A 226,788-nucleotide genomic window follows, 5' to 3' on the forward strand; every position below is an offset into this window, starting at 1 on the left:
CTGCTCAGGTTTGCGAGTATTTAAAAATACTGCCTTTCGCGAGCTATCCCGCATATTTAGGTGGCAAAGTCGAAATACGCACTCGCACGCAGAAACTTGGCGTTCTTTTAATATGCGCATACATATTTTAAATAGCCTACGTGAGACGTCAGTCTCCTCCGTTCTTATTTGCTGGATCGCTCGAGTGATCTCGCCGTCTAGGCTGGTCGGTTCGGATTTTGCCACGTATTTGGCGATGTAGTACGCGATCGATTCATTGGTTCCACACGGCTGGATGTCCATGTTGGCCTTCCACATTTTGAGCAGATTTGGGTTGTAATTATTGACCCAACGATCTACGAGTTCTCGTTTTAAAACGCAAATACGTCCGCCGCTGCGAACAAAGTCGTCGCTAGAAGGGTCAATAATATGTGTCTCAGAGCACTCTTTATGGGGAAAGTTAAAACGGCACGTGTTTGTGGTGTTATTTTTTGTGCACGTGGCAGTGTGATGATGCAGTTGACATTTTTGAACCAGGCCGCGCAACTCTGTGTCTTCAGGAGCTGAACTTGTCGTACAGATGGCGTCAATACGAGCTATCCCCTCTGGCGTGTCAATGGGCGGATGGTCTTCGACCCAGACAACCATGTGCAGATGGGGACTTCCCCTATTCTGGAACTCAATTCGCCACCAAAAGTCTTTTATTGTGCTGCCGAATATACTGGCGTCCAATTTTAGGAATCGCATCAGTGCATTCACACGTACCATGAAGTGACGGCTCACGGCGACAGGGTACATTTCAATCAAACGTTGTGTTGCATTGACATCGAGGTCCTCTGGATTGGCATCGACTCTACCGTCAGCCATAACGAGGACTTTCCTCATATCGGTCCAGTACAGGTCATTGCAGCTCAACGTGAGGAAATAGTTTGGAGGGCCTAAACATCTTATTTGGGCTATCAAATCACTTAGCGCACTGCGCCAGTAAGCAGCGGAGCCTCTGAGGTTTTTCAGGTATAAGTGTAGGTCTTCCACCTTAGTACCATGTTCCCCTTCAACTTTTCTGGCGCAAGCTGCAATCGTGGATTTAACGCGGTAATATTCGAACATGGATAAGGCGTAAAAGAGGTAGTCATTGCGTTGGAACCTGGAGTCCTCGCCCAAAATACGGAACTGATAATAGTCTAGTGGAGTTATATGTACAGGTCTTCCTTGTTTCAGTCCATTTTCTCCGCGAGGAAAAAGATGGTACCAGGCAAATTCTTCCGCTTTCAACTCATGAGCCTCATTGACTATATTATCGCTCGTTTTACGCCTTATTTCATTAACGCGCTCGGAGACTTCGAGCTCATCTTCGACGTCCGGTTGTACGCTATCAACGGGTAACATAACTGATGTCTGCACAGCAATTAATATTTCCGAGACTGGTGGCGGTGGTTGTGATGATGGTGCTCCAAGTGGCTCCGGGAGCAGGTGTTGCGTTGCAGGATTCACTTCTTGTGTGCAATGTACGTCGACGTACGTGAGTGTGTACGGGATGTTGCGCGACCCGAGGCATCTTTTGCAGATTCGGCAAAGTTCTCGTACCGTCTCACACTGGATAACGCACGCTCTTCCGTTGCTAGCAACTGGTGTACCTTTAGGTCCACAAGAATGTGAATCGGTGAAGTAGTATTTGTGATCACTGTACATTACGCCGAGTGATTTTTGGGCCGCTGTTAATATGCCCGAAATATGTGTCTCAAACAGTTGGGTTAAAGCCTCCATCAGCGTAATTCCAATACTATTTGCATTAATATTGTCTTGGAGACTCCCAAACAGGGTGGTATCGTCCTCGTAATGTACGGTGAACAATGCGTCATACATGCGTATATTGCTCCTGACTACGTGGAAATTACGTATTTCTAAGTGTCCGGTTTCATCTATTTCATGTGGTTGCAATAGTGCACGTATTTTGCAATAGAGGGCATCACCCTCTAACATGTTGCTATTTAATGTATTTGCAGACCACCGGCTAGGATCGAGAATTTTGGCTCGTAATATATTGGCCATGGATATGGCGCTGCATTGCATGCCGGCATACCCTGTAGTAAAGATACTAGCGTCGCCTTGGTGCCATGATGCTCGAATAATCTTTGCAACGTCGTTAATGGGAACGAACGCATTGATCTCTTCGTGAGGGTCCGATGTCCTTGAAGTGTCGGTAACACGGATTATGTCCTGTTCGTTTATTTGAACAGTTTCGTCTACTTGCACGTCACGATAGAGTGGGTTATTGGCGACCAGCCATCTCAAAGCAGCGTACACTCTGTCACGGGATATCGTGTACTCGCGAGTGATATTTAAGTTTTCTAGATGTTCGGTGAGTACAACGATACCTGCCTGACTCGTAGATTTTGGAAGCATGGTAGGAAGCTGCTCGCTGACCTCGAAGATGTCCTGTGCAAACAACACGGCTTGTCCTCGGAATCCGTACTGTCCAAAAAGTCCACTGAATTTTACTATTTTTACAAACGGAATAACCCTACAAAGTAAGCGTTGCTCTGCCTGTGTTAGTGCTTGCAAAACCTCAGGTACCGGACCAGGGTCAAGATTGTTCCAGAAAGCCTTGGCTGGTGATGTTGTTTTGTTACTAGTGACGTGAGACTGGCAGCGAGAACACAGCAGTAGTGAAGTTTTCACAGATAATTCCGTCGGAAGGTACGACAGCGCAACAGGTCTGTATTGGACTGCGTGAATTTGGTTAGGATAGCATCTTTTCATACAAATTTCACAAATACGATCGCATACTACGTTAATTGCCTTTTCAAATTCTTCAACATAACGAGACAGTGGTAACAGCGCTCTCCATTGTGCTGAGTTTTGCCGCAAGTTTATTAACCGAGTTTCGCGTTGTTCGGGCGTTTCTGACGCAGTGCGCTCGCGGAAACGTTCCCGTCCCAAGGCCAACCTCGCTTCGCGTTGTGTGGGCGTTTCCGACTCAATGCGATCTCGGAATCGTTCCCGTTCCGTCGACAATCTTGTTTCGCGTTGCTCCGGCGTTTGAGAGGCTACATAATCACTGGAGCGCTGCCGTGATTGTGCCAACCTGGCTTCGCGTTGTTCCGGTGTTTGAGAGGCGATATAATCACTGAAGCGCTGCCGCGATTCCGCCAATGTAGCTTCGCGTTGTTCCGGTGTTTGAGAGGCTATATAATCACTGAAGCGCTGCCGTGATTTCGCCAACGTAGCTTCGCGTTGCTCCGGCGTTTGAGAGGCCACATATATACTGGAACGCTGCCGCAAATCTACCAACCTCGCTTCGCGTTGCTCCGGCGTTTGGGAAGCAACGTAATTACGAAAACGTTCTCGTTTCTTCGCTAATCTAGTTTCACGCTTCTCGGGTGTCTGTGATGCTAAACTTTCCCGTACCTATAATAATATTAAGCAATAAAATTTGAGTTGTCTTCAGTATTACCTACCTACCTACCTAATATATGCAATAACCATGTAAAAAACTTTTACAGTACATAAGTATGGTGCTACTTTACCGCACTAATGCGATAATAGGGAGTGTTACTGCAATGTTCTGCCGCCAGAGTGCAGCACTAATTTGTTTATAAACAGTATTTCGACAAGTTTTCACTATGACATTGATGCACCAAGGCGGTTTGTTTACAGACGGCCTACCGCGAAACGCGAAAATCGAAATTTCTTTATTTGCCTCTATCGATCGAATAAGCAAGAGTGATAGAGAGGCAGAAACCGAACCTTCGATTGTCTTGTTTCACGGTAGATCATGTGATTGACCTAGTTACGCATGATGTGTCGTTGATTATGTCAATAAGGTTTGTTTACTGTATGTGCTAGTGGTGCCACCTACGTAGAGCTTTGCCTAATATTCCCTATTAGCGCATTACGACACCATTTCGAAATTTTAAAGGGCCTGTAAGTGTACTGTAAAACGTTGTACGATACATGTGCGAATAGGTAATCCGCTACTCGTGTCAATTTAAAACACTCTCCCTTTGGTCGTGTTTTAATTTATCGCCACTCGTTTCGAATTTCCTATTTTTCGTACTTGTATCGTAATGTAGGTACTATTATGTTATACCTTCTGGAGTTGAGTGTTCTTATCATTTTCACTCATTTTAGCACGCTTAGCTTTATATTTCTCCCTCGCTTTTTCAAGCCTCCTTTTTCGTTGTGTTGAAGTCTCATTTTTATTTGCCATGTTCTCTTTATGGCGATTCCACAAATAACCGCAACCCTTTGGTTTGTCACTCGTTTCAAAACTTTCAAACCTTGTCAGGAAGAGCTTGGTATGGTTTTACAGAAATCATTACTTATCTGATTGGATTGAAGAATCTCATGAAAATTCGATCGATTAAATCTAATTATCTTTAGTTTTTTTATAATTTGTCCAGCATTGACATTAATGACTTTTACTGGCATTATGTTTGGCACGATATTTTTATGCCGTCACATATGGCGTTGACATGACATAGACAACATCAGATTCTATTGTACCTAAGTAACCTTTTTTTATTCATTTATTCATTAAATAGAGTCTGTGCGGAAAGAGAAGAGTCGTGGCAGAAACGGGAACTAACATTTTAAATTTTATATGGCAATCAAACCTTTGACACCCGTCTTGTAAAAAGTAAACAAACTTCTGTCAATGTACATTTTTATTAATAAAAACCGCAAGTTTTATGTATAAAATATTTTCAAAACACGATAAAACCGTACATAAAACCACAAGGAAAATTATATTTAACATTGTTCGGTTTTGTCAGCGGGAAGAAAACGGCTAAAAGCCGACTATCGACTTACAAAAAGTCGCGAACGTGTTTCCGCTATTCGCAGGTATTGATGTTGTATTTAATATTAAATAATTACCTATTTAATAAGCCCCCTAAGTAACTTGTCTCCGGTACATAATCGGTAAGTATATTCATTCAAAATATATTAATTTTCATAAATATGCAGGTCATTCATGATCTTTAAAATAACTGACAAATAGTCTTGATACTTGCCATTTTATGCATATTTATATGTAATTTCTTTTTCAGGATTGTGTAAAAGTACCTACGGTATCTCGAATAAAAGACCGCCGCTAAGTAGGTGATATGCAAGAATTCGTAATCTACGTGCCGGATTCAAGCACATCCAGTTCAGATGAATATAGTTCTATGAGTGTCCCTGGTTGTTTTGAAGCTAGCTCAAACATAAGTGACATTGAATATTTTAATTCAGACTTCGATTACAAAGAATGAAACTTTTTCTAATAAAATATTTCTTTATTTGTAAGTTCGTTTACTAGGTTCTGAATAAAACTTTTTTTAATAAAATATTTCTTTATTTGTAGGTTCTGTTAGTTACGAAATTATATTTCATATTTAGCAGTGACTTTTCGGCGAAGTAAAATATCGTGAGATGAGAGAACCGGACATATCCCAATAAGGCGTACCTACTTATGCACTATTTTTATACATTACAAGTCAAGTTTACAATGGGTGAAATAAATCCCAGATAAAATTACAGTTCTATTAGAATAGAATAGAAAATCATTTATTTGAAACAACACATCTTAAAATTAATACAGACAAACATGTAACATAGGTTAATGTAATTGGTTGTTTCAAAGAGGATACCACTCAGCATGTGTTACACTCTATTGCCCAATTTCTACCCGATCTACCCGGTTTTAATAACTGTTGGACTGCACAGATTAGGCAGTACATAAATGAGACTCGTATCTTGTTTGGTACTAAAATTACAGTTGTATTGGGCAGATTCTTAACTAGTTTTAGCAGTTTTGTCAGTCACTTTTTAGTATCTGAGATATAAAAACAAGTGTGTTTTAAAAAGAAAACTAGTGCCTGCGCTAAATCAGAGAATTGAGTTGACGAGCCGACACCACCACCAGGCTCCGTTTAGTAAGCCGTGGTAAAAAACCGGAACAAAAGGGATTCAAGTATCATGACCTTTAGTGTCGTACTATAATCACGTGACCAGTGTTGTCAGCATAGCAAAAACCATAAAATAGCACTGGCGCGCCCTCAAATCCCACGACTCTTCTCTTTCCGCACAGACTCTAGCAATGCATAACCAGGGGTGCGAAGCTCCTGACTTCGGTCAAACTCGGCTCCGCTCGGCTCAGCATTGCTCCGAGCAATTATTAGGGTTGGCACCACTTGACTTCCTTTTGCGTGCACGACCACAGTTAAGATAATAATTCGTGAGGAGTTGGAGGTCATTATGAAATGCAACTGCCCCTGCCCAATACTTAAAATCCTATTCTAGAATCAGAACTGTATCAATCCTGGTGGTTAAGGCAGGCAGTAACCGTGCAGCATCAGAACTGAAGAGTTGGAGGTCAGTAATAAGTCACTAAGGATTTGTTTCATAGCAACAATAATATAGTTAAACTAGCAAGTCTGTAATACTCTCGGTTAAGGTAACCAGTATCTTATCTCTACAGCATCAGGATTTGAAGATCCAAGGTTGAAAATATTATAAAAAGTCATTGTCACGGGGACCTGATACGGATGCCAAATTTCATCGAGATCGGTTAAGTAGAAGTGGCCTAAAATTCGATTGCAAGATTTGAAGCACATATATGTATGTATATACAAAGAAGATACGGGGTCAAGCTAAATAAAACCGTTTAAAAATGAGTGCATATTTGAGCAACAGTAAGCATACATATGTAAGTCTATTTTACATGCAGAGTAATATTATTATTAAATCTTGGGATAAATTTTAAGTACAGAGTAGTAAATCTTTAGAGAGTTTCTTATACAAAGTTTTAGAAAATACAGTTTCATGTTTTAGGTAAATGTAATATTACATATTTTTAAGGTAATAGAGATAACATAGTAAAAGGTCAAAAGGTCAAAGTATAAATAATTGTAGGCAAGCAAGCAGAGCAAATAGTGGCGTCTTAAAAATAAAAAGAAAGATGTGCACAGTGCATTACAGAGCTCAAAAAATAGTAAAGAGAGATTTCTTCGGAATCCACAGACTGTGACAACATTATTAAAAAGCAAAAGCGTGGCCCCATACGTTGGGTGTCAAATGTAACAGGCTATATTGGTGTTTTGGTTTTTAAGAGCTATGGACTATCAGTGGTACTCAGGGTTCGTGGGTCTGACGCTCTATTGTCACACTACACGTCTGTGATATTCCTAAAAATCTATTTAATAACTAAAATTAATTTTAGACAGGGAGAATGAGAAGTAATGGGCGCCAGCACGCTGTAAAGCGTACAGAAAGGTGAAAACTAAGATGAAAAAGAAAACTATTGTTTAAGCTCGAGACAATTAAATATAATATCAATGTTTCACACAAAAATAGTAGTACAGTAAGGCAGTACAGAAAATAACCTTATGCTATTATTATACTAAGAACACTATGCTATCGGACTGGTTACGCAGTCTCAGTTAAAGTTTATTATGTCTATACACTAATTATGCACTGAGCACTTGAAGTTTATTAAGAGGCCACTATTGCGTGAAGCTAATTAAAGTCTATTGATACTAGCACACCTAAATCACGTGTCTATAGGAAGAGGCAGTCTAGCTGTGACCACATATTACGCCAGAGGCGCATAGGTGGCAGCCAAAAGCCGCGGTGACACGTGCTGAAACCGTCAGCCACGCGTCCAAGTGACCGCCTATCTACCACGCCAACGTCGCGATGCGCAACAGGAATCACTAGCTCGAAAGAGCCAATAACAAATTAGATCTGACCACACCTGAGTCACGTGTCCGTAGCAGAAGCCGGTGAAGCCGTGGCCACGTGTTGCTCCGATAGCTCACGGGGGCAGCACACAAGTCGCGATGACACACGTCGAAACCGTCGAGGCGTGCGTCCAGGTGGCTGACCAAACCCACAAGCCACAGTCGCGATGAGCAGCACGAAGCTCCAGCCCAAGGTCCACAACAACGCCCAGCGCTGACACGTGCCCGAAGAAAAAGCCCAGGGCAGGGACCGGCATAAAGGCTAAAGGAAAAAGAAAACCACATATTGAAACCCAATATAAAAAAAAAAGGATTGATTCTCCACTGAAATTAACTGGACAATTACTAAACTAACACACCGTTCTGGCATTTACAGGAAAACCTACAAATTGGCCATGCGGTCATCCGACACACATGGGCAAGGACGGAAAAAAAGGTTACATTTCCTACAATAAAATCGCAAATGCTTACCCGGATTTCAAGTGAAGCGATTGATGCTACACTGCTGACATTTATAAAAAAATATTTATTTAAGAATTCCCTACAGGAATTTGCTGTAGGACGCCATATTGTGCTGTTTGCTGTAACAAAGAAATGTAAAATCAGTAAAGACGAACGTTATAAAAAACCGGGCTATATTTCTATAAAGATTTGCGCTGTGGCTTACCTCGCTACAAAAAGTGAAGATGTATTTCCATATTTTACTGGGATGGCTCCCGTACAAAGCGACCAGAGTAGATCTGCACCAGCTTCTTCACATGGCTGCGGAAATCTCAGTGACTTGATCGCGTTCGACAATCAATTTCCTCTCCTGTCACTTTTTTCAAACAAAAACCTACGCTCAGAGCCAAGGAATTTTGCCAGGCATTGCAAACGATGTCCCAAACAATATTTGAAAATTATAATATTAAAAGACCAATGATACCGAGTACTAATATTTTTGAAGAATTAAACCTAAATATTTCAACCATTAAAGAAAATATATAATACTAAATAAGAACCATAAAGTTTCCTAGAGCAACAGCTCGCGACCAAGTGTGGTAGTGCCTCGCTGTGCGAATAGATGGCGCTGAAGACAATCCTGTACCTGTCTTATTACAATGTCGCTGTGAGTATGGAACTAAAAAAAAAGAAATTGCCTCAGTTACGTTTGAAACGTGGGGCTTAGTCAATTCGTGTAAAAATGTCCTATAATTATTATTTATTTATTAATCCATCTGTAGCAAAGAGGTCAAGCTTTTTGAACTGTTTCTACCGCAATCCAACCAATTAAAAATACACGCTGCATAATCTAATCCGGCTTTCAAACTCCAAAATCGCTGGTTGTGAAAGCAGCGTAGTAATAATTAATAATTTCAATATCGCTTTGAGGGATTCCGAGAGTTTCTAGCAGCTAACTAGTTTAGTATTACTCGACTAAGCTATAAAGACGAATGAACGTGAAGTGATTAAGATCTTCTTCTTCCTCGCGTTATCCCGGCGTTTTGCCACGGCTCATGTGAGCCTAATAATTTCTCTAAAAGATCCAATACAGAATAAGTTATGATTTCATAGATCCGTTTGCCTAACCGCCTAACGAATATTTTATTTTGCAACTGGTTGGTATCTACATAACAATTTATATTTACTACACATACCCCCATGAATAAAGATACTGTATTATATACTTCCTTTGCATCCTTTAATTATCACGCTCAAAGTATCACGCCCGTGGCGAAACAAAGCTTTTTCGGTGAAAAGCACTTTTGTTCACCACGTAATGAGATCCGCGAGTTAATTGTTACGTTCATCTAATGATAAACAAATGGAACACATCCCTTGATATACCTTTCAGAATATATTCTCGTATATAATATATATATCTGGTATTAAAAGGACCTTTTGGTGGAAATTGGTTTTTCGTGTGACAATAGCGTCCGTCGCCATTTTCTATTTGCGACGTCTTGGATAGACTAGCTGGAAAGGTCTGACGACTGATAGAAAGTGAAGTGAGTTTTTTTTGTATTCTGTTGAATGTATAGCTTTTCATTTAAACATTGATTGAATAAATTGAGGCAAAACTACGGTAATTTATACATGATAAATCAGTTTTTCGGATGTCTAAGTACCTACTCTAGTTATAATATATGTATAGGTACGGGAATATCTCTGTATTTAATTTCATTCTATTTTCCTACAAACCGCAACTTAAAATACTTAGTGAAAAATAAATAAACACACGCGTAGAATAATGATGTTGACAATTTGTTTTGAGACTCCAGTTTCATATTAGCTTTAAGAATATCGCTTAAAATGAAGTACCATTTATTGAAATTTAGACTTTATGTGGCTTTGTTAAGGACGGTTTTCTATTTTTACAAATAAAACCTAAAACGAGAAAGCGTCAGTTATTTTAAAATTTAACGACTCGTCCTAACCAGCATCAAATTTATTCGTTTATTCATAAATTGAGCATTTAAAATCCCTATAAATAAAAAAGTTAGGCCATTAAAAGTATAACGACAGCGGTTTGAGCCTTTTTTGGCCGTCGCCAGCGTGCTGAAATATTTATTTGAAAATGCAATTATTCTTTCACAGCCGAAATGGCAATCAACTCGGCAATGTTCTAACATAGGCGCGAAATTGCAGTTAAAAATATACACTGTGTAACATGAGTAAACCGAATAATTTTAACAGCGTATTCCTGATCATATTTAGAGACAAAAATGTCCTATAAACTTTTTTGATATTCGCCTAGTTTCAGAGATATTATTAATTTAAAAAAAAACAAGTTTTTATTGTTACATAGTGTAAAATGCCTTTTTGATGGTGATGTTGCTGCTATGGAACGTAGTCTAAATATCCTTATTGATAGATATCAAAAAGTGACAAGTAACAGTTTGCAAAAATTAGGTTCTACGAAAAAAAAAATGTAAAAATCAATTTTAAGTGACAAGTTTACCAATAACATTTATTTTTTATGTACAAATACATTCAAAAAATTGAAAAAACAACAAAAAAACAATTTTTTTTTGGCGAAATTTACCTAAACTCGTATTCAATTTTTACTTCTTTTGACCTCAGAAATGCGTGGTTAAAATTATTCGGTTTCCTCATGTTACACCGTGTAGAGGGAGTTGAAAAGTGTAAGTTCGCTTTTGGTGTGGGCTTGTCTCGTTGGAGAACCTGGCGATATGATATGGCGATAAAAGAGGTCTCTGTCTAGCAATGGGAAACTTAAAACAAACTATTAAGAAGGGCCGCAAAGTCAGGAAATTAAAAAGGAACAAAAGATAAGGCCCGCGACGGAAGGTATGGCCATCGCGCGATTTTAAGCATATAAGTAATTCTGTTTTAAAATTTTGCTCGTCAAGTATCTCGGCTACATCACTTGTTATTTTATACTAAAATGATTGTGCAGATGAATATAGCGTTACTCTAAAAAAACTACATTTGCTATTAGCTTATTCCCACATGTTCTCAAAAAATATCTACTGCTGTGTTTGAACCTATTATCCAACCAGTAGTAGTACCAGCGTTTATATTGCAAAACTCCCTCGAAAGTCCCGAAGCAAGCTGGCCAATACCAAATTTGCTCGCAGTCGAAATTAGGCGGCCCAACTAAACGCATAAATTCATTTAAACTTCACGTGGCCACCACACGAGGGCCTTTAGTTTTAATTAATAGTCGAGAATCTGTGTGTTTACCTAGTATTAATCCTGGAATAGCGATTTGGACTCCTGGGACTTAAACCGAAGATTTGGTGAGGACACGTAATATCGCCAATTATGTGATAGGTACTTGTCATGAAATTTACATATGTAGATGGCGTACAAGTATAAAACTTTGCCCTGTTAACATAACTTTGCCCACCGCGTCACAGTTGAAAGCGAAATAACTTAAAAGTAGATACAGATACTCTTTCTTCAGAAAGTGTAGGTATAAAAGTAAAAGCGTAATAACTTAAAAGTAATAACATACGCTTCCTTCACTTTCTTCAGAAAGTGTATCTGTAACTAAATTTAAGTTATTTCGCGTTTACTGAACTGTGACGCGGTGGACAAAGATATGTTAAAGGGCAAAATTTTATAATTTTCGGTACAAATTTTCATCTTTTCAATTAATATCTTAAATCTTGAATCAGTTACAAGGTTAGGACCGGCATAAATGGCGTATAAGAAGAGAGACAGGCATATGCTAAGCAGTGGGAGAAAAGAGGATTGTTAGGATTAATATTTGTATCTAGCTATAGTTGTAGCGTATGGCCTGTTATGCAGGGTCTATATCTATAAGTACCTACTTACATACGTATACATGTACAGCGCATCGCGCGGACCAATAAACGTTAGTTAGCAACCGACCGTATGCGTGTATCATTCTCTGAGTCCTAACCTCAAACCTAACAAAAAAAAAAATATGAAAAAAAAAATTATGATATGACATCTATTCTTAGTATCTTTTGTATCTCGCTTTATTAGGCCAGCTAATCACGAATTTACTTTGTCGACTAGTTTATTATTCTCATAGTTATTTTATCGTTTGAATAAAAAAATCTTCTTCCAAGTTAGAACTCGCAATTTTATTCAGCAGAAGTCCCATTTTAAATCAAAACAAAACAAACCAAAAGTCACGAAACTTATGAATATTTTTGTCTCATAATACATTTCACAACTGTAGTACTGAATCTCTCGTGTTGAATATAAAGTGTCAAGTATATTTTCCATTGATTACGAAAGGTCATATGTGGATATAAAAGTATTGTGACTTAAGTCATTTAGTGTGAAAGGCGTGGATTTTTCCCTAACCATGAAATTAGCTCGGTGAAGAGTAATTTGTCTTAGTCCGTGACTCAAATATTCTTATCAAGCACACTTATAACAAAGGAGAGAGATTTTACTTTTGTCTCGTGCCGCTATCCCTCCTACATTCATCTTCGTCTACTAGTATATAAATGTATTGCAAATGGGATGAATATTAAGCTAGAGAGTAAAGTATTCTAATATTAGAATAAATTAGTATTCGTTTTCTTTTCTTTAGAAGTGTGAGTTAATTTATGTGTATAAAGTAGTCCATCTTAAAAACAAATGAACAGCTGCTCTGTTTTTCACTAGACTATAGATCTACTTGTAAAGTCGAAGTCAAAGATATGTTTACACTTTTTGCCTTATTACAAAGGAGTAAGGTGCAAAGGTGTAAACATATTTTTGACGTCGACTGTACCTACCCCAATTTAACCCGATTTAGGGCCACTTGCACCAATCCTAAGTTAAAGTGTCATTCTATGGAACTTGCTAACTATACCGGGTGTGGCCTGTAACACGAGCAAATAATTAAAACATAGATTGTACTCCTCAAACGGTGACACTTTTGTTCAACAACTTTTAAAAATTATGAAGTATTTTTACTCCCTATTTTTCATACAAAATAAATATTATCTTCAATGGACGCCATCGCCACGCCATATCATTGTGATTGACGTTGCTTGTCACGCCTTAAACATAACAAAATTCGTAATACATTGCGTCTTAGAATAAACTTTAAAGTGTATTAAAAATCAAACCACAAGTTATTTTTAAAAGTCGCTGAACAAATGTTGGTCAGTATGAGGAGTACAGCCTACAGTTAAATTTTTTGCTCGTATTACAGGCCATACCCGGTATAAACATACCGCCATATTGAAATTGTCTTTGATGAATTTATTAGTGACTTTTGTTTTCATAGTTAGCAAGTTCCATAGAATGACACTTTAACCACTAACTCAGACTTAACCGTTAACCCAGGGTTAAATTGTAAGTACCTTTAAACATTACATTTGATTGCCGCGTGCTACTGCTGAATATTACACATTATTCAGTAAAAATCGTAACATTTCTCATATTTTTATTACGCCGTTGCTAACACGCCGCGTCAATTCGTACCCGAAAATACACATAAAAAATTAAAAATAAAGCAATTGGCAGCACGTGGCTACGCGTAACGAGCAATTAGTGCGTTGCCGGGATGTTGCCGGGGTGTTGTCGGTATGTTGCCACTGGGAGGGACGTTCGAATGTGATTTTAACCCGGATAAAAAAGAACGATAAAATTATACAGTCGGGGTATGGGTTTTTATTTGATGTTGTATTTCGAAAATGATGTGGTGGGAGCGTGATTGTATTTTTAACCGCATTAAAAAAAATGAGATTCTTAACTTGACCCGTATGTTTGTATGTATATTTGTTACTATACAATATTCTGAGGTCTGACCTAAAGATTATTCGGAGAAAAAAATTTAAGTACCTAGGTACTTACTAATGTAATTATGTAATAAAATAAAAATAGAAAACAAAGTAAAATGAAGAGATGAAAATATTATAAATGTAATACTGATACTCTTTCGTCCGTAAAATACCGTTAGAAAAGAGTAAAGCAAAAAAAATACTGATTTTGAAATTAGCTACTTTAGGTGCTGTAGGTAATCAAGTAATTAAATCTTTTTTTTGCGTTTCTTTTCTCTAAATTTGTCCATGAGTACCTATAGTTCGTTTTTTAGCATTAAAAAGAACTTGGAAGAAGGTAAGCGATCTTGACATGTCTTTTAATCGAAAAACGCTTTTTAAAAATCAGTAACTATTACTTATGAAAGCAGAAGAATATAAGTGATCGTATAAGACTCATAAATGTTACATATTTGCCGTAACTTATTTTTAAATGTGTTTTTCAATTAAAAGACATGTCAAGATTGTTTACCTTATTTCTAATGCTAAATAAAAACCCGGGCAAGTGCGAGTCGGACTCGCGCACGAAGGGTTCCGTACCATAATGCAAAAAAAAAACAAAAAAAAAACGGTCACCCATCCAAGTACTGACCACTCCCGACGTTGCTTAACTTTGGTCAAAAATCACGTTTGTTGTATGGGAGCCCCATTTAAATCTTTATTTTATTCTGTTTTTAGTATTTGCTGTTATAGCGGCAACAGAAATACATCATGTGTGAAAATTTCAACTGTCTAGCTATCACGGTTCGTGAGATACAGCCTGGTGACAGACGGACGGACGGACGGACGGACGGACAGCGAAGTCTTAGTAATAGGGTCCCGTTTTACCCTTTGGGTACGGAACCCTAAAAAAACGAACTACATCTACTCGTAATTTTAGTAAATACCTTAGAAAAGCAAATTTCCTCTTTTTGTACCTATAACAATTCCATCATGTTTAGGTATATAGTTATGATTCAATTTTGTTGACATTTACGCGTCTCTTTCCTATGGTAACAGAAATGTATTTGCTCTCCCACCAAACAGTTCGATAATGTTTTTTAGCTTATCTCCCTCACCTCAACATGCTTTTTTATCACACAGCCTTATTGGAGATAGAGATCAGGACGTGGAATCAAAGCCTGCCCCCCAGGTCGTGCGTAAACACACACTTGAGTTACTACCCGTTTCTCGAATACACCTCACTGTGTATTCACTCGTTTCATCATCATCATCATCTCAGCCATAAGACGTCCACTACTGAACATAGGCGTCCCCCTAGGACCTCCATCCAGCGTCTTCCGGCGACCTTAACAAGGTCGTTTGTCCATCTTGTAGGTGGACGTCCTACGCTGCGCTTGCTAGTTCGTGGTCTCCACTCGAGCACTTTTCGACCCCATCGGCCATCTTCATTCACTCGTTTGAAACCGACTAACCGCACTGAGGCGTAAGCTCTTGCATTTCATAATTTTAAACTTTTATAATGTGTGAATGGGTTCAAATATTGCGTTTATGTTCGCTGTAAATATATGATAAAAAATAAGTTCAAAAACTAAAACCCGACTAGACGTGTGCGCCGATTAAAAAATGATCGGCGGCGGCGTTTGCCAAAAAATCGGTGGCGGCGGCGTGTTTTCGGCGTGAAATCGGCGTGACCTTAACTTTCAGGTTTCTTAAAAAAAATCATTAATTTGTTGTTTTTCTTGAAATTCCGTGTTCTTATAACCCGGCAACCTTCAAATCAAGAGTGAACAGGCACCTTCTGGGCGAGCTCGCTCCATCGTAGGCCACGTCTACGCCTCGGCTAGTCTGTGGCCATGAGTAAGCCCATTCATAATAAAAATAAAAAAAAAAAATTGATCAATGCAGGTTGCTGGTCAGTCGAGCTACATATAGTTTGAATATGCTGCGAGTAAAATAGGGTTTGTAAATGAATATAAGATAGGTATAATCACTTGATTTCCCTAGTAATTGGCTTGCATTAAGAGGTTACCTGGTCCCAATGACCTTCGATCCGATTTGTAACTCTCCGTATTGTCCAGCTTTCCATGGCTTATCCGATAAAAAATGACGTACGTTAACAAAACAGAACTCCACATATCCTTGACATTTGCTAGACATAGTGGACTCCTATGGCTTCTTTTTAATGGTTTTTTGTAGTACAAGCACCAGGCTCTCTGAGACGTATCTTCTTTCTCGTGTTCTCATTGCTGAGGCTCGACCACATGTAATTTGTCTCCATTTCGTGCGGTCATAAGCCGTATGGACTGCACGGTGCAGACTGCTGCAAGCCGACCTCTTCATTTCATAACGTTCGACTATCTCACATCACACATGCTCTAACTCGAGCACGTTTGCCATTCATTCGGCTTAAACTCATGTGTTTCTCCACATCATGCGTTGGATAATATTTCCGAAGAATCTAGGGGCTAACCCATGGCATGTTGGGAAGAGATGAGTGGCGATATAGAGCTCTTTGAGAATGGAGGGGTTTGTTCTTCTAGCTGTCGAAGCAGCACTAGCAGTCTTCGTTCGTTAGTTAACAGTTGACGGTGAATACTCAGTTACTTTAATTGGTGCACTGAGAGAAAAGTACAACAAAAATACACTTAGAATTACAAAAATAAACTTAATCCGGGGACAAGGAGAGTTAACTAATAGGAACAAATTGACTTTTGCAATTTCTATTAGTTCTTGCAATTTCTATTATCTGTTTCTTGAAATTATATTTGGGATTACTTACTGAGCTGTTTGTAGAAATAAATAAACTTTACAGAAATAGTGAAACGTCCATAATTGTTACTAAAACTTCATTTTTTTCCCCCAATACAGAACTGTTTTTTAATTCCTGGTGATGATTTTTCTCTCAGTGTGTGTCAAATAGTTTCTGCAACTGGCTATTCAGTTTCATTCAATTAATAATTGACGTATATTTGACAACAGTGTCATAAATAATACAAAAAAATCATATTGTAATCCAAAAACCAGCTTGAAATAGCTAATTAACAACACTCAAGGTCACGCCGATTTCACGCCGATCATTTATCGGCGGCGGCGGCGTGGTCAAAAAGCCCGGCGGCGGCGGCGCGCCGGCGCGGCGCACTCGTCTAAACCCGACTACTGCAAATCGCGCTCTAAAAAGTATGAAACAAGATAGAATTCTTATCTAAAAATTATCGAACAGGGAATATTATAAAAGTTACCATTTTTTCAATAAAAAAATACAACGTAATATAATTTACTATTTTTTTATATATTTACAGAGATTCAGAGGATCGCCGTGGTCGTATGCCACGATTATAAACTTTAAGGTAAAGTGGCATACGACCACGGCTATCCTCTGAATCTCTGTAAATACATATATAAAAAAAATAGTAAATTATATTACGTTGTATTTTTTTATTGCAAAAATGGTAACTTTTATAATATTCCCTGTTCGATAATTTTTAGATAAGAATTCTATCTTGTTTCATACTTTTTAGAGCGCGATTTGCAGTAGTCGGGTTTTAGTTTTTGAACTTATTTTTTATTTAATTAATTTTGGGGTCATGATTTCGTTACTAACTATTTGAAGTCACTTGATATTACTTAAGGCGAGAACACGTACAGCGAGCCTCGTACGTCGGGCTGCGCCCGACTCTTTTAGTATGAGGGCGCCTTCGGCGCCCGGCTTTGGAACCCGTTCGTCGGGCTACGCCCAACTCTTTTAGTGTGAGGGCGCCGAAGGCGCCTGGCTTTGGAACGCGTACAGCGAGCCTCGTACGTCGGGCTGCGCCCGACTCTTTTAGTATGAGGGCGCCTTTGGCGCCCGGCTTTGGAACGCGTACGTCGGGCTACGCCCGACTCTTTTAGTGTGAGGGCGCCGTAGGCGCCCGGCTTTGGAACGCGTACAGCGAGCCTCGTACGTCGGGCTGCGCCCTACTCTTTTAGTATGAGGGCGCCTTCGGCGCCCGGCTTTCGAACGCGTACGTCGGGTTATGCCCGACTCTTTTAGTGTGAGGGCGCCGAAGGCGTCCGGCTTTGGAACGCGTACAGCGAGCCTCGTACGTCGGGCTGCGCCCGACTCTTTTAGTATGAGGGTGCCTTCGGCGCCCGGCATTGGAAACCGTTCGTCGGGCTACGCCCGACTCTTTTAGTGTGACGACCGAAGGCGCCTGCTTTGGAACGCGTACAGCGAGCCTCGTACGTCGAGCTGCGCCCGACTCTTTTAGTATGAGGGCGCCTTCGGCGCCTGGCTTTGGAACGCGTACGTCGGGCTACGCCCGACTCTTTTAGTGTGAGGGCGCCGTAGGCGCCCGGCTTTGGAACGCGTACAGCGAGCCTCGTACGTCGGGCTGCGCCCTACTCTTTTAGTATGAGGGCGCCTTCGGCGCCCGGCTTTCGAACGCGTACGCCGGGTTATGCCCGACTCTTACCTACCTTACCTGTACCTTTATTTCTGTAAATATTATGTAAACCTGTGTTGTGTACAATAAAGTGATTACTACTACTACTACTACTACTCTTTTAGTATGAGGGCGCCTTCGGCGCCTGGCTTTGGAACCCGTTCGTCGGACGTAGCCCGACTCTTAGTATGAGGGCGCTTTCGGCTGCCGGCTTTGGAACGCGTACAGCGAGCCTCGTTCGTCGGGCTGTGCCCGACCCTTTTAGTATGGGGGCGCCGCTTTGCCGCGTACAGCGAGCCTCGTACGTACAGCGTGCCTCGTACGTCTCTTGTAGGGAATGTAGGGCTGTTTCCTACATTGTAGGGCTGATCTGGACTTCTATACCTATTCACTTTATAAAATATTGCAGATCATTAAAAAACACCATGTATATAGTGGCCAAACAAATTTCTTTTTCAAAAACCTTCTTGTATCGCCTTAATCGGGTAATACGCGGATAGAATTCAGAGCGCTTATAGATTCGTAGTTCGAATTACCTACCCGATAAATTAATGTTTTATCGGGTTCATGTAAGCAAAGCCGGGTGCAAAAGCTAACAATATGTATATATTTGAAATGTGCTAATTGAGCTCTTTCAAATGATATACAACACGCCATCATTACTTATTTTTATTTTTTTGGTTCGTGCCTTTATGACCTCTAGAGGGCGCCGTGTTCCTTTTTTTGTGACGTCATATAGCCTATAACCAGCGGACGCTTAAGACGATTCGAATGACATATCGTTTGTCAAATTATAATGCGTACTTTAGAAGTTCTGAGGGAACAAATGAACATACATACATACATACCCACATACATACCGGTCAAAATCATAACCCTCCTTTTGCGTTGCCGTAGTCGGGTAAAAACTAACGATGGGCCTTCTCCGGTGCCTATATAGGTAGATCTTTCACCCAACTATATAGAATGCTGGGGAATTAAAATGACACCATTTTAAATATCGTAAGGAAGATACCGTGTGCTTAGATTTGTTTGCATAAAAAAAATTAAGATTTTGCTATAAACCAATTTTACACATTAACCCATGTAGCGCCCCAGAATGTAGATTTGTATTATCTTCTAATGGCTCCTCTTCACGATGGTCCAACGCCCGCCACTCCAAGGGACGCAGCCATGCGGTAGAATGAAATAGCAATATCACTTGCTCCCTCTAACGCATAAATGCGTCCCTTGGAGTGGCCGGCGCTGGGCCATCTTGTAGAGGAGCCATAAAATTAAGAGAAACGCGTGGTAGGGCATTCGTAGATCCAATTTGGCATCGTGACGTGGGTATGGAGGGGAAAAAATTGAAAATAAATTGATCGTGTAACCCAAGCGTGGCACGAGAGCAATCATTTAGAAGGGAAAAGATTACGCGATGTGTAGTTCGTGTCACGCGGGCTCCACGAATAAGGCCTATTCAAATTACTTTTGTCGAAAATGCAAGGTTAGAAATTATACCGGGTGTGGCCTGTAATACGAGCAAAAAATTTAACTGTAGGCTGTACTCCTCATACTGACCAACATTTGTTAGAATAGAATAGAATAGAAATGTTTATTTGCCAGAATACGTTACAATTAGGTTTTAATACAGTTTTAGTTTCAGTATTCAGTCGACATGAAGCCAACATGCAAAATGTATGTAAATTACATTTACTAATAGGGTACATCATCAGGTACATGCATAAAATGTCAATAATCTTAATAAAACAATGTCAATTCATTACAAATAAAATTAAAAATAGAAATATAATATGAATATGTTATAATATGAATAGAATATGTTCAGAGACTTTTAAAAATAACTTGTGGTTTGATTTTTAATACACTTTAAAGTTTATTCTAAGACGCAATGTATTGCGAATATTGTTATGTTTTAGGCATGACAAGCAACGTCAATCAAAAATGATATGGCATGGCGATGGCGTCCATTGAAGATAATATTTATTTTGTATGAAAAAAAAAGAAGTTTAAATACTTCATAATTTTTAAAAGTTGTTGAACAAAAGTGTCACCGTTTGAGGAGTACAATCTATGTTTTAATTATTTGCTCGTGTTACAGGCCACACCCGGCATAGCATTTTATGATCTGTCAAAAAAATGCAAATATACTTATGGATTGCTTGTATTCCATTGTTCGATGTAAATTATTTTATTTTGATACCATTTTTGAGTAAATATCAATATTTGACTCTACTGGAATGACAATTCTCCCCAAGGTCCCAAGATCGTCCGTTTAAAATTAAAATTTAATTTAGTAAACAATTAATACATTAATTTAGTGAGCAATTGTCATGCTTTTATCGACAATGATGTAAAAATTATAGGTATATAAAATCCTTAGTTGCCCGATATTAATGTTTCTTGTTTCCGAGTAGTAACTTCATTTATAAATGTATCTAATTTTGACATATTTTATTTATCAATCATTTCTAATTAACCGTAGGTACACAGTTCAAAATATACAATTCAAAAATCTTACAATCTACTTACAAAATTACAAATGTATTAACCTAAACTAACAACACAAAAACTATTCACTAGTGATGTACCGACTATTGATTTGGCCGACTAGCCGACTAGCCGACTAATCGGCGCTCGGATGGCCGATTACTCGGCCGACTAGTCGGCTAGTCGGTCAGATCATGAGTTTCGTATAAGTTCGGGTGAAAAACAATAGTTTTGCTCTTTTGGTTGAGCTATTCATATATTAGCTTGGCTAAAAGGTGTTCTCTACAGGTTCAGAGACTCCTCGTTCAATTTCTGAGCAGACCGTCAGTGGGTACAACTTGTAGGAGGTATTTCCAAGGCTCTATTTCTCATACGTAGTCGCCAGTTAAGAACCTATCCGCTGTGGCCAGCGTCTTTACGAGCAACGTGCCCTGTTTATAAGTCTCTAAATTTTGCAATAACATTAATACTCGTAGTTTCCCATGGCTCCACCATTAAAAAAAAAACAAAAACTGAATTATAATAAAATCCCTTAAGTATAGAACTTCCATGAAATTACACGAGAATCAGTTGAGATCGACCTGAGAATTATATGAACAAAAGTTTCCACACCCTGAATAGGTATTTTGGTAAAATAGACATAAAACATATGGTAAATATTGACTGTTGGTTTCTTTTTTTCTGTTTTTCTTTCAGCACACCAACAACAAAAAAGACTTGGCCTCAGCACACCAACATCCAGAGGTGAGGTGAGGAAGGTTTTTCTATATTTGGTTAACCCGGGGATCGCTGTATACTAGAAATAATGTCAAATCAATTTCCTTTGTTTTTGAGAGATGTTCGAAATTAAAATCTCATTTTTAAATCCATATCCACGTTATTGTTACGCAATAATGACATTTTCACAGTTAAGTGTAGTAACAAAACAGTTTACCTTTATACTGGCCATGATTTGCGATTTTTGAACGCAGTCTGAGGCTTTATGATTATATTCTATATACAAATAAATATACATGCTATGTATATACTTTCTACTTGTAAAGTGGAATCTATGTCATCTAACAATAGTCCGCCACAAGAAGAGAATGTATATATTAGTAATAGTAAGAAACTTTTAGCAAACCACCTATTACAGCGCTCAATAAAAGAAAATGGCAGATAAACGTCCCCGCTAAAAGTAATACGCCATTGCGGTAATGGTACTCAATAGCCTGAAACTTCACTGCCTGAAACATATCCGGCATAGAAAAAACGCCCTAAAAACGTTCGGAACTCATATTATTCTTGCATTCTTGTTGTTATTTAAGAAAAAAAAAATTTTAAACTGTTTATTAAAAAAAAGAATTAACATTCCATTAGCTTAGAACTAATCTTACATTTTTAAGATTATCAGAACTAAGGGACATGGGGAGCAACCCCTATCATAATTATTGAACATTATCATTAAGTGTTTACTTTTGCTTTTTAAGAATTTAATATGTTTTCTGAAAGAAATACGTATTTGTATGATTTGATACACATGTATATTTTTAAATCGAATTTCTATAAAGTAAACACTTTTGTAATTGCATGAATCCTGTAGTAGGTTTAAATTGTGTTTTTTCTTATTTTCAGGGTTCATGTTTGTGAGTTTCTTTATTCCACCATAACTTCTGAATGTCTTAACCGATTTATTTACCTACTCGCAATGCATGTTAAGCAAAACGTTACATACGTTTTGAAAAAATGTGTCCCGCCGAGTTCGTTGCCGGTCCCATATTGGGATACCCTCCTCCAATTGAAGGGGAATTAAAATCTTCTCGCGGCAGAGGTATAGGGTTGGAGCCGGTGTAGCTTTATTTGACGTTCATAAGAGTATTGTACTCCTAATATACCTACTTGAATAATAAACTATCCTTATCTTTAGTTAAATACAGTGAATCTATAGGGTGTAACACTTTAGGGTAGGCACCCAGTGTTATAAACGTCTGAATGTTATTATAGATAGATACTTTACAGGTTAGAAAAGTAGATGTTTGTTTGGTAAGAATTTGGTGGTTAATATACGTTCTACACGGGTAGTAGAGTAGATAGGTCAAGGTCGGAGACCCGTATGTTGTTTTTAATCTTCACATATACGCTTTTGGCTATATTTAGAGGATAAAACTTACCGGAATGGTAGGTCAACTATCATCTATAACTCGTCGCATTTAGCGCATCCATTTTTCGTTCCTGCGTTGTGCTGGGACATAAATACTTTGTTTTCTTTGGAGATTACACATTTCACCATGGAATTACATTTGTAACATGGTTATACTACATGTAAATAGCTTTAACTTGGTAAAACGGGTTGAATCGGTGTTGTTTATTGTTGCAGTAAAAACATTGACGTCTGTCAATGTCAGTTGGTTTGTTGTCTGTGGTGTGGCACAAACAATCAGTCATACATAAAGAGTATTTATGAATAAACATTTAGTATGTGTTCTTTTATATTTTGCAATTCGTAGTTATAAATAATGTCCTTATTTTTAGCTTTCGAAATTGGTAATTCTTTTTATTTTTGGTGACTTCGGTTTTCTGTAAATTGAATCCGGTCAGTTGCGATGTCATTGAATGGGAAGTTTTCCATTCACCACTTTGTCTGTGGCTTTTGCCATTTCATTTTTCGCTTGATCACTGGGATTATTAGGAGAGCTATCTTTTATGATAAGACGGTTGTAAAAGTGTCCAGCTGTCAGCTTAAAGAATAGTTCGAAATCTCTCCGGTGGCGCTAGTAGGTAGTACCGGGAACTAACATGAATTTAGACCTTATTGACTGAGTGAAGTGCGCTGTCAGTTTTTTGAAATTTTATTAAAAATTTTCATAAAGTGATTTATTTAATTTAGGATTTCCTTGTGCAGTAAAACTAGCCGCCCCTGTCTCAGTACGCATCATATAGACTGCCACCTCTGTTATCTAGCCACCTCGGGCCTGGGCTTACCAGGCCTTAAGCCCCACATTCACACTCCTACCTTGTAGGCCGCCTCGTAGTCCGCCTCGTTGGGTAGGATTGTGTATGGGGGTTGCGGACTACGAGCCGTCCTACAAACGGCTAAACGGTAGGACGGCTCGTATTATCGACTACGAGGCGGCCTACAAGGTAGGAGTGTGAATGTGGGGCTTTAGGGCAAATCCACCGCTATAGGATATATTTTCTATAGTAATAATTGGCCAAGCACGAAGTCAAGACTACGGTGTTCAGAGCACCGTACGACACATCCCTAGGTGGTTTTAAGTTTGGATACTAATACTAATGTATCCCATAAGTACATTTTATTGACTAGGAAATAAGAAGGTAATGTCTGGGAGCTCTGGGACCTTGGAGTTTGGACTTTTATTAAAGTCCTCTGGGCTAGTATAGGTAATGTAGAAGTTACAAAGCTTCTACCTTAGATATATTTTTTAGAGATTAAAGATTTTATTTACCACCTTGTCGGGTTGATTGCATATCCATACCAAATTACAGCTTTCTAACACTAACAATCAACCTCATCTTGGAGGTGAAAAGAGGAAAAATCGTAAGTCCCATTTCGGCCAACCGAAATCAAGAACGTTTATATAATATAGGCCTAATACCGTTTATCTAAAACGTTTGGTGAAGGCACATTTCTAGTAGAAACAACTTATTATGAATTTCTCTGTAATTTGTACAAACCATTTCGTAAACTGACATTCCGCTAAACTGTTGTTTTTACATCTTACTAGCATCCATAACATATTGAAGTATGATATTCTTCCACTTGTCTGAACATTTTCATTATTATAAATAATAAAATAAAATAAATAAATAAATAAATATTATAGGACATTTTTTACACAAATTGACTAAGCCCCACGGTATTATTGATTATTTTTTGTGAGAATGGCTTTTTCTGCCACGGCACTTTGCCAATTATTGATTCTTTCAAACACCAAAATAGTTGACAATTTAATATACGTGAGTTGACAGGCAACTTCGAGCATGAAAAACTAAATCCGTCAAAAATACTGGGTATACATACAACCTCATAATCTTTGATATAGTCGCAATTGTTGTATTTTAAACTTGTAGACTGGGCAGGCACGACTCAAAAAGGAATAATATTACAATTAAGTCTGTGATTCGGCAACGGCATTTCTCGGTTTTTGACGTTAGGCTTGTTTCTGACTCAAAATATAATTAACGTAAAGTATTAATCAATTTGCTCATGTTTCATCTAGACACGCGGCAGCGTGTCAAGCCAAGTTCAAGCAAAGGAACTGGCTAGCCAGCGCCGAGTGTAATATTACACGAACCACTTGGTGCCACTTTTGACCCTTCTATAACTCAAAACATCTTTGACGTAAACACATAAAACTACGTGTGCTTAATTATATCCATAAGGATATCTAGAAGCCCAAATTTCATGAAGCTAGCTCAAACGGTTATAAAGGTATGAAGGTCAAAAAGTCGTAAATTTTAAGACTGACTTATGACTTATAGTACCTAAACCTAACCTACTTCCAGATGACCTAGAAGGATGAAATTTGGAATCCAGCTTGGTTATTGTGTGTAACCGTAGGAAAAAATCTAAAAATAAAATAAAGTTAAAAAATAGGGGGGGTCCCCATACAAAAAAAACACTTTTTATTGGGACTGACATATAAGTACCTAAACCTAACCTACTTCCAGATGACCTAGAAGGATGAAATTTGGAATCCAGCTCGGTTATTGTGTGTAACCGTAGGAAAAAATCTAAAAATAAAATAAAGTTTAAAAATAGGGGGGGTCCCCATACAAATAAACCATTTTTTATTGGGACTGACATATAAGTACCTAAACCTAACCTACTTCCAGATGACCTAGAAGGATGAAATTTGGAATCCAGCTCGGTTATTGTGTGTAAGCGTAGGAAAAAATCTAAAAATAAAAAAATATTTTAAAAAATAGGGGGGGTCCCCATACAAAAAAATATTTTTTTATTGTAGCGTTGGAACCGTTACAAGCAGATATTTGAAACTACCCCAATATATGTATTATTATATTTGCTATATTAAAATAAAGTTTAGTCAAAAAATAAGTGGTGTCCCCATACAAAAAACTTGTAATACGCTCTAAACAACCGGCCAACGGTGTGTCGTCGGCGGCGCGCGGCACCACATAATTATACAAAGAACAGAAGTAAAAACCATACAGCGGAAACACAAGAAAAAACATTAAATCTCAATACCTGCCTAGTTTTCTTTACAAAAAGTATTGATATCCCACCAAAAACATAAATGTAAAAAAGGAGAGCCAAGTTCAATACAAAAATTATGCTTGGCTGTGGGGCTCGCCGCAAAAAGAATGGAGATCTAAATGAGTGCCACTGCCAAGTTCTATGCAAAATCCAAATATGTATTTATAGGAACAAAATAACATTATAAACAAGTATTAAACTCTATTTCTTTGCTTTATTGGATACCTATAACAATTGCTGTTATTTAAAAAAATGTGAGATCTTAAAGTAGGTTAGATTTGGCTTGGCCAGGTTTTATCAGAATTACAATATATATAAAATGATTGATATAATGAAAACTGGCCAAGTCAAATCTAACCTGCTTTAAGATCTCACATTTTTTTTAAATAACAGCAATTGTTATAGGTATCCAATAAAGCAAAGAAATAGAGTTTAATACTTGTTTATAATGTTATTTTGTTCCTATAAATACATATTTGGATTTTGCATAGAACTTGGCAGTGGCACTCATTTAGATCTCCATTCTTTTTGCGGCGAGCCCCACAGCCAAGCATAATTTTTGTATTGAACTTGGCTCTCCTTTTTTACATTTATGTTTTTGGTGGGATATAAGTCACAGAAATAAGTACCTAATAATACATGTCTAAGTTTTAGTACAAGTAGGGTAACTGCGTCAGGTTGCCGTCCAGTACCTGTTTCCGTCCACTTGGCGGAGTTGCTATTGCTACAAAGAATTGCGTATAATTTGAATATAAACCTACCTTACCGGACAATTTTGGACTTATTGTACATCAGTTTTTAAAAGCAAAAATATTTTAGTAGAACTGGAATTCATGAGTACCAAATCTTAACTGACATTTTTGTCACTCAAACAAGTTTGATCAAGATCGGCTTACTTTATATTTCGTCAACTTTACCTTTGTTTCCAAAAACTGTGAATTGTGAATTTTAATTTTTTTTCGTAACAGATCAGTATCTAGTTGCTGCTCTCACCGATCGGTTCAAAAATATATGTACTTTATACAATTAATACATAAATGTAATGGTACTTAATGAAAAGGAATAGGTATAGCCTGACAAGTTCTTTTTTAGCCCTGATATAATGTCGCTACAAACAGCTTACATATAGCAACAATACGTGTACGTCATGAATAGTCGGGACAGTGTGTATTGGCATCGTGCAAGAGCGAGTGAGGTATACAATTATGTACATGTGAGTTGTAGAAGTATGTTTCCCAATCGAAACCCAATCGAAAGAGCATGTTTAGTTGATAATTAAGTATGAATAATTTACCTATCCGCCATAATTTGATTCTAAATATTCGACCTCCGTATATATATTTACCAGATTCAGTCACTCGTGGTGGTAATTAGTACAGTCATTATATCCAAAAAACCGACCCTACCCGTGAATAATTAGTTCTTGGATTTTTTTTTCGTAGGTTCCTCGGGGGGGTCACTGGGAGTGTAAATTCAAAAAGTAGGCTGAATCAGGCTCCTGCGTATATTCGGAAAATGTTTTTTTTTCCAAAAAAACGGTTTTTCTTCAATAACTCGGCCATTTTTGATTTTACAGTAAAACCGTAAGGACAAAAATTGTAGGAAATTTGATTCTCTACAAGTTAGTCCAGGGTCATTCCACCGTTTCGGGTGTTACACTTGAACTCATAAAATAAGGTTTTATTCGATATTGTAACAGGAACTAGGAGGTTATAACTATTGATTCATCTACTACTTTGATAATATTTTCCTTTCCTGTACGCACATTATTAAAGTATAAGAGAAATAACGAGAGAATCACTAAAAAGTAGCTGTTTCGGGCGTTACGCGAATTGGCCTATACCTTCTGACCATCAGTACCAAAATGCATAATTAAGCGAATTTTATCAAGTAAGCTCCAGTTTTATTTGTCAAGTAATAATAGTTAGTATAGCCTACTGAAACACTGAAGTAACACTTAGTATCACTTCTTATTTAATTTTAATAAAATAAATTACCTGTTTCGGGTGTTACTCATGGTTCGTTTCGGGTGTTACGAGTACGAAATTAAGACAGATTTATACGAAATTATGGCTCATTTTATTGAAATTATTGTCTTTTTAATAAATTCGATTAAAAATATAAGTAATAAATGCTGAATTATTTTAAAATACATTATCTTAACAATAAAAACTGTTTCTCGAAGATATCATAATTATTTTTCTTTCGATGCGAATATTTCCGAAAATATTCACTTCATCAAAAACTTGTTGATGGTGACACCTATTCATTTTGAAAGATCTATCCAACGACACCCCACATCACAGGATTAAATGCAAAAAAAAATTAAAAATATTTTTTTTGTACAGGAGCTACCATAAAAAAACATTTTTTTTCGGTTTTTTTTTGTGACTTGAAGGTTCAGTATGTTTTCTATGGAAATAGGTTAGTTTTGACTTCTTAAACCAGTTTTCATTTTTCAACACTTTGGTAGCGTTTCTTATGGAATGACCCTCCAGTCATTATATCCAAAAAACCCTCCCTTCCCGTGAATAATCAGTTCTTGGTTTTTTTTTTCGTACGTCCCTCGGGGGAATCACTGGGAGTGTAAATTCAAAAAGTAGACTGAATCAGGGTCCTATGTGTATTCGAAAAACGGTTTTTCTTGAATAACTCGGTCATTTTTGATTTTACAGTAAAACCGTGAGGGCAAAAATTGTTCAGAATTTGATTCTCTACAACTTTGTTTCCCTTCATTTATGCCGTAAAGCGTGGAACATAGGAGATAATGATAATATTTTGAATTTGTCGCGTTTTTCAGGTTTAATTTCTAAAATATCGATTTTGGGGGAAAGAAGACGGAAACCAAAATTGTTCAGAATTTGATTCTCTACAAGTTCAGTCCTCTTCATTTATGTCGTAAAGTTGAAAATAAACGAGATGTTGAAAATATTTTGAATTTGTCGCTTTTTTTCAAATTTTATTTCCAAACTATCGATCCTAGAAGAAAAATTGTGAGGACCAAACTTGTAGAGAATCAAATTTCCTAAAATTTTTGTCCTCACGGTTTTATTGTAAAATAAAAAATGACCGAGTTATTCAAGAAAAACCGTTTTTCGAATATACACAGGACCCTGATTCAGTCTACTTTTTGAATTTACACTCCCAGTGATTCCCCCGAGGGACGTACGAAAAAAAATCCAAGAACCGATTATTCACGGGAAGGGTCAGTTTTTTGGATATAATGACTGGACTAACTTGTAGAGAATCAAATTTCCTACAATTTTTGTCCTTATGGTTTTACTGTAAAATCAAAAATGGCCGAGTTATTGAAGAAAAACCGTTTTTTTTGGAAAAAAACCATTTTTCGAATATACGCAGGAGCCTGATTCAGCCTACTTTTTGAATTTACACTCCCAGTGACCCCCCCGAGGGACCTACGAAAAAAAAATCCAAGAACTAATTATTCACGGGTCAAAATCTATAATGACTGTACTAAATGGCTCATTCTTATAATAAATATTTTTGATTATAGCACTAAAGACGCCTTAAATGAGAAAAATAATAATTTAATAATTAATATTCATATTTAGTACAAAACTAACCAGTTTATTACAAACTCACTATGAAAATCAGTACCCGTCATGTCAACAAATAATTTCACAACATTGTTTAATGGAATGCTACTGAATCCCGTATCCTTTTTCTGTCGCAAGTATTTTAATGTATTTAAAATTATTTGTTTAGCATCGGTGTGAATTTTTTTGGGCATTTTGATTGCAAAATCTATTATTATCCTGAAATATTTACAATCATTTTCGATTTGTTTACATCGGTGACATTCAATGACTTTCAATGTCGGATGTCAAACAAAATAATTGCCATTAAAATAAATTAGTTCCATCGAAAATCCGCAACGTGGCGAGGGCTAAAAAGGAACTTGTTAGGCTTTACTGTTTCGACGAATCAGATACTCTCAGTAAAATCTATAGGTAGATGACGCCATAGCTGTGAATAAATATTGAATGACTTTATTATCTCTATTCGCTTTACTAACTCTATGTGCTCTAATGTGAAAAAAAAAACACAACGACAGTGAAGAACGGAATTCTTAATTTAAATTTGAACTGATAAACTCCAATAATAAATATGAGCTGAGCACACTGCGATAGTCCATTGGTTGGAAAGCCCGTTCGAAATTTAAACTTATTTGCTTTATAATAAGGTTGCATTTTGCAGATCTTTTACTCTCTCATACTTATAGTAGGCTATTCAGAAAAAAATGAAATATCTCACAAAAGTAAGTAAGTAGAATTAAACTTTGTATCAAAGACATAAGTCATAAATTTCAATGTCAAAGTTTTAAGTAAGGATCTTTCTTACTAAAATTACTTCTTAATATGAATGACCAGTGTAAGCATCAGTTAGCTAGCCCTAAGCAACCAAAGATCAGGCTGCAGTTTAAAAACTAATAAAGTTAGAGTTAACCTGATAATTTTCCCGCCGTCTCCATACTCGTTTTAGTTGGATATTGACTGGTCAGCTGCCTGTTAGCTATAGTTTTCCCGAAAATCGCCAGGACAGAGGTGAAAATTTTTGTATGAAAACTTGCAACTTAAAATGCATTTTTTATCGAAACTATTGCATTCTAAAATGAAGTCAAAATCAGTCCATCGACTCAATTTTTTGCAAGCTTTCTAATGGTACTTCACACGATTCTTACAATTGAAAATAAAATTCAGCCTACCCCTCTTAACCCCTAAATTTCCCCCTAAAATCAGAAATAAGCAGTTTCGACTTATTCACAGTGTTAGTGATGGTACCTGCCATAACTATTCCAAATTTCAGGTACCTACATCAAACGGTCTTTGAGAAAAACGCATTTAACCGATTTGCAAGACCGAAGTGATCCCATAAGAGCACCGTGAACAAAGTTTTGTACGGTGCTCTAAAAACAGAAAAATGTTACGAAATCCGTATCTTTTTTCCAACCAACGGTAAGTATGTAATTTTCACTACACCTTATAAAACAAAGTCCTCCGCCGCGACTGTCTGTTCGTGGGTTTGAATGTATCTTTGCGATAAACAAACTACTGGACGGTTTCAGTTCGATTTTCATGCGGTTTTCACCTATCAATAGAGTGATTCTTGAGGAAGGTTTACGTATATAATTTGTTGACTATAGTTCGTTTTTTTTAGCATTAGAAAGAACTTGCAAGAAGGTAAGCGATTTTGACATGTCTTTTAATTGAAAAACGCTTTTTAAAATTCAAAAACTATTACTGATGAAAGCAGAAGAATATAAATGATCGTATTAGATTCATAATTGTTACATATTTGCCGTAACTTATTTTTAAAATGTGTTTTTCAATTAAAAGACATCAAGATTGTTTACCTAATTTCTAATGCTAAAAAAAACGAACTATAGTGCGAAGCCGGTCGCTAGTTATTTAATAAAATATTATATTGTGATTTTTATATTTTTCTTATAAAATTCACAATTTCACTTCAACAATTCTTCATTTTTCTATTAATTCTCAGACTCGGGCACGGTTAGAAAGTTGGAAAAAGTCGTTAGGAATTGCATTAAAAGCAAATGATTATATTTGCCATCTTCATTTTAAAGAAGAAAATATAAATATGTACGAAAAGTTGTTTTTCGCTTGATCACTGGGATATTCCGTGACAAGATGTAAGACGTAATTTGTACATCATGTCGGCAATTGATTCATGGGGTATGTATTTTATTTAAAGATGGTATTTCCTAAAACTCTGTTAAATTCGGTGTTCAATGTTTTAATCGTGGATATATTTTGTTCCAGCTTGGCCCAAAATATGATTAATCTAGCTTCCTATGCGCCGGTAATGGCGGCATAACCTTTTTCACCTCTTTCAAACCAACTTGGTGAGTTGTCCACACTTTCTAAATATACGGAAGGAAAGGCGAAGTTGTTTATTGTCATTTGCAATTAGCTAATGTCGTGTTTTGGTGTGATTTTCCAGCAATCCCTTTACAAATATGAGGCATCATCTTGTTTCACCGCGTGGGCCTACGTCGCCACGGCTGGTGTCTAATATAAGGGACTCGGCTTAGAAACCGGTAAGGATTTTTAATCTCATTATGTCCGCAAGCTAAATCGCGCTTTGTCCCAATTAAATTAAAAATATAATATATTTTTTATAACATAACCTCGCTAAAACCTAGAACATTTTCTTTGTTTCTAGGGTCCCTTCTTGGCTTGGCCTGTCCCTTGGCTTGCCTCCCTTCTTCACCTTCTTCCCCTTCTTGGCCCTTATTGGCCCTATGGCTTTTGGAAGATCTAGGGTGGTGTCGCACCATGCTAGTTGGGAAGCCGTGTTCTCCACTTAATCTTTGGACTCGAGGTGAAGTGTTTATTCGATAAAAACTGTGAGTTAAAAACTTATATTTACATTAGTGACTGTGTTCCTTTGCTGGAAAGGATAAACAATATTTAAGTCTGAATTGCTTTTCAAAGTGAACGATCTACATGGTAAATTCTATTATTAATATGAAACCTGTAATTCCTATGTAGGATTTTGTGTGTATTACAGGCCCGAGTATGCCTGAGATGTACTTAAGTTAAAATAATTAGTAATAGTTACGGTATATAATTTAAATTTTAAGTGTTGAGGCCGTAGCAGGTCCTATTGTGATGCAAAGAGAATAAAAGTGTTTAGTAAATAAATTTGTATTTTCATTTGGATATGTCATACGTTTGATGAGTATAGTATCCTGGCGTCCTATTTTAAATATCTGGATCGCTATTCTCACTCCACAGTGGCAGAAACCACGACCCTATCTATGCTCGTAGTTAGCCGTAAGCATTTTTGAATTTTTAAGTAGGTAGATCGTGGGGGTTCTGGACCACTTCATGGAAACGCGTTTCCGTTTGCGGAAACCGTCTTAAAAATATAAAATATAATTTTCTCTATATCCAGAGCTCACCCTCACCTATTACAAGGGCATATGACGGAGTCTTTTAGGTGTCTTTGACTCTTAAAGTATGACTCACGTTAGACCGGGCCGTGTCCGGACCGGAGATTCCGGAGCTTACTTTTCTATAGCATGACAGGCGATCACGTGATGCTTTCCATAGAAAACGACGCGCCAGAAGCTCACGGCCCAGTCTAACTTGAGTCATCCTTAAGTCAAGACTATAATAGGTTAATGACCTATCTGTCATATTAAATTCTACTAGAAACTCCCATACACCCGTTTCTCATCTAATAAGCCAGTACCGAAAAGCAACTTTACACCCTCATCGTTTTACGAGCGCCCACGGCCTTACATTGTATAGCAAAACGCAATTTAGTATCAGGTTAATATCCGATATTCGTAAGTCGAGGGTTAGCACTAACCAGGGGGTAATGGCGGGGGGTGAATAGCGGGGGGCAAGAGCGACGTACACTGCGATGGAAACTATTCATTAAGCGAGTTCAAAAAGGATTTCGAGGACTGCGAAATTTTTGGACAATCGAACCAAATTTTTAAGGTTGTCTCACAGTTAGACCTGATGATGAGATCCTTGAGAAATCGAAATATCTTGTCAAATATTATTGGCACTCCCATAGAGATTTGGTAATTACTTATTTATAAAGGCCTGTCGATAGTGTCGATTTCTGAATAAACATTCACAATAAATCTATGAACGAAGCTGATAAGTTAAATATACTTACTGAAAAGTATTCCTGCAAACTTTCACATCTAATGGAAGGTAAAATATATATGCCCTGAACTGAACCATAGAGAAGAAAATACATAGAATGCTCACTTCATATATTATTTTTAGTAACAAAACGACTATTATTTTCGTAGTTGATACCTAGCATCGATTAGCAAAATTATCAGTACTGCTATTTGACAATAGATGTTGCAACGACCGAATAGTCTAATGCTCAACAATTTTCAGCTAATATTATAACCAGATTAACCGAAACTCTATTTTCAGCCCCTTCTGCTTTAAATATTAGTTGTAAATTGTTGTTCGATACAATTTTGTGAGACGCGACACTAGAGAACTCTAGTATCAAGTAGCGGTACTGATAATTCCGCTACTCGATGCTAGATGTCGACTGCGAAACAAATAGTCGTTATGGTACCAAAACTGATGTATGGAGTGAGCACTCTATTTTTAGGGTTCCGTACCCAAAGGGTAAAACGGGACCCTATTACTAAGACTTCGCTGTCCGTCCGTCTGTCACCAGGTTGTATCTCACGAACCGTGATAGCTAGACAGTTGAAATTTTCACAGATGATGTATTTCTGTTGCCGCTATAACAACAAATACTAAAAACAGAATAAAATAAAGATTTAAATGGGGCTCCCATACAACAAACGTGATTTTTGACCAAAGTTAAGCAACGTCGGGAGGGGTCAGTACTTGGATGGGTGACCGTTTTTTTTTTGCATTATGGTACGGAACCCTTCGTGCGCGAGTCCGACTCGCACTTGCCCGGTTTTTTTACTTTATATGCCTGAACTAAGCCTTATTAGGTACAAGACTTTTCTCAATACCTATTTCAAGCCTATTTAAGTAGGTAACGTTAAGCCTATAAAAGGTTTTTATAACTTGGTTAGGATTAAGGATGACTCACGCTGAACCGGGCCGGGCGAGCTTCCGGCGCTTCATTTTCTATGGAAAATACCACGTAATCACCGATCAGCCGTCAAAGTCAAAGAAAATGACATGCCGGACGCCTCGACCCGGGCCCGGCCCGGTCTAGCGTGAGTCATTCTTTAGAACAACGTGCGCCTGATTTTCATCAGACCCACACAAGTGGTCTGGTATCGGCTTAAAAAGCAGATAAGTCGTTTCAAAGGATTAATACTCATTGCATTTCAGTAAACGGAGTGGGTGGGTATGTCTTCTTATTTAAACCGTACAAAGCTGAATTTCGTTTTGGATTTCTCTTTATTTAGATATTTAGTAGGTATTATATTTCGGGAGTATACTTAAACCTCAAATGAAATCCCATCGGCCGAAAATTGCACCTTGTATGTAGTTTAAAAAAAAGTGCACTTAGGTTATTTTTTCTCTCCATTAACTATACAATTTATCGGATAGATAAATAAGCTTAAAATTGAATGATATAAAACTTACTTTGAATATTCTTTATGCTCGTTTTATACCTTTTTAAGCGTCGGATCAGACTCTATGATAAAATAAGTTATCAAAAGACTTTGTCATCTAACTTTAACTCATAATACGCCGTCTCAGTATGCGTCGCCCCTCAAAGTAATATGGTTTAATCAACAGCTCGGCTTATTAAGCAGTCAATTTAACGCGTGTGTTAAACGCTTAATAACAAAGGTTAAGATTAAGCGATTATATTAAACCGGCGGTGTTTAATAACTATAAAAATGTTCGTGTGAACGCCGCCTAAGGAGGTGTTTTGGTAAATTATGAAACTACGTTTTTTCACACTTAAAGGCAGTTATATGTATAAAACAGCATTTTTGTTTATTAAAACATTTTTAAATAGGATTGCATCAAGGGCTGGAATACAGAAATCCCGGAATTTTTACAATATTACTGCGGTATTCGAACTTCAAGATATTCACAAGAGACGACACGTGTACTCGATCCATTCTAGATACGTTATAGTTTAGATATCAACTAGTTCTCTTTTGCAGCGCAATTCGGACAACCAATGTCACTTTTACGTTAGATGGAGTAAGATTAGATGTGAATTAGATGTCTAAGTCATATTCTGTGGAAATCGTTCAAGAGTTAAGTATCTCCAGAATTGCGCAAATGTCAAATTTGACAGGTTAGATCTTAAACATATCGTTATCGTATCTTGGTGATGTCTAATAGATGTCTATTTCATAATCCGAATCGGGCCCTTAGTTTACAACTTTATGTGAATATGGCTTTGTCACGTTTTCTTTATTGTATGACATATATATACCTATTATTTTAACTTTATAATTTATAGTTCTCAATTCTAGCGCCGTATTCATTCATACAAGGACTTAGGGCTTAGCCAGGGACACTCGATATATGTCTAAACAGCTCAACGGCTTACCCGCGATGACATGTCTAGACTTGGCGTGGGCAAATTAATTTATTCAACAAAGGGAGAACTTAAGAGGGTTTAGTACTTAGTGTTGCTGGCTCAACAATATTCCTTATTTATACTCCTAAGGCCGAAGGCCCTACCTAAAGACTTACTATGTATTCGAACTTTAAGATATTCACAAGAGACGACACGTACTAGATCCATTCTAGATACGTTATAGTTTAGATATCAACTAGTTCTCTTTTGCAGCGCAATTCGGGCAACCAATGTCACTTTTACGTTAGATAGAGTAAGATATCTATTAGATGTGAATTGGATCTCTAAGTCATATCCTGTGGAAATCGTTCTAGACTATCTCCAGAATCGCGCAAATGTAAAATTTGACAGGTTAGATCTTAAACAAACATATCGTTATCGTATCTTGGTGATGTCTAAAAGATATCTAATAGATGTCTATTTCAAAATCCGAATCGGGCCCTTATTCAGTTCGATGAAATTTAAATCATATTTAATTGGAACACAGTCGCATTTGTTTTGTTTCGTTCAATTTTCAAACAAAACCAAAATCAACTCTATTCCCTGCACTAAAGGTTCAAATTTCTGTGGCCAATTATGGGTTTTTTCATATGTTGGCTGGGCCTTAAGAGTTTAAGATCCTGGAGAACTACAGAAATGGTTAATAATAAATATCATCTTTGTTATGCTCAAGAAGTATCTTAAACTTCTTTATCTTGATTTAAAGGATGAGAACAATTACCAATTTCGTGATATATAGCGTCACACACACAAAAATATCACAGTACTAGTACTTATCATTCATTCATTCCTCTTCCTTGCCGTATCCGGCAATGGCGACTCCATCAACAATTCTTATCCGGATTATGAAATGCCCTTTATGTGGCTCGCAAAACCAAACTTTGTCTTGAAGATGCGGTCACACGATGCGCAATTGATCTATACTTATACTAGTACTTATAGGTAGGTACCGTAACATAAGTACCTATACTCTGTATCTTTAGGGAAGCGCTGGTGGCCTAGCGGTAAGAGCGTGCGACTTTCAATCCGGAGGTCGCGGGTTCAAACCCCGGCTCGTACCAATCAGTTTTTCGGAACTTATGCACGAAATATCATTTAATATTTGTCAGTCGCTTTTCGGTGAAGGAAAAACATCGTGAGGAAACCGGACTAATCCCAATAAGACCTAGTTTCCCCTATGGGTTGTGGAAGGTCAGATGGCAGTCGCTTTCGTAAAAACCAGTGCCTACGTCAAATCGTGGGATTAGTTGTCAAGCGGACCCCAGGCTCCCATGAGCCGTGGCAAAATGCCGGGATAACGCGAGGAAGAAGACTCTGTATTTTTAGGTATTTAAATAAAAGAAAACAAAATCTACCCTCAAATGGCTCTTTAAAGTCCTTATGCCAGTTGAGGGTAGATGAAAACATCACACGATCAAATAATGTAGGTTAAACCCAGGTCGCTCAGTGACTGGTCCAGGCCGTTTTGTATTTGGTCGCTTAACCTACCTATATAAATGTTATACCTAACTACCCGAAAATTACAAATTACTTTTACTTTTATTTAAAAACCTAAAGATACAGACTATAACACTTCTCTCAAGTCTAATTCAGGATCATATGAAAACAATAACACCTACGTACATACGCATTACGTTCTTACACAGCAAAACAAAATTAATTCATTCATTGAAATTCACCGCCCGCTTACCCATAATATGTGGCGTTATTCCCCTGTTGACTGTACTTGTTTACGTACATTAATGCGAGCATATTTTCAATTAAGGGAATCTAATTAAATCTGCCTGTTCGCGAGTTCTGCAAGTTTGCCAGACGGCGTGTGGAAATGAGATGTAGGGAGCAAGGCGTTTGCTGTATATATTGCGGATAATTATTATTTCGCTAATGTAACAACTGTGAAAGTTCATGTTTGACAAACACATTGATTTCACAATTTATTATTTACTTTTACGGGACTTAGTCGTGATTCTTAATCATTAAAGTTAAGTACCTTCGACGTTTCGAGATCGGCATTTTATCCCCGTGGTTTCGGAGAATGACTGACTAAAATTGATATCAATATCTTCTATAGCTGCGCAAATTTTTGCGCACAACGTTCAAGTTTATAAACAAGACCAAGTGGAGTAAAATAGGGGTATAAGAATCAATTTACATTGAAAGGATTAAGTCTAAATTATATCTACATGGACACATGGACGAAGTCCATCATTATCATAATTTATTCTGCTTCTTACACAATTTAAACTTTAGACTTTGATTATCAATATTATAATTTATTTTCCTTGTTACACAATTTAAACTTTAGACTTTGATTAAAATTAGGCAAACTATTTTTATTGGCTAAAACTTAACAGTCCGCCGACCGGTATCGGCCTGTCAGTTAGAACAAAATTTTGACAGCCCCGAACAACTGACAGGCCGATACCGTCCGGCGGACTGTTAAGTTTTAGCCAATAAAAATAGTTTGCCTAATTTTAATCAAAGTCTAAAGTTTAAATTGTGTAACAAGGAAAATAAATTATAATATTGATAATCAAAGTCTAAAGTTTAAATTGTGTAAGAAGCAGAATAAATTATGATAATGATGGACTTCGTCGTCGTAGCACTCAAAGTTATATTAGGTACTTATATCAAAGTTAAACGCATCAAAATGCAATGTAAGTACAAACAACAATACAGGCGTACAGCTCCAACATCCTGAAATCAAGGAACACGACGTTTCCCTCTAAATTGATGGCACTACAGCGGCGTATATCCATTTCTCTTGAATTTCGCGCGAATACAAATGACGCCACTTAAAAGTTTTATGCGTACTGTGTAATTTCCATCTGGGTTTCATGGTTTTACATTTTGCTGAGCGGGAACACTTACAACCTTAAGGGATTAAATTAAATTGTTTCGAAAGGCAGTTCATTCGATGATAACAACGTTGTGATATAATTGTAGTTTATGAGACTGCTACATAATGACATGCACTAAAATAGGAGTGTGAGTTTTTGAAACGAGCTGAATGCGAGTTTCATAAAAACATCAAATGAGTGGATTTCATTCCACAATTATTGTGGTGTGGTTGAAAAATATTGTGGGTCAATATCGAATTTCAATACCGGTATTAAAAAGGTTGAAGGAGGAGGATTTAAGTATACCTATAATCATACCCGAACCCAAATAAAGGATGACTCACGCTAGACCGCGCCGGGACCGGGCCGAGGCGACCGGCATGTCATTTTCTATGACGGCTGATGGGTGATCAACTGATCACGCTCCGGCCCGGCCCCGTAACGGTCTAGCGTGAGTCATCCTTAAAGCGGAGCTTGAAAGTGGACGGCACTTAAAATAATGAATAAATGATTGCAAACTTTTAATGAAGCGATGGCCCTTCAGAACTTGGACAATTTTCAGACAGTTAACAGCTGAACTGTTAAAATTTAATTAACGCAGCGATGAATTTTGTTTAAATAACGAGTTTGGAGGTTCGGTCACAGTGGGAGTTTGACCAGTTTCTTAACCCTTTATCCTCGTGCCGCCCAATGTACATTAGGATGTACACTTAGTTTCGTTGGAATGTCAACCTTAATTAACAACAAAGTAGGTAGCATTTCATTTGTCTCGAAAATTTTTCGAACAAATGAAATTCAACCTAATTGAAAATACAATACGATTCTAACTTCCTTGGCTCTAATTTTGTATGGTGGGCGGCACGAGGTTATAAGGCATAAGGGTATCAGGAATTATGCAAAATTGAACTCTATTACTTTGAAATAAAGTGCTTTGAAAAAAAAATCAGGTGGGAAATATATTCCCTCTGCCTTACAAAGGCTTAACATAAAGATAAGAAAACGGCCTCCTAGCTCGGGCGGTATTAGTTAGTTACCCTGCCTACACTAAGCAGGAGGTCCCGAGTTCGTACCACCAACCAACTAGAGTAAGACCAAGAAAAGTCTGCAGCGATTTTGATAGCCCACGCAGTGCGAGGTTATTTTAAACGTCAAACTTCTATGAAATTTGACGTATAAATGACACTTGATTTTGTTAAACAATAAAATAAAACAAATATACTACAAATAACTAAACCTGTAAAAACATTAAGTACCTTTGCTTCGATATTTTTACAAAATAACCCAAGAAACCCGATCGAAAACTACCCATAACTCTTCCGTCCCATAAACCTAGTACATGCCCGGATTCCTGGCCTCACTGCCCGATTCGAACTTCAAGATACGTCAATTAATATATCTAGAAACGATATGGATTAGATGTGCCATGAAGAAGACGAGTGGCGGCAGCCTGCACCGTGCAGTCCACTTGGGTTATGACCGCAATCAATGGAGACATGTTGCATGTGGTCGCGATCCTCAGCATTGAGGGAACGAGGAAGAAGTCTTCTTCTACTGATACTGGCACATCTTCTTACATGTGCCAGTGTCAAAAGTGACGTTTTTGTTTGAAGAAACGTCACATTTGACACTGACATATCTGATCCATATCGTTTCTAGCTCTATTTAGTGACGTCAGTGGGGACTAGGGAGACAACCCTGACTTCGAGCATTCTCGGCTCCGTTTGGCTCAGCATTGCAGTGCTCCGAGCAATTATTAGGATTGGCACCACTTGACGTGCTTTTGCGTGCAGGACCACAGATAAAATAATGACTTGAATCTTGACAACCCTAAATAGCCAAAAGGGATAGTGCCATAAATTAGAAAGGAATAGCATGATTCGTCCCTGAATCGCTGTCAAACTTCGGTTTTGTAGGAAGTATCCTTTTTGTTTGGAGACCACGGACCAGCAAGCGCAGCGTAGGACGTCCACCCACAAGATGGACGGACGACCTTGTTAAGGTCGCCGGAAGACGCTGGATGCGGGTCGCTTCCAACCGGCACGTATGGATGTCCAAGGGGGAGGCCTATGTTCAGCAGTGGACGTCTTATGGCTGAGATGATGAGATCCTTTTTGTACGGTAGTAAGTACTTTTTTTTTGGCTCTAGTCACACCTGATGGAAAGTGAAGACAGAGCCTAAGATGGAACTTACCGGTTCAGTAATAGCCTATTCTAGGGGGAGGCCTATGTAAGGGGGACGCCTATGTTCAGCAGTGGACGTCTTATGGCTGAGATGAATAGCCTATTCACTCTAGCTTTAAAGAGACCGAGGTCAGGGAATACAGATGACGGCAACACACTATTATTTGTTCTGTCTGTGCTGACGTATCTTAAAGTTCGAATCGAGCCGTCAGATAATGTACCGTTAACCCGTTTTACAGTCCTTGGCCGTAAACCGGTTTATACCTGTCTTTGTCCCCGTAAATATCTCTATGCACTTAACGGTTCACCTGCAGTGCCTGATTCTGGTGCATGTACAGTAAATTTTTACTATTCTGGCTAAAGTAAGGACACTAAGCACAAAGAATTTCATACGTTTACCCGTTTGTTCCTATCTCTATTGCACGCGCATAATATCGTTCGTTTTATTTTTTAGTTTTTAGTTTTCTTATAATAATAAAATATCGAAAAATTCTAACGAAGGAACGTAGATGTGTATAATGTACATTCCATTAAGAAAAATATTTTCCATGATATAATATCCAGAGAGGAACATATATGAAGAACCTGTCGTCCACTTTCCTCTTAATAAAAGCTGTGAAATACTTATGATTTTTTATGACATTCCACACGGCCAGAAACCAAAAGAACTATTCAAACCGAATTCATTTGTCACCGTAAACTTGCGATCACAGACAAGACATCCTCCAGACTGAGCATAGTCGCGCTACCCCCTCTACCATGCATACGGTAATTTTACTCCATGTTCCAGTCGAAAGTGTCTTTGTGTGACGTCCGTGTCTTTGAACGGACCAATCACGGCACGGGACTTCGCTCACCTCGTCCGCGCACCCCCGCATGAAATAATTGCTCTAAACTCGGTCTAGAGGATTCCTAGTCTATGCCTGCGATATATGCACACCGAATACTTAACGACGTCGCCGTCACAATTACGTCAGCACTTTTGCACCTTATCCCATTGTAATAAGAAGAAAACTGCATAGATGTCTTTGACGTCAACTTTAGTGTGTAAACAGACGTAAGTGCATCTAGGGAATGTGGGATATAAGACATTTTAAAAGTAAGATAGTAAGAAGTAAGACGAGAACCGGAGCGTGGTCTACGAGTGAACGAGCATGCTTCAATAAAACAGCAGTGAAATTTCTTGCACGTGAAATGATTCTGTTTTACAAGCATAACATTATAGAGAAACATTTCGTCTTGAGAAAATATATCTACTTAATACTTTAATCTCTCGCATTTTGTACACATATTTAATTACACAACCGGGTCTACCGCGATATGATTTCATTGTTTTTACGTTAAATTTCGCGCGACCCGCGGTAATATCGCGGTAGAGCCGGTTGTGTAATATAATTACTTATTGGGACTGAGACTTTTTGTCAAAAACCATGAGCGTAGCGAGTGACAAACAAATTTTGCAACCGAGTGACACGCTAAACTCAGTGTTGCCACAAGAAAAATAAATATATCTAAAAGTATAATAAAATTACTCTTAGAACAAACTGAGCAAGACAATCAAAGTAGTAACTGAAACCATCCGCGTCCCTTCTGCCCCCTCAATTCCTTCTCACCCCATTTTACGGGAGTAAGTAAACTAACATTACATATCAAATACAAATTAACGCTACCTATAAAATATTTTTAATTCTTAATGCTCAATTTAAAAGTCCATACTACTATTCAATATTAGGAAGTAAATTAAATAAATTTATCTTTATCTTTTTATCTTATCTTTATCTTTAAAACCTTGCATGAAAGGTTCTTTGTCACTTTTCTGGATTAAATGCAAGTTTCCCGTCAGTTTTTGAAGAATGAAGAGACCCTTAATAACCTGGTGCGGTGGACATTATTTGTATAGCGTGATTATGGTTCTCAAAGAGCGCTATGTGTTGTCATAAGAGCGTCCGCTAACTGGCGCGGGTACACGGAGCGGGTGCACAATTGCACATACGAGTGCCATTGTAAGTAAAATCCGTCGCACGCGTCCACGCCAGGGCTATAACCGCGAAAATCGAAGTTCCCAAATTGCGGGGATTTTTCTCTGTCACTCTAATTACGCCTTCGTTGGAGTAAAAGAGAAAGATCCCCGCAATTTGCGAATTTCGGTTTTCGCGGTAGCCGCTCAGTTAGTGTTTCTCATACCTACCATTTTTCGTTAACCCGCTCCGTGCAACCGCGCTAGCTAGCGGACGCACTAAACGCTTCATAATGCGGTGTATGTAGTGGACCTAAGTCAACACAATGGACGCACCATAATACGATTAGGATGAGAATCCGAACGACTACAGTTTCTCATCCTAAAATAACATGTTTTCAATCCGATTATCGATATAAAAGGCGTTTGTTTAGGACTTTAAATCGAGTTAACACTATCAATTAAACTATGACTTTGTTACATTGATTTAATAATGTTAAGTCGATAGTAGATAATACTAAGAAGAAGAAGAAGAAGAAAGAAGTATGTTGGTACAAAAGTTACAAAACATGATGTACCGTAAAATGGGATGAGTTGGAACAAATCCGAAGTCCAAACCTATACCATGTTTAAGCATTTTACGTAAAAAAATGTGACAGTTACGTAGGAAGTGGCGCCCTCATTTAATTTCTACATTTTCTTGTCCGACTATAAAGGGTTAGCGTCCTTACTTTTAAATAAAGCAGACAGAAGTTTTGTGTCTTTATTTGTAAATTTGCATATTTTATTAAAAGTATTGTTTTAGATTACAAAAATACAAAAATGTACGTTAAATCATATAAACTAGATTGTATTTTTTTTATTGCTTCCGATTCTTTTCTTATACCTAATCGGGTTTTATTTCATTCTTCTCCGAACAACTACCGTCAACCGGTTGAATAGGGATGGCTGGGGTAAATAGGGACATAATTTAAAATGAGACTTACCTGACAATTTCTTTAAAAATATCCACACTAAACTAATAGTAAATATTGTAAGATACAATTTGTGTAAGTTTTTTTTTTAATTGATAGTTAAATCACATTTTAAGTTTTGTCCCTATTCACCCCAGCCATCCCTATTCACCCCGGTTGACGGTATATTTTATTAAGGCTACTAGAGCTCTCAGCTAACCAACAATTTTTTCCAAGTTAGAAAAATCCGGCCAACCTTCGTCTGTTTCATGGTTCGTCGTTTTTTTCTCCGTTTTATCATATTTCGGTCCCTTACTCTTATCCTCTTCTTTCGTCTTGATTTCTTCTTTAGTTATATCACCAATACTGTTGTTGTTGAGTCTCTGATACTTAACTATTAGTTCTAAAATGTCATGTTGCATATTTACTTTCAAAGCACTTGTTAAATTTTTCATGGAATTGCCGACGTACTGTCCAAATACGAAGTCTTCATTGACTTGATGTGCCAGAAACTCTCTACCCAGTTGTGTGAGGACGTCCTTTACAAAGTTGACAGCATTACTATTCGGTGCTCTTGTGATGCGGGTATTATTATCAATTGCGTTTTTGCGCATTGCTTTCCCTCTGTCGAATTTAGGTCTTATAGGCGGGGGTCCGACCGCAACTGACACCACTCCATCTGTGTCCATGTCATCAGGTCTAAGTGGTGTTAAGTGTCCAGATGGCTGAATAAAATAATAAATTGTCAATTAATGAAAGGGAATTTTTACTATTTGTGTAAAAAAAACCATTGTCTTCTGTTTTATCAGCACTAGCCTTTTCTGATAAAAATTAATAGATGAAACTGTTAGTTTATGTTATAAAATTAGTATAATAGGTTATGTTTATATAAGATGGAGTAAATATAAGACACGGGTAAATAAGACTAAGTTATTAACACTCATAAACTTATTCCATTTCATTAAAATATGGTTGTCTGTAAAGTCGGTTTACGGACGATAATTTTGCGTGATAACGTCATAAGAAAACATTACCATTACATTACGTAACTTTACCATGGCGATCTGTCCAGAACATTACCATGGAGATCTGTCCACAACGTGACACTTTTTCGTGCATCATCATCGATTCATAATCGATTCACGTCAAAAGAAGCCTTGTGTGTAGACTTCTTTTTAAATGAAATATAATATATTTTTGAATGTTAAAAACTTAGTTTTATTTTACCCGTGCCTTATATTTATATTTTTCATTCGATAGCGCGCCGTGACGTTCGCGTTTGAGTTACGTATCATTTTGTATAGTATATTGGGTTTCCAAAACGTCCCGCTTGGCGCGCTGTTCAAAATTTCATACAAAAATAGACAACGCAAACGCGAACGTCACGCTATCGAATGAAATTTACACTAGAGGTTCTGTTGAGGCCGAACAACCGGACGTACTTAAGTATTCTTGCCAAGCTGAAACGGAGACCTTCGCTTCATTTGGTCGATAAATATGATACTTCATAAGTATTTTGGAGTGATTCTCAAGAAAGTGGCACCGACAGGTTAAAGTTAGTATTTTTTTTACGAATGAAAAATATGTTTTACTACTTCAAGTACCTACCCCAAATTTTCAAAAGGGAACGGAAAATGTAGAAATTATTTCATACAATATTAAAATGACGTTATTACATTAGCCCCATACCAAATTCTTAAAATAATAGAGACAAGTTAAAGTTAACATTCCGTTACAAAACCCCAGATGTCTGCCTTTGCCGACTTCCTAGCCTAGTCTATATACCCTGCCTACGAAGCAAGAGGTCCCGGGTTCGAATCCTGGTAAAGACATTTATTTATTTGCGTGATTGATTAAGTATCACAAATATATTTTGTTCTTAAGTTATGGATGTTCTCTATGCTTAAGTACTGTGGGATTAGGATTGTGTTCAATTGTACATTTGTAAAATGTATTCATAACTTCAACTTCAACTTTAAATAATTTTATTGCCAAAACATGATAGGTTAATAGGCGAAGGGCGGGTTTAAATTCAGCAAGTTGTACCCGCACCTTTTTCATTACTTACACAATTTTTTGCACAATGTTTAGATTAATACTTAACTACTTACTCCTTATACCTAAGATGGACTAATTACCTACCTAACCCTTATACACTATACCTAAGAACTTATGTAAAAAGTAATGAAATAAACGCATTTGTATTAATATATATATATAGGTAGTTACAGAAATATGATAACAGTACAAACAATACATATTAAGTATTAGTTAAGAATACTTGTGAATGTACAATTGTACATTTGTAAAATGTATTCATAGCTTCAACTTTAACTTTAAATAATTTTATTGCCAAAACATGATAGGTTAATATATATAGGTAATTACAGAAATATGATAACAGTACAAACAATACATATTAAGTATTAGTTAAGAATAATTGTGAATGTATAGTTGTACATTTGTAAAATGTATTCATAACTTCAACTTCAACTTTAAATAATTTTATTGCCAAAACATGATAGGTTAATATATATATAGGTAGTTACAGAAATATGATAACAGTACAAACAATACATATTAAGTATTAGTTAAGAATACTCGTGAATGTACAATTGTACATTTGTAAAATGTATTCATAGCTTCAACTTCAACTTTAAATAATTTTATTGCCAAAACATGATAGGATAATATATATAGGTAGTTACAGAAATATGATAACAGTACAAACAATACATATTAAGCATTAGTTAAGAAAAACGCATTTAACTGATTTGCAAGACCGAAGTGATCCCAAAATTGTAATTATTGTAATCATATTGCTAGTAGGTACCACTTTTTAGTATAAAAGAAGTAGATATTTTAGTTTTAAGTGTTAAGTATTAGATTTATACATATACACAAACATATTAGTTTCTACCCTTGCTTTTTCGGAAGAGCGGGGTTCTCTGTCACAAGCATATGTGTTGCTTAAAAGAAAATCCCAACCTTTACTGTAACAACACTATTACAAGCGATAAAAAACACTCCATTCATTTGTTTTTATTTTTTTTCCATTTTCTAATCTAGTTCTTTTGTATGACAGGCGCCCTACATTCGGTAATTCACGTCGGCTGGAGTTACCATTACCAAGGTCATATTCAGAACTGATCTTGAACGCTGGTCTCCCGTTTATCGTTATAAGTACCTTTCTTCGTAGCTCTCGGTATCCTGGTTCTCTGGATGGGTATCTTTTGCCTTCAGAGCCTGGGGGGTAATATTTGGAGTTATCGAGGGTTGCCCTCCGAACTTTTAATGACTTCTTTTCTTCTGACTGTGGACACTGCCTCTGTCATATAAATAAATAAATATTATAGGGACATTCTTACACAAATTGACTGTCCCACGGTAAGCTCAAGTTTAATATTTTAAACTTTCGCGTTTTGAATACATATTAACTCACATTATAGACGGGTCTAACGCGAATTATATTCAATTACCTTGATTTACCGACGTTTCGACACAGGTTTCACTGGTCGTGGTCAAGAATCAAGGTAATTGAATATAATTCGCGTTAGACCCGTCTATAATGTGAGTTAATAAGTTCAAGTTTGTTGTATAAACATATGTGACGTTCCACGGCAAAAGGTACCTTATGGCGGCTGGCGCTTACGTCGCATAGCGCCGCAATAATATCGGAGCGGCGTTAATAATAACGTAAGCGCCAACCGCCATAAGGCACCTTTACCCGTGGGACGTCACATATTAATGCAGTAATTGTATATAAAAATATTACTATATTTCCATGAATATACCGTAAACAAAAGTTACTATAGTCCTTTGTAGTCCAGTTTTTAATGTTGATTATTAACGAGCCTTTTTGATTTGTACTCTTTACATTTATTTTGGAGGTTATATATACTAATTAATGCTTTCTCTGCAAGTATTAAATATTCATACTCAACAAATTTAGAAAATATTTATTTATATTTTAATGGAACTTGAATTTGGAAGTAATGTCATTATTCATGATTGTGCCCGACACAAATTGCATTCAAAGATTTTTAAATAATTACATGGTTGAACCGGGAATCGAACCCGCTACACGAGAAAAAAAATACCTTGTAGCTTTATCATACCGATCGAAAGGCTTCATCATAAAGATTTTTTTTTTCTAAATAACATAGTGTCAGAAATAAAAGGAAGACCATGAATTTTAAAAATTTTAATTCAAAATTAATCAATTTAATTTATAAAATGCTCAAAATGAGTCCCATTTTCTTTCCACACTCTATAAAAAAATAGGTACTTACAGATATAATAATCTGCATAGCCAGTAGCACTAGAAGAAACAATCTTGATTCCATCGCGATTACTGATCAACTGTTACGCATTGCGGTTGACATCAACAGATACGTGGAAGACAATAGTACTGCACCGATGTGCATAACAACCCCAAACGCCATTCCAAAATACATTCAATTATGTACCGTATTCCCGAACAATAAGTATCATATTTGAAATGGCTGTTTATGTAGTGCGCAGAGAAGATCTCAACTAGTAAACATGGTGGACAATGCAAGAGAAATGTTTGTTTATTCCTTAATGTGTGTTACATAACATACATTGCATGCTCTTTTTGAAAATATTATCTGGGAGACATTGAAAACATATAAAAACTCAAAAATGAGCGTTTCCCCAGAGATAAGACCTAGCTAGATCGATTTATCGCCCCTGAAAACCCCCATAATATAGCAAAGGACCCCGCAGCGGCCGCAGCAAATATAGGGAAAAAGTGGTTTCAGTTAAATCTCACGAAATTTTAGTATGATGTTAATTTGGCTCTTCTGATTATTTTTTTGTATGGGCACAACTCTCTCAGAAGTATACTTTCAGAAATAATCAATGTAATTGTTTGATACAAAATATGTGTTTACGTAATCATTTTTACGTAATTCCTCCTCCTGACAGTTGTTGGCTGCACCTTATAACGTCAATAACTGTCAGTGCGTGTCATAACAATATATCGATTTTATAAAACATGTCGTGTAAATAGAATTATATTCTTGATTATTTCTGAAAGTATACTTCTGAGAGAGTTGTGCCCATACAAAAAAATAATCAGGAGAGCCAAATTAACATCATACTAAAATTTCGTGAGATTTAACTGAAACCACTTTTTCCCTATGTTTGCTGCGGGGTCCTCATCGAAATCGTTAGTCCGTTAGAGCCGTTTCCGAGATCCCCGAAATATATATAAATAAATAAACAAGAATTGCTCGTTTAAAGACATAAGATTAGATAAGATAGATAGATTTCATTAGATAGATAATATAGTAATAGAAAAAAAAAATTTTAGTTTTGTTTTTTCAATTTTTTGAACATATTTGTACATAAAAAATAAATGTATATCTATCTATCTATCTATCTAATTATAACAATGGTGTCCTTACATGTCCGTTGTGCACACAGGTCTTTGTTAATAAGATCGGCTATCGCAAGCCATACTGCCGTATTCGAACTTCAAGATATTCACAAGAGACGACACGTACTAGATCCATTCTAGATACGTTATAGTTTTGATATCAACAAGTTCTCTTTTGCATCGCAATTCGGGCAACCAATGTCACTTTTATGTTAGATAGAGTAATATATCTATTAGACGTGAATTGGATCTCTAAGTCATATCCTGTGGAAATCGTTCAAGAGTATCTCTAGCTTCGCGCAAATGTCAAATTAGACAGGTTAGATCTTAAACATATCGTTATCGTATCAATCAATCAATCAATCAATCAATCAATCAATTTATTTTGCTATCTTGGTGATGTCTAAAAGATATCTAATAGATGTCTATTTCAAAATCCGAATCGGGCCCATACGCGGGCACACGAACGTCTTCAGCAGCGGATTTGAAACAGTCGCCGTGCTCGAAATCGGCCGGGTATTATAGTAGCTCATCATCATCATCATCTCAACCATAAGACGTCCACTGCTGAACATAGGCCTCCCCCTTGGACCTCCATACGTGCCGGTTGGAAGCGACCCGCATCCAGCGTCTTCCGGCGGCCTTAACAAGGTCGTCTGTCCATCTTGTGGGTGGACGTCCTACGCTGCGCTTGCTAGTCCGTGGTCTCCACTCGAGCACTTTTCGACCCCATCGGCCATCTTCTCTGCGTGCAATGTGGCCTGCCCATTGCCACTTCAGCTTGCTAATCCGGTGGGCTATATCGGTGACTTTAGTTCGTCTACGGATCTCCTCATTTCTGATTCGATCACTTAGAGAAACTCCGAGCATAGCCCTCTCCATAGCTCGTTGAGCGACTTTGAGTTTATAGTAGCTCTTGAGAATTATAGTAGCTCGGTACACGTCAAATGCCGACGGACTATTGTTACTTTTTACACTGTGGTTACATCATGTCAACATAGAGTGACATAACTTATGTATGTAATCTGCAATGTCTGCAAGATACGCCCTGTAATAAACCTAATAAAGTATCAAACACACGTTGAATAAAAACGAGAGGCGCGGGATGGGCCTTTAATATTTCAGCACAATCACTGACGGCTCAGTTATTCATGACTTGCCGAGGCCGGGCCGAGGTTGTGGAGCCGCTGTATGAGGTACTACCTCATAAGTTTATTTGCAGTGGGTCCAGTCCCCTGCAATAATATATTACACAATGAAGGTCGCAACACGGTCGACACGATCTTAATTGTAGAGTAGAGCGATAGTGTAGAGCGGTAATTAGCACAATACGTGCCTATGTCAAAAATGTAAAGGGCCATATGTACATATAGGTACTCTAAAACTTTGTACAATATACGTGCGAATTTCCTACTTTTCGCACTTGTATCGTAATGTACTTACTAATTATGTGTCAAACATTTTGATTCCCTTGAGTGTCGAAATACCTATAGGTTTTTGCGGCATAAACGGCCGTTCCTTTATTTACGTTAAATTAGAATTTCGAGTTTACACAGCTTTTATGGTACTGTAGACCTGAGTTGGTTTAGATATGGTTTTAATTTCAACTCAAGAACTTCACGTGTTCAGGATAAAGGGTCTTGATAGACAGACGGACGAACGGACGGACAGACAGACGGACGAACGGACGGACAGACAGACGGGCAACAAAGTGATCATATAAGAGTTCCGTTTTTTTCCTCTTGAGGTACGGAAGCCTAAAAAACTTATGAATACTCTTCATAAAGCGACTCCACACAGAACTCGCACGAAAGTTACCTTTTTCTAAAATGTGTTTGCCCCGGGTCTCTATTGTTTCCCATAAACTTTTAAGTCATAATGTAGGTATTGTTTGTCCGAATTTTCGTTAGTCGTAATAATTTGTTTAGTTCAGAAACGCGTAACTTTTCAAGACTGCTATAAAACAAATCCAACCTTAGATATACGACAATCTTACGAAAATCCTGAAAAGTTAACGGTTTCAATTTTAGGAATTATGATAATATAAACACATTAACATAAACAATGTATTATTACATAAAACTTTATGTCAAACAAAGAGACCTGAGACCCCGTTTGACTTAAACACCACACCACCTCCATCATCACTCCCACGCTATAAAAATGTCCAAAACTCGTAGACCCCTACATACCCCTCTGTACCCCCCGCCCATATCATTACCAAGAAGCCCCAGGAGGGGTAAGACAGGCCTTTTAATTCTGGTGGCTATATAGACTTCCAGGTCACTGGTATGAGGTTTTTAATAACTGCGAGATGAATGGGTAACATTTTTTAAGAATAAGTTACGGACAATGAATGAGGCTGTACGTGAAATTGAATTTTTCGGGTACGGTCAGCCTAATAGTCATATAAGGGCAGGCCAAGCTATTTTTTACTGCGACGAAATGTAGACCAATTTGACTTTTAGTAAATAAGAAATGTATTTGCTAGAAATGTGGTACAGAGATTACGTGCAATTCACGAGTTCAGCACATTATGAGATTGTTATGAGATCTGATTCCTATCGTTGTGAAAAGTGACGTTTTTGGTTGAAGAAATGCCACCTTTGACACTGACGTATCAGTATCGTATCGGAATCTGATCACATAACTAAAATTCGACTGACACGCACACGTGTCAAATTCCAACACTATCACGGTTCATGAGATACAGCCTGGTGACAGACAGACGGACAGTGGAGACTTAGTAATAGGGTCCCGTTTTTACCGTTGGGGTACGGAACCCTAAAAAGTAAATACACTGAGATACCTAGTAATAGTAACTAAATTTAAAGATTACAAACAATATCCCCACTAACCAAACGATATACTCTGACAGCCATTTTTCTCCTGCCTTTTTTAGCACACGCGACAAAATACTCAAATTACATACCAGCCTACAGACTACCTCCCATAGATCTCATATCGTGAAGTAAAAACTCTAATCCGACTGTACACACTCGTCGAGAGACCTCGAGATAGGCCATCAACTGTAAAATCTTAATCATAACCCAAATTTTAACCATAAAAGGTTAATCAACCGAATACAAAACCGCCTGGATCAGTCACTGAACGACTTTACTTTAAGCTACATTATTTGATCATGTAATGTTTTCATCTACCCTCAACAGGCTTAAGGAGCCATTTGAGGGTAGATTATATTTAATAAAAATAATAATGAAAGCCTTTTATTCTCACAAATATTACACATTTTGGGTGGTTTTACACATCATATATTAAAGGTGAGGTACCCATTTTTGGGCAAAGGCCTTTATTTACTTTTATTTAAATACCTAAAGATACAGAGTATCTTAAAGTAAGTAAGTGAAAGAAAAAGGAGAGTTCGTGTCGTATCAAAAAGTCAAAGAGCTGGCGCAAGATAAGGAAAGCTGGAAGATACTCCACCGACAAGAGAATAACAACTCTTAAGTTAATGATAATGAGATACAGAGAAGTGCTGGTGGCCTAGCGGTAAGAGCGTGCGACTTGCAATCCGGAGGTCGCGGGTTCAAACCCCGGCTCGTACCAATGAGTTTTTCTGAACTTATGTACGAAATATCATTTTATATTTACTAGTCGCTTTTCCGTGAAGGAAAACATCGTGAGGAAACCGTACTAATCCCAATAAGGCCTAGTTTCCCCTCGGGGTTGGAAGGTCAGATGGCAGTCGCTTTCGTAAAAACTAGTGCCTACGTCAAATCATGGGATTAGTTGTCAAGCGGACCTCAGGCTCCTATGTGAGCCGTGGCAAAATGCCGGGATAACTCGAGGAAGAAGAAGAGATGCAGAGTACCTCTATATATATATATATATATTTTTTTTAACTGTAAACCTTAAAGATTACTTTCTATAGTATATGCTCCATCTAGTAACGTGTGTACACGTTCTACGAGCGCTCGATACTCCACATTTCACACCCCGTATCGCAGTTTGACGTTGCATTTGGTTTGCAGCTGAAATACGCGGCCATACTTCACCCCGCTATATTTCACCCCGTTACGTTTCACCCCCCGATTTATGAAATACCGCACAATATTGCGAATTTGCCTCGAGTTACGTTTGATACGTGAGCTCTTAACCCTTACCATGAGTTTACCAAACACGCAAACTTAGAGAACGGAGTGGTCATTAACAGGCGTTCCCCTCTGTCGAAAATAGGCGGCCAATGGTCAACGACATGTCAACCACATGTATGGACTGACGTCTATCTGACATGGCTATGTTTACGTTACGTATACATTTGATGTGCCCCTACCCCACAAAAAACGGCAGACTATTTTGTACCGAAAATTATAGACATGGCGTCTCCGTTGGTTATATCCTCTAAGCACGCAAACGTTATTCACTGAGTCAAGGCACTCGTAGTCTTGCTCGCACAAATCTCAACTAATATGTATTATAAATGCGAAGATAATTCTGTATGTTGACCTCTTTCAGACTTAAACTGCTGAACGAAAGTACGGTGATGAGGATGAGGTACAGAGAGTTTGTGGTCCGGGAAGGACATTGGATCTAATCTAGGTAGTTTTCAAATACATTCCACGCAGACAAAGTCGACGAGTAGGTAGGTATTATTATCAATTGGTGAGAGAATTGACTGAAACTCTTGGTAAGTGTACTGACAGGAAATGTTTGGAATTTGCGTTAGGAGAATTGGAAATATTGAATTTTCAACGACGTTTGAAGATTTAGTCCTATTTTAAATATAAGTAGGAAAATTCCCTTTCCTAGTTTTACAAAAAAATCTTAGATTCAAATTCTAGCTAGATTTTGCTAGAGTTAGACCAAGATAAGTCTGCAACGATTTTGATAGCACACGCAGTGCATGTGTTATTTTAAATATCAAACTTCTATGAAATTATAACGGTTCATATAAATAACACATATTTATCTAACCATAGTATATCAATGAGTTTTCGAAACTTGTATCGTTTGATATTTAGAGGGGAGGTACATATTTTTGTACTTTCAAAGCCAATATTTTCATACAGGAATTTGTACATTGTACTTGAGGTGATCTGTGGACACAATGTATGAAGGATATTTTGTAAAGGATCCAACATGGCTTTATTGTGGAAAAGCTAGTGTCAAGAGCATGTGAGCTCTGCGGGATTTAATATATAAGAACCCGAAGGAATAAGAATAAGAATACTATTTTATTGGAAATAAAAACCTTGTTCACAAATATTTATTAGGATTTTGAAATAGACATCTATTAGACATCTTTTAGACATCACCAAGATACGATCTAACGATATGTTTAAGATTTAACCTGTCAAATTTGACATTTGCGCGATTCCGGAGATACTCTTGAACGATTTCCACAAAATATGACTTAGTGATCCAATTCACATCTAATAGATATCTTACTCTATCTAACGTAAAGGTGTCATTGGTTGCCCGAATTGCGCTGCAAAAGAGAACTACATAGTTGATATCTAAACTATAAAGTATCTAGAATGGATCTAGTACGTGTCGTCTCTTGTGAATATCTTGAAGTTTGAATACGGCAGTATATCCTGTGGCCGGGACACTAGTCGACGCCTGTGACGTGGCAGCCGGATTCCCAATTCGTAGGCTGAAGGTTAAGTAAAACTAAACTAATAGGTCATGTAATACCTACCAGTTGTCGCGGAGAACCGCGAGTATCAAACAATTGGTAAGTTGCACAACATTTACTTTATAGATTTTGACGTATATTCAACCCTGCTGGCAACACTGACCTCTAGGTTTGTCGATGAAAGAAAAAGTTAATGTTCTTGCGACGCTATTCAAAGTGAAAAACGGTTGGTGTGTTATGTGAGTAATAAAATAAAGAATAGTAGATCATCAGATTTGGTAAGTTTCTTATACAAATGCTATTATCTAATGAACTGTAGAACCAATCTTATACCAAGTATTCAAGTCCACACTAACGGTTATGGAACAGCAATATGTAGTACAAGCAGAGTGTGATACTCAAAGCAAGTCAAGACAAGTGAGGCAATAACAGGGCAGGTTGTAAGGGGTTGGAGGAGACCTGTGGGGACCAATGGTCCCAACCAAATATGACTCGAGTAGGGGTATGTTATACAAGTGATCAATGTAGTGATAGCACACATTACCATGACCCCGTGTTGTGGTAATATTAGTTCCCCGCGATGTCAATAGCTCGTCGAGGCGAGGCTAGACCGTAGCCGTGCGGAAGCCACGGGTCGCTTGAGTCAGATTACAATGTTAATAAACGTTCACAAAGATTTATGTAAATATATAATTGCAGTTCCAAAACCTAAGTGCGGATACTCTATTCAATATCAACTGTTAGTCTTGTCGTCTATTACATCCTCATTAATAAACGCGGCGACAAGATTAATTGGTGGAGATGCTGGGATTCTTTCATGCTTGCTGTGGGGGAACAGAAAAATGGGAACTGGATCTTTGTGTTCAGTTACCTTACTAGTAGTAATTGTGTTAAAGATTCCAAGTAACAAGTAAAGTCTGGAGGCCTGTATAGGCTCCATCAATGTCTAGTAGGAGTCATGTTGGCTCACCAAGAGCTGTAAAACAACGTGGCTCCGAAAACCAACAAGGAGGCCAGTAGTGGCTCCGTCAGACAGGCTCGTAGTAGCTCCACAAGGTTCAGTAGGATGTCATGTTGGCTCACCAAGAGCCGTAAAACAACGTGGCTCCGAAAACCAACAAGGAGGCCAGTAGTGGCTCCGTCAGACAGGCTCGTAGTAGCTCCACAAGGTTCAGTAGGATGTCATGTTGGCTCACCAAGAGCCGTAAAACAACGTGGCTCCGAACACCAACAACAATGAACATAAGTCTATACGGACACTATTAAAGAAGAATAGTGGCTAGTCAATTAATCAAGTAAATCAAAGTTCAAGTTCCCACACAGCGACATGAAATAACCCAGATTTAACTATTATATGTTTTAATTATATTTGCTGTGTCTGTAATTTCCCATATTTTTAGGTGAATGTGTACAATTCAGTAAGTATTCATCATTGATGCACTTTATTTCTAGGGTTCAGTGGTGCATAAAATTTTATATGATTGTTGCATAGTTCTTGTGTGTCAGGCGAACTCTGAATAGAGTACAGCAAATACAACCTAAGTGTTATGAAATTATAATAATATTAATTATAAATGTTGTGCAAGGTTTCTAGGTTAGTAGGTTAATCATTTAAATAACAACAATAATTATGCAACAATTTTATGATAATGATAATAAAAAGAAGATAATAAATATATACACAATGAAAATTTGTTTTATTATTGCCTTATTACGATATTCTTTATTAAATTGCTTTGCGTTTCGATTTCTAGAGTAAGCGTGTTGGAATGATACATGCCTCTCATTCGGACTGATATTCAGTACGATATCAATTGCGTCTATGAAAACTTTAATATCTTTCAACCTTAATCGTGATCCTGAACGCATCCATTTCTCAATCGATTTTTTACGTTTGGAGTGGCACATCACTATTGCCGCTTTTTTGGTTGTCAAAATGAAATTTTTTCACTTTGACATTGACGGGACGAAATTAAACAAACTTGAAGTTTTTTAAGTTATCGAAATTTGAGTTTTAGTTAATACAGAAAGTGGTAGTTACCAGAAAAAACTGTGATTTTTTATCAAATAAGGAAGTGTGAATTGTGGTAAGTAATGAATTTATAAAAGACCCGGTGTGAAATGAACGGAAGAAAGTGCTCGTGGTCATCATCATTGATGCTGGCTTTTCATCAATGTGTGAAGCTATTTAGTAATAATTTAATGAATAAATATTATGTATTATAATTATAACATGTACGTATGACGTAAAGTCAATAAAGATTTCAAGTAAAGGAGTCCGTGCTTAAATTCCATACCCGAACCATAAGAATGAGACATTAATATTTTGTTAGCGTGAAATCTACCAAATTGCGTCTCGTTATTTCCAGGTAATTAAATTTTCATCAAAATGGAAGAGAGAGTGAAGATTAGACATCGAAAATTGAAGGAGTTGTCGGCAGATGCTGAAACAATACTGTCAGGGAGAGAGATACAGTTAACGGACCTTATGCAAATTCGCATACAAATCAAGCGGGCAATTGATGCTTTAGAAAGGGAGACTCTAAATTTCATTAGTAGTACTGGCAGCACTTCAGACGAGTATTTGGAGGACCAAATAATAGCTGAAGATATCCTATCCCGTCTAGACACTTACATGGAGTTAAATACCAATAATGACCAGGAACAGAAAGGAACAAATAGTCAAGTAGCGAGGTTACCGAAATTGGAACTCCAAAAATTCAATGGAGATTATCTTAGATTTACTGAGTTTTGGGATCATTTTGAGGCCAATGTCGGGACACGAAACCTAAAGAATGTAGATAAGCTGTCGTATTTAATTACCTCTCTACAAGGAGCTGCGTTAGAAACAATTGAAGGGATTTCCATAACAAATGAAAATTATGAAGTTGCGGTCAGTATGTTGAAGGAAAGGTACGGGACAAAGGAGAAAGTTATTGATGCTCATTATAAAGCCCTAATGAATATAAACAAATGTAACAACGATGCTACTAGCTGTAGACAAACAATAAATGCCCTCGAGAGACACTTACGCGTGCTACACAACCTCGGAGAGGATATCAACAGTAGTCATCTTCGTGTTCTATTGACTGATAAATTCCCGGAGAAGGTAATATACCAAGTTCACTTATTATCTCCTCAAGATCAAAGTATTGAAAAATTGCGGATGGGACTCGAACAAGTGATAACGGCGATGGAGCGTTCCGGTCAGGATAGCCAAATTGCAAGTGGTGTTACATCAAGCTCAACACCAGCGCTTCCATCAACAGCTTCATTGTTAGGAGTAGCAAAGACGGGATCTAAAAGGAAGTACATTTCATATCAAAAGAAGAAAGGTGGTAATGAGCCATCTAAAAAAATGCGAAAAAGTTGCATCTTTTGTGAAGGAACCCATTACAGTAACGAATGCCGTAAGGTAGAAAATATAAAGGGTAGGAAAGATAAACTGAAGAATATGAGTAGATGCTTCAAATGTTTCAAGCGGGGACACACGGCATCGATGTGTAGAATAAGAAAGAAGTGTTACTTCTGCAAGGATGATCATAATAGTGCCTTATGCCCGAAGCAATTTAAGAAGACTAAGCCTGAAATCAAAAATACTGAAAAGGGTGAGCCAACACATATTAATAGTGCTGTCATAGCAGAGACTGATACTTTGAATTCTACTACTAAAGAAACATCATCATTTTTACAGATGGCAGTGGCGACAATCCACAACAAGAATAAACAACTACCTTGCAGACTGATATTGGATGGTGGATCACAACGTAGCTACATTACTTCAGCAATAGCAAATACTTTAAACATTATTCCAGATGGAGAAGATTTTCTCACAATGTATACTTTCTCATCAACTTCACCGAAAACTATATATAGCCCATCAGCTGAAATTAAAATTAAAACAAAAAGAGACGTCATTAAGGATTTAAGAATCAATATAGTACCTCATATAACAAGAAGGATTCCTATTGTGAAGATTGATATAGAGAAGCCCATAGATTTTCTAGCAGATGATGACACCAGGGGCGAGAATGTTGATTTACTTATAGGTAATGATTATTATTTTTCGCTTATACGAAACGAGCGCATTGAAAAGGACAACATGATTTTTATAAACACAGATTTTGGTTGGATTGTATCCGGGAATAGTGAACAAGACAGAGAACATAATACCTTATCAGTCATTACATACTACTGTCAGTGCCATGATACGGATTGTACATACTTTAATGAACCTGATCTACCGCTAAGAAGTATTGACATGAAATTCCTGTGGAGTTTAGAAAGCATTGGTATAACAGATTCTCCAAAAACAACCAGAGAAGAAGAAGCTGTTAAATATTTCAATGAAACGGTACGTTATAACAATGGCAGATATGAGGTTAAGTGGCCGTGGATCCAATACCCGCCTGATTTACCAACAAATTATGGTTTAGCCTATGGCAGGTTAAAAGGCTTGCTACGGAGATCTGATGAGAGTACGCTCAACGAGTACAACCGCATTATACAGGAACAATTGGATAAAAAAATAATCGAAGAAATAGAACTTAAAACAGTACCTATCTATCAAGTAAGTCCTCCTGTTCACTACTTGCCACATCACATAGTAAAACAAGAAGGAAAGAGCGGGCGGATCGTCTATGATGGGTCAGCAAAGATAAAAGACGGCAATAGTTTAAATGAATGTATGTACCGGGGTCCTTCATTACTAGAAGATCTCACTGCACTATTAATTAAATTTAGAACCGGCAAAGTAGGAATTACTGCAGATGTTGAGAAGGCGTTCTTACAAATTGGTCTTCAAAATGAAGACAGAGACGTGACAAGATTTCTCTGGGTTAAGGACCCTAGTAAAGAACTAACAGATGATAATTTACGACATTTCCGATTTTGTAGAATCCCGTTTGGCATCATTTCTAGTCCATTCTTACTAACAGCATCAATTCGATACCATATAACCAAAACAAATGAAGCTCTTCTCACAAAAATAGCTGACAAGTGCTACGTGGATAATTTAGTGACATCTGTTGAATCGTTAGATGAAGCTTTATGCTTGTATAATGAAACCAGGACAGTATTTAACGAGCTCTCAATGAATATAAGAGACTGGGTGTCAAATGACAGTAAATTTATGGAGATGATCCCTAAGAACCAGTTGGGAAATCAAACAGGAAAATTGAAAATTCTTGGTCTCATTTGGAACCTACAAGATGACACTTTACAACTTAAAGTGGAAGATAAGGCGCTTGAGGCTCAAGCCAAAGATGAACTAAACAAAAAGGATATCCTTAGAGCTCTTGCCCGCGTCTATGATCCATGTGGTTTTGCGTCGCCTCTTATTCTACCAGCTAAATTACTGTTTCAAGATTTGTGCATCCAGAAATTTAAATGGGACACACCTTTACCAATGAATATTGTTCAAAAATGGAAATCCATTGTGGAGAAATTAAAGACAGCAAAAGATATAAAGATACCTAGATATGTGGCCGAAGACATGCCGGAAGGCGCAATGCAATATGAACTTCATGTCTTTACCGATGCTTCTAAGTTCGCTTACTCAGCTGTTGCGTATTTACGCACCCAATATGGAGAGACTATTAAGACTGCGTTCCTAATGTCAAAATCACGCGTGACGCCTGTAGAAGACAAAGAAAACTTGAAGATTCCCCGTCTAGAACTATTGGGCTATTTGATAGGAAGTAGGTTACTTAAGTACTTAAAGAGTAGCCTAAATCTGACAATTCATAAGCAGTACTTATGGACGGACAGCCAGGTCGTGCTGTACTGGCTTAGAACTAACCACTTACTGCCACCCTTCGTAAAGAGACGCATAGATGAAATAAATCAACTAAAGGATGTTGAGTTCTGCTACATAAACACTAACGAAAATCCAGCTGATTTAGGGACACGTCCGGAACTATGGGAAGAAAAGCAAGCCTTATGGTTTACAGGCCCACATTTCCTCGTTAAAGACTCAAAGTTCTGGCCAAGTAACAGGTACTTAGAACAAAATACTTTTCTTTCGGCCGGGGAGGTCCGTGTGGCCAGAGTGGTATCACAGAACAACTTTGCGGCGTGGGAGGATCTTCTAACATTTTCATATAAACGTTTCCACATTCCACGAACTAAATCTAACCGTAGCTTAACCACTATAATTAAAGATAATGTGGCTCATCCAGCCTATCCCACTTCTTCTTCCGCCAATAACGCAAACGCAGTGGACCAAATCTCTCGTTCGCCATCCACCAATCCGAAATTCAAATGTAAATTTATTGAAAATAAATTATCCGATGGAGATTTAAAGGGGGCGACTAGATTGCTCTTTTCTAACGATACTCTGGCGACATACACACCAGCCGTGCTCAGTGCTCTACGGGAGAAACACCCCACCACTTCGTCGTCCTCGTTGCCACTCAACCAGCCAACCTCAAGCCAACCTTTGCAGGTTTCTAAAGCTGCTATTCGGCAGGCGGAGCTCTCTTTTCCTGCTGGTTCGGCAGGGGGCTTGGACGGCATCACACCGCAACATTTGAAAGATTTAACGAGTCCTCTTGCGGGTGATGCAGGTGAAACACTGGTGGAGGAGTTAACTGCTCTGGTGAATTTGATGCTCTCCGGGAGAGTGTGTCCGGATATCGTCGCCATTCTGTACGGCGCCAACCTCATCGCTTTAAAGAAAAAGGATGGAGGCATCCGCCCAATTGCAGTGGGAAGCACGTTACGGCGCCTCACCTCAAAAATATGTTGCCGTGAGTTCCACTCCCGCCTTATGGAAAAATTTAAACCTACACAGTTAGGTTTTGGACTCAAAGGTGGTTGTGAGGCTGCAGTGCACGCAACTCGGTCTTTTATTGAGAGTGAGAAATTCGAAATTCTCGTTAAAATTGATGTGACTAACGCTTTCAATTCTGTCGATCGAGGTTCCCTTCTTTCGCAAATAGAAAGTGAACTTCCAGAGATCCAGGGCTACTTGTGGCAATGTTACGGTGCACCCACGAAACTTATGTTCCGGGAGCACGAGATCTCATCCTGTGTAGGATGCCAGCAAGGGGATCCGCTGGGGCCTGTAATTTTTAATTTAGCCATCCATCCGATAATCACGCAACTCACATCGGATCTCAACATTTGGTATCTCGACGATGGCACGATTGGCGGCAAAATATCGTCAGTCCTTGCCGATTTAAAAACCATCTCGGACCGATTTGCTGAGATTGGCCTTACGGTTAACTCTAACAAGTGTGAGGTATTTATTTCTGACAGTATTTCGGTTGACACCAGGGCAAAAATTATTAACGATATTAACAACCTCACACCAAATATTTCAGTCGTTACTCGTGAGAGCCTTACACTGTTAGGAGCCCCTATTTTGGACGAATCCATCCCTTTTACCGTAAACTCCAAAATAGAACAATTTTATAAGTGTTCCAACCTATTTTATGAAATTAACCCACACATGGCCCTTTACATCTTGCGACTTTGCCTTTTCTCACCTAAATTTTTGTACATCCTACGTTGTGCCCCTCTCTGGAAATTCCCCGTTGTCACTGCAAACATTGACCAAATTTTAAAAGACACCGTCGCCAAAATTCTTAATGTTACATTCACACCCTCCAGTTGGATTCAAGCTACCCTTCCGATAAAATATGGTGGTCTTGGTATCCGTTTGACGGGCAGTCTAGCTCTGCCGGCCTTTTTATCGTCTGCCTATGGCTCGCTCACCCTCATTGGCGGTATATTACGTATCCCTTCAACCGCTAATGTGTCGGTGTCGTGCCTGGGGGACGCTGAATCGGTTTGGCGGGCAGACCACCCTGTCGAACGGGTACCAGAGGAGAAATCCAGCCAAGCAGCTTGGGACACCATTACCATAAAAATGCACCACCAATGCCTTTTCCAGAGCTGCGACAACGACCACGAACGGGCGAGGTTACTGGCCGTTTCAGAAAAAGAATCTGGGCATTGGCTGCACGCACTTCCGTCGCGAAACCTTGGCTCAACCCTAGAGCCATCAGCCTTGCGAATCGCTGTTTGCCTCCGCCTGGGCTTAAAGGTATGCGAGCCACACGCGTGTAGGCGGTGCGCCCAACCGGTGGATGCGTTGGGGCGGCACGGTCTGTACTGCCAAATGAGTGCAGGGCGACTTTACCGGCATGGCACTCTGAATGACCTGATCCGCCGCGCTCTTAGCACCGCTTCCTTACCCGCGACTTTGGAGCCGTCAGGCCTCTCTGCCACCGACGGCAAGAGACCGGATGGCTGCACTCTGGTCCCTTGGAGCCTTGGCCGTCCTTTGGCGTGGGACGCTACCTGCGTCGATACACTGGCCTCGTCCCACGTCGAAGGGTCTGCTCGGAAGCCCGGGACCGCCGCGGACCAGGCCCAGACTCTCAAGCGCCGCAAATACGCTTTCCTAATGAACGAGTACGAGTTTGCGGCGCTTGCAATGGAAACGCTGGGCCCATGGTCGACTGACACAAAAAAATTCATAAAAGAAGTGTCGGTCCGGCTAATAGGTGTCTCGGGCGACCACAGAGCAGGCTCCTTCTTTGCCCAGCGTTTAAGTCTGGCGGTGCAAAGGGGCAACGCCGCCAGCATCCTTGGCACCATTCCAGAGGCAGGAGACTTTGGTGAGGTTTTTTATATTTAATTCGTGGTTTAGTTTAGTTTTAGTATAAGTTAGTCAGTAAGCTAGATTAGTTAGTAGTTTTATGTTAATATTGTAGTGAAAATTATAATTTATTAGTTATTTAGATTATTATTGGGAGGTCCTGGACATAATAGATGGTCCAGAAATGGTACAGAAAGGGTATGAAGTAGACCCACCTGCTTACCTTACGGGAGAAATTCAGGAAGTAGATGGCAGAAGTGAAACAGAAGTTACTAGTAACAAAGAGCCTGAAATTGGTATTGTAGATCCACCAGACAACCTCACAGGAGTGGATCAGGGGGTAATTACTAATGATACTGAGACTGTCACCGGTATTACAGAAATCTTGGAAGTACAAAAGAAACATTTCCCTGACGAGATAAACGGAAAGAAGACAGCGTTAATGAGAAGCCTTGATCTGTTCCTAGATGTGGATGGAATCTTGCGGTGTGGTGGACGCATGAAACATACGAACTGGTCTTATGACAAGAAGCACCCAATACTTATTCCTAAAAACTCCGAGTTTACCAACAGAGTTATACAAGAAGTACATGAAAAAAACTACCATGTAGGTCCACCTCATACTTTGAATATTATTCGAGAGCAATATTGGATCCCGCAAGGAAAAGCTCAAGTAATGAAGGTCATTAAAAAGTGTAAGAAATGTTTGAAGCAAGGTGGAGGACCCTACAAATTGCCTCAAACTGCAGCATTACCTCCCGAGCGAGTAAATTATAGTCCTCCCTTTACGTTTACTGGGGTTGATTACTTCGGGCCAATGTATGTTATCACCATGAATGGAAACCGGGAAAAAAGATGGGTCTGTTTGTTCACCTGTCTGGCAGTTCGTGCGATACATTTAGAACTAGTGAAAGACTTGACAGCAGAGGAGTGTCTCCTTGCAGTAAGAAGATTGGTGGCAGCTAGAGGTACACCAAATACAATTATATCAGACAACGCTTTGCAATTTAAGCTGACTTCCGAAATACTAATTAACTGCTACTGCACCGAAAATAAAATAAAATGGAAGTTCATTCCGCAGTTAGCCCCGTGGCATGGCGGATTTTATGAGCGGCTGGTTGGAATTGTAAAGCACTGTCTTAGAAGGACTTTGGATAAACATTTATTGAATGACAGTCAGTTAGTCACCGTTATCAAAGAAGTCGAATCAGTGGTCAACACAAGACCTTTGACAAATGTAGGTGCTGATTTGGAGTATGTCCTGAAACCTGCAGATTTTTTGACTCTAGGGAAATGTTTGGAATTGACTCCCTCAAGTAATATTATAGACGTTGATGGGACTGCTACAAAAATGGATCTTATCCAAGGATGGAAACGAGGCCAGTCAATCTTAGCAGAATTTAAGAAAATGTTTCAAGAACGATATCTGACTAGTCTTCGTGAGAAACATCGGGGATCAGTAAAACAACCTCGAGTAACGTCAGACCGGACACCTCAACTTGGAGACATAGTACAGATAAAAGAGGAATTGAAGAGTAGGGATACCTGGAAAGTGGGGCGGATAACTTCGTTAATAAAAAGTCAGGATGGACAGTGCCGTGTAGCAAAAGTGAAAGTGGGTAATACAGAATATACCAGGTCAGTCGGTCATCTTTACCCACTAGAAGTTGACAACTGCACTGAAGACGCCCAATCTTTGGACATCTTAAATCCGGTTAATCCTATTCCATTGGATCTACCTACAAATAATGACCAAGTTGAGATCAACAGTTTGCCAACACCAATACCTATCAACATTAACCCACAAGTTCCACAACAAAGCTCCGAGTACCCAAAACAACATCCGGGACAGGAAGCTGATCCGGACCACAAAGAAAGTGACTGATTCGGCAGCGGAAGCCAATTCAACTAATGAAGAATTAACTTATCAAGTGGACGAATGTATGTCAGAGCCCGATGACGTAGTTGTGACGGAACCAACCGCAGAAGACACATCCAACATGGGGGACAATGCTGTCCAAAGATCAACGCCAGTTAGACAAGCAGCCATCCGAGCGAAGGAAAAAATCGCCGAATGGACCCGCAACCTGATAATCCTGTTGCAGTAGACTCTCTGTTGTCGGGGAATGTCGCGGAGAACCGCGAGTATCAAACAATTGGTAAGTTGCACAACATTTACTTTATAGATTTTGACGTATATTCAACCCTGCTGGCAACACTGACCTCTAGGTTTGTCGATGAAAGAAAAAGTTAATGTTCTTGCGACGCTATTCAAAGTGAAAAACGGTTGGTGTGTTATGTGAGTAATAAAATAAAGAATAGTAGATCATCAGATTTGGTAAGTTTCTTATACAAATGCTATTATCTAATGAACTGTAGAACCAATCTTATACCAAGTATTCAAGTCCACACTAACGGTTATGGAACAGCAATATGTAGTACAAGCAGAGTGTGATACTCAAAGCAAGTCAAGACAAGTGAGGCAATAACAGGGCAGGTTGTAAGGGGTTGGAGGAGACCTGTGGGGACCAATGGTCCCAACCAAATATGACTCGAGTAGGGGTATGTTATACAAGTGATCAATGTAGTGATAGCACACATTACCATGACCCCGTGTTGTGGTAATATTAGTTCCCCGCGATGTCAATAGCTCGTCGAGGCGAGGCTAGACCGTAGCCGTGCGGAAGCCACGGGTCGCTTGAGTCAGATTAGAATGTTAATAAACGTTCACAAAGATTTATGTAAATATATAATTGCAGTTCCAAAACCTAAATGCGGATACTCTATTCAATATCAACTGTTAGTCTTGTCGTCTATTACATCCTCATTAATAAACGCGGCGACACCAGTGGCGGCGCATCCATAAAACTCGACTCCCACCGGCTTGCCTGTTTTTGGACGTTTGAGCAGAGTTGTAAAGAAAATATGTAAGCCAAAGCCAAAGCCAAAGTAGCCCGGCTTACCAATGAATATGTTTGACGCGCCGCCACTGATACCTACTTAAGGAAATTATGAAATTGAAAGAAAGAAAAATATGAACTTTAAAAATACACTTTTTATTTCAATACCTACAATTTTTTTTACGTTATAGTTAACAATGTTTTAAATTAAATAGGATTCTTATTAAGTGGAGCGTCAAAATAGTTAAATAAAAGTAAGTAAGCGCTGTAAAACTTAATTACCATCAAGCCCCAAGTTTCGCAAATAATGGAATCTCAAAGTGACAGGTGGTCTCTAAATATCCAATTATTGTAATACTGTTATCCACTTCTTAGGCATCTCAGGAGTGCTATTCCAATAGCTTAAATACAGGCAAGTTGAAGACTCTGGCCGACCTAGCGAAGGTGACAATGACAATCGCTATCGCATCTAATATCAATTTTTAATAAGCAGAAACGTCCGCGACCGATGCTATTAAGCTTAGAATAAATTTTTTAAAGTGGAAAAAAAACAACAACCAAACACAACAACAACAACAACAAAAACAAGGTGTCGGTGCTATCGCTTCGACAACGAAACGCTTTGTTTCTCTCTATCACTCTTCCTTATAAGTGCGACAGTGACAGTTGCGTTTCGATCGCTACGGAGCGTTAGCGATATACGGCCCTATTTGAACTTTAAGATACGTCAGCTAAATTGATCTTGAAACGATATGGATTAGATATGTCAGTGTCAAATGTGACGTTTCTTCAAAGAAAAATATCACTTTTGACACTGACACATCTTAGCTGACGTATCTTAAAGTTCGAATAGGGCAGTGACAGGTTGGCTACGCGGCCAGGGGTGCTCGCCAAGATGGCAATCATTGATAAAACACGCCAATCAAAACTTAAATAATATGGAGCTAGTCACGTGACTTTCAGCGCCATTTGCACCATTTCACTAACCCCGGGTTAACCGGTTTAACCTGGAGTTACCATGGTTGCCGCTGCGCTAGTTATGACTTATGACCCAGCCCTCTGGTCACGCGTCAATTCAACTAGTGGCTACATTTTCTGAAAACCCTGTGAGGGCTTTCCCCCCCAGGGCCCCATAGTCTCAACCCCAAACGGCTCAAATCATCATCTCAGCCACAATACGTCCACTGCTGAACATAGCCCCCCCCCCCCCCCTGCATAGGCCTCCCCCTTACATAGGCCTCCCCCTTAACGGCTCAAATATGCAACCACTATTTATGGTTGCACACTTGCGCTGCTTGTGAAGCTTGGTCGAATTAGCAGCAAAGCCAGCCTTCACTGCAGTTGGTCTAAGATCCGGGATATACAGGGTGTCCCACGGCTATGCCACATGGAGGGAAAGTACCCTAAATATTGTAGATGGAACATTTTACTGAAAGAAGACATTATTTTAATTTAAAAAATAATTTAAACTGCATTCATAGATTTTTAAATAATTACATGGTTGAACCGGGAATCGAACCCGCCGTACGAGAAAAAAAATCATCCTGTAGCTTTATCATACCGATCAAAAGGCTTGATCATAAGGATTATTTTTTGCTAAAGAACATAGTGTCAGAAACAAAAGGAAGACCATGAATTTTAACATTTGATGTGAAATTTAGCGAAATCATCAAAAGAGTGCGGCTTTGTATTCAACAGAATGAGACTCATTTTGAGCATTTGATAAATTAAATTGATTAATTTTGAATTAAAAATGTTAAAATTCATGGGCTTCCTTTTATTTCCGACACTATGTTATTTAGCAAAAAATAATCCTTATGATCAAGCCTTTTGATCGGTATGATAAAGCTACAGGATGATTTTTTTTCTCGTACGGCGGCGGGGCTATGTGAATACGCGGGCAGGGAACCGTGAAGTCCGTAACGAATTTCGCTACCCAATTACGGGGTGTAAGAAATAAATTCGGAACCAAACTGAACGAAATAGAGTTAGTTGTCTTTAAAATAATTCGGAACTTTTTAAATATTCTATATTGAAAAGAAAAACGAGTTGGAATTTAATTTTTAACATACTTACATGAGTAGCACAAAAATAAGTTCACAGAATAATTTTAGGTATAATTTTCTTAGTTCCAAGTCTTTCACGAAATGTCATTAAAGATTAAAATTACAATTATTTAACTGAGATAAAATAATGTCTAACGGCTTTGATTAACAAACAAAACGCGTTGTCAAGATTATCAACAATATGCACATAAAAAATCATGGTATTTTTGGGCAAACCATCACTTAGATGGCTCCTCTACACGATGGGCCAACGCCGGCCACTCCAAGGGACGCAGCCATGCGGTAGAATGAGATAGCAATATCACTTGCTCGCTCTAACGCATAAATGCGTCCCTTGGAGTGGCCGGCGTTAGGCCATCGTGTAGAGGAGCCAAATTGATATTTACCTTTCATCGGCTAACTCCCTAATCAGACCAACTTAGCGTCGTAGACCTTTGACTAACTAAGCTCAGCCACTGAGGTTTGGATCGTCTGCCATTCTGGGATTAATTTTAATAAGTCCAGATTAACGAGGGTTCTGCAAAAGTGGCTTTAAGGCGAAGACACACAGAGAAACGACTACTGAATTAAGGTGACGGTCGGATTACTGCTGGATAGCATTAGAAATTTTCTTAATAACGGTGAAGGTTTGAAGTTGTACACATGGTAGTATGGCAATACAGCATCGAGCTTTACTTTTGAAGGAATTTGAGAGTGACAGAATCACACGAAACCCCAAAAACCGGACAAGTGTGAGTCGGACTCGCGCACGAAGAGTTCCGTACCATTACGCAAAAATCGGCAAAAAAATTACGTTTACTGTATGGGAGCCCCACTTAAATATTTATTTTATTGTTTTTAGTGTTTGTTGTTACACACAGACCAGAAATACAGAAATACATCATCTGTGAAAATTTCAACTGTCTAGCTATCACGGTTCATGAGTTACAGCCTAGTGATAGACAGACGGACGGACAGACGGACAGCGGAGTCTTAGAAATAGGTTTCCATTATTTCCATTTATGGAACCCAAAAAATTCAGAACAATGATGGGATTGTTGGGCTGGTGGAGTGATTCGGGACTATCTGAATAACCTTTTCTCATCTATGAATTCATAGGGCAGCAAATGTCAAACTCAATTTTGTTGCCCGGATTTTCGACATCTGCGGCAGCAATATTGGGCAATAAAGGATGATTCACGCTGGACCGGGCCGTGCCCGGGCCGAGGCGTCCGACATATAATTTTCTATGTAGGCTGACCGGTGATTACGTTGTGCTTTCCATAGAAAACGAAGCACCGGCCCCGGCCCGGTCTAGCGTGAGTCATCCTGAATACTGGTGTGTAGTCTGAAACCGAACGGTATTTTTCACATGCTTATTTTTGGCAGCAATGCCGCTGAGTTATTTAAACGGCCACAAAATTTGCTCCCAATGTGCCACCAGCAGGGGTCCAATTAAAAAAGTTCCGAACGTCCTAATTAGCCGGATACGCAGGCGGCTAATTGCTTCTGAATTAGACGGAAATAAGAAAACTCATTATTGGAATAGCTGAACGTGGCGGCCGTCAAATGCATACCTATTTAAAAAAATTTAATTATACAGATAGATTTACCGATACCGTACCGTACCGTTAGACCTGTCTGGCCTAGTGGACCCTGCATGTGAAGCCGACATAATATGTATACTTGGTCAAGCAGATCTTGTCAGTAGAAAAAGGCGGCAAATTTGAAAAATGTAGGCGCGAAGGGATATTGTCTCATAGACAATTTGAATTTCGCGCCTTTTTTTACTGACAAGATTTGCTTGACCATCTATATTTGCAATACTGTGAATATTCAGAGAGGAAAAAGTGGACTATACGTAAAGGCGATTTAGCGCGGCCGTCTACTTCCGCCTTTAGTTTAAAAAAAAGTACCATACAACAGCCTCAACACGAACAGTTCCATTTGTTTTGTGGTGTTGGTATCAAATGGACCTCGTTGCCTCAAAAAGTACCAGATCAAAGAACAGCCACAACTCGATCACTTCCATTTGTTTTGTGGTGCTGGTAGCAAATGGACCGCGTTGCCTCAGAAAGGATCCTTAAAAGAATTTTCCCGTGTCGAGTTTAAAACGGAATAATGGAAAACAGAGTGCTTCGGTGTAGTTTCAAGACAGTGCTGTGGAATGGACGAAATGTTTAGACAATCATACTATCTAAGTATTAACCTAAAAAATATGCCTTGCTATGAACGAAAACGATTTGTTTTTAGAGTGCTGTTAAGAGTGAAGTCGGAACTTCCGATTCGTATTGCACATCCGCTTCGGTTCCGGTTCCGTTACTTTTGAATCGGAAGTTATATATGTAGTTAGAGCTTAGCGTGGTGGCGGGTCATCAGAAACAAACAGGTTTATACCCGTCATTCGGTCATCTCCCCGCTTGCCTATGCTGCACTAATTAGCTGTTTTGTTTTATTCGTGTTATCGAATTAAATATACCTATTCGTATGTGTTGCGATGTGTAATGTCATGTGTACCTACTGACAGTACTGACTCAGGCTCCGACTATGGTTCCGGTTCCGTTTTCGGTTACGATTCCTATTGAACTCTCAACGTCCAATATAGCCGACGATAGCAGTTGGAGAAGGTAGCTGGTCTACTGGCGCCTCGCTCGAAACCGCAGCCGGCCCAGACTCTGATGCACCGTAATGCGAAGCCCTCAACGAATTGTCCTCGATCGCCCCGACGATGAATAAAAGGATTCCGAGTATAAAAAACTGATTTTTATTGACGGCGTTCTTCATATAAAAATGCTCCTATAACGATTAGGCGGTACAGCTTCGGATCCTTCAGGCTTTCTTCGGTTTTCTTCCTTTTTCCTTTTTTTTCCTTTTCGGCTGCTGCTGGATTACTGTACGATCCGAAGCGGTGCCGTCTGGCTTTTATACTAAAAATCTAGAAAGAGAATCACCTTCGATAGGGAGATAAAATCAAATCTTAATTCGCGGTTTTTCTCGGCCTATGATTGGCTAGTCACTTAATACGGTCATTTTCGAGTGAATTTTCATTATCTCCATATCGCTTCGCGACTCATATTATAAATACCTAATTATCTATCGACTTAAAACTATTACAAATAGTTAAACACGTTACTTAGCTACAAAAATAAACAATAACGAGCTCAGTAATCCCTTCGACCTATCCATGAGCGATAACAAAAGGCCGACGGTGCACGAACAATAGGCGTTTTATTACCCCTTCGCCCTCTCGCAGGGCTTTGTTTGCTTGTTTTGCCTTACGATTCTTATCTTACTGGGTAACTAGGCTAATGATCTACAATATTTACAAACATTGTCATGATGTAACTCTGACGGATAATGACCTATTAAAGGAAACATGCTAGTTTCATAGTGAAAATTGCGCTATACTGTCGCGCTGAGCCCGGATTTGATCGACCAATGGGAGCGTATCGCGCCGTCCCTTTCATTTCGTGACTTCTCTGTCTTGACCCGCCCACTTTGGTTGACCAATGGCAGCGTCTACATTAATTTGCCTAGTTTATAGGGATTACTTGGGATTCCGAAAATAAGTTTAGTCATTTTTACCTATCGTACTAGGTGACCTAAAACTTAATACGAGCTTACGACTTAACTAACGAATATTACAAGTCCTTATATCTATTAACAATCTAATCGCGGTTTCCCTACCTATCTTTAAATCTTTATTTCGAATACAGCCTTAATCGAATTTATTTTAAATCTAGCTTAGACTAATCCGCGCCTTGTCGTAGCGTCGCTAACATTTTGTCCCCGCAGTCGAAGACTCCTGGTGCATGGGTTGCGACGCGATGACTGCCAACTTGCAGCTCGGCCTGCGCAGCGTTCCGTGCCTCGTCCTGACGTCTGCGGAGCGAACCCGTCCGTCGGGTCCATGGTAGACGGTCTCGACGACTCCTTTAGGCCACACGCTGCGTGGTCCACTGGGCTCGGAAATGATGACTACATCTCCCGGCCGGATCTGTCGTCCTCCGTCGTCGGATGATTTGCGCGGTGCCAGCAGTGGAAAGTACTCCTTGGTCCAGCGCCGCCAGAAGTGGTCTGCTAGCGCCTGGGCAGCCCTCCACTGTCGCTTGTCGTTCTCGTCGTAAGCGCCAATCATTGGTAGGTTCGCGTTGTGAAGTAGAAGAAAGTGCGCAGGTGTGAGACTTTCCTCGCTGTCCGGATCGACGTTCACGTGCGTTAACGGCCTTCTATTGACGATGTTTTCGATCTCTGCCAGTAGAGTCTCGAACACTTCGGTTTTTGGCGCTCTAGTGTTAAATGTATAGAGCATCGCTGTCTTCACGGTGCGTACCATCCGCTCCCAGGCTCCGCCTGCAGATGGGTTGCCGGGGGGGATGAACTTCCAGTCCATACGTTGTTGTACGCCGTACTGTTGCAACTGCGGAAGCCATTGCCTGTAGGCCTCGCGTAGTTCGTTCGATGCCGCCTTGAAGCACGTCGCGTTGTCGCTGTACATAACGCTCGGCCATCCTCTTCGTGCGGCGAAGCGCCTTAACGCCAGTAAAGCGCTATCGGTCGACAGGCTATGTACTGTTTCCAAATGAATAGCCCGTGTTACTAGGCATGTGTACAGACACACCCAGCGTTTCTCTCGTCGTCGTCCTATGGTCACGTACATAGGCCCGAGGTAGTCTTGCGCGGTGTAGGTGAATGGCCTCTGGTAAGCCTGTAGCCGCTCGGGTGGTAGATCGCCAAGGGGCTGCGCTCGCGGTGAAGCTCGACGTAGCTTACACAGCGCGCAGTCTCGCGCTACAGCTTTCACGGTAGGTCGTAGTTGTAGGATCCAGTAATCTTGACGTAGCTGATTTATTATCGCCTCGTTGTGAATGTGCGCCATTCGCCTGTGTGCGCGTTGGACCATTAATCTGGTAAATGAGTCCTTGCCGTCCAGTATTACGGGTCGTACCGATGTGTACAACACTGGAGCGTTTCCCAATCTTGTCTTCATGCGTAGCACGCCGTCGTCGCACAGCTCGGGTGCTAGAGTATATATTCGCGATTTCCTGTCCAAATCACGTCCTGCGCTTAGTGTACGTAGCTCGTCGGGAAAACTTCGTCGCTGGCTATTCTGAAGCCACATATGCTCGGCTCGCTTTATGTGCTTCACTTGCAGTTGTAGCGTCTTATTTCTGGTTTTCAGCTTCTCTATGAAAAGCAGTACGTAGGCTGTCGAATTTATCAGTCTATCGTAGTTACTGAAGCGTCGTATATCCGGTAGCACGCTCGACGGATCTAACTTTGACGTAGTAGTAGATAACGTAGTCTCTACTATGACTCCGCTCTTCTTTTCAGGAAGGTCTTCAGTCGGTCTGACTGTTTCTTGACTCGGCCACTCCGTTTCTGGTCGGTAAAGAAATGACGGTCCTTTGTACCACTCGTCGTGTGCGGTGATTTTTCTTGCCGGCTTTCCTCTCGTAGCGTGGTCTGCGGGGTTCACGTCGGTTGGCACGTACATCCACGCTCGCCGGTCCGATTTTTCAGCTATTTCAGCCATACGGTGTGACACGAACGGCTTGTAGTTTCTCGCGTCGTCCTTAATCCATCCTAGCAATACTCGCGAGTCTGTCCAGTAGATAGTCCTCTTGACGTCGTATCGCTGCTCCTTTTTAATCGTCTCGGCCAGTCGAACTCCAATAACTGCGGCTGTCAGCTCTAATCGTGGTACTGACAGTACTTTCAGGGGGCAGACTCTGCTTTTGCCCGCTGCTAGGCTGACTCGTACATCTTCTAAATTTTCGATACGCCAATATGCCACGGCGCAATAAGCTTCAGTTGACGCGTCGGTGAATATGTGTAGCGTATATTTCGTAGCTCCGCCCGGTGACTCATACCGCCTAGGTATGCGTAGCGCCGCTACGTGTTTCAGTGCGTTCTGCCACTGAAAAAAGTCCTCGGCTTCTTTTTCTTCTAGCGGTGCGTCCCACGTCGTACCTTTCGTCCATACTCGTTGAAATATTATCTTCGCGCTGATAACGTATTGTGCGATAAGTCCCATAGGGTCATAAATGGACATTATCGCGCTGAGTAGCTCCCTTTTCGTCGGCGGCCGCTCCTGTAGCTTCACAGCCTCGGGAACTCGCAGCATTTTCGTGTTGTAGCCCAAAGTGTCAGTTCTAGGGTCCCACGTCATGCTTAGAACCGTAGGTTGACCTTCGCCCAGGTGCGTCGGTCCTTGCGCTGCGTGTAATTCAGGCTCGACGCTCGCTAACATTCGCGTACTGTTGCTCGCGTAGCCTCGTAGATAAAAGCTGCCCTCCGCGTGCGAGTCTCGCACTTGTTGCGATACCCGTAGCAGCTCATCTTCGGTCTCGTACGATGCCACGTAGTCGTCCATATAATGGTTGTGGTGAATATCGTAGACCGCGTCCGGATATTTGTCCCGATTGTCGATTGCGTTCCTATTGCGCACTGAATGCGCTAGGAAAGGCGATGACACGTTGCCAAAGCAAACTCTGTTCAGTTTGTAGACTTGAGGCTCCATATCTCTTCTAGTACCGCGCCATAAGAAGAGCTGGCTCTGTTGATCTTCTTCTCGCATCTGGATTTGTAGGAACATTTCTTGAATGTCCGCGACAACCGCGAAATTCCATTCGCGGAATCGTAGTAGGATTCCTAACAAGCTCCGTAGTAGGTCTGGCCCCGATAAAATATAGTCATTCAGACTATTTCCTTGACTTTTTGCCGCGCAGTCAAAAACGGCTCTTCTTTTGCCTTTATTTAAATTGAAAACGCTGAAGTGCGGCAAAAACCAAGTCCGGTCGGTTTGCGGCGGCTCCATGATACGTTCCGCGTATCCTTTCTGTAGCAGCTTCTGTATCTGGGCCTCGTAATCTTCAGCGAAATCCTTATCGCGCCGCATCTTCACCTCCAAATTGTGTAATCTGGATCGCGCCATGACGTAGCTCGGTGGTAGCTTTACGTTGTCCGTCGCCCACAGTTGACCGACCTCGTACCGGCCCGCTGCGGTCTTGCGTACTGTAGCGTTGAAAATGTCGATGGCTCGCTGATCGCTCGGACTGACGTTTTCTTTATTCGTTACTCCTAACGCTTCAATCGACCAATGCTTCTTCACTTGATCGATTAACTCGTCGTCATCTGTGCGGCAATGAAGTACGGTTTGCTCGACTGTACGAATGATGCGCGGCATGCGCCCGAAAAATACCCAGCCTAAGGGTGTCTTCATCGCGCATGGCTCGTCTTCTCCGCCCTGCCTGATCTCGATGGGGGTCTTCAGGTGGCAGAAATCGCCTCCAATCAGCATTTGCGGTACTCCTGTACCCACGTAGCATTCGTCGCCCAGATCTTCTAAGTGCTTGTATTTCATCAACTCGGCCTTGTTGAGTGATTGCGATCGTATTCCAAGTCCTTCTACGGTTTTCATGACGATTTCGTGCACGGTGCCTCCTCGTAGTGGTCCCACTTGCGCCTTTACAGTTTGCGTGATGGACGTATGCTTCAGGTTTCTTATACCTCGTAGACATAGAGGTTCGTCTTCACCTACTGCTCCGATTTCGTCCGCGACGTCTTGATCGATCATTGAAAGCGTTGACCCATCGTCGAGGAATGCGAATATTTGAGCCGTACCCTTCGGCCCCGTGACGGTTACTGGCAGCACCTTCAGTAGCACGTTGAAATTTGGGGTTGACGACACGTAGACGCGCGGGTCGTTGTCCTCTCGTTCTGTAGGCCGTGGCTCCGATTCGGCCGCTGCCGCAAACGATGACGTCATTCTCGGTGAGGCGACCACTCGATGCGTCGATTGAGCTACCGCCATCGTAGCTCCGCTGTTATTATTGCTAGCCTGCATAGGCTCGGCGTGCAGCAAACGATGATGCGTGTGCGGACAGCCTGTCACGCCACACCCTTTCGCGTTGCATTGCGACTTCAAATGTTTCGCGTCCATACATCTGAAGCATATACGGTTGAGTCTTGCCCACTCCCATCTAGCGCCTATACTCTGCGCGGCCAGCTTGCGACAATCTGTAGTAATGTGATTGCCACCGCAGTACAGACACGTGCTCTTCGCGGTGATTTGTCGAGCCGCGTACGTAGCCTTCTGCGCTCCGCTGCATCGATTTGCGGCCGGAGCTGGAGTAGGGATGAAGTTGCGCGGCGCGGGCGCGTTCAGTCTAGCGCCGGGCGCGCGCGCGAACGGTGCTGTCGTCGGTCCCTGCGCGCGCTTCACCGGCGCGCGAGCGTGACAGAACGACATCTCTAGCTCGCTCTCTTCCATTAGGAAATCAGCCAACTGCAGGATCTCGGGGTCATCAGTATCTCGATGTCTGTTGGCGTAGTCGCACCATCTGCTTCGTAGATGAGGCGATAAACGGTCGGTTACTTCTCGTATCAGCAACGGATTGTCGGCGTAGTGTCTTCTATCTATGTCCATGATAGTAGATACGACGTTCATAATCTTGATTGCAAACGTGTTGAGGTCGTTCGCACTCGGCCCCAACGGTGGCAGTCTTCGTAGGTCCTCGATTGCTTTATCCAAAAGCACCTCGCTTCGGCCAAACTGCTTCTTCAGTATACGTATAACCATGTCTGGACGAGTAGCTGTAGACAGGACATGTGACACGCACATCTTAGCGTCCCCGCGTAACGCCATACGCAGTCTTGCAACGTTCTCGTAGTCGGTAAACTTGTAGCGCTTCGTAGTCTCGACGTAGGTATTGTAAAAACTTCGCCATTCGCTCACGTCGCCGTAGAAGTGAGGTAGCTCGAAGATATCCTTAGGTGCCGGGCGAGCCGCCATCTGCATCTTCTCGAACAAGTGCAGCATAGACTCCGCAACTGTGCCTTCCGTATGTTGCGTACGCGCCGTGTGCGGCGTACGGGGCTCCTCCGGTGGCGATTCCGATCGCTGTTGACGCTCCTCGCGGCTCGGTGAGCGGCGTCGCATATGTCGCTCGTCCCGCGTAGGCCGTCTAGGAGTCTCGTAGTCCGGTGGTGGCTCGTTGGCTAACCTCTTCTCGATATGTTCGGTTAGCGGCTTATCGTCCTGAGAGTCGTCTATCCACTTCAGGATCCGCTTCCGTTGTGGCTCGACGTCCCCTACGACTGAGACTGCGCCTACACTTCCTTCCGCTCGAATCTGCGATTTTTGTGCTTCTAGCCTCTTCTTTATTAAGTCGGCTTCGATCTGCAACTCCTTTCGCTGTATCTCCGCTAGACGTTCGCTCGCTTCAAGCTCGACTTGAGAGAGCCTAGCCTCGATGACCGTACTAGCGCACGAATGTACGGATTGACTGGGTGCAGGGGCATACGGTGTGCTCGACTCCATAGTGACTCCCTGTTGCTGCGTAGATGCGACATCTTTGGGCTTCGCCTTCGCCCGTCGCACTGGTAACGGTGTGGGCCTCGCAAGTCGTCGTAACCGCTTGCGGAGCTCCCTGCTCCACAACAGTGTATTATCTTGCGAGGGGGTCCCTTGTGGCCTGAAGGTATTCTGTGATGCGGTCGCCGCGCCAAACGGTTCAGCGCTAGCGGCCCGCGGACGATCGCTAAGCGCGTCGGCCGACGATATAGGTGTCAGTAGCGGGCGCGCCGCCTCGGCGCCATCTGCCCTTTCCGCTTCGGCGCGGGCAGCCCTTTCCGCGGCCGCCGCGCCCTCAGCCAGATAACGTCGCCTATCCTCGTCGCTCTGCACCGACGCTGCCTTCCTCGAACGCGTAATGACCATTTTGTCAGTCATTTGTATAGTTGCTTCGCAGGTACTGTAGTCTTGAACACGACGTCCCGGTGCGCTGACAGTAGATCCGGCTCGAAGGACCAGAAAATATTGAACTCTCAACGTCCAATATAGCCGACGATAGCAGTTGGAGAAGGTAGCTGGTCTACTGGCGCCTCGCTCGAAACCGCAGCCGGCCCAGACTCTGATGCACCGTAATGCGAAGCCCTCAACGAATTGTCCTCGATCGCCCCGACGATGAATAAAAGGATTCCGAGTATAAAAAACTGATTTTTATTGACGGCGTTCTTCATATAAAAATGCTCCTATAACGATTAGGCGGTACAGCTTCGGATCCTTCAGGCTTTCTTCGGTTTTCTTCCTTTTTCCTTTTTTTTCCTTTTCGGCTGCTGCTGGATTACTGTACGATCCGAAGCGGTGCCGTCTGGCTTTTATACTAAAAATCTAGAAAGAGAATCACCTTCGATAGGGAGATAAAATCAAATCTTAATTCGCGGTTTTTCTCGGCCTATGATTGGCTAGTCACTTAATACGGTCATTTTCGAGTGAATTTTCATTATCTCCATATCGCTTCGCGACTCATATTATAAATACCTAATTATCTATCGACTTAAAACTATTACAAATAGTTAAACACGTTACTTAGCTACAAAAATAAACAATAACGAGCTCAGTAATCCCTTCGACCTATCCATGAGCGATAACAAAAGGCCGACGGTGCACGAACAATAGGCGTTTTATTACCCCTTCGCCCTCTCGCAGGGCTTTGTTTGCTTGTTTTGCCTTACGATTCTTATCTTACTGGGTAACTAGGCTAATGATCTACAATATTTACAAACATTGTCATGATGTAACTCTGACGGATAATGACCTATTAAAGGAAACATGCTAGTTTCATAGTGAAAATTGCGCTATACTGTCGCGCTGAGCCCGGATTTGATCGACCAATGGGAGCGTATCGCGCCGTCCCTTTCATTTCGTGACTTCTCTGTCTTGACCCGCCCACTTTGGTTGACCAATGGCAGCGTCTACATTAATTTGCCTAGTTTATAGGGATTACTTGGGATTCCGAAAATAAGTTTAGTCATTTTTACCTATCGTACTAGGTGACCTAAAACTTAATACGAGCTTACGACTTAACTAACGAATATTACAAGTCCTTATATCTATTAACAATCTAATCGCGGTTTCCCTACCTATCTTTAAATCTTTATTTCGAATACAGCCTTAATCGAATTTATTTTAAATCTAGCTTAGACTAATCCGCGCCTTGTCGTAGCGTCGCTAACAATTCCGTTTCTGGTTCCACTTTAGGTTCCGATAAAATCACATCCGTTACATCCCTGCCGCATAGCATCTAAATACAAGCCTAACAGTAAGTATTACACTGATATACAACAAGCTCCTTTATATGCTACTCACGCAAGATAAGATAAGATAGAGATTCGCAGCCCGGAACATAATTGCCCACGGGCGGGCCTATGAAATCGCGCCTAAAAGCAAACTGTAATAAAACGGGAAAAATACCGCTTATGCTGAGGGGTATGCGGGGAGGGTGGGGCGCCTGTTGCAGCGGAGGCGGAAGCGGAAGCGTTTATAGCTCAAAAATGTAGATAGTGCCTTAACCTCCGAAGTCCCTGCGTACAAATTTAAACATATTCTAAAATATTTTTTTTACTTTTATTGTATCCAATTTCAAAAACATAACAATTGCTTCTGGGTGTCAGGAGGTTAAGTGTCCGCAGCAAGCTCGGTTCTCCATACAAACGTAGTTACGCTCTAATTTTAGCTAGCTACATACAGGGTGTCCCAGAAGTCGACGTCAAGCCGTAAACGGATGATAGACCAAGTCATAACAGTTATCATAAAATACAAAAAAAAATCGAATTCATGTTTTTTAAAAATTATGGTCACTTTAAAGATTCACTAAAAAATCCACAGCCTGTAATGGTTCTTTAACTCTTGTTACTACAAATTCCATAATTTATTCTAATTTTTTATTATTGTGTAATCTTGAATAATTACCTACAGGGTGTGTGTTTTTTAGTGAATTTTTAAAGTGACCATAATTTTTAAAGAACATGAGTTGGATTTTTTTTGTATTTTTATGATAACTGTTATGACTTGGTCTATCATCCGTTTACGGCTTGACGTCGAATTCTGGGACACCCTGTATTCATAAGTTGTTTTCACGTTGTTTCATGATTTGGTATAAGCTAGTGAAGGATGACTCACGATAGGAACGACACGACAGGTACGACAGACACGATAGGTACGAAGTGGCGGATGCCTTGGCCCGGGTCCGGGCCTTCTTCTTCGTTTTCTTTAGAAAGCATCACGTGATCACCGGTCATCTGTCATCCTTATTTGCATTTATCTCGTTTATATAGATCCTTCAAATTAGCAAAGTATTAATAATTATAACTATTATAAGACTCGGATCATATTTTTCTCTGTGTCCGTCTATACCCGTCCGTATTTTTTTCCGTGGGAAGGGTGTTAACCCACCGCACAACCCCCGAATTGCTGGAGGACCACACCCGTCCGTCTGGGCGTGCCAGTTACCGCTGGAGTGACGAAGCCCAAAAAGACCTGTCCGCCCTCGAAATAGCCAACTGGCGTGAAGTCGCGCAGAATAGGGCAGAGTGGCGCTCTTTTGTATCAGAGGTTAAGATCATTTTTGGGTCACTGATCCAGTATACTTGTATTTATTTAAAGAATAAAGATTGTATTTATTTAAAGAGTATAAGACTCGAGATTTTTTTTATCACAGAAAAACTCGCGATTAAAATTAGTAGAAATAAAAATGTCCGCTTGAACTAGCACCGCACAAAACCGCTGTAAAGAAAACAGAGGATTACAAACTCAGTAATGTACTCACGGTAAATTAATTTCTTTCACTTCGAGCCGGCTCCGCGTAATGAAATCTGGAATAAATGTTGTTACGTCAAACGCGGCTAAATGCTGTAAAACAATGGAGAAAAAAAGACTTGTGGAGACTGGAGTAACTTTTTAGATACCTTAATAGTATAATACTTTGCCCTTTAACATAACTTTGCCCACCGTGTCACAGTTCATCATCATCATCATCATCTCAGCCATAAGACGTCCACTGCTGAACATAGGCCTCCCCCTTTTTTGGGGGGGTGAATGCCATAATCGCCACGCTTGGCAGGCGGGTTGGCGATCGCAGTCGAGTACACCAAATTAGAGGGACGCTGCTGCCCGTCCACCGGTGGTCTTGGACGTGGTTTAAGGACATACCCGGGTCCGTGTCACAGTGCAGTAAAAGCAAAATAGCTTAAAAGTATACTCTATACCTTTAGGTATTTAAATAAAGGTAAACAAAATCTACCCTCAAATGGTTCCTTAAGCCAGTTGAGTGTAGATGAAAATATTACACGATCAAATAATGTAGGTTAAAGTCAGGTCGTTCAGTGACTGATCCAGGTGGTTTTGTAATTGGTCGGTTAACCAATAAATGTTATAACTACCCGAAAATTTACAAATTGTTTGTTTACTTTTATTTAAATACCTAAAGATACTGACTATAGTTACAGGATACTTTCTGAAGAAAGTGTATCGAATTTTAGCTGCTGGTCTTTGACGTGTCTCTTTTTGACGTGATAACGTCTTATAAATCGATGTTCTGCCGTATTCGAACTTCAAGATATTCACAAGAGACGACACGTGTACTAGATCCATTCTAGATACGTTTTAGTTTAGATATAAACTAGTTCTCTTTTGCAGCGCAATTCGGGCAACCAATGTCACTTTTATGTTAGATAGAGTAAGATATCTATTAAATATGAATTAGATCTCTAAGTCATATCCTGTGGAAATCGTTCAAGAGTATCTCCAGAATCGCGCAAATGTCAAATTTGACAGGTTAGATCTTAAACATATCGTTATCGTATCTTGGTGATGTCTAAAAGATGTCTAATAGATGTCTATTTCATAATCCGAATCGGGCCCGTACAGTCAGCCAAGAAAGTGGTCTGCCACTTTTCGACTCTATCAATCAGATGATAGAGTCGAAAAGTGGTATACAACTTTCTTGGCTGACCGTATACCGGTAGCATGCACGAAAAAGTGTCACGCTGTGGACAGATCTTCATGGTAACGTTGTGGACAGTTCTCCATGGTAACGTTACGGCCACGTTTTCTTATGACGTTATCACGCAAAATTATCGTCCGTAAACCGACTTTACAGACAATTATATATTTTTTTGCAGTGTCCCGTTATGGTGTCCCGGGCATTTGGGAGGCATGTACGCAGCTGAAGTTTAAAGCGTATTGACTATGAATTCCGTCCAACATATCGAATTTCCCAATATATTCACGTTCGTGGAAAAATTACTGCGCAAATGAATCAAACCGGCATTGATTAATTTCAGGTTTAAATACAGTTCACTGCATTTCCTGGGTTCAATTTGCGACTGAACAGTGAAAAGCCTACAATATGTCACCGTCGACAGCTCATTCTCAATAGTCACGAAATAATAGCCGTACCAACTTACAACTACCCTCAAACCGGACAAAAATCAACTTTATTTTCACTTCGGAACGGTCAAGTCTCCCGCAGACAAAAAATAGCTAACACGCCTGACACGTCCAGTATTCGCTGACCCGCAATAACCCTTACAAGTTCCCCTGGACCGAGTTAAATTGTGAAGCTTCAAGAGGAGGCAGAGGTCAGGTAAGGTTGGTGGGAAAGAGAAACACATCACGTGTCAGCAAAATCGGAACGTTGGGCTCGAACAAAGTGCATCTAGTTAAAACGGGGGGGTACAATAGCGCCATCAATATTGGCCGGTCCCCCCTCCCCTCCGAAATGGCGACGAAGAGCTGTCGAAGCCCGTTCGACACATTGTGACAATGAGAATGACAGCGCAGAGTAGAGGAGGTGAGAGGCTGCAAATAATATATTTTTATGTGAGTTTTTTTGTGTATGGTTTCATAGTGAGATATGTGAGAAAAAATATTCCCCACCTGTAAGAGTTCAACGTAAAAAATAGATTTTTGGCCTGATTCGAACTTTAAAATACGTCAATAATTTGCTAAAGATACGTAATCGATCGAATATGTCATATTATGTTTAACAAATTTGTGACGTATCTTAAAAGTTCGAATCAGGCCGTTTGATTCTCATAACTTTACGATACCTACGTGAAAGACGCGAACGATATGCATACAATAAAAAATGTACGACCCAGGTAATGTTATCAATTATTCTGTAGTACGATTTTAGTAGCAGTCAGGTGCAAATGTGCAAACAAAATATATTCTACAGTACCGCCTGGCAAAAAAGAGTAGAAATTAAAAAGTGGCAACACTGTAGTCCCTTTCAAATCAATATATACAAGAGAACGGGACGACAATACAGTGTTGCCACTTTTTAATTTCTACTCTTTTTTGGCAGGCTGTACATATTGTACTACTTTACCGCCCTACGGCGCGATTAAGAACAATACGTGTCTATGCCAAAAATTTAAAGGGCCATATGTACTGTAAAACGTAAAATACACGTGCGAAAAGGTAATTCGCAACTCGTGTTGATTTAAAGCATTCCCTTCGGTCGTGTTTTAATTTATTGCCACTCATTATGAATTTCCTACTTTCCGCACTTGAATCGTAATGTTATGTATTACATCGACTGTATTTTTTCAGTGTATTACATGTATGTAAAATGTATAATTATTGGTGCAATAAAGAATATTTACTTACTATATACAGGGTGATTCAGGAGACGTGAGCAGGACTAACACTGCGCATTTTGTAAATTATAAGCAACTGTTTGGTATGAGTATTAGTGAGATTAAGGTTAATTTTGATCTCGTGTTGAAAAAAATAATAATAAATTTATTTACGACATGCATGGTCACCCTAAAATTAGAATACTAAACTACCGATATTCTGTGTCAAATTGAATGTCATCACTGTCATCACGGTCTGGTTGCTTTTGAAAACTCATATCTCACTCAAGTTTGACAGTTTATTTTCTTCGTAATCAAAATACTGTCATTACGGTTAAAGAGGTTTTATGTTTATTAATTAGGTCTTGTAGGGTAACCATTTGTAGAGAGTTAAATTTGCCCTCACCAAAAAGTTAAAAATAGGAAAAAGTGTCGTTGTTTCACCTAAATACGACGGTGATCGATCAATTATCAGTTACTGAGTGTGCAGGATTAGTCCTGCTCACGTCTCATGAATCATCCTGTATATATAAATATATATATATAAGTTAGTAAGTAACTAACTTATATTCCCTAATCTCAAGGCACCTTATAAAAATCTCTCTGTACGAAACTACTCTACATGAGCGCAGCACCGGTCTGTTGAAATAAAGCTGCACACAGACAGACAGTATTAACGGAACGTGGACTGATTGTTGTTATTTACGTGTTTTGAATGCATTCTGCCGATATGTTTTCGTGGAAATACTATCACCTGAAAACATATATATACATATATAGTTATGTTTTCATATATATATATATATATTATAGTCGCACCAAGAAAAGTCTGGAGCGGGTTTGATAGCCCACGCAGTATGTGTTATTTATAAGTACATACGTCATAATTTCATAGTATAGAAGTTTGATGTTTAAAATGACACTTGCACTGCGTGGGCTATCAAAACTGCAGACTTTTCACGGTCTGACTCTATTAAAGTTTACACGAAAAAATAAATGAAAATAAGTTTTTCATTCCTCTTTTGTTAAGTTAATTTATAGTTTATTTTATAATGTGTGTCTTAATTAATTAATTAATAATGTGAATTAAAGTGACATTCCATTTCCAACTGCAGCTGCAATACTGTTCATTTTACTATGGAAATTGACAATGACAGCGACGCGTTTCCATAGTAAAATGAACAGTATTGCAGCTGCAGTTGGAAATGGAATGTCACTCTTAGTAACACAAATCTTGCTAACCTTCTTAAATTATTAATATAAACCTTCAAGAAAAGAACGTACTCCCATCTTCAATGCCGGAAACGTACTTACAACCCCTCTGGTGTTGCAGGTGTCCATGGGCTACGGTAATCTCTTACCATAAGGCGATTCGTCTACTCGTTTGCCTCCTATATATAAATACATTCGTTACATTACAATTATTCATTCCCGCTAAGATTTTTATTCAAAAGTAATGAAATATGAATAAAACGCTCTTTTGAATTTTAAATATTTTAATTCAACACATATAATCTATTTGTAAAAGTTCCTTTTATTCTTAAAGTACTAATTAATTAAAATAAATAATCACAACGTTTGTTTGTTTTGTACACGTGTCTCAGCTTTAAGATGAAATAAGATATTTATTAATGTACGCTCTCTTTATAATTAATTAATTAATTAAAACGCCCTTATTATCCCTTAAAAGCCTTATACGTGCTCTCATTAATCCTGAACCTATTTTGTATGATTAACTCAAATTAAAAAAACCGGGCAAGTGCGAGTCGGACTCGCGCACGAAGGGTTCCGTACCATAATGCAAAAAAAAAAAAAAGCAAAAAGAAAACGGTCACCCATCCAAGTACTGACCCCTCCCGACGTTGCTTAACATTGGTCAAAAATCACGTTTGTTGTATGGGAGCCCCATTTAAATCTTTATTTTATTCTGTTTTTAATATTTGTTGTTATAGCGGCAACAGAAATACATCATCTGTGAAAATTTCAACTGTCTAGCTATCACGGTTCGTGAGATACAGCCTGGTGACAGACGGACGGACGGACGGACGGACAGCGAAGTCTTAGTAATAGGGTCCCGTTTTACCCTTTGGGTACGGAACCCTAAAAATTACAATCTCACACCATAGTTCCACAGTAAAATCAATTGTTATGGGTACTATATAGGATAGATGATAATATGATATAAATACTTATATAACCTATATAACGAAAAACTTTATTGCACTGACAAAATATTAAATTACATAAATTACTATAAAACATAAATAGGAATATAAAACTAAAACTAACTACAATTAAAATAACTAAAACTAAAAATTAAAAATACCTATAATACCTAACCTATACATATATAACACGTTAAACTCTCGCGTTTTGTACACATATTTATTTAATTACACAAACGGGTCTACCGCGATATAATTTCATTGTTTTTACCTTTAATTCCGACGTTTCAGCTGAGTTGCACCAGCTGTGGTCACGGAAAGACTGACGTCCCAACAAATGTCAACGGAGATATTAATAAAACACCACTAAACTACCCGAAATTAGTTTATAAAAATGTTCAGGGTAGACAAAGAAATTGCAGCTACCCGTTAATGTTTAACGAAACAGCTGAAACGTCGGAATTAAAGGTAAAAACAATGAAATTATATCGCGGTAGACCCGTTTGTGTAATTAAATATAACCTATATATCTATAAAACATCCATAACTCGGAAATAAATTCAACAGAACAAAGGTACCTTGGTAAATAGATTTATATCCCGGTATTTCGGTAAGGGAGATTACATCCAAACCATCAATTTTGTTTTTGAGATTTGATACAACATTGCTCGCAGTGAAATCGGATATTCAGCTAGAGTTGGCACTATAACAGATAACGTACTGGTACAAGAGATACGCCACACTAGAATAAACTTGTTCTCGAATAAAGATTAGGTACCATCAGCCGCAAAAGTCCATGGAGACTTTATCTATGAATTCATTTATAATTTTTCCATGCAATTTCGCAGTTCGCTGTAGATACCTACTGTCTAAAATCACGTCAAATTAAATTAAAAAAAAAACTCAACAATATTACTTTTTGACACTTGCTGCAGTAATGCAGTGTGTCGCGTTACAATACTGCAACAGTATTGTAGCGCGACATTACGACCGACTGCATTACTGCCGAAAATCGATGTTACTGTCCGGGTTTTTGACATTTGCGGCAGCAAAGTGGTAGCAGTCTCGTGCGGCATTACTGCAGCAGTAATACTGGTGTACTTAGTCTGAGCGTTGGTGATGGTGCAGCGTTGCAGCGGGGAAGTGGGCAATGTCAAGCAAAAGGCGCGAAACTCAAATTTTCTAAGGGACGATTACCCTTCGCGAATACATTATTTAAATTTGCCGCTTTTTTCTACTGACGGAAATAGCTTGAAAGACTAGCTTTACTGTTGCCAATTAGCTGTCACGCTAAAAAAATTATATTTATCATTTAATTACTTAATCACAATAATAGGTTTGTGTTTGTGGATTAGTTCAGTAAACTACCTATCCGATGCATGTTCTATTTCTACATAGCTGCTTAAATAACGTTAACTTTGTTAAAAATTAAAGCACTAGTATTAAAACACTAGAAAATGGAGATTTACGTAAATTAAGAGATTTAATTCCGACGTTTCAGCTGAGTTGCACCAGCTGTGGTCACGGAAAGACTGACGTCCCAACAAATGTCAACGGAGATATTAATAAAACACCACTAAACTACCCGAAATTAGTTTATAAAAATGTTCAGGGTAGACAAAGAAATTGCAGCTACCCGTTAATGTTTAACGAAACAGCTGAAACGTCGGAATTAAAGGTAAAAACAATGAAATTATATCGCGGTAGACCCGTTTGTGTAATTAAATATAACCTATATATCTATAAAACATCCATAACTCGGAAATAAATTCAACAGAACAAAGGTACCTTGGTAAATAGATTTATATCCCGGTATTTCGGTAAGGGAGATTACATCCAAACCATCAATTTTGTTTTTGAGATTTGATACAACATTGCTCGCAGTGAAATCGGATATTCAGCTAGAGTTAGCACTATAACAGATAACGTACTGGTACAAGAGATACGCCACACAAAATAAACTTGTTCTCGAATAAATTATGTAATCTGTTATCGAAACTCGAGCCTATTCATACCGTCCAAAGGCCCTGTTGCCGTGTGCCTATAGAATAGAATTACCTATCAACATTGTACATGATCGAATTTGATGTCTGTTCGTTAATACGAAAATGACAGCTATACAAAAGAGGATATCTAGGAGGACATTGATTCTCTTCAATAAAGTTTTTTATATCATCATCATCATTCTGTCTTGGCTGATTTTAGCACTAAGAGACTTTTTTAGAAAAGAATTACCTAACAACATTGTACATAATCGAATTAGATCTCTGTTCGTCAATACGAAAATGACAGCTATACAAAAGAGGATACATATTATAATCTAGGAGGACATTGATTCTCTTTAATAAAGTTTCCACGTCATCGTTATTTTATTTTATTTTATTTAGTTATTTATTATACTAGAAGTTACAACTTTTTTGTTACATACGATGCTCCACAAAACTACATTTAGTTTTGACTGTGGAGTCTCAGTGTTATCATCATCCTGTCCTGGTCGATTTCGGCAATAAGAGACATCATGTTTTTTTATAAAGGAAAATTCACCTTTTCAGGGTAGACTCGAACTTGCGACCTTTTAGAACATCGGTTTCCATTTTTCCGTTTACGTTTATCCTTTTTTTTCCTTTAATTTTAAAAAAAATGTACTATCGCTTGCAGACGCATATGTTTGATAAAGAAAATAGTATGGGTTAGCAAATTGTTCTTAGAGACGTCTCAATTTATTATTGAGAATTTTTTTTAACTAATAGGTAGTAAATAACAGTTTTCCATCGATTATTTACTTATACATTAAATATCCATTAACCACACCCTTACTATTAATATGCAGCATCTTTCACACCGCTATCTCTCATCCACTCAACATCCGATCTTGAAACTTCCATATCCTTTCCACATCAGTCATTCAAAACTAGTTCTTATTCTAACAGCAACAGGGTCCAGATATTCACAACCGTAGGCACCTGTAATGAAATGCGATACTCATTAAAACTTCTGGGCATCCTTCAAACTGTCACACCGGTGCTCGAAATAGTTTAAGAGCTAGCTTCAGAAATTTTCCATTAAAAAAATAACAGGTATAATTATTTATATATGGATGATGACGATGCATGAAACTTAATAAGTTTAATTATAAAAATAAACTGCTTTAAATACTAATAGCTTGTCAAAGGACTGTCTTAAGCCGACCACTGACTAACAGTCCGCCGGACGATATCGGCCGGTCAGTTGTTCGAAACTATCAAATTTTTGCTCTAACTGACAGGCCGATATCGTCCGGCGGCCTATTAGTCAGTGGTCGGCTTTTTTTCAATCATAGACAGAGAGAATCATACTATCTTTGACTTACTCTACTACTAGCACCCAAAAGAAAAGGATGAGTATAGTTTTTCTGGTTCATACTGACTCACAAACTGCACTTTATTTTATTTTCTTGACATTTTCTATTATTTTGTTGAGTATTTTCCAGTTAATTCTTTATTGTAATGGTGCTATATTATAATTAAGAATAATTTAAATCAATTACACCCGTTTACATAGTTTTGTATTTCATCGATAGTAAGTTTAGCGCAGCCCTATCGTAGTGATGCGCTGTCACGTCGAGGATCTCGAACTATCCTAACAAGTCTTGAGCCCTTGTTATTAAGACGTCTTATATTGAAGACCAACTTGATATTGTTACTCGTTACACTCGTAACGATTGGAAAGTTCGCCGGTGAGAAGACGTTTCTGTTTCGTTGCCAGAGAATTAGATATAGTGAACTTTTGATTATGACAGTATTCTCAATATATGCGTTAAACTTATTGCTATAAATAGAATATAATGTTACATTTGTTACATTTCAAATAATCTTAAACTACCTGTCTTAAATATGATGAAATCATCCCACTAATTGTTTTAAATGAGAAATCTGATAAATAAACCTGTATCAACATAGTACAGGATACTTTTAAAAAATGAAATAGGTAAGTAACTATTAGAACTTATGACAATTCTGGAGTTAAAATAAAAGCGACCTTTGTACTGCGGTCGACATACTTTAATGGACCATTCGGAAACCTTATTGCAATGAGATAAGGACTACAATGGGTCAATTAAGTGTGTTGCTGATAGTTTAGGCCAATCTAGCAGAAGCGGGACGCTAACTCGAACTAACATTCCAATATCATATTAATTCCATTTTGTTATGTTTTGTGTTATGATGTGTTTTGTTTTGTTTTGTTGTATGCCATATATGCCAAGTTGTTGGTCGCTAGTACTTGGTTGTACACGTATTACCTACACGTATTGGCGTAGCGTAGGTGAGCGAGACCCACGGGCGATCGATAGCAAAATTATATCGGTTCCACATCAAAATGTACGTTCGAATTGGCCTCCAGGTAACATGTGATATCTAATAAGGTAGCTAAAATCAGATAACAAGGTTATTTAGAGCATCGTCAAAAGAGGCGTATAGTCTATACATTTTCTTTGTACTAAAGGTGATCTAGTTTCAAAGGTAGGTTTTCATTGGATAATTGTTTTAACCGGCGTCATCTCACGGAAAGGTATTGTGAGTCATTGTAGTGATGATGGATTGTATGTAGTGTTAGTCATTTACACAGCGCATACGCATAACAAGAGATAATACTCGTAATATAACTAAGGACACGACAAAGACAAACAAATAATCGAAAGAGATGAAGGAAATTGTGGAAAGACTTTCACAGTCATTTGAGGAGTATCTTAATTTTCACAAGGGCTTATTTTTGTATGGTTTTTATAGAGAAATAAGCCCTTTTGAAAACACACTCCTCTGTTCTCATTTGCATGAGTAAGATCAATGGGGCCAAATATCCGTCAGGCCGCAAAAATATTATGACACGCTATTATGGCTCTACAAATAGAGTGTCAGATATTTTTACGGCCTTCGCAGAGTAACATATTATTGCAGGTGATTGTACACTTACTTTTGACTGTTGAAACTAAGTCGAGTGAAGTTAGGTACCTAACCACCGATTATAATATATGTATACCTAATAGTTCTTACGAACCTAACCTAAACACAATACCTAATCACAATTACGTGATAAGTAATACAAGCAAAGTATCTACATAGAGTCAGACCAAGACAATTCTGCAACGATTTGGATAGCATAAGTACGTTGTATGTGTTATTATTAGAAACGTCAAATTTCTTTGAAATTAGGACGTATAACTGCGTGTAGTACGTGCTATCAAAATTGTTGCACACTTTTCTTGGTCTCACTCTATGTACGTAATGTACGTACTTCCCCTAGAATTCATTATCTTTAAGAGGTGTGTCCGTATAATATCTTACCTCTCAGTTTTCTCAGTTGTTGATCTCACCGTACTTCAGTTGCAAGTAGATCACCGGCAGATAACGTTGTAAAATCATGAACGTATTCGTCTTGTGTGTCATGTTCGTAAACTATATTAGTGATATAAGTGCGATAGGCAGAGGCGATTTGGAAAAGTATGGACTTTTACATCAAGCGCTGTACTCGAAATATATCAAATGTAAGTATCTATTGGGACCCGGGTATGTCCTTAAACTACGTCCAAGACCACCGGTGGATGGGCAGCAGCGTCCCTCAAATTCGGTGTACTCGACTGCGATGCGACCCGCCTGCCAAGCGTGGCGATTATGGCATTCACCCCCCAACAAAAGGGGGAGGCCTATGTTCAGCAGTGGACGTCTTATGGCTGAGATGATGATGATGAAGCCTCTATTATTACTAATCGAATTTAAACTGTTGTGAGACATACTAACATTGAATAATTTTACGCAAGTGACTAAAAACAAGTGAGTGTAAACCGTAAAATTATTCAATATCTATTACGGTTTATTTCAAACAATTAATAATAATAGCATTACAATTTCTTAAACCTAGGTACAATCTTTAATATTCTAGTTTTTAGATTTTTAATTTCAATTTTTTCCAAAACATACCATAATTTAATGCGTAGGATCACTGGCAGATAACGAACCTTAATTAACTATTTTGGTTCTATCCTAGATTTGAATGCTAACAACAACACACACACACACACACACACACACACACACACACACACACACACGTGTTCTTTGTTTACTATCATGTATGTTTGTCTTGCTTGTCATGGCATCAAGGCCTTTCAATTTAGCGTGTACCTAACTAATTTGAAACCAAGTCTATAGAAAGAATACGAGACAGGATATTTAATGTACCTACTTTTTATCACATCTGTGACATTTTTATGTTTAAATATCTATTTTCCTTTATTTAAATATCTATTTTCCTTTATGAATGCAGGATTCTTCTTTTCGTACTTGTATTTTTTTGCTGGATCTTCTGTGTTTCAATTATTTTCATAATTTTTCTGAGTTCGATCTAATCTAATTCATTATTCACAAAATCCATAGTAAAAATATCCACCAATTGATTGATCAAAAATTGCCTAATCTAAAGATTCTTCGCCACAAATTAATTTGTCCTCATCTGTATCTGTCCGCAGGCGACCACGATAAACACACCAATCTAGACGTCAGCTTAGTCAACGTCTATTTCTACGACTTCAGCAGAAATGACGTCAAAACATTCCCAATTGCCGAAGCAGCCGACGGTATCCTAAACTATTCAGGCCTCGACATCATGAGACGTTTCATCATCTTCGTGGCCGGATATAAGTCCAACATCAACAAAAACACTGAACAACGCGTTAGAGACACCTTCCGAGACTTCCCTAATAGCTATCTAATCATTCTTGACCATTCTCCCTACACCAATGAGAAGCCAGGAAACTTAAAAGGCTACGAAAGAGCAGTGCAGTATGTATACTATATAGGAAAGGCGTTAGGCGAAATGCTAGCCAATTTAAGAAGAGGAGGCATATCACCCCAAAGCATGCACTGTATAGGACATAGCTTAGGTGGACAAATGCTTGGTTATACAGGACAGACCTTCATTGATATAACTGGAGAAAAATTATGGAGAATTACTGCTCTAGATCCCGCTGGACCTTGCTTTTCCAACAGCGTCATTGAAGACCAAGTAAGATCTGGAGTAGCTGAATACGTCGAAGTATACCATTGTAATGCCGGTGGCTTAGGATCTTCAAGCGTTTTGGCTGATATAGACTTCTTTGTAAACAAAAAAGGCGAGTCCCAACCGGATTGCGGAACACCATTAATACCGGGTATCTTCGACTCTTCAAAAGCAGCTAAATGCAGTCATAAAACTTGCGTTACAGTGTGGACGGCCACGGTGAAGCATCCTGACTGGTTCTTAGCGTGGAAATGCGATTCGTATAAGGATTTTAAGAAGGGTGAATGTCAACCGGGTGATAACACTCTGGCTGGTTTCTGGAACCCTGGTAATGCGACTGGCGTTTATTATTTCTCTACGGAAGGGTATGATTTGGATATATGAATTTAGATCTAAAACTTACTTTATAAGTAATAAAGTAAGGAAAAACTATCAGTATTAGATGCCAAGCAATACCTACATTTGGAATATTTTAAGGAAATCAAGACTTTGCCTTATACCTAGTAAATTATGAGCAAATATCTGTAGAGGAATTTTGTTGGTGAAAATCCAACTAAAAAAAAAGCGATAACAAGATTAGTGAAAGATAAGATGCACGACTAAGAAAAGATTAACCACTTCTGCTGTAAAAGTATACACTGCTATAGTTTATAAGTATAGTGTACATTGTTTACCATAATGTTTAAATTATAGAGGTACCTAAATTATTTCTCCGAATATCTATTCGGATAAATAATAAGTATTTTCAAAAAATTGGAACGTACCAACGATTGGAACGTGTTTGGAAAAGAATACTCTCATATTTTTTCCCGTATGTAAAGTAGTTGTAGTTTCTAATATAAATTAAACTCAATCAAGAAGTGCGATTGCCTGATTACCGTAGGTAAATAGTAGTGTAGTTTTTTTTTTTTTTTTTTTTTTAATTTTATTTATTAAGGCATAAACCCATTACATTTCATTACAATAATAAACTAAACTAAAAATTAAAGGTATAAACTACAACTAAAAAAAGTAGGTACCAATTATATAGGTGCAGCGGAAATCTTGCTCTTACAGTAGCAGGTTGTGTACACTACATTAACAATGCTGTTCGTCGATTCACTCACTCTCCCGACAAACGACCAGTGCCTTTTACGCATTATAGCGTAAAAGTCATCCACTCTGTTCTCGGCGAACATACCAGACGCACTACACCGCCACGGTAGCCGTAACATTGCACGAAACGCGTTGTTGTACTGTACTCGGAGTCTGTTGAACGTTCGTTTCGTGAAATGGTACCACAGCTGACTAGTGTAGAACGCCTGACAGTATGCCTTGAACAGAGTAATTTTGGCTTGGTCAGAACAGTGAGCAAACCGACGCGCCAACATGTTGCTTCTCATCGCTATGGCCCGCCGCTGCCTTTCGAGATCGTCATCGTCCTTAAGTCTGTCTGTCAAAACGTGTCCTAGATATTTAAAACTATTAACAATTTTTAATTCTGTCCCATTTAGCCTAATGGGTGGAACGTTATCTGGGCCCTTGTCATATTTAAAAACAATTAGCTCAGATTTTTTTACATTATATTTTAGTCCATGAGTAGCAGCATAACGCTCACATATCGATACAAGTTTTCTAAGACCCGTGATAGAGGGGCTCAACAGCACCATATCGTCCGCGTAGCTAAAGTTGTTGGCGCATACGCCCGCGCCATGACACCCGACGGTGGCGCTGCTGAGCTCCTCTATCAGGTCATTCATGTAAAGGTTAAACAGCAATGGCGATGTCAGTCCACCCTGTCTAACGCCGCATAGCAACTTATACGGGTCCGAATTGGCATTTCCCCATCTAACGCTATTCATCTGGTTCCCGTACCAGTATCCCAACAGACTGGCTATTTTACTCGGTACACCTGCTTTTGACACTTTTTCCCACAATAAATTATAGTCAATAGTATCAAAAGCACGGCTTAGATCCAGAAAACAGCCGTAAACCGACGTCCTTTTCTTAAGATATCGGTTCACGACATTTTTAAGACAGAATATAGCCATATCTGTTGAGAGACCCGGACGGAACCCAAACTGTGCATCGTGTAAACGTATGTGTTTACACGATGTAGTACCTAAACACAAGTTTAACATTAATATTAATTCTGTAGGTATTGTTTCAATATACCGTTTCTCAGTATTGTAGCCGTGATTTTCGAGTAAATACACGATTTGTATTCAGCCACAGTGTTGGTAAAACTAGATTAATCACGCTTCGTGGGGATTCCCTGAGGCAAACATGTTGCTACGCTATATTGAGCTTTATCTATAGGGGATGAAGGTGAATACATTCTAGTGAGAAGCTTAAAATAAGGGCAACTTTGACAAGTTCAAGAGCAATTATAAGGTCACACGCATGACCTCGCTTTGCTTAGATTCTTGATTACGCGCCTTCAGAGTATAGACTAGTATTGAATATTTTATATTTAATATCTGGGAGACAGAGCTTTGCTTGGAAAACATAAAAACTCAAAAATGCGCGTTTTCCCAGAGGTAAGACCTAGCTAGATCGATTTTTCGCCCCCAGAAACCACCATGTAGCAAATTTCATCGAAATCGTTAGAGCCGTTTCTGAGATCGCCGAAATATATACCTATTATGTATAAATAAATAAACATAATATCTGAGAGACCCCGAAATATATAAATATACAAGAATTGCTCGTTTAAAGGTATAGAGTTACAAGAATTGCTTGTATTTCAGTCTCATCTTTATGAAAATAAAGACCTATTTATATATGGAGTGAGCACTCTATTCTCACTATATTATATATGTCTGGGCTGTGGTCTAAGTATAATTGTGTATTTTGTTAACTGATTAATCTTTTGTCTGCCTATGTATTTTCGAATTTGTGTGTTTTTGGTGCAATCAAATAAACGTTTTATCTATCTATCTTTAATATATATATACTATTATTTTCTCTTTTTTAAAGATAATTTGTATTCATTATATATATTTTACATTAAATAAAATTAGAATTAAAAATTAAGTCAATTTTAATTATTTTTTCTTAATTTCCTGACTTCACGTACGCTCTCTTAAAGTCGTTTTGCGTACGCTCTTAATGGCGTAGTTTTTGAGCGTTAATTACCCTTTCACGCCATTTCAAAGCTATATTTTATAAAACTACAACATAAAACGGTTTCCTTGAAAGCATTAAAACTGTTTACATCGGCCCCTCGGGCGTATTTTTAATTAAAAGCAAACAAACCTACGTGATGTTTCATTTATTTAATTCTTCCTGGAGATAAACCGGGAAATTCTCGGCTTAAGTTGGACTTTATACCGGGTGTGGCCTGTAACATGAGCAAATAATTAAAACATAGATTGTACTCCTCAAACGGTGACACTTTTGTTCAACAACTTTTAAAAATGATGAAGTATTAAGACTCCCTATTTTTCATACAAAATAAATATCATCTTCCATGGAAGCCATTGCCACGCCATATCATTATGATTGACGTTGCTTGTCAAGCCTTAAACAACAAAATTCGCAAGACATTGCGTCTTAAAATAAACTTTAAAGTGTATTAAAAATCATACCACAAGTTATTCTTAAAAGTCGCTGAACAAATGTTGGTCAGTATGAGGAGTACAGCCTACAGTTTAATTTTTTGCTCATATTACAGGCCACACCCGGTAGAACGCCGGCCGGTGTAAATGCTTAATGCTAGGTATTGCTTACTAAACCCGGCCAAGTACGAGTCGGACTCGCACACGAAGGATTCCGTACCATTAAGGATGACTCACGCTAGACCGGGCCTAGCCCAAGCCGGGGCGTCCGACATGTCATTTTCTATGACGTCTGATCGGCGATCACGTGGTGCTTTCCATAGAAAACAAAGCGCCGGAAGCTCCGGCCCGGCCCCGGCCCGGTCTAGCGTGAGTCACCCTTTAAGCAAAAAACGGCAAAAAATTAACGTTTGTTGTATGGGAGTCCCACTTAAATATGTACTTATTTTATTCTATTATTAGTATTTGTTGTTATAGCGGCAACAGAAATATATCATAATTATCTGTGAAAATTTCAACTAACTATCACGTTTCATGAGTTAGAGCCTGGTGAGAGACAGACGGACGGACAGCGGAGTCTTAGTAATAGGGTCTCGTTTTTACCCTTTGTGTACGAAAACCTAAAACTGTGAAAGTAAGTTACTATAAATTCTATTAACATTGATTTTTATTCGACGTCCTGTCTTGCCTAGTGGGTAGTGACCCTGGAGAATGAAAAGGCTGTGAAGCTGAAGGTGGTTATAGCGTGAGTCATCCTTAATATACCTATAGGAGTAAGAGCGTGTACAGATAATTTTGAACCCCTGGCCAACTTGGCTACTTCTACTGCTGATAGTAACATCAATGAGTCATCAACACTAATGTAAATAGTATCTTATCGGAAAAAATGGAGGCATTTCCTTTTGATAAGCTACACAACATTACCTAAGCTGTAACGAACAATATTTAGGTATACAGGGTGGAATTTGACGACGGACCTTTCCGGATATGGGAGATAGTTTAGCCTTAGCTCTATATTTTCTCCATAGAAACTATGTTAATATGGGCAACCGTTTTTAAATTATGGCCTTTTAAACATCCATGCAAAAAACTACTTTATTCTAACCCTAACAGGTGACAGGGTCAATGAACTTACTTGTAAACAATCAGTATACGACAGGAAATTATGCTAATTTATTGCCATCTAACCATTCTTAGGTCTGCTTACAACACGGTAGGAATCGTTGCAGGATTTTTGACAATATAAACAATAAATAAACTGAATATAGGGGTTTAAAAATAATAAAGAAAGGTCCTCCAAATCGCTGCTGATGGGAGTTGTGCCGAGAAGGCTGGCCGCATTGTCACGTTGAATGGCAGTACATATTTACTTACCTAAATATACTCTGAGCAAAATACTGGCCAGCCTAAAATATGTCAACGTATTTCTGTTTTATGTGTTTAATTGATTATAATGTACGTATTTCCCTTTTAAATATCAATATCTGGGAGACCGAGCATTGCTCGGAAAACACATAATAACTCAATAATGCGCCTTTTTTCCAGAGATAAGGCCTAGCTAGATCATTTTTTCGGCCCCGAAAACCCCCATAAAACAATTAAATAAATGCTAATATACTTTAAACACACTTCTGGACACCGCGACAGGCAGGGACCGAGCGAGGCTTCTGGCCTCATCTAGGCCAGAATCAGGTCAGTGGCTTCACGCGTATCCCTCGCCTAACACCGGCACCTTTATAGACCCAGAGACGCTTCGCGTAGCCGCTGGTCTCCGGCTAGGTGTTGCTGTCTGTGCTGACCACAACTGTGCTTCATGTGGCGCTGAAGTGGATAGCCTCGGCCACCACGGGCTCGCCTGCTCTTCGGGTGCCGGCCGCCTGTCTCGCCATTCCGCCCTCAATGACATCCTGAGAAGGGCGCTCGTCAGTGCCGGCGTTCCCGCCGCTCTGGAGCCCCAAATAGTGCGGAACGACGGTAAGCGCCCTGACGGGATGTCACTGATTCCCTGGAAGATGGGTCGTGCGTTGGTATGGGACGCCACTTGCGCTGACACGCTAGCGGCGTCCTACGTCCCATCGACCAGCAGGCGTGCTGGCGCGGCGGCGGACACCCGGGAGCGTCTAAAGGTAGCCAAGTACAGCTGTCTCGGCGCCCAATACGAATTCGTTGCATTTGGCGTCGAGACACTTGGTTCGTGGGGCAGAGGCGCACATATGCTCCTTAAGGAGCTTGGGAAAAGGTTGAGGGAGGCAACGGGTGACCCTCGCGCGGGCAGCTTTCTCGCACAGCGAATTGCCATCGCAATCCAGCGCGGGAACGCTGCCTGCGTGTTGGGCACCCTCCCGAGGGCACCAAATTTTGATAGATATTTTTAATTTTTAGTTTTAATTATTTTAATTGTAGTTAGTTTTAGTTTTATATTCCTATTTATGTCTTTTAGTAATTTATGTAATTTAATATTTCTTATAATGTTGTACATACATGGATACAATAAAAAATTAAATAAATAAATATATACATATATATAAATATATAGGTATACAAGAATTGCTCGTTTAAAGGTATACGTTGAAAGTATGACGGCTCTTTAATAGATTTTATTTAATAATAATACGTAGATTATTCAAGATATTATTATTTAAAGATATTACTAAAATATACAACATTACTAAAAGATTCTTTTTTTCAAAAATGGTACTGATTGCATTTCTCTTCTCTATCCACAACAGTTATTATTTGAGACGTCCAAGGAAAACAAAAAAAAACAAAAAGTAAATGAAAAATCTAGTACTAAAAAGCAAATATAATATCACATAAAAAATTTAGTTCTCACTAAGACTTAAGGCGCACTCAAAACTTTCCTGTAATATCTCAAACTGAAATAAAAATTCCCAAGCCGATATTATATTCCCCCAACCGACTCACTTCGCTGAATTGTTATTATATTATTAAGTTTTATGTAGCGGACTGTACTAAAGGAACGAGGAACGTTTTAGGTTACGTGATGTACAGTCAGATGGGATTTCGAATGAAATGGAATAGAACTTTGGCGTTTGAACATCTCGAAATTTCACAGGCAGGCAGGGTAGACAGAAAGAGAATTTAAGGCTGTTATTATAGCTTTAGTTAAGACATTTTCTTTAACAAATTGTAACTCCATTTTGGCTTTCACGGACCTATCAATCCCGTTCTTTTGATAGGCTTGCGTGGGAATGGGAATACATATCCAACACGTAGAGGCCCTTTGGAGAGCTTTAATGTCATGTAGAACGCCTGCTGGAGTGCTAAAATTTGTTTCCCATCACGGAACAATGGACCTTTGGGAGGCGTGCGCGGAGCCGAAGCCAACACGTAGACGCCCTTTGGACACTTTAATGAAATGAAAGGGGTACACCGAGTAATATTATTAATTAAACCATTAAAATAAGATTGTATTTAAAAGATTTCACACATACTGAGCACCAGGTATTTTACATGTAGATATTTTCTATTGAATATTTTAATATAACTTCTCCTTTTATAGAAAATAGGTAACTTCTTCTATGTGTTTTCTTCAAATATGACACTATATGACAGTAATTTTCTTGAAACATAAACACTTAAAGTGACTCCTTTACATTATGTGCCAATTACTCAAAAATGCTTTAAAGCACTCACCAGTATTTTCCTAAACGCAGCACTAAAAACACTCCTTTGTTCAGAGAAGACGCCATATTTTCTAAAAAACTGAAGAAATATGCATCGCCGGGGAATGCACCAAGCACTTAGTGCGACATCTACGTATACGCCGTATACTTAGATAGAAGCACTTTATCATAAACGAGAGCTTTGGAATTTTGAATATTTCTTTATAAAAAATATATTTTCTAAGCCTTTGAAACGGGCGAATCGAGCATATATTGTGTGAATTGCCAGGAGGCATTATTAAGTATAAGTTTGTGATTTTCCTTTCTGGATTATTCTATGGGTTTCGAAATTACGAGTATCCCGTTTATGGAGAAAACAATTGCATATTTTGAAATATATTTTTTTTATATTCATAAAGCGATAAAAAAAATACCGCCATCAGTTTTATGGAAAAAATCATATCAATTAAGCACTTTTATAAGTTTTATAACATTGTAAAAAGTTCATACTTTTAATATGGAATAACCAACTCCCAACTCATCTAAAATGTATTGTTATAGGCCCAATAAACTGAAAACTCTTTACACGAAACACATATTTTTTACACGAAAATGAGATGACTAAGTTAGATATTAAATTATCCCTGAACGTTAAATATATAAGGATCAGAGATACTGAGGGTTATGTCAGATCAACGCAGCCATGAAGATCTTTCATCTCGCTAAAAATCAGTCTGCGTCGACTCTTTAATGACGACGTTGAAGCGCTGACTGCAAGCTCTCTAACGAGTATGAAAAGAAACGAATTCTATGCCATTTCTCATCAAACCGTTCTTAAAAAAGTTCCTCTGTAATTCAAGTTAACTGCGTTAATTACTCTTTATACCTTAACAACATTCCCGTGGTTTGTACCAAAAGGTATTTCAGCGAATACTTAATGACCTTTACTTACGACATTTTGTTTAAAAGGGGCAAAACAGTGAACATTTTTACACCAACCGTTATTCTTTATTAGCCAGTGTCCTGTTTTACGTTTTGTTAACATTACTTTGGAGTTTAACTGCTATTGTAATGGTTAAAGTTGCTTATTTTCTTAGTTAAAAGAGATTTTGTTAAATGGGTCATATTGACCCACCCGCGGTCGTAAGATAGATTTAATTTTCATTTATTTTAACTCGTACTGTAATGGCGTGGCTCACTCCGCGATTTCGTCGCTTTGCTACAGGTAGCTAAAAGTACATCCGTTCCACCCCAATTTTGAGGAAAGCCATAAGCCACGCGTGGCGCTGTCGCCACCTAGCGGCCATATCTGCAATGTGCTGATCGTAACAGACGCGTGTTGTTAGAGAGTGAGCCTTCTGTACCTAGTACTATTATTTATTCTGTGCTGTAATGTTTAAATAAAGGCCAAAGCGACTAAAATAAGACACTCCATCCAAAATGTTTAATTTTACTTTCTTCTCAATAAGTAAAATGATTGTAGTAACTTTGTAAAAGAATAGAATAGAAGGATCTTACCAACGTAAGAGAAACATTGTGCAAAACTTAACACTGGTGAGTATTCTTTCTCATGACGATCTCACTATCAATACTTATAGGCCAGTAAGACTCATTCAGACCAGTGTACGTAAGAACTCAGATTGCACGTATTTTTTATGAAGCTCGAGGTCTAGTTATATTAGGAACGGATAATAAGACGAGTATACTGAGTTAGTGAATGGAACAACCGCAGCTCAAGTAGTTAAGTTGTTGGGTAAGTGGCTCGTTCAAGTTGCTGGTATGTTTTATGGAGCTCTAACGTTTTATTTTAACGACTACAATGACTATTATGGTGAAAGATACGGAGTGTGGAATTGTTTGCAGTTTAGTTTTCGATATTGGCAGGTTTTATCTTGCAGTTTTCAAGTTAGACAATGTATTATAGTGAAAACGATAACAGATAAACAGTGAAAGAAGGTATACTTTGTATTGAGTTATTTTAACTACAGATGAGCCATACCAAATGAAATTTTCGCAATCACAACCTGTATCACGCGACCAAAACGTCGTAAGCGCCGGAAAATTCATGGCGCTAACGCGTTTAGGTCGCGAGACTCACGCTCCGCTTCTATGATTTGATGTCAAAACAACATCAACTCATTTCGCAAAATACTGCTTCTCTGTGCGGGTTCTATACCTTAAGCAATAATTCAACGATACTTTGTGCAGAATTTTTGTACATAATACAATTTTTAAAGATTTTTAGCGCTTGATGTAAAAATTACAGACGCTAAGCCGAGTACGTACTTACGCAAAATTATAATGACTGAAAACATTCTATGGTGGGTCACAATCAGTTTGTACATTGCCATTTATGTAAAGAATAAATAAATCCTATAAATTGTACATTCGTAGTCTATAAATTAGTTTAATTTTAAACGCACACAACGATGCTGTAAACATAATTTAATAACGCTTTATTAATTCCAGCCACAACATAACAGACGCGCTAATCCCCGCTAATACAAATATTGCCATAATTTGAGCATAGTTTGAATACTTGCTCCCCGCAGGCACTTCAAAAGCCCCGATTATTTGCTATAACACAGACTATACATTGCACTAGACGCAGCAAATCATCGTATTTGATGTTATTTCAAGTAACTCAATCGTATACCTATATCTAATTTTATAGTGATTGATTTTTGTGATATGTAGACAATTTAAATAATATTAAGGTTAATCATTTAAACTACAAATATACCTATTGGTATTTCTATTTCGTCTTTATCTATATAGACTTAAACCATGCAAAGTTTTCACAGACTTGGCTATAGCAATGTAAAGGCCTTTGAAGTAAGTAGTACTAGGCGTGAAAACTTAGCGTGAATAGAGTGATCTTGATCTTGACAATTATGACAATTCAATTATTATGACACTTAATGTTCGGCGTATTAAGCGGCACCCGCCGAAATGCCTAAGATTTATCCAGGTATATCACGATGTCTTATAATGTACTTGAGTTTCAGTGGTACCTACCGCGGCTGCCTTAATTTTAATTATAGATAATACCTGTTTTATTAAAGTATCCTAGTTTTAAAGCGAATATTTAAAGGTGCTAAGTTGTCTTATAACAGATTTTTTAAACAGATATCAGGCATCGAACACCACTCGAATGTATTAAAAATTGACACGATTGATTTTATACATGTGAGGTAACCTGTGGCATCTAGTTCAATGTTATGGTCTGCGTGCGTTACACATAACTGGTACAACCAATATGTAACGTCTTGAGTAATTGCTCATACATTGTAATGTTATGTAAATACTGGGACAAAGGCTGGAGGTATTTAGGTATAAAGCTTAATTGGAGGCTCACTTAACTGAATATAGTATGTCATAAATAAGTATGTATATAGCTATGTCATCGGCATACATGCCGCCTACGCCTCGCTTATGGTAACATTCCATTTCTAACCGCAGCTGCACTACCGGTACTGAATGCGTCGCTGTCATTGTCAATACCCATAGTAAAACTGACAGTAGTGCAGCTGTCGTTGGAAATGGAATGTTACCCCTAAGGTTCGATTTGAATTTTTTTGGTGGGAAAAATCCCACCAAAACAGTTAATAATTGGTGACCATTTCTAAGCAAAGGCAAGTCCTTAATAGCCCTTAATCCCTGACTTTACTAACACTAAGAACACCTTGGTTTAAAAACTATATCTTGGTACGCAATATCAACAAGGAACAAGTATACATACCTATAATTATTATAATTATGTAACTACAAGATAAGAAAGATAAGCAAGACTCGTACTTGTCCGGTTTTTTTTTCAGTTGCAGTTTCGCACATTTTTAGGGTTCCGTACCGAAAAGGTAAAACGGGACCCTATTACTAAGACTTCGCTGTCCGTCCGTCCGTCCGTCCGTCCGTCTGTCTGTCACCAGGCTGTATCTCACGAACCGTGATAGCTAGACAGTTGAAATTTTCACAGATGATGTATTTCTGTTGCCGCTATAACATCAAATACTAAAAACAGAATAAAATAAAGATTTAAATGGGGCTCCCATACAACAAACGTGATTTTTGACCAAAGTCAAGCAACGTCGGGCGTGCTCAGTACTTGGATGGGTGACCGTTTCTTTTTGCATTTTTTTTCCGTTTTTTTTTTTCATTGTGGAACGGAACCCTTCGTGCGCGAGTCCGACTCGCACTTGCCCGGTTTTTTCTATAAAAACGGTTAGAGCTACACAAAACTGTCAAACAGTATTAAACAAGGCTCAACATTTAAAGCTCTCATCCCTATTTCATTATTTATAACAAGACATAAAACCGTCGCAAAAACAGCCTACATTATTAAACCATCATAAGCCACACACTTAAGGGGCGTCCACACAGCTTCATTAAAATGTCGCGGCACGCTCGTGTGAAGAGGCCTTAGAGCACTTGTCTCGCTACGTTCAAAATAAGGCGAGTTCTGTTCCTGTGCTGTCGTTATTAACACGTTCAGGGCTGGACGTTATTTGGTAAACTAATTCTTACGTACCTTTTCCATTTTTCTTTTTTTTTTCTTTTTTTTTTTTACGTATTTTTTCATATTATTCCGATATGAAAGAAAAAGAAGAAACAAGTTGTTAAGGGACCCACTGATTAACAGTCCGCCGGACGGTATCGGCCTGTCATTTAGAACAAAATTTTGACAGTTCCGAATAACCGACAGGCCGATACCGTCCGGCGGACTGTTAATCAGTGGGCCCCTTTAAAGGATGACACTCAAAAACAATGTGGTGTACCATCTGATACAAGTAGGTACCTACGACAGCCTAATTTATTTATTTATTTTAATGTAATTTTGTCTCTAGTTCGCAGCAAAATCTCATGTTTTTAAACAGTGAAGTAGGTACCTACCCTTGTTCAAGCTGCTGAGATAAAAAAGCTTTTTGCACTCAGCTTCGCTTAGGAGAAAATATCAAATAATATGTACTATTACAAGCTGCTTAAGGATGAGTCTCGTTAGACCGGGCCGTGTCCGGGCCGGAGCTTCCGGCGCTTACTTTTCTATGATATGACAGGTGAGCACGTCATGCTTTCCATAGGAAACGATCACGAGTCATCCTTAATTGCATAGTTTGTGATCAAAAATGCAGGCTTCGTCAAGTGGACACAATAACATATCAGATACAGGATTCGTCACCTACTAACAAATGATGTAACTAATCTTAACCACTAAAGTAAACTAAGCTAAGGTGCAGCCCTAAACCGTGCAAATTTAAAAAAATCACCAACATTGTTTTTAATATTTCCACCAGTAATGTCGCTCTGCAAAACGGCAGCTTTAACTCTGGTACCTACAGTCTGAATCCGAACGGTACCGTAAAATGGGGTGAGTTGGGTGAAATTTGACTTTCAAACCTCGATAAAATTTTATTTTTACATGTGAAAACTGAATGGTGTATATAATAAGTGGTTCGGACGTTTGTATTTTAGTTTGTTTATTTTGGGTAGTTCCATATCATAACTTTGACGATAAAGAGGAAAACCCACCTCACCCCGTAGTGCCTCGTATTTGGGGTGAGAGGGTTTTTCATACCAAGGTGATTTTGGAAGATTGTTGGATCGATTTTTTTTTATTATGCCTATTACTATAGCCTCATTTTAAATTGGAATACATTATTTTTGTAGCAGTAGCCTTAAAATCCCTTCTCACCCCCCTCTCAAACCTTCTCTCCCCGTTCATAACCCAACTCTCCCCGCGAAACCTACCTCACCCCGTTTTACGGTACCTTTAGGAGTCTAAGTACTTCTAAACTAACTAAATATTTTAGTACCATGTCACAGTAACGTAATAAAGCGGAAGAGGTTCCAATTTGTCATATTAGTGGCAGCGACGGGGTACTAAAACGTTCTACTGCTACGTTCGATCGTGCCATCATCGTACGGTAACGTGAACGCAAAGACAAGTTATATGTACTACATAAATAAATATATTTTCACGACACCAGCTCGGAAAGGCTTACTTTGCACTTCAAAAACTGATAGCAAAGTTGCATTTTATTCACATGTGAGACAATGCAAATTTTGAGTTGTTTTCTTATGTTTGCTGGTAGAATTGACTTTTAAATGATGATTTTGGATGATAAATATTTAATATGATTCATTTGGATTTGATTTGGTTGATATTTTACATTTAATATTTGCTTCGAGTTGGTGTGGTGAAAAAATTTGTGTTTCACTCGGGGGCAAATTTTGTTTAACCCTCGTGCTTTGAAACTCTCGCAACGCTCAAGATTCCATTTTTCGAACCACTCGCTACTCTCGTGGTTCAATTTTGGAATCTTTCGCTACCTCGGGTATCAATATTAGAACGAGCGATTAAACAACAACGTTGCCCCCTTGTACAACAAATACCCTTTTTTTCTTTCTAGCACTGTAGTTTGTGAAGGACAATGTTTCTAAAGGAAAAAAGTACGTACCTAGCTTGTAAGCCAATTAATTAAAAAAAAGGAATTATCAAGCTGTAATGATCTTGGTGCATATTACTCACATTAATTTTCAGTAATACCTAACCCGATTTTTGAAATTACATTTAGCAGACTACGTGTAAAAAAAATATATAACGGATTTCTAATAAAGCTGCTGCTTTTGTTTTGCCTCGTATTAATTAGAAAATTATTAACCTCAGAAAACAATACATGACATCCATTACCAATACCTGTTTATTAAATTAATTACAAAATTTATAAAGAAAGGAAGACAAGCAACGGAAACATTTTTGTCGGTTTCATAAATTCCTTTTTAAGGTCCCGTTCGAAATTAATTAAAACTTCCCTGAATGTAAATGGATTAGGCGTGGGCTTTTAAAGATATGCAAAAATACACTAATTTCTTGCAAAACAAAGCAAAAGCTGTTATAATTTTAATAACAAAATACAATTTGAATACCAAACGAGGCGCGGTTACAAAAGAATATTTAAATACATAAACGATATTGGAATATAACAATGTGGCGGTTTAAAGGATGACTCACGTTAGACCGGACCGTGTCCGGGCCGGAGCTTCCGGCGCTTACTTTCCTATGACATGACAGTCGATCACGTGATGCTTTCAAGGAAAATGAAACTCTGGAAGCTCCGGCCCGGACAAGGCCCGGTCTAACGTGAGTATCCTTAACCAGCTTTTAATAGTACCTATTATTTGATATTTTCTGTCCTAAACGAAGCTGAGTCAGGCGTGTCTCACTCCGCGATTTCGTCGCTTTGCTACAGGTAGCTAAAAGTACATCCGTTCGGCCCCAATTTTGGGGTTTGGCATAAGCCGCGCGTGGCGCTGTCGCCACCTAGCGGCCATATCTGTGCTGATCGTAACAGACGCATTAAATTTTGTTAGAGAGTGAGTCTTCTGTACTTAGTACTATTATTTATTCTGTGGCTGAGTGCATAAAGCTTTTTTATCTCGGCAGCTTGAACAAGGGTAGGCAAGGTAGACTGGCGTTCAGGAGTGCAAGGAGATGTTTTAAAAACCGTATTACTAAGGCATTAAGGTCGACATCTATCCATGCACCTCTGGTTTGTTAAAAATATTAGTACTTAGAGAACGATACGCTAAACACCACCGTTAAATAAAACATAGCATTCTCCTGTAGTCGATGCACCGCGTCTCTGAATTAGAGGTGCGATTGTTTCCGTTACCGTTACAAAAAACGGTTTCTTATCGTTTCTGTACAATCACATAGGTTACATTGTAAATATGCGCTTAAAACAGTCAAAGCCTTGTCAATCAAAGATAATAGAGTGTATAAAAGGTTATTGTCATAGTAAATTTTGTAGTCACAGTAAATTTACTGCCAACTATCGACACAGGATTTTAACTAAAAATTAAAATACAAAAATATGTATATATAATGAATAATTTTGTGTATTTTAATTTTATCATTATTTAATTACAATTAAATTTATTTATATTATCGTTATTTATAAATTTTTTATTATCATTATTAATGATAATAAAAAATCTTGATTTTCCGCCGCAAGTTTTTTTCTTGGAAGTAGTCCAAATAATTGCTCAGAACAAAGCTGAGCCGAACGAAGCCGAAAATACCCGAACGCTATAATTTCATACCCCTGCTTTTACCACGGTTTCGTTTCACTAACGACCGGTATATCAATATCTCCCAACTAACAATGTAAAAGTTGCAGAACATTCTCAAAAATTCAGTAACATTATCGGGAATTTCCGGAAACTTACACGAGAATTTAAATTAAATTTCCAATGAGAGATTCCCTATGAGAATTATCAAAAAATGTACTATTAGTCTTATTTTAATAAACTCGTAAATAAGACAGTCAGTTAAAATAATTCATAACGGCGGTGTCCAGCGACTTCCTGAATAATTTTTATGGTTCGTAAAATTTAAGTTCTGAGAATATTCCGTATGGAAAATTTCGCAATTTTGGAAACTTCTCCTTGGTGAATATTACTCCCAACCCTACCGGTAACTGCAAAAATTTGATACTGCATTTGTACCCGATGCAGGTACTGAATACAGATAATAGAAAATTTAAGGCTTTCGTTTAAATTTATGCTCGTGTTTCGGGGCCGGATATAATTTAGCAACTAGGGCTGCCACTTTACATAATATAGCGGGGATAGCACTTAAATACGGAAAGCTGTAGTAAGCGGCTTATTTTTTGGTATGGATCATATTTAAAACAATTTTTGATAAGTAATAACGACTCCTCTCTAGACGTAGACGGCCAATAAGGCAGCCTAGAGCTAACGGCCCTATTCTAACTTTAAGATACGTCAGTTAATAGATCTAGAAAAGATATGGATTAGATATGTCAGTGTCAAATGTGACGTTTCTTCAAACAAAAACATCACTTTTGACACTGACACATCTAATCCATATCGTTTCGAGATCTATTAATTGACGTATCTTAAAGTTCGAATAGGGCAGTAAGAGTTCTGCGGGTCGTCTTGGGGTTTCACTTCGACCGAAGAAGACACGCCGGAGACGGATACCCTGACCCTGACCGACTCTCGGGAACACTCGGGTCCGTAGGACCATTATCATTACTCTATAACAGCTCGCCTTCTCAGAAAGTGATCTATATCGAAAGTGACGTTCTCAGAAAGTGACCTACACCGAAAGTGACGTCTTTTAGAAAGTGGAGTCCTCATAAAGTGACCTATTTACATAGATAATGAGATCCTTAGAAAGTGACGTGCTAAGAAAGTGACGTCCTCAGAACGTGACCTAAGAAAGTGACCGACTCACTCGCCCAATGGTTGTATTAACTAGAGATGCACCAGATATCCGGTTACTATCCGGTATCTGGCCTATCTGGCCCTTATTTTACTATCCGGCCGGATACCGGATAGTAAAATTGCTTGATTTCGGACTAAAGAAATTGGATTTAAGAAACAGACACGGTCATAATCATACTTGTTTATTATTTTAAAACAATTTACTCATTCCACTGACTTGCACGCGCACTCATTTCGAACCTAGAAATAAGTCCGCGCGAACGTTTACTAGGAAACAGGTCAAACCTGCAGAATGCGCACCTGAAAAACCGAAATGTAGGTATAGTTACGCTGGCCGAATATCCGGTATCCGGCCAAACAACTATCCGTTGCATCTCTAGTATTAACCATTGGGCGAGTGAGTGAACATTTCCAACAAAGTTTTGCGACACACCTTGTTTGGTCGCTTTTTTGGTCACAACTTTGTTTCGCTCGACCCAGTTTCAGTAACTGAATTATAAAATATGTTTTACCAATTTTTATCAACCCGAGTTACCTAGACTATACGGTGTAGGTATATTATTAATAGCAGGTACCATACCAAGGAACTTATTTACATAAAATACTATAAATGAACTCACTAAAAGTATATATCTACACGTCGCATATTATATTATTCAAGCTTCGCATTATCCTATCTTATTAGTACTGACTACCTACCTACTGGGTGTAGATCCGTGTAAAATTGATCACAAATGCTTTTTAGGGTTCCGTACCCAAAGGGTAAAACGGGACCCTATTACTAAGACTTCGCTGTCCGTCCGTCCGTCCGTCCGTCTGTCACCAGGCTGTATCTCACGAACCGTGATAGCTAGACAGTTGAAATTTTCACAGATGATGTATTTCTGTTGCCGCTATAACAACAAATACTAAAAACAGAATAAAATAAAGATTTAAATGGGGCTCCCATACAACAAACGTGATTTTTTACCAAAGTTAAGCAACGTCGGGAGTGGTCAGTACTTGGATGGGTGACCGTTTTTTTTTGGTTTTTATTTTTTTTGCATTATGGTACGGAACCCTTCGTGCGCGAGTCCGGCTCGCACTTGCCCGGTTTTTATATACGTTTTTTACAATCCTTAATGAAACCGTAAAGAGATACATTGTATGACCGTAACATTATTTGCGAAGATACATTAATCCGGCGATTACATCTCTGTTCCGCGGAGAGTAATTTATTATTATTTGGCTCCGAAATTAATTTCAACGAAACCGACCATTATTTGCATAATCTTTTTGATTCCCAAAATAATAGCAAGCTTTTCATACAGCCCGTTCAAAACTAAATGGTCGTATAAAAGCATTCATAGCCGCGTTTATACGACTTTAGGCATTTATAAATGTTAGAATTCAGAGTAAATATCGAGGTTTAGGATTTTGTATTTATTTAGATTCTGCGATTTGGTAATTATTCGCTATTTGAACGTTTGTGCAAATAGGATTCTGATTAGGTACTGTGTTAAATGTTAACCAGCATTCAAATGAAGCGATTCATTAATATGTTTTCATACGTAATACATATTTTAAGAGTAAATAGTGAAGCCCGGTTATTAGGTACTCGTAAAGGGTGACTTACGTTAGACCGGGCCGTGTCGGGGCCGGGGCTTCCGGCGCATCGTTTTCTATGGAAGGAATCACGTGATGACCTATAATGTCATAGAAAAGTAAGCCCCGGAAACGCCGGCCCGGACACGGCCCGGTTTAACGTGAGTCATCCTTAACAGGCCGGCCTGTAATATATATGTATAATAATATTAAAATATAAACTAATTTAATGTATAGTCAGCGTCGTATAGTAGGTAGCATCCAAAGTATTTACCTAAATAGTTCGGTTCGCCATACAAATAATATGGTGTACCGAAACTACCGAATACTTTGGATGCTACCTATTATACGACGCTGACTGTACGATTCCTACTGACCGGCTGGAGTCAGATAGCGTCGGAGCGCATTTTACATATGCCTAAAAGCTCCTCTTCACGTTGGGCCAACGCCAACGCCAACGAGGGACGCAGCCATGCGGTAGAATGAGATAGCAATATCACTTGCTCCCTCTAACGCATAAATGCGTCCCTCGTTGGCGTTGGTGTTGGCCCAACGTGAAGAGGAGCCTTAAGATACATTATGTAGGTATGGCAGAAGCGATGGAGTCCGTCCGGAGCCGTCCGCATTCTCAATAGTACCACAGAATAAATCATAGTACTAAGTACAGAAGATTCACTCTCTAACAAAACGCGTCTGTTGCGATAAGGACAGATATATATATAACCGCTAGGTGGCGCAAGCGCCACGCGCGGCTTATGGCTAACCACCAAAATTGGTGTAGGATGGATGAACTTGTAACTTATACTTGTTGCGACGCGACGAAATCGCGGAGTGAGCCACGCCTGATAGTACATACATTTATCAGAGCTCAGAGGGCCTACCGCGAACCACGTTCGACGTGTTGCCTCCCTGTCACACTTACGTACGAGTTTACAAGTGTGACAAGGAGGCAACACTTCGAACGTGGTTCGCGGTAGGCCCTCTGCTCTCTGCCTATACCGGGAACAGCGGAGCGGCAAATTGCCACGGCCCCACGTGAAATTAACAGGAAATACAAGTTTATTTTGCAAGCCCGCTGTACACACATCCTGTATGGAAAACTACTAAAATAACTATACAGAGATACAAGATTTCTCTCTCTCTCTCTCTTTATGTCGCATAGAGTCGCACCAAACAAAGTCTGCAGCGGATTTGATAGCCCACGCAGTGTAAGTGTTATGTATACGTCATAATTTCATAGAAGTTTGACGTTTAAAATGACACTTGCAGTGCGTGGGCTATCAAAATCGCTGCAGACTTTTTACGGTCTGACTAATATAAATTGAATGATTGATTCCATCAAGAAAGACTTTATTTTAAACAGGGTAGTAGAGTTAGACCAACCTAAGTTGACAGCGATTTTGTTAGCACAGACTGCGCAAGTGTTATTTTAAACATCGTAATTTCATAGAAGTTTGATGTTTAAATAGTACTATAATATAAAATTGCCTACAGTTTAATTTCTGAACCCGATTATAAAACAAATGAGTCATAACTAACATTTAATTATAGTTCGTTTTTTTTAGCATTAGAAAGAACTTGCAAGAAGGTAAGCGATCTTAACACGTCTTTTAATTGAAAAACGCTTTTTAAAAATCAAAAACGATTACTTATGAAAGCAGAAGAATATAAATGATCGTATTAGATTCATAATTGTTACATACTTGCCGTAACTTATTTTTAAAATGTGTTTTTCAATTAAAAGACACATCAAGATTGTTTACCTTATTTCTAATGCTAAAAAAAACTAACTATAGTACATCCCCATTCCCCAGCTTAGTCAAAACCGTCCAAAGAGTCCAATTAGCGCAAAAACACACCAACGCTATTAACGAATGACCGCTCATTATAAGTTGGGCAACTATTTGTTCGTGTAACGAGCCATCTTATAGCGTAAATGGGAACTCTCCTACTACTAGTTCTCAGCATTTAATTTCAAAATAACAGAATACCGATATACGATGTGGCTAAAAATAACTACATTCCCGTCGCCAGGGAGTTTATGGGATTATACCCGAGCATTTCGGGGTTGGTCCCATAACTCCCATAGTAAAAGATGGTCAGTATAATCCCGAAACCTCAACGGGAATGCAGTTATTTTTTAGCCACCTTGTATATAATTTCATAGAAGTTTGACGTTTAAAATTGTTGCAGATTTCTCATGGTATGAATCTGCTTTTACGATGGGCCAACCCCTGAAATCGCAAAAGAAAATCGCCTGTTCCACAAAAACATTGACACGAAAGTTTTATTAAACTACTGAAAACTCTGGATTGCCTTCATTGGCCGTCCAGAGAAGAATCGTTAGAGCTATATGCTCCAGGGGTGGAAGTGAAAGATGCATAAGATGCGAGTTGGAACAGTGGCTGTTAACAGCCACTGGCGGCCTAGCCAAGGTGACAGTCGCTTGCGCTTCGCCATCGAATCGCTTTGTGTCTCTCTATCTCTCTTCCAAATTAGTGTGACAGTGACAGTTGCGTTTCGATCGCTACAAAACGTAAGCGATTGACGTGTTGGCTACGTGGCCCGGGTAGAAAGCGGCGTACACCTGTCGACACCCTTGAGCCGCTCACACCGGTGTTGCTCCTGGTAGTCTTCACGACGGCAGTTTCAGGGGCCCATCTAGTCAGCGGCAAGTCACCACCTGCCCCGATAACGTGTGTTAGCATTGTTATTGCAGTAGTCCGGACTTCTTTACCAACTTCAATTCATAGACCGGTATACTGTTCACTTTTTCTACAATAGTCCCAATGCCTACTGCGACCGGTTCATAGGTGTCTATTTTTGCGCCTGTGAACGAATTCCAGCAGGCGTTCTACATGACATTAAAGCTCTCCAAAGGGCCTCTACGTGTTGAATCTATATCCCCACGCAAGCCTATCAAAAGACCGGGATTTATAGGCCTGTGAAATCAAAAATGAAGATATAATAATAAACTAAAACTATGCAGTATCGTAAACAAACCAGGATTCTCTAATTACATAGAGAGCGCTCAAGACTGCATACTGCATTATTCTCACTGACACATTAACACACATGCACCTGCATTCGGTAACGTCTTCTATTAGATACCGTAGATTCACTTCTATAGATGCCGCATTATACATTATACTAACACTCTCGCTCGTACAGCCTTTAAAAGGTCTTCACCAGTAGGTAAGTGCAATTGGCCCAATTCCTAGCGGATGACACGGATTCTATCATCAAAATTGGATTTGTCAAAAATGTAAGTTACACACAATTTAATTAGTCATTTTTAATCACACGGTCATGATACATGGACATTATATTTAAACAAAAAGGTTTTTTTTTTACTGCGGCATATTGTTGATAATTTTAACAAACGTTTGCGTTTGTGTATTAAAGCTAAAGGAGAATGTATTGCAGATATGTCATTTTGTATGAATTAAATAACACATTTTTATATAATGACATTTGACACACATACAAATACTCCTTAAAAAAATTGTCAAGGTATATGCGTCATCTGTTAATGAGACAGTAATCTGTGGCTTAGATTTATACATCGAATATACATATAGATATGCATCTCGCCTAAGTTGAACCACATGAATTGTATTTAGGTAAGATTATTCTCAAACAAATAAGATATACATATCTACGGGGGCGTACGATTATTAAAAAACGAGAAATTTGTTCCTTACGAAAAAAATATAGGAACATGTTTTCCTTTCTCAGAAACCAAATCCAAAAATGATTTCGTTTTAAGTAAATATTAATAAAAACGTAGTTCTCGATATTACAGCGCAGTTGACATGCCAGCGCATGCTACCTTCTCGGAAATGAATTCAAATTAAAAATATCAAAGCACAAGCCGCGTTTAAATGAAACTTCCCGGGTAAGTATTGATCCCTATACATTCAATTTGGAAAAGGTTGGTGTGTTACCGACGAAAACTATGGAGTAGGTATGATGCTTTAATCAATCGTAAATCTTTAAAAAATCTTAAATAATTTTGTAAATTTGCTAAATACATAAAGAAATCTCCATTTAATTTTGTTTCTACTGTGATATTGTATTTTTGATAAAAATTTCTTCCGCGTAAAAATCTTGATTTCGCGCGGGTCCTCCACTATCGTCCTAATTCTAAGATGGCTACGACATAATATAACTCCTTGTTTAGTTTCTGCCAGCGTCTGTGGGCCCGAATCGGATTATGAAGTAGACATCTATTAGACATCACCAAGATACGATAACGATATGTTTAAGATCTAACCTGTCAAATTTGACATTTGCGCGATTCTGGAGATACTCTTAAACGATTTCCACTTAGAGATCTAATTCATATCTAATATAATATATATCTTACTCTATCTAACGTAAAAGTGACATTAGTTGCGCTGCAAAAGAGAACTAGTTGATATCTAAACTATAACGTATCTAGAATGGATCTAGAACGTGTCGTCTCTTGTGAATATCTTGAAGTTCGAATACGGCAGTTTACTGTGTACTGTGGCAGTGTTTGTTACTCGCAGATGCATTCGTTATGCACCGAGTAATTCGGTCGGTACTTATTGTACCTATAAATTCTGGGAATTCCCCATTCGTAGGTTTTAATGGCGTGAAATAATCGTAGCGAGAGATGTACGGTGTGCTTGGAAAGTGTAGGATTATTATGGGCTGCTGTAAGACTGTGGATATATTATTGAGCGTAATGGCTGTCTTGATTTATTTGGACTATGATTGAACGAGCGTTAGCGAAGTTCTCCGTTTTTGTTATGATGTTCTCTTTTACGGGTTGCATTACTTGCATTTCTCCACCGATTCTCGTCAAATTTTGTGAAGTACCTAAGAAGATTTTTTTTGTTGATTCTGTTTATGGATTTTTTTCAAAATAGCGCAGCCATTTATTCAGGTTAGTAAGTTAAGATGCAGTTCCACCGAAATCCCAACATTTCTTCTTAGCATTCCTACATCTGTTCCTCTGACATACTGACTGAATAAGCCCGATATCCAAAGCTACCTTCTCAGTGCAGTATTAAAACCACTGCGAAGAATACCTTTCTGTCGCACGCAGTCGTAATTCACCCCTTCCGTGACTTATGGCCACGATTTATTCTTCTTATTCAGAATATCTTATGGAGATTCATAAATTGAGAGCAATATCTCATCTGGGACAGTGTTGCTACGGATTTTTGTCATATTTCATTCCTTGAGATTCGGGAGATGGAATGACGTGTCACTTGAAATGTTTTCTGCCGTGCGTAGGCATAGTTTCGGCGGATTCGTAGCTCCCTAGTCATAAGATAAATGATAACAAAAAAAGTAAATAATTGCAAAGATTCATTTATTAGAAAATAACACACCAAATGGTCGTCTTCGTCATTTGTCTAATATAAATTCTACATATTAACCATATTGGTCCATTGGTAACAACTTTGTTGCATCGTTGTGGCTTTTGCAAATAAATTGTTATGTATTAAAATTACAATAAGTGCCAATAGGCGAGGATCCTAGATATTTTTAAGTTAAATTTATAATTATACCTGGCTTCATTCATCTAAACAAATAATATGTTAGTGAGATATTTAGATGATATTTCTTGTAAAACTTTAGTACGCCTCAAATAAATTAAAGAGCAAACTACTTACCTACTTTTCTTTGAATTTAATAGCCATGTTGATATCGAGTTACATACCTTTTTTTTAACTTGTTGAACCTTTATTAGATTTTTTTTCTACTTTCTACTAAGTACTACGTTGAAATCTTTCCTTTGACATGCATCAAATATATATATATACCTATATAATATTCGCCACTGAGCCCCACTTGCATCATCCCACTACCTCGGGCTTAATCGGTTAAGCAGTTAACTCAGTGTCAAATTTTACTGGTAACCATGGTAACTCCAGGTTTAACCTGTTAACCCGAGTTAGTGGGATGGTGCAAGTGGCCCTGAATGCAAAGTTAAGGTTACCGGAAGTTAACATTGTATACACCGCTATCCGACTTGGGTGCGTGTCGAGTAGCATTGTCCTACCCCTTTGTTCTCCGCCTGTCCCAGGCTCCCAGGGCTCTAATATATTTCTTTCCGCCATTGTTTTCAGGCAGATAAGCCGTCACCCTATTTATTTAACACCATTATACAACTTTGCGGGAAAGAGGGATTTTCTGGTCTGTTATGGAAAATTCGACTAAGATGATTATATTAATAAGTCTTTGATAAAAATTCAAATAATTTAAGCTGTGTAAATGTTACTTTTTTATCTGCAATTTCTGAGAGTTGCTAAAAGTCATTGTTGAATATCCCGCTAAATATAATATTTTAAACTTTCGCGTTTTGAACACATATTAACTCACATTATAGACGGGTCTAACGCGAATTATATTCAATTACCTTGATTTACCGACATTTCGACACAGGTTCGAATAATAAATAAATAAATAAAAAATATAAATAAATAAAAATAATAAATAAAAAAAAATTCGCGTTAGACCCGTCTATAATGTGAGTTAATAGATATCCCGCTAAATGTACGACCAAAAAATACGTTAGGCGCTAATGAAACATTTTAAATATTTAAGAACAACTATATTTCTACTCTTCTATTTACTACACATCTAAACTTAGTTTATTATACCGTTAAGCGATGTGCTGTGATAGGTTTTACTGTATCATTATGTCTGTATTCCTAATATAACATATACCTATAGTTTTTGTAAGTTTTATTATGTTTGTTAATTTATTTCTTTGTTCCTTAATATTATTAAAATAGTTAGTTTATATTTTGTACTTTTTTTGTGGCAATAAAGCAATTACATATACATATGTAATTATGTATGTTCCACCAAAACTTGATAACTATTTCCATGCATACTATTTAGTTTAAAGATCCTACTATATCTACTCAAAACGCACTTCTTGCACGCCAGTGGTCCATTTTACGTAGAATACAGTTTACTATGGTCTCAATATATAGATAAAATACTGACTATTTTTACTATATAGTTAAATAATTGTAGTTATTTAAATCGAGTTCATTATAAATTAATTAAAAGCTTTTAAATACCTTAAACTGATAAGTTTTATATAAAGGCCCGAGCCGGAATGCGCCTGTTTCTCGACTATCCAGTAATGGGTCCTTTTCCGTACAGGCCCGAATCTCAAACCGACTTAATTAAGTCAACAAAGGAAAACGCTTTATTTTATTTACAATGCCGACCATAATCGACAATTTGGACTTGGTTTATTGCCTGGAAGTAAATTTATTTACGGGTAGATTTGTTTCTGTTGCTGTTTATTATTAAAATATAGGCTTTTTTGAATGACTTTAGCTTATTAGCATTTATTATATCTGTAGCGATTTTTAGGTTGTTTGTAATTTGAAGTAACTTATTATACAGTATTTTTTAGGGATCCGAAGCCAAAGTAATAAAACGGAACCCTTATTACCCTTCAAATGGATCATGTTCATTAACTCTGATCACGTTTAAGTTACGTTTACCGTATTATAAAATGTATTCATATAAAGGTTAAACAAGATAACGACCAATTATGGTTGTACCCTACTTATTAAAGTAGGTACTAAGCGTTATCTAGTTAAGTCATAAGAAAACAAATACTTAATTCTTTGCTAAGGGCGGTAGAGCTCTGCTATTTTGGGGTGTTGAATAATATAATTATGAGTTATAAATACATGTGTTGTAATATTTTTTTACAATCTTCTGCAACTATAGTTGAAAAAGATAACTTTGAAAATAATAAACACAAAGATACGAGATATCTTTGATCATGCTAATTTGGGTTTAGCGCTTTTTTTCTACTCATAATTTGGTTTGCCAATTATAGCCAAAGCAAAGCGTCTTAGTAACATGTGACAAGGTAAATTTTACCTAGATCTTATTAAGATAATTTATAAACAACTAATAATTATTATCCTTCAACTACATACCCTATTTATTTAGTTTATAAGATGAACCACAAATATGTACGATAAAAGCCTGATCTTAATTTAATGCTCAGATTCCTTCCACTTCGCGGACTAGTGCCCGCCGATAATTGCATTCCCGGCCAAGGCATTTCCATATTTCTGCCGCGTTTACAGGGAGATGGAAATGTAAATCCGATTTTTTTCTCTACAACCATAATTGACAAATAACAATTTTTGACCATGGATGTTGTGTGGTGGTTGGTAATTAGGGATCAAAATTTTTTGTTCAAAACTGCTAGTTAATCTAAAAGCGAATGGATTGTGAGTACTGAGCTGATTAGGTACCTAATTTCGTTCTCCGTGTTTGTTTTCAAAAGGCCCAGAAGCTTAATAGAAGAATCTGAGGCCGAAAATTCTTTATTTATAGTCTGTGTTGTGTTATGTTTCGATACGCAAGAGCGATAGAGAGGCAGATAAAGAAATTTAGATTTTCGCATTTCGCGGTATGACCTCTGCTATTGATTGACGACTTAAAAATAATCCTTTACTTAAATATATATATTTGCTATTTGTATTATTACTGACCAAGTGTACCTACGTTAGTAGGTAAATGTAAAGAGGCGTGTAATTTCTTGATTTTGATTAGGATGGCGTGAAAGCGTAAATTAAGTGACTGATTAATGATTGATCGAAATAAATTAAAATAACATTATCAAATTAATTAGCCTGCCTTTTAACTTCGATTAGTTGAGTCCGTGAAAATCATTTGAGCACCATTTGTCACGATATCTACAAAATGGCACGTGTACCCCTACATCATGTACCTATGCACGCTGACTAGCATTTATTGATGTGATCTGTTGTGATACTTGTTAACTGTATCTTAGCAAAAAAGAATTTGATTCTGGTTCATCATTGGTAGGTACACGATAGCAAATATTAAGCCATACCTATATGAAAGTGAACATTTTTTTAAAAGGCGTCAATATTTAGAAATATGTACATAATTAAGAGCCAACAGGAGTGGTCATTCCTCCATACAAACGTGAGGTCTTAGTCTTAGTCTTTTGTGAGGTACTTGCAGCGCGAATGCAATAATAGTAATAGTACGAAATGACCAAATGACCGTGACCTTACTTGTTTGGGGACAATACTTCATTGTAACTACCTACCTATGTGACTAAACAGCATTTCAAAAGATTTACACTGTCATTATGAATGCAAATGAACGAGTTGGAAATATGAAACAAGCATTTTACGGTAGTATTTAATGTCAAGTTGATAGCGAAATCAACAATCAGTCTCTAACTAGTAGATTTCTAGTCTACCTAATCATGATATTTTAAAAATCAACTATTACAATGTGGGAAGGCAATTTGTCGGTGGAAAAAGGAGAGATCTAACCTTCACACCTATACAGTTTAATACATCAAAGTTTTAGTGTCATGAAGCGATATTAAAATAAGTTTTTAATTTAGCCTTAACACCAGTAAAACATATGCAAGTTAATTTATTTAGGCCTATATGTACTACCTAATTACAAGAATATGTGATCTTATGAAAGACAGACGCTATATTTTCCACAACAACAAATTGGTTTTCCACAACATATTAAATTCCATATCCACCAGTAGACGCATAAAACACTCCAGTAGCGTTCCCAGGGTTTGAATATCCAGCAATAGTAACTTCATTGCCAGCACACTTTCCTTTTGAGAAGGACTTATATGAATCGCACGCCCACGCCAAATACGCTCCAGGGTGGTGGACCGTCTTAGCCCAGAGCGTGACGCAAGCTTTGTGACTACATTTCGCTTGGTCAGAGTCTCCTTTCACCGGTACAAGTCCTTCGTTGCAATCAGGCTGCTTATACCCTTTATTAAGGAAAAAATCCGCGTCAGCTAAGACACTCGTTGTTCCTAATCCGCCGGCATTACAGTGGTATACCTCCACGTATTCCGCAAGCCCTGAGCGGATCTGCTCTTCGATAAAACTGTTTGAGAAGCAAGGACCGGCAGGATCTATCCCAGTTATTCTCCAAACCTTCTCTTTGGTCAGCATATTGAATTCGTAACCAGCGTTGCCCAAGATCTGGCTTCCCAAACTGTGGCCAACGCAATGAATTTTCGAAGATGGAAATCCTTTCGCTCTCAAATCAGATAAGAATTTTCCTAGTGCTTTCCCGATATAGTATACATGGGATACTGCTCTGCCGTAGCCATAGCTGTCTGATTTGCCGTGGACCAGAGAAGTGTATGGAGAATGATCTATAATGATAAGATAGGTATCTTGTACATCCTTGAAGGTTTGTCTGATAAGTTCTTCCGTTTTTCTGGTTATGTTTGACTTGAAGCCAGGGACGAAGAAGACTAGTTTCCTGGTAACGTCTAGATTATATGATTTGGTGAGCTCTTCTGCGGCAGTGTCAATGGGGTAGCTGTTGTTATAATTGTTCTTGAAGTCGTAGAAGTATACTTGGACTCTGGATACATCTCTGTTTAGAGTTTTGTTGTGGTCACCTGGAATAGAAAAGGTAAATAATTAAAATTATTGGATCAAAACAAATACTATCAATTTGGACCTAACTATGGATAAATTCAATCTCAAATTATCTAGGGAAAAGAAGAGTGCCTATGAAGTACTTAGTGCGTAGCCAAGATGACAATCGCCAATAAGTGCAAGTGAACCTAATGACATGACTCACAGTGCATTTCGCGTCAAGCACATGCGCGAACGATACCTACTATAAAACCAAGTATTTATAAATTATATATGCCTAGGTACCTAGGGAGCGCTGGTGGCCTAGCGGTAAGAGCGTGCGACTTGCAATCCGGAGGTCGCGGGTTCAAACCCCGGCTCGTACCAATGAGTTTTTCGGAACTTATGTACGAAATATCATTTGATATTTACCAGTTGCTTTTCGGTGAAGGAAAACATCGTGAGGAAACCTGCATACATCTGCGAAGAAATTTAAAGGTGTATGTGAAGTCCCCAATCCGCAATGGGCTAGCGTGGGGACTATAGCCCAAGCCCTCTCGCGCTCGAGAGGAGGCCTGTGCCCAGCAGTGGGACGTATATAGGCTGAGATGATGATGATGATGAGGTACCTATAGTTGTCTGAGTACCTGCCCACAACACAAGCCTTCTTGAACTTACCGTGGGGTTTAGTCGATTTGTGTAGGAGTGCCCTATCGTATAGGTAATATTATTCATTAATTTGATTCTATTTTTATTTCAATCTTACTCCTCTTCAACTCCTTACAGCAGCTATCAACCCGCCTATATCTACTCATAAGTAAGACCTTTTCGAAAGGTCAACGAAAGGTCTCAATTCCAAATCTGTCTGACATCTATTCTATTGTTGGCTTCCTTTATTTATTATGTACGACATTTCCGTCTGAACTTATATTTTATTATTACTGACGCATGACCCAATTAAAATTGTATTTTCAGTACAGTCGCCATCAGATAACATCGGAGCGCCTAAGGCGCTCACAAATATCTAAACTCACTTATATTGTCAAGGCGTTAGAGTGCTTGTTCAGATATTTTTAAGCACCTCGGCCGCTCAGACATATGATTGCATACAACTTTAACCTCTAGCATCCTACGGTTCTAAAAGAGCCCACAGATTACCAGTTCGCAGAACGATATCAGCCTGTCAGTTGTTCGGAACTGTCACCTTTTGCGATTAACTGAGAGGTTGATACTTATCCGGCGAACTGGTAATCTGCGGGCCCCTTAATACTAGTACAAATTACCTCCAATGAATTTCAATCATTATTTAAAAGGAACAGAGTTGCTTTTGTTTTGTTCCGTTTGATAAAAATAAACTTGGATAACCTTTTATGATCTTCGAGTAAGTCGCTATTGGGAATACCATACATGAAATACGAGTGCCTACAATTATATTTCTCAAGAAAACTCGAACTAATTTATTTGGGGAAAGTCCAAGTTCCTTCAGAAAACCACATCTGTCTCTACCTACGAGTGTTACTCACTATATTATTTATAACTTTTATAAGAAAACAGATAGTTTTACATTTGTCGTCAATCTTTCCATGCGTCACTTTCACAAAGTGATAGTTGTGCGTGACCTTTCTCATTCGTAAATACCTTTATTTATATTTATTTATATAGCCCCTTAGACTGGGTGAGAGAAATTTGTATGTGTTGGTTGCTGTCTTCTATTCCTATAAGAAATCTCTCAACTCAGTGTGCCTGTTGGCAAAGGCCTCCTCCAATAGCTTCCATTGTTTCCGGTCTTGGGCAACTCTTCTCCATTTTGGTCCCGCAGTGAGCTTCGGCTCATCCTCCCAGCGTATTTTTTATCATCCTTGACTTCTTTTGCCATCTCTTGGATACCAGGAGCCCGTTTCTCAAAAGCTTGTAACTTGTAATACAAGCGGATGTCACTTTTTTACAGCTTTCGCTAGAAAGGGACTTTCACTTTTATTACAAGTTACAAGCTTTTGAGAAACGGGCCCCAGTTTGTTATGATTTGGCTCCTCGTAAATACCTATACCTACTTTATGATGGCGCTAACCGCTATATTGAAATTTGACACGTTTTAATTAAGAGCAAATACCATAAAAAAAAATATGTGAGTAATCGACTATATTTTGCAATGGCAAATCCCAACTAAAATCTTAAAATGGTAGAATAAACTCAATAAAATCAAAAACAGGTCTAATTATACACTAAAGTGTCATTCTATGGAACTTGCTAACTATGTAAACAAACCGCCATATTGAAACTGTCAAAAATGATGAATTTACTAGGGACTTGTTTACATAGCTAGCAAGTTTCATAGAATGACAGTTTAGGTACAATCGACAGTGCCTTCCATTTAGATTTAATAACTTGTTACGGTTTTGAACTGGTTTTGATACGACCTTAACGATCGATCGTTTTAGTAGTAGGCGTGCATTTCACGTACCACTTTCACTTCATTTCGCATGCACCAATCAGCGTGAGCGATCTTCAAGGTCATATCAAAGTAAGGAATTGTATAATATTCTAGACCAAATTATAACTATTGTGACATCTCTCTTTATTTATTCAACTAATTTAAGCAATCGAATTTATCTGTTTAACTGTTGGTAATGTATTATTTCTTGATCTCTATTTGTTTGTTTTTTGATACTGTTTTTTTGTTTTTATGTGATATTTTATTGCATGGCTTTTGTCTATATAGCAAATAAAGATCTGAATACTGAATACTAAGATCAAAACATCGTTAATCTGAATAGGGCTTATAGACCGACAAGAAATTAAAACATGGCAATATCGTATTGTCGTCCCTTTTAATTTAAGAAAACGGGATGACGATACTACGATGTTGCCACTTTTTGTCGTCCCTTTCAATTTAAGAAAACGGGACGACACTACGATGTTGCCACTTTTTAATTTCTACAATTTCTTATCGGTCTATATCGGCCGGATTCCAATTTTAAGATACATCAATTAATAGAACTAGAAACGATATGGATTACGTATGTCAGTGTCTAATGTGACATTTCTTCAAACAAAAACGCCAATTAATAATTAATAGACCTAAAAACGATATGGACTACATATGTCAGTGTCAAATGTGACGTTTCTTCAAAGAAAAACATGACTTTTGACACTGACTTATATAATCCATATCGTTTCTAGATCTATTAATTGGCGTATCTTAAAGTTCGAATCGGGCAGAGTCTATCAAATTTTTAATCAGTACAACCGAGTGTCAGTATCGATCGATGTAAGGTCAGCCAGTGTCAGCCGCGACATGTGACCTTAATGTAGTAGGTACGCGTTTATTTACGGCATTTTCATTACATATTTATACGGTAAATTGACAGAATTTATACTGGTAACGTGATTTGCTAGATTCCCGAAAACTGATGATGGCTGGGCTGATCGGTAATCACGTGGTGCTTTCCATAGAAAACGAAGCGCCGGAAGCTCCGGCCCTGCCCCGGCCCGGTCTAGCGTGAGTCATCCTTATCTTAGTAAATCTTTGTTGTTTTTCTTCGTGCTGTTCTTTTGGTATACAGGATGAAATTTTATTATCATTCCAGGTGTGTGATTCCGCTGATTTCAGTGGAATAGCCAAATTTTTTTATCGCGATTTCGGCATTATTCCCATGACAAAGTTATATTTAGGTTTAGTAATTAAGTTTAGTTTGTTATGGTTCATGTTTATTTGGAATTTATTGCGCAAGAATAAGGCAAACGATTGCATTTCCCAATGTCTTTTGCGGCTGTGCATAGTGAGTTTGTATAGTAAACCTTATCACAATGTAATAAGGTCACATATCGCTTGACACTATAACTAGGTAAATAAGTGCATTGAGGAGGAAACAGCATGTAATAATTATGTCATCCGTTCTGTGTAGACATTGAGTTCCAGACAGACGGTACGTTTTTGAGTTAATTATATTATTCTTGGATACGACAAAATACCAGTATTGTGCCAAATAGGTACCTTACTACTTCAAAACAATGAGTCTTATGTATTATTCTCGGCGTTAAGCTCCATTTAGACGGTTCACGACATGCAGCTGCAATAAGGATGATTCACGTTAAACCGGGCCGTGTCCGGGCCGGAGCTTCCGGGCATCGTATTCTTTTTTTTAGAATTTCGAAACCGTTCTGTTAGATCTGTCAGTAACAAGCATTATCTAGATAGAGTCTGTTCGGAATGAAGAGTCGTGGAAAGTATTGGGCCCCATACATTCCACGACTCTTCTTCCGCACAAACTCTACCTACTTAATATGTTAGCATAAATTGAAGGTCCTTGATCAAAGGAAATAAGAGATCTTCTTGTGTAATACCTCTGTTGGTAATCTTGTTTCTTGTTTTGATTTCCTTAAACATACACCAATGTACGGTGTGGATTACTATGTTTAACTTTGTCAAGTAAAACATTTTGTTAGCTATAGCGCCGCATTAGCGGATATGGCACACATTAGTTATGTGATTGTTGACAGATTTCAAATCGTATGATGAAGTGGTCGCGTGAAAAATCGGTTTTAGGTAGGTACAATCGGGGATATTCGAGGTGATGCCGGCATTTGCAAATTAATGTCCCCGATTGTACTTCTCCTACTTCGCACTTAGCCAATAATTCTACAGATTTTTGTATTAGTGTACCTACAGTACCTACCTTATAGATATTTCCTTTTTTAAAGCGGATTTAAATACGACTAGGATAAAAATCCGCTCTTTAGTTTTGGAGGTAAGGCCCGACTTCCCACCCACACGCACCTATATTTTTTTGAAGACGCGTTTCCTTCATGAATCATTGAAATACACGATTTAAGTACCTACCTATTTTAAGTTAGGTATGTTTTTAAAATTGTGCAAAGAAAGTTTCATGTTCTTAATTTTGTGGAAAACTTTAATGTATAGATACTATTAAGTATTTTTTTTTAAATATATTGAAGTTTTAAATTAAGTCCGCAAATAAGCAAAAGTGTAACATGTGGACATGTCAGATTAATGGTATCATTAAATTACTACTTGTCAGCTAATTAAATATTTAACTACGCCTCAATCGTTTTCGTTATTAATCTTACATCATACTAATCGATTCACGCAGCTCGCCTACCAAATAAAACAACAGTGATTGTTGGTTCCAGAAAACGACTAAAATTGGCTATTAAGTCTCTTATTTTCTCAAGTAAACAAATAATTCTAATAATTCCTTGAGGTAGGTTAAAATAAAATATCTGAGAGACCGAGCTTTGCTCGGAAAACATATAAAAATTCAAAAATCCGCGTTTCCCAGAGATAAGAACTAGCTAGATCGATTTTTCGCCCTCGAAAACCCACATATAGCAAATTTCATCGTAATCGTTAGAGCCGTTTCCGAGATCCCCGAATATTTAAGTACATAAGTATTGAAATAAATAAATATACAAGAACTGCTTGTTTACCTAAAGGTATAAGAATAAGATCAATAAACTTCGGCAAACTTGACCGTGACGTTTTTAATCCTAAAAAGCTAAGTATATATTAAGGTACTTACATGAAACAGAATGATTTAATATGCTATTAAACACCCAATCTCCACTTATACTCGCTAAAATGGTTAACATTATAAACACTGATATAAATGTTGACAGCATTATAGACTTGAATTTGACCATGATAAGAAACAACTGGCTACCGCCGCGAGCGGCGGTCAGGCAATAAATACTGTGAATATAGGCACAAAACGTAACGTGAGAGGCTTGACAATGAAAAAACGTCCTTATTACCTTGTGTTAAAGTATTATTTAAATTTTATTTGATAATTAGTACAAGTTTGGGACAATCGAGACGGTGATTTGAAGTAAAATGGCGGAAGGTCGCTGGTAAGGAGTGTTGGTTAAGACGTTGTGTGCTATTATGATGTGATACGGTATTCTCAGGCTTGGTGGGTTGTTATCTGATTATATATTTATAAATGGCAACGATGAGGCGGACTGTGATACACAATATATAATGTGAAGTAAGGCTGTATTTAAGGAAGAAAAGGTAGGGGAAGAACCGTAGGTATTCGTTCATTTAAATCTAGTAAGGAAAAAGTGCATAATATGACTCAGATCAAACAAATACACAAAATAGTTCCTTACCTACAGATGACAGGAAAACCTATTAGAAATGTGCAGTCAAGCGTGAGTCGGACTTAATGTACGGAACCCTTGGAACGCGAATCCAACTGGCACTTGGCCGGTTTTTATTAGCCGAACTACGAGTATACCCCTACCCTATTCTAATCAAAATGTAGAGCAAGTAGCTAGGAATCTGTAAGTTCAATCCCAATTATCACGATCCTAGGAGTTGAATCAAGAGGTTGGGAGATGGCACAATAGTAAGGCGGATGGCGACCTATTTTGATCATTCTAATAATACCTAACATTTGAAATCCCGAATAATCGAAAATTCCTTTTTTTTTTAACTAGAAATTCTGAACGTACAATAATTAAATGGTACATTATCCTTGCAGCTGTCTGACCTTCGATATTAAACAAGCGAGTTTTTTTCTCACTTGCTCTGAGGGGCTACCGCGAAAACCGAAATTCGCAAATTGCGGGGATTTTTCTCCTTTACTCCAATGATGGCGTAATTAGAGTGACAGAGAAAGATGAACGCAATTTGCGAACTTCGATTTTCGCGGTTATAGCCCTGTACCGTGACCGGGACCCACTATCGGACAGGCACCCACACGGTTCTACGACCCGCAAACAAAAAATCATCAATACATAAATGTTTAGGACATAATGACATGACGCTTACTGCGAAACTTATCAGTTTTTCCTCTTTCGTAGCTACAAGTAGTCGAATACCTATGTACCTACTTATTGGTTAGGTATTATAGTAAATCTTGTAAAAATTACCTATAGGGGAAGCTTGTAACAGAAACAAACATTTCTTTACATAAATACTCGGGTGACTGTTATATAGTTATTGGCCACTAATTTAACATAGTAATTGGCCACTCCTAACAATAAGGCTTAAATCGGTTTGTTTTTTCTGATTTGTTAGGAGTGGCCAATTACTATGTAGTGGCCAATAACTAAAGTGTCATTCTATGGAACTCGCTAACTATGTAAACAAACCGCCATATTGAAATTGCCTCTGAATGATGAATTTACTAGTGACTTTTGTTTACCATAGTTAGCAAGTTCCATAGAATAGCACTTTATAGCACTCACCCTACATTTTTTTTACACCACATCGGTGGCAAACAAGCATACGGCCCGCCTGATCGTAAGCAGTCACCGTAGCCTATGGACGCCTGCAACTCCAGGACATATTAATTAAGCAACATTTTCTCATTCACTTCACTCTCTAAAGTTTAACTTCTTATTTACACGCCCCAGTTTGGACTGGAGTGTTGAATCTGCAATTATCAGGTCGGAGATCGAGATTAATGGGGCGAGGTGCGCGGGCGCTGAAAAGTCAATTAAAAACTTCTATCGCCGTTGGCGATTAACTCGCTTAATTACAAGTTTCACTGGATTCCCCCTCAGCCAACTTCGGAGGTTCAAGTTAGCATTTTTAAGTTTTGGGGAAGTGGGTAATCAGTCAGTTGGTTACTAGGTGAAAGTATAACTTACTTTTTGTTTTAATTTTATTTAACAAATGAATAATATGTAGGTACATAAAGTGTCATTCTATGGAACTTGCTAACTATGTAAACAAACCGCCATATTGAAATTGTGTCTGAATGTTGAATTCACTAGTCACTTTTGTTTAGGTACGAGTACATAAGGGTTCCCCCAAATATGTCAACGCGGAATCGGCAAAATCCGATGGAAAATAGCTTTATGTCTGCGCAATAAGAGCGAAAAAGTCGTCGTTCGGCTCGGCTCGCATCGGCCGGCGCCGGCCGACGCGTCGACGGCTTATTCGCTCTTATTGCGTGGACATAAAGCTTTTTCCTATCGGCTTTTGCCGAATGCGCGTCGATATATCTGGGGAGACCCTAAGTTAGCAAGTTTCAGAGATTGACACTTTACCTACATGTGTAAGTACAGTCAGAGTCAATTAGTAGGTAGCATCCAAAGTATTCAGTTTAAAAATAGTTCGCCATACTAAAATATATGGTGTACCGAACTATTTGAATACTTTGGATGCTACCTACTATATGACGCTGACTGTACAAGGCGTAATAAAAATAGTGGGGATGCCCCGTGATCCGGATGTGGGGAATAGTGTTGATCCGTTTCAAAGCAGTAGATATCGTGTTCTGATTAGGAATAAGCAGGAGATTGTGTTTACACTAATAACTTTTTAACAACCTGGCCCATAGAAATCTTGTAGGTATACTTATTTCCGATGACAATCGATCTAGCTAGGTCTCATCTCTGGGAAAACGAGCATTTTTGAGTATTTATATGTTTTCCGATTAAAGTTCGGTCTCCCAGATATTTCCAATAATATGTTAACATGGAGCTGATTTGATTCAGTCGTAAGATAATCAAAAGAACTCTTCGATAGAAAAACGCAGGTAAACATATTGAGTTTAAGCTTATTTGAAAGATCTACAGATGAACTTGATAGACATGCATGGGAGTGATGGGAAAGAAAGTACAGTCGGCCATAAAAGTTGTCGTTTTGCCTCTACGAAGCATTTCCGCTACATACATACCGGGATTTTTTTTTACCAAAAAAAAAACCAAGATCGTAGATGCCCTAGAACACTGCATAAACATGAAGTGGAAATGGGCAGGACATGTAGCTAGGCTACCTTATACAAGGTGGACGAAGAGAACGACGCTCTGGAAAGGACCACCAGGCAAACGCAGACAAGGGCGACCACAGGCAAGATGGATAGAGGACATAACAAAGCACGTCTCTAGCAACTGGCACACCAAGGCTCAAGACAGAGAGAGCTGGCGCAAACTGGGAGAGGCCTTTACTCACGAGGAGGTCCGCTCATTCAAATAAAAAGTATAGATATAAATTGTATTATGTAAATATTAAAAATAAGTTATATGTAACCTTAGTTTGTAAACTTTAGTTAGTAATGAGTTGGAATAAAAGGCTTTTTAGGGTTCCGTACCCAAAGGGTAAAACGGGACCCTATTACTAAGACTTCGCTGTCCGTCCGTCCGTCCGTCCGTCCGTCTGTCACCAGGCTGTATCTCACGAACCGTGATAGCTAGACAGTTGAAATTTTCACAGATGATGTATTTCTGTTGCCGCTATAACAACAAATACTAAAAACAGAATAAAATAAAGATTTAAATGAGGCTCCCATACAACAAACGTGATTTTTTACCAAAGTTAAGCAACGTCGGGAGTGGTCAGTATTTGGATGGGTGACCGTTTTTGTTTTTGCTTTTTTTGTTTTTTTTTGGCATTATGGTACGGAACCCTTCGTGCGCGAGTCCGACTCGCACTTGCCCGGTTTTTTATTTTATTATTTATTTACATACCGGGTAACCCATTCATGTTATTGGCTACGACGTAGCGCCAGGGATGCGAAACTCCTGACTTCGAACACGGCTCCGCTCGGCTCAGCATTGCTCCGAGCAATTATGTATTAGGGTTGGCACCACTTGACTTCCTTTTGCGTGCACGACCACAGATAAGATAATCACTTGATTTTTGACAACCCTAAATAGCCGAAAGGGATAGTGCCATATATTAGAAAGAGACTGCATGATTCGACCCTGAACGCTGTCAAACTTCGTTTTTGTAGGAAGTTTCCTTTCTGTACGATAGTACTATTCATTATTCTGTGGTAGCGCTATGACCGTAGCTTAGCGGTGAATGTGTTGTTAAATATTGTATGCAATAATTTATAATTATGACATAATATTTCTAAGGTTTTTTTTTAGTGTCACAAATATTTTTATTGGAACATTAAGCAAATAAATCTAAATAATATTGTAGATATAAAAACTCATTAACTATAAAGTAATTATTTTTTCAGGTTTTATTTAAACTGGATTAAATAAACTACAGTTTTGATAGATATAAGATATTTATTAGTTTTTAGTAAATAAACGTTATTTTATGACATTTTTGGGCAATGGTAACCCAAAATCGCTGTCAGACTTCCATAGTATAGAAATCCTTAATTTAGGACTTACTAATTCAGATAGTATGCGACCTGTACAGTTAGCGCCCTAAGATAAGTAGAGTTAGACCAAGAAAAGTCTGCAGCGATTTTGAAAATCAGTGCAAGTGTTATTTTAAACGTCAAACTTCTATGAAAGTATGACGTATAAATAACACTTCCACTGCGGGGGCTATCAAAATCGCTGCAGACCTTTCTTGGTCTATACCTACAGATTTGTGTCGGTCAAAAAGTTGATTCGTCCATATTTAATCGTTAGTACACATACGTTATATACATTTTTGATTAGGAAAGATACATTTTCTACAATATTTAAACTACATATAGATAAGTTCGACAAAATTCAAAACAAGTTAAAGTTGACTTAGCACCGAATTTTGGGCAAAATTCTTAAACTACTCTATTATACTAATTTTTAGGGTTCCGTACCTCAAAAGGAAAAAACGGAACCCTTATAGGATCACTCGTGCGTCTGTCTGTCCGTCCGTCTGTCACAGCCAATTTGCTCCGAAACTACTGGACCAATTAAGTTGAAATTTGGTACACATATGTAAGTCTGTGACCCAAAGACGAATATGTAACGTCATCTAATGAATTGTAAACATAAGGGCTACTTTTGGGGGGTAAAAGATAAAATAAACAAAGTTTTGCAAACTATATCGTGTTACATATCAAACGAAAAAGCTCATTGTGAAAATCTCAAATATTTTTTTTTTATAAATTTACGATAAATAGTTTAGAAGTTATTCAAGAAAATAGACAAAAAATGACCATTCCCCCCCCTCTATCTCCGAAACTACAGGGTCTAAAATTCTGAAAAAAATACACAAAATAGTCCTTTATCTAAAGATGACAGGAAAACCTATTAGAAATCTACAGTCAAGCGTGAGTCGGATTTAAGAACAAAAATGCGGTTTAGGTTTTTTAGGGACACAGCCGCAATGGTTTAAGTGAAACGTGATGTAGACAGCTATTGCGAAGGCCCTAGGCCGATATCCGCATAAGACCGAAGGCCCGAAGCATCCCGAAGAGGCGTGCCTTTAGCTTCAAGCATGAGTCAGAATGACGACAAAAAATGCGACTATAGTTAAACCGTAACAAGTCTGCAGCGATTTTGATAGCCCACGTGTCATATTAAACGTCAAACTTCTATGAAATTATGACGTATTAATAACACTTACACTGCGTGGGCTATTAAATCCGCTGCAGACTATTATTGGTGTGACTATAGGCTGTATCTGGCACACAGCCGCATTGGTACAAGTGTAGTACTGATTGATTAGGTTACTATTGTTACGTGTTTTAAAAACCACTATACAGGGTGGCCAAAAAATAACTAAGTGTAATCCCGTTGCCAACGTGCAACCCCGAAATTGCGAGGAAAAATTTGGCTGTTTCATACATTTTGGGTGGTTCGTTTTCTATGGAAGGATACATTTTTTTTTTCGCAATTTCGGGGTTGGTCCCATAGTAAAAGTTGTAAAGCTCAGTATAATCTGAAAACCTCCCCGGCTACGGGAATGCACTTATTTTTTGGCCAGTGGCCACCCTGTAGGTATTATCTCTCTTCGGCCTTCGCTTTTAAAACACTTGCGGAAGTTGTAGGAAGCGCGACCCGTCGGACGCTCCGAGCTATTAGCCCTAGGCGGAGCTCGGTCTTCAGTCTTCGTATTTGGACACTTGTACTACTGTTCGGCATTTAATCTTCCTATGTAAGCTACTTTGCATAGTTGCCGAGTTACCTATAAGCCACCACGCCAGAAAACTTCATGTTACATCTGGTTTGTGATTGACCCAATCGGATTTTTCAAGACGTTTCACTCACGTCACGTTACATGTACAAAAAAAATTGTTGAAAATTGTGTGATGTACGGAACCCTTGAAACGCGAGTCCGAACTCGCACTTGACCAGTTTTTATTTATACTAGTCCTTATACAGATTTATTTAAAGCTTCGAAGGTCGTATATTTTCTTTAATAAAATCATATCAAAGATACATTGATTTAATAAGATGCGTAAAATGTAAGACAATTTCGTGTTAACGACATGACGCTGTTGGTACAGTCGCCATCAGATATATCGGAGCGGCCAAGGTGTTCACAATACCTGAACAAGCACTCTAACGCCTTGACAATAGAGGCGTGCTCAGATATTTGTGAGCACATTGGCCGCTCCGATATATCTGATGGCAACTGTACGAGAAGAGCTCCATACATTTTGCGGTATTTCTGACTGTCAAAAAAATTGACGTTTAACATTCCGCAAAACATATGCCGGAATACAGCGCCATCTTGTTTGGATGTCAAACTAAGGTGCACGTTTTTTTCTTAGACTTTACCTCTCTATTAACGTACAAACATTCTCTTTAATTATATTTACATACAATAGGTACGTCGTTTTCGCCATAGAGAAATATATAATAAGACAAGAATGCTCACTCCATACATCAGTTTTGGTACCAAAAATATTAGTATTTTCATAGTCGACATCTAGCATCGAGTAGCGGAATTATCAGTACCGCTACTCGATACTAGATGTCTCTCGAGTGGCGACCCACGAAAATTGTATTAAACAACAATTTACAACTAATATTAGAAGCGGAAGGAGTTGAAAATAGAGTTCCGGTTAATCCGTTTATAATATTAACTGAAAATTGTTCAGCATTAGACTTTTCGGTCGCCACTAAATCTATTGTCAAGTAGCAGTACTGATAAATCCGCTACTCGATGCTAGATGTCGACTATGAAAATACTAATATTGTTGGTACCAAAACTAATGTATGGAGATAGAGTGAGCACTGAGCACTCTTGTCTATACTGTCTGTTGTTGTCTTGTATATGTCTTGTCTATAGTTGTGTTGTATATTTCTCTATGTTTTCGCTTAGTACAGTCAACTACAATAGTAGCGGATAAAACAATGCTCCATAAAAGTGTCTGCCATCCTAGAATTATTTTCGCTCGCGTTCCAAAGTATCTGTCACCGTCGAATTGTTCTATATGCATACGTACATATTTTTGTTATCTAGGTATTAGGAAATGGTAAATACTTTTGACACAGTCTGATTCGCTACCTAGGATGCTGACTGTAAGTACATGTACTTCAGATTCCATCATTCTATGACCTCTCAATAGCCGTTAGGTGTAAGGTAAGGGCAGCATCCTCTCGGCGTACACCTTGATTTCATTGACATACGTGTTGTCTTCCATCTGAACCTGTGAACCGAAAAAGACATCCATAAAATAAATTGTTAATTAAAAAAAACATATTTAAAATGGGATACTTCTTCATGTTTAAATACTAACCCCCTTATTTATAAACGCACTACAAGCCTTAATTAGCTAATAATCGTTTGTCTTTATCTATCATTTAGTTTAGACTTCTGTATTTCTAAGAAAGGGATAAAATATAGTTTAACTAAATCAGGCCCGTAAAGTTTTATGAATAAGGGGGTAAATATATATTCTTAACACATGACATATAAATGCTAGATATGTTCACATTCCCGCTAGGAAAGGTAACCGTGATATATGTAAGTAGTACTCGCCAAATAGAAATAGAAATAGAAATAGTTTATTCGTGGCATAAAAAAAATAGGCAAGTAACAGACAAAGAGAAAAAAATAATAATAAAAAATCACACTTAACATTACAACACATCATTACATAACAAAACAAGTAAATAGCCACGAAATGGTCCCGACTCAGCATGGTGTTAGCCTTGATGGGCCAACGCTGGTCTTCCGTCGGGGCCATGGACGAGTGAATCACGGAAACATGACATTTTATATTTCGTTAAACCTTTGAAGTATAATTAAAATTGCAAGAAATGACGATAGTTTATCGATATGAAATGGAAGTGCTTCTATGTACAACAACGAGTTCATTCACACATTCATCAGTCGTTTATCATTAAATAGTTATACATCCCATTGATTCATCCATTAATTAATCAACCATTCATCATTCATCCATCATTCATTCATCATTCATCCATCATTCATTCATCATTAATTTATCATTCATTCATCATTCATTCATCATTTATTCATCATTCATTCATCAACCATTCATCATTCAGGCATCATTCATTCATCAACCATTCATCATTCATGCATCATTCATTCATCGTTCATTCGTCATTAGTTGATCATTCCGCCATCATCCATTCATCTAGCCTGCCGATCGGACCTGACTCTTAACTATGAAAAATCGAGACCACACTAGACAAAGGCCACTCGCTGGTGCTGCGGGATCCTGTCACAGCGTATAGGGTTCGGGTTAGGTCGGTTTAGAGGGATGTTAGCATTTTTATCATACATTCATTCAGTAATTTATGTAGTATCCAGTCTTTAATTAATTTTATGCATCATTCACCAACATCATTCATTTATTTACCATTTATCGATCATTAATATATCACTAATTCACCATTCATTCATCCTTCATTCATTCACCAGCCATCGGTTATTCATCCATCATTAATTAATCATTCATTCATCATACGTTCATCACTCAATCACTTAAGCTGCCGATCGGACCAGACTCGAAACCATGAAAAATCGAGACAACACTAAACAAAGCAGTATGTAACATACCTAAGTGGGCGACATCAAATGGCAGTGCTTCGGCCTCGGGCTAACACTAGCGTCTGCCTTGGCGGCCGCCGCGGCCACGTCGCGCAGCTCCGTCAGCTGCTTGAGCACCGGGGCAGGGAAGGTGGCCAGCCACTCGCCGGCGCTGCGGGATCCCGTCACCGCGTACAGGGTTCGGGTTAGGTCGGTTTGGAGAGATGTTAGTTCTAGAAGTAACCTGGAATATTTTTTTTATTTAATAGTAGCAAAGATAATTTTTTTTTATTAGAAAAAGGTGACATTGACCATTGACGAAGGTGAAATTTGACCACAATCTCACCTGATGCTAAGGGGTCATCCATTAATTACGTCACAAGAATTTCTAGGTTTTTTTACCCCTCCCCCCTCCTTGTCACACTTGGTCACATTTGGCAAACCCCTCCCCCCTAGTGTGACGTCACATTTTTCTACGGAATCGCCAAATCGAATTAAGTAAGTGCCTAAGTATTATTAATATTTTATCAAAATATTTTTGACGATATAAATATTAGTAATTTTATAACCCAAAACTGCTTAGGAAAGAAAATTAAACGAATAAAAACGATTATCGTTTTAAAAACTTGTTATTTAAATGTACAGCGAATAAAATAATTTAAATAAATTTTCGGTTACTGATGAAGTGAAAGTGACGTCACAAAGTTTGTGTCTCCCCCCCTTCCCATGTCACAATATGTCACATTTACTTGACCCCCTCCCTCCCCCTAAACGTGTGATGTAATTAATGGATGACCCCTAAGTGCCGATGCAGTCTAGGATGGAACATGCTTACCTAAGATATGTCTATTCACTCTTGATTTAAAGAGATCCAAGTTACAGTGGACTGGGAATAGATTTGCAGGAAGTGAATTCCACTCCTTAGCCGTTCGCATGATAAAGCTGGATGGAATAAAGTGTATAGAGAGTTACTATCATGGTAAATTATGTAGCCACAGTACATTTACTGCCATCTTTCGACAGAAGATTAAAACTGTTAGATTAGAATGCCATTTGACTTTGACCCTTATTATTTTACTGATATGTGTTAGTTTGTTAAATATTGAAATTAACGCCATCTACTCGACAGTAGGCCAAAGGTATCGTGTAAGGTGTAATCTTTTCGAGCGATGGCGCTATAACCTTTGGCCTACTGTTCTAACTAACAGTTTTAATCTTCTGTCGAAAGATGGCAGTAAATGTACTATGGCTACAAAAGTAATTTACCATGACCGTAACTCGCTATACACTCTATTCTCTTTGATAGTAGAGACCAACAATTACGTACGTGTATATGTGGTATGTATGTGTGGTACAGTCGCCATCAGATATATCGGAGCGGCCAAGGTGCTAACAAATATCTGAGCACGCCTCTATTGTCCAGGAGTTAGAGTGCTTGTTCAGATATTGTGAACACCTTGGCCGCTCCGATATATCTGATGGCGACTGTAGTATAGAATACTCACTGCTGGACGGTCATGGCCAGGCCCTCTACTTGGACGGGGTTTATGTAACCATTTTCTATTTGCCACGGATTCAGCCAAGTTTTTACTCTGAAAAGAAAAATAATATTTATTTGTTTTACAAGGGGGCAAAGTTGTTATTTAACCGCTCGTGCTAATATTGATACCCAAGCAAGCGAAAGATTCCAAAATTGAACCACGAGCGTAGCGAGTGGTTCGAAAAATGGAATCTTGAGCGTTGCGAGAGTTTCAAAGCACGACGGTTAAACAAAATTTGCCCCCGAGTGAAACACAAAATTTTTCACCACACCAACCCGAAGCAAATATTAAATGTAAAATATCAAACGAAATCAAACCAAATCAAATCCAAATGAATGTTATTAAATATTTATCATCCAAAATCATCATTTAAAAGTCAATTCTACCAGCAAATATAAGAAAACAACTCAAAATTTGCATTTGATTACTTTGCCTCACATGTGGATAAAATGCAACTTTGCTATTCGTTTTCGAAGTGCAAAGTAAGCCTTTCCGAGCTGGTGTGGTGAAATAGTTATTTGTTTTACAAGGGGGAAGCAAATATTAAATGTAAAATATCAAACAAAATCAAACCACATGAATGTTATTAAATATTTATCATCCAAAATCATAATTAAAAGTCAATTCTACCAGCAAACATAAGAAACCAACTCAAAATTTGCATTTGATTACTTTGCCTCACATGTGGATAAAATGCAACTTAGCTATTCGTTTTTGAAGTGCAAAGTAATTCTTTCCGAGCTGGTGTGGTGAAAACAAATATTTTATGCAATGTTGGCTTGGTACTTTGTCTCATCCTCCTGAAGAATCTCGTCTTCTAATCGAAGGTAATTTTAAAGCTGAAGTACCTCTCGCTCGCCCACCGAGGGCTCCGTACTTTTTTTTAGTATTTGTCGTTACATCGGCGATAGAAATACATCATCTGTGAAAATTTCAACAAAATTTCACGGTTCATGAGATGCCTGGTGACAGACGGACAGTGGAGTCTTAGTAATAGGTTCCCGTTTTTACCCTTTAGGTACGGAACCCTAAAAAGAGATGACGGGGCGACCTCGACGCTTTTTGCAGTGACTGACTCAGCATACACCAACCGTGATGAGTGGAGGAAGAAAGGGGAGGCCTTTGCCCAGCAGTGGGACACAAAATAGGCTATACCGGGTGTGGCCTGTAACACGAGCAAATAATTAAAACATAGATGGTACTCCTCAAACGGTGACACTTTTGTTCAACAACTTTTAAAAATTATGAAGTATTTAGACTCCCTATTTTTCATACAAAATAAATATTATCTTCAATGGACGCCATCGCCAGGCCATATCATTGTGATTGAAGTTGCTTGTCACGCCTTAAAAACAAAACAAAATTCGCAATACATTGCGTCTTAGAATAAACTTTAAAGTGTATTAAAAATCAAACCACAAGTTATTTTTAAAAGTCGCTGAACAAATGTTGGTCATTATGAGGAGTACAGCCTACAATTAAATTTTTTGCTCATGTTACAGGCCACACCCGGTATAAAAACTCACAGGTCACCGTGCACTATAGTGTAGGCACGGTCGCGAAGCACGACGAAGGAGTGCACGCACCGTGCCAGCTCCGAGCCCGGCCACTGCTCCGGGGGTAGGACTTCGCTTACTACTGTATTATCTGAAATGTTAATAAATATAGATGGTCAAAGCAAATCTTGTCGAGTTCTCGAGTGGAGACCGCGCATCGCCAAACGTAGCGTAGGACGCCCTCAGACTAGATGGAGCGATGACCTTCGCAAGGCGGCTGGCAAGAGCTGGATCAGAGTTGCCGCAAATCGTGCTCAATGGCGTGCAATAGGAGGGGCCTATGTCCACTTGTCCAGCAGTGGACGAGAGTAGGCTGATGATGAGGATGATGAAGCAAATCTTGTCAGTAGAAAAAGGCGCGAAATTCAAATTTTCTATGGGACGATATCCCCTCCGCAAAATTTTCAAATTTGCCGCCTATAAATATATGTATTACGGACCAATCTTAGTGTGATATTGTATTCCACCTGTCAAATTTCTCACATTTTGCTTAGTGAAAGAGTGAGACGCAATGCACATTAGACCAAGAAATTGAATAGTTGGAATACCAACCTTACACAAATCGACCTAGTCTCATCTCATAGCTCAATAAAGGTACCCTTCGGATTTAGACAAATTTTGTATCTTATATGTAGTGAGTTGGGGTATAATTGAAAGGGTTTTTGAAGAGTAAGATAAAAAATCGTCCGTATGCCGAAGCATTACGGGCGACTTTTCATTATTCGACATTAACTGTTTTCAGAGTTAATATCTACAATAAAGAGTTATTGACATGTATATACCTATAGTTCGTTTTTTTAGCATTAGAAAGAACTTGAAAGAAGGTAAGCGATCTTGACATGTCTTTTAATTGAAAAACGCTGTTTAAAAATCAGTAACTATTACTTATGAAAGCAGAAGAATATAAATGATCGTATTAGATTCATAATTGTTACATAATTATTTGCCGCTTATTTTTAAAACCCGGACCCGGGTAAGTCCTTAAACTACGTCCAGGACCCGGGTATGTCCTTATATAAACCACGTCCAAGACCACCGGTGGACGGGCAGCAGCGTCCCTCAAATTCGGTGTACTCGACTGCGATCGCCAACCCGCCTGCCAAGCGTGGCGATTATGGCATTCACACCCCCCCTCCCCAAAAAGGGGGAGGCCTATGTTCAGCAGTGGACGTCTTATGGATGATGATGATGATGATGATTTTTAAAACGTGTGCTTCAATAAAAAGGCACGTCAAGATTGTTTACCTTATTTCTAGTGCTAAAAAAAACGAACACGAACTTACGAAATGACCGCCGGCTAGAATCTAAAATTGAATAATGTATAAAATGAAGAGTTATTGCATGTATATACCTATAGACATGTCGTCCATAGTCCAGACCTTTAGACAGCTCGCGAGACTTGGCAGCGACACTGGTAGCAGTTCACATAACGTCGCGTAGTGGTCGAACCTGGAAGAGAAGTTATTGGTAGGTATGTACGGGCCCACGTAGAGTCAGCAAAACGATCTGGAGTTGCAGGCGTCCAAATGCTACGGAGACCGTGTGCGTTTGCCCCGACGTGGTATATAAACTAGTGCGAATCGGACTCGCGCACGAAGAGTTCCGTACCATTACGCAAAAAACAGCAAAAAAAAACACGTTTGTTGTATGGGAGCCCCACTTCAATATTTATTTTATTTTTAGTAGAAATACATCATCTGTGAAAATTTCAACTGTCTAGCTATCAGGGTTCATGGGATACTGCCTGGTGACAGACAGACGGACAGCGGAGTCCTAGTAATAGGGTTCCGTTTTTACCCTTTGGGTACGGAACCCTAAAAAGACTAACCTTGACCAGCCAGTCAAAATTATTCCAGCGAAGCTGATGCTGTGGCTGTACTTCTTTACTTCCATCCTCCATGCTTCCTGGTTGCTGACGTACCTTCTAACTGGGGACAGTATCTGTAACAATAGTAAACAAAAGATTTTGGCAAAAATTTCATTTTTGGTATACAAGCTTTTCTCGCTGACTGTACTTTTCTTACCACAAGCAACTAATACTCATCGAGGCAATTCTAAAAACCTCAAACACAATTAGGTTGTGTTGTTGCATCACAGAGTTTCTATGGCCACCTCCGGTCTCCATCATCAGACCAGCTCGATGGCACCATAATATTGCATTGTCACCCGACTTACGTATGCAAATTTTAAGCTCAATCGAAAATCGGGAAGTGGGTCAAATTTAGCTTCCGAGATTTGACCCACACTAACTAACCAACTACTTAACAAATATTTTTTTGAGAATAACCCAAAACACAGTGTAGTCACCTGACAACTGCCATTGGCCCCTTTAAACGCAGAGCCGGCCCAAACCTGCGGGAACACTTGCCGGTAGCTCTCCCACAGTGACGGGTCTATGTGGAAGTGCTCCATGGCGTTGTATTGCCATACAACTGGTTGAACCAGCTCTCCTAGCTGATATGCTGAAAACAAATGTGCTATTTTCAACCAAAAGGGTCCTTATTGTCGGTTGTCAATAAGGCGCTATGTTCATATAGATTCTACTTGAAATCAACCTTATCGACAAGCGACAATGTGGTACCTTTTGGTTGAAACCATCAGAATTGAATGTGTATAATCAATGTCAGTTAGAAGTCAGGAACCTGCAGCCAGAAAGCCAAATTCCGAAATTACGTGGCAAAAATGACAGGATAACGCGAGGAGGTAGATTTCTATGAATCACCCTGTATGCTTACCATTCAAGGTATCAGCTTTAACCGACCGTAGCATATCATCCCACATAAGTACAGTCAAATGTGGCCTCTTCTGCTTAAGGAATAAGGCCAGTTCTCGTATGTGCTCTAGATATAGGCTAGCGGTGTTGTGAATGTTGTTGGCAGCTCGGCTCTGGCAGTCTGCACATACTGCTGTATGCCACACCTGAAAAAAAAATTACAATCGTTTTTTTAGTTCCGTAACCGAAGGGTAAAAACGGGACCCTAATACTAAGACTCCGCTGTCCGTCTGTCCGTCTATTCCTCCATCTGTCTGTCACTAGGCTGTAACTCATGATCTGTGATAGCTAGACAGTTGAAATTTTCACAGATGATGTACCTATTCCTGTTGCCGCTATAACAACAAATACTAAAACAAAATAAAAAAAATATTCAAGTTGGGCTCCTATACAAAAAACGTGATTTTTTTGCTGTTTATGTGTCATGGTACGCGGACTCGCACTTGGCCGGTTTTTGATACAAACTTTTATCACTGACTCTACTTTTCTCTCAATAGGCAACTATATCCGTGTTTTTAGCATTAGAAAGAACTTCGCAGAAGTTCGCTTGTGGTTCTAAATCTGGCGCTTTTTTAAGCGGTAACAATTTGAAATAAATTATATGTATTGCCCATGCTACATTAGATAATTCAATAATTATTAACAATTAACGAGCCTGATAAAAACTGCACGCTTGCTTCTGCGGAGTTCTTTGTAATGCTAAAAAAAACGAACTATAGAGTTAGACCAAGTGACAGAGGCTGTAATATGTCCTTTACCTCGTCCGCCCCAATATGCAGGTACTCCGCCGCGGGCTGAGCGTCCAGCGTCTGCTCCAGCATCATCTTGACCAGCTGTAGGGCTTCAGGCCGGGACGGACACAGCACGGCCGGTGAGCGCGCTAATTCCCGAAGGCTGTGGTAAGCTGGGTGCTTTAGCACAAACTCCATGTGCCCAATGGTTTGGACTAGCTGGATCTGGAAATTGGTAGGTAATTTATCATTTTTTTAACCTCTAGCCCATACGTCAATACTTGCCAAGCAAAATCAGATTTTATTTTCTCAACACAAAGTTCAAATTAGATTGGAACGGGGGACCTTTTTATAGGTCTCTGGGCGGCTAGAGGTTAATAGTATGTGTCGAAAACATCTTCCAGATTATCAACCATTTTAGCCTTATTACTTCCCTTCTTTACTGTTTTTTGTGAAGTTTAGTACAGTCAACTGTAAAAATATGGGTGTAGCCAACTTATTCAAAAATATGTCTCATAGTTCTTAATTAGCTGACATAAGAGCTACGGGACATATTTTTGAGATGATTTGTGCACCCATATTTTTACAGTTGACTATACATTAATTTATTTAGAAACATAACACATGACGACATTGACGACCGGTCTGGCCTAGTGGGTAGTGACCCTGCCTGCTAAGCCGATGGTCCTGGGTTCGAATCCCAGTAAGGGCATTTATTTGTGTGATGAACACTAATATTTGTTCCTGAGTCATGGGTGTTTTCTAATAGAAAACACCCTTACTTATACACATAGAAAATTTCTATGTATATAAGTATGTATTTATCTATATAAGTATATATATCGTCGCCTAGCACCCATAGTACAAGCTTTGCTTAGTTTGGGGCTAGGTTGATCTGTGTAAGATGTCCCCAATATTTATTTATTATTATTATTTATTTATTTAAGTAATAAAACAGCTCCATGTCATCATAATATTGAACTGACATCAAATTTACACATGTATGCGAAATATCACCTTAATCGGAAAGTGGGTCAAATTTAGCTTCCAAGATTTGACCCACACTAACTAACTAACATACATACTAACAGAACAAATTAAATAAAAGCTTTTAATAGAATGTCTCACAGGTTCCAAGCCATGATCCTTAATGAACCTCAGCAGGTGCCGAACTTCATCCAAGCTGTACATCCCATCGCCCCCGCTGCCCCGGACGCTGCCAATGTCTGCCAATGCTGCGGAGTAAGGAAAGGTGTCCTCCCACTCTAGAAGTATGCCCGTTGCTCCCCATGACTTTGCTGCTAGTATCACCTAGTAAATGAAGATTTTAGACTGAATAAACTAAATGTGCATTGTTTATTTGTGCATCTTATGCTTACAGATTGGTGTTAGTCTTTTTATTATTATTATTTCGTTTTAGACAGGCAGCTGATGCTGGTGCGTCTAAATCATAGTTCACTTAGCATGATTTCACTGTTTAGATAGTTTATCCAATCTATTTTTAAATTGATTCACGCTTGTAGAGTTCACAACTTCAGAGGGTAATTTGTTCCAAGCATTTACTATCCGGTTTGCTTGCAATGAAGTTTTTCGCGATATTTATTTTATGCTTTGTGGTTACTAGTGTAAGGTAGTGTCCTCTTGTGCGAGTGTTTTGTACTTATTTATTTGTAAGAAAAGGATAAAACATAAATTAGCTCATTACGGCTTATAAAAAAAAAATAAAAAAAAAAATGGGTGGGTAAAATTGCAGTAACATATTGAATCTAAATTGCCATTTAGGAGAAGATATCTCGTCCTTAATTGGTTAAAAGTTAAAACGCCGGCTAGAATCTAAAATTGACTGAAACGTAGACATTTTAAACATTCAAGCAAATAAATAACATACTTACCTTTTCTAGATAATGTACTTTGAACGGTGCACCTTTTAAATCCAAATGTACTATTCTAAAACAAATGAATGTTTATTAAACTAGTACTATCAATACATCGATCTTCATTTGTTTGTGTTTCATGTTTTATTTTTCGACGACAAACCTGTGCATGTTGTGTGAGCCTCTGTACACTAAGTTACACAAAATGAACAACAATTTATTTGTTATATTTATTGTAATAGCACTTAATTTTGTATGTTTTTGTTTTCAAAATTGCAATTTGACTATAACATCACTATAAATAATGAATGACTTTTTTTTAAATCCTGAATTTGACTTTGACACTTTTGACAGATCACTGGGGATAGACGTTTTTCAATTGTTTTAAACCAAAGGGGTTCAAGTGGGGATCTGAGCGGCCAATGAAGGCGTAATTAGTGACAGAGAAAAATCCCCGCAATTTGCGAACTTCGATTTTCGCGGTTATAGCCCTGATTGGTCCTTTTGTCTTCGATTTATTATTATTTATTTCTATTATACGTACGTGTCGTATAGCTTCATAGATTGCGTCATTTTGATCGATCGATTGAATTTGTTGCACCTACTTGTTGAAGGTCTGTGAAGCCCTTTATATCTCATCCCAAAATAGTTAAATGGTGCTAAAAAGCCTCTCTGAATTGGGATGCCAGCTAAAATTATTTTAGTTGCCCCATAATTTGACGGAATAGTTAAAAAGGGAATTTGGGAATAAAAGCATTTTTTTAAGACAAACTTTAATTTTGTAATAAATTGTTAATCAAATTACAACTAATGTAAATATTATGTAAGTAGAGTCAACAAACTTATTAACTAAAATACTTTAAAAACAGTTTTCATACAAAGTAAATTCATTGTTTACAAAATCGGTGTTTAAAATGGCAAGTAATTTTATTATTTTATTTTTACAATTGAAAATTCTACCTATAGGTATTCCAATTGAATAAAATAGGTACAGTCACCACACGGGATGGGATTCTTATGCCATTTAGGGTTTTTGCTAAATTGGAAATTCTATAGCGTACCTAAGTATTGAACAACCAATTTAGCTGGGACCCTAAATGGCGCAACAATCGCAGAGCGTGATGGTACATAAACCAATCTCCTATGGACAAACTTGATAGGTGAAAACTAAAAATAGTTATACCTAGTTCATAATTCGGCTTCATAATCATTCATACAAAAATCTCAAAAGAACCATAAAAGAACCTAAGTTTTCTAGGTACCTATTAAATGTAATGTCTAAACAGAATGATTGCTACAAAAAGTAAAGAAAAAATACAAAACCAACACACACCCATAATATGTAGGTAAGTAAAACTGTAATGAAAATACAATCCTTTACCATTGAAGGTTCAATGAATAAAGGAATTAATCGCTCTATTTCACAAACTTGATTTTAAACTATTTATGTATCTAGTTCTAATACAAAACTTAGAAATTATGTAGGTACCTAGGCAAATAATTTTAACTACTTACTTGCCAAATTTATGCAATCAGTCAATTACAGAAACTGAATTTTAAACATGATCATATGTAGGTAATTCTTTATATCTATTTAAAATTATAGGCACAATACCAAACGCTATCTAGGTACCTAATAATAATTACTAAAATCACGGAGTGTTTAAATTTTAATAAAGCAAAAACGATAGCTATAATTACCTATAATAAAATACAAAAGTATGTAGATCATCATATTCATCACAAATAACTCCGATGATATATAATTCTAAGGCACGCTCGTCACTTCAAATTTAAATAAATCTAGGTACGTACAACTCTCTAACCTCAATTTTGCAAAATTATCTAATGGCCTCCAAAAACTTCACCGATAATCGCATGCCATTTGCGATACATTGCGGCTTTACATAGATCTTTTGAAATCGTTGCACCTACTTAGCTGGCAATGTATGTAAAATGGCATGCCATTTGTTGCAAAGTCCTTAAAACACGTATAGGGGGTTTGCGTGTATTGTGTAGGGGCAGCACATGAATTCTCTTGGAGAAAAGTGCAAAATCTCTTGTTTAAGTTTTCGTTTTAGGCCACAACTTTTCGATTCTAACTATTCTAAGGAACCTGCGGGATCTGCTGTGCCTGTATAGATATCACAAGTTTAAGTTTCCTGTTCAAGTCACAAGATGGCAGACCCTCCAAAGCGCACGTTCCTTCTTCTTTAATGCACAATGATCCTAACACCCGGATCAGGTTCCGAAGCAACATCCTTCGCTAGCGGAGCTTTGCCGCAGATCCGGAAGTTCTTTGTGTAGGGGATCACACCGACCAGAATACCGGAGATGATCACCCAGATGCCGGCCACGTAGAATGCGGCGTCCCAGTAGCCGGTCTTGTCTTTCAAGCCACCTGGAATAACGAAAAATTTAACATTAGATTCACTAAAATTTTAAAAATTTACATTTTAACACATTATTAATACCAGCGACCCGCTAGTTGGGTTCTCTGTTCGTAGGCGCTTATCGCTACAAGGCGGAAAATGTATGTTATCGGCTACGCCCGTAACGCGTAGCTCGCGCTGGCACTGGCGGTGAATGTGTCTAAGGATCAATTTTCTATGCATACCTATAAGTTAAAGTTTTTTGACATGACTGGTTTGCTATATTTCTGTTAGGTATGTATCTACCTACTTTTTTAATATTAAAAAATTAGAAGTTGAGTCATTCTTTAATCATACCTATACATGCAGCTAACAAATTACTTACCAGCCATCGGTGGTCCAACAAGATGCCCCAACCCTTGACTCAGCAGCACCAGCCCATACGCCATAGTAAACCGCTCCAAGGCGATCAGCTCCACCAAAATACTCGGCGTGTACGAGTACGAACTCGAGAATGTCAGCCCGAATATCACGACGTTCACTGCGATTATGTAGAAGCTGTGAGGCGCCAGCGGGTCCATGATGCGTATGAGCACGGGGAACATGATAATGGAGACTCCGCAGAAGATGAGACATAATGCGTAGGTTTTCGTGATGTTTACCCATGGTAAGTCACCCATCCAGCCGAGACCCGCCTGGAAAATAAAGGTTTCTTTATTTTATAAGAATTTTAGGACCTACCTTGCCTTGCCAATGCCTATAAGTCAAAAAATATTACCTTTCCCCAATGTGTGTGCGTAAAGACGTCTTTTTTAAAAGATTTTTGTCAATTATTTTTAGAAATGAATACTGAAATTGATTGTTGAATTCTTCCTCACTACGCGTAACAGCCGTAACATCATGAAGCAATGGAAAACCAGTTTGAATTTGAAATGAGTTGCGAGCGGTTACGTTTGACAAATTTAATGTTTTTTTTCTAATGTTTGTTGTTACGGCTGCGATCCGTGAAAGGTCAGAATGAGATAATAATTTTAGAAGATTAAATGATACTTACAATACCAATAATATTGGCTACACCGAACACCGACAGCATCACGGGGCCCTGATACGTGGAGTACCCAGTCTCCTCCATGAAGCCGGGCAGGTAAAACAGCGGCACGATGAACCAGATAAACAGCACCAGGGTGGAGATGTTCATCATCAGGAAGTGGAACTCGGTAAACATGTTGAAGTCGAAGGTTTTGTTCAATGCGTCGATTAAGCGCCTTCCCCAGGAGCCTTCAATCTGAAAATGCCATAGGTAAGTAAATGTTTTAATCTTCTACAAACACAGATTTCACCTACATTCTTTACTTTATGGAGTTGAAGGAATTAACAGTGTTGCAATTAATTGGCTTTAAATTGGTAAAAAGACGGACAGGGATAACCGATATTGAATTTGTTTCCAAGACAAACAGCTAAAAATTGGTATGGTAATGGCACCAATCAAGTAAATGTCTCAACATTTAAGAGAACATTTTGAGTATTTTTGATATTTCACCGATGACTGTGAAATTTTTACCGCCTTGCGCGTTAAAAGTTGAATAGTGGGTACATAATTAAATTCCATTGAAGGTACATAGGTATTAAACAAACGACTGACTAATTAAGTGAAATGTCATATTTACCTCTTGTTCTTCCATTGACCACATGGAATTTCTATAAATATCAGGACATGAAGACGCGCGTAGCTTGTATTTCGCAATGTTCATCATGGCACCTCTGTGCATAATGGAATTACGATGTACTCTGATACCTCTTAAATAGTGATTATCTGTCTTCAAATTCCACCAATCCTGGCGGTCAGTTCTAGGAGCTATAATGGCTGGTTTATTTTCTGGTATAGGTTGTAATAGTTTCTCCCTTACAATATCCAGTTTTGTCTCAAATTCCTTCTTTTTTTCTTTTTTATTTAATTTTAATTTCATTGACATTTTAATTGGCTTGTTTTTAGAAACGTCTGCAGCCGGTTCGATTGGAAGCTTCTGCTCGGAGTTGCTTCTTAAAGCGAGAAGTGATGGATAGTTTTGTAGTATAATATTGTATAGGCGTTTATTCGTTGATAGTTGATCTAGAACTTCTACTGGAACCTGAAACAAACATCAAGTTGTAATCTAATTATTTTATCCAAATCGAAAAAAAATAGCAATGGATATATAGTACACAATAGAGTAAAAAAAATACCTTTTCACTCTGTCGTAAGAATGTTGGCAAGTTTATGACAGAGCTAACTTTGTTGGCTTGTGATAGATCCGCATTCATTTTGGTCGTCGCTTCCACTTGTTCCGCTTCCGCTATCGATGCTACTAGTGCTGTTAGTATATATTCCGGTGTCTCCCCACTCTTCATCAATGACTTCAACTCTTCTGTACCAGGATATACTGACTCGCCACCGCCTGATTTTGCAGATTTTGCAGAAATCGATATTGAACTCGACGCTCTTTTCGCTTTACTCAATTTCCTATTTTTCTTCTGCTCCTCAATCAACCATTCAGGGTCTCTCATGATAGCACCACATACGCACACATTAAGTACTGTGCCAGCCAATATCAGGAGTGTTCCTCTCCATCCATAGTAGTCTAATAAAAACGTCGTCAGCGGTGAGTACACGAATGTTCCGAACCCAACGCCACAAGAGCCAAGTCCAACAGCCAGATTTCTTCGCTTTTCAAACCAATATGCTATGGATACAACAGCGGTGACGTACAGGAGCCCCATTCCTAGACCCGCCATAAGACCATAAGTCACATACAAAACTCCCACAGAGTCACTGACTGCTGCAGCTACAAATCCAATAGTAGAGGCTACGCCTCCTAACATAGTCATTTTCCTGCATCCATATCGATCCACAAGCGCACTCATTATAGGACCAGCTATCAGTGGGACGGATATGAACAAACTTCCGATCAGAGAAACCTTGGCTTCGGTCGTATTAAAGTGCTTCACCCACTTTTCATTGATTAATCCATACGAGAAGGCTAAACCGTCAGCGACGGTCGCGATCAAGAACGACGCAAATACGACTACCCATCCCCAACCACCGTCAGGTATCTGTGGGCCTTGCTCTTCGGGCGGTCTGCTCGAGCAAATACTGTCCGTATCGCCCAACCCCAAGAACTTAACTCCTTCATTGGTAGAAACCGCATCTTCATCTTTTTCATTCTTAGAATAGGACACAGCCAAACTATCTGTAACGTGATTCGTTTTCATAGAATTGACAGTATTTAGATCTCTATCACGTTTGTCGTCATTGTTCAACTTGTCGTCATCCGCCGCATCTATATACTTAATGTTGTCAGTTTTGTAAAGCAATGGAGACGTAGTCTTCTCCTCTTCAGACGGTACTTTTTGTTCATACTTGAATGCTTTCTCTTTCCCTGGAATTCCATTTGCCTGGGCTCTTTGCGAGTCCATTAGTTTTTAACGCGAGCTTGTTTTAAGTACGGGTCTAAGTACGTACTTCAGTGCTCTAATTCACTCCTCTAAGGAACGTTGATTTCTACCGAATTTGGGTTTGACACCCGGACAGACTTTCTACGTCGAAGAGATCCTGATTTCTCTTGATGATTGTCTTAATCTTGGATCTCTAGCTGAATAGCGACAAGGCCTTTTGGAGATACAAAGTGTAAGGGCGCAAGGATTGTAAGTTGTCGGGTTCATCAAGGACCGGCTAGTCCTCGATTTCACACTTTCGAAATGGTCACTTTCTTTGTCTTCGCGCGTTCTACTCCAGAACCGTCGAAACTTTATTGACATGAAGCTTTAAAGTTTCGATAAGTGCAACATTTCAACTTGGCGACAAGCAGGGGTAATATCTGAAACAAAAAAAACAGATGTAAACATATGGTCCAGTGGTCATATTTTAGTTCCCACTTATTACATCATAGCTTTTACGTATAAACATGTAAATAATGTAAAAGTCGGTTGCTTATACATACAATGTAATAGGTAAAAAGTATAAGAAGGTACTTTTAGGGGACTTTCGGTATCTTCGCTGTGGCAACCCAAAAGTTTTATTTTATCGCTGATAATTAAAAAGAAACAAACTTAATTTTTTATCGTTCGCTGACACTGACACATAGCGACGGACGGCGCGTGGCGCCAATTCGCTAAATCAGTTTGAACTTTTAAAGTCAGTAGGTATAATACCTAATTACCTACCTATTAACTATACTGATAAATAATTAGGTTATTTGAGAGAAATATTACAGGCTTTTAAATTACCATTTCATGTTGTAAAAAGCATTAATGGCGACAAACAGCGTCAATAAAGATATTTATTGTCCGCGTTTCGTTTATAGAAATTAACCAGGAGACATTTAATAAAATAAATAAAGTAAATATACCTACAATCCATGTATTTCATTTTACTCGTATTTATTATGGATGGCTTTATCCACGTAATAAAATAACTGTCACTTTTTAACACCGTGGTATAGAAAGTGACAGATACCGTTTTATCACGCTGTCACGTAGACAAGAACGACCATCATATCCGTACGGCCGCGTAGCCAAGATGCCAATCGCTAACGCTCCGTAGCGATCGAAACGCAACTGTCACTGTCACACTAATGGGGAAGAGTGATAGAGATACATAATGCTTTTCGTTGTCGAAGCGATAGCGATTGTAACCTTGGCTAGGGGGCCAGGCCGCGTAGCCAAGATGCCAATCGCTTACGCTCCGTAGCGATCGAAACGCAACTGTCACTGTCGCGCTAATATGGAAGAGGGATAGAGAGACATTATGCTTTTCGTTGTCGAAGCGATAGCGATTGTAACCTCGGCTAGGCCGGCAGGTTACCTATCAATGTTATCAACTTATCATCAATCTTCCGAAATTGTATTTTTACCAACGGAAGAAGCTATGCAAATAAGAGAGACATTTTTATGCGTTACATTACGTTACTGGCGTTACTGCCCTAACGATGGACGGGACGCTACTTTATTAAAATAGGTCACGGAACCAAGGCCCTTCGTTTTCGGAACCATTAGTCTTGTAGACATTAATGTTTGTTTAATAAATCACAAAAATTAATGGTCCCCGTGAAAGATAACAAACAAACGTTATCAGTATCGATTGATCTGTCATGTTTGTGACATTTTTTCGAACTAACTTTGTATCGTAAAATTGTTCAACGTTGTCTACCAGGGTCGATTTTTTTTTACTGTCGAGATTTTTTAATTTGTGGATAGTTAGATAAGGAACTCCCTATCACTACACCTTATAAAACAAAGTCCCCCGCCGCGTCTGTCTGTTTATGTGTTTGTATGTTTCTTCGCGATACACTCAAACTACTGAACGGATTTTCATGCGGTTTTCACTTATCAATAGAGTGATTCTTGGGGAAGGTTTAGGTGTATAATTTGCTAACCCGTGCAAAGCCGGGGCGGGTCGCTAGTAGGTACTATACAATATAAGCGCAATTCACCGTAATGTCCTAAATAATCTTTGTTTGACTCACGAAAACGTATGGTATATTTTCGTAACTGAACAGAATATTATATACACATATGTACATTTTTTCGGGACAAACAATCGACTTTAAAATAAAAATCGGGTCACCACCACGCGCAACTTTTTTTTTATTTTTTTTTATTATGAATTGGGCTTACTCATGGCCACAGACTTTCCCCTTTATTCATAAACGCACTACAAACCTCAATTAGCTAATAATCGTTTGTCCTTATCTGTCATTATGACTTATGTATTTGTGGGTAAGGGATAAAACATAATTTAACTAAATCAGGCCCGTAAAGTTTTATGAATAAGGGGTAGATATCCTGAAAGTCGAAGAGCGACTTGTTTGGTATTTAGAAGCACTGTTTTTCAAGAAACGCAAACATACCTTCGATAGCAGTCACGTTTCTATTGCTAATTAGTTAGGATCCTGATGCAGTACTGGAGTCAGTTACGGATCGCTGCCATATATGACCCAAAAATTTTTTATTAAGCTATGAGCTTCATCACATATGATCTCTGAGTAATTCTAAGCATTTCTAGCCTCGGAGGCGATAAGAAGCGTGCGTCTAGTCGAGGAGGGCGGAGTACAAAGATGGCCGCCACCCGTCATCATTCAAAAAAATCTGTTCTGGTCTTGGTGGCTACTAGGGCAAGTTTGGTATCATTTTCGTATAAACCGAAGACGTACAATACAATTCATTGCTGATATTTGTTTTTTTCAGTTTCATAGTAATTTTGCAAGAAAAACGTAAAAAGATAATTAAAAATTTGGGATGGAGGTTTTTGCTTTGAGAGCTAATAACTTTTGTATAGTGGCCAAAAGTGTCATACAAAAAATACTATAATAAAGCGCAATTCATGCAGCTTCTAAACATATACATGTTTAGTAATATCCTACTGCAAAAAGATGGTGAAAAAATTATTAAATGACCGCAGCGCGGGTAGTTGGACTCTTGCAAGGCGGCATTTATCTTACAAAATGGTCGAGTACGAGTATCTACGTAGGTAACTATGCTTACTTTGCTAGATTTTATGATGAAGAATAAAATGCTTTCTGTATATTTAATGTCCGCAGTTTCCAGTACACAGACATAATTCTGGTATAGGTTAAAAAATAGACACAGGTATCCCCATGTCTAATGAGGAGGGCGGCTCGCTTAACAAATAAGATCATGTACAACCGCAATTTCAGGTTGGGTTAGGTTAGGTTCGTTAGTTACCTTTTATCCCTCAGAGCAGAAAATAGAAGCCCCGCGAGGCGGGGCTTCGTTGGTTTGTCACCAAGTCATACTTGCATAACCTATATTAGTATGACAAATATACATAGCTGTTATGATTTCTAAATGTAAGCTCTCCGCATAATAGTTATTTGTTTTACAAGGGGGCAAAGTTGTTGTTTACCCGTTCGTGCTAATATTCAAGCCCTAATTCCCGTTCAAGCGAAAGATTTCAAAATTGAACCACGAGCGTAGTGAGTGGTTTGAAAAATGGAATCTTGAGCGTTGTAAGGGTTTCAAAGAACGAGGGTTAAACAAAATTTGCCACCGAGTGAAACACAGAATTTTTCACCACACCAACCTGAAGCAAATATTAAATGTAAAATATCAAACAAAATCAAACCAAATCAAATCCAAATGAATGTTATGTGCAGGTTGAAGTTATTTATTAAAAACAACAAGTAAGTACCTATAAAATTACTTAAAGTGAGTTATAGCATGAAAATTATCGTGAAAATAAATATTTTGCCTCTTCCTAAGTAGTACAATTTCTCTCATAAATAGTGTTTTAATATTATCAGCAAAAATAAGAGCGCTATTTTATTAGAATAATAAAATACAGCTCTTATTTTTGCTGATTTCATTTATAATAGTTATTTCTCGGACCCAATTTTGGACCCGGGTATATCCTTAAACTACGTTCAAAAGAGAGGTATGGGCACTGTAAATGTCATCTCGCTTTGTGTGGTATGGCACAGCACAGCGGATGTAATTCCAGATCTATCCGAGCAGAGCTCAACTGGGGAAGTACGTACTTACCTCCACCTTACAGAAAACACCGGTCAATTAACACTAGGCCCCACTCAAATCGTTGCAAGTGCATTAAAATTAAAGTGCATAAAATTATGTCTGTATGATGAATTATGTCTGGATGAAAGTATTTTATTCGTCATCATAAAATCTAGCAAAGTAAGCATACCTACGTAGATACTCGTACTCGATCATTTTGTAAGATAAACGACGGTCCGCAAGATAAACGAAAGTCCAACTACCCGCGCTGCGGTCATTTCATAATTTTTTCACCATCTTTTTGCAGTAGGATATTACTCAACGTGTATATTTTAGAATCTGCATGAATTACGCTTTATTATAGTATTTTTTATATGATATTTTTGGCTACTATACAAATTTATTAGCTCTCAAAGCAAATATCTCCATCCTAAATTTTCATCTTTTTACGTTTTTCTTGTAAAATTACTATGAAGCTGAAAAAAACAAATATCAGTAATGAATTCTACGTCTTCGGTTTATACGAAAATGATACCAAACTTGCCCTAGTAGCCACCAGGACCAGAACAGATTTTTTTGAATGATGACGGGTGGCGGCCATCTTTGTACCCCCCCTCCCCTTATTGCCTCCCAGGCTTGAAATGCTTAGAATTACTCAAAGATCATATGTGATGAAGCTCATAGCTTAATAAATTTTTTTTGGGTCAACTTCATAACTGACTCCGCTACAGAGGCTGTGTGTCGCGATTCAGCGTGGCTGCGCAGCGAGCGTGATGGGCACTTTTGCGTCTGGAAGGACGTGGGCCGGATTGTTTGACTAGGTTTTTTTTTACTTGTTTTGTTTGTATTTATTTTGAAAATAAAAAAATATAATTAGTCAGGTGTCGAAATATTTTTCACTGATATAAGTGCATTAATGTAATAATCCGGAGGATTTGATAACAGATAAGTAACAATTTTTGCTACATATCAGGCATTTATCACTTATTTCTGATAAAAACAAAACAAATTAATTGCAGCAGAAAAGCGATGCATGAAAATGCGACTTTATAGCCTCAATTTTATTTTGCTTGCCTTTTATATGAACGCGGTTTATCAGTTTGATAAGAATGATAAGTGATAAGATTAATTTTCCGATCAGTTATTTTATATACCTACCTATATAAATATTTACAAAGAATGTCATAAAATCAATCAGGTATGTATTTACATAGATACTGAGTACCTATCTCTATTTTAAATCGCTTACTAAAAATACACTCTGAATTAAAAAGTAAAAACAATAAACTGTAACGATAACTTGATAAACAAGTATTGTCTGAATGATATCGCTTTTTATCGATAAGATCGTCTGATCTGTAGGTGTGTTGTTGTTTGTTGCAGTATTATTTTCATGAGGTATGCATTAAAGAGTAGGTATTTGTATTGTATTGTAAAAGTTGTTTTGATGTACAATATTACGAGTATTACTGTGTTTATCAACACTCACTCACCCAAACTCGCTCACTCATCACTCGAAACTTTTTTAGTAGAGTCCGCCTAAGCTAATAGAGCAAGGCGAGGATGAGCAGCGTCATTATTCATTAAACGTCATAACAAAGTGAAGAGAGGAATTAGAAATTAATGGTGACATTGCCACACTTTATCAATTTAAATGCCATGCTGGAATTTAAATCCAGTTAGCCTAGTCCGACTCTACAAAACGCTAAGTGAAATTAAATGCTGAATGTGATTTTATTTGCAATAGATTTTTCAAAGTGTCTATGCATCGCTGTAGGTCAAGCACATGATTTAATTGGCGCGACAGTATCTCGCGGCGAGATAGACTACCCGCCTTTTTCTAAGAACTATGTTAAATAAATAAATATGATATGATATGATATGATAACAAAAGAGGGACCGGGTCTCTCGCCGCAAGATACTCGGCGCCATTCGGGAAATGAATTAGAGATTAACTAGACACGATATAGTAAAGATGTGTGACATCCCACGGGTAAAGGTACCTTATGGCGGTTGGCGCTTACGCTATTATTAACGTTCCAATATTATTGCGGCGCTATGCGACGTAAGTGCCAGTCGCCATAAGGTACCTTTTGTCGTGGAACGTCACATAACTTTACTATTTCATATCTAGTGAATCTCTGATTCATTTCCCGAATCGCGGCGACTGTCGCGCCAAACATGTGCTAGCCCGGCTGGCAATGACAAAATAAATGCGTGACACGACACGCCAAGTAACATTATGAAGATGACACGGAAATAGCGACAACCTCCTACTGCGTTATGGTTATAGTCCGGCTTAATTTGGAGCAGCCATATTATTCCGCCCCCTACCGAGTCAAGGCCTTTTCATTCACGCCACTCATTCAACCATGAAAATATAGTTGTGAAAATATGAAAAGATGCTAGGAATTTCTTATAAGAAAATCGAGTTGAAAGTTTTGAACTATGTAGTAAATAATAAAATAATAACGATTGACGACCGGTTGCGGTCTGGCCAGTGGGTAGTGACGCTGCCTGCGAAGCCGATGGTCCTGGGATCGAAACCCAGTAAGCGCATTTATTTGTGTGATGAACACTAATATCTGTTCCCGAGTCATGGATGTTTTCTATGTATATATATAAGTATGTTTTATCTTTAAATGTATAACATCGCCTAGCGCCCATGGTACAGTCATCAGCAATAGTATCTTACACAACTAGGGCCGCAAAAATATATGACGCGTTCTTATTGCGCTCCAAATAAGAACGTGTCACATATTTTTGCGGCCCTAGTTGTATAAGATACTATTGCTGATGACTGTACAAGCATTGCTTAGTTTGGGGCTAGGTTGATCTGTATAAGATGTCCCCTAATATTTATTATTTTATTTAATAACGATGTGCACTGCGGGAATGTTACGCCTGACCCTGTCACACGTCTAAAACAGTCACGCACAGAATCCTAAAGAGGAACCGTTCACAATTGCCGCAGACAGGTAAACAACTGAACAGGGTAATGAGCACCGGCCTTCCCATAATCTAATCAGAAACCAGTGAGAACTGAACTGATGCCGTTCCACCTAAGTACGTTGGCGTTGAAAAGTATATGGATAGATGTCGACCGTAATCCCTTAATATTACGGTTGAAACCTCTCCATGCACTTTTGAACGCCGTTGCAAGTGTATCTTTGTAATAAAAGGTCGTATGTCCTTATCAGTAACACAGTGACCAATGTTTTTTAGGAAGGCAGCACGTACAGTTACCTTTGACAAAGAGATACCATCGAGTTTTGAGTGGATAAACGCTTTCAGTGTTGCCAACTCGGATTTTGAAAAAATGCTAGACTAATCTCTAGATTATGCCAAATTTATGCCAAAGATTTTTGAAATATGCTAAACTGCCACTTGAAACACTTAAAACATACATTTTTCAAATTTGCCGCCTTTTCTACTGACACGATCTGCTTGACCAACTTTATATAGACCGTCGACGTCCATCCGTCCACAAAAGTCAAAATTCATATGAAAATACCACATAAGGCGATGGCGCATATTGTTGCTGCCAAGTTGGTGCAAACTTGGCTTAGACTAAATTATGCTAAAAAATATGCCAGATGCTAAATGGAAAATTTTGGTGCCAAAGCTAGTGAAAATATGCCAGATCTGGCAATTCTGGCATCATTTATGCCAAGTTGGCAACATTGAGCGCTTTGGCGTTTCGTAAAACTTCCTGTGGCCTATTTTATAAAGCTACAAGTTACAATTTACAAGCGGAAGTCTCGTTCTAACACAGAGGGTTAGAAAGAGACTTCCGCTTGTAAATTGTAACTTGTAGCTTTATAAAATAGGCCACTGGTATAAGAATTGTTTTAAGTGGCCGAATCTTCACCTTGAAACTTTAGCGTTTCCCCGGTTGCATGCAAAAGGGTCCCGAGGTTCGCTTTGGTAGCCTAATCCCACGGATTAGCGCAGGCACTAGGTTTTACAGAAGTGTATTTCAGTAGAGCAGCCATTCTCAAAGTGTGTTCCGCGGAACCCTAGGGTTCCGCAAAGCCTCTGTTGGGGTTCCGCGAAAGTACATGTAATAATAAGAAAAAAACCAGCACTTCTATTAGGTATATCTGGTCGACAGTGATGTACGAAAATTTATATTTTGGGGTTCCGTCAAATATTTCGCTTTCCAAAAGGGTTCCGCCACCAAAAAAGTTTGAGAACCGCTGCAGTAGAGAAACTATTGGGTTAGTTATAAGAAACTGATTGGTATTACTGAATCGCAATTAAAAAGGGATTGAGATAGCTGACAATCCATATTGATTTAGACGTAAGTGTATGGAAATCTGTCATTTCTAATCCCTTTCTGATCGCGGCATGATAATACGAGCCGGGGTTCGAGGTTCGACCCGCGATTTTCGCAAGTTTGAACGTTGCACGCCTTGCCGATAGACCACCAACGCTTTTATTATATCTTATATCAGACGTCAAACTATAGGTATACATATATAGCTGATAGATAAGGGTAGATAGATAGACAGATAAACAGTCAGATCGCGAGATAAACATTCAGACAGCTAGATATTCTAGATCGTAAGCCCTTATGCGTATTACCTACATTTCAAAACATAATACATATATATAAGTAGTTACACATTTTTAATCGTTCATTAGTTTTCGTGCAAATCTCTCTTTCTCTTTAAAAATAGGAAAAAATGTAGCCTATATCACACGGGTCATAAAAACGAATTGATTGACATCTCATTCTACAAATTTGGCTCGGTAATTTTGAAGCTACCAGCACACGACAAAACATATCCACATAGATTATACAATTTATACATACATACATAATTTGTACACACATATATATTGACACAAACTGCAGATTGAAGATGGCAACCAGCTGTTAGACTAAATACACTGATAGTCGTTCTACTTAGATGAGAAAATTATCTAATCTATCTGTGTAATTACTTACACCGAAGATAAACAGGCAATTGCACTGGGAAGTTCAAGATTGTGATTTAATATATCTCATTCATAGGTAAAATTAAGTACATATATATTTATCTTACCTATACTGTGGCCATAAAACAAGCGCATTCCCGTTGCCAGGGAGGTTTTGGCATTATACTGAGCAACTTTTACTATGAGACCAACACCGAAATCGCGCAAAAAAAAATTTACCCTTCAATAGAAAATGGACTAGCCAAAATGTATGAAACAGCCAAATATTTTTTTCGCGATACGGGCTTGGTCCCATAGTAAACGTTTCTCAGTATAATCCCAAAACCTATTTTTTGGCCACCCTTGTATATTAAGTAAACGTCAAATAAATCAAATCAATAATTGTTTCAGAATTGGGGCATAATTTTTTATACACAGCTCACAGGGGAGGATCATTTTATGGTAACGTTGTACTAACAGCAATACTCATAACTTAATTAAATCTTATGTCCTTGTAATTAAGGTTACGAATTGGCAGTAAACTGTTTAGATGGTATACATTGTAAAGAAGGAACACAAATTGTATGAACTTCACACGTCGGACCTGAACCCGCGACCCCCGGCTATCGCACTGACCCATAATACTTAATTAATACAGCTAATTATCACACAATAATGGCCGACTTCAAATGATACTAGGATTTATTTTATTTCATTTTACTGCAGTCAATGCAATACGAACGCCGTTTGTGTCATAATTAATATAAATTATTATTATAAATTTTCCTTGCCCCCTTTTTGACATATATTTTATGCGAACACGATTGAAAGATTAAATTAAGAGATGATTAGATTGAAAGATAAAAGATTAAGTTTATGACGTTCATGACTTTCTTAGGCAACTGATGGTTGTACTGTATCTACATTCAGGCGTCTGGTCCTATACAGTGTGTTTTCTGTAACAGGAGCAATAAATTAAACTGTAGGCTGTACTCCTCAAACTGACCAACATTTGTTCAGCAACCTTTGAAAATCACTCATGGTTTGATTTTTATTACACTTTAAAGTTTATTCTAAGACGCAATGTATTGCAAATTTTGTTATGTTAAAAGCGTGACAAGTAACGTCAAACACACTGATGTCAACGTACATTGAAGGCAATATTTATTTTGTATGAAAAATATCATCTAAAAAAAGAAGTCTAAAGGATTCATAATTTTTTGCCGGTCTGTTTGTTAGGTTTTGACGTAATTTGGCATGGAGATAGTGACTTCCGGATCCCGGAGACGGACATAGGATAGATTTTACATCTGAAATGATCATCCTACGTAGATGAAGTCGCGGGCAGAAATTAACGTGCAAATAAATAAAATGATTGTACTTTCTGATATCTATACCTAAATGTGCGTTGTCTAATACTCAGTGCATGCGTTAGTTAATGACAAACTACCCAAAAACTAAAAACTTTGTCGACGCGGCCTTCGGCACGCTCTAAAAAAACTGTCTCCTCTATTAATAGCCAGAAAACCTTCAATTTACGTAATCCCAGTCTGCGTTTCTGTAAAACGAGACGCCGTATGACGTCCACAGAAAGCTGTATTTGTAAGCTTTATACAAATAAACACATAGACTTTATTTAATTGTAATAGAGTTTCATATCGTATGCACTTTATTCGATAGTTAGTGCCGTATTGGCGTTGGTCCAGCTGTTACATGAATTTTCAGATTTTAATCATAAATGAGACACAAAATTGTAAATGGGTTGGCGCTTCGCACCAGTAGACCAAACAACCCGAACAGATGCAAGATGACTGATGAATCTATGAATATCAACAAACTCTTTACGATGTACTTAAATACCAAATGGTTGTACAACTTGTTTTTATTTTTATTTATTTATTACTATTATTAATACAAGAAATAACCTTATGATCTAATTCAGTTCCCTGCAAAACTGTTTACACAGTTTGTCTGCAGGTGCGAGTCTCTGATATAATTACTTACATATGTAATCAATGTAAAATATTATAAAAACTAACATCATACACTTAACTAATATAATCAGATATACCTTACTTTACTTGGGTGACATTTGCAGGCACAGGCATGCAATTGTCACCCAAGCATTTTCAATAGGTGCTGCTTTACTGCTGTTTTAAATCTAGTTTTATTGGGCTCGAGCCTGATATTTTCTGGAAGACTGTTTAAGAAATATGGCAACCTTTTTTTTAGAGTTCGGTCTCCGTAATAATTTGTGACGCGGGGTATTTCATATTTTTGCACAGCTACTGATCTTGTATTATGTTTATGTTCTACTCGTGTCGAGATTTGCTCTTTATTGCTGTGGTTGTTAATTGCTAAGAGGTATTTGTGTTTTAAACTGACCGGGAGTATTTTACAAATTTTAAATAGTTTATTATAATTACCTTTACAACTGTTTCTAGTTTTTTTATTGACGAGTAACTTTAAGAATCTAATTTGTAGCGCTTCTACTTTATCTATATACGATTTAAAAGTGAGACCATAGCAATCAAGGGCATAGCTTAACACGGAATCAACTATTGCAAAATATAAGCACTTTAATACATTAATTGGTACTTTAAAGCTAAGGTGGTAAAATCTTCCTAATAAAATTCTAAGTTTGCTACAGATATAATTTATATGTTGTTGCCAAGAAAATGCGGAATCTACTTTAACACCTAAATATGTAACACAATCAACTTTTTCTATTGGTTTACAATGGCAATCGTGTAAGTTATTATGAAGACAAGTAAAGCTATGGGTATACATAGGGAGTGGCATTTCTGTTGGGCTTAGATATGGCGATTGTATAATTAGGAGCTTAGTTTTATCTGAATTCAATATAATGCCATTGTCATGTGACCACTTTACCACTGAGTCTATGTCTTGTTGAACTAGACGACAAGTTTCTATCATATTGGTACCTGCGCGTAGGGTGCATAGGTCGTCAGCAAACATATGTGCGGAACAGTTTCGCAGAACTCCACATAAGCTATTTACATGCATTAAGTAACACACGGGGCCACATACGGAACCCTGTGGTACTCCACAATGTACTAGTGTCTCATCACTTAGGTCGTCTCCAATCTTCACTCGGTATGAACGTGATGTGAGATAGTCGCGAAACCATTTGTTTAGCGGCTGCCCCACACCACATTCAGCCATTCCATTTAAAAGGGTGTTTGTATCTAAAGTGTCGAATGCTTTCTTAAAATCATAGAATATTGCTACAACAAATTTTTTATCGTCTAAGTAAGTATTAATTTCATCAGTGAATTTGGACAAAAGAGTGGCAGTACTTCTACTTTTCTGAAACCCATGTTGACAATCATTTAATATACTGTTTTTTTGAAGAAAGGAGCTTGTTTGATTGATTATACATTTTTCAACTATTTTATCTATACTGGAGAGAATGGATATTGGTCGATAGTTTGAGTATACTTTACGGTCACCCTTTTTATGGATTGGACGTACTAGAGATTCTTTTAACTTATTAGGGTATTTATGTTGAGTAACTGATAGATTAATTAATTTGGCTATGACTGGACATACTTTATCTACGATTAGCTTTGTAACACAATACATGTTAATGTTAAGTTTCATGGCGCATTGGATCTGTCTGTAAGGTCATGTAAACATTTTTTTCAAATAAAATAAAATAAATAAAACATTTGAGACCGTAAATAAGTACACCTCGCGGTAGCCAGGAGTCATATACAGCCATCATCATCATCATCATCAGCCTACTCTCGTCCACTGCTGGACATAGGCCTCTCCTATTGCACGCCATTGAGCATGTACAGGGCCAGCTATTATTGCTCGCCAATGCTTTCGGAATTTTGAAATAAAGTGTGAACAGTCTATCGGACTATTCTCATTTTTTGCACACAATCTTTTCTGTGTATATTTATAAAAAAAAACTCTAAGTCCCTAGTTTTTTAGGAGAGATTACATCCATGGTGGTGATGGTGACATCCGTGGAAGCTGCGTGGAAGTCACTAAGGGTCGGTTGCACCAAACTGTTCGTACAGTGGCGGATTTCCCATAAGGCACAGTAGGCCCGGGCCTAGGGCGGCAAGATATTAGGGGCGGCAAATTGTGACAAAAAATTCGCTGATGATAACTCAAAACTAGACCAGGCAACAAATTCTCAAAAAAGTACCTATAGAGGGAAATGCTTGCAACACAATTTTTGACTTTGTACCTATTTTTATTTGAACTATCTAGGAATTCTAGGAGGTGAACATATCAAAAGTCCCCGGCCGTAGCCCTTGAGCCAGGGGAAGAGAGAGGTCTCCGAAACTGCCGGACCAATTAAGTTGAAATTTGGCACACATATGTAAGTTTGTGACCCAAAGATGGACGTGTAACATAAATAATAGTACATTGTGCAACATGGGGCGTAAGTTGAATATTGCAAACGAGAGTAAGTTAAATCGCGACGGCTTGCCGGAGCGATTTATAGACTCGAGTTTGCAATATTATTACGCCCCGAGATACACACAATGTTTTTCATCACACTTGCGATACAAAAAATAAGTTTAAAGACAAAAAACTGTTAATTATGGCACTAGAAACTTCATAACTCCCTAGGGAAAACGAAATTTCTATAACTCCCGCTACGCCTACGTGCAATTCCACATTTACTGAGCGAGTGTGATGAAAATGAATTTTAAATATGGCCTCCATATTTTGGGGGGTAAATGAGAAAATTTAAAAATAAAGTTTTTCAAACTATATCGTGTTACATATCAAATCAAAGAGCTCATTGTAAGAATCTCAGATTTTTTTTATAATTTTAGGATAAATAGTTTAGCAGTTATTCAAGAAAATAGTTTTTAATGTTTTTGTAGGTACATGAAAGTCAATGTTATTGGTAAAACTGTCACTTAAAATGAATAAGTATTTGCTTATTTTTTTCATAAAACCCTATGTTCCTATCATCATGTCACAAGGACGTATAGTTTCTAAGATATAATAAGCGAAAAACCGAAAAATGTGAACGTCAAACCAAAGCCCCCAACTTTTGATATGTTCACCTCCTAACGAGTCCAAAAAAGTTACTAAGAAAAAAATGTGTCCCAAGCATTTCCCTCTATAATATATCTTTCCGTTGCCTGATCTAAATGTAGTCAATATGATGGGTGCTGATGCTGAGAAAGGGGCGGCTACAAGGCTTGGGGCCTAGGGCGGCAAAGACTGCAAATCCGCCACTGTGTTCGTATCGTTAAAGAGTTCGCAAAATTTTTATGTATGGAAAGTTTCATAGTGGCGCGCCGGGGCGCGCCGACTGATGTTGATCAGTCTGTCAAATGTGGTCGGTGCAACTGGCCCTAAGAGCACTAAAATGAGAATAGCTCATATATATATGCTGCCAGGTTGCACTACTAACGCTTCAAGGATGACTCACGCTAGACCGGGACGAGCCCGGGCCGAGGCGTCCAACATGACATTTTCTATGACGGCTGATCGGTGATCACCTGGTGCTTTCAATAGAAAACGAAGCGCCTGAAGCTCCGGCCCGGCCCCGGCCCGGTTTAGCGTGAATCATCCTTTAGAGGAAATAAAAAAAATATTTTTTTAAATGTGTGATAACCTAAAATCTAAATCTAACGCAACTCCATCGCCGTCAACGCAGTTAACAGTGGTTTCATAGATAGCTTTGGCAACAAAGATAAATATCAAAGTAAATTATTTCTTACATATTTGAGAAAAGGACAGCGTATAAAAGCTACGAAACAAAGCAAGACAGACAGCAAGAATTATAAATAGCATTACGTATATACCTCGGAGAAGCCTAAGGCTCTGCGGATTAAGTACTGACGCAACGAGGTTAAGGCCCTGGAGGACTGGTGTATGAATATTTAGCTATTTTTATTTTGTTTTTAGTATTTGTTGTTAGCGGCAGCCAGAAATACATCATCTGTGAAAATTTATAAAAAAACTATCACCGTTCATGAGTTACAGCCTGGTGACAGACAGATGGACGGGCACGGACAGACGGACTTGGCCGATTTTTTAAACGCATTCTATTACGATAAGTACCTACCTACATGTGCTTCAAGTCAATTTATTTTCGGTGCCGACGTCATTCAAGTCTTAAATGTCCATATTAAGAGCAAAACAAATGTTTGCGTCACCGATGCAGTGATGCCCGAGCATACATACATAAAGGCTACTGCCTTTTGTGGAGATTCTAAAAGATTAGATTCGGTAAACGCTAATTACTAAAGTAACACTGTTGAATGGTTGCTAATATTTTAGTTAAGCTACATTTATGATTTTAAATTTTAATACATTTAAGGCAAAGTCCGAACGCTTCATATTGTTTGACTTAAAAAATAAATATTATTACCTAAGTTACATCCTATAAAAACGGAGCTACCTTTCATTCCGAGTACCTATTTCCAAGACCTTGTAAGACCTTGTAAGACCTTCCAAGACCTTCCAAGGCCGTGTAATCATAAGCTTCATACCCCATATCTAGATATCTGATGTGTCTGGCTGTTTATCTATCTACATATTTATCTGTCAGCTGTACATAGCTTTCCGATATATCAGACAGATAAAGATGATGATGACATTCTGCCATATTTGCAACTATGGTATCGTCTTGGGTCGTCCCATTCGTTTTTCGTCAAGTTCTTAAATTAGTCCTATTCTGCTTTCGTCACTCATTCTACATTGAAAGCCACCGACGATTGTACCGAATGTAGAATGAGTGACGAAAGCAGAATAGGACTAATTTAAGAACTTGACGAAAAGCGAATGGGACGACCCGTCAAGACGATACCGCAACTGTATGTATAATTGTATATGTATCAAAACATCTGAGTTAGCTTACACGTGTACGGTTAGCAGAATTGCGAAACTGTAAACAATACAGGCCACAGTAAGGACAATGACGGGAAGCGAATGTTGTTGTTGAGACTACTATCGTTGCTCGTCGACGGTACTTAACGCTTGACATGTTTTGATCCCCTTTTGAGGATCTTCTGTGGATAGGAAAAGGCCTGGAGGTGGACGCAGTCCAATACGTTGGTCTGACCAGATCCGCACCGCTCTTGACTCCACAGTTTACATGGCTCTTCACACCGCCAAAGACAGAAACTAAGACTAAGATTATAAGAGAGAAAGTGAAACAAAAGGGAGGTCACGACCCTCAATATTGAGGAATACGACGACAATAGCATAGCTAGGGCCTTCTGTTCTGAATATGTATAACATTTTCCAAGTTTCACATGCCAAATGGCAGAATATAGTATATAAGTGCATGCGCTGTATATGTATTCAAGTAAATAAATCATTCATTCATTCATTCAATATTGAGGATCTTCGACAGGAGCACCGAGCGTAACAGTGCAGTTGGTGCTCCTGCAACAGAACTGGGGCCCGTTTCTCGAAAGCTTGTAACTTGTAATACAAGCGGAAGTCGCTTTTTGACAGCTTTTGTTAGAAAGGGACTTCCACTTGTATTACAAGTTACAAGCTTTTGAGAAACGGGCCCCAGATCAGTTCTTCACAGTTACAACTTACAACGCATCTTTTTTTATTCAAAAACTTGAATCTTCTCTAATAATAACATACGTCAAGCGACTCAATCATTCTACAAGTTACGTGAAAAACAGCACAGGAATGTCAGGAGTAGCTGACTAAGCACCGTAACAAATAAGATTAAGTGATTAAGCGTTGTTTCATGCGAGTTTTACTAGCGAATAGGTAATAGCATACGATACAACTTGTAACATACGAGTTAGTCGGCCAGATTCGAACTTTACGATATGTCAATGCTAAAGTTACGACATGGATTCATATCGTATCTTTAGCAAATTATCGACGTAAAGTTCGAATCAGGCTGATTGTAGCAGTGGCAGTTCCCACCAAATCCTCTCCCCCCTTTTTCTTGGGGGATGTAGTGTGAAGCAACTATCTACCTATGGGTGTGCACGCGAGGCTCATTCGCTAGATGAATCACCCCTAGTGTAAATTTCGTTCTAATCGTGACGAGCGTTCGGGTTTGCGTTGTCTATTTTTGTATGGGATTTTGAACAGCGCGCCATTTTGGAAACTCAAGATCTCATACAAAATGACAACGCAAACCCGTACGTCACGTCACGCTATCGAATGAAAATTACACTACTTTGACCACGTATCAAGTATCAAGGTACCTATAACACTTGCCCAGTTTTTTGCCTTGCTGCATGACAATTGACGCTTGCATCAACTTCAATGGCGGTCCATTGTACTCAATGCAAAGTGCACATTACCGAGCGCAATGCAAAACGTATTGTAATAAGATTAGTATACAAATACATACTTATGTGACAATGGTGGGCCTTATTTCGTTGAGTTAAGGTTTCAATTGGGCAGTTAAACTTTATTAGTATCAGTAACTTTATGTTAAGGATATAATGAATGCTAGGATACCTATACAAGGAAAGGTGCGTTAGTCATCAATGCCATCATTGTTACAAATAGGTCGAATAATTTGAATGTAACTTATTAGGTAGAGTCTGTTCGGAAAGAGAAGAGTCGTGGAATGTATTGGGCCCCATACATTCCACGGCTCTTCTCTTTCTAGGTAACATTGGTGTCCTAGCACGTGTTGTTTTAATCCAACTCAGTGTCCAAAATTGGACCTGTACTGTACCGATTCTTGTAACTTATGTAGGTACTACTCTTACATCACGACCAAGTTTTATTTGGTAATAACTAGGTACGTAAGTTGTGGAGTGAAACATTGTAAGGTTTCCCTCTGAGTGGAAGGTTAGTTGTATTTAAGGACAACCTCCATATTCTAATAAGACAGTAACGTAGTGATTTTTAGTTTCATATTATGACTATTATGTGAATAATATCGAGAACTCCAGCCATTTAGCTTGTCTACGTATTAACATGATACTCGTATCTGAGAGACCGAGCGTTGCTCGTAAAACATTATGAAAAACTCAAAAATGCGCGTTTTCCCAGAGATGAGACCTAGCTAGATCGATCTTTCGCCTCCAAAAACCCTCATATAGCAAATTTCATCGAACTCATTAAAGGCGTTTCTGAGAAGCCCGAAATATATAAATAAATAAATATATACAAGAATTGCTCGTTTAAATGTATAAGATATATGACTTCTGAGGATATAGCCGTTTAGCAATCGACTTCAGAGGAAACATGTCACATTGTCACAGCCTCACTGGTCAACAGCCTTTGACATCGGTGTTTCGTCATACTTAGGTATGCATGGGCGGTTGTCATACCGCCGAAGTATAGCGAGATGTGATTTTTCTCTTATTAGGAACAGTTTTCAGGGGTAGTGTTGACAATTTTTTCGGTAAATGGACGTAGCAATGATTTTCTTTTTAATAAAGACTTCCAATTCTTTTGACAGATTTTTTTGGATCTTTCCCTCAATTAGAAATCGTTATGAATCACACGCTGTACATTATCAACTCGACAAATGATACACAAGGAGCAAAAACATGACTCAAATATCTAAGTCGAAAGCGAGAATTGCTCAAACTACCAAATAATTTATAATTACATCGACAATTCGACAATGACAATTTACCGACTCGACGCACATTCGTCAACCTTAATTCGACCAATTACCGTCAAGCCCCAGCCAACTGCATCAAATGCCTGTCAATAGCAATGGCCTAATTATAATTTCCTTCGGAGAATCAATTGAAGGAAATGTCAATAGAGATCCGCATTGAATCAAGTCCAGTTGCTACTGATACTGACCCGCTAGTACGACGCACATCAATCATTGTGATAATCTAAGTTAGACCCTAGAGTAATGTACATAAGGATGGAATTCCATTGGTAGTAGCAGCGTGAGACACACGTACGATACGTAGTACAGAGTAATCATATTAAATAGGTCTGTTGTCATATCTTGGCGGCTTTGCTATTCACATACTTAAGACGAAACAGGAGCTGAGATTTAAATATTTTAGGTAAATATACCCGTCTCGCTTAAGGAAGCGGCTCCTAAAACTAGTGCGATAAGGACAAGGCGAAAAATCCTGCGTAAATATCTCAAAAATCGAGGTTCGTACTCGACTGTTTCCTCCTCCAAAATATAACCAATCGTAACCAAATTTGGAAGTCAAAATGATTATGAAATTATCTGTGTCGGACCGTTTTGCTTTTTTGGCTAATTGATACCAGTTTTGAATACCACGCCTCTCATTGCGGCATAGTCAATTAGGCCATTTTGGCCATTTTTGAAGGGCTCTAGCGCCTTAAAAAACAAAAATAAAAAAAACCTAAATAATCCGACACATTGACAATATTAATCTGTGTCGAAAAAATCATTGCTCTAGCTTCAAAACCCATGGAGGAAACAGTCGAGTACGTTTGTATGGAGAAATGACCACTCCTGTTGGCTCTTAACCGACCGATTTGAAAAACTAAATAGTGTTGGTTAAGACTCGATCCTTCTCCGGACTCGACTCCGTTTTTCAGACTTTAATAGTTATAAACCTAGAGTTGGTAAGAGCTAGTCTTTTAATTCTAAATTTGAAGAACTGCGGCCGTTATTGCCCGACTCTGGGCTATAATAACCGCGAAAATCGAAGTTCGCAAATTGCGGGGATTTTTCTCTGTCACTCTAATTACGCCTTCATTGGAGTAAAAGAGAAAGATCCCCGCAATTTGCGAATATCGGTTTTCGCGGTAGCCGCTTAAAAAACTTCCGCGTTTATTTGAAGTTCCATATCGAATCCTTTATTGAAAGGACTCGAGTCTTTCATAAAGACTTTAAAAAAAAAAAATTCTACGAGGAACACAAAGGAAAATTGTTTTTTTTTATGATTTTTGTGTAACGAATTTTTATCTACTTGATCCATGTAGGGTGACTGATATAGTAATTGGCCACTCCATAGTAAAGCAGGAAGAAACGAGTGGCCAATTACTATGTAGTGGCCAATTACTATGTAGTGGCCAATATTATCTATAACAGTCACTGACATACGTTCTGGGGGAGAAGGGGCTTGATAGTGAACTTGAAATACTAAAGTTTAAAGGCTCCTCTTCACGTTGGGCCAACGCTAACGCCAACGAGGGACGCATTTATGCGTTAGAGGGAGCAGATGATATTGCTATCTCATTCTACCGCATGGCTGCGTCCCTCGTTGGCGTTGGCGTTGGCCCAACGTGAAGAGGAGCTTTAACGTTGCAAAACTAATGAAGATGAGATCATCCGACGTAATTGACGTTGTCGGGCAAATTAGTTTCATGGAATCAACGCGTTTGTGTACACACAGACTAGGAAAAACGTTTGCACAACGATTAAAGGTACACGGTGGCTATATAAATAAGTTTTTGGCAAAATTTTCATTTTTGGTACAAGCTTTTATCGCTGACTGTATTTTTCTTACGACAGACAGCTAATACTGATCGAGACAATTCTAAAAACCCCTAACACAATTAGGTTGCGTTGTTTCATCACAGAGTTCCTATGGCCACCTCCTGTCTCCATCATCAGATCAGTTCGACAGTACCATATTATTGTATTGTCACCAGAACTACATACAGCTGCCAATTTTCATGACGCTACGATCCTTGGAAGATGGTTAAATTAGTTACCTTAGATTCCATTACATAGTTACATACAGGTCGACCTAATAAAAGCTTGTTAAAAACAACTGCATTCCCGTTGCCGGGGAGGTGTTGGGATTATACTGAGCAACTTTTACTATGGGGATAACACAGAAATCGCGAAAAAAAATTACATAATGTTTAATTGAACGATGTTTATATTATACAATAAAACGAAGTTGTAAGGATGATGATGATTATTGGCTTTGTTTTTAATTAACAAATGCTATTTAGATGATCTCTGAAAGTCGTGATAAGTACATTAAATACACATTGTTCAGCAAAAACACGAATAAAACCGTATTTACATGAATTCTTTTGTGTACAAAACAATTAGTTAAACAAATGTCATCGGGTTCGAACAAAGCTGAATGCGAGCTAAACAGGACACAGATAAATAGCCTATGTATATAAGTATATATATATTTACAGCGGTCACCGTCTGCTGACTCATGTCATAATATACTTAATAATTAAAAATAATAAAAATAATAATAATTTTACAAAAAAAGAAAACCGAGTTCAAAAAGGATAAAATACAATGTTATCCGTTTTTAAGTATTATCATGCCGCGATCAGAAAGGGATTAGAAATAACAGATTTCCATACACTTACGTCAAAATCAATATGGATTGACAGCTATCTCAATCCCTTTCTAATCGCGATTCAGTAATAGGTATATGCGTTACCAACTAATATGTTTGAAGTCAAAGTTCTATGAAATTGAAGTCGGTCAAAAAGATGGAAAAAAATACCATAGTTTACTACCTAAACAACTACTGTATTAACATCAGTGACGGGAATAAAATTAATTAAAAATTAAAAAACACGACTGCGAAAAAGCGAACTGAAAGGACAAAAATAATTTTTAGTTATGTTAGTTACTCAACTTAATGAATGTAAATTAGAATATAAGTGTTCAGTGAAGGTTATAAACAGCAAACGCAAAAGTTTAATGCTCATTTAGGATCGTGACTGTACCAGTGTATTTTATTTCAATTGCAGTCGGGGACCTTGATGTATTGACATTTTCCCATTTAAAAGGTCCCCGACTGCAATCGAAATAAAATACACTGGTACAGTCACGATCCTAAATGAGCATTAAACTTTTGCGTTTGCTGTTTATAACCTTCACTGAACACTTATATTCTAATTTACATTCATTAAGTTGAGTAACTAACATAACTAAAAATTATTTTTGTCCTTTCAGTTCGCTTTTTCGCAGTCGTGTTTTTTAATTTTTAATTAATTAATTTTATTTTATACTTTTTAGATTTTTGAACCACACATAATTTTTTTTATTTATGGCAATTTAGTTCCTTCAAGGACCTTTCATCATGTTGATCCTCGATATTTTGGCATAAAACATGCTTAAAAAGCTAGTATGATGGCACTGAAAGCGCCCGGCTTTGGAACGCGTACAGCGCACCACGTACGTCGGGCTACGCCCGTCGCTGTGAGCATGACGGCGTCGAAGGCGCCTGGCTTTGGTAAGCGTACAGCGTGTCACGTACGGCGGGCTACGCCCGACGCTTTGAGTATGAGAAAGTCGAATTCGTTCAGCTTTGGAACGCGTGCAGCGCGCCACGTACGTCGGGCTACGCCCGACACTTTTAGTATGTGGGCGCCGAAGGCGCCCGGCTTTGGATCACGTACAGCGCACCACGTAAGTACGTCGGGATAAGTCCGACGCTTTGAGCATGACGGCGTCGAAGGCGCCCGGCTTTGATAAGCGTACAGCGTGTCACGTACGTCGGGCTACGACCAACGCTTTGAGTATGAGAAAGTAGAAGTCGCTCAGCTTTGGAACGCGTGCAGCGCGCACGTACGTCGGGCTAGGCCCGACACTTTTAATATGAGAAAGTCGAAGTCGCCCAGCTTTGGAACGCGTGTAGCGCGCTACGTATGTCGGGCTACGCCCGACACTTATAGTATGAGAAAGTCGAACTTTGGAACGCGTACACTTTTAGTATAAGGGCGCCAAAGGCGCCCAGTTTTAGAACATGTACAGCGCACCAGCACCACGCACGTACGTTTAAGTATGAGGGCGCCCGGATTTGGTAAGCGTACAGCGTGTTAAGTACGTAGGGCTACGCCCGAAACTTTTAGTATGAGGGCGCGGAAGGCACCCGGCTTCTGAACGCGAACAGCGCACCACGTATGTCGGGCTACGCCCGACGCTTTGGGTATGAGGGCGCCGAAGGCGCCCAGAATTAATAAGCGTATAGCGTGTCACGTACGGCGGGCTACGCTCTACACTTTTAGTATGAGAAAGTCGAATTCGCCTGGGTTTGGACCGCGTGCAGCGCGCCACGTAAATCGGGCTACGCCCGTTGAGTGTAAGAAAGTCGAAGTCGCCCAGCTTTGGAACGCGTGTAGCGCCCCACGTACGTACACTTTTAGTATGAAAAAGTCGAACTTTGGAACGCGTACACTTTTAGTATGTGGGCGCCAAAGGCGCCCGGATTTGGTAAGCGTCAGCGTGTCACGTACGTTGGGTTACGCCCGACACTTTTAGTATGAGGGCGCCGAAGGCGCCCGGCTTTGGAACGCGTCCAGCGCACCGCGTATGCTTTGAGTAGGTATGAGGGCGCCGAAGGCGCCCGAATTTGGTAACCGTGCAGCGTGTCACGTATTACGACACTTTTAGTATGAGAAAGTCGAAGTTGCCCAGCTTTGGAACGCGTACAGCGCGCACGTATGTCGGCCTACGCCCGACACTAATATAATTACATTATTTTATGGTCAGCGGTCAAACTCCTTCCTTTTATTTCAATAAGTATCCCATTTAATAATAATATTTGGTTTTATGAGATTAGCTTCTCTTAACATTCTACCCTATTCTTGCATCACATTATAGGCAATATTGCAGGATATTAAAAAAGAGTGTAGACATGTCAAAACGATTAAATTATATCGAAGAAATGCAAAAAGCTAATAATAAAGCTAAAACTATGTGGAGAATAATTAATGAAGTAAAGGGTAAATCGAGGGAGAGAAAAAGATGCAATCTCAAGATAAGGACCGAGTCGGAAAACATCGTCACAGAGACGCCAAAAACGGTAGCAAACACTTTCAATAATTTTTTCTCTGGTGTATATACGTTGTCAAAAAGCGTTGACAACTCTGAATCTTCACAAGCCGCGTTAGTGCCCATACCTTGTGGCCGACAAGTCCAAAACAAACCAATGACGTCTATGTATCTGACTCCAGTAACTGAACATGAGATATATAAAACAATTCGAGGCCTTAAAAATAAAAGAAGTTGTGGTGCTGATGAAATACCTTCGACACTATTGAAAACCTGTGCACGGGAACTAGCACAACCTCTCACTTTCTTGATTAATCAATCATTCACTGAAGGTAACTTTCCTAGTAAATTGAAAATCTCAGTAGTAAAACCTATGTACAAAAAGGGGGATGTTACAGATCCCAATAATTATCGGCCTATTGCTCTGCTACCGACGTTTTCAAAGGTTTTCGAGAAAGTAATGTTTGAGCGTGTATACAAATTCTTAGAAAAAAATGACCTGCTAAAAGATAATCAATATGGCTTTAGAAAGAACAGGTCTACCGAACTTGCCCTTTATAATTATGTACAAGAAGTCCTAAATATAATAGATGGGAAAAGTAACGCCGTGGGACTGCTACTGGATCTCAGCAAGGCCTATGACAGATTATCACACCAAATTCTGTTGATGAAGCTATACGGAATAGGAATCAGAGGCGTAGTGCACGACTGGTTTAAGTCTTATCTAAATCAGCGAACTCAATACGTGCAGGTAGAACACCATAATCATTCCACTAAGGAAATAACAAAAGTACTATCGGACTGTATACAATTGCAGGGCTCTATACCCCAGGGTAGCGTCCTTGGATGTATTTTATTCCTTATATATGTAAATGATTTACCCAATATTATAAATACTACGAGCGTTCTATTCGCTGATGATGTTTCCCTTTTGTTTAAGTTTGATGCTAAAGATGACTATAACGCTCGACTAGAGGATACGCTTAATGAAATAAACAGTTGGATGTTGGACCATAACCTCATAATAAACAGTAGCAAAACCAAGTTAATTCAATTTCACCCTCGTCAGAGAACGCCTTTAAATATAGAGTTAGCCATGTATAATGAGAAAATAGAAGAAGTGGATAAATGTATGTTATTAGGATTAACTTTAGACAGTTGTCTTAACTGGAAAGATCATATTGCAATAATTAAAACTAAAATGGCAAAATTTCTTTTTGTATTAAATACTTTACGAAAAACAACAAGTTTTAAGACGGCTATGTCAGCCTACTACGCCTACGCGCATTCTTGTTTGCGCTACGGAATCATAATGTGGGGGAACAGCACTGATGCAAATGAACTGTTTCTTATGCAAAAAAAATGCATCCGTATACTGGCTAAAATTAGGTGCCCAGCCAGCTGTAGGCCATATTTCAAAGAATATGAAATCCTAACATTATCTAGCATGTACATTCTAGAACTAGCAACTTTCGTGCGCAAAAATTCACACATATTCAGACGAATTCAAAGTCGCCGAAGAGAACTTAATCTAGTAATACAAGCATCTAGTACCCAATTGTTTCGAAGCAGCCCAAATTATGCTGCGGCTACTTTATATAATAGAATCCCTGCCTATATTAAGTCCGAGGAAAGTATAATAATATTTATCAAGAAACTTAAAAAGTACCTAATAGAAAAATGTTTTTATTCTGTCGATGAATTTGTAGCGGATAGTTGTAGTTAAATTTAGTATAAGTTGTAAATATGTATATTTTATGTGTATAATGTTAGAATAAGTAATTAGTGTAAATATTGCAACACCCGAATCGGGTAGCATGTAAGATCCTAATATAATATTTAATATCTTTTGTACCTACTACATGTATGCAATTATGGAAGAATAAAGAAGAATAAAGAACATATTTTGTCATTTCTTAATTTCTCAAAATTGAACTTAAACCCACATGTTGCATATATATTATCAATCGGCTTTCAAAGCCCTTCATTTTGATATCCCACTCGATAGGTTTGCACGATTTTTTTTTCTAAATGTTGCGTTATATCGCGTATTAAGTCCGCCATATTGTTTTTATAATGACGTCACATATGTCACCCGGGATGACGTAAGGATTCTAATGATGTATCGTTCATCTAAATCGGTTAAGGCATTCAGAAGTTAAGGTGGAATAAAGAAACTCACATAAATAGGTAAATAAATACATACAAACATGAACGCTGAAAACAATACACTCTTTTTGTTTGGGCAGCAGAGGCGTAGCTAGAGGATATGGCGCCAGGGGCAGGCACCAAATTTGCGCCCCCCCCCCCCACACAAACGAAATGAACTACAAAAGGGTTACTTTTTTTTAACTAAAATTTAGGGAGCGCTGGTGGCCTAGCGGTAAGAGCGTGCGACTTGCAATCCGGAGGTCGCGGGTTCAAACCCCGGCTCGTACCAATGAGTTTTTCGGAACTTATGTACGAAATATCATTTGATATTTACCAGTCGCTTTTCGGTGAAGGAAAACATCGTGAGGAAACCTGCATACATCTGCGAAGAAATTCAAAGGTGTATGTGAAGTCCCCAATCCGCATTGGGCTAGCGTGGGGACTATAGCCCAAGCCCTCTCGCGCTCGAGAGGAGGCCTGTGCCCAGCAGTGGGACGTATATAGGCTGAGATGATGATGATGATGAAATTTACTTTTAATTTAGACAATACAGTGTATATGTGTTTTTTTAATACATCGGCAGGCGTGGCTCACTCCGCGATGTCGTCGCTTTGCTACAGGCAGTTAAAAGTCCATCCGTTCGACCCCAATTTTGGGGTTTGCCATAAGCCGCGCGTGGCGCTGTCGCCACCTAGCGGCCATATCTGCGCTGATCGTGACAGACGCGTTTTGTTAGAGAGTGAGTCTTCTGTACCTAGTACTATTATTTATTCTGTGACATCGGTGGGTAACATGTTTACGACCCACCTGATGGTAAGTGGTCACCGCATCATATGGACGTCTACACTCCAAAAGAGTTACAAGCGCGTTGCCGACCATTTTAAAACTTATGCACTTTTTTGGAGATCTCCATACTGTAGCCTCTCGAGAAAAAGGAACTTAATCAATTTATTGTGGAATGAGCTCCCTTTTTTCGAAAAATTTCCTCCCGACCACTGTGGAAGGAATTCCTCTTAAACCGCACAGTACGCAACCATTTAGGTTCTAGGGTGTGAGGATAAACACTCTGCCTATCCTAATACGGCGAGCGGTGCAGTGATGGCAAGCTGTCACCGTTGGCAACTAGGCAGCATGTCAAACAATTCTTCAGACAACAGCTCATTGTACTTACCTACGAGCGGTAGAGAACATCCTGTATACAGGGTGGCTAAAAAATAACTGTATTCCCGTTGCCAGGGAGGTTCTGGGATTATAATGAGCAACTTTTACTATGGGACCAACCCCTCAGTCGCGAAAAAAAAATTTGGCTGGTTCATACATTTTGGTTGGTCCATTTTCTATGGGAGGGTAAACTTTTTTTTTGAGATTTCGGGGTTGGTCCCGTAGTAAAAGTTGCTCAGTATAATCCCAAAACCTCCCTGGCAACGGGAATGTAGTTATTTTTAACCAGCCTATATAGGAATCCCCGTACCTACTGTCGTCCGATAGACAACATGTCACAGATATGCAGCAGCAGCTATTGGAGTAGGTTCCGTCTACTACGGCTCATATATATGCGCCTGCCGGACAAAGGGCTAGGGATCCATTTGCATAGGTAGTCTCTTGGACTGTCCATCAAATGGTAACTTCCCGACAGGAGACCCCTGAGGGAAAAGACGCGCTAACACGGAACACAGCTCTGAACTCTCTGAAGCACTCGGCCCGCTCGCCTTATAAAATGAAAGCATAGCAACTCCTACCGAATATCCCTCTGCTTGATAGAAGTTTCTGGCATAGAGTATTCGCACTGAAGGATGGTGGGCGGTAGGGCGCTACCGTCGTCTTTTAAGGTCGAGTTCTAGGCAAAAAAGAGTACCTAAAAGATCGGCTTTCTCTTTGCTTTTCTGAGCTGTGGGCCAGATTACCAGGATGAGAGGTAGTCTTTTGCCCATTTTGGCGCCCTCCCCTTGGACGGCGCCCGGGGCACTTGCCCCCTCCAACCCCCCCCTAGTTACGCCTCTGTTGGGCAGTCGTGTAAAAAGAAAGACCTCAGTCAGTAGGTATATTTTTTACTTCGAAAAACGGTTCACATGACAGACACTTAAGTCATATTTGACAATTATCACTCCATTCAAATAAATAGACCCAACCCGCATTTTTTTATACTACCCAATGTTACTCACGTCACGCTATTAAAAAAATGTGATTAATCACTAAATATTTTGATTGTCAGACCGTAAATCCTCTTGCGCGGCATTACACTATTGAATTCACAGTGTGAATTTTAATTCTTTTGTGCTGAGCGTTCCGACTTAACATCTAGCGACCTTCACCAAGGAGGAGTTTTGGCCGAAGAGTGTCAAGTTCCGGCGGTTCCGCGGCCGGCTCCCTGAGGGCCCTTACGCACTTGCGGCTGGCCGCTTAGGCGGTTCGATTGAGCGGCCAGCCGCCTGACGCGGTTGATTTAGCGGCAGGCCGCCATGGCGGCCAGCCGCGATGAAACCGCGATGCAACCGCGTTAAGCGGCTGGACCGCTCGACGTCTTTGGTCCATTAATAAAATGGACACTGTTGAGGTAGCTTGTGTTATATATTTGTACTACCTAAAACAACAAAAGAAAAATAAAAAACCGGGCAAGTGCGAGTCGGACTCGCGCACGAAGGGTTCCGTACCATAATGCAAAACAAAAAACAATAAAAAAAAGCAAAAACGGTCACCCATCCAAGTACTGACCACTCCCGACGTTGCTTAACTTTGGTCAAAAATCACGTTTGTTGTATGGGAGCCCCATTTAAATCTTTATTTTATTCTGTTTTTAGTATTTGTTGTTATAGCGGCAACAGAAATACATCATCTGTGAACATTTCAACTGTCCAGCTATCACGGTTCGTGAGATACAGCCTGGTGACAGACGGACGGACGGACGGACGGACGGACGGACGGACGGACAGCGAAGTCTTAGTAATAGGGTCCCGTTTTACCCTTTGGGTACGGAACCCTAAAAAAGATACTGGATTCATCCTTTACTAGAAACACGCAACGAATTTGGCTACTTCGCAAGCTGTTTTCAAGAATTGAAGAAGCACGAAGATAAATTTTTCCGCTTTGTTAGAATGAGTGTCTCGTCGTTTGAAGAATTACTCAGTTTTATATGACACCGTCAAAGGACAACATATTAAATTTCGTTATTGTATCCAACCCGAACTGTTATTTTCTTGCTTTACTATAAAAAATTATCTACGTATTTTATTTTAATGACTAATAAATTATAATATATCTACATGCTAAATAATATTGTAGTGGACGGATACGTCGGCTACAAACTCATCGGCGGCTCGCCGCACCCTGAACCGCCAGTGCGTATAGACAAGTTGGCGGCCAGCCGCGAAGCGGGCCGCAGCTCTTCATTCAACCGCCGCGGTTGAAATTTTGTGGCGGTTAAGTGCGTACGATCACAAGCGGTTACATATTAAATTGCAAAAGCGGCTGGCCGCGCGGCCAGCCGCCCCCGCGGTTAACCGCAAGTGCGTAACGCTACGTCTTACGTAGGCGAACAACGCGCGAACGCGGCGCGGCGCGGCGCGGCGAAAGCGGGCGCGGCGCGGCGAAAGCGGGCGCGGCGCGGCGAAAGCGGCCGCCGCCGCGCCGCGCCGCGCCGCGCCGCCTGACATTCGCGTGCAAATCGCGCCGCACCGCGTTCGCAACGAGATCGCTTACGTAGGACACTTCTATGGGCATCAAAGGATTGATTTCGCCGCGCCGCGCCGCGCCGCGTTCGCGCGTTGTTCGCCTACGTAAGACGTAGCGTAAGGGCCCTGACACTGCGGGGTTGCGAACTGCGTCGCAACCATTGTGTGTTTTTAGTTTTTAGATATATTTTATAATAATATATATGTAAGTATACTAGTTTTAAGGTTTTTGTCTATGGGCCAATAGTTGCTTGAAAATAAATACTTTCATTTCATTTCATTTTCATTACAGTTGAGTCTCTCGGGGCACAAATACACCTCGAGTCATTTTTTAAATCTAGTGACTAGAGTTCAAAAATACTATATAGTGTTTAGTCACTCTAGTCAGACTTCTATAGTTGTACTAGTTCGTTGCAGACGAGAAATAACAGGATACTGTCATCAACACAGTTTAATTGTTAAAATTAACCGATCCTTCAACAAATTATAAAACCCGTCGCTTGACCATTATAGCCACTCGCTTAGAATACCTGCCTACTTATCTCATTTTGAAGTAAATTTGTATAACCTTCAATCGACCTTCACCCCGTGCCAAGAACCCGTCTAGACCGCACGTGCATGGTTTCACGTGAAAAACATTTTGTTTTGGCGCTTCGAAGTAAATTGGCTCTATCATTTACTTTTTATGATGCGACAAGTGGACCTGCTGAAATAACAGACAAATGATCGAGACGATAAAAAATGTTTTTATTGTAATGGGCACCATCGCCACGCACACGTGGTGATGGTGCCCATTTATCATTAAATTTGAGTGTCATATAGGGTCATTGCGTTAGTTTACCGTCCAGTGCCTGTTTCCGTCCACTTGGCGTAGTTGCTACAAAGAATTGCGTATCATTTGAATACACAGGTATATATTCAAATTCTACGCATTTCTCGAATATATCGGCACATATTCAAATTATACGCAATTATGTAGCAACTACGCCAAGTGGACGGAAACAGGCACTGGACGGTAAACTGACGGCAAGAAATAAAAAAATAACCTTTTTAATTAACAATGCAAGCCAGACTTATAGTTCGTATTTTTTAGCATTAGAAAAAACTTGAAAGAAGGTAAGAGATCTTGACATGTCTTTTAATAGAAAAATGATTTCTAAAAATCAGTAACTATTACTTATGAAAGCAGAATAATATAAATCATCGTATTAGATTCATAATTGTTACATATTTGCCGTAACTTATTTTTAAAATGTGTTTCAATTAAAAGACACATCAAAATTGTTTCTCTCTCTCTGGTCGGTCCCTCATTACTGAGGATCGTGGTCACTGGAACCCCTCAAATAAACAATCATAATTAAAAAAAAAAAAATCTGTCTCCATCGGTTGCGGTCCAAAGTAGCCCTCACTACTTGATGTGGCTTGGAAGAGAATTATTTAGCAATTCAAGATTGTTTACCTTATTTCTAATGCTAAAAAAACGAACGAATGAGCTGGTTGCCATGCTCTATTTTACACGTCACGTCCAACCAAACCTTTCACAATCCTGACGAGAATAATGTATAGCCGTCGTTGTATGTAACGTGGATGTAACTTTATATGGATACTTTCCATACAAATAGAATACAATTCGTTTCTCTTAGAAATTTGTTTAGATTCATAAATTGAGTCCTCCTTGATTGCCTCCTAGCCTAGTCGGTAGTGACCCTGCCTACGAAGCAGGAAGTCCCTGGTTCGAATCCTGGTAAGGGCATTTATTTGTGTGTTCATCACAAATATTTGTTCCTGAGTTATGGATGTATGTATTCTATGTGTATAAGTATTTATACATATATCGTCGTCTATTACCTACAAAACAAGCCTCATTGAGCTTACTGTGGGACTGTAGGACTGTGTAAAATTGTCCTATAGGTAATATTTATTTATTCATTCTTTCATACTTTTACGGATCTTTTTGATCTCAGAAGACAGACGACTTAAGTAGGTACTTAAACGGCTGAAAACCGTTCACCAGCTCGTTAACCTTTTCGCCTGCTTCGTAAGGGATCGTAAAAAGTGTCATTAATTTTCCGACGTAAGTATTTTTATCACTCAGCTGTATTTTTATTATTCCATAAAGGCTGCTGTACGCGACTGTATCGACGTCTAGACGCATAAAAAATTGTTTCCATAGTGATAGTGTAGCCCAAAGCCTCTCGTGCTTGAGAGGAGGCCTGTGCCCAGCAGTGGGACGTATATAGGCTAAATTATAATAATATAATATATAAATGCTGCCTGTGAAGCCGATGGTCCTGGGTTCGAATCCCAGTAAGGGCATTTATTTGTGTGATGACAGCTTCGAGCAACACCGGCTTCCGACATGTCGGAAGGGAGGGGCCCAAGCGATGTCTCGCCGTACAAATCTTTCTGCCATTTTTCGCGGGGGGAAAGGTGCACACAGTCGCATTTCTCACACACTTACATACAAAATCCAATCTGTAATGACGACACAAATACATAGAAAATGACACACGTCAAAGACAAATCTTGCAAACCTCGATCTCTTTTTGTGTACGGACGAGTGACTATAGTGTCACAACACGCACACTAACACATTTTCGTTGAAGTATGTCATTGTATTCTGAGAGATGAGAAGTCGGATTTGTCGCTCGACCGATCCGCAATTTGTACTGAGCGAGCAAAATCGATAAATCCAACAATTACTTGAGACTAAAATATAATAATTGTATTTAAATGTAATTTAACGTATGATATGTAAAAAAAAACATTACATGTGAAATGTAACACTTTCTTTTTGTAAATTTGATGTCCCTGACCTCTTTTTATAACAAAAAACCGAGCAAACAGGCATTTTTGTGCAGCAGTGTTCACGCGCGCGTCTGGACTCGGTCTAGTGAAAAATCCAAGTGCAACTAGTTTTATTACCCGCGCTAGATTAAATTGACGCGCTAATCTTGTACCTCGGCAGAGGGGAAATAGTGCGAATGCCGCCTCCCTTCCGTGTTGCTCGAAGGATGACAGAGATATTTGTTCCTGAGTCATGGTTGTTTTCTATATGTATTTATATATTATATATATATATATCGTTGTCTGAGTACCCACAACACAAGCCTTCTTGAGCTTACTGTGGGGCTTGGTCAATCTGTGTAAGAATGTCCTATAATATTTATTATTTATTATAAATGTAGACGAGTCCCTCATTGAGATGAGTACAGTCTGACCAGGCTTACTCTGCAGTGATAAAGTGGGGAAGCGTCATGTTTATGTCATGGACTGTTCTGCAATTTGGCAAAATATCAAGGCTGTAAAATTTGTTTGTTGTGTATGCTAGAAATAAACAAAAAAAAACACAAGTTATGAATAAAAATTTACCATATACTTACGTACAAGTTCAATTAAAAATTAAAAGTATGGTTATTGCCGCCATTTTTGAAGCTAAACTTTAAAGTACCTATTGTAAAGTTACTAAACGATGAAACAAAGTTATAAGAAGGTACATTTAGAGGTAAATACTTAAAATAAGTACTTAGGTAGGTATTTGTCACAACATCGGGTCGCAAATAAAATCATTACTGGGCACTTAGAGACGATTCGAGGTAAAATAAAACAATAAATGCAACTTAATAAATATGGTTTAACCCATGTAATATTCGTCACTCGCGCGACATGTTTCGGAGGACCTAGGACTAACAACAGTTTAAATTCGAGGAAAATACAAATCCGTTGCATTTAGAGAGCGAAATTTTAATTTAGTAGGTATCGTTATAAAACTGACTTTATGATATACCTGCACGGAAAATATTAAATTTTATTGCCCACTGACTTAGTAATCTGGCATGGAAAAATTACAACATACCATTAATAGTTTCTTCATGGCAGTTCCGGATAGTAACCTTCCTAGCCTATACAAGTATCTCCACCTATATCGCTATTACAATGAGGGTTTCCGCGATCGAGATTTTCACTAGATGGCAGCACCGTGACGAGAGGTATTTTTGACAGCTGCTATCAAAATCCACCAATAAAAAAAACATGGTTAAACATAATTGGTGGATTAAGACTAGACCTCTCGCCACGGTGCTGTCATCTAGCTCGATCGCGGAAACCCTCATTATTGTGTCAAAAAGCGATATTACGGCTCGATTCGGAAAATGAAATAGATCTCTACTAGACCTTAACAAGTTACGATATGGATAATTTAAAGATATTTGTAAGATAGATATGTCAAATTTGACGTTTCCGCGATTCAGGAGGTCCTCTTGAACGATTTCGACAAGTTATGACTGAGATATCCAAGTCACATCTAGTCGATATCTAATGTAAATCTAGTTTATCTCTATATCGTTTCTAGATCTTGTGATTATCTCGTTTCCCGAATACGCGTGTTACTGTTAGATATTGTTTCGCAAAGTTTAAATGGCTTCAAAACAGTTGGCAGGACTCAGCCTCTGGTCATTATTATTTTAAGCTTAGACACAAAAACTTACAGATTTGACTCAGGCATTATCAATAACAACTTAGTTTTTTTTTTCACAAACTATAACATTATGAAAATCTTTCGTTATTATAAACAGTGGCCAGACATAACAAACGCAGTAAAAACGCACTAACGACAAACATGGTCGTATATTTAGAAATCTCTTTTGTTCTGCCAGTCGAGCTGTCATAACAAATCAGTCGGTTCACTCGTAAACCCATTTCGCTGATAAACCTTGCAATCTTTGGATCTGGCGATTCTAATGCCCACTGACGTCATTTTACGTCTGGTACTGAGGTGGATACTATAGTTCTTTCGCTTTAAGATTGCAGTAAACTCATCATTGTCCGCCGCCTAGCGATGCTCGTGACCAATCAAATCGTCCCTAATTAGAAAGTGCCTTCAACTGGTCACTGTGAACTTAATTTTCTAATTAGGAACGATATGGTTGGTTAGCGGACGTCACTAGGCCGGCGGACAGTTATGATTTTAGTTTTATAGACGGCATCGGGTGTTTTGGTACTTCAAGGATCACAAGACCTAAGGTAAACGGCCCCAAGTTCGTGTTAGTACGTTATTTCGTTAGTTTTTTTTCTGGCGCAAATAATAAGGAATTCAAATATCTTTTATTCAAATTATACATATGAAAAAAATCTGTATTATTTAATCTCTTCAATAAAATGATAACCAATATTTTAGTGATTAAACTAAGAGTAATACGACGGTCGAAACTGTTAGACGGCCGCGAATAGCTGTGTTGTATGCGTGCAAATTGCAATAAATCGACTCACGAAATAGCGGTCATTTTATCTTACGTGTGTCTCCTATTTCGTGCCACTAACGAATCAAGGATTTTCTAGATACATTTTGAGTGCTTGTTTTTAAATATAACAACAAAGATAATTAAAAAAATAAATTAGAAAACAATTAATGTAGATATTTCATGAAGTTTCGTATGAGCGAAATTCGGTATATGTTTTTTTCACTAGAATTCTCATAAAACGAGTTTGAATGTGACCCGAGTTAAAAAATTTAAGGTATGTTCCACGTATATTCTCATATTAACTACTTGCACAATTTTATTTATTATTGAAATTTGATTTATTTTTGTGTATGTTTATTTTTAACGTATAAGATAGTAAATTATTTTTTGTAATTAATTATTATTTTTAATTATGTTTTATTTTTTTAATTTTATTTTTTTATTTATTATTTAAATTAAATAGTTTGACTTTTAATCAAGTATTAAAGTACCCATATGGTTTACCTAAGTCTTAATTCAACCATTAAAGTCGACGAGTACAAAAAACTTTAAGCTAGCTCTCAATTTAACATTTTTTTTTATTATTATTTTTAATTTGACCTTACAAATTATTCGTAAGTAGGTAAGACCGTTAAATATTTAACATGATTATCAGCAAATTATCAATTTATCACCAATTACTCTAAGAAAACTTTATGCCGAAACAGGGGACACGAATTCACGAATTTAGGAGCTGACCTAAATTTGTATCACGAAATGGGAGCCAAATAAGAGGTTCACGAAAAAATTCATATAAAAAAAAATTTCAACTGAAACACTACAGTTGATACATTAAATTATTAACAAAGAACTAATATAACATATTCAAAAGCTTTCAAAGTATTGATATGCTTAGTAATATTTAAAAAAAATACACAAACTCTCAAGAGCCTTAACCTGCCGAAACAGGGGCCCTTTACCTTACTGCAAACAGTTCAAAATTTCATCTGCCTTTTTAACATTCAAAATTACTATATGCAGTCAGCGCAAAAGTGCCTATCTGCTACCTGGAATACTTTTTCCAATAGAGATAAATATCTACAGTTTCGCGATCAAAAGTGTCTGATGCAGTTTAATTATCCTACTTATTATTTATTATAGAGATACCTATATCTCTTATTGTTAAGTTTATAATGGATTATAGATATTTTTGACGCTCCATCTCATCCTTTACCTTTGATACTAACTGTACCTAAGAATGGTATATAATGTACAATATGTTCGGCGTAAGTAAATCAATTTTATTTAATGACCGCTGTTAATCAATTTAATTTATATACAGAAAACCATGCACATGATTTTGTGTTTGCAATCCAGAAATACGAAGTGGGTATTGCGTATAAATTTTGTCTGTCAGAAATTTGTCCAGCACGCCTCCAGACTTGGCCACGTATCATGAGCCCATTATGGACGCCTGTGACATCTATTAATGAATGTGTATTTTAATTGTAATATACGGCTCCAGGTGTTGGCACCTGGAAATTCAGTATACCGACGGAAGTTATGTTGGTAGTTATTAAAAGCCGAAACCACATCGGATACCTCGCAGTCCTCGCACCTTAGTAGTAAAATTTAGCGCAATATGCTCGGGGCCAAAACTGTCAAAAGGATTGACCGGATCCGAAACACTACATCATCGACGATGGGGTCAAAACCGCCAGGCTAAAGTGGGACTGGGCAGGCCATGTAAGTACCGTATGCACTCACAGAGGTGGGCTAAACTAGCCACGGAGTGGGTCGGCCTAGGAGATGGCGATACGACTTTTGCCATGGCTTATGGGAGCTTGGGGTCTCTAATACCAAGAATTGACATAGGCACTAGTTTTTACGAAAGCGACTGCCATCTGAACTTCCAACCCAGAGGAGAAACTCGGCCTTATTGGGGACTAATCCGGTTTCATCACGATGTTTTCCTTCACTGAAAAGCAACTGGTACTTAAATATCAAATTATATTTCGTACAGAATAACTGGACAGTGTATAACAACACAAAAAATTTGATCCACCCAATAGTTTTTACAGTCGTTCCCTATCAGTATAAAACCTTTTCACTAATAAAATAATCAATTAGCATCAACATGGCGCCCACTTCTATTTCCGTGCCGCTTTATCCATCAGTTTATTCTGGTACAATTGCTTGTAATTGGAACAATATATTTGTGCGGTACAGTACGAGTCAATTGGTCAGATGATGGGGTTCGAGACGGTTCGGTCAGCTGTTCGGAACTACAATTAGAACCACTTGACATTACATGTTAAGAGTAAGACATATGTTTATGTTATGTATCAAAGTTATCTTTCAAAAAATAAACTTTGATGTCCATTTAGTTCTTAGAGCGTTTTTACACTGTCCAATATTAAAGGCACCTTTTGCTGGTTTGTTGTCGTATTCGACATCCCACATCGGATCGGATAATGTGAAAACGCTTTTGTATCTCTATCGTCCGATCTTCAGTTAATATTAGTATTCAGAAAGAGATACGATTATGTCACTTTGGCTATACATATATATATATTATAGTATCAAATGCTCCAAATTGGAGCCTCGAAGTCAACCATATTTGTTTAATTTTTTATATTTTTTTTAAACCGCAATATACCAGTCCAAAGCTGGCTACAATTGGTTTGACCTGTACCTACATATTTTTCACGAATCACGGACATGCGTGATCTTATATTTAAAATGTCCGTGTCTGCCTTACATATGTAACGGGTAACCTCGACCAGTAAAACCCCATTAGAGGCAGTTGCGAGGAGTGCCGACCCAACCCTTAGCTCGTTATCTTTTAGAATAACTCGTTTATGTTTCAGAAACTATCGTTAAACCTCACTATAGTCCAGTAAGCACCACGTGCACCATCCCACTAACCCGGAGCTAACTGGTTAAATCTGATGTTACCATGGTTACCAGTACAATTTGACACTGGATTAGCGTTATAACGGATTAACCCCGGGTTAGTGAGATGGTGCACTGCAAGTGGCCCTAAGTACTGCAGCTATATGTATATATGGTCCCAAGGTTCAATACCTACGTAATTTCTAATTTAGTAGGTATGAATAAGTTAACACCACTATTCTGTTGAGATGGACAGGTGGTTTTGGTACGTTTGATTTTGAACAGTCAAAGAATCTTCATTTCCGTACCATTCCGTACCTTGTCACAGTGACAATCAATATGAAAGTCGCTATAGTGACCTCATACTGTTGTACATTTAATTCTATGACCGTACCATCAACTCAGGCAGGTACTGAATAGTACTAAAATTCAATTCTATGACCGTAACATTAACTCAGGCAACTATAGTCCTACTATGCTACAACTATATTACGACATTAGGTATTAATAATCCTATTAGAATTATACGAGTAGGTACTCGTTAGATTTATTTATTAGACCTACTGAAGCTTTTGCTACATCATGACTGTGATAATTTCTTATAAAATAAAAAAGTACAAATGGCGGAATTAATGCTCTTAAGGGTCTTAATCTGTCCTAAAGCCGGCAGGCGGGCGCAACTGTCGCGTACTCAGCCAACAAGTTCATTCACACGGCCGCTAGAACCTAGAACCCGCATTCCTTCCAAGTATTAGCTTTTGCTATTTTATTTTGAGAAATAAAACAGGACAGCTTGAATTTCTCGCATACCAGACAATCTTCCTCATTAAGATAAGTAGTTACTTACTCCGTTCCTTGCTGAAAAGCATAAGGGCCCGATTCGGATTTTGAAATAAACATCTATTAGACATCACCAAGATACGATGACGATATATTTAAGATCTAACCTGTCAAATTTGACATTTGCGCGATTCTGGAGATACTCTTGAACGATTTCCACAGGATATGACTTAGAGATCCAATTCACATCTAATAGATATCTTACTCTATCTAACGTAAAAGTGACATTGGTTGCGCGAATTGCGCTGCAAAAGAGAACTAGTTGATATCTAAACTATAATGTATCTAGAATGGATCTAGTACGTGTCGTCTCTTGTGTATATCTTGAAGTTCGAATACGGCAGTATGTCTTACGAGTGTATCAAAGGTTATTTGGATTGATTAGTGAAAACAATCCTACACTGTTGCTACAAAACATTACATCGACTCGACGATTTTAGACATTGCACAATTTGCACATGCAAATTCTGCCCGTGCACAATGTTTACTAACTTGCCCTCAAAACACCAGACGATGGAAACAAAACAGCACGAATACTGATATTATACCTACCGAACATGACACTGTACTGTATACTTCGAGCAACACGGATGGGAATCGGCATCCGCACTATTTCCCCTTTGCCGAGGCACAAGATCAATTGTGCATGCACAAAACTTTTTTTTTTAGCTTAAAGATTACAACGGCCTTTAATCAACAAGAATTTAAAATTAGAAAAAAACAATAGAGCAACAACAAAAACATGGTGCTAGTGCAGAGTGGAGGTAGACGGGTTAGGTAGGGCTGCACCGTCATTGAGACCGAAGAAATGTTGGATGGGTTTGCGCGGTGCGTGTTGTGAAGCCCCCTCCAGACTATGCGCGTGAATCGCGGGCGAAGCCGCGAACGCGAGTGTGGAGTCGATTTCGCTGTCTACGAAAATCGACGCCACATTCGCGTTCGCGGCTTCGCACCGCGATTCGCGCACGAGTGTGGAGGAGGCTTGAGACTTGTGAGTCATCCGTACCTACACAATAGAGATCGAGGTGTGCAAGATTTGTCTTTGACATGTGTCATTTTCTATTTATTTGTGTCATCATTACAGATTGGATTCTGTATGTAGTGAGTAGAAGTGCGGCTGTGTGCCCGATATTTGTATGTAGAGCCAAGGTCGGCCAGTATGATACAGCTGTTTGGTAGAGAATCGCTGTTTTTTAAGCCAGGAAATGTTTAGCTGGTAGAAAATATTTAGGAAGTTTACGGTATGTACCTACCGGCAAGTTAATTTACACGTCGTTGGATCTCTGACTATGTTAAGCGAACGTCTTTGAATGTTCGCCAACCTAAGCTACAGAACCCGCCTAACAAGCTGCGCCGGAAACGGTAGGCAAAGCCGCTACACACTAGTGGGTACCAAATGCCTTTAGCGTTTATTCTATTAACCGACAAGCTAATCTACTCGTCGTCGGATCTCTGACTACGTGTAAGCGAACGTCTTTGAACGTTCGATGAACTTAAGCCAAGAACCCGCCTAACGAGCTCTGCGAGAAACGGCAGGTAAAGCCCGCTACACACTGGCCTGTCTAGAGAGTCCTTTTTCATAGAACTCTTACGATTTGATAGTTAATAAATCATATTTAATTACACTAACGGTCTACCTCGATATAATTTCATTGTTTTTACCTTAAATTCCGACGTTTCAGCTGCATGAGGAAGACCGTTTGAGAAGATAAAAGCATGAAATTAATATCGCGGTAGATCCGTTTGTGTAATTAAATATGTGTAAGTACACATATTTAACAAAACGCGAGACTTTAAAGTGTTATAGTTCTTATATTCATCATCATCATCATCATCTCAGCCATAAGACGTCCACTGCTGAACATAGGCCTCCCCCTTGTTTATGGGGGGTGAATGCCATAATCGCCACGCTTGGCTTGTTCGTATATTAATAGATCGAAAAGGCCCCCACACATTGCAAGCACTTTAATAAAATTCTTCCCTGTCCCTTAAAATTCATTTTTAATATAGATAGTAATGGACGATTTTCACGCAATACATTAAGAATGACAGCTGGTTTAAAAAGCACACACTGAATTACTCAAAAGCCAAACGGAACTAATGAACAGCAATGCTAAAATAATTAACAATAACAATTTCTTCGGAAAGTACCTATGGTCAATAAACTAGAGATAAACCCTAATCACTACACCGCATAAAACAAAGGCCCCCGCCGCGTCTGTCTGTTTGTGTGTCTAATTTCGCGACAAACTCAAAAACAACTAAACGGATTTTCATGCGGTTTTCACCTATCAATAGAATAATTCTTGAGGAACGTGTATAGTTCGTTTTTTTTAGCATTAGAAAGAACTTGCAAGAAGGTAAGCCATCTTGGCATGTCTTTTAATTGAAAAACGCTTTTTATAAATCAATAACTATTACTTATGAAAGCAGAAGAATAAAAATGATCGTATTAGATTCATAACTGTTACTGTTCATATTTGCCGTAACTTATTTTTAAAATGTGTTTTTCAATTAAAAGACACATCAAGATTGTTTACCTAATTTCTAATGCTAAAAAAAACGAAGTATAGTTGTAGAATTTGTTAAGGTTTTAGGTAAACCTTGCGAAGCCGGGGCGGGTCGCTAGTTCTTCTATATTTCAATCCAAATCCCGTCCGTGTAGACGCAGCTTTACGGACTTTATAAATAATTTTATTTGCAAAACACTGGCTTGGACCTCACCCATAAATAAGTAGGTATATTTAAATTAGCTATTATAACCTGAATTATTTTAGTCTGTCCGTTTTTTGGGACTTCTTTACATACAATGGACAATATTATTGTGTTATGTTCTGTCTCAAAATTAACTCAAATTATACATACAGAATACATGCTTTTTTTGTGTGCTTATTGTTTAGTATACACCGTGTTTTTTTTTTCGTTAATTTCAAGGGTGCATTCCTGAGCTTAAATCAAGTAACTTTCTCAAAGACACCGATATTCTAATTAACTCCATTTCGGAGCTCAGGAATGCACCCTTGAAATTAACGAAAAAAAAAACACGGTGTATATGTGTGTAAATCACATGAAATAAATAATTATGAATTAGAATATCTTCGTTCAAGATTCAATGTGACAAAGGTCACGATAATGACACATTGGGCATGACCGTCTATGGGATAAGACCGTCTATCAGGTACAGGTACCTAATGGCTCCTCTACACGATGGGCCAACGCCGGCCACTCCAAGGGACGCAGCCATGCGGTAGAATGAGATAGCAATATCACTTGCTCACTCTAACGCATAAATGCGTCCCTGTGAGTGGCCGGCGTTGGCCCATCGTGTAGAGGAGCCATAAGACTGTCTACAAACTCGCTCATATTTTAATACTCGGTTGCTATACAAAAACATATTCATAGCTTGCTTTATTTATTACTAATTACTAAGGAAACTTGTGTTCCCTTAGTAATTGTATAATACATATGTACCTACCTACTTTAATAACGAATCACAGTTTTAATTAACATAAAAGATGTTGAGGAAATCTCCTACTTAGCAATAACAGGACAAATTTACTCCATAAAATAAATACCTAGGCACCTCCTTAGGTCATAATTAACTGATACTTCTATTAATAATTAATACTTATTAATAACTACGTTTTTTACTACTACAAGTACTGCAACTGAAATGTAGAGCTATACATTTTTACCTTTTTAGTTATAAATACACTTCTCAATTCTTTTTTTATTACTATTATATGGGCATTGCCTAAACCAAAGTCTCGACTTGTTATTTTACATAAAAATACATTTGATTGTAAACCCTAAATAAATAAATAACTGTTAGTAAATGGCTAAATATTTTGGGGGCAAACTTGACAACATTAGCACATTTAACTATTATTTATTACAATAATAAATCATGTCAGTAAAACCCTTTCACCAAACAGCTGTTCGGCTAAAATACCACCTTACAAGTTTTTGTTTTAATTCGTAAACGGACCTGTAAAATCCCGTTTAAAAATAAACCGGTACCTTATTCACTTTCGCCTCTCGACTCAATGGAAAAGTACCAAGCCATGTCCGACCACATAAAACTAAAAGATACTAAATGCACTCTGTATAGCCAGGTATTAAAAGAAATACATTCTGAACCGTATATCTTGGGAGCAAGGTTGTATATTGCACGTAAATTTTTAAACCATCGTATCTTTTTTCCTCATGGCGCTACCCAACCGTTTTAAGCACCACGAGTAGTACTTAATGCTAGGGAACAAAGTATAATTTTGTTTGATTGAACAGCATATGGAAGGCTTAAGTTTTTATGAGTTGAATGTCATTCATAAATGCCATTGTTATGTGACACAGGTACACGATTTAAAAGAAGCATGGCAGGTAATTTATCAGCTGTTTGAATACTTGACAGATGATTTCTTAAACTGTATTAGCTTGACAACAGTGAACGCTTACTTCGATTATGTTTACGCGGAATCATGATATGGAACAATGATATGGGGTAATCGGACGAACAATATTTTGCTTATGATTTCATAACTATACATGAAAATAATTATATTATTTCATTTAGCATTTCACAATAAATACTAAACATAGGTACCTATGTAAAATAAAACCCCCTAAACTAGTTATTATTTACCTTTGCCATAAAGTAAGAATAAAAACATGTTTCACAGTAAAATAAATTTAAATAGCTAGAGACGATAGAGGAGCAAAACATATGTGCAGTGTAATTTCGAATTTGTTAGCGGTTTTCCCTAAGCAGGGCGAAACAGAAATTGCCCCCTACTAAGATGAGTTAGCATCGCGACATAATAATATGTGTAATATTTATATCCTCACATTCATATAATATTCGTTATCAGCAGTAAAGAATGATCTCAACGTGTCTGTCTATCGTTCAAATCCAAAAGGTATTAAAACGCTAATTCTATGATCTTTTGTCTTAAGATATAATAAGTACATATATATACGAGTAATCAGTAAACAGTTTTCCATCAACATAAGACTGCTATAGTTGTTAGTATCATTAGAAGAAAAAAAATTATTAAAAAAGATAACAAAAATGCGTAAAATTATTGTTATAATAATTACATAATTGTACTTAACTAATATACTTAAATGGAAAATGTCGCCTCATTTTTCCGTATAGGCGATATAGCAAAATAAAACATGTGAAACATTTGGGGAATCAGGACAACAATATTAATAATATATTAGGTAACTATTATTATTATTATTAATTATTTAATCGTATGGTATGAACAAAGAAGGACAATCAGAGTATAGATTTGAGGTCGCTAAGTCAGGTAACCAATTATGTACTAATTGATTTGGTACATAAATTAATTGGTTTATTAGAAAACACAATTCCCCAAATGAGGGCGCCACGGGCGGTCGACGCAGTCTTACTTAAAGGATAATATTACTTAGGTATATAGTAACAGCACCAGTCATGGGACATTTAAGAGGGAATTTGGAGTATTTGTGATATTTCCCTAATACATGTGAATGGTCTACCGCTTAGCGTATTGAAAGATGAAAGTCCTACCCGTCTTTCATGTTTCAGGCGTGTTGTATCAAAGATACTGCAATGAGTTTCCACATACTTAACAAATTAAAACTATGCTATTTTTCTCCAGTCATGGACACCAAAGCTCCAGTAATGGGCCCCCCAGTAATGGACACTGCTCTATCAGTATAAAATATTGAAATAGGTCATCAGATCTGGTCCATGTTATCATAATATTGCATTATCATCCGATTTGCATATTTAATTACGAATACAAAATTTCAACTCAATCGGAAAACGGGAAAGTGGCTCAAACTCGGCTACCAAGATTTGACCCACACTAAAAAACGATATTAATTTATCCGAAGTCCGAGCATACCTCCTGGTTGACATATTTCGTAACTACATTTTACTTCTGTATTGTTTAAACATGAAATGATGGCATGGCAAGCATCATTATGTAAATTTCCCATTATAGGAGGTATGCAGTTTTGCAGCTCCTATAATGGGATTGGGCCAAATACCACTATTTTTGTACATCTGTGGACTCACAACATAGTATGTTGTATACCTTATCTCATGGTAAATGCAATTAACAAAACACATTTTAGTTTTCATCAAGTAATTAATTAATTAAAATGTAATAAATTAACTCACCTCTCTTAGCGAAGTTGTTAAGAATTCGTAGTGGTATTTTTTTTCAGTGACACGACAACTTTTGGGTTGACGCCAATTTCTTAAAAAACAACCAAATTTAATAAAAATTCAAACTGAAACAGCTCTAGGACTCTTATTTATGATAATACACAGGCAGTGTTTATAAACTACTTTTAGACACTTATTTTACAGGATTTGTGGTTTTTTGTCCCATTACTGGTTCCACGCCCATCATAGGGTACACTACTATATGTATGTATTTATTTATTTAACGAGAAATCAAAAGACTAACTCAGGTAGAGGATAATAAATTCCACTCATTAATTTCAAGGATAAAAGATACGTTTTTTGTAAGTCTCACTCGTTTTCTTGTAGTTATAGGTATACTTGGCTATTTCTAATGGCTCCAGCTAACCGTTCCAATAAAAAAATAAAACGGCTTATGAATAAAATATTACCTACAGTACTGATTAAAATACGTTTGTAACTATGTCGGCGTCGCGTTGTTTCATTTTTTTCTGAAATTATTTCATACAAATACTGTCGGTTCTAGCATCAATGTAATTATTATCTAATTTCGCGTAAGGGTCAAGGCAGAAACAGTGGCTCGAACGGTGGCTCAGTCGCCTAATATCGCCTTTTAGTTGAAATTAGATTGAGTGAGCCACTGTACCTGGCTTTATCTACCGAGCCACTAAAACATTTCGCTCTGTATAAAATCTCCGTTAAATGTGACCCATTTTTATTGCTTCTCGGTGTATAATAAATATAACGAACGTTAGTGACCCTGGCACGTGCCTATATTTGTTCACGTTTTAGTACATTGTTGACTTTATTATCAACCGTTTGACACATTATAATGTAAACTTTACTGTCGTACAGCAACGTGACATAATGTTTACTGTCAGCGTTGGATCCTACAACATCCTGCTAATAAATATTGTACATTTTCAATAAAAAAATACTTTAATGGCCTGTGCACACCGGCTCCGTGTGCGTGACGTGCACGTGCGCGTGCGGCTTTGTAGTATACAGATCCTTATGAGAGATGGCACACCGCTTGCGTGACGTGTGCGTGTGCGGCTCCAACATTTTAGCGCACGCACACGCGCACGTCACGCACACGCAAGCCGGTGTGGCTTGGCCTTAAAGGCTGATTTAGACGACGCAGGAACTCGTATGCGATTTCAGTTACATCGCGGACTGTTGGTTACGTCCAATTCAGCCGACCGATCAAAATCCGCAATGTAATGAAACTCGCATGCGAGTTCTCGCATCGTTTAAATGAGGCCTAAGAAGCAAGCAAGCTTGGCCGAATTTCACCTTCCCATACAAACGGAGTTTCGTTCACATTATAAAACTACGTGTTGGATTGTAATGAAACTTTGCACATACATTGACATGAGATATCTACGAGTATGCCCGTAATTAGTTTATATAAGTAGCTCCATCTTATAAAACAAACGAAATAGAGCAAAATCAAACTTTGTATGAAAAACTTACTTTCAATACAAAATGAAAATGAACCGATCGGGTCCTTGCTGTATTTTTAACTATGGTGTCTGAAGCTAGATGTTCACATTTCGCTAACTATGTTTTTTCGGGTAATATTAAAGTCAAAGTTAGGACGAGTTCAAAATATTAAAGTTTAAAATTTCCGTGTTCAGCTTTATTCAGTGTTAAATTTTCATAATTGCAACTATGTCATACACTATACAGCATACATTGCATCAACATATAGGTACCTAGGTATAATAACCAACCTTCAACCGGTAAGTTCCTACTTGTTCATATCAGGGCTGCCAGATCGTATAATAGGCTACGAAATTCGTATAATGAAATTATTTTCGTATACATGTCGTATAGTTGGTCAATCGGTATAATTGGATACGAAAAAAAACACCGATGTTAAACTACTGTCAATGCTTCAAAAAACCGGGCAAGTGCGAGTCGGACTCGCGCACGAAGGGTTCCGTACCATAATGCAAAAAAAGAAACAAAAAAAAGCAAAAAAAAAACTACTGTTACACGATTACTGTTACTGTTATACGATTTAATGGAACGGCAACTACTTAAATACACGTCAACGCGGGCTGTAACCGCGAAAAACCAAGTGCGCAAATTGCGGGCATCTTTCTCTGTCACTATTATTACGCTGTCATTGGAGTAAAAGAGAAATATCCCCGCAATTTGGGGGCTTACCGCAAAAACCGAAATTCACCAGTTATTAAAAAATCGATTTAAAATTATAGTTTTGTTTTGTACTCGTATAATGCCATCGAATTTCGTATAATTGCGGCCACAGGATCGCATAATCAAGATTTATGTACTGGCAGCCCTGGTTCATATGTTTTTACTAAATAGTTACGGATACGTAGGTAAGTACTTTTACTTAGTAGGTATTCATAGAGTAATAGTGAAAGTCTAATTCCTCTACTTTAAAGTAGATACTCTATTGTAAGCAATCTATAGGTAATCTGCCTTATAACGCGTTGCTAATAAGAATGAACATTATAATTAATATTATTACATAGAGGTACAATAATATAGAGATGATACGGGGGAGGGGCCAAACGACCGAACGAGATGCACTTATGGAAATTTCAGTAGGAGTAGCAGAGAAAGCGGTACCTATTATTGCTTGTCCTTGTCACAGTCTCACTTTTTGTCTGTTCCCCACCAAAAACTTTGTCTGGTTTATGATGGGCAACAAATAACCCGACCGAATTACGTAAATTGTTTTTGGTATGTTGTCAGGAATGTTAAAACGTGTTTTTAATATTGTCGCTTTGCGTATGTTTTGTCGCTCACGAAGGCACGCGTATAGCTCATCTATGTAATACTAGGTCTATGTATTATTAATTCCATGAAGGTACAGTCACCTGCAATAATATGTTACTCTTCGAAGGCCGCAAAAATATGTGACACGCTCTTATAGCTCTACAAATAAGATCGTATCGTGTCAGATATTTTTGCGGCCTTCGTTGTGTAACATAATATTGCAGGTGACTGTACCTAGGACCTTAATATTTTCAAACAAATATTCTAGACATACTGTAGAGCATTTTTTTATTCATATAAATAGAGTTTAAAGTTTTTAAGGAAGGCGCAAGCTGAGTCAATTTGTAATAAATGTAATAATACTCGTAATATAGCTGAAAAACGTAGGAACGCCGGTAACGAATGTATAACCAATTAAAAGTAAACAACTTTACAGGCAAGTGCAATTTTCCAAGTAAATACCAACAAGATAAGTACAGAATAGTTATGTGTGTCATTTGTAATGGCACTTACGTGGCTACGATCCTCTCGCGATTCCAACATTACCTATATTTAAAGTATTTGTAGATACGTTTTACTTTAAATATAGAACGTGACTGGATGTCTGGAGCTGACGCATTTTAACGATAAGTCTGAACCGTTTTTTTATTACATATATTACACTTTCTGTTTTCTCAAAGTAAAGTTTCTATAAGTTAGGACTTTGTACTATATCTTTGTACACTTTGTTATAATCGTAATTCATAGTAACTTGTAACTTATTTGTAACGAAGGATAACCCGTGACAATAAATTGTAAATCACTTCGACTCTCATTGAACGTAGATTACACTTATCAGCAAAACATAAACATATCAATACATTGCTAACTTCACTACGGTCACAACAAAGAGAACGGTTCATTCATAAACTATTAATAAAAGCAAGTTAGTTACCTTTAGAGCGGGTCACGTCACTGGTACAGTTCACACACAACACAGAACTCACAAACACGTGCGTCGTGGAAGGCAAACGGTACACATCTGGTGTTCATGAACCGAGCGCGGCGCGGTCGCGCCTCGCACCGCCTCGCCGCATTTTCATCACAATTTCACTATTTATCCCACTGGAAAACTTAAATAAACCTACATTCAAATGAAAATGACACGTTCGCTCCTCTGGGAGACGGGGCCACGAATGCTGTTATCACTCGCAGATAAAGCTTGTTTACTTGGCAATATCGCTTGAATACCTAATTGTAGTTGTAAAACTTTATAACAGTGGAATTTTACATGTTTAAATAATTTGTGAAAAGCGTTTGCACGTTGCGAGAATTTCGGGAGAACTGCTGAAAATCTTTTGGTTTATTTGTGACTTTGACAGCTGGCCAGGGTAATGTCGCCCGAGGTTGTATAGCTGACTCCGAGCTCCGAGGTCATTTGGTAAGATAAATTTAAAACTGTTTCAAGGAGGGTTCCGTCAAGTTAACTAATTTTGTTTTATTTCAGGTATAGCATCTAGCCGCCCAGAAAAGTCCCTCTAAGTACATACTTAAAGGGACTTTAGGTACATACCTACCTATTCTGATTTTTTTTCAGACTAAGTTAAATTTGCACTACTCTTAATAGGTTTAAGTTTGTGGACGACTGAAAGTAAACTAGAAATCAGGATACTATAGTAACAGCACCAATCATAAATAATTTAAGAGGAAATTTGGAGTAGGTACGTAGGTATTTATTTTATATGTCACCGATGCGTGCTAAATTTCTACCGCTTTGCGCGTTAACGTCGAATGTCTTAAAGATGACTCACGTTAGACCGAGCCGAGACGTCCGACATGTCATTTCCTACGACGACTGAGCGGCTACCGCGAAAACCGTAATTCGCAAATTGCGGGGATCTTTCTCTTTTACTCCAACGAAGGCGTAATTAAAATGACAAAGAAAAAACTTCGATTTTCGCGGTTATAGGCCTGATCGGTGATCACGTGGTACTTTCCATAGAAAGCGAAGCGCCGGAAGCTCCGGCCCGGCCCCGGCTCGATCTAGCGTGAGTCATCCTTTATTTGTATTTTATGCTTTGACGTGCTTAATAAAAGATAGCTACTGCTTAATAAAGACCCTCAGTTATAATCAATTCATACTGTAGAGCATTTTTTTATTCATATAAATAGAGTTTAAAGTTTTAAGGAAGGCGCAAGCTGAGTCAATTTGTAATAATAATGTAGCTGAAAAACGTAGGAACGCCGGTAACGAATGTTAACCAATTAAAAGTAAACTTTACAGGCAAGTGCAATTTTCCTAGTAAATACCAACAAGATAAGTACAGAATAGTTATGTGTGCGTGCGTGCACTAGCGTAAGTCATTCTTTATTTGTATTTTATGCTTAATAAAAGATAGCTACTGCTTAATAAAGACCCTCAGTTATAATATAATCAATTCGTTCCTAACACAAACTTTCAACCTCTTATTCAACATCTTAAATTTTATTTTTCTAGTTGTAGTTTCGGCTCTGCGATGATAAATCAGTTAGTTACGGATTTATGATATCAGTACATCTTTTTTGAATTTGTGTGCTTGGAAAGTCTTTTCTATAATCAAACTCTCTTTTCAAAGAGTATCGGTCCCTTTCTGGTGATCCTGTGTGTCCAGCAGTTTCGGAGCATATAGGCTGTGACAGACGGACGGATATACAGACAGACATACTAATGATCCTATAAGGGTGACGTGAAGGGAGGAAAAATTTTCCAGTTGATATACTGAACCCTAAAATTCTCTGATTTTTTAACTTTGAATGCAGCCTAGATCTCTTCAAACAGCTGTTATCTTAAACCCCATTTATTCTCGCGAGTCTCGACTGAGGGGCTACCGCGAACTACGTTCGACTTGTTGCCTCGCTGTCACACGTGCGTACGAATTTACAAGTGCGACAGAGAGGCAACACGTGGAACGCGGTTCGCGGTAGGCCCTCTGGTTCTGATGACGGGGCCGGCGATAAGCGCGTGACGTCATCGGCGTGTACGCAACATCCGTTACTAAAATCGGAATCAATTTCAGTTTTGCAGCCAAAATCACGTCTTCGGGCCGAATAGGCCAATTCGAGTTTTAGATATCCGAACGGTTTCCGATAGAACTGTTTCTATTTTGGCGCTACCGCAACCTGTGGAGTCGTTCGGATCAAGTTAATTGTGCACAGATGTTGCAATGGCATATTGTGGAAGCGTCACCATGAAGTCAAATGTCTATGGAAATGTGAGGTTTCCACACTTTGTCTCATCAAATTCGGGCCATAGTATCAGACTAACAGACACTTAGGTACTAAGCGCCACTTGCACCATCCCACTAACCCGGGGTTAAGCGGTTAAACCGTTAACCCAATGTTAAATTGTACTGGTAACCATGGTAATTCCAGGTTTAACTGGTTAACCCCGGGTTAGTGGAATGGTGCAAGTGGCCTGAAGGCGTTATAAATATAAATTAGGTATGTAATCTGAAACCTAACATATGTATTTGAATAGTGAAGACATCGTTCCCAGAACATTAACCACAGACAAGTAAAAATAGAAACTGGCTCGAGATGAAGAAAAAATTGTAAATTTAATGAGGATGGAGATTTTTATTAAAAGTTGATTTTTCCATCATCATAATTAATTAATTATCTAAACGATTTAATTATAAGGTTGGTTGCGTAACGCTGACATTTGCATGCGTAAATGTGTACTAGATATTTTAAAGTATTCTTTTCGTCCCAAACGGGACTAGTCAATCTAAAGTGTCATTCTATGGAACTTACTATGTAAACAAACTGCCATATTGAAATTGTCAAAGAATGATTAATTTACTTTAGAAAGAAAGAAAGAAAAGAAAGAATGTGACTTTTGTTTACATACATATTTAGTTAGAAAGTTCCATAGAATTACAATTTAGTTTTTATATTAACGGAAGGTATTCTACTATAAAACGACCGTCACTAACCGTCTGAGTTAAGATGTAAAGATGTACAAAATATATTATGGTTATAAGCGAAGAAAGAGATCACGGGGTAAAATAAAGTTTTGACAATAAGAATGAAGACTATGTTTGCGCCCCCCCCCCCCCCCCCCAAACGAAATGAACGTAAGGTGGTCACTGACAAGCCTTCCAACAGTCCAAATAGCGTGGCTGCAATCCAAAATCGGTCCGTGAATGTCAAAAACGTACAATGTTTAAATGTTTAATATTAGGATGCCGTCCATTTGGATGAATCCATTGTGTTATTTTTTGCTTTAATAAGTTTACTTTTAATGTAGACAAATACAGTGTAGGTACCTATGTTTTTTTAGTACATCGGTGGCCAACAAGCTTTCGACCCACCTGATGGTAAGCGGTCACCGCATCCTATGGACGTCTACACTCCAGGGGTGTTACATGCGCGTTGCCGACCGTTTTAAAACTTATAAACTTCTTTTTTGGAGATCTCTATTCATAGGTACAGCGCGGCTTTGGACTGATTTGAAGGACCCAAGGCGGCATCCAGGTGCTCCTGTCCAAAGGTGACAGCAGTACTCAATATATGGGATCAGTCTACCCCAGAGTAAAGTATGGCGGTGGCCTCCCTTTATTGAGCACACCGAGTTTTTTTTGATACGAGCGCAGCCTACCCGGCAAGGTGGCTACGAAATTATTGGACGTCACTGATGGAGATGTCAACACCGATCGAGCTAGGCTCCCAATACTCCCTGACATGGGAAGGGTTGTGCCTTGAAAAATGAGGTTTTCTTAGCGGTAAACGCGCAAATTTGAGTCATGGTAGGATTGAATCGGATTAAATTGTCCTGATCCCACACCGAAACTCTGGAAAGAATGCCTCGATACCTGACACAGTTATTTCTACTATTATTTTATGGGGTCACTTCCCCATCGCTATTTCAGTTCAGTCCAGTTCAGTTATCAGTGCAAATACCACGAACAATTATTAGAAGGCAGAAAAGCAAAGCAAAGCTTCACTCCAGAATTTCTTAACAAAAGTTATAAGTCTCGAAAACTACGAAAAATCGGCTAACATCTGGTAAATGGGGTATATTCTGATAACCCACGACGAGGATTCTAAAAAAAATTATGGGCGTCAAGGTTTGGACCAGCCTGTACTGTAGGTATACAGGGTGGCTAAAAAATAACTGCATTTTCGTTGCCAGGCAGGTTTTTGGATTATACTGAGCAACTTTTACTATTAGTCCAACCCCTAAGTCGCGAAAAAAAATTTGGCTGTTTCCTACATTTTGGCTGGTCCATTTTCTATGGGAGGGTAAACTTTTTTTTTTCGCGATTTCGGGGTTAGTCCCGTAGTAAAAGTTGCTCAGTCCCAAAACCCAAAACCTCCCTGGCAACGGGAATTTAGTTATTTTTTAGCCATCCTTGTATAGTACTGTCGTCCGCATATCGATGAATGTCGTCGATTGACAACATGTCACAGATATGCAGCAGCTATTGAAGCAGCCGGCCTAGCCAAGGTTACAATCGCTATCGCTTCGACAACGAAAAGCATTATGTCTCTCTATCACTCTTCCTTATTAGTGTGACAGTGACAGTTGCGTTTCGATCGCTACAGAGCGTAAGCGATTGGCATCTTGGCTACGCGGCCAGGTTCCGTCTACTACGGCTCATATGCGCCTGCCGGACAAAGGGCTAGCGATCCATTCGCATAGGTAGTCTCTTGGAGAGTCCATAAGATGGTAACTTCGACAAGAGACCCCTAACGGAAAAGACGCGCTAACACGGGACACAACTCTGAAGCACTCGGCCCGCTCGCCTTATAAAACGAAAGCATAGCAACTCCCGCCTTGATGGAAGTTTCTTGCATAGAGTATTCGCACTGCGGGATGGTGGGCGGTAGGGCGCTACCGTCGTCTGTCAAGGTCGAGTTCGAGGCAAAAAGAGTAAGAGTAAAAGATCGGCTTTCTCTTTTGCGCTGTGGGCCAGAATACCATCCGCATTTCACACTTCACAGTGGTGGTAAATATGACTGACAAAAGTTTCCCTGCTGCCTTTTAGCAAGGCGGAGAGGTACAGGTCTTTTGCTCATTTTGGCGCCCCCCCCCCCTTGGACGGCGCCCGGGGCACGTGCCCCCTCCAACCCCCCCCCCTAGTTACGCCTCTGACCGTAGCCTATGGACTTCTGCAACCCCAGGGGTGTTCCATGCGGGTTGCCGACCCTTTAAAACCTGTACACTCCTTTTTTGATGAACCCCTCAAGACGATAACGAACGATATCGTAACCTCTCAAGAAAACCTCGGCATTTGTATGTAAAATGCTAGTCTGTATTATTTACCTGTCTCTGCCGAGTGTTAACTAATTAAGCAACAATGCACTGCTGTTATTCATGCACTTGCTGCATATGATTGCATGATTCAACAAACACATTTATGTAGATAGGTACATATACATTTAGTACCTACCTACTACTTATCTGACTCGGATTATTTCCACTGTGGCTAAAATACAACATGCAACCGTTGACGATTTAATTAATTTCGAATTAAACACAGTCGCTTTGTAAATCAAAAAAAAAGTAATTGTGTGGTTTATGAAACCGCGATGCAAGTGTAACTTTTTTTCGGATTTTAGACAAGAGTTGTAGGCATTTAACAATAACTATTCGATTTAGGGTACCTATTAAAAACGCGTTTTTAATCTTAACTTAATAAATATTCTATTTAATTATCTTATAAAAGGTGTGATGAAAAACATTGTGTGTGTCACAGGCGGTACAGGAATCATGAACTCGTGCTAATTAAGCCCTCGCCTTCGGCTTCGGACTTCAATTCACACTCATTCGTCGCCCACACTCAGTACCGTCTTTACCATAATGCACACGGGGCCCCCGAAACATTATATTTGATTACCTATAAAAAATAGAAGATCATAGTAGAAAAATGTTAGTTTAATTTGCTTTCTTTACTTTCCAAAAGGGCTCCAAAGTCTTATGTACCCAAAGGCCCCAGCATAGTTTCTGTCCATCGGTAAACCTTATTACAAAAGGCATAAGGTCCACCTGTGCTGCTCTTTGTACCTAATACTCATATAATTATTTTACTGATGCTCAGCTGAATGGCGTAGTGTGCGTGTTTCAGCTAAATAGTATCAAGTTAACGATATTGGATAGAATTGGGTCACTGTGACAAACCACTTGATTCCTATACAATGCGAGTTTGCTTAATCAATGCTTTAGATTGTTTAGATTAGTTGACCGTTGGATTAGCTAATCTAGTCTTTCTATCTATATACATACCTTATTACACTGTGTATTTTATCAATAACAATTCTCTTTGATTTTATTTAATCGTTCAAATTTAATACCTGATAATCCTTACTGATCTACTACTACTAATACTCATAGGTACATTAAATTCTTAATCCTTACTATTTAGTAAGGATTAATAATAAATATAAGGGGTAATTTTTATGGATATTTATCCCAAAATATATTACAAGTAGGTAGGTAGGTTAAAACTTTCCAATGAGGTATTTAAAATATATCACCGTATAAAACAAAGTCCCCCGCCGCGTGTGTCTGTGTGTATGTAGGTTCATCATCATCATCATCTCAGCCTATATACGTCCCACTGCTGGGCACAGGCCTCCTCTCGAGCGCGAGAGGGATTGGGCTATAGTCCCCACGCTAGCCCAATGCGGATTGGGGACTTCACATACACCTTTGAATTTCTTCGCAGATGTATGCAGGTTTCCTCACGATGTTTTCCTTCACCGAAAAGCGACTGGTAAATATCAAATGATATTTCGTACATAAGTTCCGAAAAACTCATTGGTACGAGCCGGGGTTTGAACCCGCGACCTCCGGATTGCAAGTCGCACGCTCTTACCGCTAGGCCACCAGCGCTCAAGTGTAGGTTCAAGGTGTATAATTTGTTAAGAGTAACCCGTGCGAAGTCGGGGCGGGTCGCTAGTATTTTCAATTTTTTTTTCGACGGTGCGCGATATCGGCAAGTCTGTTTAGGGCAGCGAAACTTGAAGCTTTCCGGTCGAAGGGCAGAAAATAAACTAAAATACTTTCGGCGTTCGCACTTTCGCAGTAGAGGGGGGCCGATTTAGATTAAGCGTTTTGTTACGGTTTTGGCCTTGTTTTGATACAACCTTGATAATAGCTCATGCTGATTGGTGAGTGCGACATGCACTCGAAGTACCTATACTCTGTATCTTTAGGTACTACCCCCAAATGGCTCCTTAAGCCAGTTGAGGGTAGATGAAAACATTACACGATCAAATAATGTAGGTTAAGGTCAGGTCGTTCAGACACAGATGCAGCCGGTTTTGTATTTGGTTGGTTAACCAATAAATGTTAAAACTACCCGAAAATGTACAAATTGTTTGTTTCATCATCATCATCATCATCATCTCAGCCATAAGACGTCCACTGCTGAACATAGGCCTCCCCCTTGGACCTCCACTCGTACCGGTTGGAAGCGATCCGCATCCAGCGTCTTCCGGCGGCCTTAACAAGGTCGTCCGTCCATCTTGTGGGTGGACGTCCTACGCTGCGTTTGCTAGTCCGTGGTCTCCACTCGAGCACTTTTCGACCCCATCGGCCATCTTCTCTGCGCGCAATGTGGCCTGCCCATTGCCACTTCAGCTTGCTAATCTGGTGGACTATGTCGGTGACTTTAGTTCGTCTACGTTCGTCTCCTTATTTCTGATTCGATCACGCAGAGAAACTCCGAGCATAGCCCTCTCATAAATTGTTTGTTTACATTCATTTAAATACCTAAAGATACAGAGGTCGTATCATAACAGCGGCACTTGGCGGCAACTAAGAAAGAGAGAAATTTAAAGTATTTATTCCTCAGTAGGTTTTCAAAGGTTTAAAGAGTTTTTTTTGTGTTGTTATGAAGTTTTGTAGAAGGAGAAGATATAAGTAAAACGTGTTTTATACAGTTAACATTTCTTTATTGTTCTTTACGTAATTGATTACAAATTTTCACCTAAACAGGTCACATCAAGTTATATTTTATATTTATAGTGAAATACAAAGTTTTTTTATAAACAAGATGTCATATTACGATTACGACTAAGTACTAATTGTGCAATTCAGTACATATTATTTTATTAACATTTTTATTGTGCAAATTATATCAATACAATTTAATATTTATAGTTCTTAACTTAAGGACATATGTTATAATGTACATTATATGCATACATATTTCATACATTTACACATTGTAATAATTGAAGGTATTTTGATGTAAAAATTGGACGTAATCAATATTATTATATCTTGAGTACCGATAAACTGGGATTATTTATTTTATTCATGGCGTACATTGATTGATCATCGATTTTTAAAATATAAAGAATTCATTTCAGAACGCTTTAATTGTGTATTTCTGATAGGTTCATCCACATCATAAAATTTGCGTTCAAAAATCAACTCCCTACTTATTCCTTAAATTTTATGACGAATGTTACTCCGCGATTCATTGAAGTAGAGTTCCACTTTACGGTGTGTTGACATAATATGTACAGATGTAGTGCAGAATTATATTCCATCGTATTTTCACGGAAACGTGCGAACGTGTCCTGCTATTTCACTCAGTCTCGGTACAAAAATAATGAGGTTGACTGAAGTAGCATGACAAATACGAACGTTTCCGAGAAAATACGATGGAAAACAATTATACACTACATCTGTAATGTTCTGTCGTTCCAATCACTAGACATAATTCAAAATATGTATAAATGGTGTATAACGATTTAAAGGCTACCTATGTATTGTTTAAGTATGTATAGAGAACGAAATAACGCATTCATTCATTAACAGTACGAACTGCTAATAAGTAGATTAATAAAATACATAATTAACATTAACATAATAAATTTACTAATAATTAATAAACAAAAAATACTACAATACATATTAAGCAAACAAACTTCACAGCCAATATATATATTTACCTACCTCTATAAAAAATATTTATTAATAATTTGACAATTAACATAAATTTAGGTAATATTTAACTATTCGGGATAAAATCACCAAAGGTAATAAACAGCCATATCACGAAATTATTAAAATTAATTTGTGACACAATAAGTATCATTATTATCATTAACTATTAAGGTGACAGTCCATTTCCAACGACAGCTGCACTGCTGTTCATTTTACAATGGAAATTGACAATGACAGCGACGCGCTCAGTACCGGTAGTGCAGCTGCAGTTAGAAATGGAATGTTACCATTAGATGACTACGCGAGATATTGAAACACAAATAAATAACATTTTAATAAATCAGATCGTGACATAATTATATTTAAGGAGAAGTCTCCAACCTAAATCCAACAGACTAATTATGGTAATTATATTAAAAATTCGGAAAGTCGAAGCTGTCTAACACTTATCATTACTTTTTGTAAAGAAAACTAGGCAGTTATTGAGATTTAATGTTACGATACACCGTTGGCCGGTTGTTTAGCGCGTATTACAAGTTTTTTGTATGGGGACACCACTTATTTCTAACAGTGACGGGGCGTCATTGAACATTTCTATTGGGCAAGCCGTAGCTTATTTTAAATTAAATTACTTATGTAAAAAATAAAAAGTGTAAATTACATACCTAAAAGTTTACTATGATTTTAACCTGTTGTAATACATTTTTTAATAAATTATTGGTAACAAGTTATTTATAAAATATGTATTAAGTTGTATGTTAGTAAAATATCATTTTTTAATAAAAGTATATTAAATTAAACTTAGTTTCTTATTACCTGAGTACCTTTGACAGTGACAATTATTTTATATTTACTGTAGGTATAATCACTACACCATACTAGTATAAAATAAAGACCCCGTCGCGTCTGTTTGTGTGTTTGTTCGCGATAAAATCAAAAACTACATTTTCATGCGGTTTTCACCTATCAATAGAGTGATTCTTGAGGAAGGTTTAGGTGTATAATTTTGTTAACCCATGCGAAGCCGGGGCGAGTCGCTAGTACACTTATATAATAATCTTATTTATATTAAGTACTTAGAAGTAGGTGAATACCAGATGTTATTCATTTTCATTACTAATTTAACCTACCAACGAAAAGATAAATTTTATTAGCTTTTAGTAGTAATAGTAGCAAACATTCACTAGTAATATCAACATAAAATATCCCACAACAAAGTCGTCTTTTAACAACTACGACGGTAAAGCCAAAAGGCAGTCCATGTACAGGATGTCCCAATAATACTTTAACCAAAAAAAAACTTACACCTCTTTTACGAAATGTCATTAAAAATTTAAACTGCGAATACCTACCATCATTTTACTAAAGCAAAACGTATTATCTTCAAAATATTATTCTCCTTTAACTTTAATACACAAATATGCACAAACAACACAAACACAAACGTTTAACACACAAACGTTCATTTGTTAAAATTATCAACAATGTGCCGCAGTAAAAAAAATTGAGGAAGAAAAAATCAACTGAGTTAAGTATTCTATATTAGAACTATCTTCGCTTCCTCACGCTATATGTATATGTGGAAAGTCACCTTTTCTTACAATTAATTAGACTTCATGTTATCGTTATGACTGTGTTTTTTATACTTAAATTTATTATTACTTGCTATTATATTTAATAAGGTTTTTAAGAACGACACTTTTTTTGACTGATTTTAAAATAAATTATTTTACACCATGCATGAAATGAAGCACTAGAAGAATAATAGAAGAATATAAACAGGACTTATTTTTAGACACAATTTTTATTTTAAAACCAGTATAAAACTATAAAGAGTAGGTAGGTAATTTGATTGCGACGTCACATGCTATAGTTCGTTTTTTTTAGCATTAGAAAGAACTTGCAAGAAGGTAAGCGATCTTGACATATCTTTTTACTGAAAAACGCTTTTTAAAAATCAAAGACTATTACTTATGAAAGCGAAGAATATAAATGATCGTATTAGATTCATAATTGTTACATATTTGCCGGAACTTATTTTTAAAATGTGTTTTTCAATTAAAAGACACATCAAGATTGTTTGCCTTTTTTCTAATGCTAAAAAAAACGAACTATAGTGTTGCAATAAATTCAATAGTAGCAAAATCGTTTTGACAGTTCGAAGAAAGAACTTATTTAAACTGATCGAATAACCTATCGAAGTATATTATACCTACTTATTTAATATTAATTTACTTACACATTAAATTCTAACTATTGTCTTATTCGGTAATTCAATTTAATTGATTTTCCTTAATTATGCTCGGCTTGCACTCCACGATCGAAATATACATTTATAAAATATAGTATTAAATTTACAAAATACATCTACAATATATTTCTGAACCTAATACATGGATAATCTTTAACAAAGTTATTTTACAAATTCTACAAGATCTACTAAAAATAATTTAAAAATACCTACTTGGTGGTTAACAACACACAACACTATAAAATACAATAAGTAAACTAAGTAAGATATTAAACCAAAGTCATCCCACCATTTCTAATTAGATGGAACCAAATGAAAGTAGGTATGTAGTGAGTAAACTTTACAAAATATTACACTAGTGACAAAACCTACTGGCGTGTAAAATCTACAATTAAATTCCTTGTATTTATTTAGTTTAGGTATCTACTGAAATATAATACAGGGTGTTTGGTACATCGTTTGTCAAATTAAAACGGTAGATAGGTTGAGTCATTTGCTATCTTCTCATGCCTAGAAATTTTTAATTTGGCGCAATTTTTTTTTCACTTCTATGCCAGTTTTTCGTAAATTTCAAATTTTTACTTGCGTATAGTTGCGGTAGTAAAAAAAACATGGCCAACTTTGTTTTTCTAGGCATGAGAAGATAGCAAATAACTCAACCTATTTGCCGTTTTAATTTGGCAAACGATGTACCAAACACCCTGTATATCTTCATAATTTTATAAAGATCCTATAAGGATAAATTACGGTACCTTTCGTCAAACCGTTGGAATAAAATGGGACATATCTAACCTCAATTCCCCTTATTATATCGTATCTTCTACGCTTTTTTGACTAATGTCTACGTCTCCCCCCATGCTGACGACCACAATTCCAGCTCAATGTTTTCACGGCAAAACATTTTCATGGTTCCTCTGCACCACCGCGTGTGCGGTGCCGCGTGGCAACGAAAAGTCACGTCATTTTCATACAATTTAAGTTTCCATTGGTGTTTTCTATAAACGCCACTCGCTTGGTTAGGCCTCCTCAATTCTAATGGCAAATAATCCTGATACTCGTATATTTTTTGACAGTTTTGACAAGTTTCAATCATAATGTTTTTCAATAGGGGATATTACTGCAATGTTCTGCCGCCAGAGTGCAGCACTACCGACTGGTGCCACCTACCTACGCAGAGCTTTGCCTAATATTCCCTATTGTCCCGGTCTCGCAAGTCTCGGTATCTAGTGGATATAGAGTTAACTTTTACCAAAACATCACGTTACAGGCTCTAGTAAAAACGAGTATTTTAAGGTCCAAATAACTTAACCCTTTGAATGCCACGCTTCGTGTGCGGCGCGTCATCGTGAACCATGTGAAAATGCATTGAGGCAAAGCTTCAGTTGACGTCTTTACCGTTCAGAGGGTCAAACTTATGGCTACCAATCAGTGTTGTGAATAACGCTTATTTTTAGGCTTAGAGATTCTCGGGATTCGTAAGTCTTTGAAGTCTCGACTATATTTGAGAATTGTATTTATTTATTTTACGCGTATGGTATGTAAGCAATCGTCTTTGCCGCTTTCCGGTGTTAAGCCTCGAGAGTCCTAAGAGTTCGAGTCTTTAAGCCTCAAAATGAGCGTTATTCACGACACTACTACCAATTATTTTACCATGTTTTTTCCTTGCAGGGAGATGATAGCTGATTGGTTGTTTATATAGCCTCGTTCTCCTGATTGGCCTGTCGCCTCTGCTCCAGCGCACGGAATGGATGGATGAAGGAAATGAGCACGCCGGCCACCACGATCCAGCCTCCGGCCAGATAGAATGAGAGCTCCCAGGACAGAGTTAGGTCGTAGATTAGACCTGTAAGATTAAAGTTTGTATAAATGACAGTATTGTATAAATTAAAGTTTGTATAATGACAGTTATAGCTTGTATAAATGACAGGGGACTCTGTAACAAAATATTAAAGTTGCAGGTTTTAAAGGAATTGGTATTTATTGGTTAAAACAAGAAAACATTTTTGCTTTAGAGGACGAGGCAGGCCGCGTAGAGGTTGCCGATTGAGACGCTTGGGAAGTCGCCTAGGCTTCTATGAGCCGTGGCAAAAAGACGGGACAATCGCGAAGATGATGACGATGACGAAACAGGGTAGTAAAGTAAACAAGAGTCTAACCTGACAAAGGCGGTCCAATCAAATGTCCAATCCCCTGAGCGAGCAGCACCAGTCCATACGCCGACGTGAAATCATCCAGCGACACGAGCGTCACCAGCAGACTGGGTGTGAACGTGAACGAAGCGGCGAACAGCAAGCCGAAGGCCGCCGCCACGCAGCCGAGGAGCCAGTAGTTGGAGGCGGCGGGTGGGATGGCCGCGACGGATGCCCCGCAGAGCACGAGGCAGGCCGCGTAGAGGTTGCCGATTGAGACGCTTGGGAAGTCGCCTATGTAGCCTAGGCCCACCTAGAATTTAAGGTAAAGTAGGTATAAGTCTGTATTCAGATACAAGAACTAATTATTCAATGCAGGTTTCGTCCAAAATGCACAAAACTATGCAATAGGCCTCTGGTCTAAAAAGCTCTGAATATTCTAGAATAGCCAGCAACGTTTTGGAGACAAAATGTTAGTTTCTCATAAACGTAGGTTAGGTACTTAATACCTACCTTCATACATAAATTACGATTGCATCGTAACTTTTTGCCTGTTCTCTCGGTACACAGAGACTAATTTTATGGCAATACTTAAAATACTATCGTTATCATAGAAGGATTATATTAAAAATACCGGTCAAGAGCATGTAGATTATAATAAGTGTAGAGTTCCGTAGCAGTCATTATAAACGAAACTTCTGAAATATTAATATCGTAAGTACTGTAAACGTTTTTGAGGTGGTGCTAAATGAGAATTTTCAATGGGGGATATTTTATTTAGCTATAGGTACTATAACATACCTACTTTGTCGTCGTGCAGTGGCGGATTTGCCCTAAGACAAAGTAGGCCCGGGCCTAGGGCGGCAAGTTTTTTGGGGGCGGCAAATTGTGACAAAAAAAATCAATAATGATAACAAGAAATAACTCAAAATGTAGTCAATATGATGGGTGCTGAGAAAGGGGCGGCTACAGGGCCTGGGGCCTAGGGCGGCAATGGCTGCAAATCCGCCACTGTCGTCGTGACTGACGAGTATACAACTAATTTCAATAGTAGGTACATACATTGTGCAACGAGAGGGGTAGGTAATTGAAATATTATGCCTGTATTCGGATTTCGAGATAATCACAAGATCTAGAGATCAACTAGATCTACATTAGATATCGACTAGATATGACTTGGATATCTAAGTCATAAACTTGTCGAAATCGTTCAAGAGGACCTCCAGAATCGCGGAAATGTCAAATTTGACATATCTAACTTACAAAATATCTTCTCGATATCGTATCTTTTTCATCTCTAGATAATCTCTAGTGTTAAAGTTAGAATAGGGCCGTTAGAGACGAGATGTTAATTCATGACAGCCGCAGGCTGGAATCCGGGCATTGCACATGTCAAATTACAACTTTAGCCTAACAGACAGAAAGACGGACGGGCTTGTTGAAACTATACGGTTGGCTACGGAACCCTAAAAATCAGCGTGTTTCACATTATGACGTAATGATGAGGTTAATACACTTGTTGGCGTGTACAAATGACCTTAAAGGACAAGGTCGATTTTGGCGTTGCGTGAATAATAGCAGTTATGACGGTAAACGGATTGTGTAAGCAAACATAATCAAATCAAACTTTGCACTGGTTTATGAAAGAAATATAGAGTGACAATTTTGTGACTGATTGTGGCTACCACATACTGCTGCTTTTACATACTTGTTAGAACGTGATAGGCAGTGACAAGCGATAAAAATGCGACCGTGCTAACGGTCTGGCCGCGTAGCCAAGATGCCGATCGTTTACGCTCCGTAGCGATCGAAACGCAACTGTCACTGTCGCACCAATATGGAAGAGTGATAGAGAGACATAATGCTTTTCGTTGTCGAAGCGATAGCGATTGTAACCTTGGCTAGGCCGGCAGTTTGGCACTGATTTATGTCAGCTACCTTAACTTACTTTCTAAGATGCATCTCGCTGGTACTGACGTATTAGTGCGAGCGAGATGCATAGAAAGTAAATTACGTAGACGTTGGCGTATATTATGTAAGTGTTGACACTGTCAGTGACTCACGGTACGGGTACTAGTCTGCTTACGTAGTAATCTTGTAGGCTTAGAACGAATGCACCGTCTTAGTAACTATGTCGCGCGCGAGATATCAGGCTCTTTATTATGAATACAGTCAGAAAAACACTGGTAATGAGCATAAGGCTGCCTTTCCACTGTCGGAGATGAAAGGAGACGTGCTTCAACCTATTGGTTTCTCCGCTCCGCTGGATTACATAGTGCTATTGGTTGATTTCCGCACGTCTCACATCATCATTATAAAGTCTAACGGGCTGTACCCACTCGTCGAAAGATCCCGAGGCAGGCCGAGAGCGAGTGTGTACATGCTGCTCCCTTCTCGTCTCGCTGCTGTTCCTTGTATCGTCTGGCGCTTCACCGATATGATCGGAGCGATGCCGAGACTCTTGGCGAAAGGCTCTCGACGAGTGTGTGCAGCATAGAATTGTAACTCGTAGGCAGAGACAAAAATAGACGTCTCCAGTTTTCAATGTCCTCGGTTTTCATATCTGTGCCAAATATTCTGAACGGATATTTTCGAACGATGGCGACTCAGACGGAAAGATAATTGATTTCATGCGTTCAACCTTCAACATTCGTCCGTCGTAGTTCATATCGTGCTAGAGTCAAAACCACATTTATTCAAGAGAGCGGCCAAGGTGCTCACAAATATCTGAGCCGCCTTTATTGTCAAGGCGTTAGAGTGCGTGTTCAGATATTGTGAACAGCTTGGCCGCTCCGATATATCTGATGGCGACTGTACAATATATAAGTGTAATAGAGCATCATCTTCCTCGCGGTTTCCCGGCATTTTGTCTTGCATTTGTATTATGTGCAATAGATATATACTATTTAATAATCCGCCCGATAAATTAAAAACTCGACTAGAGGGCAATCAGTATAAATCTAAATTAAAACACTGGTCAATATTTTGAATATGATAGTATATATACTATTGTATTTATATAACACCCAGCTTTTTTAATTGACGAAATTACTTAGTTATTTGTTTTAGATAATGACTTGAAATGACTAACTATTAGTTCTAGAATCAGGGGCGTATCTAGAAATTTGGCGCCCCGGGCCAATAATTTTCGCCACCCCAGAAGTCAAGGAAAAAAAACCGGCCAAGTGCGAGCCGGACGCATAAAACGGCAAAAAAATCATGTTTGTTGTATGGGAGTGGGAGCCGCACTTAAATATTTATTTTATTTTGTTCTTATTAGTATTTGTTGTAATAGCCGCTATGTATTACGTAACTAATCGGTTTTTAGATGTAGGTACCTAAGCTTTGTTCTCTCATTATTTTGTTTGTGTCTAGTTAATAATTTATTTTCATTATTTGGACCGATTGTTATTTTTGATTAAATTTCAAACGTTCACCTTCAACATTATTTGGGTCAAAATCTATTTCATGTGAAACTGATGTAAACAACTCTGTTCCCGCATTGTTATTTTGTTTGTGTCTAGACTGTCTAGTTACTTTTTTTACATGATAAATAATTTATTTCGACGTAAACAATAGGTATAACAATATATGGAGGAGACAGTAGGAACAAGTGAGTCTAAACCGTAAAATTATTCAATGTTAGTATGTCTCACAACAGTTTAAATTCGAGACAGTAGGAGTTACATAAAAAATATAGATATATATATATATATATTGCTTCTAGTTACTTTAACTTTTGAGCATAAACAGTAATAAATACGGCATTATTTGGGGCGATTATTTTTTTTATTTATTTTTCCTCATATTTTTATAAATTTTTGTAAGTTTAAAGAGAGTAGGAATGAATACGAAATACGAATTTGGGATAAAAAAGGATATTTTTGCGCGGAGATACGAAAATTATATGTAGTAGGTAAAGATTTACCCCCTTATTCATAAAACTTTACGGGCCTGATTTAATTAAATTATGTTTTATCCCTTTCTTACAAGTACATAAGTCAAAATGATAGATAAGGACAAACGATTATTAGCTAGATGAGGTTTGTAGCGCGTTTATGAATAAGGGGGTTAGAGTATTCAAATTGCCTACTACGGATGAGTACTTTATGAATTATTATCAGTGGTGGATTTGCCCATTTTTTTTTTTATATAGAATAGAATAGAAATGGTTTATTTGGTGTTGAAATACAAGACACCAAAATGGATGCCACTCAGCATATGCCGATGACTAATGTCCTTAGCCATGGCGCTGGTTTTCAGGGTTTTATATATAAGGCCCAGTAGGCCCGAGCCTAGGGCGGCAAAAATTAGTGCGGCAAATTGTGAGAAAAAATTCGCTGATGATAACAAGAAATAACTTAAAATGTAGTCAATATGTTGGGTGCTGCAAAAGGGGCGGCTATAGGGCTTAGGGCGGTAAAGACTACAAATCCGCCACTGATTATTATTGTGTTAAAAACCTTTTATTATTATAAGGTTTTTTATAACTTCATATCCAATTCCAAAATAAAGTCGATAAAATAGAAAATAATAATACCATCCATCAATTCCCCGTCAGCAGCGAATAGGTTAGTACAACAAACGAGAATGGAAGTTATAATACATTAGGAAGACATTAAAAGCCAAATAAATTACTATAATGCTTAACAAAGGCCGTTTGAATTTATTCGAATACAAGCCTTATTCGCTAGTGCTTAAGGTTTATTATAAGTTGCCAGTAGAGTCAAGGTTATAGGGGGTGGTGGCGCAAGGCCAAGAAAATGAGTTTGTGGTATGTTTGGTATGGTATTGAAACAAAACCTTTACGCGGTCGTGGCATTAAACTTCAAATAATGGGGAACCGTTTAAGAACATATTTGCTATCGACGCTATGGTGTTTAGGAAAACGTAAAACAAAAATTTTTTTGACGAGAAAAATTTTTGGCCTTTGTATGGAGGGTTAGCCAACTCACAACCCTAAAGACTTACTTACTTACTGCTTACTGCTAGCCTTTCTCCGCAGACGTTTTGTCTGGTTGCCCTTGGCATAGGCCTCTCCCATATTCCTCCACGCGTCCCTGTCCAGAGCCTAACGACTTACTTACTGCTGTGGCGCAACGACCCGAAGTGAATCTTGGCCTCCGACACCAAAGACCGCCATGCTACTCTGTCCAAAGCCGTCTGCCAAGTGGCCGAAGGCCGTCTGGACGCCCTAGGTACCGCTGGAGAGACGAAGTGCAGAAAGACCTTAGCCAGGCGTGGGCGGGGCGTGGCTCACTCCGCGATTTCGTCGCTTTGCTACAGGTAGCTAAAAGTACATCCGTTCCACCCCAATTTTGGGGAAAGCCATAAGCCGCGCGTGGCGCTGTCGCCACCTAGCGGCCATATCTGTCCTGATCGTAACAGACGCGTTTTGTTAGAGCAGTGGTTCTTAACCTAGGGGTAATTACCCCCGTGGGGGTAAAACTGGTATTTTACGGGGGTAATAAGCTAGCCTAATATAACAATACAACAAACGTACACGTTTTATTTTTTATTACCATTGGGAGGAGGGGTAAAATCAGGGTCCCTAGTTAGTCATAGGGGTGACCGGACTGAAAAGGTTAAGAACCACTGTGTTAGAGAGTGAGTCTTCTGTACCTAGTACTATTATTTATTCTGTGCCTTAGCAAACTCGGCGCCGTCGTCTGGACAGAAACAACCTAAAGAGGTTGACTTTTATTTTTTAGCCCCTTTTAGTATGGTATGTTTATTATTATTATTTCACATCACCTATTCGGAAAAGGGCTTTTTCTTCCCCGCTAGGATTCATTCTATTGTGGAGCCATCGCTTCACTCAGGATTCAATGTACGCCCTTGACGGAGATATATCATTTTGATCCCTTGTAACACAAACTACTATTTCTATTTGCTAAATTGTGCAAGTTTTCGCAAGATTCAGAGTGTCCTCCCGATTCAGATAAGTAAGATAAGATAGTCTATAATGGTCCATCTACATACTTACAATATAGTAAACATATAGGTAGGCTGCGCTTGCCATCTCTCTCTCTCTCTCTCTCTGATAATTTGATAAATAATGAAGTTGCATATAAACATAATTGCAACGTTGCATTTCGGGAGATGAATCAATAGCGCTGCCGGCTCGGTCACTGACCTGGCTGGCGTATACAGGGAAAATAGACATTAATTTAGTTTTTTTATAACTTAAGCTATAAAAATTGTGTAATTTACAAGCTTTTAACTAGCAATGTAACCATGTAAGTGTATATGTAACTGTGTGTGTACGGGGCAAATCGAACTTAAAAACTATAATAACATATATGGACCCCTGCACCAGTGCACCTCCGTCCTACGCACACAACCAGCATAGCTCTCAAACCCTAGACCCCTGCATATGCATACTGGCCATCGACAAACGCAGATCGAAACAAAACGGATCGGGATGACATGACAGATACCTACAACGAGAACTCACGTGATCATTTCGATTTAATATTTCACTTTCGAATTGCGTTTTCTATTAACGATTGTCACTTTGTACCCGGTAAGGGCATTTATTGATGACCGGTCTGGCCTAGAAGGTAGTGACTAGTGAGTTTGTGAAGCCGATGGTCTTGGGTTCGAATCCCGATGAGCGCAGATATTTGTTCCTGAGTCATGGGTGTTTTCTATGTATATAAATGTGTATTTATCGATATAAGTAGGTATATCATCGCCTAGCACCCATATAGTAGAGTTAGAGCAAGAAAAGTCTGCAGCGATTTTGATAGCCCACACGGTTAAGTGTTATTTTAAACGTCAAACTTCTAAGAAATTATGACGTATAAATAACACTTGCACTACGTGGGCTATCAAAATCGCTGCAGACTTTTCTTGGTCTAACTCTACAAGCTTTGCTTAGTTTGAGGCTAGGTAAGATGTCTCCTAATATTAATTTTTCTCTTATATTAATTTATTTGTCTTACGCCCTTTGTACTTATTGGCGTGACCATTGACCAGAGCAGAGATGGGCATCATTCGAATAAACTTTTATCTGAATAATCATTCGAATAAACAATAATTCAAGATTTTTTTGTTCGCGAATGATTCATCCGCGGATGATTTATTCGCGATTCGCGGATAATTCATTCGCGAATAATTCATCCGCGGATGAATCATTCGACCACTTTTCAAGTGACGAATGATTTATTCGTTATTTCTTTCGAATAAATCCACGAAAAATATTTATGTTTTTTGGCTTATCCTATTCAAATAGACAACACGAATAATAACACGTTTCATATGACTTGTTTTTACTGTTTGTTTCATTCGAATAAGAATAATCATCCGACATTTTTATTCGTCATTCGCGATAAATTTTATTATTTTTATTCGTCATTCGAATGAAATTTGCCCCTCTCTGGACCAGAGCTCAAAAACCAGTGCTAAACTCCTATAACCTAGACCCCTGCAACTGGCGTGCAACAAGTGCACCGCGCAGGACTCTAGGCCGTCCAGGCGCCTGGCTATTGATTTATGATTCTACTTAGGAGCACTATTTATAGCAAGCTCGATGCCTGAGCCGTCTGGAGGTGTAGGCGTGGAAGCCATCATAAGAAGCTTAATTCATAGATAGGTAGGTATATGGAAGAAATGGAAAATAAAATTATAAGTACAAAGTACATGGTGCAAAGTGCGATTTGAGGGGATTATAATATACCTATATACATATAAATGAGTCTACAAAAAATATTTAATAAACCAATTTAATTTCTTCTCTCACTTCCCTGGTTGTATATTTAATGTTGTTATGGCACTTATGGTCACAAATGTATATGTAACCTACCCGTAATTACTAAACGAACACATTTTTCCTTTCAGAGCGATTGTTCTAGAAAAATTTAACTTTAATCAAAAAATGGTTTATGAAAACCCCTATTAATTTTAAAAGACCTACTCAACGATACCCCACACGGGTTGAAGCGAAAAAAATCATCCCCACTTTACGTGAAAGGAGAGGCACCACAAAAAATCTAGTTACCTATTAGTTCAGGTTAAACTAAGCCGTGGACGTACCTCAGTCGAACATAACAAGGGTTCCCAGTTGACTATGGAACCCTAAAAATTCTCCTACATAGCTATTGAAAATCTAGTCCTGCAAATTGCCCATTGGAAAACCTTATGAGCTTGTAGTAAAGCTTATTACGAATGGTCAGTTAACTGTGTCAATAATACACGCACTGCGTTATGTCCCAGTAAAATAGAAATGAAATGCCAAGAGCCCGTTAAATGTGGACAGTAATATGGCATTTAACGATTTGGACAAGGTTACAAATAAACAGGTTATTTCATTCAAGTGGAAGAGGTACCTACCTAACGAATAAAGGAAAAGAAAGTATTGTTACAAATGAAAATACCTCTTTTTCAGACATAAGAGAGGTTAAATCAAGTTTCTATGGTAATATGGTATCAATAAAATTGTCTGCGACGGTCATTGCCTTGATGCTCGTTCATGAACACTCTTATGGCCTACATTTTGCTGCAATTGGCAGAGCGTAATGGCCATCATAATGTAGCTCATAGTTTTTTACACTCTAAGGCTACCGTCACCATAGCAGTGGACGCAAATATGCTGGGAAGAAGAACCATATTCTTCTTCCCAGCATATTTCGACCCCATGGTCGAAAGAGTTTTCTAAAGGGTCGGCAACGCGCGTGAAAAGTGTGGGGTTGCAGCCGTTGCAGGCGTCAACGACCTGAGGTGTACAGAAAAAAGACTCACCATTCCGATGGTATTGGTGATTCCGATCAAGCTGAGCATGACAGCGCCATCATCTTCGCTATAGCCCTTGTGGATCATGTGTTCAGCCAGGTAGAAGTACGGGACGATGAACCAGATGAACAGCAAGATGGTGCCGGCGCAGAGCAGGTTGAAGGTCGCTTTCTTGAAGAGGGACACGTTGAACATGTCTTTGACGCAGACCAGGCAGTCATCGTAGCATTTCTAGAAGATAAAATATATTAGAAGATTTGCAAAGCAAGGCCACAAGGAAATGTGAGGAAATCTTGGCTATGAAAATAATGTGTCTTCAAATGTTAAGAAAGAAGTAATTACCTCTTCTTCGTCATTGATGGTAACCATAGAATTCTTGAATATATCAGGGCAAGAAGATGCTTTCAGTCTGTATCTATTTATGTTCAACATTGCGTTCCTATGGCCAATAGAATTCAAAGGCATCTTTAAATCTTTCAGATAATGATGGTTGACTGACAGCTGTTTCTTCAGCCAATCCCTTCTGTCCCCTTTGCTGTCCTGTTTCACAAGCACATTGCGATCCTCTTTTGTTTCCGATTTCGATTTTTTCAATACTCTACCAGCGTTAGGATTCTTCAGCTGATAGTCGATGGATCTTCTGACTTCTTTTCGGAAATAGAAGTCTACGGAGTAAGAACGACGCATGGGCTGTTTCGGGAACGTGACGCATGGAGGATCGTTGTCTTCACCCAAAATCGGTGAAGCTATTCCAGTTGCCTTCGTTAACATGATTGGCGATTGAATCAATTGTTTCAGCACCCTCTGTGTTGCCTAAAATACACAAAGATTTATTAGTAAATAACACTTTAAACGAAAATTATATTTACTTGCTGAACAAAATACTTACACGATCAGTGGATTCCAAATATGAAGGGATTGTGTACAAAGACTCGGTTCTAGGTAGCTCCTGGACAGGCCATCCCAATGCTAACTTGTTGTTTCTATAAATCTGTTTTTGATGTTTATGTAGTACATTATGGAATTCTCGTTCCATCAAAGGTACTTTGAATTTCGTGACCCTTCCATTCATTTCCCTATTCGATAGCGGCATGTCATCAGAAACGCAGAGTGAAGCGGATTTCTTGTATGGCCTTTTGGTGGATGCTGTGGGCATAAGCGCTAACTCTTGATTAGCCTTTTCAACATCGTTCAATGGCTTCGCTTCCTTTTCTTTCTTTTGTTCCAAAATCCACCATTCAGGATCTCGCATCACACAGCCACACACGCAAAGATTAAGCAAAGTACCGGAGAGTAATAAAATGGTGCCTCTCCAACCGAATTCTTCGATGAAGTATTGAGTCATCGGTGCGTAGACAAACGTCCCTACACCGGTTCCGCAGGCGCCCAGGCCAACAGCTAAATTCCTCTTCTTCTCAAACCAGTAGGCGATAGAAACAACAGCAGTGACGTAGACTAAACCAAGACCCAAACCAGCTATCACTCCAAATGTTATCATCATCGTTTCAATCGTGGTTGAAATAGATGCCAGAACGAAGCCGAGAGTCGAAATGATTCCCCCTAAAATTGTCATGCTGCGGCAACCGTATCTGTCAACCAGAGCACTCATCACAGGTCCAGAGAGCAGCGGAACAGCGATGAAAAGGCTACCGATCCAAGCAGTGGTCGACTTACTAGCTCCAAACTCTTCAAGGAACTCAATGTACAACAAACCAAAGGAAAAGCTTATGCCATCTGCGATCATCGATATTATAAAAGATGACGCAACTACTACCCATCCCCAGCCACCATCAGGTATTTTGGCTTTCTTTGCTGATCCACTTTCAACATCCTTCATCTTTAACTTATCCTGCGGATTCTCAGTAATATTACACGGCTTCTTTCCATTTCTCAAATCATTAAGCGCATTCTTCTCATCTTTACTAAATCCTCTGCCTCTCAGCTCATCTTTGCTGCTGATATCAGGGCTAGAAAATGAATCTCCGCTACATGAGCTGCTCGCATCGCCTCTGTCAATTCCTGAGGTCGAATCCGAGAGGAGTGACTCGCGGACTCCATCACTGTGTCCTCTAGCGCGTGGGGTTCTGGATTTGACTATAATCGGATCGTCAGTCTTCATTGTAGAAAATAATACCCTTTAATACTGCAGATGTTGTGGATAAAGGTTTAAGTTCTTAAGCGTGGGTCGCGGGCGGAGTAGCGGCTACTGCTGCGCGCTACGCTGTTCAGCTTGAGGGCGTTTGGTTTGTTGAGCATGGGGGTGGGGGGCGGGCGGACGTCACCCATGCGCGGGCGTCGTGGCCGGGTGGCGCAACGCTTGCGCCACGACGAGGAGTTAGCGAAGAGACGCGAGGTACCGCGGAGAGGTTAGTCTGGAAATGATGCTGTTTTCAGGATTCAGGACATAACTGACACAAGTTAAATTAGGTACCTACAGATGTGCAAGATGTGGAATGTTTCCTAAAAGCTGGAAGAGTTCCCGGAAATTTCAGCATATTTTCAAGGAAACAAAAGAAACATTAATTTTGGAAATGGAAATTTCGCAATATTGGAAATTTTCCGACCTCATCAGTAGGCACCTGATAGTATCTATACATTTGATACCTACATTATACATTCACTATTACTCTGAGACTTTAAGAGATTAAGCCCACGCATTTTATTGATTCAACAGCCTTTCTACTAAACGATATTGATTTGATTTGTTTGGCAAGTACCTAGACACTTGAAGAGACTAAAATAAACAAGGCAAGTTTTTGGCAAAAATTTCATTTTTGGTACAAGCTTTTATCGCTGACTGTATTTTCCTTACGACAGACAACTAATACTCATCGAGACAATTCTAAAAACCCCAAACACAATTACGTTGCGTTGTTTCATCACAGAGTTCCTATGGCCACCTCCTGTTTCCATCATCAGATCAGCTCGATGACACCATAATATTGCATCGTCACCCGACTTACGTATGTATGCAAAATTCCAGCTCAATCGGAAACCGGGAAGTGGATGAAATTTAACTTGCAAAATTTGATTACAGACCGACAGACAGACAACGGTCAGGTGAAAGTAAATAAAAGCTTGTAAAAAGCAAAATTTTCCACAGTATAATTGACATATTTTTGAGATGTGTCCCGTATATTATTAAAAATGGGCCTAGTAAATAAGAACCTGCATTTGCTTATTTAAAAATATTGTCTGTCTGTACGAGTAATTACAACAAAGCTATTTGTCTCTTCTAAGCACAATTGTCGCTCAAAGAACCTTATTCATGGGTTTGTATTTTATAAGAGATTTCTATAAAAATGGTAACAAGTTTTTGGATATAAATTTTAAGATACCTATATAGACAAGATACCTACGGTCAAACAATAGAATCATGATAATAATCTAACATGGAAATAGGTAATCATAATAATTTTGATAAAGTTACGAACTGCATTGAGATGAAGCAATGAAATCAACCTAGCAGAACAGAACCATAAAAATATATTTATGGAACTATTAGCAGCCGCAGATTTTATATACAGAACCTTAAAAACACGTGCGGTTTCTGTCACTAACGAATTCAACCAATTAGCTTCGGCATTTCCTAACCTTAATGGGCCTTTAACATTCCCTCAGCTAACGGTCAAGGTCCCGCTTTTTACTAAAATTTTATAGTTATAAACCTTTTCTAAAAAGTAACCTGACATGTTCCAAAGCAAAATCTTACTAAACTCACCTGAGCCTTCGAAGAAAATAGAACACACGGGAAGCGACCGCTCGACTCGGGGGTTCGTTCTACACAGGCTGTGATGGAAAAATCGATAGGGGGTGGCGGCACCACCAGATTAACTTTACCCCCTCCGCCTCCCCTAAACCGGGGATTCAAGGGGGAACTGGCGCGGTTGTGAAGGAGGGTGGATGTCAGGATATAGTGGCCGGGTGGAATGACGTAGGGAAACGTCACTGGGTTATTTTGAAGATTTTTTTAACGTGTGGGAAGCGGATTGTCGAGAATGGGTGGTTTTGCAATGTTTTTATGCGGTATATTCGCGATCAGACATATCGGAGCGGTCAAGATGTTCAGAAATATCTAAACAAAGGCTCATCAAATCGTTATAAGTGCCATGTTCGATATACTTACATAATTTCAGCACCATGACCGCTTCGATATAAATGATGGCCACTGAATCACAGCAATGTTTAGATATACTTCGATCGCGATCGAGTTACTGAAAGTTCCTGAAAATATAGGCTTTAATTTTTCACTACGCTATTGAATATAAGTTTTTCAATAGGTAGGTCATAACTGTCATACACAAATTAATTTTTTGTGGAATTTTCCTGGAGTTAAGTTTATTATACCCCGAGTCATAAAATACCAATTAACGTTCGCCAGTCTGCCGTGAATACTTCCTGGTTATGAAGAGTCGTAAAATATTGTATACGTCGGCGGCCGATCGTAAGATCAGGCAGATCGTAATGTTCCTGTGTAATGTTTTGACGATAGTCACATTAAACCAATATATAGGTAGGATAGGTTCGTTAGGTTGCTTCAGATGCCCGAAGGGCAAACTGCCCAGAAATAGGAGCCCCGCGTACCACGTAGCGGGGCTCCGTCGACTCAGGGAACGAGTTAAAGATTTTCGCGTTTCACGATATGCCTGATCTTCCGATCGGCCGCCGACATATACACCTCAATCGGGTTACTCTACTAAGAGTATCTCTCACGATAAATTGGGTAACATATTGTTATCTGTAGACCACATGTGTCGGAGCCGGAGCAGTGTTAAATCAAGAGAGGTTACACAGAACTTAAAGAACTCATAAAAAGAGGTTGGAGATGCTTAAAGTTTATATCGAGTCGAAGTGCCTAGTAAAACACGCAGAGCAATAACTCTGTTCCGTGACACGAAAGAACTTGTAGGTATTTGTTGCAAATTGTGTTTGGAATATGGACCCTATTTGAGTCGAGAAAGACATGACTAGTTTTTATAATACAGTATGTGTCTGACCATGGGGCTTTAATTCCAGGGCTTGATTTTACTCGCTAAACTGAGCTACTTTTACTATGGGACCAACCCTAAATTCGGAGAAAAATTTTTGGCTTTTCCATAGTAAACGTCGACATCTGATCAGCCAAAATGTATGAAAAAGTTAAAAAAAAATTTGGGATGTCGGGGTTGGTGCCATAATAAAAGTAGCTCAGTTTAGCGAGTAGACTCGAACCCTGGATTTAAAGCCCCATGGTCAGTAACACCCTGTATATTGTCATGACTGTCAAATATTGTAAGATGACCATAAAGCGACACGTAGAATTAAACAATTTGACAGTTTAGCAATAGCAATGACATCGCATAACTAGCCGTATGATAGCCATCTTATCTTACGTTAAGCTACTTCCTCAAGAGAAATAGGACCCCAGATCAATGAATTGATTAACTCCATTCATTGATTTGGTCTCCTAAGTAGCTACAATAGCTACATAATAAGCTTATGTTACATTGGAAAAGGGTGGACAATGTAGACATTGGTTAAGGGGGAGGCCTATGTTCAGCAGTTGACGTCTTATGGCTGAGATGATGATGATGATGACATTGAAAAATCCAGTTTCAGTTTATATGTTATAACGACAGCAGATGATTGAGAAAATCTTAAACCTTACCAAACAAACTCACATATTTAACGGCTAATAAGTTGCTGTAGAAATCTAAAACATTTCTTAACCGATTCGTTGCGTGTTCCATTTTCGAAAACTTTTGGCTGTGGCGCGGAACAATCATTTCATGACACGGCAGCCATGCCATGCGCCATAGAATATGATGACACTCCTCCCGTGTCATACGCCACACGTAAAAAACATTGATGACACG

At 38.6% G+C, this 226,788-nt stretch overlaps 6 protein-coding genes across 8 annotated transcripts; 1 reads left to right on the forward strand and 5 right to left on the reverse strand.

Moving 5' to 3' along the window:
* Positions 1–44,219: 44,219 nt before the first annotated feature.
* Positions 44,220–48,350, reverse strand: LOC134667664 (uncharacterized). Its single transcript, XM_063525086.1, has 3 exons — positions 48,297–48,350; positions 47,192–47,332; positions 44,220–44,729 (listed from the first exon to the last, which is right to left on the reverse strand). Exons 1-3 carry the CDS (start codon positions 48,348–48,350, stop codon positions 44,220–44,222), a joined length of 705 nt encoding a protein of 234 aa, XP_063381156.1.
* Positions 48,351–58,609: 10,259 nt separating this feature from the next.
* On the reverse strand, positions 58,610–127,295 carry LOC134667564 (lipase member H-like). 2 transcript variants are annotated; one of them, XM_063524996.1, is made up of 3 exons: positions 127,134–127,295; positions 120,721–121,634; positions 58,610–58,639 (listed from the first exon to the last, which is right to left on the reverse strand). In XM_063524996.1, the coding sequence occupies exons 1-2, from the start codon at positions 127,252–127,254 to the stop codon at positions 120,727–120,729; spliced, it is 1,029 nt and encodes a 342-aa protein (XP_063381066.1). In that variant the 5' UTR covers positions 127,255–127,295; the 3' UTR covers positions 58,610–58,639; positions 120,721–120,726. The 2 variants fall into 2 exon arrangements, with proteins under 2 accessions (XP_063381066.1, XP_063381065.1); XM_063524995.1 differs by lacking the exon at positions 58,610–58,639 and having other exon boundaries at positions 120,369–121,634.
* On the forward strand, positions 91,496–93,578 carry LOC134667519 (phospholipase A1 VesT1.02-like). Its single transcript, XM_063524942.1, has 2 exons — positions 91,496–91,675; positions 92,657–93,578. Exons 1-2 carry the CDS (start codon positions 91,552–91,554, stop codon positions 93,568–93,570), a joined length of 1,038 nt encoding a protein of 345 aa, XP_063381012.1. The 5' UTR covers positions 91,496–91,551; the 3' UTR covers positions 93,571–93,578.
* Positions 127,296–133,889: 6,594 nt separating the features above from the next.
* On the reverse strand, positions 133,890–145,035 carry LOC134667520 (hexosaminidase D-like). The gene is made up of 12 exons (XM_063524943.1): positions 144,885–145,035; positions 144,740–144,794; positions 143,976–144,158; positions 142,875–143,072; positions 142,079–142,262; positions 141,651–141,805; positions 141,172–141,284; positions 140,695–140,792; positions 139,314–139,434; positions 137,752–137,838; positions 136,277–136,490; positions 133,890–134,894 (listed from the first exon to the last, which is right to left on the reverse strand). Exons 1-11 carry the CDS (start codon positions 144,890–144,892, stop codon positions 136,277–136,279), a joined length of 1,416 nt encoding a protein of 471 aa, XP_063381013.1. The 5' UTR covers positions 144,893–145,035; the 3' UTR covers positions 133,890–134,894.
* Positions 145,036–145,473: 438 nt separating this feature from the next.
* LOC134667521 (uncharacterized) lies at positions 145,474–198,962 on the reverse strand. The gene is made up of 6 exons (XM_063524945.1): positions 198,833–198,962; positions 149,317–150,947; positions 148,761–149,222; positions 148,148–148,378; positions 147,479–147,788; positions 145,474–147,122 (listed from the first exon to the last, which is right to left on the reverse strand). Exons 2-6 carry the CDS (start codon positions 150,544–150,546, stop codon positions 146,935–146,937), a joined length of 2,421 nt encoding a protein of 806 aa, XP_063381015.1. The 5' UTR covers positions 150,547–150,947; positions 198,833–198,962; the 3' UTR covers positions 145,474–146,934.
* A 7,849-nt stretch (positions 198,963–206,811) lies between these two features.
* On the reverse strand, positions 206,812–223,343 carry LOC134667522 (uncharacterized). 2 transcript variants are annotated; one of them, XR_010098646.1, is made up of 6 exons: positions 221,823–223,343; positions 221,276–221,746; positions 220,943–221,164; positions 212,228–212,513; positions 208,675–211,914; positions 206,812–208,620 (listed from the first exon to the last, which is right to left on the reverse strand). XR_010098646.1 is itself a non-coding variant. In XM_063524946.1 (5 exons), the coding sequence occupies exons 1-5, from the start codon at positions 223,050–223,052 to the stop codon at positions 211,763–211,765; spliced, it is 2,361 nt and encodes a 786-aa protein (XP_063381016.1). In that variant the 5' UTR covers positions 223,053–223,343; the 3' UTR covers positions 206,812–211,762. The 2 variants fall into 2 exon arrangements, 1 of the variants encoding a protein (XP_063381016.1); XM_063524946.1 differs by having other exon boundaries at positions 206,812–211,914.
* Between the last annotated feature and the right edge of the window lie 3,445 nt (positions 223,344–226,788).

Source organism: Cydia fagiglandana, chromosome 9 (genome assembly GCF_963556715.1).
Source record: "Cydia fagiglandana chromosome 9, ilCydFagi1.1, whole genome shotgun sequence".
Classification (NCBI taxonomy): Eukaryota; Metazoa; Arthropoda; class Insecta; order Lepidoptera; family Tortricidae; genus Cydia; species Cydia fagiglandana.

Excerpts from the sequence above, each read along its gene's own strand:
- LOC134667664 (XM_063525086.1), bottom strand. The coding sequence starts at position 48,350 with ATGGAATCAAGATTGTTTCTTCTAGTGCTACTGGCTATGCAGATTATT. Across the intron at positions 47,333-48,296 it reads CTATGCAGATTATTATATCT|AGGCAGTGTCCACAGTCAGA; the intron begins GTAAGTACCTAT and ends TTTATATGACAG. Across the intron at positions 44,730-47,191 it reads ACCGAGAGCTACGAAGAAAG|CCATCTGGACACTTAACACC; the intron begins GTACTTATAACG and ends TATTTTATTCAG.
- LOC134667519 (XM_063524942.1), top strand. The coding sequence starts at position 91,552 with ATGAACGTATTCGTCTTGTGTGTCATGTTCGTAAACTATATTAGTGAT. Across the intron at positions 91,676-92,656 it reads GTACTCGAAATATATCAAAT|GCGACCACGATAAACACACC; the intron begins GTAAGTATCTAT and ends ATCTGTCCGCAG.
- LOC134667564 (XM_063524996.1), bottom strand. The coding sequence starts at position 127,254 with ATGGTCAAATTCAAGTCTATAATGCTGTCAACATTTATATCAGTGTTT. Across the intron at positions 121,635-127,133 it reads ATTAAATCATTCTGTTTCAT|GTGACCACAACAAAACTCTA; the intron begins GTAAGTACCTTA and ends TTTCTATTCCAG.
- LOC134667520 (XM_063524943.1), bottom strand. Across the intron at positions 142,263-142,874 it reads TGCATATTGGGGCGGACGAG|GTGTGGCATACAGCAGTATG; the intron begins GTAAAGGACATA and ends TTTTTTTTTCAG. Across the intron at positions 139,435-140,694 it reads TATGGACGACATGTCTATAG|ATAATACAGTAGTAAGCGAA; the intron begins GTATATACATGC and ends TTAACATTTCAG.
- LOC134667521 (XM_063524945.1), bottom strand. The coding sequence starts at position 150,546 with ATGGACTCGCAAAGAGCCCAGGCAAATGGAATTCCAGGGAAAGAGAAA. Across the intron at positions 149,223-149,316 it reads TCTTACGACAGAGTGAAAAG|GTTCCAGTAGAAGTTCTAGA; the intron begins GTATTTTTTTTA and ends TGTTTGTTTCAG. Across the intron at positions 148,379-148,760 it reads GGTCAATGGAAGAACAAGAG|ATTGAAGGCTCCTGGGGAAG; the intron begins GTAAATATGACA and ends TGGCATTTTCAG.
- LOC134667522 (XM_063524946.1), bottom strand. The coding sequence starts at position 223,052 with ATGAAGACTGACGATCCGATTATAGTCAAATCCAGAACCCCACGCGCT. Across the intron at positions 221,747-221,822 it reads ATTTGGAATCCACTGATCGT|GCAACACAGAGGGTGCTGAA; the intron begins GTAAGTATTTTG and ends TGTGTATTTTAG. Across the intron at positions 211,915-212,227 it reads GATTGGACCGCCTTTGTCAG|GTCTAATCTACGACCTAACT; the intron begins GTTAGACTCTTG and ends TTAATCTTACAG.